Source organism: Ambystoma mexicanum, chromosome 2p (genome assembly GCF_040938575.1).
Source record: "Ambystoma mexicanum isolate Mex_15411 chromosome 2p, UKY_AmexF1_1, whole genome shotgun sequence".
Lineage (NCBI taxonomy): Eukaryota > Metazoa > Chordata > Amphibia > Caudata > Ambystomatidae > Ambystoma > Ambystoma mexicanum.
In genome coordinates, this window is record NC_090923.1 from 371356637 (window position 1) to 371644994 (window position 288358).

Sequence of the window (288358 nt, forward strand, 5' to 3'; positions counted from 1 at the left end):
CCAAAATAAGGATTATATGTACATATGCCAATGCATTTCGGTTGCAAAAAATCTTCATCAGGGTGGTACATTTAATCAATCATCTGTTCACATATATCAATACATCAACAGTAATAGTGACGATTATCACAATAGCAATTCCAAACACATACGAGATCCAAGTGTTCCATAATGAGGATGATATGTAAAAAAGAGAGAAATTCTAAGTCAATTACTAAGCATAAAAACACGTTAGTTGCTGTCACAGCGTAAGTGAGACAGAACTGAAAAAAGTAATGTTGTTCATACCCATATATCCAAATGGTTTGTGTTCGTATTACCATCAAGTTGAAAAGACAACAACTTGCAATTCAAGTTCCTGCAAAACCACCGGAGGGTTAATCAGTAACAAGTAGTTAACAATTTAAGCCATGTATACCAAGAAGAGGGTAAAGTAAAGTCAGCCTTACCGTGCAGCAACGCTGAGTCAGAGTCAGCCGCATTCGCACAGGTGCACGCGCGAATTTCAGTCTGGGAATTTAAACGTTCCCATGGTGACCAAAACGGCGTCGTGTCTGAGCACATACGCCTTGGGTCCCACCACCGTGGCATCACGGAAGGCGGGGCTCATCACCATGGAAAAGTGATCCGTGGAACGGATGCTTACTCATATAGGTGTGTCAACCTTTGTAGCTTTGGCACCCAACATTCTTGTGTATTTAAGTGGTAAAGCGAACAACATTATCGTGTGTTTTAGCAATTGTCACATAGGTATGTAGCCATATATTATGAAAATGCACAATAAACAAAGAAATAAGCTCAATCAGTGCAATTACATCAAAATCGTTCTCGTACTGCATAAACTTGCGATGTATATCTAGGTCAAGTGGTGAAAAAGCATAATGTAGAACACAATCAATGCGTAATCAAATGTATCAAAAGAAGTTAGTGAACAGAAATAAGATACAGTTCATTGTTCTGTAAATATCTTCATAAAAACAGTCCATTGTAACATTGAAAATCCATCACAGCAAATGTCAAGGAAAACATCTTAAAGGAAAAGAAAAGAAAGGGAATTACAAATAACACATATAGTTTATTTCTTTGTTGATCCCCTTAGGTGCTAGGGTGCCCAAACGATCAATCCAGTAAGTTTCGCGTTGATCAAGTTTCTTTTGCAAATGTTCATATTTGTTATACCTTTGTACCACTTCTAGGATAACAAATTTAATTTGTGGCAAACTATGACGTGTCTCACACCAGTGTCTTGCTACCGCCGAGGTAACTGTTCGATTCCTAATGCAAGACCTATGTTCATTCCAGCGAATCTTCGCTGTGCGTTGTGTTTGCCCGATGTAAAAATGTCCACAGGTGCATTTGATACCATAAATGATGTTCTGGGTGTCACACGTCGCAAAATCTTTTAATTTGATTTTTTCCTCCAGAATGGGGATGATTAATGGTTGGTCCTTTCATGATGTACTGACAATTACTGCAATTGAGGCATGGGAATGTGCCAATACGGTCTGTGAGTTTCTTCTTACATGGGGGTTTGCTATTCACCAACTTGTCTTTCAGATTCTGGCTGCGTTGATATGCGAAAGTTGAGAATTCCCTGAACAGATGCTCTATTCTTTGATCGCAAGTTATCGTGTTCCAATTCTTCTTGATTATTTGTTTGAGTCGATTTCTTAGTCTGGAAAATTTAGATACAAAGACTAGAGGGGGTGCTGATTTGTTTTTTGTTTGAGGTTTTAATAATTCCTTTCTGTCTTGTGCCGCTGTGCGGACTGTCACCGTCTCTATTTCCACTTCAGAGAAGCCTCTCTCCAAAAACTTGTCTCCCATGTCTTTCACCGCTTTTTCATAATCAGTAGTGTCACTAACTATTCTTTTGACCCTTAGCATGTGGCTGTAGGGGAGATTTTTGATTAAGCTCGGTTGGTGAAAACTGAGTCTATGGATCAGGTATATAGATGATTGTTTTGGTATCTGGACAAGTACGGAAACCGAACTACTAGAATTTTTCAACTATCTAAACAGTATTGACCCCAGGATACAATTCACTCATGAATATTCTAAAGAAATCATACATTTTTTGGATGTTGAAATAAAGATCACAGACCATGGGTACCAAACAACCATTTTCAGAAAAAGTACTGATCGCAATAACCTTTTGCATAGAATCAGTTTTCACCAGTTTTCACCATCTAAATTTTCCAGACAAAGCAATCGAATCAAACAAATAACAAGAAAAATTGGAACACGATAACTTGTGATCAAAGAATAGAGCATCTGTTCAAGGAATTCCCAACTTTCGCTTATCAACGCAGCCAGAATCTGAAAGACAAGTTGGTGAATACCAAACCCCCATGTAAGAAGAAACTCACAGACCATATTGGCACATTCCCATGACTCAATTGCAGTAATTGTCAGTACATCATGAAAGGACCAACCATTAATCATCCCCATTCTGGAGAAAAAATCAAATTAAAAGATTTTGCGACGTGTGACACCCAGAACATCATTTATGGTATCAAATGCCCCTGTGGACATTTTTACATCGGGCAAACACAACGCACAGCGAAGATTCGCTGGAATGAACATAGATCTTGCATTAGGAATCGAACAGTTACCTCGGCGGTAGCAAGACACTGGTATGAGAAACGTCATAGCTTGGCAACAATTAAATTTGTTATCCTAGAAGTGGTACAAAGGTATAACAAATATGAAAATTTGCAAAAGAAACTTGATCAACGCGAAACTTACTGGATTGATCGTTTGGGGACCCTAGCACCTAAGGGGATCAACGAAGAAATAAACTATATGTGTTATTTGTTATTCCCTTTCTTTTCTTTTCCTTTAAGATGTTTTCCTTGAAATTTGCTGTGATGGATTTTCAATGTTACAATGGACTGTTTTTACGAAGATATTCACAGAACAATGAATTGTATCTTATTTCTGTTCACTAACTTCTTTTGATACATTTGATTACGCATTGATTGTGTTCCACTTTATGCTTTTTCACCACTTGACCTAGATATACATCTCAAGTTTATGCAGGGCGAGAACGATTTCGATGTAATTGCACTGATTGAGCTTATTTCTTTGTTTATTGTGCATTTTCATAATATATGGCTACGTACCTATGTGACAATTGCTAAGACACACGATAATGTTGTTCGCTTTACCACTTAAATACACAAGAATGTTGGGCACCGAAGCTACAAAGGTTGACACACCTATATGAATAAGCATCCGTTCCACGGATCACGTTTCCATGGTGATGAGTCCCGCCTTCCGTGACGCCACGGTGGTGGGACCCAAGGCATACGTGCTCAGACACGACGCCGTTTTGGTCACCATGGGAACGTTTAAATTCCCAGATTGACATTCGCGCGCGCACCTGTGCGAATGCGGCTGACTCTGACTCAGCGTTGCTGCACGGTAAGGCTGACTTTACTTTACCCTCTTCTTGGTATACATGGCCTTAATTGTTAACTACTTGTTACTGATTAACCCTCCAGTGGTTTTGCAGGAACTTGAATTGCAAGTTGTTGTGTTTTCCACTTGATGGTAATATGAACACGAACCATTTGGATATATGGGTATGAACAACATTACTTTTTTCAGTTCTGTCTCACTTACACTGTGACAGCAACTAACATGTTTTTATGCTTAGTAATTGACTTAGAATTTCTCTCTTTTTTACATATCATCTTCATTATGGAACACTTGGATCTGGTATGTGTTTGGAATTGCTATTGTGATAATCGTCACTATTACTGTTGATGTATTGATATATGTGAACAGATGATTGATTAAATGTACCGCCCTGATGAAGGTTTTTTGCAACCGAAATGCATTGGCATATGTACATATAATCCTAGCCTTATTTTGGCACAGCCTAATGGAATATGATATCAAAATATTCATTTGAGTGACTTTCTAACTAAGAACTACCAGGAGATGTGAATAAACATTTCTTTAATACATTTAGTTAATGTTCACAATTTATTTATTTTTTGATAATTGGTACATATCTAATGTGCAGCCCTATTTTAGGGCCAACTGAGAGCACCGGTTTTTTGATAGAGCAGTTCAACTCTATCTTTTTGCTTGTAAATTTTTTGTTCCCTATGCCCTAGGACCTCTTTATAACCGGATGCCCCAGGTTAAAGTTTATTAATTAAAATCCACTGTGGACTAAATTGAATAAACAGTATTTTTGTAGTGCCCACCTTTTCACTTAGTTAAAAGCATGAAACTTCACACGCTTATGTCCCTATACAATGTGCACATTTGTGGAAATTTACTCTGAAATTGGACCATGTGTTCTGGCCAAAAAGGGAAGAATTATATCAAAATCAGACCCAAGATCCTACAGCAAAAGGGCTTGGAAGACTATCTGTTCCACAAAATATGTGATCTTTGTATGTTATTGTTAGAAAGGTTGCACATTTGTAAATATGTATTGTACTAAAAGTAGATTGTATGTTCAAGGGGCAAAGGGGAGGATTCCCTGACTCATAAAACCACATCATCATGGTGACACCCTGTTTTCTCATCCAATCAAAGCAGAGAGGAGACTCTAGCCATTAGCCTGCCTAGGGGGTGCGCTTAGAATAATTCAGCACACACACCCCTTTACCATATGCATAAATAGAGAAAGCTGACGACATAGCGACACACACAGATTCACCCACTATCCTGATCCTGGCGAAGCACCCTGAAGCAGATCCATCCATATTCCTTGCTCCTGACTCCAGAAACTTGGTAAGCAGAAAGGCCCATTCCATTAGTTGAACCATTTTCAACTAGGCCTTGAGTTTCCAGAAACAAAAAGAATCCCACAAAATCTAAGGGGAACAAAAGAAGCAGCCGGGCTGTGCTGTAACTGCTTTCCTGCTAAAAGAGTTATTACCAGAAACAAAAGATCTAATCCAGTTCTGCTGTGACCAGATAGCTGTGACCAGAGACGTGGCAGACCCAGTCCATCCGGTGTGCCCAGCAGCCTGTCCAGTCCCGTGTGCCCAGCAGCCTGGTCCAGTGGCTGTGCTTCCATGTGGTATTTGCTTCTTCATAGTCATCCCTGAGTGTAAGGAAATCCTGTTTGTCTTTTAAGAGCGCATCCTTATTTTCCCATTCTTGGGCCTATCTCAGAACAACGATCTCCACTAAAACGTCCATAACTTCCTCAAATGTTATGCTAGAAACAAAATTTCAACTTCTGCTTGTAGCTAACATTCTCGGCATTCCATAGAACTGAAAACTGCATTCCATACAGTTTTCCCGCAATCGCGAGTACCATGCACGGAAATTTTTTGCCGTGAATTTTTGTTTTGGCAAAACATTACACGTGTAAAAGAGCTTTTCATTGCACTCGACCTCAAGTTTAGGTTTTCACATTGCTTATTAGTATCAAATCATTGCTGGTATTTGTCTGCAACTATCTAAAGCAGCTCCCATTAGAATCTAAACAATTTCAGCAATTTAAGCCATATTTAGTGTTTTACCCAATCCATTCTCAAAAGCACTTTGAACCGTTTTGACAGTTTGCCAATCAATTTTGTTTCTCTCTTGTGTCTGCCGGGGGGAAATTGGGATTGACATTTTGTTTGAATTCTGCATTCCTGAATACCTGCTCTCTCTCCTCCTATCTCTTTACACTGCATATTGGGGGTTGAGGGATGTGCAGGGGGAAATAGTAACCACATTGCTACTTGATTTGAACACTCACAAAAGTATTATTTCTGTGCTGAATTGTTTTGCTCGCTTTTACTCCTTGTGATTAAAGAGATTGCTTAGTGTTACATCACCCCATTGGTGATTATTGTATACCCATTAAACATAGTGTGATTATATTGTGAACTACATAAATAAATATTTTAACTTTGCAAACCAGCCTGATTCCTGGTTCAGTGTAACCAGTGGGGGTGTTCAAGAGCGGGTCGTGATATAAGTGGTACATCATTCAGAATAAAATAACTTTTAGACACAAAATAAATAAGGATTTCAGTTTTGCATTGCACGCTAGGCATTGACTTATGTAAAGTGCTGGATTGAAATCACTTACACACAAAATATGTGTACCCCCAGCTATAAGGTCACTCGTAATCTCAGCAAGCAGCAGTCCAATTAGACTTTGCACCTTTGGCGGGCTGCTGTAGCCGCTGGTATGAATGTAGCCACTATCTGCGGCTATACTGGTATCATTTTCTGTGTAGTAATCATATTACTTCATGAATGTTACTGAAGTGGGAGAATGGGAGAACAAGCTCCCCCCAATCTCCTCGCGACCATGGCCTAGAGGATCACGGCCCAGCCATCCACCATGAGATGAGTTCGCCTATCTACCAGATGACAAAATACCCTGGTTCAAGAACATAAGGATATGCCCACCAGCCTGTCCCACTCAAACCGACACCTGCGGCATGGATGAACTTGACTAAGACATTAACAACGAGCACCCACATCGTTAGAGATGCCACAACGACCTAGCCAACTGCCAAGAACACACGTGCCACCATGCACACTGCTCACTCACACACCAACCTACACGAAGAATATATTCAGTGCTATGACATAGGTGACGGATCTTTATTAAACTGACGTACATCTTTATTAATTTTCACATAGGCCCCTTTATAGTAATGCAGAAACGCAAGATGCCTGAAGCACTTGCGTATACGCTTGCTGACACTTCTTCCACCTCTCGTATCTTGATGAGAACATAATGAAGACATAATATTGCTTATGAGGCCATGTCAAACCGCAACATAGGTGCCGTGCATTATGCATCCCCACCTATGAACTAGGCCCAAGTTGGCCGCAAGCAAGAACCGCCATGAACACTGTATGAGCAAGAGTACACGTGCTGATCACGCAGAACGACCTCAGCGAGAGCTCATAGCCAAGGGCGCGATGTTGCAACTCGTATGCTACCAGCCGGCACCAAGGTCACACCTGTAAGCAAAGCCAAGCACACAGAAGCAAAATACAACTTTAAATGTGCAGAATTCCACCCCAGCTACGGTCTCTCCACACGTGACCAAGCCGACCTGACAAGGTGCCAGACCCACGAGAAAGAAGTCGCCTGGGTCCCACGTCTGGGACACAGGCTGCAACAGTGAAATGACAAGATGGACACCTACGGTGATTGGAATGGCCTGCTCTCAGGACTATGAGCAAACCCGCACATTGTCTGCACAAACACATAATTACACATAGTTGCTAGTGACAGGTACACCGCGAGCTGGGAACGATGATGGTCCCAGACTTGGGGGCTCACGGGAGGACCAATCAGAACATGAGGGGACTCATCACTGACGCCACTAACATTAGCCAATCATTAGGGGTCTTTGTGTAACAATTTTCAAGTATCTAATAGAAGGGACAGCCCAAGTATTCCACCTGACTCATCCTTAACCACTAATATTGTTCTCTATATGTATACTATACTAAGTCTACCACTCGAGGACCCAATCCGAAGTGGCAATACGTTTTTTTCGCTAACTTTCCCAGGTGACGCAAGTAGCGCGTCATACTGCCGTAAAAAGGGCCTGCAAGCCCCACGAATTTTGAGAGTCTGGACGGACGCGTACGATCCTAGACCCATCCCTGCCGTTGTTATAATAAACAGCAGAACCGCCTTGCTCCTTGTGTGTGTCTCATACTCATTTTTGGGAAGCAGGGGAGGAGTTGGGGCCTCCCAGCCCGGAGGTCCGCGGACGGCTCAGCCGACCCCGGGATAACCACCCCGACATTACTCCACAGATGTTTATGTATCTTTCTGATTGTATGTATTCACATCAAGGCATGTGCGATTTAACTTTGAAACCTTTGCAATGTATTTTAGTGTACACACGTCGAAAATGGAAATTGTTTTTAAATCTGATTGTCCGCTTTCATTTTTGCCTATGAGACAATTTGGTTAGTGTTCATTTTCCATGGCACTACTAGGCTGTTATAGCTGTGGTAAAAATGTGTCGGCATTATAGTTGTTTGCTTTCTACATCCTGTTTTTGAGCTATTCATTTCTAAACAGTTTATCAGCCACCATTCTGTACAGCTTTGTTATTCTGATTGCAGAACCCACACTGTGCACATTTTGGCTCTTTTCCAGTTGTGAAGATCTATTCATTCTTTGGAGCAGCTGTAGTTGAATGATTGTATTTTTTCATATATTTAATGTACTACTATTATTTTGAAAGTATTTTTTTTTATATTTTACCTCAGTGTTTTGAGAACAGTGACCAAGCAGTAGTGCATGTTATTCTACAGTTATGTGAACAAAATATGTTTTGCAATTAAAGGTCCTTTGTCACTGTTTTGTTGAAGGATTTATTTGATAATTTGTTGATAATGTAGCTTTGGGGATTATTTCTATCTTTCTGTATTTATTAAAAAGAATATGCAGCTTGTCTGTATCTAAGAAAAATGTGGTATCACTATTAGAAGTTGTTTGTTAGGGAAGAAAATTGATTTTGTATGAAGCAGTAGGGTGTTTTCTGAGTTTGGTGAAAGAAGCACAAAGGTCTCTATAAATGACTGAATATGGATGTTGCGAGTAGCAGTATTTTAAGATGCATCAATCCTACTACTAGACGAAGTATTTGTTGCATTTGTCAGAGTAATGTAAGCTTTACATATGTAGATGAAGTACCCTTCTCAGTTTTTCATACACAAAGATATAAGAGATTTAGATGAGCGTCTTTAATAGTTTTGTTTGCAATATATTTTATCAGAGCAATATTGAGCAAAATATATTAGCTGCTGAATTGAATTAAATACTGTAAGTTCCTATAAATAGTGCACAAGAAGACGGTCAACAGAAATGAATGTTTACATCACTAATATTTCATTATGGAGTATACTTTTGTATGGTGCCCTGTGAAGGAAGAAGTCACGATTTGGTTAGCATTAAAATATTCTGTCAAGTGTAAAATAGTGTTGTAGTGTATATTAGTATAATGTAATTGTTTCTTTTCTCAGTTGTAGAAGCACTAGTCATAGAAGTGGCAGCATTAGTTATTTGTATGTACGTCAGCTATGCAGTTTCCTCACGAGAATATATGTGAAATTGAGTCTAAAAATTACACTTGCGCAAATGGACACCATTACAGTAGTGACATACATTTGTGATTAAGTGAAAGAGTTACTTCATAGATTGTCAGTGCAAATTGTCCCAAGAAAAACAGGCATATTATGGGCTTCAGCTGTGGAATGTGTGCCCACCTTTAACAATTGCAGTATGTGTTGATTGTTCTTGGTTATGTAATGTAGGATGTCCACTGTGCTTTAAAATGTTCCCCGAAATTGAAAGGAGCTTTGTGAGGTATGCCATTAGAATGCTCTCAGTAGTGCAATCTCAGGTTATATAAAAGAGTCAGTGATTCATCTACTGATCTACTGTGTCAATTTTCCAAAATAAACAGGTGCATTGCGGATGTTGATTATACCAGTGGAGCATGACAGTAAACTAGAGAACAAAAATGTGTATCACGTGCATCACAAGAAGTAGGAAACGTGGAGGTAAACATGTTCTTGTTTTTGTAGACTTGCTAAAATTAACTTCTGTGAAAAGTCAACCAGTTTTCAATATATTGCAATCTAAGGCTAATCAATAATCTATAGGGAGTATTACTAATGTTCACCTTTGGAATTGTTTTCAATTCCAGGGACATACCATTAATTTGAGGCAATCTGCCTACTTAAAGCATGCAGAAATGATTAATATGGTTTGTATAGGTATTCCTGAGGAGAATGTGAAAGAAGTCTTAAAAGGAAGATGATTTTCAACATATTTCATGCCGATTGCACTGCGTCTAATGTTATGTGGACTCATCAGGAACAACATTGTGTTGCTTTGGTGTGTACACTTGCAGAGTGCAACATGTGTAACTATACAATGCTGCTCTCTGAGAAGCAAAATATTGAGGAGATAAAATCATGTGATGTCTTAGATTGCCATGTTATGCCATTACAGTTAGATAAAAGAGCACAATCTCAATTAGTTCAACTAGAACATTCCATTTCTAAAACAGGAATGTTAAAGAGGAAGTTGAATGTAGAAGTTGGTCTAGTCAATGGAGCAATGGGAAGAGTGATTGCATTTCACACTTTTCCTCAAAATACAAATACTGGACATATTGAAGTAAAGTTTGATTGTGTAGAAGAAACTCATTTGAATTCTCAGACCTCTGCATGTTTCATGCTTTTTAGGGAGAACTTTGTTCACATGCTTTATAGAAAGCATATGCAATTGCTATTCATAGATCACAAGGGTTGAATGCCATATGTAGCTCTGTGACGTGTGAACAATATTGCAGGTTTCTCTAATACATTTTGATGAAAGAAAGTGACAGCTAACATTTCATGTATTGAAGAATATATGTTATATGTACTACTTTTTCTCACCTTGACCTTATACCTCTACCTGTCAAGCACATAGCAAGGAAACAAAATATCCAGTGAAACTACATTCAAACAAACTGATTCCTCTTAAGACTAAAAAGCACAAGCAACTACTTGAGTTGGAAAGTCATTCAAATATGGCATATTGCCTTTGTAGATTTAGCTATGAAACTGGAGTTGATTGCTATCCTAATGCAGCTTTGTGTATGTTGCTTTAAATGACACCACTAATGCAAGACACAGCTTCAACAGGAAACAAGCAGCTATGAGTGGTACTTTCATTTCTTAAAATATCTGTAGATGAAAGACCACACCATACACATTTGGGAATGTCAATCCAAATGTAGTAGCTGTTGCAAGTGGAAATCAACAATTTTCCCAAAATACACAGGAAGATAGTCAATAATTAGTAATGACTATATGTGATGTATTACTGCAGGTAACTGTTAGTGTAGATACATATGTAGAATTAGTTACACGTGGAACCATGTGTGTCCACAATGTAAGAAAGATCACACTACTCAGGATATTTCTGAAAGATTTGTATATATTTATTCCTATCCCTGATCAGAAAAGTGTGAATTTGTCTGATCTTCTATGAAAAACTTTGCATGACATGCAAAGCAGTAACTGTGGTTGTAATTTACAGTTTAATCCCCAAAAGCTAGTTTTTAGTAAGTATCTATTCATTTTGTTTTAAATATACAGTGTAGATGGTAGATAAATTAACACATCACTATTGCATTTTGTAAATAGTCAAGTTACTATTGGTAAGAACACCTTTAAGACATGTGCAATTATTTTTCATGAGATAGCATCCATTCTCTGTGGACATTTCACAACCTGAGTGTGTACAGAAGTAGACTGGATTGTTTGCAATGACTTTATATTCACACACCAAGCTAGATTGCCAAAGGGTTTAGAGAATGCTTACTTAATGTTGTTAGAACAATCGTTTTAAAATATGTTTAAAATATGTTTACATTCTGTGTATATAAACATGCAAAAGGAATTATTAAAATGGAAGAATAGGCTCATGATTGTTTTATACAAAGAAGGATGGATAGTTGCTAAGGTGCATTATAATATCACTATTACATACATGCAATCTTCTACTTCTGTTTAATTATGTAAAACACTGTACATTACAATATATACAAGTGTTGCCAATAAGTACTATAAATACCATATATCATACCATAGGTTACATAAGTGGTTTCATTTACATTATTTTTTGTGTTACGGAGTATACAGGTTCATAACTGTTTACATCCGAAAACAAGTAAGCAGGATATAGATGCAAACATGCACAAAATAAAGTACTGTGTTCCTAAAATAAATGCATCTAACTACTAAGAAACATTTTGTGCAAGGTTTTAGATATATTGTGTATTACTTCGTATGTGTGTAGGTGGCCAAAATAATGATGCACACAAAGTTTTCAAGAACTATTCCAGTTCAATTAAAAAGGAAAATAGCCTAGTTTAAGTATTTGTTCTATCAGTAAAGTCCGTCTTTTTCAAGTGTGGACGTTTTCACAAAAGTCCTGGTATGTGTTCCGTCATTTCACTGTGGCCCTTTCTTTGTTTCTTTTATAGTAGTTTACTGAAACTTGTCATTATACTTTTTATGTGTGTAGGCGACCAAAAAAAGGATGCACACAAATTTAAAACAAAGTATTTTAATGACAATTCAGAGATAATTACTATATTTAAAAAGCTGTGATTTCATCGAAAAAAGGGATTCCACAATGCACACACCTTTCTATGCAAATAGAAGTTTTAAATAACAACTCCCATTGTTTTAAAGATTATGTGTAGATTATGATATGTCAATATTAACTTCTCAAGTGTATGTGGCCAAACAAAGTACCCACACAGATTTCAGAAGAAGTATTGAAGTTACATTTGTAATATTCTTAGTGTAGCTTGTAGTAAGTGTTGATACATTTACACACAGGAAAGTTTTTATGGTCTAACAATTATATGAAATAATGGTATGACTAAAGTTTAACAACATTTACACCCAAATTAATGTTACAATGTTGGCAAACTGAAATGCATTTAGAAGTGCACAAACTATTGACCTTGCAGGCAATTCTATTTCATTCTTCTGAAGACCAGAAACACTGGCCATGGCCAGGGGCCATAAAGAAAGTATTGTTGCAACATGGACACTGGCCATTGCATCAATTTCCCAATTCTGCTTGAGTTTTGAGAAGAGAGTGAGGTTTAAAATTGAGGATAACTTGGTAGAGTGATGACATAGCTCTCGAGGAATCCCCACATTATTAATATTGGCCACCAGCATGGACTGTGTGGGGAAATGATAAGTATTCACAATAAAAATACACGTTGTTGCCAACAGGTAATCCCTGTGCACTCCTTATGGGTGTAATCCCTACACACTTTTTGTGTAAAGTGTTAGAAAAGTAAATGCAACATTCATAAAATAACTGAAATGTTTATTCTTTAGATAATCAGAAAGTAAAGGTTGATTGACCACAATATAACTCACACATTTTTCATATCACCTTATGAACCTGAGCAGTTTTTCGTTTTAATTTTTTCCAAAGCATATACATGTTTAGGCTGCATTAACAGACATTATTTTTTAACATACATAGTCAATACACCCTGAAGCGTTTTCAGGGGTCAGAGCTGCCCTGGAATTGTATAGGCATTGCATGTTTTGAACCGTATTTACATAAAATGGTGACATGTCAACAATGAAAACTGCTGTTGTAGCAGCTCAAAGGGTATCTAGCGACTCTCAGAAATCACATCTCCCAGCAAACAGATGCATGTGCTCACCCATCTACTGGCAACGCTCCCATCTAATGGCAAAGCTATATCTCATTTTTAATATCGTACCCAGTCTCTCTAGCATCCCCCACACTCACAATAGCTTCAAACATACCTCAAGAACTCCACAACATTTTAAGCACATTTATAGAAAACATAGCAGTGTCTGTTCTCTCACTTCAATGAATAATATTTCGGATTTTCAAAACTGAAAACCCTTCACTTCTGCAATGCACCATGGAAGATAACTATTTTTGTGGTTGGTGCCGGGAGGACCCCCAGACTTTATTTACAAAAAGCAATCTTACAGATGTTCATCAAACCTAAAAAGCCATGCACCCCCACGCTACCTACCACTTTTGAAAAATCATCCAGCAGTGTTAAGACTGGGGGGCTGTCAATAAATTGTAAATGTACCCATTGTTAAAACCATTTACATCTATTGTACCATTGGACAGTTTCAAATACAATGTTGTAACTATGGGGGACCCGGGCAAATTATTGGAAAATGTCGAGTCGATGTGCAAAACAGATAAAAAATTATTAGTCATCGAATGTTTTGCAAATCCAATATCTCATAAGACAAAACCTGAAAGAGGAAGTGCCCAGAAGTGCCTGTTTGGCTGTGGGAGGCTGCCGTTGTGATCTCTCCCTCGTGGACTTTCTACTGCCTCTCCTGTGAAGAACGGCTCCACTATGGCAGTGAATGACTTTAATGGACTTATTAACAAGCTCCTTACACATATCCCTATTTATATCTAAGGAGCAGTACCTAAAGTTTATATATTTTGTGTTTTCGTTATTCCAGCCTAAGCCCAACCCACTCACCGCAGCCAGCACTACAAAGTGGCACGTGCGTGCGCACCAGCGTGCACGCATTGAGGAAGTGCCCAGAAGTGCCTATTTGGCTGTTTGGAGTGTTGGCAGTGGCCGGATGGACAGGATTTTTTTGTTTTCCTAACGTCACTCTCAAACTATTTTTCTTTTGGTTTTCTTTTTGTTTTTGTTTCTTTTTTGACATGGTATTATTTGTTCATGCAACGTTGAAATTGTGCCTTTCAGCTTTCTCCACTGTTCAAAGGCTGTGGTAAGAACGTTTGCACATATGCTACTTTTCATTGACATGCTTGGGCTTTATTGTTGAACGTTCGTTACTAGAGTAAGCAACGACTGGACTCAGCTGAGGTTGTGAGTGTATGTACTTTGCTTTCACGAGCCTAGTCACTCGTACCAATTGTTAAAGAGGTCACACCTTACAATTCTGTACTATAGTGAACACTTATAACCAGTGGACCCATATGCCTCCAGGAAGGTAACATGTCCTGGGTGACACTGAGCCCGGTCCCCATGCTTATTCGCTGCCCCCCAGGTAGTACGCAAGACATTGGGTAGGTGTTGGGAATAAAAGGCCGTGGGATTTTATTGCACAGTTATGGTCATAACAAAACATAATCATAATTACAGTAACCATAACATGTAGTACTTTTGGGCATCGGATCCCGAGGTTACCACCTCTGGTTCGTGCAGTCATTCTTGTCCCACGACAGTGTGGTCACCGTACAGTGACCTGTCTTCTTTCTCCTTCTTCTCATCCTTTTTCTTAGGGTGGGAGGGTTCTGGGAAAAAGAAGAAGAGACTCTGATTGAACAGAGTACTCTTTGGTTCGGGTCCCCGTCAATGTTCCCTCTAATTATTTTTCTCTACGTGCGGAAATGGCTTGTCTTTGTGCACTCATTATTTTCCATGTGCACAACTGACTAACGAGGTAAGACACTTTGTGAGCATGCATAGTTAGTGAGCTATCAATCCCAAAGCGTTTGTAAGGCAGTCTCTCCTTTCCAGCTACTGCAAGTCTTTACAATTTCGTGTAAACAGTGTAATTTGCATAACTTTTTCCAAAGATAGACTAAAAAAGGTTTTATTTTATGTGATTATAAAGAGTCAACCAGTCATTAAGCAGGGGGCAAAATGTGCACTTGCAACTAGCCATGGCTAGTTGTATCTGACTCTTGGTGAGTAAGAAATGGTGTGCTTTGTGTATATGTAGAATTAAGGTGGCGAGTGACTTTTTATGGCTGTCTAGTAGCTTGCAACTTGACATTCTGCCCCTGCATCAAGTGTTTTATTCCCTTGGAAAAAACCTCTGTATTACAAAAAAACAAATATCACTCATCATTACTGATGTGGCTGGCAAAACATTTAGACAGCGTACAATATTTGCAGATGGAATAATGCCAACTACAAAGAATCTCCACTATAATAGAACATAATGTGTGTAAAGATGAAAATTGCATCATAATAACTGCGCCACAGAATATGAGAATTCCTGTGCCACTACTTACCATCCACACTACATTGTCCTGTGTACGGAGCTGTGACAACACTCAAAACCAGTCTTGCAGCTAAGACGCATACTGTCACTGATTTGTACTCCCTAAAAACAGGAAACTGTGCCCAATGAAAATGATAAACAATGAACATATTTATTTATCACCCTCCTTCCACCCACAAAGCTCCATTGATATTTTTGAAGCAGTGGGCAGCAGAGGAGTGGCATAGGAAGAAACTCTACTAATAATACTGCCTGATTTCAAGAGGAGGTATTAGGGGAACAGAACATCTTTTAATAGGCATAAAGTATCCCTATTAGCAAGGCAAATTATTTGACTCCCTGAAAACTTATTTGATTCCATGTAGGGAGTAAAATCTCAGATCCCTACTTGCAACCCTAACAAAGGAAGTGAAAGGACAGGGCACATAATAAAGCCTATGGTTTTGCCATCCCTTCCTCACTACAGCCTAGATAAAAATTCAACAAGTGCCTTACTGAGGTTTCTCATGGAACTTGTGGAAGAAAAGCACATGCATTTGTCGTTTATGTTAAGAGCAGAATTCTCAGAGGTACAACAGTTTGAGTTCTATCCTCTGTAACTAGGGACCCCTCTTCTGCAATTCACTGTTATCAGTTAAATAAGATGTATGGGGATGCTAAGGACACTAAACACAGAACACATGATTATACTGAAAATCCCTCAGCTAACGAGAACAGAAAGAAACAGAAGGTGCAGTTTCCTAGACTGCTACTAGAGTTTCCTATCCTTCAGCAAACAAACAACACATTTCCCTCACTTTTCTGTACTGCTGAAACATCTTACTTGGTTTTCGAAAGTTGTAAATTTGTTCTTCACCCCCAAAGAGTGTTTTCTTGGGTCCGTCCCCCCAGGCCCTTCACAGCTCCTGTGCTAACCTCCAATACTAGTTGGAAGTGCTCTGAAATAATTCAGGGAATGCAGCAGTAAAACACTCACTGTGATATTTGCATACCAACAATACTTTGCAAGCAAAACATGTTTAAAGCCTCCCAGTGATTGCATGGGCAGTTTGAGAAAATTACATGAATCTGCATGTACGCAATTTTGTTGTAGTGCAAACAAGATTGTTTGCATCATACCCCACAATAATATTATTGGGTAAGAATATACAATGGTCAGTTAAAAAAAATATGTTTTATAATAGCAGAGAGTTTCCGTATCATTTGTTAAGATCCATGCCCAATGGAACTCTGAAAACATGGAAAGGATGCAGATTGTGCGAAAAGTATTCTAACTGTCTGAATATCTGTTGCCCTAATACAATTTACGAGTAATTCCAGTCATAGTCCTTGCCCATTAGCCCTGACAGGCCAAGTAAATGCTATTGCTATGTTGTTCTCCACGTATTAGCAATGCTAAAGTAGGAGACTGAGTTTGACATTTGCTTACTCAAAATCCTTAGAGGGCAAATTCATATTTGATTTTAATAAATGGCCCCACACACCTCTGTATTGTAAATAGATTTCTGAATGTTCTGTGAATTATGCTCCTGTCTGTATAGTCCCTTTATGGATTGCTTGTATATTCCTTCATTTATATTTGATGCATTTGTATTTTCCTGATTTGTAATGTGTAACCTAAGCTGAAAGACTTCCTGTTTTCAATGCGCCATGATACCCCAGGGTCTGGTGCGCAATATAAATAAACAAACAAACAATAATACTTTCACTTGCAAAGGTACTGTTTCAAAGCACTTGTGTGGCATATGTACAAATGAGAAGCATGGGGTGAGGTTACACATCCAAGTGGCCTGATTACTTAATAGTTTGTATCTGATGTTTGAGCTCCCAGTTGGGTTATATAGTGTGGATGATGCTTTTGCTAAGGCACCATGAGTAGCATACATTTTAGTGCTTGAATGTTCTTCATATTACAACAAACATAAAACAAGTGGATGTAGGTACACATCTGGTAACCTTTCACAGAGCCAACATAGGCAGAGGCAAGGTTGTCTGGTAATATCTAAATGTGGACTGAGGCAGAAGTTGCAATAGTACAAAGTACAAGTGTAGTAGAGTCAAGTATATTAGTCATGGGTGGGACTGAAAGATTACTTAATTGATGTTTGTTGGCATATCTGAGTTAGATCTTCTGTTCATGGAGCCACTTTTTCATTTTTGTTTTAACCTCAGGAGGGTGTATTCTGTTTAAGGGTTTTTAGGTTTTTTAAGGTAATGCTTTCATAGTAGTGAAATGTAAATAGGCAAGATCAGAATATTGTGACTAGTTAGTATAATTTAGTTCTATTAGAAGAGAAAGCAGAGGCCACATAACTGCTGTGGCTTGTGCCTTATTACTTCTTGAGAAGATGGGAATTGTCTGTGTGCGCTGCTAAAATTCTTCTGAGCGGAACTCAGAAGGAAGCTGGGCAAGCGCACATGCGCACAGCTTAGAGGGAACATTGCTTGGCTTGTGTGGGCCGGCTGGTTTCCCTTTGTAAGGCTGCTCTAAGTTTGTTTCTCTTTTTGGTGGAACAATCAAGGCTAGGTTCCCTTGTTGTCTAATGTTTGTACATAGAATCTAACAGTTTAAATAAATCTGTAGTTCAGCTGCATTCTGGCCCCGGCCCTTGTGGCGTTGGCCTGTTTGTCTATTTTAACAAACTTTGTAGTTTGTGGCTTCTAGAAGCGTGGCCCCGGCCCTTTGTGGCGTTGGCCTGATTGTTGATTTTATAAAATTATTAAGTTATTTATACATTGTATAAAGCGCAGGCCCTGGCCCTTTTGCGGGGATGGCCTGCTCATCTGTGCTGTGTGGTGTTTGTCCACCCAGGCACCTTTTCCCCCTATTGCTTCTTAATTTTTGTTGAACCTGTTTTCCGGTGCCGTGCTACATTGTAGCACCCAGGCCCCCGCCCCAGGCGTTTGGTCTGTTGTGCTGTGCTGTGTTTATTCCGCACTGCTTGTTAATTATGTTGAACCTGTAGCGGGTTCGGTGCTGTTTGTAACACCGCTGGCCCCGGCCTTCTGGCGTTGGCCTGTTGTGCTGAGCGGTGATTATTCTGCACTGTTTATTAAATATGTTACAACTGTTTCAGGTTCGGTGCTGTTTGTAGCACCCTTGCCCCGCCCTTCCGGCGTTAGCCTGTTGTGCTATGTGATGTTTGTACCCCACTGCATCTTAATTTTGTTGAATCTGTTTTCGGTTTGGTGCTGTTTGTAGCACCCTGGCCCCGGCCTTCTGGCGTTGGTCTGTTGTGCTATGTGGTGTTTGTTCCCCACTGCATCTTACTTTTTGTTGAACCTGGTTTCAGGTTTGATGCTGTTTGTAGCACCCTGACCATGGCCTTCAGGCGTTGGCCTGTTGTGCTATGTGGTGTTTGTTCCCCACTGCATCTTAATTTTTTGTTGAACCTGTTTTCAGGTTCGGTGCTGTTTGTAACACCTTGGCCCCGGCCTTCTGGCGTTGGTCTGTTGTGCTATGTGGTGTTTTGTTCCCCGCTGCATCTTAATTTGCTGAACCTGGTTTCAGGTTCGATGCTGTTTGTAGCACCCTGACCCCGGCCTTCTGGCGTTGGCCTGCTGTGCTGTGTGGTGTTTGTTCCCCACTGCATCTTAATTTTTTGTTCTACCTGTTTTCAGGTTCGGTGCTGTTTGTACCACCCTGGCCCCGGCCTTCTGGCGTTGGCCGGTTGTGTTGTGCGGTGTTTAAACCTTGTTGCTTATTATTTTTGTAGAGCCCGTTTTGGGTTCAGTGCTACTTGCAGCCCCTGGCTTCGGTTGTTGGTTTTTTGTCTCTTCTGTTCCTTGCCTGTATTTTCCTCCGCTTGTTTTTGCTGCCTGGTAGGCTGCGACCCAGTTCTCAAACATCTTGGTGTACTGTCGAACTGGCTTGCCGTGTGTTAATGGCCTTTCTTTTACCAAATATACCATATTTATTGTATGACCCGCTACCTCTCTTGATTTCCTTCTCTATTCTGTTCTGAACACACGTGCATCACATGTTTTGTTTTTGTTACTAATGCGGCCCTACAGACCTTACAGACCTTTAGGTATCTGAGAGCTGCTACTTTTCCACGGTGTGTGGTGTTCTTTTCTCGACCTGAGAAAAAGTTGAAAAGCTGAGTTCAGCCCTTCCGGGGTTCGCCTTGTTTCAGCAGGCCCAGCCCTGATGTCAGGGTGCACGCTCTACTTGTTGCGCTGTCTGGCTCGCTGACCGTGTTGGTGGGTGCGGTTATGTTTAGTGGGTATCTCTTCTATCTGTTACTGAGGCTGCCCTTAGCGGCAAACCAGGGGTTTTTATTCTGGCCCCTAATTCGTGTTTGTCTGATCTGTCACCTGTGTTGATGCTGCTCTGTTCCAATCTCGGCCACCTCGAAACACTGGCGAAAATGGACATCCGCTTGGGTACTACCTGCATGTTGCGGAGAGTCTTGATGGTCTGGAACATTTCTCGCTTGTTGTTGCATTGGTTTCTGGGTTTTGGCCTAATCGTTCTGTTCTCACTATAGCTCTGTGTATTTATTATCGCCCCTGAGGTGTGCCGGTGTTTGTGCTAAATGGGCCGGCTCTGCTTTTCTGTGCAGCTTTTTCCGTGTTAGACCGTACATCTTTTGATGTTTGGGGTCTGTTGGGCTGTGTTTGGTATGAACTGGACTGAAATCTGGGCTCACCCTCTATGCGAGTTGGGCTGCCAGGCGCTCTGCTTGCTGTGGTACCTGATTGTTAGGTTGTCTGACCGTCCTAGCTGTTTGTTACAGTTCTTTGAACTGTTTGTGGGGCTGGCTCGACGTTCGTCTGCCTGCATGTGTGTGACTCTCGGGGCCCTGGCTGATTGTGCCATTGGAAGGTGTGTGGAATCTGTGTCCTATTGTGCCCTGTGTGGGTGCTATCTTACTTACCTTGCCGTGTGGCTTTGGTGTTGTCGCCCTTTCTTCACCTGGCAGCTCACCGCTGGGCCCCGATGCCCTGGATGCTTCCGTGTTCTGGATCTCTTGCACTACTTCAGTAGTGTTATTGCAACTGGGTCCCCTGAGTACAGGTTCTCCTTAGTTGTGTGTTGTTTTGGACCACGTTTCAGGGTTCTGTGTTTATTCTGCGTATACAGAAATATGTGGCCAGCTCCATTTTTTGGATAGCCGTATTTAGTTGGAGATCCCTTCCATCGGGTTCTCTTTCTTGTGGCCTTTGTTTCAGGCTGACCCTGTTTCAGGGTTCTGTGTTTGTTCCGCGAATACAGAACTATTTGACCAGCTGCATCTTTGGATAGGTGCATTTAGCTGGCGATCCCATTCAACAGGTTCTCCTTCTTGAGGCCTTTGTTTCAAGCTGACCTTCTTTCAGGGTTCCATGTTTATTCTGCGTATACAGAAATATTTGGCTCGCTCCATTTTGGGTAGCTGCTTTTAGTTGGAGGAGAAACAGTTTTGTTTGTTGGGACTATGGTTTGTTGTGTGCATCCTTGTCCTGCTCCTGTTGTTGGGTGGCATGCTTCACGCCTGTTGTGGCCCGTATCAGGGTACTGCGCTGGAGCTATAACTCGACCCTTGGCTGTTCACCTTGATTTGTAGTGCTTGTGCACATTTTTGTGGTAATTTAGCTTGTTGCTTGCTGTTCGGGGCCTTCCACTGTTTTGGGTGGCATGTTCACGCCTTGTTGTACCCCGTATCCGGGTACTGAGTTCTTGTTACCCTTTGTCTCATGACTGGTTAACTGATATGGCATTTATATAGCGCTACGAACCTTCTGATATCCGAGTGCTGCTTATTATTACCCACGGTGTGTGGGTAGAATTGATATGTTGTTGCCCGTTTTGGGCAACTGGTTGATGTTGTGTCTGGAAAGCTTCAGGGTCTCAGTTCTTTGTGGAGAGTGTTAAAATTGTCTTTACGTGGCTTCAACTTTGTTATCCTGTAGCCCGGCGAGGTATGACTACTTTGTCATTTTTATTTGCCCCTTGTTTCGCTCTGCCTAACAGGAAAAGAAAATGACCATTCAGTTTGGGCACCTTGGCTGTCCCGCAGAACCCGGGATTTATATTTTAATGCTTGCACTGTGTGGTTGTGGTATTTGGAAAGTATTGTTCCTGCATTTGTCTTATTCCCAGTGGGGGGGAGCTGGGTTTATCCCTGCCGGGATTCGCACCTCCTTCAGCAGGCCCAGCTGCGGTGTCCCTGCCGGCGCTCAACTCACTGTGTTGTCAGCCCGGCTGGTGAGCTATCCGCATGGTTCCTTGTCGTCTCTAGCTTTTGATACTTATTGTTGGTGCCTGAGCTCATGATACATGGCCTCGTGAAAATATGCTGCCCTCTGTTATTTGCTGATTAGTTCTATACGGACGCTATTTAAATAAACACCAGTCATGTCCGTAAAGTATGCTATCTGATGTAATTGTCGTTCCGTTTTTGTGACGGCGGCTTCCAAAATAGACAATGCATCGTTTAACTCCACTCCATAATAATTTGGCATTTATATACCGCTACGAAACCTCGAGTATCTGAGCACTGCTTATTATTAAATACAGTGTGTGGTGCTCACTTATTGACCTAGGAAGGATGAAATGCTGAGTGTGGCCCTGACAGGATTCGAGACTGTGCTAGCAAGTACTGTCCGGATGTTAAGGTGCGCACTCTACTCGCTGTGCCACTTGGCCGCTGCATTGACTTTAAATAAACAAGTGCTACTTTTGTTCCTTATAGCTTGGAAAAGCCGGAGCGGGTTCGGCGGCTACAGCTTATTGCATTTGTGAGGCAGCCTTTGGGATTGTTTAAGAAAACCTTTCATTTACCTCGCACGTGCGATGTATTTTGTTGATGCTTCCTGTATAGCTTGCCTCTATGTTCTTTGCGCAGATGTTTGTTTATATTGTTTCGATTTATAGATTGGTAATTTTAAAAAATGACGACAAAATCTAAAATGTTACTTTTTTCCCTAACAATGTTCTCAGCCTCTGATTGCCTGCTTTGCACGTACGCTGAGGTGTGCTTTTTATGTGGGAGAGTTTGCTTAAAGCATGCTAATATAATATAATTGCGCTTTAGAGCAGGACGGGGGAAAGCTTAAAAACAAACAGGTCATGTACATGCATGCATTTTACTTCGACCGCCTTGCAAAAGGGGGGCTCGACAATGCAGGTCATATCAATGTATGCATGTATTCTTCAAAATTGGTTTCACACTGTATGTTAACATACTGCTGATGGATATTTAAAATTAGCTTTAAGGTGCCTTTTCGAAACCTTAAATCCCCAAATACACATTTTACGAGTACTGAAAAATTAGACGCGAGTTTGCTTTTCTGTCGCTCGCTCTTTGTCTTGGTCGGCTGCCAAAGTGATGTTTATTTAAAAACGCACTGGCCTGAAACTTTTCTCTTTGCCACGCAGCCCTACGCGGGAGCTCACTTACTTAATAAGGTGAAACCGAAAAACGCCACCTGTGTCGGGTATGCTTTGAATTCTACTGCTCGTAAACCGTACCCTGCCCACTGGTGTGTCCTGAGTTCCTCTGAGACTTTCTTTGTTCGTCAATTTTGCCGTTTCCTGGGACAGCTTGATTTTCGGTACAATGTTCAAAGAAAGTTAGCAAAGGCTCTGCGGTTGCAGTGGACTTTTTTTCAGTAAAGTAGAAGAAAAGAGTGGAGGACGCTGAGTGAACAGCGAGCCTCCTAAAGAAGAAGAGACTCTGAGTGAACAGAGTACTCTTTGGTTCAGGTCCCCGTGCAGGGTCCACAAACTGATTTGTCTTTGGCTGCAGAAGCCATTATATGGGACCCAAGGGCTGTCCCTTGGGTCATTCTGTGTGTTGGGGGCTATGGTGCCAGCCCCCGGCCAGCATCTGCTGACAGCTAATTGCACCTTCTGGTGCCTGAGCCGAGCTCCCCCGCCCACTTCCTGCCTTTAGTGGGCCCTGTTGTTTCGTCTCCCTGTGTGGGTGGGGCAGAGTGTTGATTAACACTCTGCCCCTCCCTCTGTGTTTCCTGTCGCGGCGACTGAGCTCGCCTTTGTAGTATTATGGAGGAGAGGGGGATGTGCTGGCCCATTTATTGGGCTGCTGCTCCCCCTCTCCCCTGCCTAGCCAGCCAGGGGGCACTGGTTACCCTACCCCGCTTTGTGAGACCCTGTGCATTGCCCAACAGTGTTGCTTTTGTGTAATACTCCTGCACATCTGCTCACAAGCTGAGATGCCTTTCCGGGGCTGTTCGAAGTTGCTCCCACTAATTCATGGTTCATGTCCCGATCCTTTGTCGCTATGCGTCAAACTTCAAACCACTATGTAAATATATGACGGCTTGACACGTTAGAAATTCGAAGCGAGTACAGCATGCATATTTTTCATGCATTATGGAGTTCGGTGTGAGTTGCTTCAGTTTAAGTGCAATGCAGTTGCAGTAGCTCTCCTGGAGCTAATTTTCTTTATGGAATTTCCAACAACTTGATATCCATCTTTGCTTTTCCTTTGTAATGGTCAACAGCTTTTTTGCTAGCAATAAGATTCAACCCCAATCGTCTTTTTATTGTGCAGACGGTACAGGTGCCTTTTGCCTAACGTGATTAGGGACCTGATTGTTTAACTTTCACACTCAAGCTCACCTTCTTTGTTATCAATCAATATTTGACTCAAATGAGAGGGGTGGCCCGGAACATACAAATAAACAAAAATACAAACCTAAAAATAAAAGACAGAAAATAAAATAAAAAAACAAAATAAAGAAAAAGGGCGAAATTATATGTAATAAAGGAGAATCTAACGTCGCTCTCACACCTTGTGTTCAACATCGTTGGAGGGCTGAGCAGTGGCAGAATCTCACCCCTGCACCAAACACTGAATCTTTACCAAATTCAGACCCACCACAACATGACACTTTGTGTAATGAATTGGTATTGACACCTCAGTTTAAGGCAGTAAATGCCTGCAATAATTTGAGCTGTGCTGTGACAGTATGGGATATTAAGCCATTGTCTCTTCACAGGTGCCCTTCACCGAAGTCTAACTTAGCCTCTGCACAGGTACACCATGCCTCGACAATCAAACAGGACTCATTAACGTACTCTCTACATGAAGTCTGCAATATGGACTTCCCGGTGCATGATATCCCTTCGAATAGTGGTGTTAATCCCTCTTCCCCCTTTCGATTGCCAAACCCTGACGAGCATTTTAATAATTCACTGGCAGATGTTTCTATGCTAGCCCCAGCGGTCATAGCTGAACTAGGAAAGTGAATAAGATTGTTGCTTGGGCTTTGCACTCCATCATTATTTTCTCCCAACCATATTGATGAAGTGCACCTTTACAATAAAACTACTTCTACACACACTGCTGTGAACTATCCCTCCTTACCATCTCCCTCGCTTACAAAGATTTCAGAAGTGCCCATGGCTAGCTTCACTTCACACACTGATAAACCTTGCCCGTTTTAAACAAGAGGGACCAATGTACAGAACGATAAGGAGTCTCACTCCTACACTAGCACGTTTTTGAATCATAATCAAGGGGCATCCTTCGTACATGTGTTGCCTGGTCAAACAAACTTTTTTTTTTTATGGACATTTTATTAGTGCCAGCATTTTCCACACTCGTGGCTTTTAACCAGGCTGCAAAGATGAGCATTGTGTGCGCGTAATCCACAATGAAAGAAGAGCTGCAAGTCATGGGAGTGTAGAGAACTCATCAGGAAACGTAAGAAACCATTCAACGGAAACAAAGTCAAAATGCAAAATAGCAGCAGAGTTCCAATGTTTCAAGTCAGTGCTTTTGTTAGTGAAGTCACTTGTTCAAATTTCCTCATTCTTTGAAGCATCGTCAAAATTCCCAACAAGATCTGGAACAAACTCAAACAAACTTGTTCCAAGACTCTAACACCTCAGAAACGTATTCATTTCCCATCTTGACACAAATTCTGAATCTATTGGACAAGGGCCATGAAACATCACACTACGAAATTCGGAATATGAAATCGACCTTATCAGACATCTTAGCAAAATTGAACAGATTGGAGGGGGTGGAATGTGCTCAAGAGACCTTCTTGCATTTAAAATCCATTCCCATGGTCGAAACCAAAATGATCTCAACCGCTTTGCAATCTTGTCAAACGGTGGACAGGCATTTACGATATCATGCTACACAAACCAAGGCCTGTAATACACCAGCAGTCTTGGAAAAAGCTTCATCCGCCTCTGCTGTGTGCAACCCTGCCCCTCTGACTGGTTCGCTATGTCCACACAATTTAAGAGAAGTATGGCTAAGTATCGACACCAATGTCAAATGGATCCTTCATTTAGAAACACTCCTACAATTTCAACAGGTTTCTAATGTTCCCTAACAGATCAACTGCTGCGTGACTCAAGCCAGGGGTTAAGTGGAGCCCGATTTAGTGAGTGATGACCCTAATAGTCCGACCCCTCTCACAGATTTAATAAACGCGGCTGAGACTATCATAATTGTAGATGCACAGCCCTCCATAAGCGATAAGAAGTTGTCGAAAGACTCCACTTCACCATCACAATATCTTTCACTGAAAGCCAAAAGACTAGAGCTCAGGGCTATAAAGAGAAAAAACAATAGATTGAACTCCAAATCAATGCTTGGAAAGAAACCAAAAAAACAGGCATTGTCGAAGATCACTGGCCACAACAGCAACCTAAAAAAGCTGTGTAACCTCCCTATTGAAGATGAGCTACTTGATCTTGAACAGTTGAACGAGGAAAGTAAATCCCTCCTTTTGCAGGTAAAGGAAGACACCCTGTCACCAAAAAAACTACATTTGCTATGCATTAGTGTAAGTGCAAAAAAAGGCGAAGCCAAAACTCCCTTTTCGCAGACAATAGTGGGGACCCCATAGATCTTCCTAATTTCAAAACAATAGATTCTTTAGAGTTTCCATCCCATTTGATGACAAATAATAGTGGTTTTAAACAGACACAATTATCGACTTTTTTCCAGTAATTGGCGGAAAAAAAAGTCAATCCTCTCCTGCTACAGAAAAAGGCACTTCTTCTGGCAATAATCCGACCACCTCTGAGATCAACTTGTCCTCATGTTCAATTGCAGGACCATTGAATGATGTGAAGCCAGCATATGCTGAGAGCTCTACTCTAGTTCCCCTTGATATTACGCCAGTCACTTCTAACATAAAAACTAGCCCGATGTAAAGGACCGGGTTAACCAAGAGTCTATACAGACTAACTTTTCTATCATGGGTTGGTCCATTGATCCTAAAATCAATGGTTCAAGAAGACTAAACCGTTCATTTATACTCAACATATTTGATCAGATTCCCTCATTGAGGATTCTCAACTCTAACAATATAGACTGGGTAACATTGTTGTCAGTAAATGATAACAGAATGATATGCCAACTCCACTCGTGTATCATTCTCAAACTGGTTTGGTACCATCGAGTTGACCTGACACTACTTGGCTTGCAACTCCATATACTTCAATCTAAGGAAGAGGCACTTAGTTTCATAGAGTTTCAGGCGATTGTTCTTGAGGCAGACAAAAAGCTATCTGTTACTAATGACAATGCCAGGTTACCAAGTGCAGCGCTCATGTCACAGTTCGTGACCATTACTTCTACCATTAAGGATTGGTCTTAGGTCAAACCGTTACTTAAAACAGTGTCGAATCTAAAGAGCACGGGTGCCAATCCGTAGCCATAGGGGCTCATCCTTCATTCTTGGAATTCATGTGGTTTTATGAACCAATCCTCATGTCTTAATCTATGCAAACTTTTCAATAGATCCTCCATAATTTGTATTCAAGAAACAATGAGTTTACAACGCTTTGGCATTGATGGATATACCACCTACACTGCACCTGCTAATAGAGGAATCTCAGGTAGACCCTTTGGTGGACTTGCGATCCTTGTGAACAACAACCTGAATGTTCATTCCAAGTGGGTACTCTCTTCAGAAGATCTTTTAGCCATAGAGTTATCCACACAAGGTGAAGTCAACTTCACGTTCTTATTAATATGTTTGTATTGCAATCCGGCAAAGATCTCTATCGCAACTATCTTTGACAATTTGGATTCATTCTTGGAGAGTACGATCATGCACAATCCCGATTACGAAATAATTCTAGGTGGAGATTTCAATTCAACGTGCTTTTGATTCTCTTAGTGACCAACACACTCATCCTACGTCACTCTATGAATATTCTTCCTCTCATAGAGGGCGTAGTTGGGTAAAATATCTTGCGGAGTGGGATATCCAAATAGTCGAGATGTCTAACGAGGCCTTCACTGTTACCTGGCAAGGAGGTGTTCAACAATCTGTCTTGGACAACTTTTTGTATCTGCCAATTTGCTTAAGGCTTCCAATCCTATTACTACCACCAAGGTGGGTTTGAGTGATCACATGGTCATTTCACTACAGATGTCTCTTGTCTGTGAAACCTTTGCACCCACTCCTGGACTAGCACTTTTGGATCTGGCCAGACCATTTTTATCTGTACATTGGAACATGAAGTTGTGCAGGCAACTCACAACACAGCTAAAAACCAAACTTTTGCATGAGGAAAATGCACAGTACTTTGATACGGATGTTCAACGAATTGAGACTCGTAACAACTTTATAATCAGCTCTCTGCTCACCGAAATATCGTAACAAAGAAGTATGCACCTCCAACATCACAAACATAATATTTAAGCAGAGGTTGCACAACTAAAACGCCTGAAACATAAAAACGTAAGGGAGACCAAAACTAATCAGTTGCCATACCAACATCATCTCGAACTTAAAAAAAAGATCATTCAGAAACATAATAACAAACTCAAGGCTTGCAAACATAAATTGTATATTGCTGATATCAGCAAATGACATACCATATCAGCAAGTGCAATTCAAAGTCAGTCTGGACCATAATGAAAAGCGATACTACTCACTTCTCGGTGTGGAAAAAACATGCGGCACAGGCTTTTGGACTACCTCCCTCATACGCTCACATTCACTTCCATCATGGAAATATATCCACTATGGATGCTCCATCAAGGACATCCAATGGGCCATAGAAGGGCTTCATTTTTCAAAAGCGCTTGGTCCAGATGGGATAACCGCTTGTGCAATAAAGTCTGATGCTGTCTTTTGGTCGGGTATTATGAAAGTCACATTTTTAAATATTTTTAAAAGTAATCGCATCCCTGCCTCCTGGCTTATAGCTATTACAGTACCTATCGATAAAAAAGGTTATCCTTCAGAACCATCCAATTACTGTCCCATTGCCTCATGAAGGCATCGTACAATGTTTTTTCCATTCTACTACTCAAAGACCTTGACAGATTTATTCAAGACCACGACTCATTTTCCCATTATCAAACCAGCTTCCGTAAGAACATGGGGACTGCCCTAAACACCACAGTGCTTTCACATTTTCTGGAAACTTCCAAAAAAAACAACACTGGGCCTGTATACATGGCTGCATTGGACACGAGTGCCGCATTTGATTGCATTATTTTCTTCTGTGGTTAAAAATGGTAAACCTTGGCAACCCTTCTTTTATTATTACTATGATCTCCATGCTCCATTGCAATACCTCCTATAGTGCTTGTATAAATCAAGAAGGTTCACTAACTGAAAAAAATACCAACTCACACAGGTGTTAAGCAAGGATTCAACCTTGCATCAACACTTTTCAATCTTTATTTAAGTGATTTGCTGGGAACATGAAAACATTTTCCCATTAGATTTGACCAGCTACGTTTACACTCGTTAGTGTTTGCAGACGCCTTTTTGTTTGTTGATAGGACACCTTATGGGTTGCAAAATAAATTACATATCTTCTCGAACTATGCTAAATAATTGAATTTACATGCTAACACAGGTAAATCAAAACTCATAATTCTTTCTGGTAGGAAAAAAAAACACTTCCTTCAGATGGACACTAGACCGGGCTACTATTGAATGCATTCCTGAACTACGATATTTGGGGTATGTATGTTTCATCTATTGCAATGTGGAAAAACTCCCTGACTGCAAAATGAAGTCCCCCTAATCTCGCAGTAAAAATAATTTATGGCAAATATTTTACATTTTCTCTAATGTGGGCAACTGAATTCTACTCCCTCAAGGTGGAATTGTTTCTTTTTTATGGGCTGGACATGCGTGTCCAGTCAAATGATCAAATGAAAAGGATCGAATGACAAAAGGGTCGAGTCAAAAGGACCGTAAAAAAAAGTTTAATGCCTTTTTTAAAATGTATCTTTATTTTTTGGCTTCCGTATAGGTAAAAAAAAGTGGTTTTGACACCAGAAAAAAAAAATATTCAACCCTTTTTTCGGTCATTTTGACTCGAACATTTTGTCATTCGATCCTTTTCATTCGATCCTTTAACCTATAACCCTGGACATGTGCTTGCTTGACATAAACAAAATCTTAGATTCACAGCAAGGGCAAGTCTGAAATGTACCTTTGGAATAGCCACTTCATTGCCTAACTCTATTCTAAGGCATGAATTGGGCCTGTACTCCCTGTCTTCTCGATTCCATTGGAGACAATTGTCTAATTATGCGAGGAAGTTAATTCCACCTTCAAATTCCTTATACGAGGACTTATCGAAGATGCTTCTTGATGCAAATCCATTTTCCATGGCACGATTTGACATCCCTATGAAACACCTCATGAACAAGATAGACATCGAATCTCAAGATCTCAATACACGTCCAGCATACACAAAAAAGAAACTATACGAATATGATTGTTCTCTTAGCATTGAGGCATTAGGCGGTTACAGCATGTATCATGAATATGCTCGCTTTAGTAAATAAAGAATGCAGAGACTGTCATATCTCCTGTGCTTTCTACGTGATAAAGTACGGGCCTTGTATATGAGGTTTAAATGTAATCAATTTTACACCAATTAACGCATAAAACATTGGAAATCTGGCACTACTATAAGTACAGGCATATGTCGTTTCTGTAAGAGCAAAGAGCATACAGAAACCATACAACATCTAGTCATTTATTGTCCACACTATGAAGTTGCTAGAATGGAAACCCTGGGCAATTTCAGCATCAGTACAACTAGCTTTTCCAGGGAATTTCTCTGGTCAAGATGCATGTGGGGGGGGTCAACACATCGCTTCTTTTGTCTCTTGTATGCCTCCTAAGCGTAATTAATGTTGACCTGAAGCTGCTGCGATATCAAAGAACAGCTGAAAGCACTGTCTCACAAGAATGTTAAAGTAAAATGTGATCTACTTCATCTCTGAATTGACACTGTGATATGTTACTGGCTTCCTTTATTTGTATAATTGTATATTTTAGGAGAGTGCCCATGACTTCAGGTATTCATCCTTGAAACATTGTTGATGGTAAATGTGTCACAACGTATCTTTCTCATTGCTCTCGCATAACACGTTAATGCAGACATCACGCAGTGGTATTGTCACACCAGCCAAACTACTTTTTGAATGCAATGCAATCCCTAGGTGCTCTTGCATTAATCTTTACATATTTGGGTATCACCACTTCATAGACCATGGTCACTCTATGGGAGTATATTAAGAAGTGTGGTTTATCATGTACAAGTGTATCAGTGGTACTGTAATGTTAGCAACATTTTCTTTGCCGATATTTTGGGATGCACCAGGCTCCTGTCATTACGTGTTTATCTTTAACTGGGAGCCGCTAATTGTCATTTGTGCACCAACATTTTTTTTTTCTGTATATCATTGCTCTATGACGCACTTTGCACTTTTGTATATTTGTATTTATGGAAAATGTGTTTTTAACATGCAATATGTATGCATATTTTTTTAGGAGGATTTTACATTCAATGTTTTTAAAGGTTTGTTCAAACCAAACTCACAAAAAAGACTCACCCGAAATATAGCCGTTCTGAAGGAAAGATGTAGAGTTGATAAGTGGGAAGGGCAGGTGGCTAATAACTGTTGGCCCACTCCATGCATCATTACGAAACATTGTCAAAAAAAGTTTGCCCTTGAGCTTCAAATACTTGAATGATCGGTGTAAATCCATCCAAAGGTTCAAAATGGTACAAGGCATCAAACAAAAGGTATGTTTTACTCTTAGAATTGGTTTTAAAATAGGGAAATTGAACTGTGTTTGAAAAGGTACAAGGCCTATACTATGGATGGCTTTTCATCAAACTTTGAAAATCGCTGGATGCTTTTCTATAATTTGGTGAAGAGTTAGTTGACCCTGTACACAAATCTATTACATCTCTATACCTCTATTATATCTCTCAGATGATGCATTCTTGGCAGAGAGCCTTTTTAGTTTTGAAAAAGCACCATTTAAAAATTGCAAAGTTAACTCTACGCGAGAGGAAAAACATTGTCAAAGTTTTATACAAATGTTGTAAAAGGGCAGCGTTATAATGGGGAAGCCTGGTGAGGCAGTTTAGCTTTGGAGTTTGTCGATGCCTGAGAAATTCTTTTATATGTCTTGCATTTTGACATCATTGGCCTCATTACAAGTTTGGAGGTAACCATGCCCTTAATAGGGGCATGGCTGCCTCCAAACTCTGGTCCGGGTTCCCTGAATGGGGTAATACCAGGCCATTCCGATCTTGGAGGGCCCAGTATTTCCCCATTCAGGGATACCGGACCATCCCCATTCGCATTTGAGCCCCCATAGGGCTCAATGGGAATGGGGAGCATGTTAACAACGGGCCCGTTAAAGACGGGCCCGTTGTTAGCATGCTGGGCCGCTCGCGGGAACCGCTAAGGACGTCTGGTAAAACCAGGCGTCCAGAGCGGTTCCCGTGAGTGGACCTCGTAATAGGGCGGTAAGGGGTTAACGGCTCCGGCACCTTTACCGGTGCCATTAACCCTTTACCGCCCACCTCGTAATGAGGCCCCATGACTTGACATCTCAATGTTTTATGAGAATAAAAGAAAAAGTAATAAAAATAACAAGTAAAGACATTTGAGAAATACATGTTTAGCTTAGTGGTGGGATGGTGTTGCTTTTATTACATTTGCAAAGTATAGCATTGTTCCGGGAATAATGAGGAAGAGCTATATAAATGTAATTTATATAGTAATTCATGTACTGTACTTGAGCTGAGTATGGATTGTGGGGATTGTCAAATGTGTAGTGAAAATAGGTGCAAATAGGTGCACGTGTTGTGCTGTGTGCTGAATACACAATGATGGCACCCGTAATTAATGTTGCAGTTCTGATCATGTTTTTAAAAAAAAAGCACTTGTTAAGGATAGGTTTAGTCAGGTATGTCATTTCACCAGAATGCCAAGGGTAAGGGACGCGACATCACACGACCTTTGACCTCTGGTGACATCACAGGAAGTGATGTCATTTGACCCATCCCCCACACCTCGAAGTGACATCATGGGAAGCGATGGAACACAACTTTTCATACCTTGACAAAACAGGAAGTGACATCACATATTGTAACTACACTATGAAAAATATGGATGCAATATCACTATAATGTTATATACATTTCATGCAAGAATGGATCACCATATGTATCGTTAATAAAAGTGTGTATATGTCCATATTACCAAAGCACTGTGAATGCAAGCAGACGTCCAATGCCAAATGATAATGATATGTTATTATATAGCACTTAGCTTAACCGCTTTATATGGAACAAATATACAATATCACCCAACCTGTTTTGGTACTCATTTATCAACCTCAGAAGGGTGAAAGGCTGTGTTGAGGTGTTTAAGAACAGAGTAAATCAGTCACTCACATCCTGAAGTGTGCCTGGAAATACACCTTTCTGAGTCTAGCAATTATTGGACAGAATTCTAGAAAGACAAATTATTTGTTATTTTTATTCTTGCTTATTTAGGGTCACTGCTCAAAGTGTTACACTTGTGGAACCCCCTATTTTCTTTAAGAGGCCTGAACAAGAAAGTCAGCCACTCCAAAATTAAGAGCCACATAACACTAGCCACAGCCCAGGAGCTTACATTGAAGAAAAAAAAACATAAAACAATATTTTTTTTAGGGCTAGCAAGGGAGAACCCAGGGGTAGCAAGGGATAACTCAGGGGTCACAACTGCGACCCCTGGCGACTCCCCAAATGTCGTCCCTGGTTATAGTGTTGATAAGTGAGGTGAGTAGATGGGATCAGGTTGAGCGATGGCAAGTAAACAAGTTTATCTGTTGAACATGTTTTTACATTGAAGAAGTATTTATGTAAACATTGTAATGCTATTCATGGATTGCTGACGTATACAGAAATAGTATAATTACTTTGCCTTTCTATCAGGATCATGTAATGTTGCCAGTATTGTCTGTAACAGGTAACTATGCAATATGTGGTGCAGATTGGTGAAACAGTGCGGTATTGTAAAAGGAACAATGCCTCAGCAATCCACAAACCTACACATTTTCACTTTCATAAATATAGATACAATTAACTCAGAAAATATTGTTCCTAATTCACTATACGCATGCTCAACTTGGGTGTTGGTGGAGAAATACTTTTACCATGCATTACTGAATTAGTACTTGTAGGTATTCTATAGAGCTTTCTTGTCAAATGTAATATTCTATTACTAGTTTGATATCCAAAAATGCAATGTCCTGTGTATTAAAGTTACATGTAAAACATATATTGCATGGTTTAAAACTGAGTATATTGTTGCATTCCATGAAATTATCTGTATTGTCCTTCCAAATATTAAGGCGATAATCCATATACTTGCACAATAGGAGTGTGCCATCAAGATATTTTTCACATCGTGTTCACCATGCATAGGTTGAGTGCCATCAACACATCACCAAATTGCCATAATTTGGCCAATAAAACACCTTTCTATCTAGAAATATCTACATGATTTCAAACCAATTTCATGATTGATTCTTGTATAAAGAGAGGTTACATCTAAAATAACTAAAAGGGATTTATTTTCAAGACGGTACACAATATGGTAAACAAAAATATCAAAATAAGGTGAGGAGGGCCTGAGCAGGGAGAACATGAAATAGACGGTGGGCCGGCCCTTCGGATGTCTTGTATTTTTATTGCAAGCAGTAGTTTGTTTGTGCCTACACCTCTTTGCGCCAAATTTCTGATGTAAATGAATAAAAGTACGTAGTCAAGTTTCTTCAAGTATATTTTCTTAATTTATTTGATATATGTTCTGCCCATATGGATGACACGTGTTTCAGCGTTTCATTGGCGCCTTTTTCAAATCCGGGCTGAATGCAAGCGTAACATGCAATAAAACAAAACACAAAATATAACATATGAAATAGCATTTTAACATATTTTGTAACACATTTAGTAGTTAGAATAGTGACTTAGGCTGTGTAGTATATCCTTTTAGCATTCTCAAATTGCATGAACACCTAAAAGTGCAGCACCTCTTAGTTACCTCAAATGGTTAAAAATAAATCCATTACAGTGACTATGTTAGTTTTTTAAAATTAAATTTGTGCAATCCGAAAAAGAAGTAAGTATGGGATGGCATGGACCTAACAATTTTTGGCTGTCAGAAAAGCATGTAAATTTGTTTTCTTACCCTTATTGAATGTAATGCGAATCTCCCTTTCCTTATTTCCGGGAATTAGTTTTTAGTTGAAGTGTATCACGGTAGTTCCAGGGTTAAATCCCACCTAGAACAAATTTGGTTGTTCTATTATGCTAACATTAGCCTTTTAACCTTCTATCGGATTAATTCTTTATGCATGATTCCCTGGCATATATTTAGACACATTTTAAACTCTAGTAAGCATGACTAGTAACATCTTTCTCATTGCATTTATGTAAAAAGTGCTATTCATATTTGCAATCCTCCAATCGCATTACATATCCTTGGTCTCATGCATTCTGTTACTCTAGCGGTCACTAGGAATTACTTTTTCAGTTACAATGACTGGTAACCGATTTGCTCCCCATTTGTGTTTACCAAAACACCCTTTCGCGTGAGTTTGAAATCCCAACCAAAATATATTTTGTTTATGCCACTCGGCATCAAGCATGCTGAATTCTACAATGAGCATGCTTTTAGGGTGGTCTTTCCACCCCTTAAAAGCGCTTACCTACAACATTCTCTTGCTCATGCCTCAAGCATCGGGGGTCCTGTTTTGGTTCTGGCAAATCCTTGTTCATAAAGAGTTACAGATTGCTAGTCCCTCTTTCCTTTTGTTCATTTAAAAAATTCGGCGGCCATACTTTGGGCTGAGTTTTAGTACGTAAGTCCTTTTTTCCTTTTTGATGTTTAAAATGATCTGTTGCATTTGTGTTTAGTGTAACATTGATTTGAATTTAAACTTCCGTATTTATCTTGCGCGGCTGATCTGTTACTTATTATTATGTCCAAATTTACAAAAATTAAAGTTAAAGGAGTAACTAATTTTTCACTATGTTTATTAGTATTTTTTTCCCTTCCCCCCCCCCGCAATCTCTTTATATTATGTATGCCTAAGACAGTTTCCTATTGGGAATGGTGCATTATGGTAACTTTAGTTTTCTTCATTGACCATTATTTTCTCACTATATTTTATTAGCATTCTTTTCACAATTTCAGAATGGTGCATTGTGGTACCTGTGGTTTGATGTAAATTTTGCCTCTCTCATCTGTTTAACTTTCATCTGATTAGCGGTTTCGCCCATATAGGATCTCCCCATGTGTATATCTAAAACATATGATTTAACAGTGCACATTCTTTTCACAATTTCAGAATAGTGCATTGTGGTACCTGTGGTTTGATGCTAATTTCGCCTCTCTCATCTGTTTAACTTTCATCTGATTAGCGGTTTCGCCCATATATAGGATCTCCCCATGTGTATATCTGAAGCATATGTTTTAACATTTCAGTATTCAATAATATTTTTCTATGCAACAAATTATAATTGAACAAAATAGAAAACAGGAAAAAAACATTTTTGTAATTAATGAAAACATTTGCAATATTCATAACAAGAGTCCTGTATATTATCATTTTTTTGGTTTTGTTTCTGCTATTTCTCTGCTACTTCTCCAGCATCACAAAAAGTGAATCATTTCATTGTCTGAATTTAATCCATGTTCCAATGTTTGAAAATGACAGATTAATCTGGCTTCTTCTTGCCTTAAGCAAAGTTCTTGATTTCCTCCTCGTTTGCCCATTTTGATTCTTTTCAGTCCAATAAATCTAATGTCTTTTTTATTTTGCATTTGGTGTTGGTTTTGCCAATGAACAGATAACGGGAGGTTTTTTTCTTGACTTCCTATGGCTGAAATATGTTCTCTAATTCTAGTTCTTAACTCCCGAATGGTGCTCCCAATGTAGAGCAGATTACAGACACATATCACTGCGTAGACCACATGTTTGGATCTACAATTAATTTGTTCCCTAATCTTTGTTTTGACACCTTCTTGGTTCGTAAAAGTAACTGTTTCTTGTAGTGCATAGTGGCACATCGAACAGAAGCCACATTTCCTGAAACCTGACTGTGGTTGTCGTAACCATGTTTGTGATCTTGTTTCTTCTTCCTCCTCTTCGGACATCATAGAAGGACTCAACATGTTTTTCAGAGTTCTGGCTTTCCTATAAATTATTGTTGGATAATCTTGTATGTGTTTCTCGATGTGTGGGTCTAGTTTTAATAGATACCAGTTCTTTTTTAGGACTTTTTTAATTTCTTTGTTGTTTGCACAATATGCCGTAATAAAATGAATAGTATCATCTGGTTGTGTACTTTTGCTGATTTGAGATAATGTTGATTGTCTGGTCATGTTTTTGGCTTTCATTTTTGCAGTTTTAATTGATTTTTGTGAGTATCCTCTGGCCTTAAATTTGTCTGATAACAGTTGACATTCACTCTCAAAATCTGATAATTCTGTGCAATTACGTCGTGCTCTAATGAACTCTCCTTTCGGAATGTTGTAGATAACCGGTTTATGGTGGCAGCTAGTCGCATACAATGTTGAATTGACTTCCGTCTCTTTTCTGAATGTTTTTGTGTGTAATTGTCCTGTGGATACAAAGATGGTTAGATCCAAAAAGTTAATTTCCGTTTTGCTGCTTTGCCCAATAAATTCTAGGCCAAATTCATTGTTATTTGCTTGGTTTAGTAAAGACTCCAGTTCTTCCGGTGTACCGTTCCAAATAATTAGTACATCATCGATGTACCTTAGCCATTTGATTATTTTGTTCTTGAACTCAGGTATTTGGTATATGTGTAGGTCTTCAAACATTCCCATTACAATGTTGGCAAGGGCTGGGGCATATTTAACGCCCATTGCGACTCCATGTATTTGTCGAAAAAACTGATTATTGAAAATGAAAACATTATTCTCTAAAGTTGTCATGAGCATTTCTTTAAGCATGCATGCAGAGTTGAAAAATGACACAGATCTATTTTTGAAAGTATAGTCCATTGCCTCCAGGGCCAATTCGTATTTAATAAATGTATATAGAGCCTTGACGTCCCATGTTGCTGATAAGTATGTATATTGCCACTGAATTTCTTCTACAATTTTAATGGCATCTGTTGTGTCTTTCAGATATGCCTGTATTTTAGGTACTTCAGGTCTTATTATATTGTCAATATATTCCGCTATAGGTTCTGTCGCCCAACCTATGCCACTTACAATAGGCCTTCCTTCTGGGATAGTGTCATATTTCTTGTGAACTTTCGGAAGAAAGTATATGGTTGGAATTGTAGGTTTATTTACCCGTAGGTGTGTCTGCTCTTCATCAGTTATTAGTCCTTGCTGGTGCCAGGCATTAATAAGGCTTGTCAAATCTTGTGTTATTTTCGGTATTGGATTTCCTATTAATTTCTCATAACATTCTGGATTTTCCAAGTGGTTCATAGCCATCTTTATGTAATCCACTCTATTCATTATTATAATGTTGCCACCTTTGTCCGCTTCCTTGATAACCAATTGATGATTTGATTGTAATTTTCTTATGGCAAGAATTTCATTTGCTGTAAGATTTTTGAGATTAGTCTTGTTTTTTATTTGTGGTCTTTTTCTTAAGTAGTATAAATCTTGTGTGACGGCTCTGTAAAATGCGTCCACCATGTTATCTGGTGATAGCTGGGGTGTGAACCTGGATTTGGGTTTCAATTCTTTCATGGAAAAAGGAGTTGGCTGTATTTCTAACTCATGAATGGTTTGATGTATTGGATAGTCTCCTGGTTCTTGTAGGGATCGTAATAGGTGAATACCGCTTAGTTCTTCTATGGTTATATCACTTCTAGTTATGGTTTCAGATGTTTTTTTCCTTTTTTCAAGTTGAGTCGCAAAAAGTTTTTTAAGTTTTAATTTCCGAACAAATTTGAAAAGATCCACATGTATTTCTATGGGTTCAAACTCAGTTGTCGGGGCGAATGATAGGCCTTTATTCAATACATTAATTTCATCTTCAGTTAGTATTTGGTTCGATATGTTCATCACCAAGTTATTTATTTCTGTTGTTTTTTGGCAGCTTCTTTCGACGCCGCCCGTGTTAATCGTCGATAGGCGTCTGAGCCGTCTGGATTTTCTAGGTACTCCTGATCCTCTCTTACCTCTTCTCCGACTCGTTTCTGTGAGGTGTCTGGTGCTTTGCTGATCTGAAAACGGACTTGTTTCGTCTGAATGTTTCTGTTTCCTTGTTTGTATCTTTTGATTTGATTTAGAAATCCTTGTCCCTTCGGTTTTGCAGTTCCTAATACTGTTTCCACGTCATTCTCATTTTCGGGTTCTTCCTCTGCCTCTGAACTGGACGGTGAAGTGTTGGGAGTAGTCTCTCTTGATGTTGGTTTGATTTTATTATATTTCTCTTGGAAAGTGTATACTCTATCCTCTTGGTAATCTCTGTCATCACGATAGAATTTTCTCGATTTTCTCAATTTTATCACGTCTTGATATTCTTTGAGAATTTCATGCATTTTCCAAAAGTTCTTTTCTTTAGTCACTTCTAAGGCTTTTGCCTCTTTAATTTCCTTTTTTATATTTTCAATTTGATCAGTTATTCGTCTGTGTTCTCTCTGTGCATGCTCAATTAGCATTTCTAACATGTGTTTTGAACATTGATTGAGGTTTGTTTCCCAATTGTTAGCCAAATCTTTATCATCGTCTTTACTGAAATCTGGAAAGATCAAAATGCGAAGTCCTCTTGGGATCTGGTCCTTTGATACATAGTTTTTCAGAGAGATTATTTCCCAATACTTATCAATTTCTTTGCGAGAGGCCCTCTCTAGTTTTACAAATTTATATCTGAGGTCCTCTCTTTTCGGAAAACTTGAAGTGAAAGCATGGGTGTTATTCCCTTTGGCAGAGAAAAGTTTGTTTGCTTCTTCTTCTCTATTCTCCATGTATTCTGCCATTTTTTGAATTCGTTTTCCCAAATTGGTCTGCGTGGTACTGTATCCCCTAGTAACAATCTACTGAGTGAGGAACTTCTTGAGTGGGGATCTCATAAGGTGTACTCTCGCGACCCGTATGTTAGTGCTATTAAGGTTGGCAATGGTTTTCTTATTTTATTATTTTAACACAGACGAATAACTGATCAAATTGAAAATATAAAAAAGGAAATTAAAGAGGCAAAAGCCTTAGAAGTGACTAAAGAAAAGAACTTTTTGAAAATGAATGAAATTCTCAAAGAATATCAAGACGAGATAAAATTGAGAAAATCGAGAAAATTCGATCGTGATGACAGAGATTACCAAGAGGATAGAGTATACACTTTCCAAGAGAAATATAATAAAATCAAACCAACATCAAGAGAGACTACTCCCAACACTTCACCGTCCAGTTCAGAGGCAGAGGAAGAACCCGAAAATGAGAATGACGTGGAAACAGTATTAGGAACTGCAAAACCGAAGGGACAAGGATTTCTAAATCAAATCAAAAGATACAAACAAGGAAACAGAAACATTCAGACGAAACAAGTCCGTTTTCAGATCAGCAAAGCACCAGACACCTCACAGAAACGAGTCGGAGAAGAGGTAAGAGAGGATCAGGAGGACCCAGAAAATCCAGACGGCTCAGACGCCTATCGACGATTAACACGGGCGGCGTCGAAAGAAGCTGCCAAAAAACAACAGAAATAAATAACTTGGTGATGAACATATCGAACCAAATACTAACTGAAGATGAAATTAATGTATTGAATAAAGGCCTATCATTCGCCCAAACAACTGAGTTTGAACCCATAAAAATACATGTGGATCTTTTCAAATTTGTTCAGAAATTAAAACTTAAAAAAAAAAATTTCGACTCAAGTTGGAAAAAGGAAAAAAACATCTGAAACCATAACTAGAAGTGATATAACCATAGAAGAACTAAGCGGTATTCACCTATTACGATCCCTACAAGAACCAGGAGACTATCCAATACATCAAACCATTCATGAGTTAGAAATACAGCCAACTCCTTTTTCCATGAAAGAATTGAAACCCAAATCCAGGTTCACACCCCAGCTATCACCAGATAACATGGTGGACGCATTTTACAGAGCCGTCACACAAGATTTATACTACTTAAGAAAAAGACCACAAATAAAAAACAAGACTAATCTCAAAAATCTTACAGCAAATGAAATTCTTGCCATAAGAAAATTACAATCAAATCATCAATTGGTTATCAAGGAAGCGGACAAAGGTGGCAACATTATAATAATGAATAGAGTGGATTACATAAAGATGGCTATGAACCACTTGGAAAATCCAGAATGTTATGAGAAATTAATAGGAAATCCAATACCGAAAATAACACAAGATTTGACAAGCCTTATTAATGCCTGGCACCAGCAAGGACTAATAACTGATGAAGAGCAGACACACCTACGGCTAAATAAACCTACAATTCCAACCATATACTTTCTTCCGAAAGTTCACAAGAAATATGACACTATCCCAGAAGGAAGGCCTATTGTAAGTGGCATAGGTTGGGCGACAGAACCTATAGCGGAATATATTGACAATATAATAAGACCTGAAGTACCTAAAATACAGGCATATCTGAAAGACACAACAGATGCCATTAAAATTGTAGAAGAAATTCAGTGGCAAGATACATACTTATTAGCAACATGGGACGTCAAGGCTCTATATACATCTATTAAATACGAATTGGCCCTGGAGGCAATGGACTATACTTTCAAAAATAGATCTGCGTCATTTTTCAACTCTGCATGCATGCTTAAAGAAATGCTCATGACAACTTTAGAGAATAATGTTTTCATTTTCAATAATCAGTTTTTTTGACAAATACGTGGAGTCGCAATGGGCGTTAAATATGCCCCAGCCCTTGCCAACATTGTAATGGGAATGTTTGAAAACCTACACATATACCAAATACCTGAGTTCAAGAACAAAATAATAAAATGGCTAAGGTACATCGATGATGTACTAATTATTTGGAACGGTACACCGGAAGAACTGGAGTCTTTACTAAACCAAGCAAATAATAATGAATTTGGCCTAGAATTTATTGGGCAAAGCAGCAAAACGGAAATTAACTTTTTGGATCTAACCATCTTTGTATCCACAGGACAATTACACACAAAAACATTCAGAAAAGAGACGGAAGTCAATTCAACATTGTATGCGACTAGCTGCCACCATAAACCGGTTATCTACAACATTCCGAAAGGAGAGTTCATTAGAGCACGACGTAATTGCACAGAATTATCAGATTTTGAGAGTGAATGTCAACTGTTATCAGACAGATTTAAGGCCAGAGGATACTCACAAAAATCAATTAAAACTGCAAAAATGAAAGCCAAAAACATGACCAGACAATCAACATTATCTCAAATCAGCAAAAGTACACAACCAGATGATACTATTCATTTTATTACGGCATATTGTGCAAACAACAAAGAAATTAAAAAAGTCCTAAAAAAGAACTGGTATCTATTAAAACTAGACCCACATATCGAGAAACACATACAAGATTATCCAACAATAATTTATAGGAAAGCCAGAACTCTGAAAAACATGTTGAGTCCTTCTATGATGTCCGAAGAGGAGGAAGAAGAAACAAGATCACAAACATGGTTACGACAACCACAGTCAGGTTTCAGGAAATGTGGCTTCTGTTCGATGTGCCACTATGCACTACAAGAAACAGTTACTTTTACGAACCAAGAAGGTGTCAAAACAAAGATTAGGGAACAAATTAATTGTAGATCCAAACATGTGGTCTACGCAGTGATATGTGTCTGTAATCTGCTCTACATTGGGAGCACCATTCGGGAGTTAAGAACTAGAATTAGAGAACATATTTCAGCCATAGGAAGTCAAGACAAAAACCTCCCGTTATCTGTTCATTGGCAAAACCAACACCAAATGCAAAATAAAAAAGACATTAGATTTATTGGACTGAAAAGAATCAAAATGGGCAAACGAGGAGGAAATCAAGAACTTTGCTTAAGGCAAGAAGAAGCCAGATTAATCTGTCATTTTCAAACATTGGAACATGGATTAAATTCAGACAATGAAATGATTCACTTTTTGTGATGCTGGAGAAGTAGCAGAGAAATAGCAGAAACAAAACCAAAAAAATGATAATATACAGGACTCTTGTTATGAATATTGCAAATGTTTTCATTAATTACAAAAATGTTTTTTTCCTGTTTTCTATTTTGTTCAATTATAATTTGTTGCATAGAAAAATATTATTGAATACTGCAATGTTAAAACATATGCTTCAGATATACACATGGGGAGATCCTATATATGGGCGAAACCGCTAATCAGATGAAAGTTAAACAGATGAGAGAGGCGAGATTAACATCAAACCACAGGTACCACAATGCACTATTCTGAAATTGTGAAAAGAATGTGCACTGTTAAATCATATGTTTTAGATATACACATGGGGAGATTCTATATGGGCGAAACCGCTAATCAGATGAAAGTTAAACAGATGAGAGAGGCAAAATTTACATCAAACCACAGGTACCACAATGCACCATTCTGAAATTGTGAAAAGAATGCTAATAAAATATAGTGAGAAAATAATGGTCAATGAAGAAAACTAAAGTTACCATAATGCACCATTCCCAATAGGAAACTGTCTTAGGCATACATAATATAAAGAGATTGCGGGGGGGGAAGGGGGAAAAAATACTAATAAACATAGTGAAAAATTAGTTACTCCTTTAACTTTAATTTTTGTAAATTTGGACATAATAATAAGTAACAGATCAGCCGCGCAAGATAAATACGGAAGTTTAAATTCAAATCAATGTTACACTAAACACAAATGCAACAGATCATTTTAAACATCAAAAAGGAAAAAAGGACTTACGTACTAAAACTCAGCCCAAAGTATGGCCGCCGAATTTTTTAAATGAACAAAAGGAAAGAGGGACTAGCAATCTGTAACTCTTTATGAACAAGGATTTGCCAGAACCAAAACAGGACCCCCGATGCTTGAGGCATGAGCAAGAGAATTTTGTAGGTAAGCGCTTTTAAGGGGTGGAAAGACCACCCTAAAAGCATGCTCAATGTAGAATTCAGCACGCTTGATGCAGAGTGGCATAAACAAAATATATTTTGGTTGGGATTTCAAACTCACGCGAAAGGGTGTTTTGGTAAACACAAATGAGGAGCAAATCGGTTACCAGTCATTGTAACTGAAAAAGTAATTCCTAGTGACCGCTAGAGTAACAGAATGCATGAGACCAAGGATATGTAATGCGATTGGAGGATTGCAAATATGAATAGCACTTTTTACATAAATGCAATGAGAAAGATGTTACTAGTCATGCTTACTAGAGTTTAAAATGTGTCTAAATATATGCCAGGGAATCATGCATAAAGAATTAATCCGATAGAAGGTTAAAAGGCTAATGTTAGCATAATAGAACAACCAAATTTGTTCTAGGTGGGATTTAACCCTGGAACTACCGTGATACACTTCAACTAAAAACTAATTCCCGGAAATAAGGAAAGGGAGATTCGCATTACATTCAATAAGGGTAAGAAAACAAATTTACATGCTTTTCTGACAGCCAAAAATTGTTAGGTCCATGCCATCCCATACTTACTTCTTTTTCGGATTGCACAAATTTAATTTTAAAAAACTAACATAGTCACTGTAATGGATTTATTTTTAACCATTTGAGGTAACTAAGAGGTGCTGCACTTTTAGGTGTTCATGCAATTTGAGAATGCTAAAAGGATATACGACACAGCCTAAGTCACTATTCTAACTACTAAATGTGTTACAAAATATGCTAAAATGCTATTTCATATGTTATATTTTGTGTTTTGTTTTATTACATGTTACGCTTGCATTCAGCCCGGATTTGAAAAAGGCGCCAATGAAAAGCCGAAACACGTGTCATCCATATGGGCAGAACATATATCAAATAAATTAAGAAAATATACTTGAAGAAACTTGACTACGTACTTTTATTCATTTACATCAGAAATTTGGCGCAAAGAGGTGTAGGCACAAACAAACTACTGCTTACTTTACAAACGGAGCTGAGGGACTCTATGTCTCCGTGTTGACCTACATCCTTGCGACACAAGAATAAAATAATAAAATAAGAAAACCATTGCCAACCTTAATAGCACTAACATACGGGTCGCGAGAGTACACCTTATGAGATCCCCACTCAAGAAGTTCCTCACTCAGTAGATTGTATTTTTATTGATTTTGTGTAAAAACAACCATTGAAGCTAGTCGGATGAGAGCATCTAAGAAACTGAAATTAATTCTGATTGTGCAACCCAATACAGTGCCAGTTTTACAATAAGGCATCTTATTCAAATGTGATATCATTACTTGTATTATCATATCGAATTCCATAGTGAGATAAAACATTTGGATAGCTAGATATATTCATACAGATATATAGTTAGATATACACATTTTCAGACAACTGCACCAGCATATATGATCTCAATCCACAACGACGTCTAGCATTAAATACCTTGAGGTCAGATGCATCAATTGTAATTAAATAGGCAGAAATAGTTGGGGCAGTTGTAGCCATGGCTAGAGCAAGTTATTAGTGAACAACCTTGGTTAATATGACATTTGCACATCATCATATCTATAGAAGTTGAACAAGTAAAGCTGTTGTTATTTGATATCCAAAGCATTCAATGGTCAGTGATGAAACAGAAATGATCTTCTTGACATGTCTCTGTTTTTTTCTCTATTTTAGAATGTAATTTGTTGTTCATTTCAATTTCTATTTTTGCATTTGTGTTAAGCTAGAAACCATGAAAGTGTTGTGAGGGAAGCGTTCCATCAGTTTTGCCAAATCATGTTTTATGATCAAACATAGAGAACCGCCAGATATAGCCCCCAAATAGTTACCTCTGCATTTTATGAAGATAAAAGCAGAATGTTTCCTGTTAGTCATTGAAAATACCTTTGGCAAAATAGGGTCCCAATTTATAGCCATCACGCTAAACTGATTATTTCTAAAATTGAGATAATGGAGGTTTATGTAAAAATGTAAGAATCTGTAATACATCATTAACCATCACAGCAAAGCCTTGAATTTCCCAAAAACCAAACAATTGTACCTGGAGAATTACAGGGTAAGTCATAGAATTCAAAGCACAAGTGGCGCACGCGGCTGGCGCACAGTGTGCGCGTGCGAATCCCTGCGCCAGCCGCGTGCGCCAAAACCCATTTCAGCGCACAGCGTATTCATGGATACCAGCCACCAAAACCAGCCGTGGCGCACAGTGGCGCAGCGACCCTGCAGCTGCACCAGTTACGCCCCCAAGAACGCCTCTCGCGCAGGGAAAAGCCATCAAAATTCCCAATCCAGCGCAAAGGGCTGCGCTAACCCTGTACCAGCACGGCAAGCGGGCTACGTGTATCACTGGGGTGCGCGGGAAGTACCTCACGCCATTTCAGCTGGGTACGTGCATTTCAGGGGTGCGCAGGAAGTTCCACACGCGAATGTCCTAGCTACGTGTATTTCGGGGTGCGCGGGAAGTTTCACACGCGATATCAGCAGGGTATGTGTATTCCAGGGGTGCGCGGGAAGTTCCACACGTGAATGTCCTGGCTACGTGTATTTCGGGGTGCGCGGGAAGTTTCACACGCGATATCAGCAGGGTACGTGTATTCCAGGGGTGCGCGGGAAGTTCCACACGCGAATGTCCAGGCCACGTGTATTTCGGGGTGCGCAGGAAGTTTCACACGCGATGTCAGCAGGGTACGTGTATTCCAGGGGTGCGCGGGAAGTTCCATACGCGAATGTCCAGGCCACGTGTATTTCGGGGTGCGTGGGAAGTTTCACACGCGATATCGGCAGGGTATGTGTATTCCAGGGGTGCGCGGGAAGTTCCACACGCGATTTCAGCAGGGTACGTGTATTACAGAGGTGCGCTTGAAGTTCCACACGCGATTCCATCAGGGTACGTGTACATCAGGGGTGCGCGGGAATTTTCACACGTGAATTCAGCAAGGTACGTGTATATCAGGGGTGCGTGGGAAGTTCCACACGCGAATGTCCTGGCTATGTGTATTTCAGGGTGCGCTTGAAGTTCCACACGCGATTCCATCAGGGTACGTGTATTACAGGGGTGCGCGGGGAGCACCACATGTGAATTGCACGTGTGGGTCCTCCCAGGTGTTCCCTCCACACCCTCCATGGCCCCTGCAGGTGGCTCACACCACAGGGGCCTACCCTGCACATGTCCTTCAGGCACCCCATCCACCATGGCCATGCCCCCCAGCCAACCCACATGTCAACTTGCACTACTGCCCACCAACGCATGTCCCCCTGCACCCCCAGCCACCAGGGGCACCCACCACCAGGCCCCCACCCATGTCTCCCACCACCCCCACCCCCCAGCACTGTGGGGCACCTGCCAGCAGGCCCCCACCCATGTCCAACTCATGTTCCCCACCACCCCCACACCCCAGCACTGTGGGGCACCTGCCAGCAGGCCCCCACCCATGTCCAACTCATGTTCCCCACCACCCCCACCCCCCAGCACTGTGGGGCACCTGCCAGCAGGCCCCAACTCATGTTCCCCAGCCAACATGTCATCACAATCTAGATCCCTGGTCCCTATGGTCAGCCTCCAAATGCAAAACACCCACCGAGTATTGCATCCACCCACTCATAATTGGCAATTACATGACAGAACACCAATTGCAAGTTTCGAAAAAACAAACACATTTCCCTCACATACACCCAATGGGTGTCAGTGAATCTCAAAACCCATATCATGATATGCATGAAACCAATGAGATGATACTACACATTGAAGTTTGATTTAAAAAAATATGTATTAAAGGAAACATAAATAGAATCAAAAATAAAGAAACAGAAATGGGAATGTACAAAAATGAAAAGAAGCATGTCCGTGAAAAAAAGCAAAACCAAAAATCATAATCCAAAGTAATGGTGTCCAAAGTCACTGTCCACAAAAGAAAATCCAATGGGAAATAATAATTGAAAGCCATTGCTCCATGGGTAAATTGTGAAAGAAAAATAAAATCCAACAGTGAACTATGTACAGACGAACAAGCCAAGGTCCATTATCCCAACAAAAGAAATGAAACCTATCTAACTACACTAACTAATAAAATAAACTATATACAAAAATGTGGCCAATGTCCAAAAGGTCCAAAATAAATCCAAAAACCTAACACTACCTACATAACTATGTACAAGGGCAGCGGGCTAGTCTGACGGCTCACTTTTGGATGTCCCGGGCCAGGGCATCATCGAACTCCTGCTCAATGTCCCGGAGGCGATCCTCCTCCATGGCCCCGAGGGTCCGCAGGGCCGTCGACGTGTCCACCTCCAAACCCCTGTGGATTGCCTCGAGGCACTCGGCCCGCCTCAGGGCCCTCCGCATGGAGTTCTCCGCCCTGACCATTGTGAGCCGTGCCTCTTCCGCCCGCTGCCGCTCCGCATCTATGGCGTGGCTCAACCGCTGCCACACAGAAGACACTCTCTGTCCTGGGTCCTCCTGCCCTCCGGCCGATGCCTGCCCCTCCGATGTTGAAGGCCCCGAGCCTTCATGGCTCCCACCACGTTGCTGCTGCTGCTGTGCCTCTGCCCGTGCACTGCCTCCTGCTGCCTGCACATCCTCCGCCGGCTGGGGTGCAGTCGTTGATGTGGCCACCCCTGCTGGACGTCCGACTCCCGACTGTGGCAGGGATGCCTCTTCCACCAGCCTGGCCGCACCGTCAGAGGCAGCTCCACAGGGCACCCAGGTGACTGATGGGTGGGAAGATGGCACGGAGGACGACTGGCGCGTAGGGGGTTCAGTTGAGGAGGGGGTCGTAGCAAGCCCCATCAAACGGAGGAATCCGGCCTGGGTGACCTGTCCTAGCAGGCTGACGTGGTCAACGAGCCATTCGAGATGATGTGCAGTCTCCTCATGAAAAGACTGCAGGTCACCTCGCATGGCCCGTTGACGCAACGCCACACCAGTCAGGACAGGCTCAACCCAGACCCGGATAGCCACGTCCGCAGGCAGAGGAAGGCCAGTTGTTGTTTGCTCATCCCCTGCCTGAAAACGGGTCTGGACGTAGGCATCCCTGCTGGTGCAAGATGATGCAGGGACAGGATCAGGGACAGGATTGCACACAGGCACCTCCGCGGCAGCCTGTGCTGCCTCCTGTCCCTGGTCCTGCACTGCACCACTAGCACCAGTGGAATCCCCACCTCCAGACCCTGCCTCTGTTGCTTGCACGGCCTCCTCCTCCACCAAACCCCCCACCAACCTGGATGACTCCGTGCCATCTTCCCCCGTTGGGCCCTGTGGGGTCCCAGCTGCCCCTTCTGCTGCCGAGTAGTCCAACTCCAACCTCCACCTCTTGGACCTCCCCCCGGCAGCTGCGGCCTGGGACGCGGCACCGGACTCCTCACTCCCCGACGAGATGACAACATGGGAGGGGAGCCGGGCCTTGCGTCTCCGGCTGGCGGTGGGATCCCCGCCGCTGTGCTCCACAGCACCTTCTCCGCCCTCTTCATCAGTTGACGCTGCAGACAGGGAGAAATAAAACACAGGCATCAGGACACTGTACAATGGACACATACACACATGACAGTTGTACATGAGTGGCATTGGCAAACCTCAGACATGCCATCACAATCCCCAACACACATGTCATTTCAACTCCCACACATGAGCCATACCACAGCCATATCGCAACTGCCAGCACCATCCATACCCATACAACAGCATGAGCAGGCAAAGCTGAGCCAGACATCACATGCAACACAGGAAGTGCACCACACATGTACACACACCACCACACTTGCATGCATGTGTACACCTCTGCCAAGTGTCGCAGTGTTCAGATGGGCATCCATGTCACATCTGCCAATCAGGCTTCCACATCCGGCTGTCACATGCATCCATGTTGCATCACTGTTGCACCCTTGTCAAATACACACAAATGCACATGTACACAGTGCTGATACATGCAGCTGAAAACAACATACATGCGTGACATCACGGACATGTCTACTTACATACACATTCATCCAAACATGTGTGCCCACACAACTGCATTTGGCATGCAAGCCTACACACACAAGGACCATCCATGTCTCACACATTCCAGCCCTCGCATGTGTTAGCCCCACGGCCCTGTACACCCCCACCCATATTCGACCCCATACAAACAGATGTGCAACCTGCACACTACTGAAACATCACCACACGCACAGCTCACAATCAGGATGCATGTACACTTACCGCTCGACTCCAGACGGGTCTGCCTCTCAAGGTCCTGGACGTGGAGCGCTGGGGATATGCGTTCCAGGACCCTCATCTGATCTTCCGACAAGTGGCCCCGGCGCCCCTTGGCATCCGCTGCCTTCAAGAGGCGCCGGGCCTTGTTCAGGGTCCTGGACCTGAAGTCCTCCCAGCGCTTCTTGACATGTTGGAAGTCGCGGACTGCCACCCCCTCCACGTTGATGGCAGTCACGATGTCAGTCCAGATCCGAGTCCATCCTTCCTTGTTGGCGCGGGAACTTCCGAAGAGGGCATCATACTGCCCCAGGACTTGCTCCACCAGGACACCAACTTCGGTGGCACTGAAGCTGGTGCCCCTCTGCCTCTCTGGCCGGGGGTTGTCAGTGGTGCCAGATGTTGCAGTGCCCGACATGACAACCCCAGAGGCAGGAGTGGGTGGGCAACTGGGTCCTGGGGCTGGGCTGTGGAGCGATGGAATCCCAGTCGGGAGTCTTCGGTTCCAGCAGGGGTGGTCACAGCAACAGCACCCCTGGCTGATGTGCAGGCAGCAAATGGCAGGGCATGTGGGCAGCAGGCAGTCAGGCAGCAGCAGATGGCAGGTGGGAGCGTGCTCGGGGCTCTGGCGGGCAGTAATTCGGCCTTCTGGGCAGAAGGCGTGGTCTTCTGTGTGCTTACGCGTGGCCAGCTTGATACGGAGTGATTTGGCACGTGAAAATTCGGCACGTCAGCGTGTAATTCGAGGAAAGGCCCTTAGCGTGTAAGCGCGTCTGCACGCATACGCAATTTCATTGGACAGAAGGCCCCTGAAGCGCAAGCGCCACTGTGACGTGACGCGCACAGGCGTGCATGGGCATTTCAGCGCGCGTGAAAAACTGCACGTCTGCGTGTAATACGAGGAAAGGGCCCATGCGCATAAGTGACATGACGCGCGCGTGCGTTTCCCTCAGCAGGGGTTAAAGGTGAGCGGGCCCAGCAGTTCGCTGTACGTGCCTTTCGTGGAGACCGACGTGTGTTGCAGCTTCCTGTTGTTTCGTGCGCCATCACAACTTCACAGCTATCAAGGACGTATCTCTTCTTTTTGCAGGGGTATTGGCTACGGATGTTTTTCTGCATCGCGCTAGTCAGACGGTGAGTCGCACACGCTCTTTTTCCCACTGCGGGTGCCCCTGTGTATCGCACCCATTTTCGATGTCATAGTAGCCTGCGTGTCCCACGCGTACGCGTTATTCGTGTTACTGGGTGCCACCGCGTACTGCGGGAGGTTGAATCCACGCACGTAGGCTGCAGGGTTGCGTGCACGGTTTTACTGCAGTTTTGGGGTGCCTGAGCGTTGCGTGACCCGTCACCACATCACCGGGGTCACATACAGCCTTGCAGGTGCAGGGGGGCTGTTAACATCTTGCTTCCCACCCCCTTCACCCCAATTGACCAGGTCAATTGTGGTGTACACCTCCCATTGGCACCACTCCATCTGTGCCAGCACTACTACATCTGTGCCATGGTTGGGAGGCCACCAAAGGTGATGGGCGCCGCAGCTGGGCATCCTCCTCGTGGCGGGCATGGTCGGGGACGTGGCCGTGGTGACCAGGGAGTAGGGGGACTCCAGGGTGTCCAGGGCGGCCACAGAGGGGGAAGAGGCAGGGGTGCGCCACTTGAGCACAATGTTGTGCCATGTGTCGGTGCAGTCATGCCACCACCCCCTGTGGTTCCGGGGGATGCAGCTCCTGCATCTGGCACTGGCACCATTTGACCCGGCAGTCCATTCCATCGACTGCCAGGGGCCCAAGGGTAGTGGTAGCTGCAGGTGCAGCTGTGGATACTGCCACCCAGGCTCGGGGTCTACCAGCGCAGGCTGCGTTGGCACTTGAAGAGCCCTTGGTAGATCTCCAACAGGCCAGGGGGGAAACCATAGGGGCAGGCCGGGCTGCTCAGACCAAGACACGTGTCCCTGGGGCAGTCATGTCATCTGCTGGCTCGAACAGCCGGGTGTTGGCAAGTGCAGGGGCAGATGCACCCAACAGCACCCCGGTTGTGAGTCTGCCAACCAGGACCGTTGCGGTCAATGACCCTGCCACAGCTGATGTTGCTGCGCAGGGTCCATTAGTGGGCACCCAGCTGCCACTGACACAAGTCAGGCCTTTGGTCATCCCTCCACCTGCCACTCCCTTGGCTCAATCCACCGAACCCACTGGCCATACTGGTCAGGGCGGCATTAGCCAGCCAGGGTCTGCGCCACAGTCCAAGAGGAGGAAGGTTACACCTGCAGCACAGGCTGGGACCCCACACACAGCCACGACCTCCTGCACGTCGAGGAAGAAGCCTTTCTGTAAGCAGGAACTGGACTTCCTCGTGGACTACGTGCGGGGCCACAGCCGTGACATGCTAGTGGGTGCCAATAGTCAGACTACGGCTGCCCAACGTGACACCCACTGGAAGCATGTTGCGGAACATGTCAGTTCATTCGGCCATGAGGTGCGCACGGCGCAAGAGTGCAAAAAGCGTTGGAATGACATCAAACGCAGCACTAAGGCTAAGCGTGCCTCTAATTACAACTTGACTCTGGTGACTGGCGGTGGGCCTGCACCAGAGGAGGAAGAGCTCACTCCGCTTGAGGCTCTCGTTGCGGAGTTCATACCACCTGAATTGGTTGAAGGAGTGGGAGAGATGCTGGACTTTGATGCGCAGTCCAGTGAGTGTTGATGCGTGTTTGTTGAGGACGTGTGTGTTTCACTTGTGGGATGTGTTGTGCATGATTGCCGCTACATGTGACGTGTACATGGTTCTGATGTGTAAGTAATGCAATGCTTCCGTCATGCAGGTCTCCTCTGCCTGCATGCGGGGACTCCATGTAGGCATGCTCCCTTGCCCCTCCTCCGCCACTCTGCACCCCAGTTCCACCTTTGCACTGGTTTGCTTCAATCTTGCCAATGTGAACTTTCTTGTTCATGTGTCATGTGTAGATGCTAACTTCCAGCGTAGAATCTGCCAGACATATGCCGTGTGGTACAGCCTTAGTACTCGATGCAGGGTATCTCACTTGTACTGTGCATAGGTCAGATGTCCCGCAGGGACATGAGTGCCCATTCATGCTCCATGTGCATTGAACGCATGCCCCTATGTGTCCTTTACTGGATGATCACTGTAATACAAGTCCTTGGTTACATACATTGCCTGGCATCTCATCAGCCTTCCCATGTCAACTGTGGCTCAGTCCTGCGTTGCACACAGGTTTAGGGTCTGACAATCTGTGTGGCTCACAGGCCTCAGCCTGTTCAATGGCCAATGACTCTGTCCAACTGTTGTTGTGTCTTCGTCACACATGGGCGGAATCCAGAGTTTTCATCATGTGTCCTGCTTACTGTCCCAGCATCATTTGCAGTGTTGTCACTTGAATCACATTAAGCTGTTGATGCCAGTCAACACTGCCTGTCAATACACAGGTGTGTGGTCAGCCTTTTGATACCATGTTAGGAATCCCTGCTTTGGTACTGGGGTGGAGGGGTGCTTGGCTTCTAGATATGGTACACATTGAATGCACAATGCACGTGATGTCTGAATTTGACATTGCACTGCCTTCACATTTCCTGGCACACACCATGGAGTCCTTGTACATGTAGGTAGTGAGTGGCGTACACATTTTCTGCACTGCATAGACCCACTTCCATGGAAACTGCCACCTTTCAACAGGTCTGATCACAGAAGCTATTCAAAGTTGACCCAGCATGCATGCCAGGTTATATGTTGTGTGTCACATGTCTGCCGGATGCGTTTGCTGTCGGTGTGTGTGTGTGTTGTGTGCTTCTGACATGTGTAGTGACCTTTTTCTCTCTATTTTTCAGGTGATGACGCAATGGAGGCGGAGGATGGTGTTGTCATGCCAGACACAGGGTTGTTACCACCACATCAACCCGGCACTAGTGGGGGTCGTGGGGTGGTAGGCCACGAAAACCCCCAAGTGCTGCAGTCCATCTTGTCTCTGGCTGCCTATGAGTCCAGCCTTGATGACGACTCTGACGTCCATGTTGAGTTGGATGAGCATCAAGTCCATGTGTCAGGGGTGAGTGATTCTGATGTGGACACTCCTCTGTCTGCGACCCCTGCACTGAGGGATCAGACAGTCTTGGTTCCTCCACCAGTGGTGGATCGGGACGCAGGGTCACCCTCCACACCAGTCACTGATGTGCCTGGGACATCACGTCGACGGGGGCATGTAGTCGTGCAGCCGCGGGCGGTGCCAACACAGCGAGGACCCCCGGTCCTTGGGTCCCGCAGGGGTCAAGCCCGGCAACGCGGTCGCCGCGCGCAACCGCAGTATACTGAGTGGGAGCAAGACATGACTGCCAATTACGAACGGCAGGGGGCAGCAATGGAGAACATCGCTGAGAGCATGGAGCGTGTGGCCCGAACTGTGCTCCCCCCTGCTAGGCAGGTGCTTCTCCAGCAGCAGGCGGCACGGTCAACGGCCCGCTCGCTCAGGCTGGGCATGGCGGCCTCAGACAGGGCACGCCAGGCTGAAATGTCGTCTCTGAGTCAAGCAATTGCTGCTCACGCAGAGGCGCACATGGATGCCCTGAGGGAGGAGTATGCTTCCCTCAGATCCACTCTGGGTGTCCTTATGATGTCCCAGAGGCAGCAGGCAGAGGAGAGGTTTGCACAGCTTGAGCGTACCATCTCGGCTGAGCTACAGGCTTGCCGGGAGGTGCAGCAGTTGTCCAGCCAGGCCTTGCAGGAAGAACTCTGTGCTACACGTGCTACCTTGCAAGAGGAAGCACGTGTATCAGGTGAGGTTCTGCATGCAGACCTATGTCACATCGCCACACAGAACCAGGCTCACCCGTCCGGCAGACTTGCTGCCGACGAGGGGCAAGCTGCGGCTAGGCGTGGCCAGGCTACTGTGCCACGTCCTCCTTTCCAGGATGAGCCAGACTCGGACGACCATCTATCTCCCACATAGGTCGGGCTGTGCAGGTGTTGAGCCCATGGAGGTTTTTTTTTTGGCTCAGCATTATCGCATGTGGATGTTGAGCAGCACCCTGTACCTCCCCCCTCCTGGGTGCCTCCCCTCCCCCCCGGGTCGTATGTGGCCATTTTTGATTTTTCTTTTAGTTTAGTTAGTTAAGTTTCTGTTTGATAGTTAGTTTAATTAGGTAATGTAGGTTTTCCATTGTTAGTGTAATTAGTTAATAGTTGATTTAGTTTAAAATTGCTTGTCTATTGTGCCTTCATGTGACGGTGCGGTGCTTTGTGGCTTTTGAAGGCATCCACTGTCTGTTCCAGCTGGGCCCTTCAGGCTTGTCTTGTGTATGTGTTTGCTGCTTGGGGTCCTTGACTCACATATGCCACCCCTGCCTCCCTTATCCATGGGCTCGCAAGGATGGTTCGGTGTCACAGACTTTTACACAAGGGCTTTGGACTGTCATATCTGTGGCATGTCTGGTGCTGTGTGACTTGTGTTTACACCCCTAGTGGGGATGATTTTGGTGTTATTGTCCACTGTTCAACTTTTGCTAGATGGGGTGTGTCATGATTAATGTGTACATTAATTGCTATGCATTGTGTAGTATGTTTCTTATCTTTACTGTACACGTGCTTGTTGCAATTCATGCTGTAGATAGTGTTCCACACTTTGGATGTGAAAGATGGACTGATGGTGTGATTTATGATGTGATTCTCTGACATGGTCAAGTAATGAGATGCCTGATGAGACACACACAGATGACTTTGAAGCATTAATCATGTGTTTTCATGCCCTTTCTGCAGGGGGATGAGCCTCCAGAGTACCTTTGCCAGCAGACATGGCCCATTGGACGACGGAATTCTGGACACGTTTGTTGGTGCCCACATGCACATGTGTGCACAAGCAGAGGCACAGGGATTGCAGACCTACATCCTAGAACTGCTGACGTGTTCCAAGGAACTCCAGGCAAGGTGAGCAGCACAGGGGGGGCCACAACACAGCAAAGCTTACACCAGGCGAGTTGCACATGCAGGCTTAGTCACAGCACTGAGGGTGAGCTTAGACGAATATTGGTGTTAAAGCACACAATGCAGCTCACATGTGTTGGTGGACTGATGGCTGTTGATTGTAAGGTTGTCTGTGACACGTGCAGGGGCAGTGGCACATACCCTCCGTACACCAAGGTCCATTGAGGCACTTGTATCAACCATGTAGCCTTCCGAGATATGGAAAGGGGCAGCTCACAGGGACATACAGCAAGGGACATACTTGGGTGCAGTGCATATCATTTCCATGTACTTTATGATGAATGCACTGCCAACTTTGTTTCGGTCATGGTGGTACGCAACTTGCTCAGAAGTCATGGCTTGCTAAATGGGTCTGTCTGCTTACCCAGGGAACATTGCATGTTGTGTGAATTGTGACACATTGGTGTTCCATTTGCCACGCACCCACCGGCAGCTGACTTACTGCATTGACTGTGTATGACCCGTCACAGGGGTAATGTTATATATGGGCACGAAGCATCTACAACAAATTGTCTATTTGGAGAGTAGTTTGTTGCTATGGGGCATGTTTGGTGTTGTGTTTTTGTGTAATTGGCATGTACAGGTTGTTGACTGTGGCTCTCTTTGCAGCATTGCAGTGCTCCTGTAACCGGACCTGAGAGTGTGCAGGCAGGAGGCCAGCACTCAAAACCAGAGCTAAGTGTCTTGTTGTTTTTCTTTCAAACTGCTCTGCATAGGCTTGCTGGGGAGTGTACTAATGCATGGATGTATGTGTGGTTCAATTTGGTATGTTTTTTCCCCCTAATCATCCGGAATCCTATGCAATTTTGAACCCTGTACCCTCTACCCGGTGTTCCTGCTTCCCGTACCTATCCAAGCAACGTTCCCTAACCCTCTTTCCCCGCTGGGGTTGCAGAATCCTGTGTAAGCCCCGAACTTGCAGGCGCCAAAACCCTAGAGGGGGTGGTTGGTTCGTACCACTCCTAAGCCTGGACTACAGAAGGCCATGACAATGATGTCCAAGTTTGATTGGATTGTGTATGTGTTCATGCAGGTAGTACATTTTCGTGCATTCCCTAGTTTCATGTGTCATTCCTCCTCCCCTCTCCTGCCACTCATTCCAGTCATCCAGTGTGTCAACACCTGTCCCGACTGCATATCCCTGAACCTCCTTCCCCACCAGGGTCTCAGGGGCCTGTGTGAGTTTGACCTTGCAGGCACCCGGGACACGGTGGGGGTGGTTGTTTCGTGACACTCCCGCGCCTGTACACGGGACCTGTGACAGTACACATCCGTTCATGGTGCATCATCCTATGTCATGTACCACACATGGTTCACATCCTGTTGTGACATTGTTTTTACTGTGCTACCTTGGTTGTTGCATCATTGTGGTAGTACTTGGCCTTTGTGAGGTACTGCTACGTCAAGTCATCTACTGGAGGGTGTTCTGGTTCGTTTTTCTGGCTTGGATTTTGTGATTTTGGAAATGAGTGTGGATTATGAGGGTGCAGGCACATTTTTACACACAAGGTGGGAGATGGTGACGAAGGGTAATGATCCTGTGGCCAGGTGGAATTGAGGTTTGAAGGCTCCATGACCCAGGTGCAGTTGTTCAGTGGGTCATGGTCATTTGTGAGGGGGGGGGGGTTGTTGTTGATAGTTGTCTTGCCCTGCAGTGTGATGGGAACTCTGACATTGTAATGGTGGTATCCTATGTACATGTTGTGTTCTGCTGATCAATGCCTGTTCATGTGTTGTGTTTACCCTTCAGGTGCGAGGGAATAGTTGTGGTTTGACATGCTGGGGTGTACACATGGTGAATGTTCACATGTGATGTGTAGAGAACACTGATGGTCACTTGAGTGCACATGCATATGTGGAGTGCATGTCCCTGCAGAACGGCACACTTGCACTCTGATGCACTACATGTACTCCCACCCTTGCATATCCACGTGTACACTGTTTGCCTTCTGTTGGCCACTGTGTCCCTGCAGCACATGTTCTGTGACCGATTATGGATCCTGTACATGCCTAATTTGCTTTTCGATGTGGTCTGTCACTTAGATGTGATGCTCAGGGTGTGCATCACACACAATGGCTGTTCACTGTGCTGTGCGCTGAGCAGTGTGTTGCAGGAGTAGGACACAGCACACAGAAGCTGCAGTGTTGATTTTGCAATGCACAATGTGCATGTAGACAAGCATTCATTGTTATGTTACGTCTACAACTCTTGTAATGCATTTGGAAATGTCTTATTTTGGGTGGGAGGTTGTTGGTCTGTCATTTCATCTGATTCCAGGTCAGGCATCATTGTCTGATGCCACTGTAGATTTTGGACATGGCAATGTGTACCTTATCGTTAATGTGTTGGTGTATGGGTATTGCTTGCCATGTCATGTTGTGGTTTGGGAGGGTTTGAGTGACATGACAGTGATGGCCATGGCCTGTTTTGCAGGTGTGTGTGACGCTTCTCAGAGCAACTAGCTGGGGGTAGATCTCTCTCCGCGGCAGGGCCCTCCCTCTGGAACAGCCTTCCTGCCTTACTTGAACTTGAGGGGAACCATCTCCGGTTCGGGAAGCACCTCAAGACCTTCCTCTTTGCTTCTGCTTTCTCTCTGCCTCTCCCTTGCGGAATTCTTCACTGGAACTGCACTGGAGCTGCAACTGGGCAACTCTCACCGACCTCGGTCCCTGGCCCAGCCCCTCTCCACTTGCACTGCCTCCCTGGCAACCCCTGCACTGCGGGACTGTCTCTCTATCCCTACAGCCCCCCCTTCCCAGCACTTGTCTGCACTTACCTTTGCAGTTGCCACCAGCCGACCTATGTATTTGTTTTTTGGTCTACTTCCCCTGTACTGCACTCCCCCCCCTTCCCTTCCCCTTGCACTTTTCCCTTCCCCATACCCCTGCACTTGCACAATCTAAATGACACCTGGCCTAGTAGTACCGTTGTCTGTCTTCCCTTGTTCCCCCCTCCCTGCCTCATTGCACCTTGAAATACTTGTGTATAGGCCATATCATGTCATATGTCATATGTGTGCCTTTTGGTCACACAGGATAGCTTGTGTTTACGTAGTTAGGGATGCAGATGATGTGGCACTTCCATGGCAACTATCTCAGGGTGGTAGGGTTGTGACAGTTGACTGTCTCTTTGTCATCATCGATTGTCACCTGGTATGTGCCAGGCCTGTGTGCACTCCGCAGGGGTGGGAGTTTAGGTGAAAAATGTGGCCACAAGCTGGGTCCGGGCTTCCTCGCCACGTGCCCTGTCCCCTCCCATGGGCAGCGCCTGTGCCTGTGGTTGGGGATGTGGGGGCACCACCATGTCCACCGGGACGCCCTGCCGTGTTGCAACATTGTGCAGGACACATGCTGCCACAATGATCCTGCACACTACTGGGGGTGCAGAGAGTGGTTGCCCGCCAGAGCGGTCAAGGGAGCGGAAACGTGACTTGAGCACTCCGAATGAGCGCTCCACTATGGCCCTGGTTGCAATATGGGCGGCGTTGTATCTTACCTGGGGTGGTGTGGTGGGGTCCTGGATTGGCGTCATCATGTGGTTGCTCAGAGGGTAGGCACTGTCCACCTGGGGAGGTGATAATAGTTGAGATTATTAGGGTTTGGGTATTTGTCTGTGTGTGACTTGCATGCATGTGCAAGGGCATTTGTACTCACCTAGGAGCCATGTGTCGCCATGCTGCCCAGCTTCCAGGGCCCGGCTCACGGCGGACATTCTGTATATGAAACTGTCATGGGTGGAGCCAGGGTAGTTTGCATAGACAGAGGTGATGATTCCCTTTGCATCGCATACCACCTGTACGTTGATGGAATGCCAGTGCTTGCGGTTTTGGTAGATGTGCTCAGTGGCCCTAGGTGGACGTAGGGCCACATGGGTGCAATCTATGGCACCGAGCACTTTGGGGAAGTGTGCCACCCTGAAAAAATCCAGGACAACGGCCTGCCTTTCTGCGGGTGTTCTGGGCATGTATATGTGCCTGCGGACTGAGGGGCGCGCTGTCATGATTGCCAGTACCTGGTGTAGGCAGCGTGACTGCGTGGCCTGTGAGACCCCCCCCAATATGGCAGTAGTCAGCTGAAATGACCCAGTGGCCAAAAAATGCAGGACATTGAGCAGCTTCTCCAAGGGGCTCAATGCTTGGGAGCAAAGGGTGGGGGATGTAAGGTCATCTTCCCACTCCCTGACCAGGTCTAGGATGATATGGGGTGGAAACCTATACCTGCCATAGACCTGATCGTCAGGCATCCCAAAAAGGCTTGTCCGTGGTGCGAAAATACGTGCCCTGGCTATTCTCCTCCTCCTGCGGTGTCCCACGATCAGTGCTGCGACAAATGGGGCATTCATCGTAGCTGTATATACGTGTTTGTTGTTTGCGCGCACTTTTGTACTGTGCGTGGGGACGCTTCCGCCTGCCTTCGTGTTGCGGCCGCGTTGACACCTGTGCGCATCTTTTGCCGTGCGCGGGTTTCCCGTATTCGGATCCATGAATACGGGTTGTTCGCGTGCGTGTGGGCGTTCCGTGTAGTTCCCTGCAGTACTTCCCCAGTTACGCCTTCTTTTTCACGCGTTGTTCCCCATTCCGCGTGTTACACCCACTGTTCCGCCCACTTTGGTTGTGTGCACCGCGCTATCTGCACTTTTGCTGTGCGCGTGGCGCACGCCATGTATGCCTGCGTGCGCTTGGCTGGATTGGGCGCACGGACAGCGGGAAACACGCGCAGCGTCTTCCTTGAATCGCACGCGTGCGCTGCGTTTCTCATGCTTGCGCTCCCTTGCGCCTGCTTGCGCATGGATTTTCGGCGCACGTTTGTTCCATGAATCGGCCCCTTAATGTCTGCTCTCTTAGGCAGGAATAAGGTCAATATACGTTTTTGTAAAGGTGCTTACTGTTTGAATTCTTTAGGAAAATACTGCTTGTGAAACTGTTTGATTGGTGGTTGAATGAGTTTACTTAGTATTGTGAAACTCAATTGGTTTGTAAGAAACCATTTCTTGACAGGCACTTGGCAAACATTTTCGATGCAGATTTTTCCCAATCGATATTGATGTTGCATGCTAACTGACTCCCAGACTCCTGTGCAGTCCTTCAAGGCTCCATCCTCTGACCAATCCTTTTGAACCTTTACATGGACCCTCTGTGCACACTTCTCAAAAACCCAATATGCAGATGATACTCAGTTGCACATGAGAGTAAAAGGCCCACAGGACATCAGTCATCTCCATGAAACATGGCCAACAATGGCTCAATGATATTTACCTAGAAGGATTTGATCTGCAATTCTCAGATTCAGAAAAATCCTTAGGCTTCACCATTGCTAAGAGCTTGCCCTTCCAGAAATGCATAGCCAAGAAGGCCGGGCTCCGATCTCCACCCTTCCATAAATCAAACCCTTCACACTGCCGCAGGAGTTCCAAAACCAAATGCAGGCTCTTGAAGTCTCACAAATTGATGGAGGAATGCCCTCCTGAAGGGGCTACTAGTTGGTCATTTGGCTCCCCAAAAGCAGTCTACAATGCTGCAGAACATCCCACTATGGGTGTGCATACATTTGACAGAATCATCCCGATGCTTTGCAAACTACATTGGCAACTCAATTGTGGAATGGGCTAAGAATGCCCCCACAATTCTCCAATTTCTCAAACCTTGGAAAACAAGGCTATTCAACAACACCTGACTAAGGACCAATGACCAATAGACACACAGGTGGACTCTCAAGCTAGTTACGTGCTTTAAACAATAAAATAGAAAATAAGCACAGGAGTTATTGCTACGTTGGTGTGTGCATGGGAACCGTTACTGTACCTTCCCAACATAACCACACCCTTCTGACATTTACAGATATGTCCCAGTCAGGGTAGAACGTATATAGATGTCTCCAGGGTGGTAATACCTATAAATAGAGCTATCTTAGTAATTAGCAATGTCTAATCAGCAAGCATGTTCCCACTTTAGAAATTAAAACGTGCGTCTTGCTATTTACCCCGACTGCTTGCTATTTACCCCGACTAATGCACAGTGGGCTAGGCTTACTGACTGTAGCAGCCCCCTCCACCCCTCAATGTGGAAGGGATGTACTGCTCCTGGCTGGCCCTAACCAGCTCCAGGTGGAACAGTCAACTTTCTACCTATAAATGCCACTGTCTGTGTGAAGCTCCCCAATCCTGAGCTTTTCAATGTTTCCATTTTATGTTCCCCTTTTTCCTGGACTGGTAGCGTAGTTCACTATCCTTGAGCCTGTTCCATTACCAAGCCTGTGCACTGTTTCATCATTTCCCGGCCTGTGTATTATTTTACATTTCCGAACGTGAGTGTTTTGCACATTTTTAGTCTCTATTTCCCTTCTTTGAGTTTCTGTGGTGTGTTTTTCCATTTGTAAAGTGTGCTGCCTCTTGTCGCTGCACCGTTTTCTGTATCCCCCGATGTAGTTATTCCCTGGTATGGATCACTCAGATTTTTTGTCCCTGCCTGGAAAATGTTATTTTGATGAATTGTTTTCTGAATAGTTTTTGTGTCACATATATGTCCATGTAACCATCATGTCTCTTTACAATCTACCATACATTTTCAAATATTTCCCCTTGTCTCTGTTGTGAATGATATGATATGATATGGCATTTATAACGCGTCTGTACACATTCTATCCGAAATATATCAAATGTATTTGTTACACTTGCAGATGATGGTAGTTAAATAGCCATCAAAGTTTGAATTCGACCGCAATACCCCCTTTGTAATCACAGAATGAACAGAAAACATAAAGTAACTAATATGTGGGGGCCTAATTGTGAATGTTTTCATAATCTCTCTCTCTCTCTCTCTCTCTCTCTCTCTCTCCCTCTTGCACTGTGGAGAGTTAGGTTTTTTGAAAGAACATTAGCACTCTCCTTATGAGGTAATCATGATTACATTATTTTATATTAGTCTATTTTGATTGGATGCTTGGAGTGTGTGACACATCAAAATTACACCACCTAGGCCAGACTGGCTAAAAGATGAGAACCAATTCGAATGGGAGGGTATTGTCAAATTGCTACATCCCTTTTACCTGAAAAATTATCACATGGTCCATATCATCCCTCTTCTCAGCAAAAATATTTCTACAAGAGGACAATTGTCCACAAAAAAAGTATGAGGTTGTTAAAAGGACTTTTGCAATAACGTTACCTCCTTCAGGTTAAAAGCACTAGACTTTTTCAAAGCAATTTCTCTTCAGACAAGAAAATTAATTAAAATTGTCTAGGACAAACAGATATTATGTTCTCAAATATTGTTTTACATACCAAAGATATGGCTGTTTCTTTATCTAATTGACATATTTCTAAAGTCCTCTTCCTGAAAATCACAGTAATTGGCTTTGGTTTTCTCTAACTAAAATAGTTGAGATGATATAAGCATTTGTAACTCTTGTGCTTATCCCTTTTAAACAAGTATCTACTTCAATGTGTTAGAGCTGGTGGAATTTGGATGTGCATGAGCCTCGGATGGTGGTGAATGGCACCTGTCATTGTGGCAATGACATAGCAGCTGGCAATATACTAAAATGTGGTAGTGGGGTAATAAAGATGATTGGTTATCATGAACATGAGTGCCCATAACGTTGTGCAACCGTGGCGTAATCACTGGTATGCCCAGGTACATTCCCCCTATTAGGTCACGAAGGTGCATTTAGCTCCCTGAGAAATGCAACGTTGACCACGAGAACGCTGAGTGGGCAGTCATATATCACTAGGTGCAAATAGGTGCAAAGGAAAAATCCTCTAAAGGATGTGATCTCTGCCACTTGCTTTCGGCAAATATGAATTGTACCAAACTCAGATGGTTCTTTAAATCAAAGCTCCAGGATGTACATTTATTTATTTTATTTATTGAGCATTTGTTAGGTGCCTTTACATGAACATTGTGTTTCCATGTGCCACAAGGCAATGTGAGGGGGAGAACAAGGGGAGTGATTAACAATGGCAAAAACAGTAAATATACAATCATGGTCCTACGAGGACTTGTGGCATTTGTACGTGGAAGTGCAGTGAAGAGAGGTGCAGGAGAAACATTGGGGAGGGAGGAGCAGGGTATGAGCAAGTGCTGGTGGGGGCCCGGGAGGGAAGTACCATGGGGTGTCAAGGGGCAAGGCCACTGGCTAAGTGCTATGGTGAAGGAATCCCAAGGGTGGGATGTGCAGCCAACTTAAATGGGGAGGAAACCCGGTATACGTTTAACTAAGATAGGTTAGCAACGTATACTCTGTCTGAGTCCGGGAGGACAAAGATCTGTGTTTAAAGAGGAGACAGAGCTATAATGTAGATGCCACACATATAAAGAGCTCCCATTGGGAGACCCACAGAGGGACCAGTCGTGGTTAAAATGATAAACATCAGATTTAATAGAAATGTGACCTAAAAAGTGATTAAATAGTGTGGTCCACAGTACATACAATTCATAAACATTTTAACATATATCAAACAGTCGTTACGTGATAAGCTAGGATTAGCTAATTGACAGTGTATCAAAAACAGGGATACACTCAACATCAAGAGGTACGCTTTACAGAAAGTGCAACGTACTCTACAGTAATTAGAATCAGTATGTCAAAAACTTAATAACTCTGGTGACAGTACAGAGTATTAGCTCGACATGTTTCAGTTCCTACAGTTATTATGGAACATTCATCAGGAGATATACAGGTGACCACGTAACCAAGACAACATTCAAAAACGAAATGATGACATTTGAAGTATTCGTAGCATCTGCAAAGTAAAAGACAAAAAAAGAGCAAAACATGAGCTTCAAATTAGCCATTATTGTTGCATGTTCAAAATACATGAACCAAGGCATCTAAATAGAGGGAAATAAATACCTCCACTGATGCCTGTGGGTGCTCTCTACTCGAAAGGTAGTAGGCGGAGTAGAACTGAGGGTCGTCCCTACCTAGGATATAGAAAAAACATCCAAATGAGCGCTGAGTAGTAGCTCACTATAAAAGCAGGATATGTGCTTAGGCTTAGCAAATAGCGAAACTAGTATCGCATAAAAAACATATGAAAAGGTGTCCGGGTGAGAGAAACCCAGTGCAGAGAGACAAAACGAATTATCCACAGTGTGCCCCATATAATTCCAGAAGTTGAGAAGAAGTCGGTGACTAGAACCTAAAGAGGTAGTTCAAGGTATAGTCTCTAATCTCGTGTGTTTATAGAAGACAGAAAGAAGGCGGCTAGTAACACTCAAAAGTAAACAACTACCCAACAGGCAATACCTTCAAGTTGGCAGTAAGAGTGTCAGTCGTGACCAAATCCGACGGCCCCAGGATATAATCCTGCCGCCAGCGCTAGTGCTGTGTGGATAGTACGGAGAGTGCCGTCTGTTATGCGGGCAGCAGTGCAGCAGGACTGGGCGACCGATGTGTGAGTGATAGTCAGGGAAATACAGTAGTCCTACAACTATGTTGGAAGAGAAAAGAGATGTAGAGCAAAGTGGTTAGTCATGGCAGCCATCATGGAATGGCTCAGACCGGACAAGGAATTAGTACACTAAGTAGCACACAGTCTACAAAAAACGATGGTAAGGGATCAAGTGAGTGTAAGCGATTATATGTTGTACCATTCAATAGATTCGTTAAGACCCCTGATATCACTCTGCAGAGTATGTATCATCTTTTGTTCCATATAAAGCAATTTTTTCTCCCGGGTGGCATAGTTAGATCCTTTAAGTGATAACAATATTGTCCATTTGAAATCCTCGTGATGATGCTTCAGAAGATTGAAATGTTTCACCATGGGGGCATTTTCAGTTCTGTTCTTGAGACAGCTCCGGTGTTCCATGATACGAGTTTTGGCTTTGCGGGTTGTTTTCCCTACATAGTGCAGTCCACATTTACAAGTGATCAGGTACACTACAAATTCGGTGTTACAATTAGTCAAGTTTTTCTGTGTCCAGAGCTTTGACAGGCCAACATCTACATTTTTAGTTATAGAGGTCAATTTACAGACCCCGCACGAGCCACAAGGATAGTGACCGGTAGGTTCAGGCAGACCCCATAGGGTGGTTAATCTGGGTTCCTGGGTAGGGATAGGTTTAAGTTTGCTGTTACTAACCCTGTTACCTATCGTCGTGCTCTTTTTATAAGCAAAGATCGGCACACTCATAGAGGGGGAGGTCGTTTGAAAGATTTTCCAATTCTTCTTAATGATGTTGGTGATCTCAAAGCTCCGGTTAGAAAAGGTATTCACACACACAATACGATCATCTTTAGGTTTAACTGGTTTTGGTTCCAATAGTGCTTCTCGGTTGTTATTAAAAGCCCTTTTGGCTGATTTTTTCACCAGTTTATTAGGGTACCCTCTCTGTCTCAGTTTTTTCACGAGAGTGTTCGCCTCCGCCTCGTATATTTCTTTCGTAGAACTATTCCTTTTAAGGCATAAAAACTGGCCAAAGGGAAAGTTATCACGAAGATGTTTAATGTGATGGCTGGAATAATCAAGAAGGGCATTTTTATCGGTGGGTTTATGATAAGGCTTAATTTTCAAGACTCCATTGCTTGCAAAAATGGTTAGGTGGAGAAAATTAATAAACTCGTTACTAGACGTCATAGTAAACTGAAGGTGAGGATTAAGATTGTTAAGCCAGTTGAAAAAATTGTTAGCTTCAGTCAAGGTGCCTCTCCATATGACCAAGATGTCGTCAATGTAGCGACTCCACTTCACGATGTTATTACTATAGGGATTAAGGTTGCTGTAGACGTTGCTTTTCTCAAAGGTCTCTACGTACAAGTTAGCAACACTCGGAGCCATAGTGGCGCCCATCGCGGTCCCTTCAACTTGTTGGAAAATCTTACCATTGAACTCAAAATAGTTGCGTTTTAATGCCAGTTCAACGCACCAAAGGATAAACGAAGTAGGGACCGGATCATTATCAATGCGGCCCAGAAGTATTTCTTCAATCGCATCAAGGGATGCTTGTTGGGGGACATTGGTGTAGAGGGATACGATGTCAAAACCTAGTAGCAACTGGGTATTTGTATCGAAAGCCAAGTTTTCATAACTGTTAATAACATCTCGAGAGTCTTTTACATAGGATAGCATGTTTTGCACAAATCCCTTCAAATAGTGGTCCGCAAAAGTAGAGAGGGGTCAAGTACAGAATTAATCCCTGCCACAATGGGTCGACCTGGAGGGTTCACCAAGGTTTTATGCACTTTGGGTAGAGTGTAGAAAGTGGGGATGCTTGGTTTTTTATTGATGAGGAAATCCGCCTCTTGAGAGGGCGATAATAGTGGTTATCACTAAGTTGTCTTTTATGTCACGGAATGCGAAAGACAACTTAGTGATAACCACTATTATCGCCCTCTCGCTCTGGACCCGACACCTGAACTCATGGCACTCGTTGCAGATAAAGTTTCTAAAGCTAAAGACCGAGAGTGGATCTCGAAACAAGAGGCGGATTTCCTCATCAATAAAAAACCAAGCATCCCCACTTTCTACACTCTACCCAAAGTGCATAAAACCTTGGTGAACCCTCCAGGTCGACCCATTGTGGCAGGGATTAATTCTGTACTTGAACCCCTCTCTACTTTTGCGGACCACTATTTGAAGGGATTTGTGCAAAACATGCTATCCTATGTAAAAGACTCTCGAGATGTTATTAACAGTTATGAAAACTTGGCTTTCGATACAAATACCCAGTTGCTACTAGGTTTTGACATCGTATCCCTCTACACCAATATCCCCCAACAAGCATCCCTTGATGCGATTGAAGAAATACTTCTGGGCCGCATTGATAATGATCCGGTCCCTACTTCGTTTATCCTTTGGTGCGTTGAACTGGCATTAAAACGCAACTATTTTGAGTTCAATGGTAAGATTTTCCAACAAGTTGAAGGGACCGCGATGGGCGCCACTATGGCTCCGAGTGTTGCTAACTTGTACGTAGAGACCTTTGAGAAAAGCAACGTCTACAGCAACCTCAATCCCTATAGTAATAACATCGTGAAGTGGAGTCGCTACATTGACGACATCTTGGTCATATGGAGAGGCACCTTGACTGAAGCTAACAATTTTTTCAACTGGCTTAACAATCTTAATCCTCACCTTCAGTTTACTATGACGTCTAGTAACGAGTTTATTAATTTTCTCGACCTAACCATTTTTGCAACCAATGGAGTCTTGAAAATTAAGCCTTATCATAAACCCACCGATAAAAATTCCCTTCTTGATTATTCCAGCCATCACATTAAACATCTTCGTGATAACCTTCCCTTTGGCCAGTTTTTACGCCTTAAAAGGAATAGTTCTACGAAAGAAATATACGAGGCGGAGGCGAACACTCTCATGAAAAAACTGAGACCGAGAGGGTACCCTAATAAACTGGTGAAAAAATCAGCCAAAAGGGCTTTTAATAACAACCGAGAAGCACTATTGGAACCAAAACCAGTTAAACCTAAAGATGATCGTATTGTGTGTGTGAATACCTTTTCTAACCGGAGCTTTGAGATCACCAACATCATTAAGAAGAATTGGAAAATCTTTCAAACGACCTCCCCCTCTATGAGTGTGCCGATCTTTGCTTATAAAAAGAGCACGACGATAGGTAACAGGGTTAGTAACAGGAAACTTAAACCTATCCCTACCCAGGAACCCAGATTAACCACCCTATGGGGTCTGCCTGAACCTACCGGTCACTATCCTTGTGGCTCGTGCGGGGTCTGTAAATTGACCTCTATAACTAAAAATGTAGATGTTGGCCTGTCAAAGCTCTGGACACAGAAAAACTTGACTAATTGTAACACCGAATTTGTAGTGTACCTGATCACTTGTAAATGTGGACTGCACTATGTAGGGAAAACAACCCGCAAAGCCAAAACTCGTATCATGGAACACCGGAGCTGTCTCAAGAACAGAACTGAAAATGCCCCCATGGTGAAACATTTCAATCTTCTGAAGCATCATCACGAGGATTTCAAATGGACAATATTGTTATCACTTAAAGGATCTAACTATGCCACCCGGGAGAAAAAATTGCTTTATATGGAACAAAAGATGATACATACTCTGCAGAGTGATATCAGGGGTCTTAACGAATCTATTGAATGGTACAACATATAATCGCTTACACTCACTTGATCCCTTACCATCGTTTTTTGTAGACTGTGTGCTACTTAGTGTACTAATTCCTTGTCCGGTCTGAGCCATTCCATGATGGCTGCCATGACTAACCACTTTGCTCTACATCTCTTTTCTCTTCCAACATAGTTGTAGGACTACTGTATTTCCCTGACTATCACTCACACATCGGTCGCCCAGTCCTGCTGCACTGCTGCCCGCATAACAGACGGCACTCTCCGTACTATCCACACAGCACTAGCGCTGGCGGCAGGATTATATCCTGGGGCCGTCGGATTTGGTCACGACTGACACTCTTACTGCCAACTTGAAGGTATTGCCTGTTGGGTAGTTGTTTACTTTTGAGTGTTACTAGCCGCCTTCTTTCTGTCTTCTATAAACACACGAGATTAGAGACTATACCTTGAACTACCTCTTTAGGTTCTAGTCACCGACTTCTTCTCAACTTCTGGAATTATATGGGGCACACTGTGGATAATTCGTTTTGTCTCTCTGCACTGGGTTTCTCTCACCCGGACACCTTTTCATATGTTTTTTATGCGATACTAGTTTCGCTATTTGCTAAGCCTAAGCACATATCCTGCTTTTATAGTGAGCTACTACTCAGCGCTCATTTGGATGTTTTTTCTATATCCTAGGTAGGGACGACCCTCAGTTCTACTCCGCCTACTACCTTTCGAGTAGAGAGCACCCACAGGCATCAGTGGAGGTATTTATTTCCCTCTATTTAGATGCCTTGGTTCATGTATTTTGAACATGCAACAATAATGGCTAATTTGAAGCTCATGTTTTGCTCTTTTTTTGTCTTTTACTTTGCAGATGCTACGAATACTTCAAATGTCATCATTTCGTTTTTGAATGTTGTCTTGGTTACGTGGTCACCTGTATATCTCCTGATGAATGTTCCATAATAACTGTAGGAACTGAAACATGTCGAGCTAATACTCTGTACTGTCACCAGAGTTATTAAGTTTTTGACATACTGATTCTAATTACTGTAGAGTACGTTGCACTTTCTGTAAAGCGTACCTCTTGATGTTGAGTGTATCCCTGTTTTTGATACACTGTCAATTAGCTAATCCTAGCTTATCACGTAACGACTGTTTGATATATGTTAAAATGTTTATGAATTGTATGTACTGTGGACCACACTATTTAATCACTTTTTAGGTCACATTTCTATTAAATCTGATGTTTATCATTTTAACCACGACTGGTCCCTCTGTGGGTCTCCCAATGGGAGCTCTTTATATGTGTGGCATCTACATTATAGCTCTGTCTCCTCTTTAAACATGGGATGTGCAGCCACCAGGCAGGGGACCCACAAGGGCAGTGCTGAGCGAGGGGCGTGCTGGTGTTGACTGGGTAGAGGGCCTGGTAACCTGTGATATTCATAAAGTACCAGGCCGTCAGTCTCAGTGGCAGTGGGGTGATTAGTGGAAGGGGAAGAAGGAAAGAGGTAGAGAAGAGTACAGTTTTAGGAGTTTCAGGGCCTTGAGGTCCAGCTGAAGCCTGAGAGGGGCAGGGAGGCTGCTCCAAAGAGAGGCACCAGCTGAAGAGAATGACCTGCACCCCACTCTCTGGTTTGGAAAATCGTTTGAAAAGCAGAGAGTCGGAGTTAGAGGAGTGGAGGTCTCTAGCAGGGGATTATTTAGGGAGATAAAGTTGGAGATAACGTGGCCCTAGGCCCCAGAAGGCCTTGTGGATGATGTAGAGGGTCTTGAATGTGATCCTCATAGCCACAGGGAGCGAGGAGAGAGACTTTTGGGCTGGAGAGCTACAGTCCCTGGGCTCGAGGCCAAGGATAAGTCTTGCAGCCCTATTCTGGATTAGCTGAAGGGTTATAGAGAGGAAAGGGGGAGGTTGAGGAAGAGGCAGTGGTCCAGCCTATAGAGGACCAGAGCTCTGGAGACATTGAGCTCGTGGGAATGGTGAGGAAACAGAGAATGCCTCCAAGGAGGTGAAGCTGGAAGTGGGTCTTCTTGGCAAGAACCAAGATGTCAGGGGTGAAGGAGAGAGAGGTGTTGAAGATGACCCCAAGGTTTTTGCCCTCACAAGATGATGAGGGTAGAGATTGTTAACCGCACACCATGCCTGTATAGCAGTCAGGCAATCAAGGATGAGAGAGGAGGAATAAGAGGTAGTAGAGGAAAGTTTCAGGGAGAGCTGTGTCTCATCAGCATAACACTGGAAATTAGGAAAGATAGAGGAGATTAGGTGAGCCAGAGGGGAGAGGTAGATATTGAAGAGCCACAGCGATAGGATAGAACCCTGGGGGATGCCACAGGTAGAGAGTGAGGTGCTGGAGGAGAAAGGACCAATTTTCAGCTGGGAAGGGCGATTAGTGAGGAAAGAGGTCAGCCAGTCCAGTGCCAGCCCATGATGCCAAGCGTATTATGCAGCCATTTTAAGAGGATACAAAGGTTGACCATGTAAAAGGCAGAGGAGAAATCAAGGAGAATAAAAACAGCAGCAGAATTAGAGTCATGATTTGCAAACCTGTCGTGACGGGTGTACAGGAAAAAGATTCCGTGCCTCTGGATGCCTGGAATTAACATTGATGTTCATGGAGGCAGCCAACAAGTATGAAGGGTCAATTGGGGGAGGACCAACTTCTCCAAGAGTTTACTCAGGAACGGGAAAGTGGAGATAGGGAGAGAGTTAGCTAGGCAGGAGGGATCAGCAAACTGCTTTTTTAAGAGAGGGTGCATAAGGGAGTGCTTCAGGTACAGGGTGAAAGAGCCAGTGGCGAAGGAGTGGTTACAGAAGTCTGCAAGAGTTGTGGAAAGAGAGGAGAGGTTGTCCTTAATGGTTCTAGAAGAGCAGGGGAGTGCTTGTTTGCAATAGACCTTCATAGAGCAGACAACTCTAGAGACCTCATCAGGTGCTATTGGCAGGAGGGAGGGCAGTGAAGGCATGGAGGGAGGGGAGCCAAGGGAGGCAGGGGAGCCAAGGGAGGCAGGGGAGCGGGATTGGAGGTGGGTGTGGTGGAGTGTGAAATGGGAGTCCAAGTCAGTGCAGAGCTCCTGGGAGTGAAGGAGAGATGTGGAGATTGCAGTTGGATTGGCAAGTTCGTTGCTGATTTTAAAAAGTTCTGATGTTTTGTTAGTGGCTCCAGAGATGCAGGCTTGGAAGTGGGCCCTTTTCTTGGAGCTGATAGAAAAAGGATACTGGCTTTGGTGCAGGCGACAGGCCAGTTTATCAGAGGATGAACCCGAGGTCTGCCACTTCTGTTCAGCAACTCTGCACTTAAGTTTGGGGGAAGCTAGATCGGAGTCATACCAGTCATTGCACTTGGAGGCAGGTTCAGGTGGATACTCATAATAGGGGCAAGGATGTTGAGAGTGTTTAGAGATGGAGAGGTGAAAGTTAGCAAGGAAAGAGTCAGAGGGAGAGTCAGAAGAAGGGTTCGGAGGGGGAATGAAAGTGGAGGCAAAAGCAGCAACTGACACTTGCTTCATCGGTCGAATGATGGCAAAGGAGGCTGGCAGTGTAGGAGGTAGCTCACACAGAGGGCCGAGGGGCCCGAAGTGGGAGGAGAGCAGAGAGTGGTTGGACCAGGAGTGGGTGGTGGTGGTGGTGACTGGGTTAGAAATAGGGATGTCTCCAGAGATGAGGGCACCCAGAGTATGTCCAGCTGAGTGGTTTGGACCTGAAGGACGAATAGTGACAGAGAGGGAGTCACAGAGGTCACTGAACCTTGAAGCGGCTGATTCAGGAGAGTCAAGGTGGATATTGAAATCACTAAGGAGGAGGAGTTACTAAGGGGTTTGCAAGTAGAGGTCAAGAGGGAGCAGGTGAGGTTGGCCCATTCAGAGAGGAAGAGGTCAGGGGGTCTGTAGATGGTAGCGAGGGTGAGTAAGAGTGTAGAAGAGACCCCACACCTACAGACAAGGTATTTAAAAGAGGTGTAGGATTAAGTAGGTATGATAGAAGCAAGGACCCACTCAGTGAAAATCAGGGCCACTCCACATCTGGGCTGGTTTGGCCTGTCTTTGGAGAGGAGTTTCTAGCCCTCAGGAAGCCGAGTGCCAAGAGCAGTGACAGAGCTGGCATAGGACCACATCTTGAAGTGCAAGGACGTCGAGGTCAAAGTCGTCAAGAAGGAGATAGATGTTTGACAGCAGAACGAGCATTCAAAGTAGCTAAGTGCAGCTGATTATTAACATTAAAGATTTAGCAAAGAGGGTTACAGGGGTGTAGTACTCCTGTTGGTGGTGGAGGAGAGGTTAGAGAGGGGGAAGGAGGAGTAGCAGGAGACGGGAGGAAGTTAATGAGAGAAGGCAGTCTGATATAAACTATGACTCCTTCTTCATAAAACCAAGACCAGAAGGTAAGTAGTTTACATGTAGGTTTATTTCTCTTAGTTCATAAGTAGAGAAACCACTGGGACATCCATCTAGCCCAGCACATTGGGTCCAACTGATACCAGTAGACCCCTGCACTCCAAACATCCATCAAAACTCCACCTAGAGTCCCAGTGACATCACCACACTAACACTCCACCTAGAATGTCAGTGACATCCCCACCATCACCACACTCATAGCCATAATCAAGCCCAGCACAGATTATGACAAATCTCCCTCTCTTCAACCAACACAACACTCATAGCCATAATCAGGCCCAACACAGATTATGACATATCTCCCTCTCTTCAACTAGCACAACACTAGACCCATGGTAGAGACCCATCACAAGTGCAATATTACCAGAAAAGTTACAGCTCAGAAACCATTCTCTGCTCCCCCTGAGCCAAACCGCTACACCCCAACATCTAACCAAGATCTTAAATGGAAAACACAAAAACTAACTCAAACCACTGGCTCTCCCCAGAACCTGAAACCACTCAGCTACAAACCCGCTGAATGAACCACAAAAATGGAAGAACCAACATTAAGTCCTTCACCGTGGAGACCCCTTGCACCGCAACCAAAACTAACCCACTCACCTTCTAATCCCCACACAGACATGGGCCACCATGTCTATGTCCAACACAAAAAAAACTCCAACCAAATCTTTGATCCTACCACTAGACTCCATAACAACACACTATCCCCATACCTTACTAAAACAGCATCTCACTGCCCTTAGAACCGACCCAGACAGCACCTCACTGCCCCTGACAACAACCAGACAGCAACTCACTGTCCCTAAAAATAAACAGACAGCACCTCACTTCCCCTGACAACTAGACAGCACCTCACTGCCCCTAAACATAACCAGACAGCACCTCACTGCCCCTTAAAAATACCAAACAGCAACTCACTGCCCCCTAAAAACACCAGGCAGCACCTCACTGCCCCTAAAACGCCAGACAGCACCTGACTGCCCCTAGAAACAACCAGACAGCACCTGACTGCCCTAAGAAACGAACAGACAGCACCTCACTGCCCTTGACAACAACCAGACAGCACCTCACCGCCCCTGACACCAACCAGACAGCACCTCACTGCCCCTCTAAATCACTGATGTCCTCCACACAGACATCATCCACTCATACCCAGGAGACATGCCCCTACGAACAACGACAAAGAGAAACGCCATAGGATAACATCTAAAGCCCATAAAACCAAAACAATTAAAATCCATGGCATCAAAGTGCCTGCACCAAACCCCAAAATGTCCCTGTAATGCAAAGCAACTGAATGCAAAACAAGTAATTGTAAATGCAAAGTGAAAGCAAGTGACATGGCGCCAAAGTCCCTGCGCCACACCCCCACTCACATGTCCACTTCAGCCAAGCTGTAAAGAAGACATTGTGTAAAACAAACATTACCATTTCCCATGGACCCCACACCCACGAGTCCATACTGAAAACCCAAATGACATGTCCTAACAGCAGGCCACATACAAATACCAAAAATAGTTACAGGCGCTACTCTCCAGAAAGAACATGGCATGATAACCTGTTCTGAGATGAGAGTTTGCAGCACACGCTTTTTGCTCACTGTACCTTTCACAGATGGGAAATATCCATTTGCATATCAGTCTTTGTCCCGCCCACATGGGCAGTCCAGCACCGAAATGCTATGGCAATTCCTCTCTGAACAAGAGTACCACCAGCAACCCCATACACATGTTTCAGCCTTGTTGGGCCTCATCAGTGAGGTGAAGCTGTGCCTCTCTGAGCACAGTGAGCAGGGAGTCCACGTCTGGTTGCCCCCAGGTAACTTAGGGTGACCAACCCCAAGTTCCTTGCAAATATTTCAAAAAAAGTAGCAGGCGCTCCTCTCCAGAAAGAACATGGCATGATAACCTGTTCTGAGATGAAAGTTTGCAGCACACGCTTTTCGCTCACTGTACTTTTTACCCATGGGAAATACCCATTTGCATATCAGTCTTAGTCCCGCCCACGTGGGCAGTCCAGCACCGAAATGCTATGGCAATTCCTCTATGAACAAGAGTACCACCAGCAACCCCATACACGTGTTTCAGCCTTGTTGAGCCTCATCAGTGAGGTAAAGCTGTGCATCTCTGAGCACAGTGAGCAGGGAGTCCACGTCTGGTTGCTCCCAGGTAACTTAGGGTGACCAACCCCAAGTCCCTTGCAAATATTTCAAAAACAGTAGCAGGCGCTCCTCTCCAGAAAGAACATGGCATGATAACCTGTTCTGAGATGAGAGTTTGCAGCACACGCTTTTTGCTCCCTGTACCTTTCACAGATGGGAAATACCCATTTGCATATCAGTCTTTGTCCTGCCCACATTGGCAGTCCAGCACCGAAATGCTATGGCAATTCCTCTCTGAACAAGAGTACCACCAGCAACCCCATACACGTGTTTCAGCTTTGTTGGGCCTCATCAGTGAGGTGAAGCTGTGCCTCTCTGAGCACAGTGAGCAGGGAGTCCACGTCTGGTTGCCCCCAGGTAAATTAGGGTGACCAACCCCAAGTTCCTTGCAAATATTTCAAAAAAAGTAGCAGGCGCTCCTCTCCAGAAAGAACATGGCGTGATAACCTGTTCTGAGATGAGAGTTTGCAGCACACACTTTTTGCCCATTGTACCTTTCACAGATGGGAAATATAATTTGCATATCAGTCTTTGTCCCGCCTACATGGGCAGTCCAGCACCGAAATGCTATGGCAATTCCTCTCTGAACAAGAGTACCACAAGCAACCCCATACACCTGTTTCAGCCTTGTTGGGCCTCATCAGTGAGGTGAAGCTGTGCCTCTCTGAGCACAGTGAGCAGGGAGTCCACGTCTGGTTGCCCCCAGGTAAATTAGGGTGACCAACCCCAAGTTCCTTGCAAATATTTCAAAAACAGTAGCAGGCGCTCCTCTCCAGAAAGAACATGGCGTGATAACCTGTTCTGAAGTGAGAGTTTGCAGCACACGCTTTGCTCACTGTACCTTTCACAGATGTGAAATAACCATTTGCATATCAGTCTTTGTCCCGCCCACATGGGCAGTCCAGCACCGAAATGCTATGGCAATTCCTCTCTGAACAATACATATACACAACAATATTATATAAACCATAACAGGCCTTAAACTACTAACCTTGACCCAGAACCCAAACCGTATATTTACTAACCCCGGAGGCCACAACATAAATACAAACAGCATAAACAACAAAACCGGCCTCACCAAACACATACCTCTGTTTAGTCCTTTGTTAGATCCTTCTTCATGTTACATGTGCCCCACTGGTCCGGATCCAGCGCCCGCCACTTTACCAGCCTTCATGTCCATTCACCATCTCCTCGCAGCTTCCACGTTTTTCCAGCATACACATGGTAAATAGCCAAACTTCCAGTGGCAACCCCCACGCTATCCAATTGTGCCAAAAATTCACAGATCCCAGAGCTGCTAGCTCTATAAGTGGAGCACACACCCTTAACACATGTCCCGATCCTATTGTTGTGTCTCTTTGGAACACAACAGCTTCCACCTCCAGCGCCGGCTCCGCTCTCACAAACAATGTCGCCTTCCAAGAGGACGTTGTGTTCCATATGAACGTTGCTGCGGCTTCCAACGTTGCATTCCAGGAACTCCCGACGATATGTCAGCTCTCCACCCACTGACGTCATCATTCGCTCCTCAGGCACTGGAGAGCGAAGATCGCCATCCGCTTCCAACATCGACGTAGCCTTTCACCCCCCACGGCCATCAAAGCCATTATGGCAGCTCAAATCACCAGCCTGCCGCCACCGCGGACCCGCTGACAACAACCGCCTAAGTTCGCTGCCAGCCCAGCTACTGTCCCTCCAGGCCACCTCAGCCTCCAGAGAGCACCACTGGTACACCTGTGGCTCACACGACCATGTGAGCTTCTCTCTCTGTCCAGCGACCGTGGACCCGCCACCTCATCTTGCTGCCAGCCCACGACCAAGCCACTGTCCCTCCAGGCCTCCTCAGCCTCCTGACAGCCCGACTGGTTCACCTGTGGCTCATACGACTTTGCAAGGCTTTCTCTCCACCCAGAGACCTCATGTTGGTCCTGTAACCTCCTGAAGGCTACACAAGGATGACTGCCTGACAATTACACTCTCAGGATCCTCAACCTAGACCCTGGCCTGGACTAGACTCTCAGGGTCCCCGACCTGGACACCGACAGGACCTTCACTGCACCACCTAGCCTGCAGCCTCTTCCTGCTTGATGGATGTCTCCCTGGAAGGCAGTGCTTCTCACCAGCTGCCCCTTCCCAGCAGCACAGGAACCATCCTCGTCACCAGTGATATAAACTATGACTCCTTCTTCATAAAACCAAGACCAGAAGGTAAGTAATTTACATGTAGGTTTATTTCTCTTAGTTCATAAGTAGAGAAAGCACTGGGACATCCATCTAGCCCAGCACATTAGGTCCAACTGACACCAGTAGAACCCTGCACTCCAAACATCCATCAACACTCCACCTAGAGTCCCAGTGACATCACCACACCAACACTCCACCTACAATGTCAGTGACATCCCCACCATCACCACACTCATAGCCATAATCAAGCCCAGTCTAGAAGGAGAAGAGTAGGTTAAAAACCTTCAGCCATGATGGTGCTATTGTAATAGACATTAATGATGCACCTAGAGGAAGAGAAGTATGCCAAGAGTACTTCTCATCTAGTGCCACCATTAATAATCAACAATAACAATAACTGTTATTTTTATAAGAAGCTTAATAACGGAGACCAGTGTCTAAGCGCGGGAACGCGGTTGGAACAGGTTTTGCTATCTGTTATCTTGCTTCCAAGAAAAACACATTGCCCCTAAACTATCCTCCTGGCCCATTGGGTGAAGAGGAGAAAGGGGAGAGAGTAGAGACCAAGTGGGGAGTCCATAGTTCAAGGGAGGGGACAGAAAAGCAGATGTCAGTAATAGTCTGCCTGGAAGTACCATTGACGTAGGTGTCAGCAATATGTAAGCCTTGTTTAGAGGCCAGGAGAGCTCTTTAAAGTTTTTTTCTTTCAGACTTCGTGATCGAGGAAGGATAGGTGATAGAGTAGCAGTTAGAATAGATGGGGGAAATAGAGAGCGCCATGTATGATATGATATGATATGGCATTTATAACAGGCCTATACACAAGTGTTTCAAGGCGGAATGAGGAAAGGGAGGGGAAACAGAGGGAAGACAGAGACAACAATTCTACTAGGCCAGGTGACTTTGAGATCGAGCAAGTGCAGGGGAAGGAGGAAAGGGAAAAGTGCAGGGGGATTGGGGAGGGGGCAGTGCAGTACATAGAATAACAGTAAAATAAATAGAGGCAATAAATAGGAGTGCAGCCGCCTGGTGGCAAGTGCAAGGGTAAGTGCAGACATCAAGTATCAAGTGCTAGTAGGGGCTGTAGGGATACAGAAAACAGTCCCCGAGTGCAGGGTTGCTAGGGGGGCAGTGCAGGTGTGCAAGCAAGGGAGGGAACCTGGGCCCGGGATCAGTGGGTAGCCAGGTGACCAGTGCTGTTTCAGTCAGGAGTTCAGCAGTGGAGAGGAAGATAGAAAGCAGAAGCAAAGAGGAAGGTTTGAGGTGCTTCTTGAACTCGAGATGGTTCTCCTCAGGTTTCAGTGAGGCAGAGAGGCTGTTCAAGAGGGAGGCCCCAGCCGATGAAAGAGATCTGCTACAAACTCGAAGCTTGTAGAAGCGACTAACGCTGAGGGAGTTGGAGGCGGTTGATTGAAGAGCTAGAGAAGGAAGATATTTAGGAAGAGAGAGTTGGAGGTATTGAGGTCCCAGGCCCCAGAAGGCCTTGTGGACAATGCAGAGCGTTTTGAACTTAATCCTCGCCGCCACTGTGAGCTAGTGCAGTGATTTCAGTCCTGGAGAGATACGATCCCTGGGCTTGAGGCCAAGGACGAGTCTTGCAGTCCTATTTTGGATGAGTTGCAGAGGGAAAGCTGTGGCAAAGCAGTTAGAGGGGCAGAGTAATACATTTGGAGGCGTTTATCTCACAGAAAGCTGGAAAGCAGGCTCAGATTGCAAATGAGGACAGGATTGCAGTGAAAAGGCATGTAGAAAAATATACATCAAGGGTTGCGGGTGTCATACGACTCAGCAAGCTAAGAGGATGCAGGACATCAAAAGTTGGAAGGAAATTGGAGAGGCCTCGGGTCCAGGGCTTGGAAGTGTGGGAGGGGTGGTCACCAAGCAAGGCAGATGTTCATTCCGGCAGCAGGGCCACGCCAACGGATAGAACAGGTGTGCAGACGGGGAGAGGTCTGTGGGTGAATTACACTATGACGCTCTTACCTTGTGGCACACCGGAATGTGATCTGAGAACCATCAGTGCATCTAGTTGATGCGGAGCGGCCTGTCGGCCCAGGCCAGAGAGGTGGATTAGTGTGGGCTGGCTCCTTCGCCTGTCGGCACCCCAATTGCTAGATAAGAAGGCTTGGGGGGCAATCAAGGCCCTTGACGGCAGGCAGAGGAAGACATAGAGACGGCGTCCATCTTAAAAAAGGCAAAAAGCCACAAGATTACCCACAGAAAACCCATTGAGGCCTACCTTAAGTAATGAGATGAACAATGCAAGGACTATCTTTGCTCCTCCGCTGGAGCAACCAAAACCTCCAGCTTGGTTTGGTGAAATGATCGATGTCAGGGCCAGGGAGTGGCCTTTGTGTGTGCCTTATTGGGGGTTGGCTCCCCAATTGGTAGATAAGAAGGCTAGGTGGACCAAAAAAGGATCTGGATGGCGGGCACAGGGAGACACGCAGAGGCAGTCCCCCTGCATCAAACAGTGGCACCATCTTAAAAAAGGTGAAAAGCCTCGAGATTACCCATGGCAAGCCAAACGAGGCCTACCCTAAGTAATGAGATTGGCAATGTGAGGACTATCATTGCCCCTCCGCCGGAGCAACCAAAGCCTCAAGGCTTGGTCCGGTGAAATTAAAGATGTGAGGGCCAGCCGGCTCCTTCATCTTTCGGCATCCCAATTGCAATCAAGGCCCTGAAATGCTTGCACAGGGAGACACAGAGGGGCAGTCCCCCTGTGCTCAAACGGCAGCCACCATCTTAAAAAAGACAAAAAGCCTTGAGATTACCCATGGCAAGCCCAACGAAGCCTACCTTAAGTAATGAGATGGGCAATACGAGGACTATTTTTGCTCCTCCACCATAGCAACCAAAGCCTCCAGACTTGGTCCGGTGAAATGAAAATGCCAGTGTAACAAAATAATGTATCATACTGTTTCATTGTGAAAACTCTGTTAAAAAAACGGAGGTTTCTATGCTTGGGGGTTTATATTTTAGGATGGGGTTCTTATGCGGATTCCTGTGGAAATACAACTTCTCTCTGCCTTTTCTGCCAGACTCCCTAATAGTCTATTTGGTGATGAGTGTCAGCTTCTGACAATAGCATTGTTTAAAATACAAAACACAAAACGGTGTCTTTAAAGCTACAATTCATACATCTGCTGGGTAATACAGACTCCTTTTGAAGCCGTCATAATATTTACATTGTGGGTTTTCCCAGAGTATGGGAAGAACGTGTTGATGAAAAGCATTTGGTCTCCTGTTTCTTTCAAAATACGATAATGCATAGTTTACCTTCTTGCCCTGGTCTAACAAGTTTTAAAGTTGTAACTGTAAAAGAACACAGACTCATATTCTCAGATATTGGGATCAGTAATCAGAGTTTATTTTCTGCTCTTTTCTATAGTTCCAGTGCTATGTTTTTCCATTCATCCGTTTAATGAGCACAATTTGAAATACATTCTCCAGTACAATTGAGTCACGTAATTGTCCTATTTACAGCAACAGCTGTGACCTTATGATTACTGCATCATCTTGCCAAAAGCATAGAATGGCTTTTATATGTTTACTACTTGTGACAATTTTTCTGTAGATGTGTACATTTAAAGAGGGTATTTGGTTAAATAAAACTGCTATTTGAAGGCACTGATAGTATTCAGTGAAAACGTTGCCAAGCAAAAAGTAGTCAATACATGCAGCTGAATATATTGCTGCTAGGGTAATTTCTAGGGTAAAGGAAGGTCTAGTAGGCTTGTGATTGCCTGGTTTAGGGTTATGATAAGGGTTAGGGCAAGGATAGGGGTTATGAAAAAGGCTAGGGTAAGAGTACAAATGTTGGGGTTTGTTAGTCGTTAGGGTAGATAAAGAGCTTGGTTGAGTGTTAGGGTATGGCTTATGGCAGGGCTAGGGCTAAAAGAGTAATGGTTTGGGTTAAAGAAAGGGATACAAAGGTTGGAGAGGGCAGGTGATGTTGGTGTAGGATAGAAGTTAAGATAAACCTGATGGTTAGGGTAAGTGGTTTAGTTGCAGTTAGGGTAAGGTTAGTATTATAGAAAGGGTTCGGTTTATAGCAAGAGCTACGCAATTTGTGGTGAGCTGGTTATGGGTTTAGTTGGTTCACTGTACATTTATTAATTTTGCGCTCATGCTGTAGCTTGCTGAAGGGTTAATGTTCTGTAAGAGTTCAATGTTGAATAAGGGTTGTAATGAGAGTTAGGAGAAGGTTTAGGAATGGGGTTAGGGTGATAGTGGAGGATTTATTAGCGGTTTGGGTCATAGTTCGGGCTACATCCTTGTACTTCCGTGTATTTAAAAAAGGTTTTTGCATGTCTTTATTACTGGCAACATTTTCACACTTTGCATTGCTTGTATTGAATGACTACATTTTTTTAAACATCTTTTTGCTGACTACATTTTCACATGACTACATTTTCCTGGTGACATTTTCACTTGCTGTGAAAGCAACATTGAAGAACATCACCTAGCCCCACCGCAATCACCATGATGCCAACAAGTACTCTGTATTAGGTAAGGCCAGTTGGGCTCTGCTTAATTTGTGCTGCTTTTAACTTTTTTAAGATGGCTGCCGCCATGTAGGCAGTGGTCTGCACCCTTTGCGTGCCCTCAGGCCTACCTTCCCATCCTCAGATTGGTGACATCTTTCACCTTAAGGACCTATTGTGGGAGACGGTAGGCGAGACCAGCTCTCTCCGTAAGGCCCACACTCAAGGCTCCTGTCTGGCCATAGCCATTGGGTCTCGCTGTGGAGGACTCTGCATCACTGGGGCAACAACAAACAAGCTAGTGGCTGGATATGACTAAATACGAGATCTTTGGGATCATAAGATAATGCGCTTTCCTTGAGCGCCCCCCCTCCATTTCCATGCCTGATTACCTTTATCATTCATTTAGCCACTGCACGCCGGCAACCTGCATCCGATCTCTCTGCTATTACGAAACATATACATCGGATTTACCCCCATTTTACAAACCACCACTTGTCCACCGAGCATTTCCCCTACTGTCTGCACCATCGAGTTGAAGTCAATCGTACTCCGATTGTGTTCTGTCAATGGCGCTTGCTATTCTTCCGTGTGAAGCAGTTCACTTCTACTTCGATAGATAGGCTAGCTTGCTCGTATTCTTTCCTGCTCTACTTCTAATGCTGACCTCTTGCCTGTACTTTTGGAAACTCGAATATGGGCATTTCTGACCTTTGCTGCCTAGTCACATGAGTGGTCTTTGCCTGTACTTTTGGAAACCTGAATCTGTGCATTTCTGACCTTTGCTGTCTATTCACCTGTGTGCTTTTTGCTTGTACTCTCAAAACTGAGCATCCTTGGTTTGCATCTTTTTCAAATTGCGGCAAACTGACTGTATTACTTTAAACCTAGTCTGTTGCTCTTATTCCTCAAGTGGTACATAATGTTTTGGCTTCATTGAATTCGGATATGCCTGTCTCAGTACTACTTGTAACAGCTGTATCAATTGCTATGCCTCCATCTTTACATGATTGGCACCTCTGGTTGTTCACTTACTGGCTGCCCTCCTTTATTTGAATGCAGTAATGCTCATAATGCTCATGCCCCCCTGCAACATTTTGTAACCTAGGCCTTCCCCCTGACTACCCTCTTCCTTACTGTTTTATCTGCTGCTTTTTTGACTCCTGTTATGTGTCTTGCTGATTATGGCTTCACCTCCACATTGTGAACTGTTCTTGCTAGCCATTGCCTTTTTGTAAGCTATACCCTATTCCTCATTAGCTTTGATTTACTGTTTCACTTGTTGCCTGTAACACTTCTTCACCTGTCTTGCTGCTAGGCCACCTGATGAGTTCCTCATCCACTGTGCAGTCCCTCCATCTGCTGACTCACATCACTGCAGCTATGGAACTCTCTATCTCTCCTTTACTCTAATTGTTACTCTATCACCTTTCCCTTCCCTCTCTCGAAGCCTGGAAGGAAAACATTCAAAGAATCACTCCTGGTCTCCAATCCAGCACTGCCCATTGCTGGCACCTATGTCAATTCCTCCCCCAGGCAGACTGTTACTGACATTCTCAATACTGTCCCCTCCCCTGACCTATGGACTCCTCATATGGTCTCTATCCTCTCCCCTTTTTCTTCCTCACCCATTAATGGAACCAGGTGGGAAATTCTCTTGGCACACTTTGTATCCTTCAGCTGCATCATTAATGTCTATCACAATGGCACTATCATGGCTCAAGGCTCTCAGCCCAACCTCCTCCTTCATGATAGGTGTCTTTGGTTTCTCATTAACTTCCTCCCTTCTCCTGCCACTCCTCTGGCTACCACCCCTCAGGCCCCCTTATCCCCACCAATGGTTGTCCCTCACCCCTTTACCCCACCGCTTAAGACCTTTAAAGGTGGAAAGCAGCTTCACCTAGCCACCCTTAACTCTCGCTCTGCTGTCAAAAACTCCTCCGACATCTGTCATCTCCTTGAAGACTTTGATCTTAACGTCCTCGCTCTCACTGAGACGTGGTTCAATGACAGCTCTGTCACTGCTTTTGACACTCTCATACCAGAGGGTTACAAGATCCTCTCCAAGCTCAGGCCTAATCAGTTTGTAGGCAGACCTGAATGGGTCCCTGCTTCCACCATAACCACTCAATCCTACTTCTCCTTTGAATGTTTTGTCTGCAAGTTTTGCATCTCTCCTACCTTTTCATTCACTCTCACTACCATTTACACGCCTCCTGGGCAGATCACCCCTTCTGCTCAGAGTGGGATGACCTTGCCTCCTCTATTCGGACTTCTTCCTCTATGCTTCTCATCCTTGGAGACTTCTGTATCCATCTAGAGTCTCTGATGCAACCTCTGCGACTCTCTCTCACTCATCATTCTTCCTTCTGGCCCAACCAACTTTGCCGGCCACACCTTGGATGCACTCATCTTAGCTGATATCTCCTTCTCTAACCCTCTCACTACTGTTCTTTCCTGGTCTGACCATGCTCCCATCTTCTCCCAACTGGAGCTCCGGGGCTTCCAGGCTAAGCCTCTTCCCGCATTGCCAGTCTCCTTCTTTGTCATTCAACAGATGAAGCGAGTGTCAGTAGCTGCTTTCGCTGCCTCCTTCATGCCCCCTCTCCTACTATTCCTTCCCACACTGACTCATTTCTTGCTAATCGTCACCTTTCCATCTCCTTGACATCCTTGCCCCTGCCACAACGATCCGCATGAAGCCTGCTTCCAAGTACAGTAGTTGATATGACTCCGACCTAGCCTCTTTGAAACGTAAATACAAAGTTGTGCAATGGAAGTAGCTGGCTTCTAGCACATCCTCATACAAACTGGCCTGCTACCTGCTCCAAAGGCAATACAGATTCTCTATTTAGAAATGGGCCCATATCCAATCCGCAACTATGGGGCCACACATAACATGGCTGAACTTTTCAAAATCAGTCAATCCTACCGCAGTCTCCATTTCTCCTCTTCCTTTTCAGGCCCTCTGTAAGGGATTGGCCACCCATTTCACAACAAAAACTGAGGACATCCTTTCCTCTCTCTCCTCTATACCCCTCCCTCCCCCACCTGCACCCACACCTTCCCCAACCCCCCCTTCCCTTCCCCTCTACTCTCCTCCTTCTCTCCCATAGCACTGGATGAGGTCACCAAGACAGTCAGCTCTATGAAAGTCCTCCAAACAGGTGCTTCCCTGCACCTCTAGAACTATCAAGACTATATAGCCTCTATCGCTCTCTCCTTGGCTGAGTTCAGCAGCCACTCTTTTTCCACTGGCTCCTTTCCTTTGCCCCTCAAGAACTCCCTTGTACACCCCCTCCTAAAAAAAGCCATCTGTGGACCCTTCCCGCGTGGCTAACTACTCCCTATCCCCACTACCACCTTCTTGGGTAAACTCCTGGACTCTCAACTAATCCATCACACTTCGTTTGTTGGCTCCCATCATTACCACCAGTCTGGCTTCATAGCAGCCAGAGACATCTGAAACTGCTCTCCTGAACACCTGTGATGACCTGCTCTCAAATCTTGACTCCAATTCTCCTTCCACCCTTATTCTGCTCGATCTGTCTTCTACCTTTGACACAGTCAATCATTCCATTCTCATAAACCGGCTTGGGCACTGCACTGGTCAGTCTCTTTCCTCTGGAATCAGTCCTCACAAGGTCAACTGGGCCCCTTTCTATCCTCTACCTCACTCTCGACTTCAGGGCTATATCCCTCTCACTGTGTTTTTTCAACACACACATTGCCCCTCTTGACCACTTGATTGCCACCTTCTCTACTCATTTCCAGTGCTATGCTGTTGACACACAGCTCTCTTTTAAGCCTCCCTCCTCTTCCTCCTCTCCTTCCTCTCTTATCCCTGACTGTCTGACTGCTATTCAGACATGGTGGACGAAAAATGATCGAGATCCTTCTCATTGGGACTCCAACTCCTTCCTTTCCTCTTACACTCTGGCTACCCTCCTTGGACCCCCTCCTCTCACCCTCATGTTAGGCTAAAAATGTGGATGTCATTGTCGACTCCTAACTCTTCTCTCCTCATATCGCTGGCCTTGCCAAGAAGGCCCACTATCAGGTTCTCCTGCTCAGAGGCCTTCTCCCTTTCCTCACCTTCCCCCAGAAAAACAATGACACCAGAGCTCTGGTACTCTCTAGGCTTGATTACTGCAACAGTCTATTTCTTAATCTACCTCTTTCCTTACTCAGCCCTCTTCAACTAATCCAGAACAGGACTACAAGACTTATCCTTGTCCTCAAGCCCAGGGACTGTATCTCTCCAGCCCTAAAATATCTCCACTGGCTCCCGCTGATTGCAATAATCAAATTGAATACCCTCTGCATCATCCACAAGGCTTTCTGGGGCCTGGGACCTCGCTACATCCAACTCTCTCTCCCTAAATAGTCCCCGGCTAGAGGCTTTCGGTCCTCTAGCTCCAACTCTCTATAGATCAGATGTTTCTCCAAGCAAATAGTGGGAAGTAGATCTCTCTCTTCGGCAGGAGCCTCCCTCTGGAATGCGCTTGCTCCCCCTCTCCATCTTGAGACAAATCTCCTTAAATTCCAGAAGCTTCTCAAGACCTTACTTTTCTCCTCCTCCTTCCCTGCTAGTGTCCTCCAGCTGCCACAACTGGATGCTTGTTTCCCTTATGAGCCTCTATGGATTCAGTCAGTCTTTCATCGAGTCTTCCCCTCTCACCCCTACTTACCAGCACTTGTCCCGGGCACCCTTTCCTGATTAGCCTTCCGAGGATGGCACTCCCCCAACCGCACTTTTACCCATCAACCCAGGGTTCCCTTGGCACTTGCACACCTGGGCACCCCATAACTCTTACTCAGCCCCCGGGCCCTCTCCCTCCTGCACTTCTTTCTCTCTTACCCTCTCCCTTTCCCATCTCTTGTCCTGACCTGCCCCCTCCACCCTGCACTTATTGACATTGCACGTGCACAATCCAAATGTAACAAGGCCTAGTAGGACTGTTTTTTTTCTTTCTCCTATGCCCCCGTCCCCTCTTTTGCCTTGTGGCACCTGGAAACACTTTCTGCTGTATAGGCGCCATACAATTGTTCAATAAATAAAATAAATAAATGGGACAGGCCCTGATTACTGAGTTTACTGGCTTTAGAAATACATATAGAAATTGACACTCTTTATTTTAACCTAAAATAAATACGTTCAGGCATTAGTTTACGGACATATTTAAAAAATACTAACAATCTTTGCATCTAGAAATCCAATATTGGGAACATTAATTTGTAAATTGATGTCATCTGGTCCAGTTGTTTCTTATTTAATCACAGAATTGACTGTTGCTGGATATAAAAGTTCCAATTTTGCTTTGACTTTACATAATTCGAGTGAATTTTGTCTTTTCAATCAGGATGGCCCTACCCATGTGTTACTAACAGACATGTATTACTTACATGACAGCCTACAATACAGTATTTAATTATAAGTATTGCGATTATACCACATATAGTCAAAAAATAGGAATTGAAAATGCATATAATATACAGCAGATACTGTAAAAGAAAGAATTTCGATTTGATAATGATTTGATAATTAGATGTACCCAAAACCTGATTTTGCTGTATAGGTGTCAAAAGCAGCAGACATCGTGCCTTGCTTTTACACTTTAATTTTCCACTCCACTCATTTCAAAATGACCCCCATTATCTTTTAGCAGAATTTAAGTGGCAGGTATGGGCATTTTACCTGCCAACTCAATTGTCTTCATATTTTACCCTAAAACCACTTTGATCATATGGAGCAACTCATAAAATGTTATATCCGTGGACCTGTAAACACCTGCTCCATCTTTGCAGGTGCTGCCTCTTGCTAAAAACAAACTTAACTGAAAAAAGAACTTACTTTGTATTAGACGGATCATATGGCCTATTTCAACAACCGCCTGTTTTTGGTTGTAACCGGGGTCACTTTTACCGTTTCTACCGTTTTAAACAATTCGCATTTTAAAGGGTTTTAAGAGGGTTCTAAAGGGTTTATTTTTCTATCTAATGCCAATAAAGAATTCCCCCCACCCTAAAACACAAGTCGGTGGAGGAGCCTGTGAAGTCCTGAAGGACCAGGGCAAACTAGCCATGTTACTTCTCCTCGACCTCTCTGCGGCATTCGATCTGGTCAGTCACCAAATCTTATGCAGGCACCTCCACACTGCTGCCCATTTCTCTTCTTCAGCCACGGCCTGGATCAAATCCTTTCTGAATAATGATCTATGAGGGTTTTTTCTCTGTCCGCAGCTGCAGATCCTTCCCCAGTTCACTGTGGCGTTCCTCAGGGTTTCTGCATGTCACCTACGCTCTATAATGTCTTTACAAAACCACTCTTTGATGTACTGGACTATCTGGGTGTCTCTTAAACTACGCAGACGACACCCAGATACTCATTCCCATCACTGGAGACTACCTAGTTGACACCAAGGCCCTCAATGACGTCTACCTGGTCATCCAAGCCTGGATGGCCCAACACCAGCTATGCATTAATGGCGACAAGACGGAGATCCTTAACCTGGGCACCTCTCAACGCCTTAGCAAACTAGAGCCGTCCTACCAGACATTTATCATTGATGGCAATACCATCCAAGTTTCGAAAGACACAAAAACCTTAGGCTTTTACCTTGACGGCACTCTATCCTTATCTAGTCAAACTAATGCAGTCAGATCAGCCTCTGCATACACCTGTAAACTCATTGCAGCCTGCAGGCCGTTTCTGACTACTCCGAATAGTGTCACACTAGCCAGAACCCTCATTATGTCCAAAATTGACTATGGTAGCGCCCTCTATTTAGGAACTAGCCAAGAGAACCTGAATAAATTACAAATCACCCAGAACAACGCTATCAGGGCTGCCTTAAACATCCCTTGAAAACCACATCTCTGAATCCAGAACCAATCTACAGTGGTTATCCGTCAAGCAGAGAATCACACTGAAAACACTTGCCCTCACGCACAAATGCCTGGCCAACAAGGCCCCCCGTACCTCTGCAGTCGGATATCCCACCATGCGCCTACCCGACATCAAAGAACTTCTCAGACCCACTGTGTCTCATGTCAAACACCTGCTTTGTAAATTATGTATATTGATATTTTCGCTGAGTATTCTTGCTTAAAAAATTATGTATGTATATACACGCTCTGTTTAAATTATGTATGTATATATGCTCTGTATGTAACTTTGCACAAGTTGCGCCCTGATGCCTCCAGGCCTGATGGTGCGCGTTACAAATAAAACAAATACAAAATACAAATACAAGCTAACAGTAACAAAGGAACTTATCCCAAAACTTGTATCACAAGCTCTCCCAGTGGCCAGCATATTAAAGAAAATGGGGCTGGCATTATAGACTATTATTTTCTGGATGAGCCAGAGACCCGCAACCCAAATTCCTCTCTTCCGGTACTAAACAAACCTTTGGACACTCAACCTTCCGAGCCCATTCTCCCAAGCAGGGAAGTTAATGTGACCCACTCAGATTTTTCCTTTTCCGCCATGGATAATAATCAGTCCTTGCGTGCATTGTGCTATTTTCTACGAGATCCTTAGGCACAGGATTGACAGCCGCATCAACTGCTATTAGTACAGAATGCTCTGAAAGAACATGGTGCTTTCATTCCTACAATTAACACATCGGCTAGATCTTCCCCACCCTGCCTTGATAATGAGCATAGGCTGTCGGCCTCTCCCAACCTGTGCCCGTTGGAGGATGAGGAGAACAATGACAGCACAAATCCTGAACAAGATCGACAGCAGACTGAGACTCATGCTCAACTATATGTTTTACAGTTTGCAATAACATTTTTACTGAAAATGTGTGAAAGGATTTTGGAAGAGGTAACAGCCCTGGCAAGTACCAGGTCTTCCAAAGGCAATGATGATAGGGAATTAGACACTCTTATTGCTGCTGCTGTGCCATATATCTCTACTCATTTGAATACACTGAACAATTCCCCCTTGACAGAAGTAGTAAATATCACTGATGTTGACCCTATGATTTCTGAATCAGAAGAGGTGGCCCGAATTCCCCAGTGAGACCTCGACTATCTATCTGACCAGAAATTAACAGAGACAAAGAAAAGAGGAAAAATTGCAGGGATGTAGTTAGCAAGTTAAGACAAAATGATCCATATATTGCTGAGGGTGCTAATGTGCTCCCTGTTGCCAAAGTGCAATCCAACAAATGTAAAAAGATTAAAGGGCGATGCAAGAAGGATGTTAGGCCCATAGGGACCTTAACCAATTGGGTACTAAATGAAGGGGGCCCTTTACCTGACAAGATGGAGGAGTATGAAAACATCATCAGCTCTGACCCCCCATTGCTCTCCACTATAATCCCCACATCACACCCTACACTACACTCGCAGCATTTAACTTTGGCAATCCCAGCTCATACTATTTTGAGCAACCCGTGTCAGAGTGTGAACTCTGCCTCAGACAAAACAATGGAGGAGGCCTGGACTGACCTTCCCCATACAATTACCATCAAGAAATGTACCCTGGGGTAATCCAGAGCCAAGCCACATATTAACAGGGTGGATTTCTTGTCCTGGACACAAAGAATTCTCCCACTCAGAATCCTGGACACAAAGGATTTTGATTTTATAGAACCCATTGAAAATCCCAAACATCATTTTAGCAGGATACATTGTGGCACGAAGGAAACTGTGCAAATGATGAGATCATACAAGGAACGATATCATGAGCTCGGGTATGATCTTGATGCAGTTGTGGAGGTTACCACACAGAAACCCACCGATCTGAATTCAATTGTGGAAAAAATGAATGCAATTGGTAATAAGGTCTCCAATGCCAATAATGACAGTACCTTACAATCTAATTTTTTGGGTATTTTGAACTGGCTTGTTTTGAACCACACACCTCCGCAATTAAGTGGACATTGAGATTTAGCCATCTCCTCCTGGAATACACTGGGATTTTTGCATTTGCTTAACACTGAAGGGGCTATAGATCTTCTGCTGCAGAATGATATATTCATTTTACAGGAAGTATCGTTACTATCAGAATTGTTAATTGATGGATTTGAAATGTTTCAAATTCTTGCTAATAAAGGGCCAAAAGGCTGCCCACACGGGAGCCTCATCATAGGTGAACATAAGGTCCCTGATTAGTAACATATCATACACGGATGGGTTGCAGAATGACTCATACACCAAATAATAAGACTGAATCAGGAAGTTTGGCAAAAGTCTCCTCCAACTGTTTTAATATCAATTGTCTAAAACAGGGAGTTACAACGGACATTAACGGATGTTCGCTTAAGTTCTCTCAAAACATTTCATAAAAAACAACACTTTTATAGTAAAACCTCATCATACGTGATGTCATACTACGTGGCAAATACGAAAAACCTATGGGGAATTATGGTTGGACTAAGGGGAACATCTAAGTATACTTTCTTTAAGGGATCGGGTTGTGATTGGACATTTACTATCAGGTGGACAACTTAAGCCTGCCTCTAGTGCAAGTCATCCTCAACAGTTATTAAGTACCCAGCATACTATTGGCTCCCAAAATATAAGGCCCTTCTTTATATGGCCCCTCATAATTGGTTGGCACTCTCGTACCTTCTGGAACATTCAATTCACTAGCAGCACGTAAGCTCAGACACCAGGTGCTAGGAGGTGGACTTGACCATCCCTCCCCTTCCAATTGGCCCTACATCCTTCACCACTCATGTTCTCTGCCACAAAGATTGCCTTTGAACTCAGCCTTCAGTAGTTTTTCTTCTCTTGGGAATAAAAGGTAGTGTGCACGCATGCTTATCAATGTTCTGGTCTGCATGCCCACTTCTATTTCCAGCCTCGACTCACATGACAGGAGACCATGCGTCAGTCTGATTTTCAGCATGTAATTGTCTTGAATGAATAAACTTGACACTCATGGAGTTCTCTCTTTGAAACTTAACAAGGAACGGTTTTGCTTCTCACTCTTTACTATCTTTGAGAATATATAACCAGTTCTTGGCTGCCCCAGCCATTGACACTGGAAGAGACAGCCCTTCTTGGTCCTTCCATGATTCTTAGCTGTTTTTCTTGATGTGACACAGTGTAATATACATGTGTCTTATCTCATCACGAGAATCCGCGAGGAGCTCTCGTGGTGTGAGAAAGATAGAATGTTGGAATGTTGAGAGACATAGGTTGGTGAATGTTCTGACATTCAAATGAGAAGATCGTTGCAGCCACAGTCGGTGGGGCCTTACATCCGAACTCCTCTATCCATATACATTTAATTACCTAAACTAATAAAAGTTTATTATAACCATCCAAGGTCTCCTGTCCTTACCTCGACCACTTCAAGTGGCGACGAGGATGGTCACAGGCTCCACCGCCCCACTGCCCCCGTGCTACCTGGTTCATACGAGCGTCGTAGCTGGCTGCACAACTCTCCTACGCTGCAGCCGCTCCGCTCCAACGGTGAAATCTGCACGGCGAACGTGTAGCAGGCCGCGCAGCTGTCAAGAAACTGTGGCCGCTCCGTTTCGTTCCTCATTTCGGTCCGGATGCTGATCGGACAAACGCTGGAGCGTTTAAATCACAGTGAGTGGTTGTGCGATCGTGGTCAGTAATTCCTGCATATAATTAATTGTTTTTGTTCCGGGTTCTGACACGCCCAGCTACGTTGTTTCCTCTCTCATCTGCCTGGACAGATCTACCGTATTGCATGGTATAGGAGGGCACTCCTGTTTGCAAAGAGGTTTCACAAACAACAATAATATTGATGCTATTAAGTACAGCATAATAAGGACACAGGGCACACAAGACTGATATAGAATTGTGTGCTGAGTTAAAGACAGATGAAATTGATGCAAGGAATTCAAGTAACTATAAGAATCAACGCTGCAGTGTGCAAGACATACATATAACTTGCATAACTCTTAACGCTTTTACTATCATCCAGCAAAGTGTACATCATGTCTTTTAACAGTGTGCCACCACCCATGTTTTTCCTGTCGGAGGTTGGGGACCCAGTGATCCCTTGGGAAAGGTGGATCAAATCATTCGAGCACTATGCAGGTGTTGTATGTGGTCAGAACGGCAGTTTGGAGAAGAGGAAATCTCTTCTTTTACATTGTTTGGGCCCGGCAGGACAAGAAAAATTTGAAAACTTGCCAGAACTACCACCTGAGGAAGATGTTGATCTCAATGTGTATGAACGCTCAGTCAAGAAAATGAGCAAACATTATGAGAAGAAACGGAGTACGATTCTGGAACGTTATAAATTTGGGAAGAGGACTCAGGAAGAAGGTGAGAGTGTGGAACAATACATTACAAATTTAAGGAAGCTGGCTAAAAACATGCAATTTTGATGCTCAGTTAGATGAAAGATTAAGAGATCAATTCATGTTAGAGTGCAGGAGCAGCAAAGTGAGAGAAAGGGTATGGGCTGAAGATAATCCCGCTCTGGATACAGTTTTACGTGTGGCCAAGGAAGTCGAGCATACAGAGAAATGTGTCAAAGAATTAGAAAATAGGCTGCAGGCTACTGAAATTAAACATGATATTCCTAAAGACAAAATCACAACACCCAACGTGACCAAGAACAGTGAATCCATAGCTGTAATTACAGAAAATACCAGTAGAAGATACAAGTCAGAAAGGAGTGGCAGAGTATCCTGGAATGATGATAAAAGAAAAAAAATGATTCCTAGAGCGAATAATGGTGATGTGAGGAAGAGGAGCCCACGCAGACGAGGAGATGACTCTAGGAGGAAGAACACAGGGAGGTGTTTCAGATGTGATGGTACTGACCATTGGGCAGGTAATGCAGAATGCCCTGCATTAAAAATTATATGTGGGAAATGTAAAGGCAAGGGACATTATGCTCGATGCTGCAGAATACAGAATACCTCTACAAATTGGATAGGAGGTGATAATTACAGTGATGAGGATGGAGAGGAATGCGTGTTTGTTATAACAGATGAAGAAAATGAGGAAGAAATGCAAAGTCCCAAGGCTATGGTGTGCGTTGAAGGTGTAGACATGCACATGATGATTGATTCGGGAGCCAGATATACCCTAGTGCCACAAAATCTGTGGAACAGGAAGAAACATGAATATCTGCATGAGTCAGACATAGGACCCGGAGCATATGGTGGAATCAAAATAGATGTCATTGGATGGTTTTGGGGCACGCTCAAATTCAAAGAGAGGAAAGCAAATGGAAGAATATATATTACCAAAGCAGGAAGAACACCTTTGTTGAGCTGGACTCATCAAAGCAAACTCAAAGTGAGATTAGATGCTGCATCCAGTGAATCGGTGTATTCAGTTGAAAGTGGTACTATGAGAAATCAAGAAAACAAGGTCATCAGTAATGATGACATAACGAAAGGGATTTTCAGTAATGAAATTGGATGTCTTCGCGGATTTGTTCATGAGATTAAAATGAAACTGAATCATACTCCGGTAGCACAGAAACTGCGCAGTATTCCACTATCAATGAGAGATGAGGTGAGGAAGGAGATTAAATTGTTAGAAGATCAGAGAATCATTGAAAGAATAGATGGCAGTGAGTGGGTTTCACCATTAGTTGTGCTAAGAAAAAAATCCGGCAAGCTGAGAATATGTGTGGACATGAGGGAGCTTAATAAAAGCGTGATCCCTGACAGACATCCACTCCCCAATATACAAGAAATTGTGTCTACTATTGGGCCTTCAAAATATTTCTCTACACTCGATTTAACTTCAGCATATCACCAAGTAAAATTACATAAAGAATCTAAGAGGTTTACAGCATTTATTACGCCACATGGGTTGTACCAATACAGGAGACTACCTTTTTGGTTGATATCAGCTGCTTCAGTATTTCAAAAGATTATGCATAAACTATTTGAAGGTGATCAAGGGATCATTTGCTTTCAAGATGATATATTGGTGCATGCCACAGATCAAAAGGAACATGATGAGAGGTTGCGACATGTCTACAAGAAATTATATGAGGCAGGAATGACTCTCAGTAGGGATAAATGCAATATCAATCGCAGAGAAATTGAGTATCTTGGACATACCACATCTGCTGATGGTATTCGCCCAAAGAAGCAGTTGTCTGATGCTATACAAAACATGCCGAGACCCAAATCAAAGGAAGAAGTGCACACGTTCATAGGAATGGCGGAATAGTATTCCAAATTCATAAAAGATTTTGCCTTAGATACAGTTCCACTACGTGAACTCCTGAAGAAAAAGATCTTCAAATGGAATGTAGAATGTGAAGACGAATTTGAGAATATCAAGCAGGAATTGAGCAGAGCACCATCATTAAAAATTTCAAAAGTGGAAAGAAGACCATAATTACGACGGATGCTAGCAATTTGGGACTTGGAGCTGTTGTCACCCAGGACGTTGATGGGAAAGAAAATTTAATTGCATTTGCATCAAGACTGTTAAAAGGTGCGGAAAAGTCTTATGCCGCAATAGAAAAAGAGATATTGGCCATCAAGTGGGCGACGGAGACGTTTAGAAATTTCATTTGGGGAGTGGAGGTAGAAGTCTGCACTGATAATAAACCATTAATACATGTCATTATGAATAAAGGATTGGATAATGTGTCCAACAGAATAAAAAGATGGGTCATACTTTTGCAAGAGTACAACTGCACAGTACGATACGTACCGGGGGTGAAAAATCGCGCTGCTGATTGTCTGTCACAGCTGACGAATAATGTAGAGAATGATGATGAGAATGAAACTAACTCAGAAGTTGGTTTAAATATAGAGACATTTTCCATATCGAAAACAGAATGGGAAGAGGCTGAAAAAGAAGATGATGTTATGCTGAAATTGAAACAAATCTTTCAAACAGTAAATATCTGAAGAAAGATACATTTGAAGAACACAATCTCATGGAATATTGGAAGGTTGCAGATGAACTCAATGTGGTGAATAACAGAGTCATGAGAGGTGATCGGATAATTCCACCTGTGAACCTGCGACATAAGATTATTGAGCTAGGTCACGAAGGTCATCAAGGAATAGTGAAGACCAAACAGAGAATACGTGATGACTTCTGGTGGCCGGGATGCGATTTGCAGATCGAAAGAGTCATCAGAGAATGTATCCTTTGCAATGAGAGTGACAGAGCATGTGTGAATGCAAAATACCCTATGGTGGTAACGAGTATTCCAGGAAAGATATGGGATGAATTGGGCATAGACATTTTAGGACCTATTTTCTGTGATGGTAAACAACAGATTTGTCTTGTAGTCATTGAACTTTTGACCAGATAGGTAGAAGTTCTTATTAAACCCAATATGAATGCCAAGACAGTTGTGGAATTCATGTCAGAAATATGTGCTAGAGAAGGTTTCCCCAGAAACATATTAACTGACAATGGAGTCCAATTTAGGTCGAAGGAAATGGAGAAATTTTGTATTGAAAATTCTATTACGCATAAAAGAAGTGCAATATATCATCCTCAAACGAATGGTGTAGTTGCGAGATTCAACAAAATACTCAAAGATGCTATTCGTTGGGCTTGGGCAAATGAACTAAACTGGGAAGATGCAGTGAAAAGAAAGATAATTGCTCACCTGTTTACACCACATTGTACGACTGGTTTGTCGCCATTTGAAATGAGTAGGGGACGCAGAGCAAACACTAAGTTGACTCCATCCTGGATGGAGAGGGAAATGGTTGTGAGAAAAGATTTTGGAGAAGCAGTGGAGAACATTAGAAACACCCAGCTAAGAAACAAAATAGCTCATGATAGTCATGTAGGGAAAGGAAAAAAGAGGGAAACACCCACAGTGGGGGGTTTGGTGAGAATTAAACTGCCCCCAGTACTGAGAGATGGTCCTTGCAAATGGTCCAAGCCGATGGGTGTAGTCGAAGTTTTCAAACATGCAGTACGAGTGAAAGATGGAAGAGTTTGGAATATGGAAAGGGTGTGTGTGATAAAGTCATGTAGTAATGTAAGTCCAAATGAATCTGTACATAAGGAACAAAGAAGTATGGATAGTGGTGAAAACATGGAAGAGAGTGATAGTCGTGTGAAATTAATGTCAAACAGAAATGTAATGTCGACAATTTCCTTGCCAAAAACAAAAACAGATTTCTCACGGGTGTCAAGAACAGGAAGCAGAATTTGCAGACCAGCATACATGAAAGACTTCGTATGAGTATTTAAAGGACACAGAAGAAATCTTTACCAGACTTTTAATGGACAGCAGGAGGCTAAGGAAGGGAGATGTGTAATATACATGTGTCTTATCTCATCACGAGACTCTGCGAGGAGCTCTCGTGGTATGAGAAAGATAGAATGTTGGAATGTTGAGAGACGTAGGTTGGTGAACGTTCTGACATTCAAATGAGAAGATCGTTGCAGCCACAGTCGGTGGGGGCTTACATCCGTACTCCTCTATCCATATACATTTAATTACCTAAACTAATAAAGGTTTATTATATCCATCCAAGGTCTCCTGTCCTTACCTCGACCACTTCACACAGCTTCAGGTCTTGATCCTTCTTTCTCTGTGGACTTGAGTTTACTAGTATTGTGACATCGACGTCCACCTTCTATATAATGGCGGCATCGCCTGCAATCTATTCACTACGTATAGCCAGACGTTATGATTACTTAGTCTACTTGTGTTCCTGCATCTGTACAGTTATTAAACGGCATGCACTTTCTGCAGTGCTCTTCACACATGTACACTTCATTCCACACATGAAGGCTACTCAATTCTTTATTACGTCATCAGATTCCATAAAGTCTATACATCTTCTTTTTTTGCCACTCTTCTTAGTGCGTCACACCAGCTTCTCTTTACTCTCATTTTCATATCCCTTCAGGGACTTCTTCCAAGAGATTATCATCTCTTTTGGGATACATCAGATATGGTTTTCTTAGTGGATACCTTTTCTTGAAGGCTCTCTGTGAAATAGGCACAATCACTGGGCTTTTCTTGAAGGCTCTCCGTGAAATAGGCACAATCACTGGGGTCAAGCATGGCATGATTTCAGGTTTCCAACATACAGGTAGTAGGGGGGCAGGACTTTCTACAGAGGCATTCACTGCTCCTCTGCAGTGAGAATAAAGACTTGTATAGATAACCTTCACGTTCTTGCCATCAGAATATGCAATGAGAAATTAGTTGGTGGCATTAACATCATAAATGTATAGCAACCCTCAAGCAAGACTGAGGACATTGTTGAAACTGTAATTGAACTGATCTCTAATATCAAGAATGAAGCTGAATGGGATTTGATTTATGTTGGGGGGACTTTAAGGAGACATGCAAATTTCCAAATGAAGTTCAGGAGACCGACTTTGGTTAATGTAAATCAGAGATAAACAATACAGACAAAAAGGCCCCTAAAGGCCTCCTTTGTGTCAACTTTACTTTTGGAATGGGATTGCTTCCTGCTGAATGGAAGGGTGACAGGGGATATGCCACGGGGGAGAACTTGGAGATCGGGAACAAAAACCTCGACCCTTGATTAATTTTACTGTAATTCCCAGACTCTACCATTTGTCAGGAAGCTTGAAATTGTGAATACATGTCACAGTGATCATGCTATCTTTACAGTACATATGACCAGTAGTATAGAAATTGGGCATCATACCCCGGTCGGGGAACTAGATGGGGATTCTGCTGGCTGCAGAATTCGCTGAACCGACAGAAGCATCAAGAATGCTGGGAAGTACTTTATTGTGCAGGCCAGTAACTTGCTGTCCACACAGGGTAATTTATCCTCCTTGGGGATGCTCAAAGCACATATTGCTTTACTTAATCCTCCATCTAAGAGGTACTGATTTGATAAATCTATTTGGGAAGCAAAAAAAAACTTAGACGTGACATGACTGAGATTTTAAAAAGTGCCCGTTCCCATCTGGAAAAGTGGCCCACAACACGATATGCAAAAAATAAATATCATAGGTGGATAAAGGAATGGGTCCCCTGAGGCAAAAATGCACAATGGCAGCATTTGGTAGCTATAGCCAAGATTACAGATTCTCGTAAGCTCTGAAAAATATTGAGTACATTCAATTGCAGAGTTATAAAACACGAGATCTGCGTAATCGGGAGCAGGCATGGCTGAAATAAATTAGTAATACATGTTACGACCCAACTGCCCATATAGGAGCACAACCCATGATAGGCAACATGTTTAACTTGCGTTTTGACCGGGCAGAAACAGCATCTAAAATATAAGCACTTAAAGATTCTAGAGCGCCTGACCCTAACGGCCTTCGCAACATAATCATAAAATATTATCCTTCATTTTGGGACGAGTTAATATTCTGCCTATTTGACAAAGTATCCTCGGAGGGACGTATTCCTAAGTCTTGGTGGTACTCTATTCTTGTGCCTATATATAAGAAGGGCACCAGAACCTGTCCTAAGAACTTTAGACTTCTAACAATGCTAGATACTACTGGAATAATCTATGCATCATTACTACTTGATAGGCTAACCCAATGGGTTGATTCTATCAGACTACATCGCAAGTCCCAAATGGGCTTTAGGGCAGGATCAGGAACCACCTATTGCCTTTGGCTGTTCGATTGCCTTACTGAGGTGGCAAGAATCAAGGAGAGCCCTGGCCTCTATGTGGCAATGATAGACCTTTGGGCAGCTTTCGACATGGTGAATAGGAACGAACTATGGACCAACATAAACTGCCTTGGCTGTCCGCGAGATCTACTGATAGCCATAAGACATCTGTATGAGGACACTTCAGTCCAAATCAGGCTTGACAGTAGGTGATCAGTCTCTGCACCAGTCAAAACAAATAGAGGGGTAAAGCAGGGTTGTGCACTAGCACCCCTGCTTTTCAACATATATATTGCTGAAATACCAGAGGTGCTTGAGTCCATAAATGTCTACCCTCAAAAGATCATGGGGGGAAAGGTTTCATGCCTCTCATATGCAGATAACCTAATCTTATTTCACCGTACATTTGCAGGTCTCAGGAGATCCTGGGAAGCGCTGCAGGGATTTACAAAGGAGCATGTTCTTATCATGAATTAAGAAAAGACTAAGTTCATGCACTTCTCATACAGACCAGTATCTTCCCCAACTTAGTCATTGATGGAAATATTATTGAGCATGTCACCTGTTATAAATATCTGGTAGTGGAATTCCTTACTAGGACAGGTTTTAGAGAATTAATTAACATCAGGAAACGGAATGCATTGTCCAAAATATGCATGATGTACAGATATGAGAAAGCAGCCTCTGGTTATAGCTTCCAAGGCATTCTCACTCTCTACAAGCAATGTTTCTTCACTTCCGTTTTATATGGCTTGGAATCTCTTGGTATGAAAGACCTTTTGTGGTTAGACATGTTGGAGGGCCAATTCTGGTGAAAAATGCTAGGGCTTGGCCCTAGTGTTCCTGTAGAAATCATTTGTCTGGAGCTGGGCCTTACCTCACTGTGCACGATGACATTAAGAAGAAGGATAGTATTGTTTCTTAAATCTCGCAAAACACCTAGATGTCCTCCTCTGCACTTGTTAGGTCAACAAGCCCCAAACGCACACTACGAATCATTGACATCTTTTGCATTGGAGAATTTAAAAAAATGGGGGGGGGGGCAACCAGTCTGGGAGAATAGTCTACAAGAACTAATTAAGAGGTCTACTAGCAAGCTTGAACATCAGGACTGGTGCACAAATTATTCCCATCTCGCTACTCTGAGGAGTTATTGCTCACATATCGGCCAGATAGTTTACAAATATAAATCTCCTAAAGGTATATAAGGTTATACCCTACCCCTAAATTATGCAGGTTTGTGCTGCCTTTGTGAATGGGTAAATTACGAGTAATGGCATCTGTTGGTCATGAGTTGGGTGTTTCTAAGGAGGGAAGTGTCTACCGCTCCTGTGGGATCTCTGGAACACTAGAGACCGTGCAGCATGTATTGACGAGGTGCCGCGCATATGGTCCACTCTATATGAAGCTGTTGGGACTCTATGTATATGATTACAACAGCATCAAGAGTGAGGCTTTTTGGTGCTACTGCCTTAATACGGGAAATAAATCAGTACTTTCCTCTTTTTCTTTTTCCTTTCTATTCTCTTCCTTTCATTGCTTTACTGCAAGTGATTAATTGATCTATGTATTTTAAATTAATTCATATGTATTGTTTTTTAAATGAATGCATATGTATTGTCTTTTTGTGTTTGATAAAGCTTGTTTGAGCTATAAACATAATAAAACATGATAACATGTTATACAAATGTTTAACTGGATAAAATGCACACAACAAAGTTAAATAATTATCCAAAAATGGTACATTCTACAATTGTAAGACAAATGTAAAAACATGTTTTTAAAATGTAATACAATGTCAAGCGTGCAAACAGACATTTTGAAAAGAGACTGTCCATGACAATTTTCTGTGCAAGGTTGCTACAAGGTGCTTTGGCTGACTCAAATTCCCAACAGTGGAAATCGGCTCAGGTAGAGACATGGCAAAGACCATCATAGATTGCTCACCAAAACAATTTAAAACACATGCAGACCTCGTTCTGATCAAGACTTTGGTGGTACGTAGTATTTATATTATTGCAGGAACTGAGGGCCTCATTACGAGCATGGAGAAAATGAAAAAAGGAAGGTGGAATGGTAATACCAGCATCGAGTACCGGTCCGGGCCATTACACGCCTTAAAACCCGGCATTACCTCCACCGCCTGTACGTGCCCCTTCTTACCGGCATGCGAGCATCCACGCGCCCTTGGCGGCGGCAATAACGCTAACAGGAGGACATCACAAGTAAGGTGGCCATGCACCTACCGGCAACCCGAAGGCGGTAAATAGGGTCTGGACGATGGCGCTACTACAGGCATCACGGATCACCCCTAAATAGCAACCTGCTGTGCACACAATCTCTGTAGGCGGAGGCAATGGAGCCTGTCCCAGCACAAAGGAGCACACCCACACACCACACCCCACACCACACACCTTCCTACACCAAAATGATCCCACTTGCTGTTGCAATCCTGGGGCTGGAGGACATGCCTGTACTGCTACACCAGCAACAACAACTACAACAGCAACAGGCAGCACAGAGAAGACACAGGAGGAGAAGGAGGGTGAGACAGGACCAGCCAGTCCCACCAGTGCAGCCAGGGGTACCACGTAGGCAGCCACCAATCCCTCGCATCAGAGCCAGTCCATTCAACCTAACCCCTGTGCAGATCCACACCCTGGACCGGTTGGACCGGGACACCATCACCACCATAGTGGACATGATACATGACGACATTGTCAGCCTGATAGAAATCCGCACTGCCATCCCCCCTTTACTGAAGGTAGTGTATGTGCTCCACTTCCTGACCACAGGCACCTACCAGCACACAGTCGGGCAGCTGCATGACATTCATGCATGCTGACCCAAGTGCTGGACGCTCTCCTGAAGCACGCAATCATCCACATATCCCTACCACGGACTGGCCAGGAGCTCGCTGACGCTAAGGTTGGCTTCCACGCACTGGCAGGCATGCCCAATTGCATCGGTGCCCTCGACTCCACCCATGTAGAATTGGTCTTCCCTCATGACATAGAGGTGGTGTACTGCAATCGTAAGCAATACCACTCCATCAATGTGCAGATGGTATGTGACTCCAGCAAGATCATCACACATTGTTGTGCCCAATATCCCAGATCCACACATGATTCCATGGTGCTGCATAACTCCTCTCTACCCCGCTACAAGGAGCGACATGCTGGACAATGTGCCTGTCTGCTCAGTAAATTGCCTGACAGGCCCATGGCAGTGCAGTGGGGGGGTTAGATTGGGGGGTGCATACTCCACCTGGGTGAGAATGGGGGGTGCATACTCCATCTGGGTGAGATTGGGTGGTGACTGGACAACGCACATACAGCTAAACACTGTTGCCCTGAACATCCCAACCTAAACATGACACATCATTGCATACATAAGACCAATGCTGCACTGCAAGGACAATATGCCAGACGTACAAGCAGGCCACCATGGGAATGTCAAGCGATGGATGACAAAACATGATTACACCTGTGGCAATGCTGCTAGTGGCAATACATAGTAATATATATCACCAGTATGGGTGGAAAAACATTGTTCCACATCCACAGTAAATGTGCATCGGCATGCAAGTGAACACCCTGCATCATCTGGACAACGCAATCCACACCAGCAGATCATAGTACAGCACACATAGCGTTAAATAAACCTGTGTGCATACATCCAGGGACATGTGCATGTCAACACCAAATAGCTGCAGTCATGGCAGTGATTTCTAAAGGGGTCAGGTCAGATATTGACTCACACATACCACATTGTGCTCCCATGCAGGTGATGGTGGCTATCCCTTGAAGCCGTGGCTACTTACCCCTGTACGGAACCCGCAAAACAGGCACGAAGAGGAGTACAATCGGGTTCATACCAGTACCCGTGTTGTGATTGAGCAGACGTTTGGCCTGTTGAAGGCACGGTTCCGCTGCCTCAGCAGGTCTGGTGGAGCACTCCTTTACGGGCCTGAGAAGGTTCAAAAGATCACCATGGCCTGTGCCATGCTGCACAACATGTGCATCCGGCGAAATGTACCACTGCCACCTGACATTGACCTGCATGCAGCGGGTGAGAATGATGATGATGATGATGGAGGAGAAGCAGCACCCGTGCAGGTCGCAATGCACACGATGGCCGTGCTGTGCGCCAATCACTGATTGATGATTTCTTCTGAAACACAGGGATGCTGATGGTTCTGTGTTAGTACTACAGTGGGCACTGGGATCGTGTGCATATGGACACAGAGTGTGTGGGAATTTGGGCACTGTGCGCTCTCATGAATTGAATAAACACACATGAAATGAACAATGTCCAGTCATGATATGTTTTTGAACACAGTGGGTGAATTGGATACTTAACATTACTGTGCTTGAACCCTCCACCTCACACACACCCTCCCCCTTCCTCCTTCCCCCCAACACTGCCAACACTACCTCCCCTCCCCCCAACAGCACCTCCCCCTCCCCCCAACACCCCTAACACTACCTCCCCCCTCCCCCCAACACCCCTAACACCACATCCCCCTCACCCATTGTCATCCCACACATGATGTGCCAATCATGGTTTTACCCCGGGTGGCAGTTAGCACATGCAGGGTGGACCTGCTAGTTGCGGCCTCTCTTTGGGTCTGGGGCAGCATGTCCATGTGGTGTGCGCTGCACCTGGTCATGCGCACAGGGCTTGCGGGAGTTGAGCTGGTAGGTGTGGTGGATTGGGTAGAGGTGGATGCCTGTGAGACCGTCGGTGCCGGTTGTTGCTGCTGCAAATATTCAGCAATCCTGCCAAGGACCTGGGTTACAGCAGCTAAACTGTTGTGGATGACCATGGTGTTGGTGTTCATGGCTATGATGTTAGTCGCATTTGCTTTGCGTATCTCATGGCGGGTCATTTCCCCCTCCGACACATACTGGCAGACCAGCTCGATCATGCTATCCTCACGGGCCTCAACCCTCATCAAGCGGGCCTCCATGTTGGTGGTGGCTATGGAGGTGGACGGTGCAGTGGCAGGGCGGGCCAAATCTGGACTGCCCTCTGATGGGGACAACAGATGAGGACTCTCCAATACTATGGCATGTACTTGCATGGGGCTGACTGGTGTGCCCTGTGTGGAGTGCAGGGGGGAGGGCTGGGGGGTCGGGGTATGAGGACATATCACATGGAGGTTATTGTCCATGTCTAAAAATTCCTCGGCGTGGGCCTCCACATCGCTGAGGGGGGCTGAGGCAGCTACCTCCCCAATCGAACTGGTGGCAGCAGACTGCATGCCATCACCCTCTGCCTCTGCAACAGTTGATGACTCCTTTGTGGCAGTGGCGTCGGATGGTGTCTCACATGTTGTTTCCATTTCAGCTGGCCTGCCCTCTACTGCTGGTGCTGGCCTGTGTTGTAGTCTGGGCATCAGTGTTGCCCTGGAGGTTGAAGGTCCTGTGCCTGCTTGACTGGCCCTGGATCCCTTGGAGGATGTGCTGGCCTTTGGGGAAGGCTCCTGGCCTTCACTTTCTGCATCTGTGCCTGTGGGGGAACAAGAGATGCAGGGCATCAGTGATGGTGGTACGTGCAAAATGCATGATTTGGTGCTGTTCAGTAGTTCACGTTTCATGCATTGCATTCTTTTAAGTGTGACTGGGGGCGGGGGCCATATTGGCATACTCTCCTTTCTGGACTGATATGTACTAGGTGGCATACTGTTGTATTGCGGTTTGCGTGATGTGTGACATGTGATTTCTCCCTGTGTGTTGGTAATGGGATTGGCACGCAGCATGCATTTATTGTGCCAGGGTTTGGGCCACCATCTGGACATGGATCTGTATAAGTGTGTATGATGGGTCATGCATTGACTTGGTTCACTTTCACATCTGTTGTGCTATGTCATGCTTTGGTTATCTGGGGTTTGTGGGGATACTCACCTCCATCTGCCGATGACAGCACACACATCCCCATCTCCGAAGCCCTCGATCGATTCCATATTGATCGTGGTGCTACATGTCTCCTCCCATCTCGACAATTTGGTGGCTGAGTGCGGTTGGCTGAAACTATGTTGTGCACCCGGAGACGTTGATCGTCCCCCCTTTTTTTGCAATCCTTCACCATGCGGGTGGTGGTGCCAACTGCAGTCACCTTCCGAGCCACCTCCTCCCATATTTCTTTTTTGTGCTGTTGGGCTGCGCGCTTTAGGTCATTGGCAAAGACCTCATCGGCATGGGCTACCAGCGTGTCCACTAGCATATTCAGCTCCTTATCTGAGAAGCCCTTCTTGCGCATGTGCAGGGTGGACTTCCGAGTAGCTTTGGACATTGTAGCTTGATTGGGCATGCTCTCCATTCTGTAGCAGTGCTGTGTTAGGGGGATTGTAATGGATTGTGTTTTTTGAGATGGCCGCCGGTGCATTTCCCGATCCGGAGCGATGATGTTACTTCCGGGTCCGGTATTACGGTATTTTTAGCGGCATGGCAGTGCAGCCATTACTGGCATGGGCGATTGCGCATGCTCGCGGTCTCATAATCAGCCGCTATTTGGGGTGTCGAGGGAACACGGACGCGCTAATAACACCATGCCGGTAATGACTGCATTTTTACCGTGATTCTCGTATTGAGGCCCTGAGTCATAGAAATGCTTTTTAAATGGGGATTAGCATAAACACTAGGGGCCATCATTGAAAGTTCATTTGTGGTTGAATTTATAGAATACTAATTATGTTGAAGAAAGTAATCAGGCACTGCAATTCAGGATGAATGTATAATAATATGACATTTTAAACTAAGATTGTAAACAGTCCTTACAGTGTAAGAACATTCTCTTAGTTCTCTCCGTTAATGTTTTATAAATAAACTTTAAGAGAACACATCATTAATGTTTTCTTTTTCTGCTTACCTTGTCTTTAGGTATGCAGGGCGTCTGACTCTAGGAAGATGGAGCAATATGGAGATTTATATTGCCTCCAGCGATTTGACTTTGAAGACTTTGATACGCTGGCAGTACTGTTGTGCATAAACCTTGAGTAGTTATGCATTATTTAAAGTCACTTATTATGCATCTGTGCTAAGTATGAAAGCCAGTTCAACTGGATGCATTGCCAAATCCAGTGTATGAATGAGTTTGAACAAACTTTGTCTGGCACCGTTTGAACCTTTTAAGCCTTTGTAAATTCTGCAATATAGTACAACTTTATGTGTTAAAATGCCAAACCCTTCTCCCAAAAGCTGATAATATATGGGACAAAGAACCTACTATTATAGGTTAAAAGGATATTGCAAATCAAGAAGCAGTTTCATGACCAAATCTGTGAGTCTGCAAGCCAAGTTCCTTTATGAGGTCACAGAATTCTGAGGTGACTTGCAATATCCTTTTTACATACGGTAGGGGGTATGTAATTCCTTATAATGCATAGCTACACACTGTAATTCTCTTCAATACCTGACTTCTTGCTAATGTAAGAGATATTCCACCTTCAAGTCCATATAATCAATTAATAATCTGTTTGGATTTTTTTTTTAAAACATGATATGCAGCTTCTAATGTGTTGCAGAAAAATGGTTCAAACTATTTAATAAAATACATTAATAAATACATCAATACTTGCTCACATGTGTTCACACCCAGGAGTGCACAAAATAAATATTGTACCATAAGCAGTTTCCAGTCAATTAATTGCTGTAAGTGTCATAGAAAACTGTGTTAAAAGCAAGGAATCTGAAAAACTTGGCACAGATTTAATACATTTGCAGTGACAGGTGGGTGGAATTTTGCTATGTGCTGCTGGAATAAATTCAGATTGAAAGCTGGAATTCTGCTCCATGCTGGCTCAAGCAGCAGACAGTTTGATGTCATAGCTGAAGTGTAATTATTACTCATCTCAAACATATTCTATCAGGCAGCGCGATTGCAAGTTGCACACAGTTATCAACAACAGGCCTTAAGTTTGCTGAGGAATCTTTAAAACTGTTTCACGGTTTCCGGTGCCTATAAAAACAAAATTGATGTATACACTCTGAAAAATAGGGACAAGGGATTAAAATGAAATATTCCACACTCGGAAAAGAGTAAAATAACATATACGATGTGAAATAAGGGGTCTTATTCACAGAACATTTGTCTATGGGACTGCGCCGTTATAAAACGTATCAGGCCCAAATAGTATACTTAGGGAACAATTTATGTTGTAACACTCACTAATGCAAATGGCCGTTTAGAGAAACGTTTCCGAGTTGTAACTATATATTCTAATATGTTTTCTGAACATTTAATTGCGTATGATTTCACAGTTGTTGATAGTTTATTTCCCTTTGAGAGCAGTGATAATTTTAAAGTGAAGAAAAACTTAAATTGATCGTGATTCTATAGTTATTTTTTTTCTGCAATTTTACTTTATTAAAACTTTTAGCAAACAATTCCAATTAATAATCCAACAATAGCAAATAATAATCTCACAATACACAGTTATTCACAATTATTAAACAGACAAAATTAGTCTAAGCGGTAGCCCCTCCTTCTATAGGTATTTTGATTTACTGGAGCTGTGATTCTAGTTTACTGAGGTGACAATAGAATTGGTCCATAGATAATCATGCCCCCAGTTTCATAGAGGAAATGCTTGTGCAAAATTGTCTCAGGTTTTTAACTACTAGTATTAAACCCGAAAGAACTCTGATGGTGGTCACATTGAAGTCCTAAGAAGTTCTTCAGAGATTAACAACATTCCTTTTTGATGCATGCAACTAGTTTTCTGTCAAAGATGTTGTCAAGTCTCACTGTCATCTGCAATCCTCTCGTAGAAGTACCAAGCAATGAGCCACTCCTCCTGTTGTTCTCACATTGGCATTTTACAAAATGAACAACACGTCTCAACCCCACAAGGAAGTACTTTTGTCTTGATTATGTGAAAACACGGTTGCTACTTAACATTGCTCCATGTTTTTTTGAATCTCAATCTACTGCACTCCCAACATGTTCCAGGACCACATCATTATTCATACAACTTCAGGTCTAGAAAATGTGAGGTAAGTGGGAGAAAATATGGACCTTTTTAATGAACAATGTTATTTAGGATTTCACATGATGCGCTTAAATTAGTTTTTTACAGTTTCACAAGATAGCCTGGTATTTATTATATGGTGCTGCTGAGTTGATGAAGTAGTATGCTCAATTTTGCAAGTAAGCAATGCCATGGTTTTTAAATGATATATTATTTGGCTGTCAATTTTAATGACACATCCAAAAGAACATTGACATTGAAATGGCCCCCTTTGTAAGAATGGAATTTATGGGAATGCGCACTTCTCCACAAAGGAAACATAATCAGACACTCAAACGTATGTGTTTCAAATGGTCCATAGAAAAAGTGCTATTGCAAGTACATTGTGCAAACTACGTTACTTTGGTCACATGACATATGTAAACCTTTGTCAATAGTTAGACATACAGCATCCATAATTATATATATTTCTTGAATGCAACTTAGTAGAACATTTTCTTCAATGACATTATTCAATCATTTTGTATTTTTCACTTTCTTGATCTCGTAGAAAAGATCAGACATAACACCAAAACTTAGCAAAACAACCATGAAATCTTCAAAATCTATCTTGCTGTCTTTATCTTCTTTGAGGTCCGTAATCAGTTCCTTGTACTTTGGTTTGGTTTCTTGACCCTGTGTGAATTAATAGATTGTTATTCAATGTATCTAGACAGAAACATAATTGTTTGCATACTATTTGATTTAACGATTTGATTCGATTTCACTATGAACTCTAATAAAATAAGGAGCAGGAATTACATCCACTACAATACCACTACAACAACACATATAGCAAGCAACAAGCTGAAACAGTTCCTTCTGATATATCCCCAGTTGCTTAGAACAACAATGTAAGCCGAAAGCTGTGCAACATGGGTTTTATCCCCAGTCCAGTGCTTAGAAGGGTAAATGGTATAAGAGAACAAACACAATTAAGAACAAAAGCAGTACATCAATCATCAGTTCAGAAACATTGCGATTTAAGCGTCCAACAATGCTTTATGTTAACTCATTCATTCCAACAGCAGAAAATAACTGCTTTACTTCCTTTGACTACCAGTAATACTTACTTTGTGTAAAGATGTGCCTTTGAGAGGTAGTGAGGTGTCAATAATCGAAGGTACAATTTCACAAGTCCACTCAGAATTTCAGAACAGTCTCGGAATCACATGTCTCTCTGTCTGTGACCGACACAGTGAACTCTCAGGCCTGCAAGTCACCATCCTCACAGCACTTGTACCATGGCCATATTGGCTTACTTTTCATTTGGTGTCTGTAGTATGAAATGCTGAATTATATTTTTAATATGTCTCCTGTTGATCTTTTTCATTAGTGCTCGCATGAATTCCGTTTACACCCTTACTATGTAACTGGGTGTCAGAGATCACCGTGAAGTGGCATTGTATGGCGTCCCTCCCAAATCATCTTTCAACCTGTATTCGCAATGTTCATCTTTGCTTGCCATTTCAATGGGTTATTGCCAAAGGTTTTGCCCAGCTGCTTGAACGATAGGTGCGTGCTTGTGTCTTCCCTGCTACTTTCACGGGGATCATTGTCTTTGTGATAGCATTTAATTCTCGTAATTAGATATTTGTAATGTGTCTATAGCAGTGTAATCATTTCAAAACGCAACAAGATTCCATTGCACAACCTATACATATTGTACATTTACAAGCTCAACATGATTCTTTCTTTTTTCAGGAGCTTTGAAACAAACTTCTATTTACATATTAAATAATTAATAAAGAGGAACAAATGCAGATGGTAATTAGTTAAATAAGAGGGTATAAGGGAACTGATGAATGGGCTGTAAAGTTGTTTATGAATTAATTCAAAATGTAAATATTGTGGAACAGAGGTCGAAAGAAATAATGTCACAAATTAACGGCTGTGAATTAATTTTGATAATTGTTTATGCATAACTGTCAAATGTGGATATATGCATAGCAGGGGTTGATGTTATATTTTTGTATATGTGCATGTAGAGTACAATTTCTTTTAAATGATGACATCTTGTAATAAAACACAATTTAAATAATGGTTGTAAATTATATAATCTAGTATTGCTATTTTAAATAACACTATTTAGGGTGAGAACATTTTATATTGAATGTATGATTCCAGGGGATCTTGCTCTAATACTTTCAAACTGGGATTCTCTGCATTGCCTTTATATACCTTTTCATACCTCACAACCCATTACTGTCTGCTTGAGTGATTTGAGCTTCACATCAAAAAGGTACATTTTGCTTGTGGGTCCAGTTCCAATCTAAGGCCTGCCAGGATCACACACAGCACATTCTGACCCTACATTGTAGTCCTACCAAAAGCATAGAAACACTTATGAGATCATTTTTAAGTTCTGCTAAAATTACACAGACGGGACCGGTAACATTTACACCTTTGTGTAACCAGGTCCCATCCACATAATATTCTACTTTTGCTCACCGGAGTGCAAAATGAAAGTTGAAAAGCTGCCATACTTGTTCGCCACCATTTTGCACTATGTCATGCAAAATGAGTAAATGCTGCCTGCCATTTACGCATTGGAAGGCAGCGTTTACAATGGATTTCTATGGAAAACGCCTATTTTTTCTGATATTAAACACTGGTGGATTCCATAAGAATCCGTAGAATTTGCTCCAGAAAGAAAATACATGCTGGACAAATGCTAGGGCATATTTTATGCCGGAGCGGAATGAGGAGGGGATTAGTAACTTTCGATCCACCCCTCCTCTCTGCCTTACAAATGAATGGAAATGAGGTCTAACCTAAGTCTACTGTGTAAAACACTTATGCATGACTTTTACACACTAGAATTATGCTACACCTGATGTTGAAATGAGTTCCCAAGAGATCAATTCAGGGGAGGGACATGTGTGAATAGTACAGAAAAGGGAATACAAAAGCAATCTACACTTTCAGCTGATTAGTAGCTTCCGCCAAAAATCTATTCTGATGCATTAGAATTGCTCACTACATTTCATTGGTAATACACAAAACAAACGAAAATTGGTGGGGGAACCTTCTAAAACCTCCACCACACATCACAACATATGTGAGCCATTCGATGGAAATCTGTTTTCGATATTTCACATCTTGAGGAATTTCCTATAGCAACCTTTCAAAAGAAACATGTTGATGTAATCGGAGCTAAGTACAGAAAGAATTCCCCAATTGCTACTAGAATTGTGAATAGCTGGCTAAAGCTGAGCTAGTTCCACATGAACACATACAAATAATATGTCAAATAAGACATAGCACAACAGTGCGTGAGTAGCTCTGAGGTCTAAGCTGTACGATTTGTTAATGTTAAAGAAGGTATTACCCAAATTGACCTTTTACAATTTACCTTCTGCACAATTGACCTTATTATAATGGTCCTAATTGACCTTCTGCACAATTGACCTTTATATTATTTTAGTTATTGTATATATGTATTGGGTTGTTTTGGATTATAAATAATATAAGGGGGTAGGGTGGGAGGTCGCGGGTGGTTTTGGATTGGGTGTGGGGTTGCGGGGGGTTTCGGCAACATATATGTCCTAATTGACCTTCTAAATTAGGTCAATTCTCCCGAGGTCAATTATGAAAAGGTCAATTAGTATACAACCTTAAAGAATACTTGGGTTTACAATATGTGAAACATAGGTTTTATATGAACATAGAAATATTGTAGTTTTATTTGACTTTTGGGAAAAGAAAAGAAAAAAAGAACATTCTTCATAAGCAAAATAAGGTATACATATTTGTGTTTTATTGGAAGACACAAAGCAAATGACATTTGGGGGTCGATTAATGGAGCAAACGTGCGCCGAAAATCCCAGCGCAAGCAGGCGCAAGGTGGTGCAAGCGTGAGAAACCCAGCGCACGCGCACGGGTGCGATTCAAGGAAGACGCTGCGCGTGTTTCCCACTGTCCGTGCGCCAAATCCTGCCATGGCGCACGCGGGCACACACGGCGTGCGCTACGCGCACAGCAAAAGCACACATAGTGCGCCGCACACAACCAAAGTGGGCGGAACAGTGGGCGTAACACGCGGAATGGGGAATAACGCGTGAAAAAGAAGGCGTAACTGGGGAAGTACTGCAGGGAACTACACGGAACGCCCACACGCACGCAAACAATCCGTATTCATGGATTTGAATACGGGAAACCCGCGCACGGCAAAAGACGCAGACAGGCGTCAACCCATCCGCCACACGAAGGCAGGCGGAAGCGTCCCCGCGCACAGTATAAAAGTGCATGCAAACAACAAACACGTATATACAGCTACGATGAATGCCCCATTTGTCGCAGCACTGATCGTGGGACACCGCAGGAGGAGGAGAATAGCCAGGGCATGCATTTTCGCACCACGGACAAGCCTTTTTGGGATGCCTGGCGACCAGGTCTACGGCAGGTATAGGTTTCCACCCCATATCATCCTAGACCTGGTCAGGGAGTGGGAAGATGACCTTACATCCCCCACCCTTTGCTCCCAAGCATTGAGCCCCTTGGAGAAGGTGCTCAATGTCCTGCATTTCTTGGCCACTGGGTCATTTCAGTGGACTACTGCCATAGTGGGGGGGGTCTCACAGGCCACACAGTCACGCTGCCTACACCAGGTACTGGCAATCATGACAGCGCGCCCCTCAGTCCGCAGGCACATATACATGCCCAGAACACCCGCAGAAAGGCAGTCCGTTGTCCTGGATTTTTACAGGGTGGCACACTTCCCCAAAGTGCTCGGTGCCATAGATTGCACCCATGTGGCCCTACGTCCACCTAGGGCCACTGAGCACATCTACTGAAACCGCAAGCACTGGCATTCCATCAATGTACAGGTGGTATGCGATGCAAAGGGAATCATCACCTCTGTCTATGCAAACTACCCTGGCTCCACCCATGACAGTTTCATATACAGAATGTCCGCCCTGAGCCGGGCCCTGGAAGCTGGGCAGCATGGCGACACCTGGCTTCTAGGTGAGTACAAATGCCCTTGCACATGCCTGCATGTCACACACACACACACACACAAATACACAAACCCCAATAATCACAACCATTTACACCTCCCCAGGGGACAGTGCCTACCCTCTGAGCAACCACATGATGACGCCAATCCGGAACCCCACCACACCACCCCAGGTAAGATACAACGCTGCCCATATTGCAACCAGGGCCATAGTGGAGCGCACATTCGTAGTGCTCAAGTCACGTTTCCACTCCCTTGACCGCTCTGGCGGGCAGCTACTCTATGCACCCCCAGTAGTGTGCAGGATCATTGTGGCAGCATGTGTGCTGCACAATGTTGCAACACGGCAGGGCGTACGGGTGGACATGGTGGTGCCCCCACATCCCCAACCACAGGCACAGGCACTGCCCATGGGAGGGGACAGGGCACCTGGCGAGGAAGCCCGGACCCAGCTTGTGGCCACATTTTTCACCTAAACTCCCACCCCTGCGGAGTGCACACATGACTGGCACATACAAGGTGACAATTGATGATGACAAAGAGAAGTCAACTGTCACAACCTTACCACCCTGAGATAGTTGCCATGGAAGTGCCACATTGTCTGCATCCCTAGCTACTTAAACACAATCTATCCTGTGTGACCAAAAGGCACACATATGACATATGACATGACATGATATGGCATTTGTAACGTGCCTATACACAAGTGTTTCAAGGTGCGACGAGGCAGGGAGGGGGGAACAAGGGAAGACAGACAACGATACTACTAGGCCAGGTGTCATTTAGATTGCGCAAGTGCAGGGGTAGGGGGAAGGGAAAAGTGCAAGGGGAAGGGGAGCGGGGGAGTGCAGTACAGGGTAAGTAGAATAAAAAACAAATTAATAGGCCAGCTGGTGGCAACTGCAAAGGTAAGTGCAGACAAGTGCTGGGAAGGGGGGGCTGTAGGGATAGAGAGACAGTCCCGCAGTGCAGGGGTTGCCAGGGAGGCAGTGCAAGTGGAGAGTGGCTGGGCCAGGGACCGAGGTCGGTGAGAGTGGCCCAGTTGCAGATCCAGTGCAGTTTCAGTGAAGAATTTAGCAAGGGAGAGGGAGAGAGAGCGCAGAAGCAAAGAGGAAGGTCTTGAGGTGCTTCCGGAACCGGAGATGGTTCTCCTCAAGTTCCAGGGAGGCAGGAAGGCTGTTCCAGAGGGAGGCCCCTGCCGCGGAGAGAGATCTACCCCCAGCTAGTTGCTTCAAGAAGCGGCTGACCCTGACATGCAAGGTGTGAATCACACACACCTGCAAAACAGGCCATGACCATCACTGTTATGTCACTCAAACCCTCCCAAACCACAACATGACATGGCAAGCAATAGCCATACACAAACACAGTACCAATAAGGTACACATTGCCATGTCAAAAATGTACAGTGGCATCAGACAATGATGCCTGACATGGAATCAGATGAAATGACTGACCAACAACCTCCCACCCAAAATAAGTCATTCCCAAATGCATTACAAAAGTTGTAGACGTAACATAACAATAAATGCCTGTCTACATGCACATTGTGCATTGCAAAATCAACACTTCAGCTTCTATGTGCTGTGTCCAACTCCTGCAACACACTGCTCAGCGCACAGCACAGTGAACAGCTATTGTGTGTGATGCACAACCTGAGCATCACATCTAAGCGACAAACCACATCAAACAGCAAATTAGGCATGTACAGGATCCATAATTGGTCACAGAACATGTGCTGCAGGTACACAGTGGGCACCGGAAGGCAAACAGAGTGTACACGTGGATATCCAAGGGTGGTTGTACATGTAGTGCATAATAGTGCAAGTGTGTGGGTCAGTAAGGACATGCACTCAACATATGCATGTGCAATCAAGTGACCATCAGTGTCCTCTACACATCACATGTGAACATTCACCATGTGTACACCCCAGCATGTCAAACCACAACTATCCCCTCACACCTGAAAGGTAAACACAACACATGAACAGGCATTGATCAGCAGAACCCAACATGTACATAGGATACCACAGTTACAATGTCAGGATTCCCATCACAGTGCAGGGCAAGGCAACTATCAACAACAAAACACCCCCCTCCCTCACAAATGACCATGACCCACTGAACAACTGCACCTGGGTCATGGAGCCTTCAACCCTCAATTTCACCTGGCCACAGGATCACCCTTCCCCTTCGTCACCATCTCCCACCTTGTGTGTAAAAAGGTGCCTGCACCCTCAGAGTCCACACTCATTTGCAGAATCACAAAATGCAAGCAAGAAAAACGAACCAGAACATCCTCCAGTAGATGACTTGACGTAGCAGTACCTCACAAAGGCCAAGTACTACCACAATGATGTAACAACCAAGGTAGCACAGTAAAACAATGTCACAACAGGATGTGAACCATGTGTAGTACATAACATAGAATGATGCACCATGAACGGATGTGTACTGTCACAGGTCCCATGTACAGGCGCAGGAGTGGCAAGAACCAACCACCCCCACCGTGGCCCGGGTGCCTGCAAGGTCAAACTCACACAGGCCTCTGAGACCCTGGTGGGGAAGGAGGGTCAAGGATATGCAGTCGGGACAGGTGTTGGCACACTGGATAACTGGAATGAGTGGCAGGAGAGGGGAGGAGGAATGACACATGAAAGTAGGGAATGCACGAAAATGTACTAGCTGCATGAACACATACACAATCCGAACAAACTTGGATATCATTGTCATGGCCTTCTGTAGTCCAGGCTTAACCACCCCCTCTAGGGTTTTGGCGCCTGCAGGTTTGGGGCTTACACAGGCATCCACAACCCCAGTGGGGAAAGAGGGTTAGGGAACGTTGGTTGGATAGGTACGGGAAGCAGGAACACCGGATAGAGGGTACAGGGTTTGAAATTGGATAGGACTCCGGGTGATTAGGGGAAAAAAACATACCAAATTGAATTACACATTCATCCATGCATTAGTGCACCCACAGCAAGCCTATGCAGAGCAGTTTGAAAGAAAAACAACAAGACACTTAGCTCTGGTTTTGAGTGCTGGCCTCCTGCCTTCGCACTCTCAGGTCCGGTTACAGGAGCACTTCAGTGCTGCAAAGAGAGCCACAGTTAATAATCTGTGCGTGCCCATAACACAAAAACACACCACCAAATATGCCCCATAGCAACAAACTACTCTACAAACAGACAATCTGGTGTAGATGCTTCGTACCCATATGTAACATTACCCCTGTGATGGGTCATACACAGTCAATGCAGTAAGTCAGCCGCCGGTGGGTGCGTGGCAAATGGAACACCAATGTGTCACAATTCACACAACATGCAATGTTCCCTGGGTAAGCAGACAGACTCATATAACAAGGCATGACTTCAGAACAAGTCGTGTTCCACCATGACCAAAACAAAGTAGGCAGTGCATGTTTCAAAATGTACATGGAAATGAAATGCACTGCACCCGAGTATGTCCCTTGCTGTATGTCCATGTGAGCTGCCCCTTTCCATGTCTCGGAAGGCTACATGGTTGATACAAGTGCCTCAATGGACCTTGGTGTACCGGAGGATATGTGCCACTGCCCCTGCAGGTGCCCCAGACAACCTTACAATCAACGGCCATCAGTCCACCAACACATCTGAGCTGTATTGTGTGCTTCAACACCAATATTCGTCCAAGCTCACCCTCAGTGCTGTTACTAAGCCTGCATGTGCAACTGGCCTGGTGCAAGGTATGCTGTGTTGTGGCCCCCCTGTGCTGCTCACCTTGCCTGGAGTTCCTTGGAACACGTCAGCAGTTCTAGAATGTAGGTCTGCAATCCCTGTGCCACTGCTTGTGCACACATGTGCATGTGGGCACCAACAAACGTGTTGTTAGGCGGAAACCTGTGCAGTTCCCTCTGGGACCACTGCAAAAGATTTAGGACTACAGGTGTTTGGCAGTAAACCCACTTGGTAGCAGTCTGTACCACACAGATTCAATTGGTAGCTGTGGCTGAGCAGTCAGACTTCCCTCAAGAAGAGTTAAGCAGTATGTGGAGTATACAATATAGGGCAATTCTTCACAGTAAGACAAGCAAACACGTAACGAGACTCAGTGTAAAGATATTAAGTTATTTATTTATAACGGAACATCTATGGAAAACACTATGGCACTATCACGGCAAACACTTCAATCACAATTACTCTACGAAGAAGAAACGATCAATCCCTCTAACAATATTTCGACAAGTCTAGGTTCTACCAGCATCACTTATTTGCAGACAGAGGTGTATGCCTCAACCTAGATGGCACTCTAATATTAGTTAGGACGGGAGAGAAAGAAAATAAGCAGGTTACGAAATCAACACAGTTCAATACTTCACGGGAAAAATGCAAGGCAAGAAGGCACGAACCACAATAGATCATAAAGTTCAGAGGCCAGGCCCACTCGGAGAGAGGCAAGGCGATATGTCCCAAAAAGTCTCTAGTGGAAATGTGTTCGAGTCTTTCTAGCAAATTGTTATCGGCAGATTGGACCAGTTCAGAACAATACGTGAGAAAGCTTGGAGGCGACCCAAGGAAAGGAGAGGATTAAGACACCTCACTTGAACCGATCGAAAGGGAAGCCAGGCGGACACGGTACCTTGTTTGTGGAGAGACAGCTCCGGCGGGGGCAGTTGTTCCTGGTGGTGGATGCACGTCGGGTCTTTGCCAAGAGTAGAGATGATCTCGTCGTCGAAGAAAAGTGAAGTCCGGTGCACCACCAGGGAAGAGACCAGCCGCGGAGTGCTCCGTCACAAGGCACCACCTTTTGGTCGCGGTACAGGGGTAGTGGCTATCCGGTTGCCGAGGTGCTCTGCACGGGCAATTCGACCACTGCGCCCTGAGAAGAAAAAGCAAAGGGGACTGGTTGTTCCCACCAGTCAGGGGAAGAGACTCTCCGGCAGGGAGATCTCCTCTGTCGTCGGGAAGTGGTGAGTCGGTTCCGCAGGAGAAGCACCTGCCTAGCAGGGGGGAGCACAGATCGGGCCACACGCACTATACTCTCAGCGATGTTCTCCATTGCTGCCCCCTGCCGTTCTGAATTGGCAGTCATGACTTGCTCCCACTCAGTATACTGCGGTTTGGCGCGGCAACCGCGTTGCTGGGCTTGACCCCTGCGGGACCCAAGGACCGGGTGTCCTCACTGTGTTGGCACCGCCCACGGCTGCACGACTACATGCCCCCATCAACGTGATGTCCCAGGCACATCAGTGACTGGTGTGGAGGGTGACCCTGCGTCCCGATCCACCACGGGCGGACGAACCAAGACTATCTGATCCCTCAGTGCAGGTGTCGCGGACAGAGGAGTGTCCACATCAGAATCACTCACCCCTGACACATGGACTTGATGCTCATCCAACTCGACATTGGACGTCAGAGTCGTCATCAAGGCTGGACTCATAGGCAGCCAGAGACAAGATGGACTGTAGCACTTGGGGGTTTTTGTGGCCTACCACCCCACGACCCCCACTTGTGCCGGGTTGATGTAGTGTTAACAATCCTGTGTCTGGCATGACAACACCATCCTCCGCCTCCATTGCGTCATCACCTGAAAAATAGAGAGAAAAGAGGTCACTACACATGTCAGAGGCACACAACACACACACCGACAACAAACACATCAGGCAGACATGTGACACACAACATATAACCTGGCATGCATGCTGGGTCAACTTTGAATTGTTTCTGTGATCAGACCTGTTGAAAGGTGGCAGTTTCCATGGAAGTGGGTCTATGCAGTGCAGAAAATGTGTACGCCACTCACTACCTACATGTAGAAGGACTCCATGGTGTGTGTCAGGAAATGTGAAGGCAGTGCAAGGTCAAATTCAGGCATCACGTGCACTGTGCATTCAATGTGTAGCATATCTACAAGCCAAGCACCCCTCCACCCAAGTACAAAATCAGGGATGCCTAGCATGGTATCAAAAGGCTGACCATACACATGTGTATTGACAGGCAGTGTTGACTGGCATCAACAGCTTAATGTGATTTAAGTGACAATACTGAAAATGATGATGGGACAGTAAGCAGGACACATGATGAAAACTCTGGAGGCCGCCCACGTGTGAAGAAGACACTACAACAGTTGGACAGAGTCATTGGCCATTAAACAGGCTGAGGCCTGTGAGCCACACAGATTGTCAGACCCTAAACATGTGTGCAACGCAGTACTGAGCCACAGTTGACATGGGATGGCTGATGAGATGCCATGCAATGTATGTCACCCAGGACTTGTATTACAGTGATCATCCAGTCAAGGACACATAGGGGCATGCGTGCAATGCACATGGAGCATGAATGGGCACTCATGTCCCTGCGGGACATCTGACCTATGCACAGTACAAGTGAGATACCCTGCATCAAGTACTAAGGCTGTACCACACGGCATATGTCTGGCAGATTGTACGCTGGAAGTTAGCATCTACACAGGACACATGAACAGGAAAGTACACATTGGCAAGATTGAAGCAGACCAGTGCAAAGGTGGAACTGGGGTGCAGAGTGGCAGAGGAGGGGCAAGGGAGCATGCCTACATGGAGTCCCCGCATTCAGGCAGAGGAGACATGCACGTCAGTCATGCAATGACATTGTGCCTGGGCTGAGAGGAAGGTCACCCCACGCCACATGCAGAAGGGCCAGTGAGCTGGAACATGGACCGGAGGGGCATACTTGTAACCAGCATGTCAGTACGGTGCAATAGTGGTGAGGCGGACAGCCCCCATCTGCTCCACATGTCCACCATCCAGCAGAGTAGACATGCATCACGGAAGCATTGCATTACTTACACATCAGAACCATGTACACGTCACATGTAGTGGCAATCATGCACAACACATCCCACAAGTGAAACACACACGTCCTCAACAAACACGCATCAACACTCACTGGACTGGGCATAAAAGTCCAGCATCTCTCCCACTCCTTTGACCAATTCAGGCGGTTTGCACTCCGCAACGAGTGCCTCATGCAGAGTGAGCTCTTCCTCTCTGGTGCAGGCCCACCGCCAGTCACCAGAGTCAAGTTGTAATTAGAGGCACGCTTAGCCTTAGTGCTGCGTTTGAGGTCATTACAACGCTTTTTGCACTCTTGCGCCGTGCGCACCTCATGGCCGAATGAACTGACATGTTCCGCAACATGCTTCCAGTGGGTGTCACGGTGGGCAGCCGTAGACTGACTATTGGCACCCACTAGCATGTCACGGCTGTGGCCCCGCACGTAGTCCACGAGGAAGTCCAGTTCCTGCTTGCAGAAAGGCTTCTTCCTCGACGTGCAGGAGGTCGTGGTTGTGTGTGGGGTCCCAGCCTGTGCTGCAGGTGCAATCTTCCTCCTCTTGGACTGTGGTGTCTGCACCTGGCTGGCTAATGCCGCCCTGATCAGTATGGCCAGTGGGTTCGGCAGATTGAGCCAAGGGAGTGGCAGGTGGAGGGACGACCAAAGGCCTGACTTGTGTCAGTGGCATCTGGGTGCCATCTAATGGACCCTGCGCAGCAACATCCGCTGTGGTAGGGTCATTGACCGCAACGGTCCTGGTTGGCAGACTCACAACGGGGGTGTTGTTGGGTGCATCTGCCCCTGCACTTGCCAACACCCGGCTGTTCGGGGCAGCAGATGGCATAACTGCCACAGGGACACGTGTCTTGGTCTGAGCTGCCCTGCTTGCCCCTATGGTTTCCCTGCTGGCCTGTTGGAAATCTACCAAGGGCTCCTCAAGTGCCAACGCAGCCTGCGCTGGCAGACCCTGAGCCTGGGTGGCGGTGTCCACAGCTGCACCTGCAGCTACCACTACCCTTGGCCCGTGGCAGTCGATGGAACGGACTGCCGGGTCATACGGGCGTCAGTGCCAGATGCAGAAGCTGTGTCCCCCGGAACCACAGGGGGTGTTGGCATGACTGCACCGACACATGGCACAACATTGTGCTCAAGTGGCGCACCCCTGCCTCTTCCCCCTCTGTGGCCGCCCTGGACACCCTGGAGTCCCCCTACTCCCTGGTCACCACGGCCACGTCCGCGACCATGCCCGCCACGAGGAGTACACCCAGCTGAGGCGCCCCTCACCTTTGGTGTCCTCCCAACCATGGCATAGATGTAGTAGTGCCGGCACAGATGGAGTAGTGCCAATGGGAGGTGTACACCACAATTGACCTGGGCAATTGGGGTGAAGGGGGTGGGAAGCAAGATGTTACCAGCTCCCCTGCACCTGCAAGGCTGTATGTGACCCCGGTGATGTAGTGACGGATCACGCAACGCTCAGGCACCCCAAAACTGCAGTAAAACCGTGCACGCAACCCTGCAGCCTACGTGCGTGGAATCAACATCCCGCAGTACGCGGTGGCACCCAGTAACACGAATAACGCGTACGCATGGGACACGCATGCTACTATGACCTCGAAAACGGGTGCGATACACAGGGGCACCCGCAGTGGGAAAAACAGCGTGTGCGACTCACCGTCTGACTAGCGCGATACAGAAAAACACACGTTGCCAATACCCCCGCCAAAAGAAGAGATGTCCTTGATAGCTGTGAAGTTGTGATGGCGCGAAACAACAGGAAGCAGCAACACATGTCGGTCTCCACGAAAGGCACGTACTGCGAACTGCTGCCCCCGCTCACCTTTAACCCGTGCTGAGGGAAACACCCGCGCGCGTCACGTCACTTATGCGCATGGGCCCTTTCCTGGGATTACACGCATTCCCACGCGGACGTGCAGTTTTTCACGTGCGCTGAAACGCCCATGCACGCCTGCGCTCGTCACGTCACAGAGGCGCTTGCGCTTGAAGGGCCTTCTGTCCAATGAAATCGCGTATGCGTGCAGACACGCTTACGCGCTAAGGGCCTTTCCTCGAATTACACGCTGACGTGCAGAATTTTCACGTGCCAAATCACTCCGTATCAAGCTGGCCACATGTAAGCACACGGAAGACCACGCTCCTGCCCAAAAGGCCGAATTACTGCCCCACAGAGCCCCGAGCAGCCTCCCACGAGCCATCTGCTGCTGCCTGCCTGCCTGCCTGCTGCCACCATGCCCTGCCATTTGGTGCCTGCACATCAGCCATCTGCAGGGGTCCAGTTGCTGTGTCCACCCCTGCTGGAACAGAAGACTCCCGACTGGGATACCATCGCTCCACTGCCCAGCCCCAGGACCCAGTTGCCCACCCACGCCTGCTTCCGGGGTCGCCATGTCGGGGCAAACACCATCCAAGACCACTGGCGACCCCCAGCCAGAGGGGCAGAGGGCCACCAGCTTCGGTCAGAAGGAAGTTGGTATCCTGGTGGAGCATGTCCTGGGGCATTATGATGCCCTCTTCGGATCATCACGCGCCTACAAAGATGGACGGGACACGATCTGGACGGACATCGTGACTGCCATCAATGCGGAGGGGGTGGCAGTCTGACTATTACATCATGTCAAGAAGCGCTGGGAGGACTTCAGGTCTAGGACCCTCAACAAGGCCCGGCGCCTCTTGAAGGCAGCAGATGCTAAGGGGCGCCTGGGCCACTTGTCGGAAGATCAGATGAGGGTCCTGGTACGCATATCCCCAGCGCTCCACGTCCAGGTCCTTGAGAGGCAGACCCGTCTGGAGTCGAGCGGTAAGTGGCCAGGCATTGCTGTGTGAGACAGGGCATGTTGCAGTGTGCTGGTTGTCTAATACTTGCCTGTATGTGTGACATAGGCCATGTACGCGTGTGTGTGTGCAGGGACATCATGGTCATGCATGTGAGACCAGTAATGTGTGAAGCACACGGTTGGTGTATGTGTTTAAATGCTACATGGGGAGCCCTATGCGGAATGGACAGATGAGAGCATGCCAGTCTCTGTTCCTGGACCTGGGTGGGGGTGAGGGATGGATGATGATGCCATGTACATGTATGGTGTCCATGTCTGTGTGTCTGACCTGCGTGTCTGTGACTTGTGAAAGCCATGGATGCATGACACATGTCTGTGTCAATGTTCAGATCCACTGATGCAGCCTAGCTATCCTTGCATCCACTGTGTCTGGGGTGTACAAGTACGGTGAAGTGTGTGAATGTGATAGGCATGACCCATGATGCATGTGAGTTCAAAAACAACATTGTATGTTTCAGGAGTCCCTTGGACATGTTTGCTTATGTCCATAGCATGCGCCATGCCTGTTACTGCATGTGTTTTGCCTGCACTGACCCATGTGTTGTGGAGGGATATGATGACAGTGCCACTCATCTGCTATTGCTTCCTGTCTAGGTGACCATTGTACAGTACCCTGATGCTTGTGTTCTATGTCTCCCTCTACACAGCGCAAAGTGAAGAAGAGGGCGGAGACGGCGCTGTGGAGCAAAGCGGCGGGGATGCCCCCACGTCTCCAGCGTAAGGGGTGGGTGAGGGGTGGGTGAGCCCCCACAGGGGCTTGCAACGGCGGAAGACGGTGTGGAGCCATCCAGGTTGGTGGTTTCCACAGAGGAGGAGGAGGCCGCTACTGAGCCGCACATGAAGCCTGGTAGGGGCATCCCTGCTGGTGCAAGTGGTGCAGTCCAGGGGCAGGGGCAGGAGGCAGCACAGGTCGCCGTGGAGGTGCCTGTGCATGTCACTGTCCCTGACACTGTGACTGCACCAGCAGGGATGCCCCATCCCAGGCCCGTCCGCAGGTAGGGGGGATGTCCATGTCATCTGACTCCCCTCCACCTGCGGACGAGGGGACCCCTGGCCGTATGGAGAAGGTCCTGATTGGTGTCGCGTTGCGCACGGGTGTCATTCGTGGGGGAGGGGGAGCACGCACGTCATCACGAAGAGCACCGTGCCAACGTGGCCCAGTTGGGAGCGATCGTGGTCGGGGGTCTCGTACATGTGTCGGGCACTTTGGCGACCCTCTCCTCCTCTGTGGAGGCTATGCGCCAGTCATTCTCCATGCCGTCTTCCGGCCCAGATGCCACCAGGGCCCCCTGTGGACCTGCCCCGACCAATGCAGCCAACTCGGTGGGGATCCCATCCCTGCCACAGTCGGGAGTAGGAGGTCAAGCAGGGGTTGACACACCAGCAACTGGACCCCAGCAGATGGAGGATGTGACGGCATCATCGGGCAGGGCACGTGCACGACGGCGTCGGTGGATTCCATCAGCCTGGATGCCGTCGTGCTGGCACAGGCAGTTGCGTCGAAGGCAGTGGCAGGCTCGACTTGGGAGGCATCATGGATCGGGGCCATCAACATCAGGGTGCTGGCATCGGCCGGAGGGCAGGAGAACCCTGGAATGGGAGTGGCTTCCGTGTGGGAGCGGTTGGGCCAGCAGATAGGTGCGGAGCGGCAGCGGGCAGAGGAGGAACGGCTCACAATGGTCAGGGTGGAGAACTCCATGCGGATGGCGCTGAGGCGGACTGAGTGCCTCGAGGGTCTTCGCAGGTTGGAGCTGGACACTGCATTATCCCTGCGAGACCTCGGGGCCAGGGAACATGCCCGCCTCCAAGCCATTGAACAGGAGTTCGATGATGCCCTGGCCCATGACAACATCCAGTGAGCCGTTGGACTAGCCCGCTGCCCTTGTAAATAGTTATGTAGTTAGTGTTAGGTTTCCTTTGCTTTTTTCTTGATTTTGGACCTTTTGGACAATGGACCACATTTTTGTATATAGTTTTTTTATTAGGTAGTATTTTTAGATAGGTTTCATTTCTTCAGTTGGGATCATGGACCCTGGATTGTTTATCTGTATATAGTTGACTGTTGGATTATGGGGTTTTTTTTGATTCACCAATGGAGCAACGGTTTTTGTTTTTTTTTTCCCTTGGATGTACTTTTTTGAACTGTGACTTTGGACACCTTTCCTTTGGATTATGATTTGTGGTTTTTCATTATTTTACGGACATGCTGCTTTTTGTTTTTAATTCCCATTGTCGTTTGTTTATTTTTAATCCCATTTATGTTGCTTTTAATACATTTTTTTCTTCAAACTTCAATGTGTAGTATCATATCATTGGTTTCATGCATATCATGATATGGGTTTTGACATTCACTTACACCCATTGTGTGTATCTGAGGGACATGTGTTCATTTACATACTTGCCATTGGGGTTGTATCATGTAATTGGCAATTCTGAGTGGGTGAATGCAATACTTGGGTGGGTGTTTGGCATGTGGAGGCTGCCCATAAGGGCCAGGGATCTAGATTGTGATGACGTGTTGGCTGGGGGACATGTGTCAGGGCCTGCTGGCAGGTGCCCCACAATGCTTCGGGGTGGGGGTGCAGGGGGACATGAGTGGGACATGAGTGGGGGCCTGCTGGCAGGTGCCTCGCAATGCTGGGGGGTGGGGGTGCAGGGAGACATGAGTGGGGCATGAGTGGGGGCCTGCTGGTAGGTGCCTCGCAATGCTGGGGGGTGGGGGTGCAGGGGGACATGAGTGGGGGCCTGCTGGCAGGTGCCTCGCAATGCCGGGTGGTGCGGGTGCAGGGGGACATGAGTGGTACATGAGTGGGGGCCTGCTGGCAGGTGCCTCGCAATGCTGGGGGGTGCAGGGGGACATGAGTGGGACATGAGTGGGGGCCTGCTGGCAGGTGCCTCGCAATGCTGGGTGGTGCGTGTGCAGGGGAACATGAGTGGTACATGAGTGGGGGCCTGCTGGCAGGTGCCTCGCAATGCTGGGGGGTGCAGGGGGACATGAGTGGGACATGAGTGGGGGCCTGCTGGCAGGTGCCTCGCAATGCTGGGGGATGGGGGTGCAGGGGGACATGAGTGGGACATGAGTGGGGGCCAGCTGGCAGGTGCCTCGCAATGCTGGGGGGTGGGGGTGCAGGGGGACATGAGTGGGACATGAGTCGGGGCCTGCTGGCAGGTGCCTCGCAATGCTGGGGGCTGGGGGTGCAGGGGGACATGAGTGGGACATGAGTGGGGGCCTGCTGGCAGGTGCCTCGGAATGCTGGGGGGTGGGGGTGGAGGGGGACATGAGTGGGACATGAGTGGGGGCCTGCTGGCAGGTGCCTTGCAATGCTGGGGGGGTGGGAGTGCAGGGGGACATGAGTGGGACATGAGTGGGGGCCTGCTGGCAGGTTCCTCGCAATGCTGGGGGTGGGAGTGCAGGGGGACATGAGTGGGACATGAGTGGGGGCCTGCTGGCAGGTGCCTCGCAATGCTGGGGGGTGGGGGTGCAGGGGGACATGAGTGGGACATGAGTGGGGGCCTTCTGGCAGGTGCCTCGCAATGCTGGGGGGTGGGGGTGCAGGGGGACATGAGTGGGACATGAGTGGGGGCCTGCTGGCAGGTGCCTCGCAATGCTGTGGGGTGGGGGTGCAAGGGGACATGAGTTGGTGTTCAGTAGTGCAAGGAGACATGTACCTTTGCCTGGGGGCATGGCCATGCTGGGTGGGCTGCCTGCGGGACATGACCAGGGATGCAGGGTAGTCCGCTGTGGTGTGGGCTGCCTGCAGGGGCCGTGGAGGGTGTACAGGGAACACCTGGGAGGACCCCCACTGCCAAATCACGTGTGGGACTCCCCGGCACCCCAGTAATACACATACCCTGCTGAAATTGCGTGTGGAACTTCCCGCGCACCCCAGTAATACACGTACCCAGCTGAAATCCTGTGTGAAACTTCCCGCGGACCCCAGTAATACACGTACCCAGCTGAACTCACGTGTTTAACTTCCCGTGCACCCCAGTAATACACGTACCCAGCTGAAATCGCGTGTGAAACTTCCCGCGCACCCCAGTAATACACATACCCCGCTCGCACAGGGCCAATCGCGTGTGGAACTTCCCGCGCACCCCAATAAAACACGTACTCTGCTGAAATCGCGTGTGGAACGTCCCATGCACCCCAGTAATACACATACCCAGCTGAAATCACGTGTGAAACTTCCCGCGCACCCCAGTAATACACGTATCCAGCTGAAATCGCATGTGAAACTTCCCGCGCACCCCAGTAATACACGTACCCAGCTGAAATCGCATGTGGAACTTCCCGTGCACCCCAGTAATACACGTACCCCGCTCGCACAGGGCCAATCGTGTGTGGAACTTCCCGCGCACCCCAGTAATACACGTAACCAGCAGAAATCGGGTGTGAAACTTCCCGCGCACCCCAGTAATACACGTACCCCACTCGCACAGTGCCAATCGCGTGTGGAACTTCCCGCGCACCCCAGTAATACACGTACCCAGCTGAAATTGCGTGTGAAACTTCCCGCGTACCCCAGTAATACACGTACCCCGCTCGCACAGGGCCAATCGCGTGTGAAACTTCCCGCGCACCCCAGTAATACACATACCCAGCTGAAATCTCATGTGAAACTTCCCGCGCACCCCAGTAATACACGTACCCAGCTCGCACAGGGCCAATCAGTGTGGAACTTCCTGCGCACCCCAGTAATACACATACCCAGCTGAAATCACGTGTGAAACTTCCCGCGCACCCCAGTAATACACGTACGCTGCTGAAATCGCATGTGAAACTTCCCGGGCACCCCAGTAATACACATACCCCGCTCGCACAGGGCCAATCGCGTGTGAAACTTCCCGCAATCCCCAGTGATACGCGTTCCCCGCTTGCCGTGCTGGTACAGGGTTAGTGCAGCCCTTTGCGCTAGATTGGGGATTTAGATGGCTTTTCCCTGCGCAAGGGGCGTTCTTGGGGGCGTAACTGGCGCTGCTGCAGGGTCGCTGCGCCACTGTGCGCCACGGCTGGTTTGGGTGGCTGGAATCCATGAATACGCTGTGCGCGGATATGTATTTTAGCACACGCGACTGGCGCAGGGATTTGCACGTGCACACTGTGCAACAGATGTGTTCGCCACTTGTGCACTGAATTCTATGAATTACCCCCTAAAAGTAGGAATCCTCAGGCGTAGAGATGTGTGGTTGTCATAATGAGACATTCAGCTAATAGCAGCATCATAGGTGCATGAGTATTAGACTGGATAAGTTCAAACACCACTTCTTCAGTGTTGGACAAACTTACAAATGGATGCCTCGTTTCTAGAATATTTTCAGAGACATACATGTATATGTCAACTATACTCCACAAAATGAATGTGTTTACAAGAAGACAGCCCATACTGTTTCAGTACAGCAGGATATGGAGTCATATGGTCACCCCCAACTGGGACGGATAAACCTTTAGTATGGGTATATGAATCATACTGCATGAAAGGGGAAATCTCACGTGATGTATCAGTGAACCATAATATTCTATATATAGTGATACGTTCTATTCCAGCTGCAGTGGTGGGCTGGCCTATAGGGAACTCTTGAGTTTTCCAGGTAGGCCTCTGCACCCTGGGTCTCTTTTGTGTTGTAGAGAAGGGGCCAGGTACCCCCACCTCAACCATCTCACCCATATTGCCTATATGTTGGGAACCAGAGTGTGAGACACGTGCAGTACCAGTTAAAATACCAATATCAAGGAGAATCCGGGAGGCAAGTAGGGAGAGTGGTCAGGGGGGACCAAGTGCTGGGGTAGAATGGTCAAGGAGGGCCTGGTGCCCTGTATGAAACAGAAGGAAGCCGGCATTCAGTCAATATGAGGTATAGGTGGACATTACCGGGGGTAGGTGGGAGGGAAGGAGGAAGAGAAAAAAGGGTCTTGAGAAGCTTCTGGAACTTAAGGAGATCCAGCTGAAGTCTGAGTGGGGCAGGGAGGCCATTCCAGATGGAGGCACCTGTGGAAGAGAGAGATCTACCCCGATTCTCTGCTTGGAAAAGCATCTGATCTGCAGAGAGCTGGAGCTAGAAGACCAAAGGGCTCTAGCAGGGAAGTATTTAGGGAGAGAAAGTTGGATTTAGTGGGGTCCCAGGCGCCAGAAAGCCTGGCAGATAATGCAAAGGGTCTTGGACATGATCCTGCAGCAACTGGGAGCCAGTGGAGAGGTTTTAGGAATGGAAAGATGAGGTCCCTGGGCTTGAGGACAAGTATACGCCTTGCAGTCCTATTCTGGATTTGTTCAAGGGGGAAAATGGAGGATATAGGCAGATTGAGGAAGAGGTTGTTGCATTAGTCCAGCCTAGAGAGGACCAGAGCCCTGGAGACATTGAGTTTCTGGGGGAACGTGAGGAAAGGGAGAATGCCTATGGGGAGGTGCAGTTGGAAGTGGGACTTCTTGGGAAGGTCCATGATGTGAGGAGAGAAGGAGAGAGATGAGTCAAAGATGACACCAAGGTTTTTGCCTATCAAGAAGGTGAGTGGTGGGGGCTCAAGGAGGGCAGTGAGAGTGTAGGAGGGAAGGAGGAAGGTGGGGGCCCAATGAGAAGGATCTCGGTCCTACTGGCAGTAAGGCATAGATCGTTAGCAGCATGCCATGCCTGAATAGCAGCCAGACGGGACAGAGAGAGAAAGAAGAGGAGGCAGTGGAGGAGAGCTATGTGTCATCCGCATAACACTGGAAATGAGAAAAGAAGGCAGAGATCGAATGGGCTAGAGTAGCAAGGTAAATGCTCAAGAGCCACGGCGAACGGATAGAGCCTTGAGAGATGCCACAGGTGGAGCGTGTGATGGAGGAGAGAAAATGGCCAAGTTGAAACTAGGATGGTCCATCAGAGAGGAAGGAGGTAACCAGTTGAGAGACAGGCCCGCAATTCCAAGATCACAAAGCCAGTTTATAAGAGTGGCATGATTGACTCTATCAAAGGCAGAGGAAAGGTCAAGAAGGATGAGACCGGAAGGAGAGTTGGAATCGATATTTCAGAGCAAGTCTTCACAGGGGTTCAGGAGTGCAGTTTCCATGCCTCTCGCTGTTATGAAGCCAGACTGGTGGTCGTGGAGACAACCAACAGATTCAGTGTGCTGAATCACCTGGGAGATGACCAGCTTCTCAAAAGCTTTGCCAGAAAGTGGTTAACGGAGATACGGCTGTAGTTAGCCGGTCAGGAGGGGTGGACAGAAGTCCTTTTGAGGAGAGGGTGCACAATGGAATGCTTGAGGAGTGGCAGGAAGGAGCCAGTGGAAAAGGAGTGATTGCAGAAATCAGCCAAGGCTGGGGCAAGGGAGACAATGTTGTCCTTGATAGTTGTGGAGGGGGAATGGACCACCTGTGAGAAGTGGAGAGTACAGTAGGATTGGCGAGTTTCTTTCAGATTTTGGCCAATTCGAGTGTTGTTAGTGGCCCAAGAGATGCAGATTTGGAAATAGGCCTTTTTTTGAGTGGATGGAGAGTCTGTATTGCTTTTGGAGCAGGTGGCAAGCCAGGCTGTTCAAGTCAGTTATTCCACCCATGTTTTGATGATGAAGCATTGGGTTGCAGTAACCATGTGTCTGCAGTGGTTCATTCTGCCTTTCCACCAACTTGTTGTCACTTCTAATTCCTGTAGAGCTTGCTTTACCACAGGCAGTGGAGCCTTTGATTTGGTATGAGGTGTTGTGGGGAGTCACAATCCTGTAGAACATTTTGAATTGACTGCTGTGGATTGCTGAGGTGTTGCTGCATGTGTACGCATGCAACACCACTGTGCTCCTTCACTGTTTTATCATCATCAGAGGGCGAGTGATGATATTCTAACTGCTTTTCTTACTCACTGCCTGTCTGTCAGTTATTGGCTCTGCTGAACCTAGTTGATGGATTTCCTCTTTTTTCCTGTCCCAACTTCACCAGACCCTAGCAGCTCTATGATGCTCTACACATTGGGGTACACCTCTTATTGGTGGTGTTAATGGTCAGTGATGAGGTCTTCCTGGTCTTCTAGCCACTTCTACTCCCCTACTGTGGCATGCTCATCAGGATCACTACTTTACTGGTGGTGACAAAAGAGTTTGCAACATACTTCACTGATGCTCACTGAAATGTTGATTGATTCATTTGGGGGTCAAAATGAAGAAATAAATAAGAAGATTTGTTGATGCTGCATTTCTACAGCACAAGCCCAATTCCAGCACTGGTCGTGTAGAAAGGATCAAAGTGGGAACATATTTTAAATTAATTAATTCTGCACAACGAGGATTTTCAGTACCCATTCAGGTCCCCTCAGCAACCATGTCCATATCGCATATAAGCAAAAGGTTTTAAGTACCTGCGGTATATTAGTATCCGGTGCGGCAAAAACATCTCAATATGGTATCTCTGATTGGCTACTTTCAGAGCCTTACCATATGGTAATTCCAAGCATGTGATGGCGTGCGGCTTGCACCCCTCCGGTCATGACTTATATTCCGGAGTGCCTACCATGGAAAGGCAGAAGGGACTACGTGTTGTGCCTTCTCCCTTTTCTATTGTGGCCATTTTTTGTGTTTACCTTTTTTTCCAATTTACTTGAATAGCCGCCATGGAAAGGGAGAAGTGACTACGTGTAGTCCCTTCCCCCCTCCTTGGCGGCCATTTTCTTTGTCAACTATGGCCACCATGGAAAGAGAAAATGGACTATGTTTTCCTGTCCGCAGCTGCCATTTTTTGTTACTTTCTTTTCTGACTACGAAATGCAACTCATCTGGCAACCAGAAAAAATCCCACCATTAGTACCCCAGTCTAAAAGTCTGGTGTACTAATGGTAATAAGCCCCTCACTTGCGGGCCATTTCTGCATAAGGTAATGCCCTGCAGTCTTCTTTAAGCCCCTCACTATGCCCAGGCCTGTAACTATGGGGCTCGGGGCATTAGCTTATGCGGTACATACCTAAGTATGTGCTTATCATGATGATTTGGCTCCAAGGGAGAAGAATCAGTACCTTGACCAACACAAAAGTCAGGGGATACATGCAAATAAAATACCTGCTCCTAAGTGCATAAAAGTGTTAAAACTTGTTAAAAAACAATGGTGGGGAGGATCGAACCCACATGTCCTGAAGACTCCAAGGCAAGAGTATCTGTCATGTTATCATCAATGCTGCCTCCTCTCCACATTGAAATGCAAACAGGCCTTTATGGATTTTACTGAGGATTTTCTGGCTGCTGAAAAACAATTACCTCCTCCTTTGATATGCATGTCGAGGTGAGACAGTAATGAGGAGTACACAGAGCAGCCCCATGCCTAATATTTAGGGGGAATGTTGAAATCTGACCTAATTGCATGAGTTAAGCAAACTATAAAATGACATCACTATCTGCTGGCCATATCTGTTGGATCACGAATAGAAAGTCCATATGCAAAGTACCCAACTATATCATTAATAATGAGCTAGCAAATTAAAACGTATAATTTTCATTATTGATAGATAATCTTAATATGTAGGTATTTATAATTCATAATACATGTTACCAGGATCAAACTCGACAGTGGCGCTGCTCAACTTTAATGGATTTATGTTTTATGTCTGGTCATTTAACTCGTTCAGCCCTCAAGAATTCCTGTCACCATAATTTAGCTGGTGTCTTTGATTGATGGCTGAAATAAATACAATAAATGGAGAGCTTCTATGATGAACCTCAAACCTACCACTATTTGATGTTCGCTTTGGAGGGACGAGTCTTATAAACTGTTGTCTACCAGTGCTTTGGCTATGATTTGCGCCTGAAGGCTTAGTTCCTGATAATGGTGTGCCTTGCTGTTGTGGACTGGAAATGCTTGTGTAGTTGTCTTGACTGCAGCTGAATGAAAACGAGCTGTCTGGTGGTGAAATGCCTCGCATCACTGTATCACCACTGTATTGGAAATTATTTGGGGCCAAAACAGTGGTGTAATGTTTCAATGGCAATGGCAGTTAGAGTCAATGACAAAGAAAACTGTGTGCAATTCTGACTCTTAACAAGAGTAATTCAACATCTCTGGCAAGTTTAAGAATTTGGATTGGCCAAACTACCAAAAGAAGAGCCAAAGAAATCTTAAGTAAAATGAATTAACTGTGTACATGTACACTGCTGTAGCTATGGAATCCTAGGAGCTTGGTTAGAGGATTTCAAGACACTACATTCATTCACAACACCGGGGAAAACATTGTTTTTCCCTTCCATTGGCATGGAAACTTCTAATGGCCTGTGGTTGTTTGTTTCACACAAAATAGCAGACCTGAAACATGGAAACTATGTTATTATTTGTTTTAGACTATGTCATATAGAATCTAATTCTGATGCATGTGCTGGTCTGGGGTTTCCCAAAGGCTGCTTATGGCATTTATGTGAGTTGTTTCAAGTCCTCATGTTAGGCATTTATTATTTCTTGGCAAGGATAAGAGAACCAATACATTGCTGCCCCCGTAACCGCCGTGGATATACTGAGCCTCATTATGAGCTTGGTGGTGCAGTAAAATAGTGGTGGTAACTCCATTACTGACACTTTTTATTGTACTAATAGAATTACTTCATCTTTTACTGCACTGTCGAATTCTGAATTTAGACATAAAGTGGAGAATTGACCATCAGCAATTTGCTGGAGGTAAATCCTCCACTTTACCTCCAGAAGTTGGTGGATTCACCATGCAGTATTACCACTGACAGTAAAGCAACCAGAAATACCCATGGAATTTTATGGACTCCAAACATTTTACACCATCATACTACCACTCGTAATCCTGTAATGATGCCATGCGACCAAGCAGCAGTGAACGTATGAACACGGTCATCTTGTCGGCCTCAAATGACTTTTGCCCTACCTGGCTCATGTTTATCATGGACTCGCTCATGTAGGATAGGGGGTATGATAGCATCCCTCACCCCAGACTGGTATGCTCCAGATTTTACAGCCGTGGCACATCTTATTGCAGACCGTGTGTCATATGTCAGCAGAGCAATGTGGAAAGAAAACTGTCTAAACAACACAAGGTACACCGCCATGGTCCTACAGCTTTTTGTAAACCTCCAGGTTGATTTTGTGCAGCTGCCAAAGTGCAACATTTTCTGATATATTTTCGTGCTAGTGGATGTTTTTTCAGAATGGAGCGAAGCGTTTCTTTCTAGAATAGCAAATACTGTGACAGGTGCCAAAACCTTCATTAGGTATTTTATAACAAGTGTGCCAATTAGCATAAACAGCAATACAGGGATGCACTTTGTTGGGCAGTTGATGTGGGAATTTTGTGCTGCCCTCAACATCCAACACAAGCTACAGAGCTTGTATCAACTACAATCTGCAGGTGCTGATGAAAGACAGGATAACATACTGAAGAATCCCCTGGCGAAGCTCTGAACAGAGGCTGCCGTCACGTGGCCTGAGGCGTTGCATTGATACATCATTCAGCATAGGCAGTACAGTATAAGAAAAAAAAGGGCTCGGTGCCCATGAGGTACAATTCGGTCTTCCCGTGCATCCTCTCTCATCACCACTAGCAGCAAGCATTCTCAAACCTGTTCATTTGTAGGAAGACTGCATCAATAAGTATTGCCAGAAACTGTTTTGGATTCTGTCAGACGTGTTCCACTCTGCTGAAGGAAGCAGTGGAATCTTGCCACTGTATCCAGCCAGGAGATTGTGTCTACATCAAAGAGCTTTGATGCAAGATGGCACTGCAGCCGAGCTGATGTGGCCCTTCTCAGGTAATTCAGGTTACAGGGGCTGCCACAATGGTCCGAGAGATAGCTGCATAGGTGCACGCTTCACACTGCAGAAAGAGTGCAACACTAGAAAATTGAGTAGCATGCTCTGGGTGTCTATCCACTCACCTGTTTATTTTAAAGAGTGACATGTTGTACACATTAGGGGTGTCACGGTATTAGTTTTATGACGGTACGATAACCTTCTTGCAAAATGACGGTATATCATGGTTATCGCGGTATAGCAGGTGGAGTTAACCAATCTTAACAAATATTTTCTAAAAGGTCATAAATTGTCAGATTTATCATCACAAACAAAACCAGGCACCCAGAGCCTGAATTGGGCTTTTCAACATACGTTTCACTGAAATGCCACCCCTTGCTGCCACCAAACACAAACACATGTGTGGAAAGGAGGAGGGGGAGAGCCCTGCTGCGACTGGCAAAGCAAACTGGCTACTGGTGAAGATGAACGTGTTGCCATATTTATAACATGCATGCCCCAGATCAATGGAGGCTGATGGTAGTATAAGCTTGTGCGCATACTCACAGACGCACACGCACGCACGCTCTCTTTACGTTACAGCCTTAAGTTTACTTGTGGGCCAAAAGGTGTTCAGTAATCAAGGACATGTCACCCTTTGTTATGGCAGCAGGGAATACCCACAGAGATGAGTGAATTTTGCAGTGTGACTTATTTTATGCTAATTCAATGATTGAACCAGGGACATCCCCCATTGTCATATGTTTAGCAAACATTATACATTATAAATATATAAACCCCAAAGCCGCCAACCAAAAGTAAACCCTTTTCCTTCATGGCACTGTATTTATTCTTCCTATTGCTAACATATTGATTTTGTGTCAGGCACGTGTAGTTTATGGAATGGCATTAAAAACTGCTCCAACTGAAACTACTTGGCAGATGGCATATCCAACAGTGCAAGACCAAGACTGCGCAGCACTTGCTTACTGCAGCTTTCCAAATAATATTGAAAAGCACACTTAACGGTATACACGGTATACCGGTATAAACAATGTGACGGTTATTATTGTTCAATTGAGTGGTTCACGGTATCTTTAACGGTATACCGTTATACCGTTACATCCCTAGTACACATGTGATTCATACTCCCTGAATGGCTATTTGATGTGGATTATCCTAAAGCTTTAGCAGCATCTTAGCCATCACTGGCAGCTGCACTGTCTCACCAAACTCAGACCCCTGTTACTGTTAATGTGTTTACTCCCCCTAATTAATTCAATTTGCCTAAATTATAACACTTGTCTAATTTATTTTCCTATTGTGTTCCCGCTCTGCATGTCATAGATGATGGGCTATACAAAGAGACAATCATAAAGTCATACTGGACTGGCACCAGGTATGGCTATGGGATAGCACACAGTATCAAAAATCTAGGAGGAGTCTTGAGAGTTTCCCAAGTGATGCACATAGTGGCCATCCTGTGGTTTTCCAATGTAGAGAGAGAAGAGACAGAAGAGGATGGTGAGGCTAAAAAATACAATGATCACAGAAAGCAAGAGAGGATATGTGTCAGGAAGCCTTTTTGTATTGCTATCATGATGCTAACTCAGGGGATTATTCATGTTCGTTAGAGCAGGCATCTGTTTCCTGTGATATGAATGTGACAGAATTCAGAAGTCATGGTATGAAAAGGTTATTGAGGTCTATAGGTCAACATATTGGTATAGCGTTGTTAATGCGTCCTTAGGAAGTATCACTTTTCATTGCCTTTGTTTTACTTTCATGTAACTTCACAGTTCTCAAACTGCTTGAGGGGTGTGGCCATTCATCTAGATCAGCTGTGGCAATTATAACCGTTTCATTAAAGTAGAAGTGATTTGGGGCATCGTGTGTGGGATGGGGCAAATACTGCCATTGCCATTGCAATGTGGAGTCTGTAATAGGGTCAATCTCTTAGTGATCATTTAGGTCGTTTAGGATGAACCACCGGGGCATAGTTTATAAACACTGAAGCAAACATTACAGATTTGTGGATGTTTTCTGAACTCAGTTCAACCACAAATGAAGTGTGCTTATCTTAACATTACAACTACAGGAGCAGTTTAGGAGTAGGACATTTGTGTGCACAAGTTTAAGACTTCCTGAATGACCATCTTTTAAACATCCATGACAAAATACGGCATCATGTTTGGTTGCAAAAACTTGGCAGGAACTCTGGGATCTCTGAAGATCTTTGGTCATTGAGGAAAGTGTGGTACTAAGGCACCTGGAAATGATGAGGAATATTGTGTACCGCAAAGCCAGAGGGCCCCTCAATGGTGTCTGGGCAGTGACCAGTCAAACCTCATCTCATCTATGGGTTGGCTGCAATTGAGACTTGTAAACGTTATTTATTTATTTATTTATTTATTTACGTACAGCAGGAACAATGTTCGTTTCATCATGAAAGAACGTATAATAGATAAGAAATCAGATTTGACACAAAGCTGTGACCTTCTTACAATGGGGTCAGTTTGATGGACATTCTGACCAGGTTGCGTAGGGTAGTACATAAAACCATCACCGGGGACTATACATACATAGACAATGAACATTGGACATTTATAGGTGCAGGTAGGTGATATGGCCATGATGGGTGAAGTGCTAGAGTGGAGGCAGAGGAAGGGAGGGACAGAGGCAAGTTAGAGGTGAGGTAAACATTATAGTTAGAAGGCAGGTAGAGGTAAGTTAAGAGGGTAACTCAGAGGCGAGGAGGTAGACTTTTAGTTTGGTTTTGAACAAATCCATGTGGACTGTTTTTCGGATGTCCGGGTGAAGAGAATTCAATGCAAGTGGAGCAAGAAGAGAGAAGGAATGGAAGCGAGAGGAAGCACAGGCAGGGTGAGGAGCCACAACGGTAGTCGAGGAGTAGGGAGAGTGGAGATTATGAGAAGGCTTTTAGAGTTGGATAGAGGAGGTTAGATACAGTGGTGACTTAGTATGGATAGATTTGCGAACCAGGAGAAGACACTTAAATCTGGTCCTGTTCTGTAATGTCAGCCATCCAGCTTTGTGACGGTACGAGGAAGTAGGTGTGAAGTGTGGGAGTTCAAAGAGAGTCCCGCTAGCGAAGTTAATGATATTGTCGTGAGGACAGAAATAAACCATAGTTGAAGAGACCAAAGAGGATGCTGGCACGGTAATCCAGTTCAGAGAAGAGAAGAGTGGTTAAGAGATGATTGGCTGTGTTGAAAGGGAGGAGGTGCCTGATTTTCCTAATATTTAGGAGGTTGAGATGAGCTGCTGTTCCAGTTTTGGATGTTAAAGTAGAGAAGGTGTGAGAATGTTCAAAAATGATGCAGAGGTGTCTAGGTGAAGAAGAGTAGGGAAGAGTGTTAGTTAGGAACTTGGTAGGCAGAGGAAGAGATGAGAGAGAGCTTTTGGCAGGGAGAAGAGCACCTCTGTTTTGTAGAGTTTAACATCAGAGGGTGTGAAGCCATTGCATATTTAATTGTAAGTGATTGCAACCCGGCACTTCACCTAAGTCAATGCCTAGCATGGGATGCACAATTGAAACCCTTAATTATTTATTTATGTCTATAAGTTCTTTTATTTCTGAATGATGTACCACTTATATCACGCACTCTCTCTTTAAATCCCCCTCGGTCACACTGAACAAGGAAGCAGGCTGGTTTGCAAAGTTAAAAATATTTATTTATGAGTTGCACAATATATATATCACACTATTTTAATATTTATACATTCATCACCAATGGGGCGATGTCACACTAACAATCTCTTTAATCTCAAGGAATAATGATAGGAAAAATAATGCAGCACAGAGATAATACTTTTTTGTAGGTTCAATCAAAATGCAATGTGATTACTCCTTCCCCCTGCACACTACTCAATCCCCCCAATATGCAATATAAAGAGATGGAAGGAGAGAAAACAGGTTTCAGGAATACAGAATTCAACAAAATAGTATCAATCCCAATTTCCCCCAGCAAACACCACAGAAAAACAGAATTGATTGGCAAATTTGTCAAAATGGTTTAAAGTTGGCTTTGCATGAATGGTTAAAACACTGCACATGGATTTAATTCACTGAAATTGTTTCAATACTAGTGGGAGCCGCTTTGTATGGTTTCATACAAACACTAGCAATGATTATAGAGTAACTAGCCAGTTGAAAACTTAATTTTGAGGTTGGGTGCAATGAACAGCTATTTCACACGTTATAGATTGAGCCAAACGAAAAATTTGCGACAAACTTTTTTGGGCGCGGTAAGTGTGATTGCGGAACAACTTTAAGGTTGGGGTGCAAACAAACTTAGGATGTTAGCTTCTAGTAGACACTTAAATTTCGTTTCTAGCATAAACGATGAAGAAGTTATGAAGGTTTTTGTGGAGGTTGTTTTTTTCAGAAAGAGGCAAATTGTAAAAATAAAGATGTGTTTTTAAATTACAAACAAGGGTTCTTTCCACTAGGGGTAGACTATGAAGATGTAAACTACACGACAGCACAGCCACCAGCCCAGGATATCTCTGGTTGGTTTTGCCTGCTGAGACGCTCGCCTTTCTTTCAGAAAATATATATCAGCGCAAAGATGATTTTAACACTACTATTACAAAAGATAATAGGATAAGAGAAAGAGTTCAGCCAAGACATAAAGAATTTCTAACAATGCAGTGTGGATATAGGAGAGGATGGGTTTGGATAGGGATGACTTATGGACAATACATATGCTAGTGACAATCCTATGCTATGGATACTCACTACCAATGTTTGGAGAGAACCGTCAGGGATTCAGGTCAGTCAAGATTTCTGGACAGGAATTCTGCTCTGGTACACCAGACTGGACTCAAGGCGCTCTGGTCTGCAATCAGCAAGGCACTCTGGACAACACACGGTGGGACTGGACTGGATCTCACGGGCTCTGGTTCTGGTTCACAGCTATTTGGTCACAGCACAGCTCTACTGGGTTGGATCTTTGGATTCTGGCAATAGTTCTTAGCAGGAAAGCAGCTACAGCACAGCCAGGATGTTCTTTGGTTCCCCTTAGAGGTCTGGGGTAAACTCTGGTTTCTGGATTTTTAAAGTCCAAGCTGAGAAGGGTTCAGTTTTGGAAATGGGCCTTTCTGCTTTCAAAGTTTCTGGATTCTGGAGTCTGGAATATGGATTTCTCTTGCAAAGTGTTCCGCCAGCAATCGGTTGGTGGGTGAATGTGTGTGTGTTTCTGAGCCCTCAGCTGTCTCTATTTATGTATTTACTAAGGGGTACGTATGCTGAATTATCCCAGGCACACCCCTAGGTATTCTATTGGCTAGGGTCTTTCATCTCCCTTGATGTGAGAAGAAAACAGAGTGTCATCATGACGATGTGGTTTATGATGCAGGAAAAACCCTCCCCTTGTTTTTGTACATGAAATCTACTTTTCATATGATACATATTTACAATTTTACAAACTTGAAATCAATAGTATATCTATATCACATATTTTGTGGAGCAAGTATTCATCCAAGCCCGGTTGCTGTGAGAGCTTGGGCCTGGATTTGGAAACCTTTCGCACTTTTGTCCAGGACACAATTGTCTGATTTGTCCACAAGTTTACACATATATGCACATCATAACTGGGCATAATCATATGAAGTTTCATGCTTCTGACATCAATAGAATTGCTACAAAACCCAATTTTTCACTAGGCCTTTTAAACTGTTCACCAAAAATGTCACATTAACAATACTGTAATTTTACAATTTTTACAAATTCGCACAGTCCTTTGTCAGTTCTTTTCAAAAATATACTTTCTGTGCTTTAAGAAACAACAAAAATGTCTGTTCCGGCCCCCAAAGTTTCTGGTGGCTCAAGAGCAATCCCCGCCTTCTTCCTCTAGCAGGGGCTCCTGTTGACACTTGCAATCTGCATATCCTTTCTGCCCAGGAAGTCCTTTGTCTCTCCCAGGAGCAGCAGGCCAAATCTCCTCCCCTCTTCATCAACACCTGAATGGTTGGGAAGCAGGAGAGGTGCCTTTTGTTGGGACAAGCTGGGGAATTTGCTTTGTAGTTTTTGGGCTTGCATCAGGTTACTTTAAAATTCACTTTGTTAAATTGTTCTTTGATGAAAATAAACTTACAATTTTAAAACAGGCAAACAGAACTCTAATTCCATTCTCTAAAACAAGGAGATTAAATAGTTGCAACCTATATTACTTTTGATAGCAGGTCACTTAATGCCAACCATTTGATTTTAACTGCACAAGTTTAAGCTTCTAATGCAGTTACTGACAGCTGTCATAAATTCGGCCGATGGTACTGTGCACATATTTCGAGAGATTTTCTCATGCAAGCACACTTTTTAATGTGGATATTCTGATGATAGATTCTGCTTTTCCTGACATTGTGTGCTCATATTGATTCCTTAAATAAAGTGACGGGTAACACCCAGCAAGGAGGTTGGATATTTTCTGATGTTTTGAACCATTATTTTGTATTTTCAGGAACCAAGAAAAAAAAGGATTTCAGAGCAATTTCTGGGTTTCCTTGCACTGCCTTTCATGCAGTTTCTATGTTCACTCGGTGGGCAGGCCAGTGACAGGTTTCAGTGTGGTCTCCTTCCACTACTGACACAGGCAAAGTAGATTGGCGGCCATCTTTTCCAGTTTCAAAGCACTATTTTCATAGGTTTTGGCACACATAGGACTTTTGCTGCCATTTAGCTGATTCTGGTACCTCCAGCACACAGGGATGTCGCAGGGCAGAGCCTAGTGGGTTAAAACATCCCACATAATGACAGAGAACATTTGAAATGTTGATAGAGACATCAGAGGAGCGATTAAACTTCCAGAAACGTTTGTGAAGTGAAAGCCCCAGAACACTAGCACATTTCCTGACAAGTGACCCAGGGCAAAGCTCAGATCTCTGGACAGGATTAGGTCCTTATTGGTTAGTATGGCCTGGTCAACCATCATGGCTGCATTGTCTTAGTATATTAGCCAGATCACAAGCAATGCTGGTAGGACAAAGGATCTGTTGGGGGGATAGGCTATCATTTGCACATTAACTGGTAAAGGTTTTTTCAGGGCCAATAACAGCTGTATTTGAATGGCTAAAACATTGTCAGGTCACATACACGTTTTACTAATTACAAACATTAAGGTGGATAAGATATTCTGGACCATTAAGCCGTCAGAGATCGTCTCTGTTAGGGAACTGGACTTAGCTGATACTGAATTTATGGCAACTGAAATTGTGCAAGAAAAACCAGTTACGGCTGCTGCTAGAAGTCTGATACTGCTTTTGTGTTCTTAGCAGATTTAATGATATATTGATGTACATGTGGGGATCATATAAATGTCAATGCCTGCTTTATGGGACTTTTCTGCACCAAGGACTTTTGTGAACTTGTGATGCAATGATCTAATGCAAACCAGAAAGCACACATGGAATGTGTGAGGGAAATGCAAGACTGTGTCGTGAGAAGTTGGTCGGTAGCCCCTCAAGCACGAGCAGAGGTATAATCATGCGATCAGTTCCACTGCCACCTGCATCAAAGACACACTATTGTAGGAATGTTTGGAGATAATTGTTGAGCTGGGTGGTCCACCTACCACCATTTCTAAAGGTCTAAGGACTATGAATTTGAGTTTTTAAAAGGTTTCACATTGTTCACCTGACGTCAACCTATAAGTGGATTGGAGGTATGCTACGTTTTACGATCAGTTCCAGCGCTGTGAAAATGCCTTGTCTGCTTTGTCTGGCAAGACAAATAAAGCTTCCTCTGTCATTGTTACAATCTCTAACTGAAGTGTGAGCCTTGTTTCTCCAACAGTGCCAACGAACATCTAATTGCCAGGAGGAAACTTAACGAGACAACAGGCCTCATATCACAGCAAAAGGTCTATCGTCTGTTGGAAGATATTACAAATGTGGTTTCCAGGCACCATATTAGAGGTTTCTTAGATAGCATATATGAGGAAATAGCTTATCTGCAGATATGAGTGTAGTAATGTGTGCCAGCCAAATACATTCACAGGTCACTTGTCTACAGTTTGGGTGACCACTGAAACTGCTGTCAATCTCGCAGTGACATTCTGAAGCTTAGACACTCCCACGGATAGAAAAGGGAAAAAATATATTTTGAGCCAGTACTAGGAACAGTATTTCTCATATTTCTATTCTGAGGGGGCTATTCTTGAAATAGAGTAAATGATTTTGTTGACATTGGTGGGCCCAATTCCTTGCATGCGGCCCATCCACTCAATTGCTTTATTTGCAGCACATCAGATGTAAATAGTACGTATTATTTGTATAGCGTGATCCCTCTACCACCTTGTTAGAAATAGGATTTTTCAACTTTGAAGGTTGCACAGGCCTTGAACTTCAAAGAGTTTTTTTTTCCAGTTTAAGACATTCCTGTGGCAGAAGCATCGTTTTTTTTTCTATTTCTAATGAGGGAAGGATTTTTCTAATTTTAGTACAAGGAAGCCTGCACTGAGAATATATTTTTGTAGAAATCATTAAATGTTTCAGCATGCTGTAAGGAAGTTAAACTCCAGGAAATTTCTACTCAAACCTTTTTAGCCAAATCTACAATTAGCTTTGATTTGAAACATTTCAGCAAAATGTGAAACATCCAAAATACATGTGATTCAGAGCTTTTTACAGATTACATTGGAACAATACTAGTGTTGTGCATTTGGTAGAGCCACAGTTATTAGGATTGTGGATAGGACTTTGAACAAAAGCAGTGGGAGCTTGTCTAAGTATTATAGTGCAAAAACGATGACCCCAAAGGGCAGCAAGGATACCTTTAGCAGGTTTTAGGACGTTTATGGCTTGCTAGAACATGACCAGCAGGTTCAGAACTGTTTTTAAAATGGATCAGTTTGATGAGCAGAGTTGTTAATGACGTGGTATGCTGAGCTGTCAGGCCAAATTATTTATTAGGTTGTGCATCTGTAACACCTTATGGGAAGTGATACTTTGACTTTCACACCTGGGACCAATCAGGTGGATGGAACAGTGGGTGAGAATACACAATCCCCACCGACTGTTCCAGCCGGCTGAGGCCCTTCCCCGGGTGGTGCCATTTTATAGGCAACGAAAGTGGGCTCCAAGTGGCTGTTGGGCTGCCCGGAATTGCGGTTGGATTCGCTGACTCCCAGGAAAGTTCCAGCTAGGACATCAGCGTTTCATCTACAAGCGCCGTGCGCAAGAGGAAGTTCTCGGAAGGCGAAACGCCGTATTGGACACTAAATCAAGTAATGAACTTTTTGCTATTGCACACTAAGTTTTTTTTTTAAAACGACTGCCGCGGCTTTGCCGCGGCAACTACATCAGGTTTCCTAACTGTGTGTATTCACTTTGTTCTACGCTACCTGCTCCCTCTTCTATCTTGTTCCAGTCACTCTTCAATTGCTCCGCCCCCTGTATGCTCCGCAGGCCCCCTGCTTACGCCAACCGCCTACTTAGCCCTCGCGCACGCGCATTGCGCGAGCGCATCAAAGTGGGCTCCAAGTGGCTGCTGGGCTGTTAGGCAGTGAGGCTGGGAGCACAGGTCATGTAAATTGCTATCATTCATTAAATTCAGTATTTAATTTGCACGTTCAGATTCAATGGTTTCAAGTCTGTGCAGTGGGCGTCCATTGAAATCGTCTCCCAGTAAAATTACGAAAAAAAGCCAAAAAAATAAAAAAATGTCACTGCCTATAGACTTTGGGAAGAGCGACGCTCCGGGGTTGTGTGAAAGCGCTGGGGTAGCGGCGCATTGGGGGTCCAATTACTGATCAGGACTTAATAAAACATGAGGTGGCATTCTCCTAGGCGCGTGCACAGGCACTCGCAGTGGTAGTGAATGGGTCTCCCCCCTCTGAGTCTAAATTGCCCCCTAGGAAGCCTACACCAAAACCAACCCATAAAAGCTTCCTGAGCATGCGGAAGGATACCGTACCCACACAGCCAGAACTCCCTATTGAAGATACCCCCTCCTCCCCCTCTGATAATTCCATATTAGCCCCGGTGGTACTTGCTGCCCTTGAAAAACGGGTAAGGTTATGGGTGGGGCCCTCGACACCAGTTACCTTTCCGGGTTGCAAAAGGGCTGATGTGCATGTTCACTGTAAAGATGCTCTACACATGGAGAACTTAAACATCTCTACATCACCTCTACCCAATGTACCCAAGTCTACCAACTTTCCTGTCTCTAGCTCGTAGCCATCGCCCCTACCTGGCCATCTTCCCCCATCCCGTTTCCACCTGGTATTAATAAATTGGCAACGGATCCTTTGAATTCGCCCCCTAAAAAAGAGTCGGATCACCCACTGGGCTTTGATATTCTGGAACCCACAGGGGACATGCAATCTCTTGAAGCATCCTACGCGGTTCTAAGACGAATACTTAACTTATTGGATCATGGACATGAGTACACACACTATGAATTAAGAGACTGCAAAACAGCATTGACTGAAATCTTACTAAAAATTAACAAACTAGAGGGCTTCATATTTGCAGATAGCCTTAGACAGGTGTCGGACAGCCATAAACCGTCGAAAAGGGAAGTTTCTTCAAACAGCTCTGTGACTACTCAAACAGATGACTTGGGTGTCCCAGTGAATGAATCCAACATCACGAATGCTCCTACAGTTACTTATGCATTCCCTCAATCTTTTGCACAAACTCTGATTGCCCCTAGACCAGATACTACATGCCAAATTCTTACGCATGCTCAATTATGTAGGGAAGTTGCATCACACGCTGAAAAGATAGAACAGCTGCTATTCTTTCTTCATCGTAGCCAGGAGGTTGATAAAGTGGGGCCTCCTTTAACCTGCATGGAGGGGGGTCTGGTTGTTTATCCAGATAGCCCCTCAGCACTAACTAAACTATTTGAGACCACCTCCCAATCTGACCCTGCGCTTGATAATATTCCATCTGCGCCTGTCAACAGGCAATCTGCTGATGATGAAAGTCTCCCGCAACTTGCAGAGCGGTCCTTTATCTCTAGGAAGGAAAAAAGATTATTCTTCCGTGCCTTGAAAAGGAAAGCAGATCGAAAAAATGCATCCAAAACTTCCCAAGAGGAATTGATCCCCCTTGTAAAAGTAAATGGAAAAAGTAAAATAGAAATTGGGAGGAATAGTGCAGCCAAGTCCCTGCCCAAGTCTGCAGTATTGAAAATCCCTGCAAATGACTTGGACCCCGACGAAACAATTTCCAACAAAAACCCAAAGAAACGGCCCCTGCAAATGGCGCACTCTCTCATTGAGGAGCTAGGACCCTCCTCATCTCAGATGCAACTACCTAACTTTTTCAAACCTTTAGATAACAAAATCACCCAAAGAGGTAGGGTAGTTGCGACTCCATCCCGTAATAGTGAGATAGAGATGGGCATGGAGACCGCCATTGTGACGGTCGTAGGAAACGACGAACGCCCTCACTTCCCTCACTCCGACAATGATCGGGAGACTGTTAAGAAGTCTTCACTTGCGCAGGACTTAAAGGGAGGAGGTGAGAAGCAAAACCAGCACGACTCATCTCCAGGTCGGCCTAGGGGGGACTCTGAAGTATTGGGGGAAGCATCGAAACAGTCCACCACCATCATAGGATGGGAGATTATCTCATTTAAGAATGGCACAAAGCGACTTAATCGTTCAGCTTTGATGCAAGCCTTCAATCGCATCCCTGGGCTGCATATGTTGCACACCAATGATATTGAATGGATAACATTGCCTCCAATTCAAAACCATCGTATGGTGTGCAAGGTGCAATCGGCCATCTACACCAACCTCCTCCTCCAATACACGGAGGAGTTACGGTTTATTGGACTAATGCCATATCCGTTCGATTCAATCGATGATGCTATCTCCTTTAACGAAACGCCTCTGGTGCCTCTCCCTCCGCAACTGCCAAATTCGGCCTCTGTTGATTTTCAGAGTGGGGTGAATGCAGAGGTAATTGCACAACTAGTAAACCTATCTAACACCAGCAAGGACTGGTCGTGGTTAGCCGCCTTGCAAAATACTCGAAACCCAGCTATGAATAATATTCCTCATTAAGTAGCCTGCTCCCCTATCTATCTTGTCTTGGAATTCATGTGGGTTTAGCAATCTAAAGTCATGGTTTAGTAACCCTCAGTTAGGAATGGAGTGTGATATCATGTTATGCCAGGAAACTATGTGTGCCCACGAACTCTTGCTGCCCGGTTACACTGTTCTCCAAACAAAGGCGAAACGAGGCACAAGTGGTCGGCCGTACGGGGGTCTGGCGGTATGCATAAACACCAATCTAAATGCATTGGTGCTAGATGTTTTTAATGCAATTGCAATGATGGCCGGCCTAGTTGTGCTTAAGGGTTCTCGGCCAACTCCTCTTCTTTCGGTATCCCTATATCACAATCCAGCAATGCTCAACCAAACATGTGCATTTCAGGAGCTCGACACGTTATTTGACGAAATTCTCACTCTGCATCCTACATGTGACATTGTATTAGGAGGGGATTTCAATGCCTATTGTATGAAAACTAGACCTAACCCTGTAGCTTGTGGGGGCACTCATCAAACGTCGCATAAAGGTAGATTGTGGCGAGAATATTTAGAATCTTGGGAACTTGACATCCTCCCGTTCTGCACTAGTGATGGGTGCCATACCTGGAGAAGAGGGGATAGATCAACTTGCATTGACTATTTCGCCATATCGCGAGGGTTGCAGTCGCACTCCAAGAACATCACAATATATGATCCTGGGTATAGTGACCATTACATGATCCATTTGAATCTCCAATTGGACGTTGTGCACTTACCCATGGACCATTAACAAGGGTTTCTGGAAGGGGATCGGCCTGGCCTGTCAATTCGATGGGCCACCCAACTTTGTGATAGGGCAAACGATATGATTTTTGCACGTCTGAATTTATACTACAATTCTGGTGTCCATCGTAACTCGCCAAATCAAGAGATTGACGCTATAACTAGAATAACAACTGAAGTAATACAATCCTTGCGGGTGTACACACCGCACTCCGAATCGAGATCTACCCCGCAAAATTCTAATTTCATTCTCGAACCTAAAAGATCAAAGAGGGTGGCTTTGCGACTTATTCTTAAAACTGCACCCACATGGGGGGATTACTTGATAGAGAAAAAAAGTGTTTTAAACAGATATCGGAATAGATGCAGAGATCATAGGCATTTTATGCATAACCAGGACAATCAGAAAATGTTTAGTACACTTTGCCACAGGGATAGACGATCTACTTGGGCTTTGCTTAGGGCGGGAACATCTGTACTCACCTTAGACCAGTCTTCATCGATTCCTGCACAGACCTGGAAGACTTATTTTGAAAAAAAATTCGCCCTCCCAACAGCCTTTGTAGATATCGAATATAAATGGACCTGTTTATCCCCTCCTTCCTTTTCGCTATGGGATATCTGTACTATTGCAGCAACGATAACTTCCCTAAAATATTCAAAAGCAGCAGGCCCAGATGGGATCCCACCCTGTGTTCTTAAACGTCATCCAGATATGTGGGCTAGGATCTTTAAGAAACTTTTTGATAACATGCTGACAACTGCTGACACCCGCCCTTCATGGCTAAATTCCATCATTGTACCAATATACAAAAAAGGAGTAAGGTCTCAGCCATGTAATTTTCGGCCGATAGCGCTAATTGATACTACTGCTAAAGTGTTTGCGACCTTGCTCTTGGGGGAATTACAAGCGGTTATTGGAGAGCTTAAGATCTTGTCCAAGTACCAAATTGGATTCCGCGCAAGGATGGGTACTCCTTTAAATGCTACAATTATGGCGCATCTCCTAGCTAAGCATAAAAATAGGGACTCTGGCCCACTATACATGGCTTCGATAGACTTTACCTCCGCCTTTGATTCTGTCATACGCTCACTTTTGTGGAATAAAATGGCTGCTATGCATATACCTGAGTATATTATACAACTGATATCCAAGCTACACATGAACACCACCTATTTGGTAAGGGTGAATAACGAAGGTGCAACAACACATCCAATAAAGATCGGCCTGGGTGTTAAGCAAGGATGTAACCTAGCAGCCACGCTTTTCAATCTCTATTTATGTGGCATTAACAACATTTGGAATGACCTGATCTCTTATCCAGCAATGCTTGGCCATCTGAAAATACAATGGCTAGCCTTTGCGGACGATATTGTATTATTTGATCGTACGCCCAAAGGTATGCAAACTAAATGAGATCTATTTGCATCTTACTGCTGTACCCACAACCTAAAATGTAATGTGGAAAAATCTAATATAGTAGTATTTAGGAATCTCAAGAGGAAGAACATCACACGCAATTGGAGGATTGAAAACTTTCCTATAACCACAGTCCCTGAAATTCGATATCTTGGTTATACTATAACTGACTCACACTCTTTGGCAATGTGGAGAGAGTTACTACATAAAAAAGCGGCTCCCCTCTCCACACAAATGCGGATAGTATATCTAAAGTTTTGTAAATTCTCATTGCTGCCACTACTGTAATTTTACATCTTAAAAGTGGAATCTGTCATCCTTTTTGCTTTAGACATGTGCCTAGCGAATATCAATAGTTATCTTGATCATTTACAAAGTTGTATGTGGAAGGGGGCTTTGAGGCTGGCCAGATCCACACCAAATATTGTAATAAGGCAGGAACTTGGTATCACTGCACGCCGTAACTGGCCTTTGTTGGCTAACTTCGCCAGAATGTTATATCCACCTGCTAACTCTTTGTATGAAGTTCTGGGTCAACTAATGGTCGCGTCTGAACGATCTTCGATCACGAATTAGTACACACAAATGGTTCAGTTATTAGACGAAATTGCACTTGTACCAGCAGACTTAGAATTCAGACCGGTTTATGTGAAATATCGTATCATAGAGAATGACTGGTGTAAAACGGTAACTGGAATGGAGGTACTAAGGGCTATAAGGAAGCAGCTCGCTTTTGCTCCTCTAGACGTCCGCACAAACCTTAAATAATTCAGTTTTCTCTGTAATAAAGCTAGGGAAACGTATTTGCGATTTAAATTGAACCAATCCCTTACCTTAGAAAGAATTAGTGGCTGGAGCCCGCATTGGAAAGTTGAAGCGGAGTCAGGATGCAGGATCTGCAATGATGGTTCTATTAAAGAAACCCTGAAACACCTAGTTATATCCTGTCCATATTTTGAGTCAACACGTGCATTAACAATTGCAACTGATTGTGTATTCACTGAGGCAACCAGGGAATGGCTTTGGTTAGCCTGTATGTGGGGGACGCGAACAAGCTTTATATTAGCCCTGTGTAGACTCCTAATGACCATAAATAATGAACTTGAGAAGAGGTTTTAAATGACCAAGGGGCAGGCTAGCTGCTGATGTTAGTAACACCGCATCTCTACATCTTCTACTTTTGTAAAACCTATTGTTCTCTTGCTATAATCCTGCATGACAGTTGTTAGCGTTTCGGCTTTCCTCACACACAAGCTTACTTAGAAGCCAGAATCACATTATACTATCTGGAAACTGCATGGTATTTGCAAATGTATCCTTAAGTGTTGCAATGAAGCCTGAGTACTAGTGTTTTTTTTTACCACTTGGACGTTCTTAAACATTATGTAAATAAGAAGATGCTAAAACTGCGTCCACATGATGGATAGAAAATTAATTATCTTGATTGTTACTTATATGTATATAAATTGTTCCTAGAATGCAAACGCAACTGTACACAGGAAAGGAAATTATTTGCATGGAAACTGCAAAATTAATACAAAAAAAATGTTTTAACTGTATAACAAGAAGAAACTATATTTTATAAAAGTTGTAAAAGTTTGTTGATCGAACTAATAAAACAACGGTTTGAAATAAAAAAATAAAAATAAAAAAAACATAGGGAGGCAACAGGGAATCTCTCCCTGTTGCCTGCCCACTCCTCAACCCCCAAAACAATCCACCCCCCTTCCCCATCCCTTCCCTTCTTCCCCAGTTATGAGAGGAGCGCCGGGACCTGAGCACAAAACTCCGGTCCTAGCACTCCTCCCATCTTGCTGCTGCCATGGAAATGGAAAATGGACCTAATCCATTTTCCATGTGGTGGTGGTGATCTTCTTTTTTCCTCAGGAGATCGGCTGCGCAAGCAGCGTGAATCTCCTGAAGAAAAAAAAGAAATCCATTTGCACCCCAGGGTGCGAATGGCTTTCATGCCAGCTGTGTGTGGCGGACATGGCCTGTAACAGCCTACATCCTTCTACCATGCGAGGTCTGGTGGGCTATTAAAGGCCATGTCTGCCCCCCACAGCGGGCATGAAAGCCACTTTAAATAGCAGTAGACATCATGTTTTTGGCAATGAGATACTTAACATTTGTCCATGTAAAAGGCACCTCGGTTCAGGAATTCTATGATGCTAATCCTTAGACAGTATCTACAGCTGCTTGGTGTCTTGTCCAAAGGTAACTCTGTCAAGACGTTTGGGATATCATTTTTGATATCGAGTTAACTAAGATGGCTAAGTTGATCTTCACAGTCATGGCTTAGAGACATTTTGGGAATGCAGCATATGGTTTTCCAAGTGGTTTAGATTGTTAGGTTGTCACTTCCGTATCTTTTGTGACAATTGCGGATTACTTTGTTAGGAAGAATTCTCCAGAATGGCTAATTTCCCTTACCTACTGAGTCCCTCAGCAGCTTTGCTGGATTTCTGGGATTTATTTTTTTCACCTGGTAAGAGGGTGAGCCTTTTTTCCCACTCTTACATGTGTTTTGCTGTGTGTGTGTTTAACATTTTCTTGTGTTAATAGACTGTAGAGCCTCACCTACTCCAAAGGCATCATCTTTTTACTGTGTTTTACACAGCACCTTCAGTGCAGTGACACAGGGTTGTCTTTTTTGACTTCCCAACTCCGACTCCATTTTCTGGGACTGACTACTGTCTCCCAGAACATGTAAAGTTGCCATTGACTTCATTAGTCTCTTTTAAAACTCACAGACCAAGTACAAACTATCTTAAATAGAGTTCTGGAAAGAGTTAATACTTATCCCTTTTTCTCTATTTCTCTTGAAGCATTGTTTCGCTCCCTTTGCATTAAGACTTGGCTGGTGGCAGTGGTAACTACCCTATTTTTCCTATCACGGTTATCTAAAATAGCCCTGGTATTGTTTTAAACCCGCTAGACCATATACGTTTTTATATATGTTTTTATATGGTTCCGGCCGGGTTTAGTGGCCGTTTCTTTTTATAAAAGTCTTTCTCGTGTTTTACTCTGCGTGCCAAACCCGGTTTGGTTCCTTTGTTCCCTGTCCTTTCACAGGCTTTTGCACAGAAGCCCTCTTTAGGCACCTTTATGTCTGGGGGGGACAGGATTGAGGGAGGGGTTTAGGTTCCCTGCACAGGGTCTCCTTGGAGACCCATGTCGCACTCTGGTCTGATTGGCTGTTGTGACTGTCCCGGCGGGACAGCCACCCTGCTGTGTGAATGACAGCCAGGCTGTGTGAATGGGGGAAAACTGCATAAAAAGCAGGTCTCTGGGGCTGGAAAGGTAGAGTCGCCACTGGAACGAAAGAACCAAAGAGGAACTGAAAGAAGAGGACCCCTACCACAACTGAACCTCCCGGTGAAGCCCTGCTGCAGGTCCGAATCTTCATACTCCAACGACAGGGAAGGTCTGCAAGGAATCGTCTCCCCTTGAGCTGGTGGAAACAACCAGTTTACCAAACTGCTCGCCAGGCCTCCCGTCTCTGGTTGAATTTGCTGTACAGAGCTACAGTGAATCGGCTAGCCAGGAGGAACGGACCCTGCTTGCGTTTTAAGGAGTGCACCTTTTATTTGTTGCTTTGCTCTGCTGCTGGTTTCTTCCCTGGGCAGTGCAGGACCCTGCAGTCTTCCTACTTAGTTTCAGTCCGACCGTCAGGAACCGTGAGCCTGCAGGACCTGCCAGGAACGTCCGCCTCCGCCTCAGATACAGCCTTCTTCTCCATTTAAGGTACTGTTCAAATCCGGTTGTTCATTTTGTCCAGCCCCAGTGAAAGTGTGTGAAACCTTTCGCCAATCCGAGGGCTTGTCCTTCTCCATTCTTTAAGCTAACTTTTCTGCCAACCAAGAAAACCATGGACAGTAAGGTATCCAATATGGAAACCTTACCAGCAAATGAGACAAAATGAAGATGCCTAAGTACAGTACCGGAAGAAACCAAAAAGGTCTTACTGGAAGACGAATGGTGACGTCACGAGGACCTGGACTGACATACAAGTAGAAGAAATGACAACCCGAGAATGACACCCAGAAACAAAACACCATGAATAAGGATATCATGAACCTAAAAGGGGAGAACGATGTTGAAATACAAAGAAGCTTAAGCTGTAAACAGGATGAAGATATTCAACCAGCTAACACCTGTTCATTTGCTTGGAACTGCAAGAAAGCTAAGAAAACGATGCAGCTTTCAATGCTAAGTAGAAGAATAGTGTGGCAATCGCCATTATACATAATCTACCTCAAAACAAAGCACAGTATTATAAGTGTAATTCCACTTTGCAAACAAAGCAGAATCAACCCAGGTTACTAAAGGCCGAATGAGCAGGGATTCATATTCTAGCAAAACGAGACAGACGGATGAATCGAAACTCGGCAGATGCAACTCGTGCCAGGAGAGTCAAGGTCATACCAATAGAAGGAACTACATATAATTGAAACTTAAGAACAGAATATCCTGTGTCTGAAAGGTCAAGATAAGGAGGCATAGGCAGGTGGCAAGCTGAATAAGAATCAAATGCACAAATTAAGAGAAACTAGACAAATTCACAGTGTGGATAGCACATGACCATCCGAGCGAGGAGAAGCACAAGTTCACACCTACGCTTGGCATCCGCCCAGGCAGAGATATCGTAACTTTCCCAGAAAGAAGAGGCAGTTTCGAGGCCAACCACAGTAACATAATTGACACATAGTTGTTGATGTGATGATTGATTATAACCTTAATTGGAGAAAGGCCGGGTAACTAGGGGGCACCCTGCACCTGGCTGACCATTCTGCGTGCTGCTAAGCAAAGTGGAAATTTATGCATGGGGTGGTGCCAACCCAATCACAATGGACCAAATAATCTAGGGTCCTATAGTTAGTAGAACCAATGGGACATTGTACTTTTAGTGATGTCTACAGTAGTAATCCTTGATGGAAGGGCTTAGACACCCACCTGACAGTGTTTACCCAATCCCCTCACTCCGTTACCATATACAGATATAGTACCTATATTAAAGTTACCTTTTCCTAACCAATAGAATTGCATATTAACCTTTGGCTGTTATACGTCAATTATGATGAGTTTTCAGTATAAATGGTATGATTTGTATGAAGCTCATTGGAGCTGAAGTGAGAACGACGATCGCATCACTGCTGATTTCCATGACTCCCCCTTTTTTGTACTTGTCATTAAATGGACTCCCTTTGCCAAACCATTGAGTTGTCCTTATTGATTGGTGTTGGAGTAATAAATCTGCACCCCCATCCATCTCAAGGGTGCAGCTATCTCATTTTAACGTACTTTCAGAGCAAACCTCGGCTCCATGGGGTGGCCGGGGTCTCCGGAGTACAAGACCTTCAGGGAGTTTCATCATAAGGGCAAAAAATGATTTACCCACAAGTTAAGTTGAGGTGAGAGAATCTTAAAATACTAGCTGCTGTAATAACTATTTTTAGAGGAAATAAGTTGGTGCAAGTGCTATGTTTTAATGTGTATAACTTGCCGGGAGATGCTTGCCGGGATGTAATCTTAGCTACTTGAGAAGAAGCAATTGAGGAATGGCTATTTGACAGGCCTGGTTCTCCCTACTCTGTAGTGGGAGATCTAAATTGTCGACAAAATGTATTGCTTTGCTATAATATTTTTTGCAATAGATATGAAGTTAATGCGTTAGAATACAGGGAGAAAGATCTTTTTTGTAAAGTGGGTGCCTGGCATGCATTTTTGGCTGTACAATATCTTTTCCATTTAACAACACTGTTTGATACTCTGAGGGGTATACCCCATACTTGGACAAAGGCACCAGGCACTCTTGGATTGTTTATGTCTTATTAACTAGGAATATGTTTGAAATAAGTATGGCCTTCCAGCTGATACCGACAAATTGAGGGATCACAAGCTACTTAAATTTGCTATACTGAATGATGACAGAAGAAAAATATGACATCTCCACTGGTACAGCACTACTTGGAGAAGAAACACAACACTCAGGATATAAAATGGTGGGTCATTGAACGGGTTCGCAACGGACCCAACATCCAGGGCCGCCTGTTAGATCTTGAATGTCGTTGGATACATAGAATGGATTCTGTCACACACGGCCTCAACGAACAACTACTCTTCCCACAAAGATAATTAATTGCTGTTGGGAGTGTAATTTTGGTCCTCTACCACATAGGCCATCATGCACCACAGGATTACCGCCACGACCTTCCAGCGCTCCTGTTAACACATAGCATTCTGTCCCCCTATACACGGAGACTCTATTCATTACATCTGTCTTCGTACGGGTCCAAGCTATCAACAACCCACGGCCTTGTACTGCCTACAAACAGCTCTGCACACGCAACGGCTCGGTCACTGCCTCCGCCACTCAGGAGCCTTACTGGGTTCTGGATCTCCACTGTGTCACCGTCAAATTAGATCGAGTGACCCTCACTTTCACTTTCAACTTTCAGTCAGGCACATCCCAGTATTCTGGAGTCGAGCCTCCTACCCAGACCTTCGAACTATTCCAGCTCGCGCGACACACTTTTTTTTTTCCAGCTGGACTTACCTTCAGTGAGCACATCGCGGTCTGCAGCTGCAGGGACCGCCTGCATTGACCCCGATGATCTCAACTCCAGCGGGCGTCTCTGCATCACTTGTGCCATGGAAGTCAAGCGCAGAGACGACTAACATCCCGTTCATGTCCAGTTCCGCATTGCACCGGCTCTGGCCAATCAGGACTCTGAATTTTCCCGTATCCTGATTGGTCTAGAGACCTACACACCCTCGGCCCACCCCCAGCCCCGTTCCTGTCTTCATTATAGCAGCCCTGCACTTGCCGAACGCACGTCTTTCAGCAGCAGGCTGTCCTTCGAGTCCTGACCCGGCGTTCAGCACCACCCTAGCTCAGGTAAGCCTTCCCCGAACTCCGTGCTCCCCATGGCAGAGTAGCAGCGTTTGGGGACCACTTTCCAGTGCTTTGCATTTCACATTGAAATGCATTTCGGCCCTTTTTCAATTTTTAAAAATAGCCTTTTCTCTTCTCCTCTCTAGTTACAGAAATAAAGAAAACAGACGGCCACATACCGTTTGATCCTTCCCAACTTTGGGAGAACTTCTGTATACACAGGAAGACCTGGAATACTTAATGAATGTTCATATCCAGGTACTGTGCTACACTTATTCTTTTTCCTTTTCACAAGATACGCCCAGGCCCACACGCTAGGAGATTCTTGTCTCTCCTGCAATTCATGATTCAATTTCTCTCTCTGCAACCACTTTTATAGAGCATTTTCCCGTGAGCGCGAGCTACTTTGAGCAGCCCAGTAAGTCAGCTACGACAACAAACTTTCTTTCCACCTGCCTCCCCACGCACGACTACTACAACCAACCCTCCATCCAGCTACGCCCAGTCGGGAGAGTCTGCAACACTAAGAGAGTGTCCACAAGTAGCCTGTGGTGAGATTTCCATTTATTAAGCCCACCACAGACCTGTAGAGACAAAAGTCCATACCAAGTTCACTCTATTTCCCATTAAAAGCTCCTTCTTTCCTCCAAATTTTTAACATGCGCCATTTTGGGGATTTATTTCCCTTCCAGTTATGATTCAGCCAACTTTTTACTAATCCGCCCTTGTAAGTCCAGGAGGGAAACACCACTGTACCATGAGAAGAATTGAGCAATGTTTTCTTTCTCTCTTGGTCTCTCCTCCACAGGGGTCAACCAACCGCCCTGAAGAAGGCAGCTTCCACGTCCCTCTAATTTTTGATACAAGATGGACGCCAAGGCCGCCGAAACGTCATTTTGCAAGCAAGGGGGACCTTTACACCAACTCCATTTGGTCGAGTGATACAATACTGTACTCAGATTGCAACACTACTGAAAGTGGGATTCCCACTTACACTACCCCCTGCAACATTGGCATATATCCAGTTCGAATAGTCTGGGACTCAACCAGCCGGGACAATCTTGTCCCAATATTAACTTTCAACCATTGCGAGTTAGACGCAATCCACCCAGATGGACAATGTTTAGACCACTGGATCAACCTATGAATTTGTTACAATGTGAAAACTCAAGAAGAGTTCAAATTGTTGATTAAGCAACAACAATTTCTCTGTTCTATGTCTTATAATTTATTTTTTTTCTCTTTAGCACACTATGTTCAAGGTGTATATTTCTTCTTTAATTGAAAACATTATGGTTTAGTTTTCTTCACAATTAATGTTTTATGTTTCACACAAAACTGTAAATACATGTGTTTAATACAACCTATATATTTACACAAACCCCTAGTGGGTATATGGTGTTTTTTCTTCTGGACCTATTCTTTTTCTGGGCCAAATACTTCATTTATGATCTATTCCATTAGTAAAAAAAACAGTGAAGGCTCCTTGATTTCTTAAATCAATTCATGCTTTATTCAATGGCACATAATCGAGATAAAGCCTTCCAAGTAGCAGTACTAGTTTTTGTGTATTAGAAGAATTTTTAGCAACTTGGTAGGTAAATGTCGTATAAACGAGACCGGACATCGGGTGATATGGTCACAGAGGAATGTGACTGCTTTTAATAATTGTCTGCTTAGTGATAACATGTGTGGGGGTGTTCTCATTACAAATTAGATAGAAGTTTATGAGTGGATGATTCAAAGGGTGATGAATAAGGCTGACATAGCACAGGGTAAGTATACTTATAGGATGGCTGGAGATTCTAGAATCAATGACATGGCCATTGTTGTTAAAAAGAAATAACATATGGTTGCCATAAAGAAATAAAGTAATCTTCGATTTCCAACCCCTAGCAAAAACAGCATTAATACTCATTTAAGGACGAGTAATAACATTGGATAAGAGCCCACAAAGGCTCCATGGCCTCTGCCCAATGGCAGATGATGTTTCAGACATTAAGATCTCCAGACACTAGAACATTCTGGGTGTTAATTAAAAAAAATTCTTCCCCAATACATCTTAGAAAGGAAATTAATCCCCTGTCAGAAATTAATTAGATTAAGTATGTACAGGAGATATATCACAAGAAATGTAGTGACTGCATACCCAATAGAAAAGGAGATCTTCGAATTTTCCATTGAGTATGTGATGTAAAAGATAAATAGACTCAATAGGACGCCTGGCCTGGATGGCCAGGCAAATGTTACTTTTAAAATGACCTGTATAATTGGGAGATTATCTTGTGCAATATATTCTCTCTTGTTATTAATACAATAGAAATACGTTCAAGTCAGAGGGAGTCTTTACTTATTCCGGTTTTCAACAGTGGAATCTGGTAATTACCTACTTTTGGCCATTTTAGATACAGTGGGAAAGATATTTTCCTCTTTCCTTTTAGAAACAAAAAATATTTGGATAATTGAAGATACGATACACAGTAGTCAACAAACAGCCTTTCGGGAAGGGGTGGGTATGCTAGCTAGGCTATTGACCATTATGTTTCTGATCCATTAGGCTTTGAGGGATAAACCTGTAGTGCTTTACATCTGTTTCATAGATTATAGTAAAGCATTTGATACAGTAAATCGCAAAATACTTTGGCAAAAATTGAAGACTAAACCAAGAAGGACTGCTTAGCTCCTCAATAGAAATGAATCAATGGCTTAAACAAGGGTGCACATTAGCAACAATTTTGTTTAAGTTATACACTTCGGACCTCAACGAAGTCCTAAGTAAGTGTAGAAACGTTACTGCTGTGTATAGGTTCTAAACCTATTTTGTGGGTAGCGTATGCCGATGACCTTGTGATACTTGATAATACTCCTATTCGCTTGCAGAGAAGCCTTCCTCATTGTGCATCCATGTAGAGGAACTTAATCTACACAAACATTGAAAGAAAACAAAAGTTATAGTGATCACCCACAGAAAGAAACTTAGTAGTAATTATGTGTGGACGATTAAAAATGAAGCAATTGAGGTTGTCAATAAGTACACATAGTTACTGATTCCCTCAGTGTTAATTTTCTATCCTTGGATACTACCAGGAAAGTTCAGAGGAAATCTTGTGCTATAAAAATGTGTTGCAGATAGATGCAGTTTTTTCCATAGAAAGTATACTGCAGGTCTACAAAAACAGTAGTATCCCGAGCATGCTCTACGGAATAGAAGTCTTTACATATAAGGAGGTTTTGTGGCTCACAAGACTGGAGGGAAATCTTTGGCGGCCCACCTTGGGAGTATCCAAATCGACTCCAATGGAAACCATCCGTAGCGAGTTGGGCGTGGTCTCTTTGCTAACATTGATGAAGAAAAAAAAATCAGAATGTGTTTTTTTTTTATTTGTATGTTTATTTGGCTTTAGCTAATAAAGATACACAGTGGGCTGGGGGGGAACCCCCGCCCATTAAAAAAATAAATTAAAAAAAAACATTTGAATTTTTTTTTCTCCACATTTTGGTATTCGACTTTTTAAAATTCGACTTATTGACTATAAACCGTCTTGGATATATATTTGATTATGTCAACTTTTAATGACTTGGTTTGGTGTCTTAATGAATGTACTATTATGTGGAAAAGAGATGAGGACTTTCTGAAACTGTTTTTTAGATAGTTGAAGGTACAAGACTCTAATATTAAATTCACCATGAGTAATGATCATGGTCAGATGGGTTTTCTGGATTTACTAATAAGTAGATCACCCCATGAGAAGTTGGACATGATGTTGTTTTGAAAACCCGCAGATAAAAACACCTTTTTGAACGTTTTCACCCACTAAATTTAAGGAACAACTTACTAGTTGGACAGTTTCTTCGTGCTCAGAGAAACTATAGTTCTAGTGGAGAATGTGAGAAACATTGTAAAGAGTTGACTAGCCGACTACAACAGAGAGGATACCCTACAAGAATAATTTTGAATGGCTGTAAGCGGGCAAAACACACTCATAGAGCTGAATGTTTAATTCCACAAATTAAGACCAATCTTGATAAAATGACATGTATAACACCATTTATCCTCATAAGCAAAAAAATTAGAAGGCTGATTCTGAAAAATTGGAAGATGATACTGATGCCAGGGTTTAGCCCAACGAAACCGAGGTTGGCTATAATAGACAGAATAATCTGAAGGACCTCCTGGTACATACCTATGAAAACCCCAAATCCACATATGAGAAACAAATTGTAAATCACAATCGGTTATTTATGGTATTAAGTGCCCCTGCAACCTTATTTACATTCGAAGCACGAAATGGGCAGTAAGGCAATGCATCTGTGAGCATTGTTCATGCATTAAGAGTAAAGTGGACGATAAACCAATGGTAGCCCTTTTCATCAGGCACCAGCATAAACACATGGATATTTCATGGTTTGTGATTCGGACTATCAATGCATCCCCAAGAGGAGGTGATAGGGATGTGAGACTCAGGAAGGTGGAACGAAATTGATTTTTCAGTTGAACACTGTCAATCATGGATTGAATACCAGTATAGAGTGGGGCCTTTTCATGCATGATAGATGAGTTTGGTTTAGCTGGATCCCTTGGGGATGCCAATGTGATCATTGGCATGATCATTAGTTTTGAAAACCGTGGACCCGATGGACTGGGGAAATTAATATTGTATGAGGGTATGTATAGTTGATGTACCACAATAGTTGGGATCCATCTTGCAACATTTTTCCTTCAACAATAATCAGAGGAGGTTTTGGGTTATTTCCCTGTTGCGTTTTTGCTGTGTCCTGTGGTTTCTTCCCTCTGCAATATGGCTTGCGCTACAGATACTCGCTCTTAATAGTGTTTTATGACATTATTCATTGAGCACTGCATGTGATGACCCATGGGTGTACACCTGCAGGCAGTACAATCCTGGGGGCACACACCCAACAGTGTTTCAATAAGAGGAGTATAACATGTATTTCTCCATTGCTTATTTGGAGCATTTCATGAGATGGTTTGACATCATGTCGAGCTGAAACTGTTGATGAAAGTATTGCATCTATATGGGTTCTTCCATACCAATACATTGGAAGTGGCTTGTTCGGTGAAACCATACACACCTAAGATGGTGGCTGTAATATGATCCCAAGCCTCATTTCGTCTCGAGGCTGGGTTTTTCACATAGACACAGAAGTGAGCTTTTCGCTGTCTCGTGTTTTCCAAAGCCGCTGCATTGTTGCACTGCACCGACAATGGGGAAATACCTCTTTATCCACATGAGTTAAGAGGATGGCAAATTGTAATATCGGAAAGAAGCATAATATTTAAGGTTTTTCGTTCAGTCAGTGGTTGTCTTAAGTAAACATATGTAAAAGGAATTCAGGCTTTCACATGCTCTAGGCAATGTTGCATTTATCTAAACAAAATAGTATTTCCCCAAACATAGTCGCAATAGCTTTCAGCCAGGCATTTTGAATCCATGGCACTCAACGAATGTAGACTTTGGGTGGTGAAAACAAACTGTGGATCATTAGTACACAGCAGGGGATAGGAGATATTGGAGTGTAATACTGTTTGATTGTGACTGAACGCTGGGATTATATCATTACTTGACTCATGGTGCCTCATTTCTTTTATAGGTTGTGTGATGCTAACATAATGCGGGTGGGAAGATAGTCCTTCGCCTTATGTGATCTGCCAGTTGAATGAAATAAGACAGGTTAGGCAGGTCAGTATTGGTATGATATTGAGTTGACAACATTTTCGGAAATGTTTTGTATTAAAAAGGGACAATATGATGTATTTTTTTTCTGATCGCCTTGTTTAGGGGAAGTATCTTTACTCTCCAGACCAAGTTTCGTGGAATAAGATTGATCCGCTGCATTTGAGATTCATTTAACCCTACATGAACTGCATCACCAGCCCAGGCCAGGTTAGCACACGTTTCACATATTGGTACGGTAATTAAGTTACCTTTAGGCAAATATTTTGCTGAGAGCAACAATTCTGTTTTTTAAAAAAATGTGTTTTATTGTGTTATAGGAGATATGATGAATGCGGCTTGCTGCAGAGTGATCATGGTATAGAAAAACATTTATGTGCTGAAGATGGCCCTACAAACCAACTACGCAAGCACGTGGGTGAAAGTGCTTCACCACTAAAGGGCCGAAACGCGTGTTGACCAGAACAAAACCCGTTGGGTTTGGGTTTTTGTGTTCCCACAGATAAAACATAAGGAAAGTTCCTGTACTTGAAAACAGAATTAATGTTTCGTTAGAGCAGACCACTAGTCTATTTTTGCTGTGTTGTATCTTGTTAAGTCACGATATACTAACTCCTAGTCAAAGTGTGGAATTTTTTCGACCTGTGTGAAGCTTTTGCATGTTTTGATTACGTAGGACAACAAAATTAATACGTTTTCTGTGATATTAAATGTAAAATGGTTTCTTCTCCAGTTTTGTGCTTAAATGCGGTAAGCCGCAGTATGAGTGTATAGTGTGGGCACAGTATTTGTGATAAAGGTTAAGTTAGGGGTAACCAGTTTCCTGTATATAGATTTGCTAGTAATATGATTGTGCCTTTTCTTTTCTTTTGTACAGTGTTTAAAGTTTGTATTTAACGAGAAATACTTAAATTAAAATTTAAAAAAAATACCCTTAATCACAAAAGGAAACGTGTTCCTCTTCCAACTTTGCGTGAGTCAGATTGGAATATAGGCAATTCTAGAAAAATGTTTCCCCGTTATAACATTTTTGCCTGTAATGGCCATCTTTGCCGAATGTTTAACGCTACTTTTGGAGAAAAATGTTACCTCCCCGTGTTCCTTTTGCCTTATATGTAGTTTGTGAATATGGTCTTACTGCGGGACACAAATGCAGAAGGAGCACATTGCATTAAACATGTGTGAATCTTTTTGATTCACCATGAGTGCAGTTTGAGGTGGTCCCAGATACAATATGTGGTTAATGCACCTCTCACGGGCAAATGGAATTCTAGACAAATCTACGTTTTGCACTATGTTTTGCAAATGATTCAAATTGCGAGAAAGGGACCCAACAGCATGTAATGCTAAGGTTGGTGGTCTCTGTCATACAATGACCACGGTCTTATATAATTACCCCATTGGAATAGAGTGCATGCATTTATCCATCCATTCCATAGTAAGAACGTTGAACATACTGACTACTTATCCAATTTTACTAATTCAAGAAACGGAACCTTTTTACAAAACCGTAACGTTAACCTTAGTGTTTTTTTTGTTTGTTTTTGTAGTGTCTCTGTCTTTCAAAAGGGAAGTGGAAAGTCACGTCCGTAATGAACCCAGGAGTAAATTATTCAGTGCAGGTGCACAGCGTTACTCGCCTCCCTTCTGTTGTTTACATGTGTCTAGAATGCTCAGCAACAGCATTCATTGCATTTGAAATTGTAATGGATTATACTTCTCACTTCCTAATTTCTGTGAAGAGTAGATTGCTAAAATGCTTTCGCATGATACACATATTTGCACATAATGTGAAAATCGTACGTAAATAAGGCCATACACTATGTTTTTTAGAATATATTAGTAAACAACATTTGAGATAATATAATTTCCACCTTTTTCTTTTTCAGCATTTCACCTACTTAATGCATATGCTCCTTGTGAAACATAAAGTTGAACCTAATTCAAGCATTACCAAAGTTCAACTGAGATACAGTAGTTACATTTCTCTGGGCCTGGTTTACAAATCGTTTTTCAATGGGATTGCGCTATTATCTGCAGGACAGAACAAAACAGTACACATTAACATAATGTGAAAACATGCAAAATAACAATGCATCTTGGGATTCAGTATAAAAAGCGGGGTGGATCCGGTTACATGTCATTCCATCAAATTTTTTCCATCAAGGGTGTTTTCCATCGAATGTTTTCAAACGAAAATGTGTGCATCAAATGCATTTTTGTTGTTGTTTTTTTTAACTTTAAAATCCAACCCAAACAAAATTAACCCTTTACCTCACAAAAATATGCATTTGATGCACATTTTTTCGTTTGAAAACCCTCAGTGGAAAAACCTTTGATGGAAATACTTTCGATGCAAAGACTGCATACGGTTGGATACCATCGTTACTCAGTGAGTAATGCAATATTCCACTAAATCAGAAGTCAGACAGCATGACAAGCTTATGGATCCCAGAGAGTTCCCTTTTTTTCATTATGGGGTTTGATGGAGGAGGAGATACATTCACTTGTAAATACTTGAATGTCCAATAGTAAACTCTTTAAATAGCTCCCATACAGCTTGACACAATGTATACATTTGTTAATGACTATGAAGATACCTCTAGGGGTGTTTGTGAGATTAATGATTTGCCATCCAAACATTCCTTCCCCACACCTCCAATACAATTCTGTTGCACTTAAACACATTAATTTAAAAACAAACACACAGATTCGCTTTGTGTCTAAAATAGCACACAGAGAGCGACTCTCATTATCTCACAGGGTCATTCTCTACCCCTTCAGAAACATTCTTTTGAATGACGTCATATGCAGCTGAGAGTAAGCCCGTGGAATGGGCCCGTGGAATGGGTCTGTGATGCATTTAATATCTGTGTCCTTGAAGAATGTGCTTTTGGTTGGTGTAGTTAATGAATGTTACAGTATCACTGGCATCTTTTTACTTGGTGTTACTGACCACAATTTCATGAATGGTGCCAACAGTGATCCATGTTCATACACTTGTTAGACTTTGGGTCAAATACTGCCAAGCTCTTTGTATATATAAATACATAGCCTTCAGAAAACGACGTTTCAGGCATACAAACTAGCATCCTCGGAAAACCTTCAAAGACACTGATCTCCTGCATTTAGCCACGCTTAATGCTCGCTCTGCTATCAGGCACCCTGCCGACATCTGTCTCTTCCTTGAAGACCTTGACCTCGATTTCCTTGCTGTTCCCAAGATGTGGCTCAATGCCAGCTCTGTCACTGCTTTTGACTTGCTTCTCCCTGAATGCTAAAAGACCATCTCTAAGCCTTGACCTAACCATGCTGGTGGTGGGGTTGCCCTGATCTTCCCTGAGTGTGGCCCTTCTTGCCCCATACCCTCCCAGCCTTACTCTTCCTTTGAGAGCCTGGTTTGCAAACTGGTCATCCCTCCCACCTCCTCCCTGACCATTGCCACTATATACAGGCCACCTGGCTCTAGCACCCTGTTCCTCTCTGAATGGGCTGATTTCTCCTCCTGTCTCCTCTTATCCACCTCTAAACTCCCTTTCTTGGGTGACATCAACATCCACCTTGACTCCTCTATCACAGCATCCACTCTCTTCCGTGACCTCTGCACCTCACTCGCCCTCTCCATTCTCCCCTCTGGTCTTACCCACTCGGCTGGACACACTATTTTTTTTTAATAAATCTTTTTTTTATTTGTTTGTTAAACAAAGAACAAGAAGAAGAAAAAGAAAGGTAGCGCTTACAGCATGAGTACACAAAAGACATTAGGAGACCTATCATCGAGATCACAATAGATAGCAGTTGGCAACATATTTCTTGGCAGTTGTATGGTTCTGCGCGGGGGGGGTGGGGGGGTGGGGGACCGGGGTTCGAAATCGAAAATCCACACCCTCCACCCGGCAGCTGCGTAGGGCGTCGCCGCTGTCCCTTGTTTTGGTCTTTGCATTTATAGTTCCCATTTCCCCCATATTTTCTGGAACTTACGGGGTGCACCCCTTGCATTATAAATTCGCCTCTCCAGGGAGGCACATCTGTCCATTTCATTGGACCATCTGTCAATGGTTATCCTGTCCCCCGAGCCCCATGTGGCTGCCGTGAGTCTCTTTCCAGCACCAAGCGCTACTCCTAGAAACAGTCTTTCATACTTGTTAAGGTCAGTTTCGCCTCCTATACCCAGCAGGATAAGCTTAGGGTCTCTCGGGATTGTGGAGCCAAGTATTCTAGAGAGGCGGAGTAAACACGCAGTCCAAAACTCCTGCAGCACCCCACAATCCCATAACAAATGGTAGAAGGTGCCCTCCGCCCTTTTACATCGACTGCATTCTGCATTTACATCCCCACCCCAACTGGCCGTTTGCGTTCTGGAGTAGTAGGACCTGTGCAGGATTCGTAGCTGAATCAGCCGGAGTTTGGAATCTATCCCTATTTCCCTCGGGGACATCAGGGCCTCCACCCACTCCTCCGCCTCTAGTGGGCCCAGCTGGACACACTATTGATGCTATCATCCACACTGATCTCTGTCTCTCCTCCCCACTCACCACCCCTCTCTCCTGGTCAAACCATTCTCTCCTTTCCTCCCACCTGGGCCTCTCTGCCGTCTGACTGCACCTCCCCTGCCAACCTTGTTCACGGACATCTGTCTGATGAAACGAGTGTCAGCTGCTGCCTTCGCATCTACCTTCATCCCCCACTCTCTCCCACTGCAGATTCTACCACTGACTCCGCTCTCAGCAACCTCCATCTTGCCATCACTAACACTCTTCCCATTCTTGCCCCAGTCATGAGGAGTCGCCTGAAACATGCTTCTAAGCATAATACCTGGTACGGCTCTGAACTCGCAACCCTGAAACGCAAGTGCAGAGCTGCGGAATGGAAGTGGCAGACCTCAACCTCACCCTCTGACAATCTGGCTTGTCGATTGCTCCAATGACAATATTGACTCTCCATTCACTGCAAGAAAAGGGCCCACATCCAGGCTTGCATCTCTATTGCATCCAACAACATGGGTGAACTCTTTAAAATCTGCAAGGAACAAGCCAACCCTTCCACAGTCTCCACCTCGCCTCTTCCCTCCCAGGCCCTCTGCAATGGATTAGTCACACATTTCACTGAAAAATCTCAGGGCATCTTGATGACCCTCGCCTCTCCTTCCCCCCGCCCCTACCCCACCCTCCTGCCACCTACAGCTTCCTATCTCTCCTCTGCCTTTCTCTCCTCCTTCTCTCCTTTTACATCTGATGAGGTCACTAGAGTCCTCTGCTCTATGAAGGTCTCCTCCAAAAAGGTCTCCCCCTGTTCTTCCGGAACTATTAAGGACAACATTGGCTCTCTTGCACCTGCACTTGCTGATTTCTGCAACCACTCTTTTGCTTCTGGGTCTTCCCCCTCTTCCCTCAAGTACTCTCTTGTTCCCCCATCCCCCTCCTGAAAACACCTTCTGCAGACCTGTCCTGTCCGGCTAACTACCGCCCCATCTCTATTACCTCCTTCCTCTGGAAACTCTTGGAGAAGATTGTCTTCTCCCAACTGACACTGCATACTGTGGTTGTTGGTTGCCTACACTACCATCAATCTGGATTCTGAGCATCCAGAGGCACAGAAACTGCTCTTCTGAACACCTGTGTAGAACTACTAGCATTGCTCGATTCTAACTCTCCTGGCGTTCTCATTCTACTTGATCTCTCCTCTGCATTTAACATGGTTAACCACTCCATTCTCATAAAACGGCTCCACAATACCCTGGGTATCTCACAGCGGGTACAGGACTGGCTGACCTCCTTCCTCACTGACTGTCTCTATCAGGTTATCCTGGGCTCTTTTTCCTCCCCCACCTCTATCTCCACCTGTGGCATTCCCCAGGGCACCAAACTTTCTCCCTGGCTCTTTAACACCTATCGTCTCCCGCTTGCACACCTAATTTCCAAATACTCCCCTCACTTCCAGTGTTATGCAGATGACACACAACTCTTCTTCAAACTTCCCTCTGATCCTATCCTTACCTCCTCCGTCATTCCTTACTGCTTTCTGCCATACAGTCCTGGTGTGCCTCCACTGATCTCTGCCTCAATGCCAGAAAGACTGAGATGCTTCCCATTGGGCCCCCTGCCCCCTCTTTCTTCCCCTCACTCTGGCCACCCTCCCTGGGTTCTCCCCTTCTCCTTAATCTGAAGCCAAAAACCTTGGCATCATCTTCGAATCCTCTCTTTCCTTCCTACCTCAGATCCAGGACCTTGCCAAGAAGGCCCACTTTCAACTCCACCTCCTCAAAGGAATCTTTCCATTCCTCACTTTACCCAGAAGCTCAATGTCTCTAGAGCTCTTGTACTCTCCAGGCTTGACTACTGCAATAGCCTCTTCCTTAATCTACCCACTTCCTCTCTACGTCCCCTCCAGCTAATCCAGAATAGGGATGCAAGACTTATTCTTGGCCTCAAGCCCATGGACCGCATCTCTTCAGCCCTAAAAACCCTCCACTGGCTCCAGGTTGCTGCAAGGATTACATTTAAAAAAAACCTCTGCATCCTCCATAAAGCTGTCTGGGGCGTGGGACCACGCTATCTACAACTGGCTCTCACTAAATGCACTCCCTCCAGATCTTTACGCTGCTCCGGCACCAACGCTTTGTATGTCAAGTGATTCACTTTAACAGCGAGTCGGTGAACAAACTCTTTCCTCGCTGGCTCCCGCTTATGAAACAGCCTCCCCCTTCCTCTTCATCTTGAGCTGGATCTCCTCAAATTCCGGAAGCTCCTCAAGACTTCACTTTTCACCTCCTCCTCCCCCCTCCCTTCTTTGCTAAATCTCACAGTCGCTGAGATTGGTGACCAGGTCCCTTATGTGGCCACCTGAGTCCTGGCCTCACACCCCCAATCATCTTCGACCTCTGCCCACTCCCAGCACTTGCCTTATCAGTCCACTGGCTATCACAGGCTTTCACTTATTTATCAGCAGTCAACCACTTACCAAATGATCTCCGGCAGCCACCTAACAGCTTGTTATTCCCTAGCACTTCCCTCCTTGTTACTCCTAGCACTTACCCCCCACCCATCATCCTCCTCTCTCTCTGCACTTGCATAATCTGAATGCTGACAAGGCCTAGTAGGACATCACTCTCTGTCATTGTTATATTTACCTTCACTCCCATGTTCCCTCCCTGTTGGCGCTTTGAAACACAATTTACTTGATGTATGAGCGCCTTACGAATGCACAATAAATAAATAAAATGCCATGAATATTATATAGAGTTTAAGTTCCAAAGGGTCTGGATTAAATTTTTACATTTCTTGAAGTGATTTGATGCAAATTTCCTTTTCTACTCTGCATGTGCAAATTGTCCAGTCTCACCATGAAATAAGGGACTTTAAGAGCTCGCTGGATGGTATGGTATGGTTATTGGATGAATGTGGAACACTGACTTTTTCACTCCCAAGTTTAATGGGGCTTATTTAATATTTTTGCTTGCACTTCAAGGTATTTAATGCAGAATTCTTGAACACACCTGATTGCATGACAAAGGTGTTTTGCCATTAGGATTCTTTTTGGAATCTCGTATCCGCTCTAAAGTATGCTCTTCAAGTTGTCAGAATCACAAGAGGTGCCTCGATATTCACTGTATCAATGCTTCACCTACCATCCCGTTCACTACTAGTACAGCCTATCCCTGTTACAACAACATATGCACATAATATATTAGATTATTAAAACACAAATTGTTAAAATTCATATTCATTTATAGATAGTAAACAGAATCAAAATTGTAAATGAAGGGAGGAAGCAAAGAACCAGCAATCTTAAGCTGCCCCATAGTTAACAGTCCATTTGCTGATTCAAGGACTGATGCATTTTTCTAATACCAGCCAAAGGCGATAAAGTGCTATATGGTCGTAGACAGACCCGGAGTTAAGACAGTAATTCCAGAAGTCATCGGATTTTATCGAAAAATACTTGTGTACAAAACCTTGAAATATACACGTCACAGCTGCTAATGAAATGCATTCCGTAAATACGTGGCTTGCAGTTTCCAGTTTATGAGGGAATTTACAAATTCGACAAAATCTCTTCTCGGGTTCAAGTTTCATTTGTGGCCCACAAACTGAAAGCAGAGGGAGCTGTTTAATGCATAGTAACAAGATAAAATTACGTACCACTGGACTCGGGCATTGAAACAGGTAGGGCTGGCCGCAAATAGGAGTATGTTACATTTGGTTCTAGGTCATTTGGTCAAATATAAATGGTCGACAGGACAAATGGTAGACACCAAAAGGTTGACAGGTCAAATGGACGAATTTTTTTTTTTGATTTTTCAAATTTTTTTTTTATGGGGTCCCCCCCGACCCCCTTTTTTTGCTAAAAACCCTTTTTTTTCCTAAACGAAAACCTAAAAAATATATATATACATTTAAAAAAAATTCAACCATTTCACCTGTCGACCAAATTGTGTCGACCATTTGTCTGTCGACCATTTGTCTGTCGACCATTTGACTAGACACCGTTACATTTCACACATAATTATAGTTCTGCAGTTTTGAAATATGTTCAAAGTTTTTGTTCAAGTCCCAGAGGTAGTACCTTCTCTTAACGGATTGTTTTAGAGCATCATAACTGCTTTCTGTGTCAACGTGGGTGACCAATGTATATGTTCAAAGGTCAAATTATTTAGACATTTCTATTTGCAGGTGCCATACCACAGTTTGCCCCAAGGACCTTTAACAAGGGGCACTTTGGGGCGGCCCTCGATTTCATATACAATTGCTCACGTCTTCGCATAACTTTTCCCAAGATTTCCAATCTTAAGAATTCCACCAAAAAAAGCCCTCCTGACTTTCAGCCACTCAACAACTTTCATTGACAGAGCCTCCAGCCCTTAAAATACAGCTCGGAAAAACCATTGTTTATACAATGTCAATATCGTAAATTGTCAGGCTTTTCTAATCTTTGCCTCCGTTATGAGAATATAGTGTGTAATGGTGCTGATCTCCAGTCCTAAGTACGGGTAGTTTCCCACATAATCTATGATAACTAGTGTGGTTACCATCTGGACTCTGTGTATCATCTTGGCCAAGAGCAACATAGTTTTGTCTCATCTAAATTAATTGACAGATTCTTTTCCGTGGCGTATATCTGAAGTTTGTCCGCATACAATTTGCTGACAACCCTTGTGCTGCCGATCCTGTGTGGCAAAATGACTCTTTCTTGGAGCTGATGTGGCAGACCAGCCAAATATATGTTAAACAACTGGCGAGCCAGCACACAACCTTGCTTTGCTCCCCTGTTGACAAACACTGGAGAAGACACAAGGCCATTGTTATCTAGTCGTACCCTTACGCTTGTCTCTTTATTAAGCGCTCTAATTATACAAACTAACCACTTTGGGCAACCAAATTCTTCTATCTTGCGCCATTAGCTGTGTTAACTTAATCAAAGGTTGCCCAGATTTCTACATCAGTCACATAGAGCACTGGGTCTTCCATTCCTCTTGTCTAGAATATCCATCTGTCCAGTAATCTTAGATTATGGACTGTAGACAAACCCAGACAAAAACCCATCTGAAAGGTGTGGAAAAAAGGTTGTTTGTCTCAGCCCACCCATGGAGTTATTTTAGCACAAAGGAGGCAATTTCCCTGTGACGTCAAACATGGACAACGGTCTATAGTTTTCCCAGGAACTCCTATTTCCCTTTTTATATACTGGGATCAATATAGACTGCTGCCATGTTTTTGGGATAATGTGTTCTGAGCATATCTTGCTAAATGGCTATTCTGGTGTCTTGTCCGTCCCCTCTGGATCACTCTTTCAGATACATTCGCCAAACAGTTCGGTCCAGGGGCCTTTAAGCTTTGGAATATCTTAATAGCTCATATGATTTAATCTTGGGATGTTCTTATGGGTCAGCGGGTTTCCCCGACTATCTCGCACTGGGGGAGACGGTCTACACTTTTCATCTTCTCACTTATGTGGCTCAACCATACCTCCTTAAATATGGCACTTATCAGTACTTACAGCAGGCACACTCCTGTAGATCCCAAATGCTGGCTGCCTAAATATCAAATGCTAATTTGGGAACATCAAAGTTTACCAATTGTTGCTGTGGTTCTATTTCGCGCCTAGAAACACTTGCGTACAGGCACATAATAAAGGAATTATCATATCATATTTCATAATCGAAAAATGCAGTCTGTGCCCAGTGGCATGTTCATGTATGTACTCGCGAGTCAAAGCAATATTTGGGCTGCTTAGTTTCTCTAATTGCGGAGTATGTCTTAAACTTGGGCCCTGAAGTGATCTTTTTTCTTGTCCTGCATGGTTCACTAAGATGTTCACCTTGACAGGTCTTAGTAAGGGTTGTATTCACAGTTTGTCAAAGTTCCCTTAGACCAACAACAAAGCAGATACCACCTACACAAGGCGAACAGGTAGGGACAAAAGGAGAAACACAATACAACACACCTTCATTCCTTAGAACAACAACAAGGGCACCAGGTAAGCAGGAAGCAAACACAAAAGAGCAACTGTGGTAAAACAGGCATAACCTTCCTTTCCGTCCTGGAAATCAAAAAGACATCCAACTACCAGGTCTCCAAATGAAGGGTGGAACACTGAACCAGGCATGTGAATTACCATTGAACTCAACTGTGGAAAACACGTCTGGACCCTAACACCCAAATCACCTTGAGCACCTCAGCCAATGCCTCCATGCCCATAGAAGATGGCTGTGGACTATATGGCTGTGGACTATAAGTCTGAGAACCCATAACATCTAACACCTCAACACAGGTTCACTGTCAGAACACCTTTTTCCATTGCAGCCTTACAGTGCCTTCATGACACACACCTACACACCACACTTTTTCCTTTACGGCGACACACACCTGCATTCCATACTAACTCCCAGGGGCCTTACAGTGTCCTCCTGACACATGCCTGCATTCCATACTAACTCCTTGAGGTCTTACAGTATCCTCCTGACACACGCCTGCATTCCATACTAACTCCTTGAGGTCTTACAGTGTCCTCCCGACACACGTCTGCATTCCATACTAACTCCTTGAGGGCTTAAAGTGTCCTCCCGACACATGCCTGTACATCAACTAACAAAATGCACAACCAACATGTTCACCGTTGGTGCACCACTGACGCTGTGACATATTCGTATCTACCTAAACCACTTCACAAATCCACTGCAAGGATGTTTTCCTGAGACCTTAGCTATTGAAGCGTTGGCACGTTATTTCACAAGCTCCAATTTCATAAGTGGCACCTTAAAACTTTCACCTCTGTACGGTGCACGTATAGCTCTGACATGAGGTACTTTAACATCAGGTAGTCCACAAAATACTTTCACAAAAAAAGGTATTAAACGTTTTCATCTCCAAACGGTGCACACATAGTTATACATTTGATTGACTTTCACTTTCCTGCAACACTGCTTTGTTTGATGAGAACTCACACGGTCCAACTCCAGAGACCATGAACATTTTCCCCAGTAATCAAATGTTGTGTCAGGAATCAAACTCCCCTTTGTTTCTCACGGGCCTTGATTGCCGTGACTTAATCACGCTCGGCACGTTGCTGGGCTCATTCCTTTACTTAAATCCAGTGGGCCTCATTACGACCCAGGCGGTAATGTTCCGTCATTACCGCCATGGCGTAATGAGCATTTACGCCGTGGGCCGATGGCGTAAAGAGCGCCACATTACGACCCATCGCGCACGAGCATTACGCCATGGCGGTAATGCAATTAACGCCATGGCGGAAAAGGCCCCTACCGGCATCGTAAAGCGAGCAAGGTGCACTTCCGCCACCGTAAGTAGCGGCCACCGTAATTAGCGGCCACCGTAATTAGCGGCCACCGTAATTTGCGGTGGCCGTAAAAAGCAGGACCGGAAATAGCATCATCGCGCCGGAACGGGAAACAGCACGTCGGCCATCTTTAAAAACACAATCCATTGCCATCCTACCGAACAACACCAGATCCAACCCTGACACCTGTCCCAACCAATCACCCACCCATCCAACTACCCAAAAATGCCTAAAGCTGTTAAGAAGGCATGTGACCGGCAGCGCCAGGAAAGATTCAGCCGGAAGGAACTCTGCATGCTTGCGGAGACACTGCAAGACAACGCAGCTGTCGTTTTCTCCCCTGAAATGACCAGGACAGCGATAGGGAAAAAGAAGGCCATCTGGGCCCTGGTGGCCGAGCGCGTCAGCGCGGTGGGGACCGTACCCCGCACCCCACAGCAGTGCAGGAAGCGCTGGGACGACCTCCGCATACGGGTCAGAGCGGTCATCTCTGCGAACCGCAACCTTGCAATGGGTACCGGTGGAGGGTCGGAATCCCCACTAAAACTCCAACCGTGGGAGGAGATTTGTGCAACCACGATTGGCATGGAAGCCATTGAAGGCGTCGGAGGGATGGAAAGGGGAGCTCCGACATCAGGCGATGAAGGTAGGTGCCTCAAACAAGACATGCCATAGTCACTGCAGTCCATTCATGTGTAGCACAAGGTTGCCCTAGAGTGTAAATGCAACACATTTCCACACTGCCCGTACCCACATGCGAGCACCACCCTGTATACACTGCTGGCACCCGCATACCTGCATCCACATTCCACACTAAAAGGAGACAACCTGCATGGCCCTGCCTGAAATCTGCCTCATCTACTGACCAGAATAATGTCTATCATTGTCATTCCAAAGTCTGCAGACCCATCAATAACGCCCTCCCTCCTTTGCTCCACCACAGGCACAGATTCACACCCCGAGGACCAGGACACCCCTGCGACGAAGAGAGCCAAGAAGGCCAATTATACCGTCCCCGCACCCTCGACCTCAGCTGCAGTGAGGCAGACCCCACAACAAGCAGGACCCACTGCAAGCATACCGGACGTCCCACCGGCAAGCACCCCTGTAGTCAGCAGGCCAGTAGCAGCTGCTCCACCTCTACCAAAATTGCCTGCCACAGAAGGCACCGGGTCAGCGGCCAGCAGCAACATGGGTGAGGCAGCTGCAATAGCTGCATGTTCAGACTCAGACATTGAGGAGCACGAAGTCCGAAGCCCCACTGACCTACTACATTCCCCCTGTTTGTCAGACGCCAGCCTCCATGAGGATCACACACAGGGGCACACAGAGGTAGAGGAGTGGCCTTCTACCCCATGCCCAGTCCTCAGTCCACAGGAGGGGAGCAGCCCCTCCAACACACCACCAGCACTGGCCATGGGCCAGCAGGGGCAGCAGTCCCTCGAGGACATCACAGAACGGCAGTAACAACTGTCCACGATGCTGGCTGAGCATGCCGCGGAATGTGTGGGGGCTAGGGCAACCATTGAAAAGGCCACAGAGACCCTAAGGGCCGAAGTTGCGCAGAGCACTGCCACCCTGAGGGATGCCATGCAGGCCATGTCCAGGGACATCTGTGCTGAACTTGCCGGCTTGCGTCGTGCGCTCACTGAGCTCCCCCACACCCTAAAGGACGGGCATGCACGGGGGCAGGCAGGGACATCCTCCACTGCCAGTTCTGCACAGAGCAGCCCCGTCCGACGTTCCGGACGTAACCTGCGCTCCACAGCCAGGGGTGCCCCGGGGGCTGGGAGAGGGGGCGTGTAACAGCCTGTGCCCACTGTCACAGGCATCTGTTGACACCTACATGGGGTGTGTTGGGGTTTGCAGGGAGGAGGGGGGAGGGGGTGTGTTGGGGCGTGCAGGGGGAGGGGGGAGGGGGTGTGTTGGGGTGTGCAGGGGGGAGGGGGGAGGGGGTGTGTTGGGGTGTGCAGGGGGGAGGGGGTGTGTTGGGGTGTGCAGGGGGAGGGGGTGTGTCACGACGTTTCATAGTTTAAATACACTTTTTTCTTTCCCAAAATGAAATGTGTGGACATTTTCATTGCGTATGTGTGCTTTATTGGTGTACAGTCCACAGTGTGCATGTCCCAGAGACACACAGTGCCCAAGTGCAGTCTCCATCTGATTCACACCAGCCGTGTGTGCTAGAAGCAGTGGTCGATGATACTTTGGCGCATTGCACGCCCCTCCTGTGCGTCGCCTTTCCATGGGGTGCCGCCCCATCTGCACCCTTCTCATCCTCATCGTCAGGTGGTTGCAGTTCTGCGTCAGGGGGCAGGGGCACATTCCGTCTGACGCACATATTGTGTAGCATGACACATGCCATGACGATCTTTGCCACCTTCTCATGGTGGTACAGGAGTGCCCCACCAGACCTGCTGAGGCTTCGGAACCGTGCCTTCAATAGGCCGAATGTCTGCTCTATGACCACACGAGTACGTGTATGTGCACGGTTGAAGTCCTCCTCGTGCTGGTTCTGCGGGTTACGGACTGGTGTAAGGAGCCACCTCTTCAGGGGATAGCCTGCATCACCTGTATGTAGGCGAGAATGTATGTGTCAGTCATGTCGTCTGATCAAGAACATGATGTGCCACCATGGCTTGCATCCAACTGTTACTTTGGCTCACTTCTACATGCACTAATTGATTCACACAATGCAACCAGTATATGCTCATGGCTCCCATGGCCTGTTTTGCATGCCATCACCCAATGTATGCAGAGGGGTTGAGTGCATTGTGAGTGCCCATCCTCTGTCTCCGTTCTCTGTGTTACTCACAGCCAGGTGGAGTATGCATCATTCCCCCCCCTATCAGCCAGGTGGAGTATGCATCATCCCCCCCCTTTGAGCCAGGTGGAGTATGCATCATTCCCCCCCTATCAGCCAGGTGGCGTATGCATCATTCCCCCCCCTTTCAGCCAGGTGGCGTATGCATCACCCCCCCCTTTCAGCCAGGTGGAGTATGCATCACCCCCCCTTTCAGCCAGGTGGAGTATGCATCGGTACGTCATTCACCTGCCCACTTCCATGACATTGGACTCACCGAGTAGCCAGGACCATGGGCCTGCATGTCGCTCCATGTAGCGTGGTATTGTGGAGTTCCTCAGGACCATAGAATCATGGGTTGGTCCGGGGAATCGGGCACAACAATGTGTGATGATCTTGTTGGAGTCACAGACCATTTGCACGTTGTTTGAGTGGAACTGTTTCCGGTTGCGGTACGGTACCTCCATGGCACGTGGAACCACCAATTCCACATGGGTGCAGTCGATGGCACCAATGCAACCGGGTATGCCGGCTAGTGCATGGAAACCCACTTTGGTGTTTGCAATGTCCTGGGCAGTCCGTGGTAATGAGATGTGGTCGTCTGTGTGCTTGAGGAGGGCATCGAGCACTTGGATGAGTGTTCGTGAGAATAATGGTTGTGAAATGCCATGCAAGTGCCCCACTGTGTGCTGGTAGGTGCCTGTGGCCAGGAAGTGGAGTACAGACACTACCTTCAGTAGGGGGGGGTGGCGGTTGGAGTGTCTATCATGCTGACGATGTCGTTGTGTATCATGTCTACGATGGCGGTGATGGTGTCCCGGTCCAAACGGTACAGGGTGTGGATCTGCTCAGCAGTGAGGTTGAATGGATTGACTCTGATGCGTGGGATTGGGGGCTGCCTGCGTGGTGGCACTGGCTGTGCTGGTGGGGCTTGCTGGGCCTGCCTTGCCCTCCTTCTCCTCCTGCGTCTCCTCTGTGCTGCCTGTTGTTGTTGTTGCTGTTGTAGCACATGCATTGCTATCAGGTCCTCCAGCCCCAACATTGCTAGTCGTATTGGTATCATTGTGGAGTGTGACTGGGTGTGGGAAGGGGTGGGGTGTGCTCTTTTGTACTTCCTGAGTCTGTATTGCCTTCACCTGTGCTGTTTCTGTGCACCTGTGGCAGCTGCATTCACTTTACATGGCCCTTTACGGTTGGTTCGCAATGGCGTAATTAGCACCATGGCGGTAAGGTACTTAACGGGCTGGGTGATGGCGTTAGGTGCATGTCCGCTTGGGTCGGCATTTGCGTACCTTTCCGCCATGGCGCTAAGTACGGTGTGGCCGGTCGCGTGCGCGCACCCTTAGCGCAGTTAGCGGCAGCGTTAACTACGATGCCGCTAATGGCATCGTAGTTAAGGGTCACGGGTCATGATCGGACCTGGCGGAAAACGATGGCGGTAACCATTTACCGCCATCGTTTTTCACTTAGCGCCAGGGTCGTAATGAGGCCCAGTGTGTCGGGTTTCGATCATGGCACGAGACAAGAAGAATGTCTCCGCCACTATAGAGACCAACACATGACGTCACCACTTTTCTCTCAGCTGCAGTGTAGATCAGAGCTCCTCATGACCAACCACTGTAACGGACTGCAGTGCCTTCCTGCTGAAGACACAAACACATGGCACCCTGCAACAAAAGTAAAAGGCTCTGGAGTTCCTCCGCATTCTCCTGATGAGCAGGTAAGTATCATGAGAAATTCTCACATCCGCTAAACATCCGTTGTTACTAGTTAAGAACTAACTTAGTAGTCCATCTGCCCCCAGCCTGCAGTTAACCCAAGGAGCCACCCTATGGACCTCCATGCAGATTGCCCTTCAAATGGGGCTCCTTCAGCTCTACAAACGGTTTATTCAACATCCCCTTTATTTCACTGCTCCATGACAATGGCTCTCTTAAGCTCTTCCAGTTCACACCAAGGAAGGGTACTTACTGTCTTTCCAGAGCCCCACCATGACCCATGGCTCACTCTCATGGCCCAGTCTTTCTCTTCTCAATATCTTTTCTTCACTAGGGAGGCATCCAACATCTCCCCTTTTCACTTCAGGAAGGTATCCTCCTCCTCTTTCCCCTACTTCACAGTCACTAAATCCAGGGAGGCAGCCTTCATCGCCCAATCACTCATAGTTCTTCTAGGGAGATATGTTTTAACTCCATCACTCAGTCTCTCTTCTCAGGGAGCTCTTCCTTCTCCTGGGAACACACATCTCAAATTCTCTTTCCCCAGCAGCTTCTTCTTCTCCCGGGGACGCCTTGGGTGGTGGGCTATCTCCTTGGGGGGCGGAGGGGGCAGTGGGTCTCCCTTTGCTGTGTTGCTTGATCCTGCACTTTTCACCCCCCACAGCAGTCATAGGGCCTCATTACGATAAGCGGGGTAAAAACGGGTTCATTACCGGCATGGAGGAACTAGCGGGTCTGTGCTCGTATGACGCCGCTAATAGCGGGTGATTACGAGTGCGCGAGCATGCGCGAACCACCATGCCGGTAATGGCCATACCGCCATGGCGCTAAAGGCCCTCCAATGCCCCCATAGCGCCATCACGGGACCCGTCGATACCGCCTCCGCCTAGGAGGCACCCCTTAATACCAACCCGGTAATAACAGCATGATAATACCGGGCTCGTAATTCGGGCCTAGAAGTAATGTCATTGCGTTGGAACGGGAAATGCGCCGGCGGCCATCTTTAAAAACACAATCCATTGCAATCCTCCCAGACCACCAGTTTTGTTGAGGAGAGACCAGTGCCAATCCCTTCACCGTGTCAAAGGCTACCCGGAAAACAACCCCCCGCCTGCGCAAAAAGCATTTTTCAGATGAAGAACTGAATATTCTGGCAGACACCCTTGCCGCAAATGCAGACAAGATCAACCTGCAGAACCTAAAGATGGAGGCACAGCAGCGCAAAAAGGATATCTGGGAGGAGATAGCCCGCAAGGTCTCGGTAGTAGGCACCATCCAACGGACAGTGAAGGACTGCAAAAAGAGGTGGGATGACCTCCGCCTCAGGGTTCGGAATATCCTGGTCAGCAACAGTAGGGAGGCCATGGCTACAGGCGGGGGTCCCCACTCACCAGCTAAACTGTCATGCTGGGAGGAGACGGCAAACACATTTATTCAGATGGAGTCCATCAAGGGATTTGGGGAGATGGAGACGGATGCCGCAACATCTGCAGATGGAGGTGAGTGACCCTGCAGATCCTTGTAGGGGAAACCATGAAGTAGCAAAAGTGATGTGGAAGAGAGTCTAGGCAAGGCAATGCATGTCCCAACACACACATGAACATATCCTTGCCCAGATGGAGGGCCAAACCCTGCCACACTGAAATGCATGCTGATTGCCAATCCCATTACCAACACACAGCCAATACACACGGACCGTGCCCATGTAATACATCACACAAACCCCAATACAACGGCATGCCTCCTGCCATGCAGCAAAGGCCAAAATGCCCCCTTCATACTACTCTGTGTGACACACCTGTAAGATATGAATGCATGATAAATGAAATACTCCACAGCACCACATAATGCATCTAGCATGTGACACCATCACTGATGCCCTGCATCTCTTCTACCTCCCCAGGCACCGATGGAGAAGATGCCAGCGAGGATTCCTCCACAAGAGCATCCATGTCCCGGCCAAAGGCAACGGCCACCGATAACACCACCTCCGGGGCAGCCTCGCAGCCCACACCAACACCCAGGGCGCCTGACACCGTGGAGACTGAGCTGGCTACACAAGTGGAAGGTGAGGCCATTTACCCACTGAGCAACACTGATACTGCAGTGAAGGAGTATGTGGACCAGAATGGACTGACCCATGTGGCATGTCCACACTCCCCAAGCCCCGTGTCCACCGCCCAACCCCACACTCAGCCCTCACCCTCCTGCAGCAGTGCGGATTCCTTGCTGCATGATTCTCACCTCAGCAGCATCCCCGAGGTCAGCACTGCCACTGCAGGCCCGGTCACAGCACCCTTGACCACTGCTGCTCCCACCAACAACCTTGAGGCATGGCTAGCGAGGGTGGAGGCCAGACAGGACTCTCTGTTGGACCTGCTCTGACAATATGTCGCGGATGGGGAGGACACGAGGCGTGAGCTAGCCCAGGCCATAGCAGGGACCACAGCCGCCATAGCGGCGAACACAGCCTCTGTCAATGACTCGGCATCGTTGATGAGAGACAGTCTGGGTGCCAATCACGCAGGTTCTCACCTCCATCCTGCTGAACATGCAGCAGCAACAACCCGCACCAGCAGTGCAAATCACTAGGGCTTCCTTTGCCCCCACTTCCTCTGCACCCTCCAGCCATGTGCGTCTAACAAGACGGAGTATGAGGCACTCTGAAATGCTGCCCCCGGACATCAAGAAGTCCAGGAAATAGTGTGGGAGAACTATGAGAGTGGGTCAGTTGGTGTTGGCAGTGAATGGGTGTATTAGGGGGAGTTCATTGGGGGGTTTTGGGATTTCACTGGGGGGTTTTGGGAGTTCACTGGGGGGTTTTGGGAGTTCACTGGGGCGTTAGGGGGGTTGCACATTTCTGCAGTTGGTATCAATACACCATTTGGGTGAAAAATCATTCAATGCCTGGACATTGTTAATTTCGTGTGTATCCATTTAATGTATGACGGTGCACTGTGCCCAACTCCCCACATTCCCTGTGTGCATGTCCACATGGACCCAGTGTACAATGTGTCACTGACACATATCTATGAACGTCCCTGTGGTTCATAAGTATTCGTCAATCAGTGATTGGCATACTGCACGACCATCCTGTGCATCACGTACTGGCAGGGGTGCTGCTTCTCCTCCGTCTCCATCCTCATCATCCTCACGGTGCATGCATGTCAATGTCAGGTGGCAGTGGTAGATTTCTCTGGATGCACATGTTGTGCAGCATGACACAGGCCCTGGTGATCTTTGCCACCTTTTCAGGCCTATAAAGGAGTGCTCCACCAGACCTGCTTAGGCAGCTGAGCCACACGACAGGCCGAAGGACTGCTCAATCACAACACGGGTACGGGTATGTACCCGATTGTACTCCTCTTCATGGCTATTCTGCAGGTTCCGCACAGGGGTAAGTAGCCACGGCTTCAAGGGATATCCTCCATCACCTGCAAGCAAATACGAATAGGTCTGTGTCACTCTGAGCTGCCACCTTCAGGATTCACAGTCATGGCCACAGCTATTTGCTTTCAACATGCACATGTCCCTGTACGTATGCACAAATATTATTTAGATGCATTCTATACTGCAATATGGTGTGGTAGTCTGGATGGCGTTGTACAGATGATGCAGGGTGAATTCTTGCATGCTGATGTGGATGTACTGCGGTTGCAGGACAATGTTTTGCCTCCCATTTCTGCTGTGTATACTGAACAGTGCATGGTCACACTTGGCACATTAGCACAGTTGCAATTGTGGAAACAGAAAAATAATATGAGGCTGAGAAGCCCAAAAAGAAAAACACCAACACAGGTTACAAAGAGACATACAAGTGCTTTATTTCAAGCTACAACAGTTACCAAGTCAATTGACAAATGGATAGCTATTCGGCTCTCAGTATAACATAACGAACTTCAACGAGGGTTCGATGTGTTAGTGAGAGACCGCATATTGGAATACCCGGGCCTTTTATACAATTTGTCCAGCCCTTGGCCAACCCTCTTGCGGGTTAACCATTCTGCGAAATATTTAATTCTGGTCTTAGGGTTCCTTGCCAGGTCAATCCTTTAATATATGCATTTCGATTAGTTTCGCTGATATAAGTAGTACATTTACACATAGGTCAACAGTAGGACAAGGTCTCTGTTCGCGACCCCGACAAGTGGCCTGCAGGCATATTAATTATTCAGTTGTACGGAGGTCACAACGGCCAGAATATTACTCAGAATGTCATTTGGCCTCCATTTTGATGTTCAGGGTGACTTCTACATAACAAGAGAACCTGGCGGTTTAATCCAAGATGGCGGCTTACATTGATTTCTCTAAGGTCAAGACCTTGTTGTGGAGTTTGTTCGCGCATGATGTTTAGACAACTTGGCGTAGGCCAATACACATACAATTATTACAATAGGAGGCATAATATTGTTTCTAGTCCGACAAACCCTCCTTTTGGCCTATGCCAAGTGCTAATACCATTTCTAATGTCTTTGTAAATAACTCCATGCATTGTCGTCCATACATCCTGAATCGTTATCTGTAATATTGATAGCCATTAGGTCGTTCACCAGAACCTCTTGCAACACAAACTCTTTAGATGCTGCATCTGGGGCATACATTTTGTGTCCTATCGTGCTCACCGCCTGAGCGCAACATCCCCCTAGTATTGCACATATACTAGGTAGACATTGGATACAGCAACAAAGGAGATGCAGGATTCCCAAAATAACCAGTATGACAGAAAGCACCTTCCAACCCCAGGATCGTAGGGAATCCCAGAACCAAGCACTAATACTCCAAACTCCCACAGGAACATGTACTTCTGAATTAAGGACGTGCAAGTTCTGTATTGCTTTGAAAATTGTCGGTGAGGAATCTGGTACGAAAACACAACACGCGGACCCCACTAATTTACATACTCCACCACGTTCTGCCAGAATGACATCTAATGCCATCCGGTTTTGGAGCGCTACCAATCTTATTGCTTTCTGCTCCAGTGTCATATTATAGAGTATATCCGTGGTCCGGTTGATGGTTCTCTCCAGTACTCTTGCTAGCCCTCTAATATTTTCAGAATTTGCTATCTGTCCCCAAAATGGCACAACTGATTTTGTTATATCTCCCAATATTTGCCCAGGGGTATCTCCATTCTCGTCCCGCCGTGGGCGAGCCTTAGAAACTTCCAATGTGCTAGCTATGAATACCCCAGGTAACAGGATTCCTAAATAACAGGTTCCCTGCCAATCCTTGGGCAACCAGGGAAATGCTGTACTACCGCAAATGAAATAGACAGGCCCCCCTACATACAGAGGCCTGTTCTCTCCGGTCAAATTTACAATGTTCACACAACCTTCAAAATCTCCGAGTTTGGAAAGGAAGAGACAGTTTATCAGATGGCCTAATAGAAGCAACATTAGGCTTACTTCTATTTGCGAAAAGCGAGCACCCCAGGGGAGTCAATTCACGTTTCTCAAAATGATTTAAATTAGTTCCATCAAAGTTCCCTGAGATGCTGTCATTCCAACGGCCAAAGAATAGTGCTCTAAGAGAGGCATAGCAAGCAGTCGTTAAAGGTAAAGGGTGAATATACCATCCTAGCCCCTTGTTCCCATATTGCGGTAAATGGGTGGAGATCCAGCAATTATTCTTATTAAAAATGGCATGCGTTGAATTCATTATTATCATTAAAGTGTTATTATGGTACTTTCGTCTCTGCTGGGAGTCCCTAGGTGACAAAGTATGAAGGTGTACATAGGGAGTCAAAGCAGTAGGTACAATTTCAATTGGCAGAAAAGGCTCTAGAGGATACATTTCTTCAAAGTACCAGAGTCCCACGGCAGTAACTATACAAAGTCCAATTACTATTATCACAACACAGCAATACGTTTTCGGGGCCCAGGCACATTGTTCATTGTCCGAGTTGGTCACCCCCTTATTTACAATTCCAATTCGAACAGCAGCGGTGGAGGTGGCAGGCATTGTAGTTTCTCAATCGACGACCCCAATGTTCGTTGCTGGCGACACTACGGTCGCACGACTTCTTAGTCCTTCCCCAACCCTAGCCAGCAGAATCCCTTTCTTTTCAAAAACTTTCTTTTGCAAGAACAAAACTCTCAATGACTCTTTTCTTTTCCAGATGCACAGGCAAAGCCCATGCCGCAGTTCTATTTCCTTCGTCGAAGGTCATACCTGGTGATTCCCGGTACTGTTTGATCCGGAAATAAGGTAATGTCACTTCCTGAGGGAAGCAACGTATCAGAGGCGACGGAAGTCGCAGAACTTGAAACAACGTTTTCCGGAAGTGACCTTTCCAAAGAGTGTGGAGACAAAATAGACTGTTCCCCAAGCTCCATGGACTCAGAGAGATTCTCCGACACACTCACAGCACTATTTGCTACTCCAGGATCTGAGATTGTAGCATCAGCGAGGGGTTCTATTTCTTCTGTAACGTGTGGCGTCGGGTGAGGAAGTTTCTTGACATGCATCGCGTGGATCCAATGCTTCTTTCCAGCCACCCGCACTGCTGTCTAGGTGACCAACAGCACCTGGTAGGGTCCCCGCCAGCGAGGCATGAGGCAGGAAGACCTTTTGTAGGCCTTCACCAGGACCCAACTTCCAGGCTGAATATTGTGTCCTGGGCCCGTAAACCGTACAGGTAAAGCTGATTGGACCTGATGATAAATGAGATACAGATTTTTAGTCAACTGGTTACAGTAGTCTACAAGAAATACATTTTCAACCTCCCTCAATGTTTTAGGCTTCGGAAGACCCCAAATATTAGCAGGTCTCCCCATCACTACCTCAAATGGAGAGAGCCCAGTCCTAGTTTGAGGTGTGGCACGCATGGCTAACAATGCAATAGGTAAGGCGTCCGGCCATTTCAGTTTGGTGCCGGCGCATGTATTATCAAGCTTATTCTTTAGGATACCATTATGTCTCTCTACCAACCCAGCACTTTGAGGATGTCTAGCCGAGTGAAATCGCTTTTCAATGTGTAACGCTGTGCATATCTGCAAAATTACTGCTGCAACAAAATGGGCACCGTTGTCCGACCAAATTACTCTTGGCAGCCCAAATCGTGGAAAGAATTCCTTTACCATAGTCTTCGCAGTGGTCATGGCAGTAGCATCCTTAACGGGGAAAGACTCAACCCATTTATTAAAAGCACAAATGATCACAATGTTAGATTGTTACACCGTTCCATCTCAATAAAATCAACGTGGATGACCTCGAAGAGAACACAGCGCTATGTGCAGAATTGCATGATACGCTTACAGCACAATGTGGGGAAGGGGACAGTAACTCCAAGGGGTAGTTTTGGACCTCGAAGGGAACAGAAGGAGGTCCAAAACTACCCCTTGGAGTTACTGTCCCCTTGCCCACATTGTGCTGTAAGCGTATCATGCAATTTTGCACATAGCGATGTGCGATCTTCAAAATTTTATCATTTACCCAGACTTGTTCTAACATTTTCGTGATCTGCTGAGCACACACATGTGTAGGACCGTGTGCCATCGTAACCATCGCCAGCACATATGAATCAGGGAGCAACCATTTCCCTTCAGATGTATTCACCCAACACCCATCTTCATCTAGTTTCCCCATCCCTTCGGCCCACTTTTTAGACTCTTCTATCGTGGCATCAGCTTGGATATCTCGTACAGACCCGATACCCTCATCCATTACATAGGCATCTTTTGTTTCTCTTAGAGCATACATGTCTGTGCTAAGGTCTGTGGCCTTTTGCCTGGCTATCTGGTCAGCAAAAGCGTTCCCTTTTCCCACATCATCTATGACCTTACGATGCGCTGCACATTTCATGATCGTTAACAGACTAGGGAGCGCGAGTGCCGAGAGCAATTGCACTATCAGGGGGCCATGCTGAATCTTGGTCCCATGTGAGGTTAGGAACCCTCTTTCCGACCAGAGCCTCCCAAAGTTGTGAGCCACCCCAAAGGTGTACTGGCTATCAGTATATATGTTTACTGTATGCCCTTCAAAGTGTTCACAAGCTCGGGTCAACGCTATAATCTCTGCGGCCTGCATGGAGTTATGCGGAATTCTCTTAGTTTCAACAACCGTACTCAATGTAGTAACTGCACAGGCAGCTGTAGATGTACCATCCGGAAGTTTGAAGCAGGAGCCATCACAAAACAACTCCCCTTCCGCATTGCCCAACAGAGTATCTATAAGGTCTATTCTGCCCTTTGTTTCCTGTTCAGTAGTATACAGGCAGTAATGTGATTCTTCGTCACTGCAAACAGTATTTTGCGGGAAAGGTAGGATTTCAGACGGATTAAGAACACAACACCTCTTAATTTGAATGTGAGGGGCAAACAAAGTTAATTCATACCTCGTCAGCCATGCAGAGGTGAGGTGAGGTACCATCAGGGTTAAATCATGGCCTAGGACCATTCCCTCACTCTGTTTTACAGATGCGGCAGCAGCAGCGACAGCTCGCAAACATCTTGGCAAAGCACATGCGACAGGATCAAGGGCGGAAGAGTAGTAACCGCACGGTCTATTCTTCCCTCCGTGTTCCTGTGTTAACACAGCCAAAGCACATCCATCACATTCATGCACAAACAACACAAAGGCCTTATTGTAATTTGGAGTACCCAGAACCGGTGCAGAGCATAACGCGGCTTTGAGAAGCTCAAATGATCGTTGATGTTCCAACTTCCATGGCAGCGGCGAAGAAATGCCCTTCTTCGTCAAGGCCAACATCGGTTTTATCACTAGTGAGAAGTTCGGGATCGAAAAGCCTACAGTAAGAAGCCATACCTATTAAGGCTCTGACTTCCTTCTGTGCATGTGGAACAGACATGCCAGAAATGTGTTTTATTCTTTCAGGTGTCAATCTTCTCCCCTCCTTTGACAGGAGATAGCCTAAATAGGCGACCTCCTTACAACAATATTGAAATTTCTTAAGCAAAGCTTTATGACCATGTTCTGCCAAATGAATAAGCAACAATACAGTGCCTTCTTTACAAGCACTTTCAGAATCTGCAGCTAAAAGTAAGTCATCGACATACTGAAGCAGTGTAAAAGTAGATGGCAATTCAAGGGTGTCAAGCTGCTCTTTCAAAGCCCTACTATAAATGCTTGGACTTTCAGTATAACCTTGAGGTGCACGAGTAAATGTGAACGAACGTCCCCCCAAGGTGAACGTGAAAAAATATCTTCTATCCTTGTGTATAGGAATACTGAAGAAAGCATTCTTCAGATCCACAACACTAAAGTGAGTAGCTGTAGCAGGGATCATCGTTAGTATCGTTGTCACATCAGGCACAATTGGAAATTGTGGGGCGACAACTTTATTAATAGCGCGTAGATCAATTATGAAACGGAACAGGATTGCATTGTCGCATTTCTTGTACACGGGTAAAATCGGGCTGTTACATAAACTACCTGCAATCTCTTCGATCACTCCCCGATGCACAAAATCAGAGACAATGCACTTCAAAGCACGCTCGCCCTCAACTGATATTTTATATTGCGGAATGCGTGGTAGTTTAACTCCATGTTTCAAAACTATTTTAACAGGTTCAATCTGTAGTACCCCGACATCATTGTCGTCAACCGCCCACAAACATTCCGGGACAACGCTAAACTCAGGAGGCAATGGTCGAGTCAAAAACTGAGAACTGGGAAGTTGCTGTGGTGAAACCGTCAGTCGCACTCCGTCAGAGGAACAATGAATTACTGCATTTAGTTTTTTCAACAGATTTAACCCCAGCAAATTCTCTCCACAGTTTGAAGTCAAGAAGAATGGACAGTGGTCCGTAAAGGGACCCAGAGAAACAGGCACCGGCGAAGAAACCGGACAAGCAACTGGTATGCCAGAAAACCCTACAGAAACATTAGTTTGCCCTGACAGTGGAATGTTTGGAACCTGAGAATGATCAATGGAGCACTTCTGTGCTCCAGTGTCTATCAAAAACTGATGTTTCCTATTCCCCACTAACAATTCAACGTAGGGACCTTTTTGACTAACGGGAATAGGTGAAGGTTCCAAACCCTGCTTCGGGCAATCCTAATGAAATAAAATGTCAGAAGGAAGGAAGCTCTTCAGAAAGGTAGGCAGCAGAAGGGTGATCAAATATGTTTCTCGTGTCCACACTCGAAGTCTGATTATCCCGTGAAAAAGGTTGCTGAGGATCTTGCGAGAACTGACCTCTATCAGGGCCCCCCACTCCGGGGCGCCTCTAGGTCGTCTACCCATACTCCCAAATGTGTTGTTTGACCTCTGTCAAAGGACGGGGCACTGTGCACGCCAATGACCTTCCTGGCGGCAATAGGCACATTGATTAATATTCACAGGACCCAAGGGAACGTTCCCTTTTGGAACATACTGACCTCTGGTCTGTGAATTACCTCCTCTGGGATTTCTAGTAATTTGCTGTAACAATACTTTAGTCTTCAAATCTCCTTTCCTCTTCTCTATTCTCTCTTTTTCATTATTAACACAGTTCTCATAATACTGAGTCATGTGCAAAACTTCAGATTGGGATTTCGCCTGCGAAGCGCTCTCAGAGGACATAATCTGTGACTGGATGTCAGGCAGCAACCCACGTACAAATTTGTCCACAAACAACCTTTTCCCAGACTCTGTGCCCAAGTCCTGTCCACTGAAGTCAGAGAATACCTGTTCGAATCGATTAAAGAATTCGGTGGCACCTTCAGATTTTCCTTGAACACAGGCCGTAAGCATGTCCCAACTAATTCTTTTCTCAGGAATTATGGTTTTCAATTTTGCGACAATTCTATCAGGCAAAGTGAGTATTACCTGAGGTGGTTTCTCACCAGCTGGTCTTTCCCCATCAAACCTAGTTATGTTAGCCCACGTATCTCCCAACCCTGGCATATCGTCTATTGTTCGAACCTGCTTCCATAAATCTACGGGCAGGAGTACAGGGAATAGCAAGTCAATATCACTTAGGGTGAACACAGAAGATTGTAAAACGGACTCTATCTCTTTGTAGAATCCTGTCAGATTTTTCCTAATATCGGGAATTGATTGCCTGCGAAAACGGAACGTGAACAAATTGCGATACATAATGTGCAGGGATGTCCACAGCGGGTGCACCTGTCCCAACGTTAGCGGGAATCTCAACCTTTGGGACAAATGTCGGAGGAACCACTCTCATTGGCAACTGAGATATAGGTAATTCCGATCGCTTACTAAGCAACAGAGCCAGGTCGAGCGCTAAGGCAGCCGAAGAAGTGTCAGGCGAAAAAGCCCTCTTACAAATACCCAATAACTCTATAGGACTAACCTTCTTCCTTACACATTCATCCTGCAGGTACTGTACCATTACCTGAATCACCTTCCTCTGCATTTCTACTGTATACTGACTATACGTGTCATATACTTCATCCGGCGGTATCGATGAATCCGAGATCCATCGAATCGCATCTTTGGTACAAATTCATACTTCCTCAGATGCCGATTTACGACACGGAAGGAACCATTTCTGTACATACATACTGTCGTCTTCACCATCCTCAATCTTTCTAAGTCCCTCCTATACTCAAATAACCTCTCAACATGACCATGTACTTTCTCCTCAGTTTCCCTTGAAAGCGCTAAAGTATTTTGATCCCTCAACCCTTGTGGGAGATCCGTATTATGTAATCTACCCCACATTACACATAAATGAGTCCCCAAACCTTCAATAAAAACATTTTTCTCGGGAAAATTGCCCATATTTGATAATGTGGAGAAAACGTCAGCTTGATCACCTCTCTCCATACAATGCTTAGCCCATGCAAATAATTCCCGTTTCTTTTCTGCAGAGACAGTATTTCGAGTAACAATTTTTGACCCCGCACCCTGATCAACTTCAGTCAGTACAGAGCCACTCGGGAGCGGAGGTGCAGGCAAATTCAATGGAGGTGCGACTATCGGCGCATGGGGAAGGGGTGGTAGAGTAGGTGGAGGAACAACAACTAGAGGAATAGGAACAATAGGTTGTACAGGGGGAACAGGACTAACAGCAGGAATAACAGCAGGAATGGGCAGAGCACCAGGGAGAGGATCATACGGAGGTGGCACAGAGGTACCAGGCCTGCGTTCGTTTAACAATTTATCAATAAATTCTTCGGAAACATGAAAATCTTTAGAGGGATAGATTTTCTGGATACCGAGTGAGAAAGCCCTATCCATATTCTTGACTGACTCTGAATGTTTTTCCTTATCATATAACAACGTCTTTTCGGCATTTGTTTTATGATGGCGTGCATGTTTATCCCTACTTTTAAGCTGCTGCAATGCTTCTTTTTTCCAATTCTGCAAAACATCAAATGCTGTAGGTCTGGCCTTCTTCTTTAGCAAGACTGATTCTAGGTATTCAATATGGGGGATCTCGAAACTACCATTGATTGGCCACTGAAATTCGGAGGCATGTCTGGTTTGTCTGTGCCAAATATCATTAAATACTATACTTCCAATGCCATGCTTACAGTACATAGTACACGTCGGCGACCCCTCCTGTGGTGCCGGGTGGCTAAATTCCAAAGATTGTCGATCGCTGCGGAACAGAGCCCTAAAGCAGCTAGACAATTTCCCAGGCATTTCCCAAAAAATTGGTGTTACCTGGTCAATAATTGTGTCTGCAGATACAATATGCCAAATTCAAATTGTCAGGGTTAAATTAAGAGTCGGGTCACGTCTACACCTGACCAAACCTAAGGAGGACCGTACGGTTTACCAAAGAATTTACCTAATGAATTTTACCTGGTGTTTGGTGGTTTCGACAAATCTGCCCGCCTCAAAAATGGACCCTCGTCAAGATGCCGTGTCAGACCACACGACTATCGTCCAAGGATCGGATCGTGCAGCGCTGCCGAGGTATCGCGTCTCGTTCGGTCAGGCCCACAGTATCACACCGTCCGATCCCGGTTCGATAGTCTGCGTCAATCCTTCAATGATCCGGCATCAATCTTGAGGGTCCCTATTCGGGCGCCAACTGTGGAAACAGAAAAATAATATGAGGCCGGGAAGCCGAAAAAGAAACACACCAACACAGGTTACAAAGAAACATACAAGTGCTTTATTTCAAGCTACAACAGTTACCAAGTCAATTGACAAACGGATAGCTATTCGGCTCTCAGTATAACATAACGAACTTCAACGAGGGTTCGATGTGTTAGTGAGAGACCGCATATTGGAATACCCGGGCCTTTTATACAATTTGTCCAGCCCTTGGCCAACCCTCTTGCGGGTTAACCATTCTGCGAAATATTTAATTCTGGTCTTAGGGTTCCTTGCCAGGTCAATCCTTTGATATATGCATTTCGATTAGTTTCGCTGATATAAGTAGTACATTTACATATAGGTCAACAATAGGACAAGGTCTCTGTTCGCGACCCCGACAAGTGGCCTGCAGGCATATTAATTATTCAGTTGTACGGAGGTCACAACGGCCAGAATCTTACTCAGAATGTCATTTGGCCTCCATTTTGATGTTCAGGGTGACTTCTACATAACAAGAGAACCTAAAATGGCGGTTTAATCCAAGATGGCGGCTTACATTGATTTCTCTAAGGTCAAGACCTTGTCGTGGAGTTTGTTCGCGCATGATGTTTAGACAACTTGGCGTAGGCCAATACACATACAATTATTACAATAGGAGGCATAATATTGTTTCTAGTCCGACAGCAATCATGCTCAGTAATGCATTGCTACACATACCCATGGTGGTCAGGTTGTGCGTCTTACATGTTGACATTGATATATGTAATTGGTCCAATGTGTGCCAGTGATGTGTTATGTTGGGGTTGGGAGGTTCAGGTCAGGAGTATTTAGCTCTGCGTGCATTCTCGACTCACCGTGCATTCCCACCCTGGTGGAGTATGCATCCCCTCCATTCCCACCCAGGTGGAGTATGCATCCCCCCATTCCCACCCAGGTGGAGTATGCATCCCCACCCATACCCACCCAGGTGGAGTATGCACCCCCCCATTCCCACCCTGGTGGACTATGCATCCCCCCACATCACAACCCCGATGCACTGCCATGGGCCAGTCAGGCAACTCACCAAGCAGCCAGGCACGTGGTCCAGCATGTCGCTCCATGTGACGGGGTAGCGTGGAGTTATGCAGCACCATTACATCATGTGTTGATCCGGGATATTAGGCGCAGCAATGTGTGATGATCTTGCTGGAGTCACATACCATCTGCACATTGATGGAGTGGTATTGCGTGCAATTGCGGTACACCGCCTCTACGGCATGAGGGACTACCAATTCTACATGGGTGCAGTCGAGGGCACCAACACACTGTACACATGCTTTATGAAGCAACGGATTTTGTAATTTATGTTTGCATTTGTACATGTGTCAAGGCCGGTGTAAAGACCTTACCCTATTCTGGCAGTAATATTCAATCAAAGCCACCTGCTATTGTTTTTGTCAATAATGCATTCACTGCTTATATAAATGTTACCGCTGGTGATAACCCAGTAACTTGGTGGAGCAGACTCTACAAGTGTGTGGTATTTTTGTGTTGTGCAATGGGGGGTTTTTCACTGCCAGCAGTAATTGGCACTTTCCTGCTGCCAGTTCCATAGTAATATTTTCATGATAAATACAATGTTGACAATCAAATTCTCTGGACCATTACATCTAAAATCTAAAGAATTCACTGTAACCCGAGAATAAATATAAGCAATCACTCTTTTTCCCAGCAAGATGCAAAACATCTCTGTGTACATACTGTTCTTGAAAAAAATATTTAGATATATCTTTCTTTTTCATTAAACTGCCATTTTATTGACTCATTTCACTCACCAACATATTGGTCCCAGCATATGCTGTCTATCGTTTTACCACTAGGTCTCTGTTTGTCATTCATTTTTCTTCAAACTGCTTGCACATGCATGCTTTGTACAATAATATTTACACAGGGTGATTTTCTACTGCACCTGCTAGTTATGAATAATTCATTTTGCTAAAAGGGTATCGGAAGCATGTTTTCTGAGGATAATACTTTGCATTAGTGATGCCCAGCTTACATCATTTTGTTGACTTATCAGTTAACTGGATCAGCCCATATTATTTTCTTTTATTTTGCTTATGCAAACAGAGTATCTCATCTCTATTGCTGTTACCCACATACATTAGTTGGTTACAGTGGGGTACAACCCTGGCAACAAAGCATTTATTGCTCTGCCTGAATGACGACAAAACAGAGTCCTGATCCTTGGCTCCACCAAAAACCTAAAAAAACTAGACTCCAACTACTCTGCTTTCAACATCGATGGCAACATAATCACAGTAGCCAAAGAAGTGAAAACACTAGGATTTTACTTGGAATCCACCCTAACCTTGAGAAAACAGGTAAACTCTCTGGCATCAACTACTGCCTATACCTGTAAACTTATTCGATCATGCAGACCTTTTCTAACACAATCTAGTTGTATTATCTTCGCCAATGCCCTAATACTATCAACGCTAGACTATTGCAACGCCCTATACCCAGGAGCTAATAAATACATCACTAACAAGATCCAGACACTGCAAAATAATGCCCTGAGAACGGCCCTAAACTTACCATCTAGAGAACATGTATCCAACATGAGAAGAGACCACCTTTGGCTAAAAATAAGTGACAGGATCACACTAAAACAGTCTTGCTAACTTTCAAGTGCCTCAATAATGCATCTCCCCCGTATCTTATGGAGAGAATAGTCAGAAGAACATCGACCCGCCCCTCCAGAGCAGCTAATTTACACTGGGCCTCATTACGACCCAGGCGGTAAGGGGTTTACGGCAGCGTTAACAGCGCCGACCCTTACCGCCTGAGTACGAGGTCCCTTAGCGCCATGGCGCTTTTAACACCTGCTTTTAGCAGGTGTTAAAATCCATGGCGCTAAGGGAACATGGAGTTAATTACGCCACCGTAATTTACGGTGGCGTAATTAACGCCTTCCCCACTCCCATTATGCCCTATGGGGCAAAAATGGGAATGGGGAAGGGTAAATGGGGATTGGGGACTTACCGCCCCGCCAAGGTCGGAATGGGGCGGTAAGTTCGCCAACCACCATGGCGTAAATGTAGTTTACGCCATGGTGGTACAGTCACGGCCCAGGCGGTAACTTACCGCCTGGGTCGTAATGAGGCCCACTGTCTACAGATGGCCAGATTCAGGATAAAAAAAATCAGGCAGAAACAGTTTCCCAGTAAAAGCCGCCCAATACTGGAATGCACTCCCACTCGGTCTTAGAACAGACCAGTCCTACTATAGCTTTAGATGTAATACTCTTAGCTGTCTACGATCCAATGACCAATATGACTAACCTATATACACTTTCCCCTGAAACCTTCTCCTGCACTTGTCTGTACCCTGATTTAATGTACGCATGTATATAATCTCCACTCTTTTTGATTCAAGGTATATATGTATGTACTCTCCACTTTGTAACCAAGCTTAAAGTATCCTTTGTACTCTGTTGCACCCAGTTACCTAAGGGTTCGGTTCGGTGCACCCTACAAATTAATAAACGAACAAGCAAACAAACAAACATTATTGGCACACCGTTTAGGGAAGCAGGAAGTAGTTAACATTTACAGTAAGTGTGGAACATGTGATGGTGCTCAGAGGGTGTGTCGGAGTGTAATGGGCTAAAATTAAAGGTCGGTCATCAGGTGGTATACTGAGCTGGGTGGATGCTTCTGGAGGTGCCCCATTAAGAGGAGGATCTTGATTTCTTTTCTGGATTGCATTTGGGTGGGATTCAGTCTGGTATTGCTGGTATTGCTGGGTATGAGGTTAACACATGCTTTTGTCATTCCTTCTTTTTTGCTTTTCTGCTGTCCTGGTGTGGCCATGTACTGACTTTTGGAGATATGCTGTCATTCAGAGGTAGCAACTTGGTCTGCCCAATAGGAGAATTCATACATGGACATGGTGACATGTTTGTATATGATGCAGTGATGCTTGATCGATGTCAGAATTAATTAGTCATACTTATAAAGATCTTTGATGAGGCAGGCAGCAGAGTTGCTTTTCAGAGGAGCTAGAATGCTGGTGGGTAGGCCAGTGATCAGGGTGTTGTCTTTGTGCAGGTGACAGAGGTGGGATCTGAAGCTAGTGTCCAGGTGGAAGGGTTTCACTTTTTGTAGGCAGTAGACTTGGTATCATGCAGACTACCTTTTCTACACAGTCCTGGGAAAGAGGACACGTTGAAAGGGGTGTCTATGGTGTTCCTGGTCAGCTCAGGAATATTGTATAACATGAGCCCAGGCTGTACTGTGCCCTTTTCTAAGGTCCTTGCATGTCATATCTAATGTAGTCAACTGCAACCTGTGTTCTGTAAATACGCCCCAATGCCTAGCAGAGGTGGCATCATCATGGATGTATTTCTTTCATCAAGCTGATATCCTCCACTGTCTAGCCTGATACACTCTGCCTGCAAATGTATTCACTGAATGACTACTCTGTCCAATGTATCAGGTAGACCTAAAACCAAGGGATGAGTGATGTGAAGGCAAACAAGGTATCAGTGGCAGCAGCAATTGGGGAAAGGCAAACATGATTGCTGTGCGTGTTGCAACAACCCGATTTAATTTCATATAAAATTTGATGCAGAGAAAACTTTGATCCAGAAACTGAATATTCCAGAAAATAATTTTTGTCGGTTCTCACAATTTTAATCCCACAGATAACACAATGTTGCAACACCTTTGATGTTTCCATTCTCATGGTGAATGGTTTGAAGGAACAGCACTGGGGATTATTCACAGTCTTAGGGATGTGTTGGGTGCCCCAGAACACTTATTTGTCTTGATGAATGATCCCACCAATGAGTATCATGAAGCCTTGAAATGCCGATTATGGCAAGCCCTGTAATTTAGCTCTCTCACACTGGTGTTTCTTTGGATGTTTTACTGAGCCAGGACCTGTAACTTCTTGTTGGGGACCATTAGATAGTGTAGTCCCCCCAAAGTAGGTATTTCTCTGTGGTTTTTATATCTCCTACCCAGGATTCTCAAATGTTGAACACATCTTAACCCAGGCTCCAACTTCTATTATCAAGCTGTGGATCCTAGTAGTATTTTGGCGCATGAACTCAGTTTTCTAGTCTAGCCTCCCCTTTCAGAACAGCCTGTTCTACAATGTGGTTTACTTGGATTATCCATCTCCTGTTTTGTATCTTTCCTACTATATATTTATCTTGGTTCGTGCAGGATTTGACCTTCAAGCTCTTTTTCCCAACCTATCACTGTAACACAACTCATGCACAGAAACCCCATCCAGTTATTATTATTACTATTATTTTATTAGTGCTATATTTTTAAACAAAGTATTCTTCTCTTACTTTTGCTGAATGAGCAAACTCTCCCTATTTATCTTTATCTCTTTTTGGAACCACTCAGGTTGCTTCTCAATTATGTTAATGTTTTATTTCCCCAATATACTGACACTACTTAGTTATACCTCAAAGTGAATTGTGCTCAATGCATTTCATGCCGCAGGTAATGCCTTGACTCCATCAAAGCATGAATGGCCAGCACCTTACTGAAACTCAATCCCCAAAAAGTAATTTGGCCCATCCATCTAAATTAGAGACCATCCAAGCGTGGACAAATGACGTGCACCTTTATGGATTCAAAATGCTACTTTGCAGGCAGCCATAACAGAATCTCTGTGGAAGAATAGCTATAACGCAGAGCCATAAATGACATTATATATGCACAATCTGAATGGCTCTAGGCTAGAAACCAAGCTAAATAAGCCTGCAGCCACAAATGCAACATTCCTGTTGACTATGATAGAGATACATTTCACAAAGGTGCATTCCAACTATTGACTTTAACAGCTGTCTCTTTACAAGCACAGGTGAAACATATACAGATTATTTGCAAGGGGTGAGGAGCATTCGACTTACGCCACCTTCCAGGCGTAATGTTACCGTGACATACGGTCTTTTCTTTTAAGTGCATAAACTGTGCACTACACGGCAGCCGCTCTCCAACAGCCACCCCCCAGCAACCGAGGATTGCCCTCGCACCCGGGACATCCTCGCTCACGCCGCCATCATGGCAACTGGCGGCAACTTGCTCACTCCCCATGCACTACCTTATCGGTTCCCCGGTGGGACCCCCTCACTTCCAGACCACGGGGCACACCAATGGCTTTCACCATTTGCCCTGTCCCCTATAACTGGGCCTTCCCATAACTCACTTGAGTAATTACGTACCCGTGCCATCCCACCAGGGGTTGCCCCCTAGCTAGGGGACGTCTCTCTATCTTGCAAGCAACATCTCTACTGTGATTAACTGAGCGCCCCTCGGGCGCTTCCGACACCCCACACCTCGTACTCATGACCCACATCTGCCGTAGTGCCATGCACACCAGCACTTTCCGGCCACAGCCGGCCCCCTCTCCCGCACCTGTATAATGTCACTCGGACTACTCTTTAGCCAATCAACCTGCTGCATCTCTCTGTTGACACTCTTGTATCTCCCTCCAGATCTGCTAACCAGCAGCCACCCAGCACCCTACTCAGGGCTGGTCTCTTCCTGTTCCAATGGGAGCCCCCACCCCAACTTCAATGGTAAGCACAGCGTCATTAGCTTTGCACTAGGACTTACCTCAGTGACTTTCAGCTTAACCAGCCACCCTCTAACTCTCTCTCTTCACTTTGTCCACTTTTCACTGTGTCTTTTCTCCTTGGTACTCATTGTCTAAATCGGACTTCCTCCTTGTTTTCTCAATACCTACCGACTGTATCATTGATGATGTCACCTTTTACTTATTTACTGTACCAATTTGCACTAATCACCTCACCCACCACTCACCACGTATCTCCATGCGCCAATCATGCCACTTTATCCGTGTCTTACTGTGGCCCAAAATGTATGAATATTGAATGTCTTTTCCCATCATGAACATGTCACTACTGTGTTGTACCATACCTGAATTGATATATGATTCTTTTTATCATGATTTCACCGCATGCCACATGTCACTGAACCACTCACTCTCCCACCACTCACCAACCCCCACCTCACACAGCCTTGAGAAAGACTTTGGTTGAAACGCGCGTCATCTGTTTTTTCTTTTTTATGGTTCACCAACCTGGTACATTGTGCCCAGGTGTTATGCTGCACTTGAAATAATAAATATTCTTGCACAAATAAAACTCTGGACTGAATTGTGAAATAACTAGTGACAACACTGAGGTACTAACCCTCTCGCCAGTGCCACCAACCAACTAGGTTTTGTCAACCCACCCAATATACAGATTATTGTTGAGCCTTTCAGATTGCATGAACAGGAGCTTGCAGGGTCACAAATCAAAGCCACATAGGCCTGAAACTAACTTTCCTACGTAATTTGACAGGGCTGCTTTGCAAAAATGTGCATTCAAAAATATTCACTTTGACAACCATCTCTTCTCCAGCACAATCGGATTTATATAGAAAGTTAATTAACTATAAAGAATACATGATAGGCTTAATCTGTTTTAACTACAGCCACAAAAACATGGGTGCCTTTAAAATGTTTATTTTTCTTTCCTATGTGAAAAGCACAAGATAAGAGTCGGACTGAGCAAAGGCCTCAATTCTTCTTAATTAATTTTTTCTGCTTGCAAATTGTTTTTCAAAGCAAATTAGATCTTCGATTTCATATAATGAGTGCATGGTCACATTATCAGCATTGCTAGTCAAAACTGACAGCATTGTGTGCAGCATTTTAAAAAAACGCAATATTTGGTAAAGCAAGATAAATATATTTAGAAAATGTTGAATTGTAAATTGCAGAACAAATGCAACTTGGGCTACAAACATATATGATGTGTGTGACAACAAAAAGACAAATGCTCAACCTAATATAAACAAACCAACCAAGTACAAACACTGCATTAGGATACCATGATAGCCATAAATGATTTATAATGAATAACATAGTCATCTTGCACCTTTGGCGAAAGGTCCATCTTGTTCAACATGCCAGTTCATGCATAACTGACCAATAACGACCACATTGGCTTTATTTCAAACTTATACAAACAAGATAGCTTTACTGTTTCCACTGATTACATGAATTATATTACCTGTTACAATTGAATTGGCTACTAGGGAAACAGGAGTTGGTCTAAGCCTTTATAGATCAGCTTCTTTCAGACAGTTAGGATGCTCTACCGAAATTCCAACTTAAGTCTATGGCACTCTGAATCTTGAGATGGCAAAAGCCTGGAAGATTGCTGACCTTTAACACTTTGGCCTGCCTGGGTAAGAAAGCATGCATAAACATTAAGGACTAGGTCAAGCCTGTGATACTTGTCTGTGTGACTAAATATTGGCACATTGCCAATGTTTCCAAATTTTGATTTGTAATGCTTGCTTCAATAATTTGGAGCATACCGAAGCTACAAAGCGGAACTGCCTAGGAAACAAGCAGCAAACAGCTTTCTGATGCCCTCACAAACTGGCACTTTGTCAATTTTTCCAAAGTCTTTGATTGTTTCAATATTTGGGGGCTGAAGAAAACCATTTTTGAACATGTTTATTTAAACAATATCCTTCTTTTCCATGACTCTAGATTACTTTTAGGTTGTTTTTAGAGAATCCATGGATGGTTTGACACAGATTTTAACCCTTTTATACAAGTTATCCCGATGGGTTTCTGTCTAACAACACCTATCCCTAGTCTTGCCAATCCACAGCATCACAAGGCTACACACACATTGTGAACTCATTGTTGGCCGTTTTAACATTTTAGAAGCGAGTAGGATGCTACTCAATTGCATTATTGCTAATTAGGAACTCTATATAGTTACCCACATTTTCTCTCTAAAAGGGAATTAAAATACATACATTCAAACCAAGTCAGTGAGAGCATTATTAATGTCTTTCTATTCATGAGCATAGAATAAACTATTTTGAAAGTGCAGTCACTTGATTGGTTAGTGATAAAACAGTGTAGGGAAGATGTAGATATCATCTAATGTTTATTATAGATACAAGAGTAATTCGTGTCGATACATCGATTCACACAGATTGTAGGCCCGCAACAATAATATTGTCCAATAGTAAGCCGGTCAGGCAGAGACATCTTTATAGGAGAGCAAAAGGGGTACTTGCCCTGGGACCCCAGCTTGAGGGGGTCACAAGGCTGCCCAATCTAAATATGTCCATTCCCATTGATCTCCAAACTTAAATAGCATACTTAAGGATCTTTAATGGCATGCCTCTGAGGCTGTAAATTGCATGTCTGTTTTTGCCAGGTGTATTCTGCTCTAATCAATTGATCCTGTAATGCTTTCTCTATTATAAATAGTTTGTGCGCTCACTACGACACAACTCCTCTCACATTCCCACCTTTATGAGGGGATTTTAGTAATCATGTTATGAAATGCTGATTATCACCATTGTACCTTCACCAGATAGTGATTTCCATCATTTTGACAGGTTAGGCAATACAAAATTCAAAACTAACATAGCATCAGTATGGTCTAGAAATCAGTTCATTCAGAGAAGGTTGTAAAACTAAGGCAGCCACCCCCAATAATGAGCATGAAGTGTTCGTCCAGGCAGGTGATTAGATATCCAAATGCAAGATTGTAGAACCAAAGTGTTCATGCTCGTATCCTGGCTCTGCCAGCAGACAATACAGTGATCCTGGACAAACCATCTTATATCATTTACAGTACTTTGCTGTCTTCTGTGGTAAGGTTTGCCTTCTCACATTCTGTGGAATTATTAAGCCCATTACCTGAACTTTCTTTGTATGTCGGCCATTTGAGTGGAAGGTGTTCTAGACAGAGGAGATATAACACCCCTGACAAGCATATTTTGAGGTCTGCTCATTTGGCACAAACACTGTTTGCAATTTTACACAATTCGAAGGTTATTCTGCACATCATAAATAACAATCCACAACCATCTGTTTTGGTTGTGTTTTAAAGATTTAAAATACCGAAGAGAAACCCCAATTAAATATTTTTAGATCACCTCAGTCAGTATGTTGATACTTACATTGTTGATAGAGGCAACACATTTAGAAACATTCCCATTTTGCATTATACGTGTCTATAACATTTTGATTTAAGAATTCTCATGCTGGGTTATGTGATTTGTGTACTTCGCATGTCAGTTCTATAACATGGGATTATTTTAGTTCATGGTAAAAACTTTTAAAATAACGCAGTAAAGCACAGACATAGGCGATTCTGTGCAAATACAGCTTCACATCTTAACCAATGTGGGATCCTGGGCATCTAATGTAATCTCGTATTCCCTAACATGTCAAAATGGTCAGTCCCTAAATCTTTCAAAATTATCAGCCCTTCAGAGTGACTTTGTTGTCTGGCTGTGACCTTTAAAAAGCCTCAATCTTGGTTTCACTGGCTATAACGTTGCTTCATCTAGAATAACTGAGTATTGATATATTACACACCACAGTCAGCCTCTTGTTTCTATACTCTCTAATGGCAACACAACTTGAAAACTATGTTCCTCTTCTAATCTGAGTCTGTCTGTATACAGACACCTCGCTATTATCTTCTAATATTCAACACTTTATGGTATGGTATGTTCAGCTTTCTCTTTTCTTCCAGTTGGTCTGCTTATCAATGCTTGAGCACTTCTGAATTCTGTGAATCAGCTCACCTGAGTCATCTGTCTATTCTGGTGTTGTTACACCTTTTTCATATGATATGTGTCTATTTATACTAAAGCCCATATTCCTTCCTCGTCGTCGCTGATTGCTGATGATAATAAAGTGTCCTGTACCCATCTACAACACATGTAGCATCTGGACGGCTAACGTTGCCCTTGAAATGCTTATGTTGATTAGAGAAAGAATAAAGTGGGTAAGAGAACTGGACGGGAGTGCCAATGATTATTCTGATCACTGCAAGGCATCATATCATGCAATGGGCTGTCATCAAGACGATGGGGGTGCATCCAGATATTCTGGATCTTAATTTGTTTGTGTTGAGCCCCTGGCCCCAAATGTGCTTAAAATGTCCCTGCTGTCAGATGCTCAGGGATAGTATTTGTTCTTGCACTAAACAGAGAGACAAAACTTTCTCCAGAGCCTTGCTTCAGGTACAGAACTACTCTCTGTTGCAATAACGGATACAGCCCCAAATGGGCAATTAGAACATCTTTGGAGTGGAGGTTTGATCTGGCATGCAGGGTATGATGTACAACATTACAGCTTGCAATTGTTGTAAGAGCTGTATCAAAAGCTGCAATAGGACCACCATCCAGAATCCTATAAATATCATCCCAAACTGCCAACAGGACTAATTGTGTGCCCCTTCCTAGATGAAATCCTGCCTAGTGAGGATCTAGAGAATTCAATTTCTCCTTGAAGGCTTGAAGGGGTTAAGCTATTACTGCCTTCAACACACCAGGGAACTGCCCCAGCCTCAAAGAGGGAATAATGAATGTTCCCAAGGTACTTTTTCGAATGGGTCGAGATGCACACCATGTATTCTCCAGTGAGAACTGCACTATAGACACTTTCTGTAGGGGCAAGAAAAAAAGGGTCCATCAATGGACATTTTATATACATAAAAGTCTAGAGCGTACACAGGGCAAGCTGGATCAGACAGGCGTGTATCGTGTCATAGTAGTCACATCATCCATTATCACTCTGGGAGTTATCATTTTTGGTTTTCTCATTAGGGGGGAATTATTCATACTTGCAGCCACTCTTGTCATGTTTAATAGCAGTAGTCATGCCTGTGGCGAGTGTAACTGAATATCATACCTTGCAGTGTTGTGAGTGAGTGATTGTTGTTGAACACTCCAGTTTTTAATACAGTGGCTAAATCTGCATTACTGGTGTAGGTTTATGCATTGAAATATTACTTAACGTGCCAAGCTACATGGAAGTCATTGCTGCCTCCTTCCAGCCAATTAGACTGTTTAGAATGCAGTCAATAACTACAGGTATTGACTGCACCCAGACATTCTGATTTCGGAATCACCAAGCAAAACAACGGAAAGCATGTCTCTGCTTTCAAGAAACAGCAATGACATTTACTAGCAAGATTTCGTTCACCAAGACCCTACACCTTTGCACAAATAGCCCTATAGATCTGAACAGTGGTCGTCATCATCTGAGATAGTGACCCTTTCCTAAAGTATGGCCCACAGCTTCACCTTGGGCCATAACTTGGTAGCATGCCATTTTCCATTGATAATGACGCCTCTGCACTTATTTTGAGAGTCCCCTGCACTGGTCTCAACTGCAGATGCACTCTCCATATGCCACTTATCAAACTGGGTTGTGGTGACTAGAGTGATGCTGCAATATGGCATTTGTGTGACTGATTTGTGGTTTCCACACAAGCTCTGGACTATGACTTCTATTCCAAGCATGATGTTATCATGTCCCCACCAATATTAAGCTGTACGATTTATGCCAGAGACTACTCAATTCTTAATTATTGTTGTGACTTGGATCTGTTACTTTGCTACTGAACTGCTGGTTATATTGTCTGCATTGGGACTTTAAGTACTTGTCCCTTGTCTATCTGCTCACCTGGTGGCATTCCAGGCTGGTTGTTCGGACTCCTTGTCTTACATTTTGATTGCTCTTATTTGTCACTAGCCCTTGTTTACAGACTCCAGAGTTTAGCATTTCTGGCCTTCTCTGCGTGTGTTCTCTCTTCCTCCTCTCGCCATATCTGCTCCATTCCCTTGTCTACGGGTAGCTTCACATCCCTCCCTGCCTGCTCATCACCTGGCTCTTTTCAGTTCCCTCATTCCTGGAATCCTCACACCTGTGCCTCCATATGTGTTTTTCTCCAGACTCCTGGTTGCTTCTGCTGGCTCCAGTATTCCCACATCCTTTGCTCTATTGACTCTGGACCATGTGACCCTCTTTTTCCACCCTTGCAACCTTGAGTGTTTCAGGCAGTACTACCACTATTTGTGGATTATTGTTTCTCTCTCACGTCATCTAGACTCTCTCTAACCTTTCCCCCTAATGTCCTCATATCATTGGGTAGCTTATAACTCCCATTCTGTCCCTTCTCAGTGAATGTGTTCAGGACCTATAACAGGTATGCAGGAAACAAGTGGTGGGGCAGGATTTTGAAGGCGATAAAATGATTTCCCTAAAGTTATCATATTTTCTCTTCTTACATCCTGTGGTTGTAGTTCGCCCTTTGTGATCTTTTCTCCTCACCCGTTGATGCTATGTTCAGTTTGGCTATTTTTTTTCATGGTTTGTATATTTTATTTCCACCAATGAAGTTTGCAATACTATCAGAAATAAACAAGCTTCATAAAAGTACAAACATGGTCACAAGATTGAGTCCAAAAGAGAAGGAAAAGAAGAAAAAAACATCTCATAATGCATAACACAACATAAATAAGAAGAAAAGGTATAACAAGAAAGAAAATTGAAAAGAGACCAGAAAAGGAGAAGAGAAAGAAACAGAAGACTATCTAACTGTATCATTGGGTAGTACAATTTGTAAATAATCACAAAACACATCCCCACATAACATGGCTTTGTCTTGGCTAGCATACGAGGAAATCAGAATACATTTCAGGGTAATAGTGAATTTGGACAAAACACACCAGCATATTGAGTCACCATGAGACTTTAACCATACACATTGAGAAAGATCCCCCATATGTCCATAAACCTTTCAGTCTCTCCTTTCAGTTTGCAAATTGCCTTTTCATAGGTGAAGATCGTAAGCAACTCATCTAGTTTGGCTAGTTGATAGAGTTATGTTCTTTAGGACATACAGAAAGAGCTCATGGCAGCCGAACAGACCATGACAACTGAGAACAGTTTGTTCAGGGCACACTCTTTTTTTATTAATATGGCCTTGGTCTTTTATTTCCTTGAGTGCAGGTAACATTCCGGGAAATACCATTAGCAGCAACAATGCATACTCCACAAATGGATGATGTTGGCTGTAACTAATAGCGTTGGATCAAGAGTAAAAATGAATAGTACATCCACACCACTTTTAGCAGTCCTCACTGAATACAATGCATACATGCTTGCTTCTTACCTGTAGAAAATGTGCAAACTCAGTTTGGAGCAGGTCTTGTGCTTCAGCTTTGCTAAGTTTTCCATCAGAATCTGCATGCGAATTATAAACAAGGGCTGCAGTAGCAAATGCTTTCTCTAGGTCTGAACCTTTACCTAGAGCTAAACACAGGAATTGAAAAAAGAACCTGAATGTCATTATGAAGAAAGACAATGGGGTAAGCTTGCGTCATGCAAGAAGTAACAGTTGAAAAACTTTGTAAAGGAATGGTCCTTTAGACCTCCAAGCGATGCTTAACTGTGCAATCTGTGAGAGAAGTTAAAAGGTGCAATGTGTTACGATGCGTAGTATGGTGCTCATGGTACCCTGAACCCCACCTGATATGCTCACATTTTGGCAGAGAAATTTAAAGAATGTAGTCACTGGCACAATATTACTCCACATTTCCCTTGTAATTCGGGCCCGGGGGTGTGTAACAACCAGGCTGGGTTCCCCGTCTACCCCTTGCCAGTGGTCGAAGTGTACGAAAAGAAGAAGTGGAACTATGTTCCCTACTGGCCTGCACCTCACCCCACAGACCTCATCGCCGCGGCCCCTCCCATGCACAATAAAAACCCCAAAACACATTAAGGAAACGTCCTGTGCAGTGCACTGAAAGTGCAAGTTTCAACTTCTTCCTACAGTTTTAATTTTAAACGAAACCGTTCCGGAACGGTTTCTTTTTAAAATAAAAGTATAGGAACGGTAAAACATCATTAAAAGAATTAGAGGAGCACCGCTCCCAACCGCTCTCTCCCACTTCGACCACTGTCCCTTGCACAGTTCATCTTCTATTAGGCAAAGGAGTGGGCGATTCAAATCCCCATAATCAAGTGAGAAGGAAACCAGCCAACAACAATATCTGGGTGGTTTTTGTGGGTGGGAGGTTGGCTGAATGAGAGGATCAAAACACCATGTTATGACATTGGATACGTTTCCACACCAGCATGCTCTGAGTTTGCCAGTGGGGGGGCCTGATGTACCTCCAGCCAACAGCTGGAGATAAGTCAGGCACCCCACTGGCAAAAAACTGCTGGTAATACCGGCAATCCCCCATGGAGTCCTATAGGACTCCATAGAATGGGGACTAACGTCCCTTCCCGACACTTGTAATGTACCAGTATTACCGGCAGACCAAGTGGCGTGGATGGTATTACCATTTGGTGGTATCCCGCCAGATTTACCGGTTGCATACCACCAAACTTGTAATGAAGGCCATGAGTGGTCATGAGGCAGGAAGGAAAGTGCATAAGATCCATGTCAGTTAGCAGCGTCAGCAATGTGTGTTCTAGGTACTGTCAGAGGACACAGGAGAGTGACCTGCATTGTAAAATGGAGGGAAAGGAGAGAGTCTAGAGACAATAGCGTGCAGAGAGGGGAATAGTGCTTGAAGGGTAAACGTGTTGGGACTGGGATATGGAGACGCACTATACCATCTTTTTGGGAAAGGGTTATCCATAAGTTAAGGACCCGGCAAGATCGATTGGAACCTCACGAACCACAGCATAATCAATGCAGATGCATTCCTCCATTTCACACTCAATGCAGGAATAATCATCTTTTAGAACACAGAAACTATCATGATTACAATCACTGTGCTAGATCACCAGGCCACAGCTGACATTAACTGAATCAAAAACACACCCAAACCGTTCTACTTAACTGAGTACGTATCTGCATAAAATGTCACTGTTGAAACGGCATGACATTGGTAATAAGTGTCCCATACTTTATGCTTGCCGTTTTCAACCCCAGTGTGGTGATGAGACTCCGTACATTGAAATGCATCCGCAATGTGATACATCCATTAATCTGTTTATTTAAATTATTCCCTTTGTTTTGCTGTGGACACAACCATGAGATGAGCGTGGCAGAGAGGTACCAAGACCTTTTGAGACTAAGCAGTATTTGCTGTTAGATACGTAAGGCTACACGTGCCCCATGTAAAGCTAAAATGGGTATGCCAACCTACAGATATATTATGCTCAGTAGGCGATGTAGGAAAATACTATGGGGATATAAGGGCCAGCGATCATTCTCCTGGAGATAAGCTTGAGTCGCTGAAATGAAAAAATAGAGTGTTATTGTACTGATGAATGCATTTATTAAAAGTGTTATATAGAGGAGTCTCAGTATCAGCAGGAATTCAGCAAGGGAGGGGGGAGAGAAAGCAGAAGCAAAGAGAAAGGTTTTAAGGTGCTTACGGAACTGGAGATGGTTCTCCTCAAGTTTCAGGGAGTCAGAGTGGCAGGGAGGCTGTTCCAGAGTGAGGCCCCAGCCGAAGAGATTTCTACCTAATACGAAGAGCAGCAGCTGTAAACACTTGATCAGAGAAAGGAGACTATCTAAATCACAGAATGACAAGACAAAGACGATTAGCACTTCCCATTGGTTGAGAACCTCCAGGAATATACAATCCTTCCACACGATAAAAGGGAGAATAGAGTACCACTTACTTACAGGTCCTGCAGCAGATCCTAAATAAGGCACGTAAGTGGGAGTAATATGTTAAAAAAAATCTGAACACAAGAAATCAAGCCAGCTGCAGAATGTAAATGAAGAGGCAGGGAGTCCAATAAGAACAGCATTTCCCCAGGCCAGGCGAGATGGAAGGAGTGCCGAAGGGGGTGAGGGGTGGCAATAAATGGCCTAACCATCCAAAGAAGAGAACAATGGAAAAAACAAGATTGACAAAGTCGGAACTATGAGATTTAAAATTTTGTTTAGAATCAAGTAGAAAACCAAGTGATTTAAACCACGCAAAGCAAAAAAGGACAGAACAGCTACCTTTGCGTGCTCCCCCAGGCACAAATACACGCACCGTTCAAACAATGCAGCCATTTCCCCGCTAAGAGGTTGCGCTCTCAGATCCTTGAATATGTGTCGTTCCATGCAATAGTGGGACTGTCTGTGGGCCGTCCCTCGCAATGCCCATTTTTTGCATTGTTCTTCCTCATTTTCTGTGTTCCATCCCCTACCCTGCCCTCTTTGCAAGCCACACCCATGCAGTGATGTGCTGAGCCTGTGTGAGTCCCGCAAAGTACGAAAAAGAGCTGCGCAGTACATTCCATGAATCGACAAACAGGATTTTGCTCACAGTTTGGCACGCAAAGTCCCCATTTTCCACACAGATAATTCCATGAATCAGGCCCTTAGTCTCTCATGGTCAAAGGCACGCATTTCTCCCAACACGGACGACACACGTCACCCTGGAAGGAATTTTTAGAGGTGGACAATCAGTGGACAATCAGTCTTTCTTGGCTGTGGTAGATCTCTGTGTTCTGGGCCTGATACAATGCCTCATCCTATTGAATGCTATATGTATCTACTGTTCATCCAGCCTTTCCCTCGAGCATACAATGGCCTGAAAAGCACATACATAATTTGCTGCAATGACGTGCTCCTTGCCCTGCTGTTCTCTTGGCATCTGAAGCATCAAATATATCATTTGTTCTTTAACAGAACGGCATAATTGGCTTGTATCTAATTCCGCCTAACAATGTTGTTAAAATAGCGATATTTGGAGCCATAAACTTATTTTATAAATGTCTGAGTGGGTAAACCACTGCATCCTTCACATTAGCGATTAGGCAGTCATCTTTAGCTAACCTTTCACTAGTTCAGAGCTAATACTTGTACCGCACTTTTTTTGTTTACAATTTATACGTTTAGATTATTTTGTTGCTTTGAAATTCTCTTAACCTGTAAAAATGATCATAGGCACAGTGATACAATGTCAAGCTGTATTCAATTCTGGATTGTTCTACTGGTGAGTACAGTTTACATGTTACAGGTAGGTAACCTCCTGCTTTATACCCGATATCTCATAACAGTGCGCAGTATAATAGAAGTGCCAACACTAGTCACAATTGGACACTGAGTGATTGCTATTAAGAAGGTGTACCAACCAAGACACAATGCAATGTCTGGGGCCCATTCTATTCTAGGGTGTAGGATTACATGAAAGCAACCCAACTCCAAGCATGTCACAAGCGAACCAGGCCTCCTTCTTTGGCAGTCAGTTAACTTGTTATCTAGAAAAGCAGAAGGGATGGAAATAGAAGCCAGGTGATAACTAATTGAACACCTTTGACATGAACTTGTTTACAACTGACGCCTTTTCTCTCCTACAACCAGAATGAACATAATTTGCATAACAACACAAACATATGATAATGTCATGAAGAACATACCTTTTACAGAAGCTAGCTGTTGGCTATTGGTAAAGTGTTGCTAAAATGGAGAAAAAACATACAATGATGTAAGTGGGCTACAGACAATTATGCAGTTTTTATATTGGAAACAGAAGTAGAGCATATTTACATTCCAAATGCATGCTATGGCATTCGTGACGCATTTCTATTCAGTGGTCTGACAAATAAGTTCATATTAAATATGACAGTGTTAAACCTTTGGTTTATGTTCGAATATCTTCACGTCATCTTGGTTTCAGATTTAGAGGGCTATTTTGGGTCCCCACGGAGTGGTATTTCAGGCTTAAAAACCATTTGCACAAAGATTACTGGGATGCGAGTTGAATCTGAATCCACCAGCCCCATCTGTCACCCCCCCCCCCCACATATGACAGCATCTCTTACCACGCGCGATTTTCAGCAGGAGCTGAGATGCTCTGAATTCTATGGAATCCACATGCCTTCTGCGTCTACTAGAAGAAGTAGTGTTAGCTAGGAATCCATATTAATGCGGCTGAAATGCATGGACATACAAACAGCATTTAGTATTTTCTTTGGTAGTGTATTTAAAATAAGATGGAAATCCGAGCAAACTAATGTGGCCCCTTCAGCTGTTTCTAGGGAGAGCTAAATGACCCCTTTAGTATGTTTGCGGAGCCACGTGGAAACAAACCCAATTGATGTATCTGCTTTGTGGGCCTTTGTAACTTCCCCAAAAGTTAGTACTTAGAAGGTCACATTCATTCACATTTACAAATCGCACTAATACCCCAGTAGTACATTCTTCCATGGATCAGGTGTAAGTTACATATTAGTAAATTAATATTTCTTCCAGTAGTAAGTGACACTTACTAACGGAAAGGGGTGAATTGGGCCCTTTGTATATTCACTGTTTTATTGTGCTTTAGTAGTGAGAGACAACATAGTAGCTCTGCTGATTTCCCACAAACAACTGGTCACAACAAATTGCTTAAAACGATGTAAACCGAGGTTCCTTAAGGTACTTTTCATTCTCCATTGTATAGATAGGTTGGGCCCAGCACTAAACTACACCAATTCATTATATATACAATGCTTACATATAACTTACATTTTACCCTGCCTCTTTTTAGTTATGTTTTATTGTATAGGGACCAGCTCCAACAGAAGCTGCCTTTCCACCCAAGCGCATATTACAAAGTGAGGCAAAATTCCCCTATCCAGGCCACCCGCTGGAACTGCTGTACCCCCCACTCGGCGTTCCTTTACTCTTTCTTGGCTTTGTCAACAACCCAGAGGTGTGTGGAAGCAGCAGTGTCCTGATCCCGGAGGGGTGCCATAGGGCCAACATCTTACCTGGAATAGTGTTGGGCATGAAATGCTGGAATCCCTAGGCCCTGTATGGCCGCACACTGCCCTCCATGGATAGACCACTTCCAATCCTGCCTGCTGCTGGTCCCTGAGCAGTGAATATCCGACTTCCTGCCTCCTCGGCAACCAACACTCATGCGCTCAGACTGAGTGTTTACAAGGTCCCTTAAACTTCACTATATCTTGCTGCCTGACCACATCGTCTGCCACTGTCTCAGCCTTTTGTGGAGAGTTGTCCTCCATCCAACTGCCCTTAGTCTTCTCCTGTACATCAACGCAATTAGCACTCTAATTTGACAATGACAATCATGTGGTCAGACTGAACTCCGCCCAGGATATTCCTCACATATTGCCACATCCTGCCGCCAGACCTGGATGATCACATCCATAGACACAGCCTGCGCTAATTTGCCCTTGTTTTTAGCAGGAGCCATTGACTGTGAACAGACTAAGCTACCTCCAATTGTAACGTACTCCCAATTTGCTGCACTGGGTCGTCCTGAGAGTTGTCTTCTCCCTTTTCAATGTCCCTCAATCCATGGCCGGACCAGGGTGCAACATCCACCACCAACCCCTTCCTTTCTTGCATGCTCTGGGGTGATTTCATTCCATCTGCCCTCCTGCGCCCTCCATCCATTATCTAATGTTGGATAACTCAACACCTTCTTCCATCTCCCTCTCGTCATCTTGGCTGTTCATAAGTGCATTCACCTTCCACACTCCAACACTAACCTTCCACCATAGGCTGGACCTTGTACCAAAACCCAACACATGACTAGTGCTTGGAAGCCGCACCTCCCACATTTCCTGTTCTTCCTCAGCTTTTCCTGAGTGCCCTCAGCTCTTCCACCATCCTACGTCCCCCATCTCTCTTGATTTATCCTGGTTTCCCCTGCCTACGCATCTACTCCACCCCTGAGCAAGTTCTGGGTTCACCCACCCCATCCTCTCTCACATCACCATCTTCCCATTGGTAGTCCTGTGTGCCCCCCAGTTTCCCTTATGTTAGTATTAAGTATTGGAAGGTTCCAACATTACTATTTTGTTTTTTTCGCTTAAACTCCCTACACTAATTCAATTGATAAATCACACAGAAATGAGTTTGGTACCATCATTCTTTGTATTGTATATAGTTTTCTTGTTTCAAGTACATATGTCCTGCGTTTTGCACTAGATGGCACTCCCTTTGCTACCTCCTCCGCCAGAACAAACAACTCCTCGTCAGTAAGTGTGCTCTTCCGCTGTCTCGTAGCCCGCCTCTTGCTTGAACATGGTATTGTATTCTATAGCACATTTATATAGAACATACTGGACATAAGTGGGTCTATTAGCTCGACCCTGGCACACAAATTAAAATAGGGAAAGTTTGAGCTCGAACCTGAAGCACAGTAGGGACATTTAGTGAACTGAACCACAAACCTCTTGCCTTTTATACTTTTAAATTGTAAGAAATGATCGGACAACATTGTGGGCAACTTAATTAGTTAGATAATCACTGCAGAAGCATTTAAACACTTGAATCCTAAAAGTGCAAGTTTAAAGATGATCTGCTCCTTAACAGCAAGCTTGGGATGGGCTAAAGCTGCTGTAAGAATCTGAACATGCTAGGTTCAGGATGGCTTGATTTTAACATGTCCATGATATGATATGATATGATATGGCATTTATAACGCGCCTATACACAAGTGTTTCCATGCATCATTTATTGCACACTTCATGGAACGATTACTACAGTATGCGTACAAAGAATGTGCAGTATCTGGCTTCCCCTATATCTGTACGTGTGGATGACTGTGTGTGTGTGTGAGGTTGTAATGTGTGATGGCATTGGGTGTATGCAGAATGTTCCACCCCCTGTGTACCACGAGTGACCGATGTGCTGAGCTGCCTAGGTTGTGGGCACCGATGGCCGCCTCCAGCTAGGATCATTTACCACAATATGCAGTCTCAGTTTGCCCAATTGCTCCCTCTTCTCTTTCTACCCTTGCAGTGAGATACAGGTGATCTGGTGTTGCTTCTCAGATTTGAGCATGTGGTAACAGTGATTATTTCACACAGTAATTTCCTCTAGAATCCCGCCAATCTCATAATGGCACCCATAGTACTTTAAACCGCACTCGAGATTTACAATACATTTCCATATTCAAGCCACGTCCTTATATACTAAAGTCACCACTTTTGACATGTGTTTTTACTTCAAATGATTACTTTTCTGTTCAGCAATACATCTTATTGGGCACGTGGTGTGCAATGCTACAAAGGGATAAGCAACATATATTACAGGGCCTGCGGTTGTACCCCTGTAGTTATGGTTAAGTTGCTCAACCCATAGGAATAGCACATTTTGGACGGCTTATAACTTCACCCCCCCCCCCCGCACTCCCGGTCGAATCCTCATGACACATTGCAAGTATATGGCTCTTTCAGATCGATCCTGCAAAGTTTGGTGAGGTTTTGTCAAGGGGGCGCACACATTTAGGAGGGGGGGGAGTTTGTGTTTTTTCCCATAGGTGCAATGGAAAATAGTTCCTCCTCAAGGAACTAGAATCACCCACCCCCATCCCGGACACATGCTCCAAAAATAAAACTTGGTGTTCTGACATCCAAAGGGCACTATCTAATAAAATTACCCTACTCCAAAAGAAAATAGCCAAGAAAAAAGCCTACCTCGCTCAACCACCCCAGACCAACAAGCCGGTTATAGACCGTGCTTCAAATGAACAGCACCAAGTGGTACGATTTATGTTCTCCAAAACATCTATCCTGGAGGTGGAGAAAGTCATCCTCTCTCTCAAGCCCTCCAACTGCCAGGGCGATACCTGCCCTGCCCAGCTCATAAAAGATGCCGCCAGGGACCTTTCCCCATTTATTTCTAAACTGGTCAATTCCTCATTCACATCCGGCATTGTGCCTACCAATTTAAAACAATCCTGGGTACTACCCCTGCTCACGAACTACCGGCCCATTACGACAGTTCCTTTTCTGCTCAAAATCCTGGACAAGATTGCCTATAACCAAATCCAACATTTTTTGGAACAACATAAGCTCTTAGGAGCACGGCAATCAGGATTCCGGCCCCAACACGGTACAGATACTGCCTCATTGACTTGAAGGCACAAATAGATGACCTAAGAGATAAGGGAAAAATGGCTCTCCTTTTACTGTTGGACCTCTATGTGGCATTTGACCTTGTGGACCACAGGGTACTCTGCAGCCACTTAGATTCAGCGGCACACTTCTCTAGAGAAGCGAAATCCTGGATTGAATCCTTTCTCAGTGACGGGACCATGAGGGTGTTCTCCCCATCGGTAGCGGCTGACCCGATTCCCATCTTGTGTGGAGTCCCTCAGGGCTCCTGTGTCTCCCCTACCCTATACAACATATTTACCAAGGCCCTTTTTCGACAATCTGGACCTTCTTGGTATCACCTACACTAACTATGCAGATGATACCCAGATTTACCTCCCACTTTCTGGGGATTATCATAAGGATTTGGCCTTGGTGAATAGGGTGTACATCATCATCCAGGCATGGATGGCAACCCACGGTCTATGCCTGAATGATGATAAAACAGAGCTCATCATCCTAGGGACTCACTCCAACCTCAAGAATTTAAGCCAGGACTACACCTCATTTCAGATTGATGGCAACAGCATCAAGGTGGCCAACGAGGTGAAGACGCTTGGCTTCTATCTGGACTCTACCTTCTCTTTTGATAAACAGGTGAAGTCTCTGGCATCTGCCACCGTTTACACATGTAAGCTCATCAGAGCAGGCAAAAACTTCCTGTCTGACAATAGCTGCCTTATCTTAGCGAGAGCTTTAATCCTCTCGAGGCTCGACTATTGTAACGCCCTCTCCATTGGAGCCAATAAAGCTATTACCCATCGAATTCAGATCCTACAAAATAACGCCTTGCGAGCTGCCCTTGGTGTGTCTAAAAGATCGCACATTTCAAAGATTAGGCGTCAAAACAACTGGCTGTCTACTGAAAATAAAATTCACTTAAAAGTGGCATCCCTTGTTCACAAAGCCTTGAACAATGCCGCACCGAGCTATCTTGCAGACAAATTCAGAAAAAGAAGCTCTGCACGTCCTGCTAGAACCTCTAATGCCAATAGCCTCATTATACCAAGATTTAGGCTAACTAAGGTGGGGGGAGGCAGCTTCCAGATTCGAGCGGCACAATTAAAGAAGTCACTGCCTCACCCTCTACGTGAGGAGCAGCCCTTCCCTAAATTCAGATCCAACTACATTAATCTTCTGAAGTCTGCCTAGGACTAGTCCTCTAGTTTAGATTCCTCCTCACGAGACCCGTAATCTTGACACGCTTCTGACCGGCCTATTTGTTGCCTTTCGCTGACATTTTTACTCCACCCATCTAACCAATGAGTCAATGTCCACCTAGTGCCAGTACATATACTGTCCTCTGTGCATTGCATTGTGTATCTACTATGTATGTATGTAATGTACAATTGCCTCTCTATTTGTAAATATATTGTATTTGTATGGAACCTATGACCCTACCCTGTAACTTAAGTTGCGCATTTTCTGTACTGCTGCGCCCGGTTACCCTCGGGTCTGGTGCGCATTATAAGTGAATAAACAAACAAACAAACAAACAAATGTGCTCATGCCTACAGCCCAAACCGCTGGACAGATTTTCCCCAAATTCATGGCAGGAGTGGTTGTGGCTCGATCCCAGAAGCCTGTTTTTGTAAATTTGGTGTAAATGCATCCAGAGTTTCTTTTTTTACGACCAAAAAGAGGCCCAAAGAAATTAGTGATATCTGGGGTCGGTCTGCAAACTGACTTCCCTCTTCGATCCGCGGACGGCCCCCCGATTGGCCCAAGTGAGGATGTCATATTCGCTTATATCAGATGCACTCGCTGATTGAAAAACATATTAAACAACACAGCATTGCACTTGTCAAACTAATGAAACAATCTCTGGGGAGGTGAGGGGTGATGAGGATGGTATGGGATATAGCATTTAAAAGGCAAAAAACGGGCGTGTTGTTTCTCTGATGTCCGCGAACAGCCCAGGAAGTCCTGTGGTGTCTGCGAACATCTCGAGGACATGAACTTGTTATGCAGTTAATTGTGTTGTGGTCAGTGGCTAGATTTTGGGGAGCATGGCACAATGACTACAGTAGTAGTATGTGTATTGTAATAATGGGTAATGTAGTTGGAGTAAGGCCAGAATTACCATAGTAGCAATATGTGTAAAGTAATTGTCTGTAATGTAGTGGGAGTATAAAGTGTTTATAATATGAGGTAGTATGAAATTGAGCCATTGTGAAAGAAAAGACGTCCTTAAATGAAATACAAATGTTACAAATAGTTGCAGGTAAACAGTTGTGAGACACCTCTGTAAGTGTGCTGCACGTTCAAACATATCAGCGTATTGTTACATATTGGTATGTAATTAACACATGCATTGGTCTATGACACTCACCTTACCGTTACATACCCCTCCCGTCTACTAACAATGGCAGTTGGCACCTGTGATGGTGTGCCTGCAAGGGGGCAGGGTGGAAGGAGATGCTGAAGGTGTGGTACACCATGTGCACCAGAAAGGTATTGTATGCACTCTGACTATTCTGCAAATGGACACTGCGGTGCTGGTGTCTGCAGACTCACCTTTGAAGACCTAGTTCCTGCAATGAACATATGTATGAGTCCATTGAATGTTGTCCCAGGCCTATTGCGCTAACCCCATAAGCTGGGGAGCAGCGATGGTCCCCTGGGCCTCTTGTGTTATCACCCCCTACTCCTAACCTTGTTGGGTTGTTTGTCAAAAGACTACTGACACATTGTAGGTAGTGTTGGCAATAAAAGGTTGTGGATTTTACTCCACAATTACATATATCATAATACAATTGTATTAATAAAATTTTGCATACAAAACAAGAAAAAATCCTTTTCAGCACGAGGGCCAGTGGGTGTCCCCCTGGCCTGTGCCACGTTCTTTTCCCACGACTGTGTGACAACGTTTGTTGTCCTGTCATTCTTTTTTGTGTCTGTTTTTTGTTTTTTTTATTCTTATTTTTCCAGGTAGGTGGGTGGGTTTGGTGAAAAAGTAGAAATCTTCTGCGGCGCAGAATGGCTCCTTTGCGCTTCGTTTGGAGTGCTCTGTGAATTGGAGACCCTTGCTGGCAGGGCTCCTTTTATTTACTTTTTGTGGCATTAGGCCATTCGTTTGGTGGTGGCCTTGCTTCCCTTGCCAGCCTGGCTGGCGCTGACAATTTTGCATATGTAATCAATGACATTTGTGATGTCATCTTTGATGTCCTGGGTGTTAGTCTTAGCAGTGCACAGTGGTGGCGCAAGTTCTGGTTGCTAAGCTTACCATAACCGTCGAATTTCAGAGGTTTTTTCTGGTTTTACTTGTAACCATAACATCCCTTTAACAGTGCTTTTTCATTGAATTACTATATAAGCATATCACATTCTTTGAAAAACTCCAGGCAGCTTATACTTGAAACAAAAATCAAACCTGCCTTGATGTTTAAATGCTTTTTTTCAATAGACTATGTTTTAAAAACATATTTTGGATTATTTTTGTCTGAGCAAATCTGAAGTACAATCCAGTTTACCTACAAACATACACGTGTTTAACAACATATTTAGAAATATGTATTATAACATTTCCCTGTACAGAATCAAATGCATGTTTTTCCATCTGTGCACGCTCTTCATTTGTTAAATTGCTAGTACTTTGAACTTGCCTACTTTTAAATACAAAATTCAGACTCATATGTAAGAACCTTTAGCATCCAGTCAGCCCCCAAGCAATTGCAAAGGTTCATGCTCCAAATCTCATTTGAATTTGTTGAAAAAGCATGCATATGTAAAACAATTCTAACATTTCTTTAACAAAAATATGTTTTGCAATGCACATTGATGTGTGCCACTTTAACAGCATATGGAGATAGACAGGAATGCAAATAAACCTGGAACAACCAACAATAGTCACTACGCCTGGCCTAATGCCTGGCCCATTGTCGACTATACCCACAAAATCGCCTTAGAATCTACCATATACAAAGGTAAACTGAAGCCACTAAACCACTCAAGTACATGTTTGTGTTATTAATACACCAAACATCATTTTACTGACTAATTAGAATATTGTATTATATTAATTATATCAATACGGTACTGCATATCTATTTTGAGGATCCATACCCACAGCATGTGCATCGTGACAAATATACTTTTATGAAATCTTTTTTAGAAAGCCAGAAATACATGAGAATTAAGTTTCCAAACCTATAGTATTAGTAACTGGTAAATAAATATTGCCTACATCAAAAATATTTTAAATGTATTGCAGTACTTCACATACAACTATTTCCTTTATTACGCATGAGAAATACCTTCCACAGTTTCACACCTACTTTCCCAAACAACATTAAAAAATAAGAACATGCAAATGGTAAATAATTATAGATTTTAAGATGCACTAAATATTGCTTACTATTTACAAAGTTCAAACAACTGTCTAATGTATTAGACATATATTGTACCACACAATTTAAAGCAACAAAACAATACACAAAAAGAAATCAATCACAACAGATAAAGCCACAGAATAAGCTAAAATGCACAATGCCCAAAGACTCCAAAAGACTCAAAAATTATAAAAAAACACTACATACATTGTGTAAGAAATTTAAAAAAATTAAACTGATGTTGCATGCAGAAAAACATCACTTGGTGTTTCCGCGTTCGCTGGAAATCAAAAAGACTATGGGCCCTATTACGGGATTGGTGGAAAAAACTGCTTGTAGGCGGTAGACTACCGCCAACCCTGTAACACTGTTTCTGCTGCCTGACATCCCGGTGCTTCCTGGAAATCATAAGCAGCGGGACGGTTATTTTTCCACAGGACTCCATGGGAATGGGAAACGTGAAGCACCAGCACCGTTAGTAACAGTGCCGGTGCTTCAGTGAAAAGCCTGCCGGTAGAGGCATGAACTCCGGGCAGGTCAGGCCTGCTGGGATTTCTGTGCCCCTACCAGCAGACTCTTAGTCCGCCACCCTTAATTCCGGTTCACCAGACTTGTAATGAAGCACAATATCATACAAATGACGCTCACAAGAAGCCTCCAACCAGCAGTCCTGTATCAATAAATCACAGTTAAGAAGTAAACCCTTTCACATCTGTAATTAAAGGAATAGTGCGCTTAAAAAATGATTGGCTAAAAAGATGGCCCATAATCAAAGATATATATAACAAATATTTTTAAGCAAAGTTCCTATGTTAAGTTTTGAGCAAATGAGGCTCAAACTCGAAATTGTCAAGCACTAGGAGGCATACATTTTGTGTAATGGATGAGCCTCCTGTGCTTCTGTTAAGCTCTGCCCTTGCAGCACTAATGAAGCAAAGGCTAGCCAGCTCTAATAAACAAAAGCAACCAGTAGGAGGCTTTTGCTTCATTATTGCCAGAAAGCCGGTAATGCTGGCAGGAAGGCTGCATGAGAGTAAGTGCTTCTTTTTCTTTTTCTTAACAAATCACTGCAATTATAAATACAACTGGGTTGGATTTATGATTGCCGTGGTTTTCTTTCTAAGTTTCCCGGGCTCCCCCGGAGGAGCCCAGGAAACTTAGAAAGAAAACCATGGAAATTAAAAATACAACTGCGTTGTATTTATGACTGCAACGGCTTTCACTTTGAGTCTTCCGGGTTCCCCCTCAAAGCTGAAGCCACCACAATCATAAATACAACAATGTTGTATTTATGATTTCGGTGGTTTTCCAACCACAGCAATCATAAATACAACAGCATTGTATTTATAATTGCTGCGCTTTTGCTTGTAGGCAAGTCCAGGCAATTATGAATACTTCGCCGGCATCCAGCAGAGTTTTCATAATTGCTGCTACTTTCTTTTCTAGTTTCCGGCACACGGGAAACTGGAAAAGAAAGTGGGAGCAATTATGAAAACTCTGCCGGCAGCCAGCAAAGTATTTATAATTGCTGTGACTTTCATTTTACGTTTTCTGTGCTTCCCTGGGCCTGGGGAGTACCGAAAACGTAAAATGAAAGTGAAGGCAGCCTCCTCTCCATGTTCAGCTCTGCTCTGGCTGCAGTAAGCACAATGTCCCAGTAGGGGGCTTTTTCTGCTTGATTAGTGCCGCAAGAGCAGAGCTTAACATGCAGAGGAGGCTACTTCAAAATCACCAAAATGGATTCCACCACGTAAACGCTTTGAGCCTCGTTTACTCAAAAGTTTACATCAGAACTTTCTTTAAAAAGATGTTTAATATATGTTTTTGATTATTGCCAATTTTTTAAGCCAATAATATTTTAGAATCCCCTATTCCTTTAAGTGGTAAAATTACTATACTGCACTACTTAAGCAATAACAGTCTTGCTGAATCAGCCAGTAACAGTTAGGGCCACATGATGTAGGTCCAAGCAAAGCAAGGGCCTTAATAATGGGCTGCAGGGCCATTACCAACTGTTCCAGCCAGCCATAGTGGGTGTTATTGCTATAAGTACTCTGGGGCTGAGCTCTAGGGTGCTGATGCAAGTTTTGTTTTTCTAAAACTGCCACCCACAGCATACGTGTGGATTTTAGTTCAACTGGTTATGGAAACGGAAAAGACTTGTGTAGCATCTATCTTCCATTTCCATGACTGGCTGACGGTAGAGTAGAGGGAAGCAGTGGAGCAGAGCAGAGGTGACAGAAAAGATGTGTTAAGTAGGCAGTGGGGTGGAAGATAGATGTAGGGTGGTTAGGGACATGTAGAGGGCACTAGGACAAGTCAGGGTGGTGGGGAGCAGCTGGGAAGATGGTGGGACAGGTATGAGCAGCTGTCTGCTTGTTTGGAATATGAGTTGGATTGTGAGATTCTGCCTGTGATGCGAACTATCTGAATGACTGCCGAGCCACCCCGAGTGCTAATACTTTATATATCATTCGCAAGGTTGTGCATACAATCATTTCCCCCATCAATTCCCAATGATTTACAAAAACATGTCATAAAAGACTTGATGAAGCTTCCAGCGTGCCTTCTCCTATTCGTAAGCATGATATGATTTCCCAATCTTCTCATTGTGTAGCCCCACTGGGCCTCGTGCTTTATTTTAGCTGAAAATAATTAAAGCATACATATTTCCCACGATCACACTGATGCATTCAATTTATGTCACTCTGACCGTGCTGATCTTAACACACAGCATAACATGATTGCAGATATCATAACACCACAACGTGCATGCTTTAAATGTCTTCTATGTGTGTCCTAATGCTTCTTTATACACATTCACAAACTTCACAAACACACACACGTAATATCCCACAGATATATACACTACCAGTTACCCTGAGAAACTAAAAGTAACTGTAATAATAGGTTGGTTCATGCCCACCAGGCTTTACTAGGGTTGAAGCAGTAGATAAAGCCTATCAGACAACAATTTCAAACGCTGTTCCATTTCCCACTGCATATAATCAATCTCAATCTTTTCCAAGTAATGAAGAATGCTAATATGCATCTTCTAATGTGTTGCAAGAAATAGTTCAAACGGTTCATTAAAATACATCTAAAAACATTTGTATTCTGTGCTTTAAAACAAGTAATAACTTGTGGATTCTTCCTTTCATGTATTAAATTTCATGCTCAAAATCAATATACAACCATAAACACTTCTTAATCAGTTAATTCAGCATAACTCTCTCCTTCCAAGGACGACCATCACCTTTACCACTGGCAGAACATGGAGTGGGAGATAACAAGAATGATTTTAAAAACTCCCGAAAATATACTACCTGCTCTAATCACTTATAGATGTAACCGTTTTTCATCACCAAAAAACATTCCTAATGTTGATGCATCCATACGCAGAACATCATCTCTAAAAAATAGATTAGTTGATAATTCTGCTTTCTGTAGAAATTAAAAAGATAATACATTTGGAAATTATAACAAATAGAAGAAATCCATACCTTTGCTTACAATTTTAACTCTCCTTGTTTCATGGAATTACAAATGAAAAATGAGTTTAAAGCATACTATCATCATAAGGCCTACATCTGTTTTTTTTATAAAAGACCATCCAGAAGTGCAATGTAAGTGCCTGTTGTTGTGCTGTTGTGCTACTTGGTCTCCAACACTCTTTTCAACAATTTGTGTTCCACTTTGCCATTTTCTGTGGGCCATTGTTTGGGCTCCTATGCACAAGAGGAAGCGTTGCCGGACCTAACCATGGAAATACTCACTTAAGGACTTCATCATTGTGGTGGCCCGCCTCCGGTCACCGGGGCGGGCCACAGATCATGTCGGGATCCCTGGCACGGCTCAAAGATGCTGTGTCCACGCAGCAAACCATAGGCAGGGATCACCCTGCAGTGCCCGGATCCCCAGCACCTGGATCACCAGGCTGGGGATTACCCTGACAGTGGCAGGCTAGGGCCTGCGGGCACCCAGGCAAAGTCTGCCAACCAGGCCGCGGCCATGCGGTAATAGCCCCCCCCCAAAGGACACACACAGACACAAGTTGCCACTTCCCGGGGCTCTGCTGCACTGCCTTCTGCGTGCCAGCAGAGACCCTTTTATTAGAGAGGCGTCATGACATGGTCATGACGCTCGCTCGCATTGAAACACTAGACCAACACACAACATCCCTCCTTTTTTATAACAAAAGAAAATCACGCCCCACCACAGAACAGCAACCCTCTACTGGCTCTACCTTGGTGCAATCTAGTGCGCGCACCCATGATACTCCTACATCATCGCTGCAAACATTGGGTGCATTCCAGTCTGAGCACCAACTAATAGCTACCCCCAACCTTGAACTTTTAGTACTGCAAACAAACAGGTTTGTTCCAGTCCGCACACCACAGGGGCCAGACCGCAGGCTGTTTGGGATCAAAAGATTCCGGGATCGAACTGGCCAGTGGTGCTGCTGCAAGACAAGAAGGATACATTTTCTTCATCTTCCTCCTCTCCAACAACATACTGCGTTCTCCTTTGGTCCTCCGCCACCACTCTGGGGGTCTTCCTCCCCTCCGACTCACTCCCCCCCGATGTCCTCGCCATGGTGGCAGGTGTCGTTGCAAAGTGATCCACCTTTCCGCACCTCCCACAGATGTGTCCTTTTGCAGGGCATTCCTGCGGGTGTGGAAGATCCCACCCACACTGATGACATATTGTGGCACTGGGGTCTCTCCTTGGCTAGTCTCCCATCCTCATCGGCTTTCCTCCTTGCCACCTGCCGACAGCTGCCACTTCCTCCAGCTTGATCCGCTGCATGGGGTCCTCCAACTTGAGATGTTGCCTGGATGAGTCCATGACAGAGGCCCGCACCTACGCCAGTTCTTCGGCACGGCCAATGTCTAGTATCCAGTTGAGGGTCAGCGCTGGGTCCCTCAGGACTTGCCTGCGTAGCTTCGGGGAGCTGCAGCCATAGATGATCTGCACTCTGATCTCATCCTCCTCAAAGTTTCCCAGGTCACAGGACAGTGCAATGCCTCACAGCTTCCCATGGAACGTATCGAGGCTCTCCCCTTCCTCCTGCCTCGCACACCTCATCCTAAACCGTTCATAGGCACTGTTGACCATGGTTCCAAAGTATTCATTCAGGGCTGTGATGGCTGCAGCATATGACTGATTTGCAGCCCTAAGTGTCTTGAATAGCCTCTGAACAGCCAGTCCGGCGGAGTACAGGAGTGTTGGGCATTTGGCTGCATCATTGATCTCCACCGCCTCAAAATACAGTTCCAGGTTTTCCACCCAGGCTGTCCACCGGGGTCCCAAACTGGCAGGCGAGTCCATCACGTCAAAATCATGTAGTGGCGCAAGCTGTCCTCAACATACCCCCTCATTGTTGTTGTCTGTCATGATGAATATTGGGCAGGATGTCGGCTGTGGCCGCTCCTGTTGAGTATTAGGGGGTGTTCACAGTCACTGGGCCATAGGTGGCTTGACCCCTCGAGGGGAAGTCCTTTGAATGCAGACACGTACTCCCAGGGCAGCCGCTACCTTTGGGGATATTGATGGTGGCAGAGGTGTCAGGATGGGACCAGCCCGTTGTTGTGCTCACTGGACTGGGCTCACGATTTCCTGCTGCTGTAGACCACACCCCTGGCACTCACTGGTGCCACCCAGCGTAGAATTCCCCGAGGGCGCACAAGCGCTCCGGATGGAGCTGCTACCCTTGGGTCTGGCACAGATATGGCATGCAGGAGGGGATGATGTTACCCTTTTCTTTGTCCATGGCAGGCTATTACCTTGCAGCCCTGCTCCTTACGCCACGCCCCCTGCACTGCAGGCTGCACCCTGGGTGAAAAAGAAGTATAGCTTTTTTTCTCTGCATGTCCCCGTCAAACAATTTCACCATGTGCAGGCCCACGTCTCAATGGGGCGCCTTCACTTCCCCTAAACGTGGGCGTTTGAATAGCACCCTGCCGCTGGCCGGTGGCGGGGGAGGCCATGCCCCTTCTCGTCGTTCCCTGTTGATGTCTGGGAAAGGTGGGCGTGGTCCACTGGAGGCCACGCCTCCTTTCCGGGCTGCTTCGCCAGCCTCACAATCTGCTTTTCCTTTCCAGGCCCGGGTGATGATGGGCCTTCTTCTTTTGTGGACCCGAGCCTGCCCAGGCTGCGCCCTTTTCCTTTCACCCTCTTGGGCTGCTGGGCTCGAGGGGGGGCCCGGGCTAGATGTCCAGACTACTCACCGCCGCGACCCGGGTCCAGGAATATTTGTCCCCTACCCCGCGGGTCAGGCGGAGAGATGGCTCCACCCCCTCTCTTTGTTCAGGGCCGGAACATCTTCGCATGGTCCTTCCCCACGCGGCCGATGCCGCCGCACGCTGCAGGCTTCCAGCAACCCACACACTAGTGTGTGGGCACGGACCGCCTCATCGCCAATGTTGTGGCCCGCCTCCGGTCACCGGGGTGGGCCATAGATCGTGTTGGGGTCCCTGACACGGCTTGAAGATGCTTCATCCACGCAGCAGACCATAGGCAGGGATCACCCTGAAGTGCCCGGATAATCGGCACCTGGACCTCCAAGCTGGGGATCACCCCAACAGTGGCAGGATAGGGCCTGGGGGCACCCAAAGTCCACCAACCAGGCCACGACCACACGGCGATAGGCCCCCCCAAAAGACACTCACAGACACAGGTTGCTGCTTCCTGGGGCTCTGCTGCACTGCCTTTTGCGTGCCAGCAGATCCCCTTTTATTAGAGAGGCGTCCTGACATGGTCATGACGCTCTCTCACATTGAAACACTAGACCAATTTACAACAATAATCCACAGTAAATATTGCTGGGACTTTAATCCTTATCTTCTCTGCACTAGGACTCCCAGCATCCCCATTTAGTGCACAGTACACAAGCACCCACGTGCACATCCGGAAGTGCACCGTAATTGCCTGCTCTTGTGCTGTTGCGCTGCCTGGACTCCAACACGTTTTTCAACAACTTGTGTTCCACTTTGCCATATTCTGTGGGCTATTGTTTGGGCTCTTATGCACAAGAGGAAGCGTTGCCGGACCTAACCATGGCAAAACGCACTTAAGGACTTCATCATCCACACTTAATATTGCTGGGATTTTAATCCTTAACTTCTCTGCACTAGGACTATTGTGCTGGGATATTGTTAGGTCTTGTCACACGTCTTACGTGGCTCACGCTACTTCTGGTTTTATTTTATTCTTAGATTCTCTGTTCTTCTGGTTGCAACGTCTGGCTCCGCCCCCTGACTCCCAGCATCCCCATTTAGTGCATGGTACATGCGCATCCGGGAGTGCACCGTAAGTGCCTGCTGTTGTACTGTTAGGGGATGAGGGGGCAGGAGCCTGGGCCGAGCCGTATTTTGTATGCCACTTGGCTTCAAGATCTGTATAGCTATTTATGATGGTAAGCATTCTGTGAGTCAATACCCTGATGGGTTTGTACAGTCTTAGAAGTTAAATTGCTATAAATACATTTCCAAGTGTAAGTTACGTGCTACAAACTTCGCGTACGCACCTTTCTATATTTCGCTTGTGTCGTGTTTACTGTGTTTTGAAATGGCTACGAGCCTAAGAAGTGGAAAGGTTTGCATGCCTGTAGTAAAAAACGTAATCAACACATGCATTGTCAGCATGATAGAAAATAATAAAGTGCCAATGAATAATGAAATGCAAGTTCTATCAAACCCTTCCAAATCAAATCTTTTGGTACCTGAGGGTATCGTTCAGGAAAAAAGTAATGTAATGAACCAAGATGTGGTTCAAGATGCGGAGTTCGCACTAATGCATGATGAAATTCAAGCTCAGGTTCATGCCTTGTTCGGCAATGGGCGTGAGGGTTTGATCTTACCTCGCAAAGAAAAATATGAGTTTGACCTTTCTATTCAGAACAGTTTCTTAAGTATACGAGAGAACACAAGTCAGTTCTCTATGAAAGAGGTAAGTCCTGTAACATTAAATCATTCCATTTCGATGTTTATATGCTGGCACCTGCTGTTAGGGCAGAGCAGGGGAAGCGCTCACAGCTCTCACTTGGTCCCTCCACTCCAGTTAATGGTACTCGTGAAGGCATTGATAGTGTACATTTTTTCAGTAACGGGCAGTATAAAGGTAGTAACTCTCTACACTTGCTTCAGGGGGCATCTAGTAGTATTCTGCCTCCCTCCGCACTCCTGTTCAAATGCACTCTTCTTGAGGAATGTAAGTGATTTCAATCTGGGACTTCACCTAAGTCAATGCCTAGCGTGTGATTGCAACTGAAACCCTTAATTATTTATTTGTGTCTATAAATTCTTTTATTCTGAACAATGTACCACTTATATCACGCCCCTCTCTTTGAACCCCCCCCCCCTCCACTCCCTGGTCACACTAAACCAGGAATCAGGCTGGTTTGCAAAGTTAAATATTAATTTAGATATTTCACAATATAATCACTCTATTTTTAATGGGTATACAATGATCACCAACGGGGTGAGTTCACACTAAACAATCTCTTTAATCATATGGAGTAACAATGAGCAAAAACCATGCAGCACAGAACTAATACTTTTGGGTGTATATTCAAATCAAATAGCAGTGTGGTTACTATTTCCCCCTGCACATCCCTCAACCCCCCAATATGCAATGTAGAGAGGTAGAAGGAGAGAGACCAGGTTTCAGGAATGCAGAATTCAAGCAAATATATCAATCCCAATTTCCCCCCAGCAACACAAGAGAGAAACAGAACTAATAGGCAAACTGTCAAAGTGGTTTTAAAGTTGGCTTTGAATGGAATGAGTAAAACACTAAGGGCCTCATTACGACCCAGGCGGTAAGCTACCGCCTGGGTCGAACCTTTACCACCATGGCGTAAACTATGTTTACGCCATGGTGGTTGGCGGACTTACCGCCCCATTCCGAGGTGAGTGGGGCGGTAAGTCCCCATTAACCCATTTACCCTTCCCCATTCCCATTTTTGCCCAATAGGGCATAATGGGAGTGGGGAAGGCGTTAATTACGCCACCGTAAATTACGGTGGCGTAATTAACAACAAGGTCCTTTAGCGCCATGGATTTTAACACCTGCTAAAAGCAGGTGTTAAAACCTCCATGGCGCTAAGGGACCTCGGAATCAGGCGGTAAGGGTCGGCGCTGTTTACGCCGCCGTAAACCCCTTACCGCCTGGGTCCTAATGAGGCCCTAAAAGTGGGCTTAAATCACTGAACTTGTTGAAGAAGTTATGGACGTTACATGGAGGTCGTTTTTTTTCAGATAGAGGCACATTGTAAAACAAAGATGCGCTTTTAAAAGACAAACAGGTTTTCTTTACACTAGAGATGGACTCTGAAGAAACAAACTATACGACAGAACCAGGGGCGTAGGAGACACATAAAATCTGGGGGGGACAGGGGACATCTTGGGGACTTTGCTTTATTTATTTATTTATTTATTGTGTTTTAGTCAAATAACTCGACTTTTCACAAAATTAGAATTAAAATAGCAGTACGTATTAAATTACAAATATCACTGTATAAAACAAGAGAAAAGAACAAAAGAAAACCTAAGAAAATGTAAGGATGCAGCAGCAAAGAACATGTCTTTGTATGTTGCATTTCTGGATTTTTCATCTGACTATGAGCTCATGGTAAGAGAGAGGAAATAAAAATGAATTCCAGTGGGCCACAGCTAGGACGCCAGCTCGTTAAGAGGCAGATCACCTGTAAGTGGACTCCTGCCAAATAAAGGAGTTGCAGCCTTTTCTACCAACTGCAAGTTGCTACTTTTTTGTGTGGGGCAAGGAGACGTGTGTATGTCTCTTGGAAAGGAAGGATGGGAGTTTCAAAGAAAGAGGAAATATTGTTTGTACCTTGGAGTAAGCCCTGTTATGGGAGTAGAGGGACCAGGTGTGTGATGTTGCTGCTTTGACTGTCCTCCGGGGGAGTGTACAGCAAACAAGGAGGATGAGCGATCGCAAGCCCACCCCCTTCTAAGCAGTCCCCAGGTCCGCAGCCAGATGTGTCGGACCCGGGGATGCCTAGTAGGTGGGGTGTATGTGGACCCAGGGGGGTGGCCAGAGGGGCAGCCCGCTATGTGGGCTGCCCCGCCCTCTAGCGCCCCTGCGAGGGCCGGGCCAGCCTCTCACGATGAGTCTGGTCCCTCTTATTCCACCTCATGCTGGCTTCAGAGCCTAGCCTTTCTTTGCCTTTGTTATTCTGAATGCAGAGCTGGACTCTCTTCCTTTCTTGTTTAACATTTGCTGCAAAGCCTGATCTATTTGATTCTCTCATATGTTACTAGGACGGCAGAGAATGGGTCCTCTGCCCTGTTACATATTCAAAGAGCCCCTCTGGCCTTTCTTTGCCTCTCCCTTGTCTCACTGCTTGCTTAACACATACCTCCTTGCTTCAACACGCAACATATTCTCCCTAACACAGCAATGGCAGCTGCAGTCTGCCTTAACTTCTATTTGTTCCGTGTCTTGAATTGGCCTCTTATTTCCGCTTTTCTGTCTGCAGGGGAAAGGCATTTGCCAGTCACTGCCGCCACAGTGGTTCTACCTGGCCATAAGAGGGCAGCTAGCCAATATTGGAAGAACATGGGCATATTATGCCGGAGGCTGGCAACTGTCTTCCTAATGCCTACACAAGAGACACCACTCTTGCCTTTGTTTCTAACAGTAATTCAGTGGATGAAGAAACGCGAGAACACACATATCGCTTATAAATGAAGGGGATGATGTCACACTTGGTTAAGACATTTTGATCACACCAGGAGCTACTTTCCAGCTGCAATTAAGCAATTAAGCGATTACCTTTTAGACTTCTGGCTTTAAATAACTTTAGTATCACCTGGAAAGCACAGAGGTTGCTCAACAGGGTTCCTGGAGCATGAGAGGTACCCTACTTGTGGCCATGGATGATTGGAGGGCATTCTTGCCCTGGTTTGGAGCCTAGCCCCTACAGCCATGATGGGGGGAGGGGCCTATTACTTTTGGTTGTACCTACCCTTTGAGGATGGGCAGACATTGCCTCCTGCTTTAGCCCACTAACAGCTCTGCTTTGCAATTTTATCATACATACCTGTCAGGTGGCATTTAACTCAATGCTACTAATTTTATCAGTCTCAGAAGTCGGGAAACCTTTGCCACATCAACTAGGGTACAGGTTTGCCACCTGAGACTTACCCATATCTGTCGCTCTGTGGGGAAGACACACACAGAAAGAGCATGGCACAGTGCCCTTGTCGGTTTTTCACACTTCTTCCTCAGGGTGGGCACAATTCACTCAGCAGAGAAAGAGCACATGCTGGGCAACATTCTCCCACTTTACAATGTCACCCAAAGAGCAAAATTGTCCATTTGAAATACCTCTGTCGACTTATTATTCCTCAATCCACACTGATGAGTTTAAGCACCTGCTTAACGCGAGATGGCAATTAAGGGCATTTGTCAACGCACTCAAGAAGCACAGGACACCCTCTTATCAGCGACATGATATGCTCACTCATTCTGATCACGAATTGCCATTTATCTGGGATCTGTTAAATGTATTTATTTATTTATTACATGTGTAGCATCACGCAAAACCCCCAAGCATCAAGGCGCAAAGTAAACTGCATGGAGTGGACCACATCCATTGGCGCACGTTTTTACTTTTCCGCCACAAAATGGAAGATTTTAGCGTAAAAGGCAGGTGAAATCACATTGCTTTTCCACTTTGGAAGAGTGTAAATACTTTGCGCAATTAGCAATTGCTGGCGGAATTGACAATGGCTTCCTCTGGACTCTGCCCGCTTTTACCAGGTTTCATTTCCAAGCAGATCCCAGAGGAATCCCTTTCCTTATTTCCAGCATGAGAATCCATGCTGGCATTAAGGCCGCATTTGTCTGGTCGAGCGGGAAATACAAGGGGTCCTGGTGTGTCCAGTCGGCTCCCGAATTCCACCCAGAAAATGAACAAAAATCTGGCCAATTAGAAAAAGCGACAGTAATAGTGTTTACCACCTCTTTTTCTGAACCAATTGACCTGGAAAATGCTGTGTTGCATCGGAAGCTGAATGCATTCACTCTGCCTATTATCCCACCGAAGATTAAGCCAGGTGCTGAACACAGGTGTTACATATTCCTGTGCACAATCTGCATTTGGAGCATTAACTAACTGAGCTACCTTACAAATGATATCTCCTCTGGGGCTTTACCGTCTTAACCCCTTAACTGCCATGGGTATTTCCCCCCAGTGCCAAGGCCTTTTTTGGTGATTTTGGTATGTTGCCATTCAATCCCTTGTAACTTCTTTGTTACATGAGATATCTTGGCCAAAGATGGCCCCTTTATTCCCACATGTAGGGGGTCGTAACGCCACCCAGGAATCCTAGTTTGCTGTAGGGAGGTGAGAGAAAATGACCAAAAAGGAGAACATTTGTTTTTTTTTCAGAAAATACCAATACATTTTTGTACAAAGAAGCCTGTGGCGTTTTCCTACTAAGAGCTAGGAACAAATGGTTTGCTGTGCTGGATTTGCCATTTTCCAGGTTTTCAGGAACAGATTGAGTGGAAACCAAAATAACATATTTTGATATGCTAATCAGCCATTTTGTGAGAGGTAGCCGATTTTGGTGTTTTCTGTCCAATAGGACATGTGTGGACGTAATGGAAGAAAATGGTAAGAAAGCTGAATGGGAAGCCAGAAATGCATACATTTCTGAAAAGTAGACAATATTCCAAGTTTAGGAAGGGGTGATTTGCACAGGTCAGGCAACAACTATATAGTTTTGGGGAAATCGGGGAAAATGACAGAAAAAAAAACACAATTTCTGCACATTTCACTCTGGTCACCCACTGAAACACGCAGGCAACAACACATGGCCTACCTTCCTGTGTTCCCACTGGTTTCCCGATGAAAATGGTACCTCACACGTGTGGGTGCACCTACCTGGGTGCAAAGGGAAAAGCCTAAAACACTGGTAACTCCAAGTCTTTTCGCAAAGCAGATTTTCAGGAATTTTGCTCATGTGGACAACCTACAGATTTGGGCCTAGGGTGTCGAAGCCAGGAAGGAAAACAGGCACCCCATGTATTTACGAAAGGAAGACACCCGTGGGAATCCACAGAGGTCTGACTTGTGCGAATCGCCCTATAATTTATGACCCACAATCCCTGACAAAGTCTGACATTTGGTGGAAAAACACAATTTTCGCTTTGTCTTGGATTGTGGGTAATACATTTTGGGGTGATTCGCGCAAGTCAGACCTCTGTGGATTCCCACGGGTGTCTTCTTTTCAGAAATGCATGTGGTACCCTGTTTTCCTTCGTGGCTTCGACACCCTAGGCCCAACTCTGTAGGTTGTCTCCCCAAGCCCTTTGGGGGTTACCAGTGGTTTAGCCTTTTCCCTTTGCACCCAGGTAGGTGCACCCACACATGTGAGGTACCATTTATATCAGAACACCTTTGGGAATGCGGGAAGGTAGGACATGTGGTGTTGGATGCGTGTTTCGGTGGGTGGCAAGAAGAAAATGTCTGACAATTGTAGTTTTTTCACCAAATTTCAGACTTTTCCGGGGATTGTGGGTAATACATTCTGGGGCGATTTGCGCAAGTCAGACCTCTGTGGATTCTCACAGGTTTCCTCTTTTTGGAAATACATGGGGTTCCCTGTTTTCCTTGGTGGCTTTGACACCCTAGGCCCAAATCTGTATGTTGTCCACATGAGCAAAATCTGCTCTGCCGAAAGGTTTGAGGTTCCCTTTGCGCCCAGTTAGGTGCACCCACACATGTGAGGTACCATTTTCGTCGGGACACCTGTGGGAATGCAGGATGGTAGGACATGTATTGTTGGCGGCGTGTTTCAGTGGGTGGCCAAAGTGAAACGTCTGAAAATTGTGCTTTTTTCCACCAAATTTTAGAGACATTTCCCTCTGCCCACCCACCGAAACACGCCGCCAACAAAAGATGTCCTACCTTCCCGCGTTCCCACTGGTGTCCCGACGAAAACGGTACCTCACATGTGTGGATGCACCTACCTCGGCGAAAAGGGAAAAGGCTAACCCACTGATAATCCCAAGCCTTTCGGCAAAGCAGATTTTGCTCATGTGGACAACCTACAGATTTGGGCCTAGGGTGTTGAAGCCACCAAGGAAACCAGAGAACCCCATGCATCTCTGAAAAGAAGACACCCGTGGGCATCCCCTTTCCACTAAAAACATCCATGGTGGTTCAGTGGCCCCCACCCAAAACAAGTTATAATTTGTTTTATTTTTGTTTTGCCCCTTCCCTAGGGGCAGATGGGCACATGTGTGTGGTCATCTGCCCCTGGGAGGGGGAAACGTACTGCCCCAGGCTTGCGGGGTGGCTCTGCCAATATTTGCAGTGCACCCCAAATGGATGGAGGCATCCCATGTACCCCTTCCTAGGGGCAGAAATCTGCCCCCAGGGTAGGCTATATAAGGTGCTCCCATCCACTTAGGGTGGGGGGAGAGAGTCAACCCCCTTTCAAACACAAAAAATCCTGGTGGTCTAGTGGGTCCCCAACCCAAAACAAGTTAAAATATATATTTTTTGTTTTGCCCTTCCCTAGGGGCAGATGAGCACATGTGTGTGACCATCTGCCCCCAGAGGGTGGCAAAACATACTGCCCCAGGCTTGGAGGGTGGGGTTGCTCTGCCAATATTTGCAGTCGCCTCTCCCCTCACCCCAAATAGATAGGGGCTTCTCATGTACTCGTTCCTAGGGGCAGAAATCTGCCGCCAGGGAGGGCTACATAAGGTCCCCCCCATCCACTTAGGGTGGAGGAGGGTTACCCCCCTTTCAAACACAAAAAATCCTGGTGGTCTACTGGGACCCCTCTGCCTCTACCCAAAACAAGTTATAATATATATATGTTTTTCCCTTCCCTAGGGGCAGATGGGCACATGTGTGTGGCTATCTGCCCCCATTGGGGGTCAAAATGTACTGCCCCAGGCTTGGGAGGGGTGGCTCTGCTAATATTTGCAGTGGCCTCTTCCCACCACCCCAAATGGATGGAGGGCATCTCATGTACCCCTTCCTAGGGGCAGAAATCTGCCCCCAGGGAGCGCTACTTATGGTGCCCCCCTCCACTTAAGGTGGGGGGGAGGGCCACCCCCCTTGAAAAAATCCCTGGTGGCTAGTGGTTCCACCCGCACCCACCCCACCCAAAACTACGTTAAAAAAATAATTATCTTTTTTTTGTTTGCCCCCCTTCCCTGGGGGCAGATGATCACCCATGCCCCATGCTTTGGGGGTTAGGGGGAGAGGGCATCTTACATAGTAAGCAGCCCCTCCCCCCTCTTCAAAAACAGATCCCTGCACCAAACACCAAACACATATTCTGGGGGGGGATAAATGACATTACACCCCCCCACTTAAAATTGTGGGACGGATTTGTCCCCCCTGTCCCCCCCATGTCCTACGCCCATGGACAGAACAGCCACAAGCCCAGGACGTCTCTGGATGGTTTTTGCCTGCCGAAACACTAGCCTTCTTCAGATGAATATGTCAGCGCAAAGATCGGTTTAACACTACTAGTACAGAAGAAATAATGGGGATGAGATAGAGGGTTCAGACATTTCAACAATGATTCTAACAATGCAGTTCTGGATATAAGAGGATGGGTTTCGATAGGGATGACTATGGACAGTACAGATGCTAGTGACAGTCCTATACTAAGGATACTCACTACATAGGTTTGGACAGAACCATCAGGGATTCAGGTCAGTCAAGATTTCTGGACAGGGATTCTGCTGGGCACACCGGACTGGGCAGCAAGGCGCTCTAGTCTGCAATCAGCAAGGCGCTCTGGTCACCGCACGGTAGGACTGGACTAGATCTGCAATGGCTCTGGTTCACAACTATCTGGTCACAGCACGGCTCTACTGGGTGGGGTCTATGGATTCTGGAAATAATTCTTAGCAGGAAAGCAGTACATCACAGCCAGGCTGTTCTTTGGTTCCCCTTAGATGTCTGGGGTAAATTCTGGTTTCTGGAATTTTAAGGCCAAGCTGAGAATGGTTCAGCTTTAGAATGGGCCTTTCTGCTTGCCAAGTTTCTGGAGTCTGGAGCAAGGGAGATGTCAGGTCCTCTTGCAGGATGCTCTGCCAGAAATCGGTTGGTGGGTGAATGTGTGTGTTTGTAAGTCCTCAGCTGTCTCTATTTATGCATTTGATAAAGGGGTGTGTATGCTGAATTATCCTAAGTGCACCCCCTAGGTTGACTATAGGCTAGAATCCTTCCTCTCCCTGGATTGGAGGAGAAACAGTGTGTCACCATGATGATGTGGTTTTATGAGGCGGGGAATTCTCCTCTTGGGTTTTGAATATGAAATCTACTTTTCATATAATACATATTTACAATTTTGTAAACTTTATAACAATAGCATATCTAGATCACATATTTTGTGGAGCAAATATTCTTCCAAGCCCCGTCTCTGTAGGATCTTGGGTCTGGATTTGACAGAATTTTGCACTTTTTTTCTGGGACACAATCTCTAGTTTGTCCAAAGTTTGTATACATATGTGCATTGTATATGGGCATAAGTGTGTGAAGTTTCATGCTTCTGAAATCAATACATTTGCTATTAAACCACAATTTCTACAGTTATGTCCCAGAACATAGCACAGAGTTCTGGCTCCTCTTGAAATGTGCAGCAAAAATGTAGGTTCAGAAGTCCGGGGTTTCTATAATTTTTTACAATTGTCCACAGTAAATTATCAGTCTTATCAGAAATCTGCTTTTGGTCCATTGTGAATCAACAACATTGTCTGTCCCCGCCTCCTTTTCCTTCTTGCAGCTTCAGCAGCAATCTCTGCCCACTTCCTTCTGGCAGGGGCCCTTTACAATCCTTCCTGATTAGCATCTCCATGCCTGGGAGGAAGCCCATTGTGCTCTTCCCAGAGCAGCCCCAGGGCCCCTCCCCTCTTAAACAACACCTGAATGTGAGTTCCTGGCCCGGAGAGCAGAAGGGAAGTGCCTTGCCCAGTAGGGGAAGTTGTTTGTAGTTTTGGCTTGAATCAGGCTTACTTTAGAAGTCAATTTGTTACATTTTTCTTTGTTGAAAATAAACTTACAATTTTAAAACAAACATCTAGAACACTGATTCCAGGCTCTAAACCATGAAGTTTAAATAGTTGCATCCTAGTTTGCTCTTGATAACAGGTCACTTAGATTTTAGACATCAGATCTTAATGGGACAGAATTACAGTTTAAATGCAGGCTTTTAAAACAGTCACAGCCGTCTGCTGGTCTGCACCCAGGTTTTGACAGCTTTCACAGGCAGGCAAGCTGGCTGTGGATGTTTTTGTGACCAATTCAGCTTTCCAGGATATTGCAATTCCACAATGCTTTCTTAACTTCAGTAAAATGTGATACCCGCAAGAAGATTGGATGTTTGCAGGTGTTTAGGACCAGCAATTCGTATTTTCAGCAGCCAAGAAAAGATTTAGCTGCAATATTTCGGATTTCTTTCTGCAAGCACTGCTTTTCATCTGTGCTCCATTTTTACATGTTGGGCAGCCCAATGACATGTTTCAGAAGCGCGGTCTCCATTCCACCACTGACAACATGTATGGTAGATTTGGCAGCCATCTTCTTGTGCTTGATAGAGCGCAATTTCCTTAGGTTTTGGCGCGCATGGGGTTTTCGCGGCCATTTTTATGATTCTGGTGCCACCATCACACAGTGATGCCGTAGAGCAGAGCAGAGTGGGTTAAAACATCCCACAGGAATCTAAAGTTCTGAATGCTGTTTTGGGGTCTGCACAGTCCTCTCAAACTTGTTTGCGTCCGGTGCCCTCTAAGCAGTTGCCTTTGACCACACATGAAGCCTCTAACATTGCATTTCCGAGTAAATTGTCTCTCATCTCCGACAATGGAAATGTCGAGCTCTCATGCCCTGTAATTACTCAAATTCTAAATGTATCAGATAAGGGCATGAGTTAACTGATCTAGAAGCGTACATCCTTGGATATATTAGCTATGGTTCATAAATTGCAAAGATTTATGTGTGGAGACACATCTGTCTATGCCCAGACAGATCTGAAGGAACCCATAATATCTGCAAAATCTTTGAGATCCCAAGTCTCCCAAACCAATGATCTCTCGTTAAGCCTTAAAAATGTACCATTGAATTCTTTTCCGAAACAGGATGTGCAACTGAAGAAATCATATGCACAAGTAGTAAGCTCATCTTTAGTTAGAGATGCCCTGATAAAAGAAACAGAGGTCTCTAAATTATTACAACACATTGAGAGCATATCTGATAAAATAATGAAACTTGAAAAGTCTATCTCCAAACTCACTTCTAATGTATAAAAATCCCTTAAGTATAAGGGTAACCTGTTTATCGAGGGAGTGGGATCACCATTGAATGAAACTCCTGATAGTTGTACAAATCAAAGAGAAGTGGGGGAAGAGGAGATTCATTTTGAAGTCTAAATAGATCAAGTGATGGGGTACCCCTCTGGGCACTTTCCATTGAAGAAGACAAAAATGTCTAGATTTAAAAGCTAGTAAAAGAAGGGCTCTTAAGAAAAACCAGCAGAAAGAATCCATTAAAATAAATGGAAATATCCCCGTTCAGAATCTAAATAGCTACAAATTACAGACAGTAAATTTCTCAAGTCCTTCAAATGAAGATGTTATATCGGATCTTGAGCAGCTGGATGAAGAGAGTCTCAAGACTCTGCAAATACATGAGATTATCCTTGATTCTTTTGATACTACAGATAAAAAAATTAAATAAGAATAATAAACAAAAAATAATAAAAGGAAAATTCCTTGTAGTGAAGCAAATAAAGATTCTCAAACAGGAAATAAGCCGGTGGAAGAATCTGGTGGTAACATTGAGTCTATCAATGTGATAGATGACAAAAGTATGAATGAACTCAAAGAACTTAAACAGTCTCAACTTTCTGATTTCTACCCAGTGGTAGAAAAACCAACACAAAATCTAGCTCATAGTCTATCCAGGGGAACAACCCTAGGCGTTATTACAGCTCTTACCCCCCACCCCTTAGTTTTGCAAAAGGTTCAGGGGCAAGTTCTGCAAACAGGGCCTAATATGTGTAATGTAGAAGTTAAGTAATAAATTGAGGAGGTATACGCGTGGAAAGAGAGTCAGGTTGTGAAGGATGCACATATGGGAGTATCATCAGGCTTACACGTAGCTCCCCTGAGAAAGACGGTAAAAACTAGAAGATGGAGAGGTAAATGAGGGAATTGAAGAAAATAATAAAGCCCTGCTGAATTTGATAAAGACAACAGTGTTGGAACCGCTACCGGGCTGGCCAAGATCAAGCACTACAGAACCAATAGTGAGCCCTTCTGGGATGAATGAAACTGTAGAGAAGGTGGTAGTAGGATCTGGCACTATTAGCAAATTAGAGAACAGAGTACCTATGACAAATACCAAGGAGTGTTCAATAAAAGGTCTAGAACAACCTGAAATGGAAACACAGGCTGGTGAAAACGAGAGGCAGGTGAATGCATTTGGTGGGCAACCAGATCGTGCATGGAGGGGGAGGTTTCCCACCTATATTAACAACAGTGATCCTGGAAGTGTGCAACGGTGGAACCCAAGGTTTTCTGAGCTCCCCAGTATCTTACTCTATAATCTATTTGATGAAGGAGGGCTGACGTGTTTACATCGCTCTGGAGTTCTGACCCTTTTCAATGAAATACCAGCACGTAGACTGATCTCATCTGCTGATATAAAGATTGTAAATGTCATTCATCCCACACGTTATGATCATGTGAGGGTGGCCCTCTATTCTAGATAGATATTTGAGGCTATCCTTTTGGAGGCCAAGCAGTTTAATCATATGGGCTATGATATATTGATATTCAGCACAGGCTCCAGCCATGTAAGGGAGGGAGTGTGTTATGTCACACTCTTCAGGCACTGCCTGAGCCAGCTGAGCTAGCCACTTGTACTGTGATCTCATGCAAGTAACAAGTGGGATTTTGATGTATGAGTGAGAGAAGGCTATGCTGAGTGTTCTGTTTATGGGTCAGTTGGTCCCTCCCTCCCTGGGTGATGGGCGCCGGTGATCTATCTATCTTAGTATCTATCTTATGTCTTATACCTTATGTCTTTATGTCCTGTAACATGTAACTGAAGAACTGGAAGTAAACTTACTTATAAGCAACCTATCTCAAGCATGGACATTGCTTTACTACAATGGCGGCAAGGATGGGATTGAGATTGGGGTAGCGCTTTTGTTTAAATATGTGTATTGAGGTAGCGCCTCATTAAGGTGTTGTATTGAGATGGAGGTAGCGCTTTTACTTAAATTGACTGTATTGAGGTAGCGCCTCATTTAGGTGTCAATTGGTTGGCAATGGACACTTGTTTTAATGGGGGTAGCGCCCTTTCAGGTGCAGGAGTGAGTAAGTGGAGAAGTGCACTAAGGTGAGTGGGAGTTGTGGTTGGGTGATTTTAGGAAGATCTTAGGAATGGTAGTAGTGCACTGTTAGAAGATGTCAACTCTTATCTGAAATGGACAGTTGGTTTTGTTGGATGAAGATGTGGTAGTGGTTATCTTAGAATTAGCTGTTGTACAGGTTGGGGACGCCCTCTGGTGGTAACATTGGCTAAACGGAAATATGTTGTCCAAGATGAAGAGTTGCCTTGTAGTTGTTTTCTTTTTGTGTTATATGTAAATCCAGGCCAAGGTACCCCAAGGTCAGGATTATGGGACTCGTCAGTGCTGCCATTGAGTTGAGCGTTTAGTCCAACCCACTGTTTTGTTGGTGGTCTTGGAGATGCCTGGCCAGTATCTTCGAGTTGTTGTAGGATCTGTTTATCTTGGTGTGGTTGAGTTGGGCTCTTCTGGCCTAGTCCTTTTGTTGTATTTGTTTGTATATCTGTGATGTATGCATAGTGGTGATATTTCAGCAGTGGTTAGCGGTTTTATGAATTCTCTCAATAGGTATGGTGATTCTGTTGTTTTCCTGGATGTCTAGTATTGCGCCAGGATCACAAGCCATGCTTCAGGGTGGCAGCCTGGAGGCTTGCCTGTGGCAGGGGCGGGCGGAAGGATATATGTTATGTTAGCGAGTGTTTGGTTTGTAGGGTAGCTTTAGCCTGGTGTATAGTCTGGCATGTGTCTAGGGTGAGAGTCTAGAGTTTATCCGTGGCAGGGATAGACAGAAGGTGATTTGTGTTGGTATTGAGGGTGACCTGGATATGTAGGTGAAGTTTGGAATTGCATAGCTGTGGGATTTCTTGTGAAGCTGTATGGTGGATGGTGATGTGACTTGCCCATATGTAAAGTGCTTATTGTTTGTGTAGACGTTTCGGTAAGGAGGGAGATGTGTTCTGTCACACTCTTCAGGCACTGCCTGAGCCAGCTGAGCTAGCCACTTGTACTGTGATGTCATGCAAGTACCAAGTGGAATGTTGATGTATGAGTGAGAAAAGGCTGTGCTGAGTGTTCTGTTTATGGGTCAGTTGGTCCCTCCCTCCCTGGGTGATGGGTGCCGGTGATCTATCTATCTTAGTATCTATCTTATGTCTTATACCTTATGTCTTTATGTCCTGTAACATGTAACTGAAGAACTGGAAGTAAACTATCTCAAGCATGGACATTGCTTTACTACAGAGATTGCCTAGGATGACCCAAACTGAGAATACTGGCCTTTCCAGTGAAAGACCTTTCCCCGCATGGCGAGGATGAACAATGGTGGAGATGGTTGGCCCTCCCTGAGGGAGTCTATATCCCAAATAAAATCCATGCAACAAGATCTTTAACCTAAATGATCTGCAGTCAGAATGGGTAAATATGTCTTGGAACTCGAGAGGTTATTCAAATCGCCTCTCCTCTGGCATTCTGGCTGATAAGTTTAAGAGGTGCAAGATTGTTTGCATACAAGAGTCATGGATGACTTCAGGTTTTCAAATTGATGGTTTTGAATGCAAGCACCAATTTGCAAAAAAAGATCTTAGAGTGAGGCCGTTTGGCAGGCTTTTTATTGCAGTAAAAATATGTTGCAGGTATTAAGATCTTAGAATCTTATGATATTGGAACTGGGGCTATGGCTTTGGTCCTAGAAACATATGCTGATCCTCTTCCATTACACATACTTGTTATAATCATCTATTGGAATCCGCTTTATGATTGAGCTGACATTATAACCAAAATAAATGAATATTTGACTGCAATGATAATGAAATATAGTGGGCTGCAGGTGTTAATTGCAGGCGACTTGAACACGGAGATAAAATATGGGTCAGGTTTGTCTAAGAATCTGGGCTCAATTATGTCGAGAAACACTAATGCAAACCGGCGAATTGAAGAGGCCCCCTGGAGAATGCCTAGGACAATAATACAAGGTCATGTATGCCATAATCTATTTGGACATTGGGGCCTGTCGCATGCAAATGCCTTACTAAATCCAAATAATAATGCATATACGTGGTCTGATGGAACCAGAATGTCATCCATTGACCATTTTGTTTTATCGCAGAGATTGTTTGGAGCTTGTAAAATGTTCCATATGTAGATTCTAACTTTAGTGATCATAAGATTCTGGAGGTATGGCTGAAAATCCTATGTGAGGTGAATCCAGCGGGGAACCGGATTAAATGGCATGCAGGGAATGTAGAAAAGTTAAATGCAACCTTTGTGTCCGAGCATCAGAAGAACTGACGGGCCGTCAGATGCTCACTATTTTCAATTGTCAACTATCCCGATTACCTAAAGTCTTTGATTCATAGCTCTTTTAAACCCATGAGGGTGAGTATGGGTACAGCTCCTCGCATGCATGTCTATGATCCTTTATAGTAAGACAACAGAAAAACTGGTGCAGTAAATTGATTAGAAGAACAATGAATAGTGCTTTGGATTGGGAAGTCAAGAGTACAAGAATTCCCTCTGCAAGGCAGACTTTGAAAAATTGGCTTAGGAGACATGAGGTACACATGAGTCAAGCAGACAATGAGGTCACACTGAAGGCTCTAAAACAGAGCTCGGCACGCCAGTTTTGGGGCCTGATTAATCAAATTGAGTCTTCTGAGGTGGCAGTTTAATCAAACTGTATCATAGAGGAGACTTGGGTTGTATTTTTAGCACCCTGTATGCTGGCAAATATGTGATCCTTGAATAACTCGAGGACCTTAGAAATCATCCTTGGGAATGTAAATTTGAGATTTCAGATATTGAGAGGCAAATTAAATCCCCAAGCTCATCAAGGGCCTGTGGTCCTAATGGTTTAGCAAATGTTAGCTTGAAGGCTAATCCGGAGGTATGGGCTAAATCCCCCTCATTGCTGTTTTCTGATTTACAGGTGAATAGGATCATACCTGAGTCATGGAATATATCTTATATTATTCCTCTATATAAGAAAGGTGACAGGTGCTCGCCGACAAATGATCGTACCATAGCACTTATGGACATTGAATCAAAGATATTTGCAGATCTAGTCCTGAAGCAGGTTGTTTATTGGGCAGATCAGAATAACATTGGGCCTCATTATAAGTTTGCCGGTCCGGTAACTATGGTACCGGGAAGCTTGCCGGTACTGTATGTCCCAGACCAGCAAACTACGAGTTGTGCTCACGGGTGCCTTTTCGGGCCGCCAGGTCTGACCTGGCGGGCAGAGCTGCACTCACGAGCACAGCATGTCGGATACATCGGCACCGTTTGTAACGGTGCCGGTGCATTCAACCCCCCCATTCCCATTTAAGCCCTATGGGGCTCAAATGGGAATGGGAAAGAATATTTTCTGGCACCCAGGAATGGGCAAATACTTGGTCCGGCAATGCCGTAATAACCTGGTTATTGCCCATTCCTGGGCATCGAAAATAAATAAATACCGGCGGCAGCAGTGCTTGTATTACAGGCACGGCAACCGGCAGCCTCCTAATGAGGTCCATTCTCTCGAATAGACAGTTTGGGTATCGCAAGATGATGGGGATGGAAATAGGAGGTCTTGTGTTTACGTTACTCCAAGAAAAGGCAGGTAGGGGGGAAGCAACCCCGATTTATATTGCTGCAATTGACCTGTCCCTAGCATTCAACAAGGTTGATAGTTTTATTATGGACAAAACTCCTACATCAAGGGATTCCTCACTATCTAATAACTATCCTGATGCATCTGCGTGTGGGCTCTGTAGTACAGGTCAGGCTTAATGCTGAAGGAAAGCTATCTTGCCCAATAAAAACCACATACGAACTACAACAGGGCTGTATATTTGCCCCTACACTTTTTAATTTGTACGTGTCAGACGCAGGAAGGAGTCTTGAGGTTGCTTCCCTTATTTCTCCAAAATTGAGGGGATAAACATTAATTGGTGTGCGTATGCCAATCACTTTTTTCTGATTAACAGGGCTCCTATAGGCCTTCAGCGTAAGATCAAAGCATTCTTTGTGTATGTAAAGGAAAATGGACTAGTAATAAATGAGAAGAAATGTATGTGTCTTAAAAACCGTAAAAAGCTCCCTTCTTTTAGATCGGTTCTAAATAATCACAAATTGGTGAAGCTGAGATCAATGCGATATCTGAGCTTTCCTGTATTTGACACGTGCAAGAAATATCTGTATTGGAATTGTATTGTAGAGCGTTCAGTCTATTTGATATCACAAATGAAAAAAATTGCGTAAAAATATTGCAAGTATTTATTGATACCTCTGCTTAAGTTTTATAAATTGAAAGTAATCCCAAAATTAGGCTGTGGCTTGGAAATACTACCATTCCATTCGCCATTTTATCTGCAAAATCTTGAAGCTAAAATGTGGCGAAAAGTGTTGTTTAATCTTCCGAAATCTGTAACATTTGCTGCCTTGCGTTACAAATTGGGCCTGCTATCATTGAAGTGCATGGTAAAATGGAAAATAATGACTCTGTACAGAAATGTGATACTGGCAAAAGAAAATAGTCTATATGCAGACTTAGGGGCAAAGGTAAAAATGGGTTGCTGAGAGTCTCTATGGCTACTGCTTCTGCAAACAGACCGTTTAAAGGCCCTATACCACTGGCGTAACAGGGGCCCCCGCAAAATTATTTCCGTTATGGTTCGGCTCTTAATGGAAATCATTTCTTTATAAAGGCGGTGATTTCGAAAAGAAACAATTTCTTTTTGAAGTAATAGGGCCCCCCTCAATCCCATGACATGTGCGTGAGTGAGTGTATTGTGAAATGGTGTACACTTAAATGTGTAGGTGACCGCCTGTATGATTGTATGATGAAAGGGTGCACACAAATGTATGGGTGGCTTGGTGTGCGTGTACGGTGAACGGGTGCACACTTTAATGTATGGGTGGCTGCCTGGATGTGCCTGCATGGTGAAAGGGTGCACACTTAAATGTATAGGTGGCTGCCTGTGTGAGTGTATGGTGAAAGGGTGCACACTTAAATGTATGTATGGATGGCTGGGTGTGCGTGCGTGTATATGGTGACTTCCTGCTTGCTGCTCTGTTTCCCTACTTAAGGAGCCCTCCAGCTTCTTTTCCTTTGCAGATGGGGAGCAGGTGCAAGTGGATCTAGGTCACCTGGCCTAAGCCCCGCCCACCTTGTGCCTTCCTTCCTGCCTGCTGCTCTTTTTCACCACTTAGCAAGCCCCGCCCACCTGGTGCCTTCCTGCTCTTTTTCACCACTTAGCAAGCCAGGCCCACCTGGTGCCTTCCTGCTTGCCGCTATGCTTCCCTACTAAGGAGCCCTCCAGCTTCTTTTCCTTTGCAGGTGGGGAGCAGGTGCAAGTGGATCTAGGTCACCTGGCCTAAGCCCTGCCCACCTGGTGCCTTCCTGCCTGCCACTCTTTTTCATCAGTTAGCAAGCCCCGCCCAACTGGTGCCTTCCTGCTTGCCGCTCTTTTTCACCACTTAGCAAGCCCCGCCCACCTGGTGCCTTCCTGCTTCCTGCTCTTTTTCACCACTTAGCAAGCCACGCCCACCTGGTGCCTTCCTGCTTGCTGCTCTGTTTCCCTAATTAAGGAGCCCTCCAGCTTCTTTTCCTTTGCAGATGGGGAGCAGGTGCAAGTGGATCTAGGTCACTTGGCCTAATGCCGCCCACCTGGTACCTTCCTGCCTGCCGCTCTTTTTCATCACTTAGCAAGCCCCGCCCAACTGGTGCCTTCCTGCTTGCTGCTCTTTTTCACCACTTAGCAAGCCCCGCCCACCTGGTGCCTTCCTGCTTCCCGCTCTTTTTCACCACTTAGCAAGCCACACCCACCTGGTGCCTTCCTGCTTGCCGCTCTGTTTCCCTACTTAAGTAGCCCTCGGGCTTCTTTTCCTTTGCAAATGGGGAGCAGGTGCAAGTGGATCTAGGTCACCTGGCCTAAGCCCCGTCCACCTGGTGCCTTCCTTCCTGCTTCCTGCTCTTTTTCACCACTTAGCAAGCCCCGCCCACCTGGTGCCTTCCTGCTTCCCGCTCTTTTTCACCACTTAGCAAGCCACGCCCACCTGGTGCCTTCCTGCTCGCCGCTCTGTTTCCCTACTTAAGGAGCCCTCCAGCTTCTTTTCCTTTGTAGATGGGGAGCAGGTGCAAGTGGATCTAGGTCACCTGGCCTAAGCCCCGCCCACCCGGTGGCTTCCTGCCTGCCGCTCTTTTTCACCACTTAGCAAGCCCCGTCCAACTGGTGCCTTCCTGCTTGCCGCTCTTTTTCACCTCTTAGCAAGCCCCGCCCACCTGGTGACTTCCTGCTCTTTTTCACCACTTAGCAAGCCACGCCCACCTGGGGCCTTCCTGCTTGCCGCTCTGTTTCCATACTTAAGGAGTCCTCCAGCTTCTTTTCCTTTGCAGATGGGGAGCAGGTGCAAGTGGATCTAGGTCACCGGGCATTAGCCCCGCCCACCTGGTGCCTTCCTGCCTGCTGCTCTTTTTTACCACTTAGCAAGCCCCGCCCACCTGGTGCCTTCCTTCACCATCACCGTCTTGTGGCCAATGCTGGATTTGACTTTTATGGACTTCATTCATTCACGGTGCGTCACTCTTTCTCTACTCTCGCGCTGGACTTCCTTTGCATCTTGTACTCATGGTGGCCCTGAATCATGCTATTCCCACCTTCATCTTGTATCCTGGCTTGCAACATTATGTGTTACTACTGACTTCTGCAATTGTATTCGCTCTCCACTCTTGCTGCTCCACTCTTTTCGACTGCTTACTCTCTGTTCTCTCCTTCTTTCCCTTCTCCCTTTTCCTATCTCCTCCCCTTACTTTCTTCTATGCACTTACTCTATCAGAATTGTCCCTGGACCTAATATGATAGCAACCTTGTCTGTTTCCTCCACCCTCCCATTACTGTTTTTTTCCTCCCCACCACCCCTCCAGCACTGTCTGAAATGTTGTCAGGCCTAGTATGATAGTCGCTTGTTTTGTTCCTCCCCTCCCTTTCTGCACCCCTTTTGTTTTTCTCCGGCTCTACCAGAAATGTCGTCAGGCCTAGTACGGTAGTCACCTGTCTGTTTCCATTTCCTTCCCACTCTCCCCCTCCCTTCCTTATCTATGTCTTAGCTCTTGCACTATCTGAAATGTCGTCAGGCCGAGTACGATAGTTAATTTCACATCCTTACTGTTCATGGCATGCAAGAATGTGGTTGTATTTTCCCTTGTTCCCTCCCTTGCCTTGAAGCGCTTTGAAACACATTGTGTATAGGCGCTATATAAATTAACTATCATATCATATCATATGGTAAATGGTGTGTGTGCTTGTGTTGAGAGGCACAACAAAACCTACATTTCGGGGGCTGATCCTCCAAATGTTGGGAGAGGCGCTAACTTCACGGGTGCTGGGGGAGGAACAAGCTTATTTGTGTGGGGGCATCTAACTTCTTTATGCATTTTAATGAGACCATTCTAGTGCAGCTTCAATGTTACAAGCAGTTAACTCTCTTTTAAGTGTGAAAGCACTCACTATGAACTGCTGTGAGAATGAACGGTCGGTCTCCTGTATCCATTTCTACCCTTCCAATCACTTCCCTGGCATCAAAGTACTAAACCCACACCACAATTTAAATTGCCTAAACATTGTGGCATTTAAATGCAGGTACTAACAGTGAAATGCTTTACGGTAGTAATTGCTGGGCCCTTTTTAACAGCAAAACCCAGGTGTCATTTAATATCTGTGTCCTGTTCTGTCCGGCAACTGCTATGAAGGTCAGCCAGGTTGAGTCAACATATCCCAACATTTCTGGGGATGAGTGCTGAAGCCTAGTCAACTCAATAGGCCTCATTACGAGGTGGGCGGTAAGGGTTAATGGACACCGGTAAGGAGACCGGTGCCGGTGAACCCATACCGCCCTATTCCGAGGTCCCTTAGCAGGTCCCGCTATGGGCACCTGGTTTTACCAGGCGCCCTTAGCGGGAGCCGCTAAGGGTCCAGGGAGCTAATAATGGGCCCGCTGTTAGCGGGCCCGTTATTAGGTGCATCCCCATTCCCATTGAGCCCTATGGGGGCTCGAATGGGAATGGGGAATGGTTCTCGGAAGGGGGACTTTCCGGGTCCTGCAAGTTTGGAATGGCCCGGTAAGTCCCTATTTCGAGAAACCGGACCCGGTATGCGGTAAGGGGGTAGCCATGGTGCTAATAGCACCATGGCTACCTCCTACCTCGTAATGAGGCCTTGTTAAGCCCCTACTTGTGTTTAATGCCTTAATTACTTATTGGTAATCTTCATTTCTCCTAGCCCTATTCTTCCTCGCCCCTGTACTTGTGTATGAGACAGTACTTGTGTATGAGGCACTATGCCTCATACACAAGTACTGGGGTGAGGTAGAGGTACATGGAGGTAATGCCTGACTTAGCTACCTGTATCTTCATTACCCCAATCCCACTATTCCTCATCCCAGTACTTACCTATGAGCCAAGGAGCCTCAAACGCAAGCTCTGGGACAAGGAAGAGGGACCTGAATGTAATTCTGGCCCAAGGAGCAGATTTTGGAGGACTGTAGGGTTAGAGTTACAGCCCCTAAGTGAGTGGTAGGCCGGAGGCAGTGCAAGGGTGACTGATCAAGAAAGAGCCTGGACTCAGTGAGACTCTGAGAGAAGACAAGCAACCAGTTGGTACACCAGACAGGTAGGTCAGGTAGATCAGCAGGTGAGGGAGAGAGTGATAGCAAAGGAGAAGAGGAAAGCTTTGAGCTGCTTCCGGAACATCAGGTGGTCCACTAAAGTTTGAGAGAGGCATGGAGGGCATTCCAGAGGGAGGCATCTTCAGAGGAGAGAGATCTACCCCCACTCTCTGCCTGAAGAAGCGTCTAGCCCTTTGAGAGTTGGAGGTAGGTGGGGGAAGGGCTTGAGAAAGAGGTATTTTGGAAGAGAGCATTGGATGTAGTTTGGGGCCGACCACAAAAAAGCCTTGTGGACAATGCAAAGGGTCTTGAACTTGATTCTTGCAACCACCGGGAGCCAGTAAATTGATTTCAGGGCTGGAGAGATATGATACCTGGGCGTGTGGCCAAGGATAAGTCTCTCAGTCCTGTTCTGCATTCGTTGCAGAGGGCAGAGAGTAGAGGAAGGCAGCTTGAGAAAGAGGCTGTTGCAGTAGTCCAGCCGAGAGAAAAACAGCACTCTGGAGTAAGTGAGCCTCTGGGAGAAAGTGAGAAAGGGAAGTGTCCCTTTGAGGAGGAGCATCTGCTAGGTAGTGGGACTTTTTGGCAATGTCCAAGAGGAGAGAAAGAGAGAATGGAGTCAAAGATGACACAAAAGGTTGTTTGCCTTGCAGGAAGGAGCAGGAAGGTGACCCAAGGTGGGCTGCCAGAATGAGAGAGAAAGCAGAAGCAGGGGTCCCAATGAGAAGGATTTCCATCTTGATGGCATTAAGACAGAGATCGTTGGAGGTGCACCAATCCTGAATCACAGGTAGACAGTCAGGAGTGAGCGAGAGATGAGAGGAGCCTGAAGGAAAGCTAAGTGCCATCCGCATAACACTGAAAGTTAGAGGAGAAGGGAGAGATCAGGTGGGCTAAAGGGTCCAAGTAGATGTTGAACAACCAAGGTGAGAGGACAGAGTCCTGGGGAATCAGAGAGAGGTGGCGGAGAGAAAGGGACCAAGGTGGACCTGGGCGGGGCAGTCCAAGAGGAAGGACGTCAGCCACTCCAGGGCCTGATCTGTGGTGCCCAGGTTCACACATAGTCAATTGATCAGGATGGCATGGTTGACTGTGTCGAAAGTAGAGGAAAGATCAAGGAGGATTAGGACATAAGGAATGCTGGAATCAAGGTTAGAGAGCAGATCTTCATGATCAGGAGAGCAGTTTCCGTGCCTCTGGCAGCTCTGAAGTCAGACTGATGGTCATGGGGACAACCAACCGATTCATTGTGAGAGTAAGTTGGGAGATGGACAGCTTTTTTCCAAGAGTTTGCGCAGGAAACTATGATGGAGATTGGGCGATAGTTTGCCGGTCACGTAGGATCGGCAGATGGCTTTTTGAGGAGTGGGTGCACAAAAGAAGGATTAAGGGGAAAGGGGATGTTCCAGTGGTGAAAGAGTGTTTACAGAAATCAGCCAAGGCTGCAGCAAGGGTGTCAATATGGTCCTTGATGGTTCTGGAGGACCAGGGGAGCACCTGTTTGGATGATACTTTCAAGGATCAGACTTGTCTAGAAACCTCATCAGGTGTTGTCAGAGAGAAAGAGGAGAAATGAAGGAGGAGAAGTAGAGATGGCCAAAGGGGGGCCGAGAGAGGAAGAGGAGATAGTGGACAGGATGTCCTGAGTTTTAGCAGAGAAGTCAGAGGCCAGAGCCATACAGAGGGCCTTGGAGGGAACAGGAGAGGTGGAGACCGCAACCGGATTGACCAGTTCCATGCAGATTTTAAAGAGTTTGTCCGTGTTGTTAGAGGCCGCAGAGACCCGGGCTTCAACGTGTGCTCTCTTCTTGATGAGTGTTATTGCTTCGACTGGCATTTTTGTGTTACCAGTCTAGGTATGTCTAAATGTTGCCTGGCATGCTTTAGTCTAATACTATTACGTGTCTACGCTTTTCTACATTGTGCAGCGAGTGGGACATGTTTTCAACGTGGCATTTTTAATAGCAAAGCATTCATGTTCCTGTGCACTGTTAGTGACTGCATGCATTGAATTGGTGTTACCCTACAAAACAATTGCAAACACTCTGGCTTTTTGGCCAACTTTTCTCAGAAAGTGTGCTGTATATTGCATTAAAACACATATTGATATCTTTCTCTTAGTATAGTGTGTGGCATACCCCTTCAGCAGCACGTTCATGCGTATTGTGCAAGCGTGATAATCTGGGCCGGCCCAGAGTGTAGCACGACTTGTTGCTGAGTTGGGTGGGGACCCTTAGCACGGGTTGCAGGGGGGCCCCCACATTTTGAGTTACGCCACTGCCCTAGACACAATTGGTTTGTTGCATGCTGCCCTCATGGTCAATCCTGTAATTGTAAAACGTCTGTTACAAAATGATGATTGGGCAAAAAACATGGCCAGGGTGTGTGAGTCTCGTATATGCTATCATTTAGTTTCTAATGGGAAACCCATGAGAAATCCTGAATCCTATCTGCTGAGTCTTCCGGATCACCATTACCGAATTGCCTACTTACGATTTTGCTTTAATGTTTTGTTAACAGGTGAAATCAAGGAAGTTAGAGAAGGGGGGAAGATAAACAGATCTCTTGTTGTTTTTGTAAAAGTTCCTCGGTGAAGGAAACTCTGAGACACTTACTACTGGACTGTGATGCAATTAAGTCGAAACGATTAAGTGCATTTGGTAAATTTGTTTCAAATCCAGAATGCGTTTATTCAGAATTTATATGGTGGAAAATTCTACACGGGAAATCTGTTGCATTAAAACTAGCAATTGTTCGATTTTTTGCCGAAGTAAGTGGTTTTATGACTATTCCTTAGAAAAATTGATACGTACACCCATGTTATTAACTAAACGATTCCGATTTGGATCTGTTTTTGTTGATTACGAATGTTCTGCGGAAAAATCGTAAAATGGAAATGGTTCTTTTTTAAGGAATGGATCACATGATTCTGAATTTAGAATGTAAATTTGATTTGACAAATATTTTACCTGTTGAACTACTCTCTCAAGGAAGTTTGAGAAGAAATACTTTCTTTTTATTGTATTTGGTTGCTGTTATGTTTCATAGAAATGTGAGAGATTAGAATAATAGCACTTTTGTTAATGTTAATGTACCTATGTTTTTATTATGTGTGTATTCATATATGTCTTTGTTATTTTGTACAAAGGTTTGTAAAGGTTTTCTGTAAATTTGAAAACCAAAACAAATAAAAAAATAAAAAAATAAAAGACTTTTACCATAGCTTCTATCTCTCCTTTAGTCAAAGGCACCATCAGTCAGTTGGTCCTTTATTATGAGGATTGTAGATAAACAAATACTTCCTGGTTTACTTCCAATCTTAAGGTACAAGCAGTACCAAAGTCGAATACTACATTTAGTATGTAACCTGTCTTTTTATAGTATTCAAAGACTATGGGCCTCATCACGAGTTTGGCGGTAACCCTTAAATGCGGCGGTAGGGCTATCACCGCCGCATTTAAGGGTCCGCCAGATCATGGCTTCGGTGGATTTCCCCCCAGCTCTGAGATGGGGGGAAATCCGCAGCAAAATTGCTGATTTTCGGCGCGATTTGTCACCGGCGGGAAATCTGCCGGCGATAATAGCGTAAATTTTCCCCATTGGGCCCAATGGGGAATGAGGAATTCCCGAATGGGCCCGCTGGGGAATGTGCAATAACCCTTCCGCCAAACCTGTGATCCGGCGCTAATAGCGCTGGGGGTTTGGCAGTAGGGCTATTAGCACCGGCGCTAATAGCGCCGACGTTACCGCCCAACTCGTGATGAGGCCCAATGTATAAGCTTTTTTAGTATCCGATAGTAGTCCTTTTGTGAAGACTGGTCTATGAAGACTACTCAACACTGCTGAATACTCTTTGATTACTAACAGAATAATAAACAAATAATTGGGTTCCATTTGGTTTGGTCTTCACTTAGTATGCAGGCAATCTGTTGAACACAAGGCCTTCCTTGAAACTTTGAATACTGCATAGCTGTGATAAACACCAATGAACTAGTAAATCAATGTCCATGTTCTGTTCATGTAGCCTTCATGTCCTATGCAGAAAAGCTGCTGAATACCAGCACGTCAAAAATTATTTTAATATTACAGACCTGGGCCATATACTAACAGACTACCAAATACATACCTATGTTCTGTTAAGGTAGTCATTATGTACTACGCTTAAAAGCTGTTGAATAGCAACAGTCATGGATCATTTGAATACCATAGCCCTGTGATGAACACTGACTAGACTATTACTTAAATACACATGTTCTGTTCTTGTAGTCTTTATGAAATATGCAGAAAACTGTAGAAAACAGGCATGTCAAGAATTATTTGAACACTATAGGTCTTTGAGGACTACTGACAGATTATTAAATAAATACCTATGTTCTGTTCATGAAATCTTCATGAAGTATACAGAAAAAACGCTGAATCCCAACAGATGAAGGATAATTTGAATAATACACCTATGAAGAATACTAAAAGATTATTAAATAAGTACTTATGTCGTGCATGTAAAGATTGGAGGGGGGTATTTGTACCTCTACCCCCTACCTGGTAGAGTAAAAGCACAGAACAACCCCAGCAGGGCTCTCAATTTGGTATAACGTGGCAAGCAGCCAGGCTTATGCTTTAAGGAGGTGATGCAGGCAGGTTGTTAAGTACAGGGAATCCCCAAAGCCCCCACACAGGAATGTCCACACACAATGTTATATGATAACACAGCTTCTTTATATAAAAGGAGGTTCAGTAAAATATATATACACATAAATAATAACACTTTGTACTGAACCTTTCCCTCTGAGGATGGACCCCCCTGGAAGAAGGAGCTACTGCGGTGTTGAGTTTGTGAGAACAATGGAACCCAAGTCTTTCTGACAGTACCGCAATTCAGCTCTTCGCTGTGCTCTCCTATGGTCGATGATTTCTCCTACTGTAGAAGTCCTGGGAAGGCAAAACCTGGGGTGGTCTCCTTAAAGGCTTGGCAAGTGAAGATAAGACCTTTGGGAACCTCAGTAGACTTCAGACGGCAACGGGTGCATAGGTCACTTTTGATGTCAGGTTTCAGATTGACGTGGTTGTCCGACATTTTCTAGATGGCTTCTGTTGACCTGGACTCGACCACTGGAGTAGACTCCAGACACTCACCAAGTCTGGACTACTGGGACATCCTTGTTAGCTTCTGGTGATTGGAAACCAGCCGGTAGACCTTCCTCTGTTTCCGGTGACTCTGGACTCTCTCTGACAAGAACAAGTGGTCAGGGTTGGTGGTGAGGATGTCCTTTGAAATGTTCTTAGGCAGTTTGGAACTTTCACAGCTCCAGGTGTCCAGCAGCACTATGTCAGTGTACCCCCACTTCTGGGCGGTATACAGCAATGGCTTCCAGCGGTCACAAAACGATTCTCCAGACCCTGGGTGACACCAATAGACTTTTTTGGCTTGCAATGTCTGGCACTCCTTTGCTGGTCCTCTCTGGATCAGTCTTTGAGAAACAATAACAGCTTTTGTATTACATTTAAGAAATGTAGCAGCAGACTTCTCTTCCAGCTGGGCTTCAAGGAATAGCTTCTTCTTGCTAGGCTTCAAATTCATTTTCTGAACAAACGGTAAGTGGGAAGTCCCCAAATAGACATATCTGTCCCTCATTCAATCTGGCTGAACCAGGCTCAGTCAGCCAATAACGCAGAAGGGCATTCATGCAGGCAGGAAGCTAATCAGGCTCACAGGCATGCAGGCCATTCACTCCATCCAGACACTCATAACAGAGAATGTGGATTGGGGAAAGTACCCAGCCTTTCAGCACACTACACTGTAGACACCGGACACCCACAACAGAGAATGTGAGTTGACTCCCAGCTCTATTCATACAGGTCCCACCCCTAGGGTGTACCCACAACACAGAGCCCCTGGGAAGGCACAGGTAAGTCTGACAGGATGCAGCCCCAGAGACATATATGGTATTTATACCCAAGAGCCAGTCAGGGGGAAATGGAACAGAAACATATATGGTGTTTCCATCCACATACATTGAGGAGGAAGGGAACAGAGACATAGGCTTCCCAGGACTTTGGGAAACAGGATAAAAGGCAACAGAAATCAAGAGGCCACAGGGGCCATCTTGCCTTTGTGTCGGAACCCACTGACTCCTACGGCAGGGCCTGGGTATCCCAAAATGGAGGATAAGAGCCACTGTCAAGTCAGCATATAGCTGCAACCAGCCCATACCCTTAACCGATCTGTGGATCACACACAGGTGCTCAAAAATCACACTTAAGAGGTACAATGGTGTACCCCCACACATGTGTGCCATAAGGGTATCCCATGGGTGATGTTCACCAAAAGATAACATGAAGAGCTGCACTGCCAGAGGTCCAGGCTGGACCTCAGTGACAGAAAACACACTCAGAGAAGTGGTAGGACAAAGACAGGAGAAACTCCATACGCATTTCCAGCATCATAGTGATAACGTAGTCTTCATGTACTATGAAGATAAGCTGTTGAATATCAACTGGTCATGAGCAATGTGAATAATATAGACCTATGGTGAATACTAACAGAATGCTTAATAAATAACCAATGTATTTCTTTTGTGTATTGTAGTATGCAGAGAGCAGTTGAGTGATAACATTTCAAGGATTCTATGAACACTATTCAGGGTCAAGGTGATGAGTGAGGATTGGTGTTGGGTGATCTGGGGTGAGATATTGGAATGAGGGTGAGTGATGTGTATCTAGGGTGAGGTTGGATGGTGGGATTGCTGGGGAGAGATTGTGCGGGGGGTTGCAGTGGTGAAGTTGAATTGTGAAGTACTGGTGTGGGGTTGAGAGCTGAGGGTGCTTGACATAGGTGGATGGTAAGATTGGGTGATAGTGAGTTATAGGGTGGTGGGGCACTGGGATGAGTTGCTGGGGGAGATTGGGGTTGAATTGTTCAAACTTGTATGTTATTGTACATTTATCAGAAGACACTACAAGAAGCCATAGGATTTATAGAAATGTATGAAGCGATCTCAGCAACAGTCACTCAACCTGATAAGTTTCCTTTCCAGCGTTGTGCGCTAGGAATCACTAAACGTTGAAACACGTGTTGCACATGCATTTTACATATGAAAAATGCGGCAGGTGGGGTTTGCCCTATTCCATTAGGTTCGGAGGTGGGGTTGAGTGGTGGTGGTGAGGGTGAGTGAGCAATGTTCTTGGGTGAGATTGAGTGGCAGGATTGGGTGCTGGCTGTTGTGAGGTTGTGTGATAGGCTGCTAGAATGATGTTAGCTAGTTGGGGCAGTGGGCCGAGAAGCTGGGGAGATGTTGGATGCAGCGATGAGGGATTGTGGAGGTGCAGGAGTTGGTGGCTGGATTGTGTTTAGATGCTGAGGAGAAGTTGGATGGTGAGGGGTGCCGGGGAAAGTTAGGGTGGTACGGTTGTGTGCTCTGGTGAGGTTGTCTGCTAGGGTTGTGCAGTAGTAATGCACGACTGAGAGTGGGTTGAGGGGACTGTTTGGATGAGGTTAAGTTGTGAGGTTGGGTGCTGGTGTTGCTGGGATGATGTTTTGTAGTGCAAATGGTGTGAGGCACTGAGGTGAGGTGTGCATTCTGAGGATGGTTAGAGGGGCGCTAGGCTGTTGGTACTAGGGGTAAGGAAGGGATTGTGTATGTGAGAGTCTGGGTGGTAAAGGCACTGAGGTAAAGGTGGGTGGTTAATGGATACAAATTACTTTCTCCCATTACCCCATCACTCATTGCTTCGTTGTTTCTGAGCGCGGCCTGTTGCATTGCCACTGTAATCTCGTGAGATTCACGTAATCTTCCCCTGAAAAACTAAACATGTTCTACTGGTAACTAGATTCCCAACCCACCCAGAAATCTCAAACTTCACATGGTGTCTTCCTCACTCCCGACCTCTAGCTTGATGGGATTGCTAGTGCTATTGGTATTGGTATTGGTTTTTATATAGCGCCTACGGCCAGGCCATCTAAGTGCTGTTGTTCAAAACAATCAGTGTTCCCCTAGGAGTGACTACATGAACAGAAGAGTTCTGAGTCTCTTTGTGATGTTGAGAATGTTATTAGACTCTAAGGTCATGGGGGAGTTCATTCCAAAGTTTGTTGGCATCCTTTTTCCTCCTCCATTTAGCGTTTTGAGTTCTTTCATTTGCGCCTTCACCCAGTAATATTGGGGAAATCACTTGCATTGAGCAAAAGAACTGGTGGTATGTTGGTATGATATGGTATGATATGGCATTTGTAACGGAACAAGGGGAGGACAAACAACGATCCTACTAGGCCAGGTGTCGTTCAGACTGCGCAAGTGCAGGGGTAGGAGGAAGGGAAAAGTGCAAGGGGAAGGGGAGGGGGGAAGTGCAGTACAAGTAAGTAAATAAATAGGGCCAGCTGGTGGCAAGTGCAAGGTAAGGTAAGTGCAGACAAGTGCTGGGAAAGGGGGGGCTGTAGGGATACAGAGACAGTCCCTCAGGTGTTGCCAGGGAGGCAGTGCAAGAGGAAAGTGGCTGGGCCCAGGACCGAGGTCGGTGAGAGTGGCCCAGTTGCAGATTCGGTGCAGATTCAGTCGAGAATTTAGCAGGGGAGAGGGAGAGAGAAAGCAGAAGCAAAGAGGAAGGTTTTGAGGTGCTTCCGGAACCGGAGATGGTTCTCCTCAAGTTACAGAGAGGCAGGAAGGCTGTTCTAGAGGGAGGCCCCTGCCACGGCGAGAGATCTACCCCCAGCTCGTTGCTTCGAGAAGCGGCTGACACTGAGGGAGTTGGAGATGGATGACCGAAGGGCTCTGGAAGGAAGATATTTAGGAAGAGAGAGTTGAAGGTATTTAGGCCCCAGGCCCCAGAAGGACTTGTGGACAATGCAGAGGGTTTTGAACTTAATCCTCGCAGCCACTGGGAGCCAGTGTAGAGATTTCAGTCCTGGAGAGATACGGTCCCTGGGCTTGAGGCCAAGGACAAGTCTCGCAGTTCTGTTCTGGATGAGTTGCAGGGGGCGGAGAGTGGAGGCAGGCAGATTAAGATAGAGGCTGTTACAGTAGTCCAGCTTCAAGAGAACCAGGGCTCGGGAGACAGTGAGCTTCTGGGGGGAAGGAGAGGAAGGGAAGAATACCTCTGAGGAGGTGCAGCTGGTAGTGTGACTTCTTAGAGACGTCAGATATATGAGGAGAGAAGGAGAGTGTGGAGTCGAAGATGACCCCGAGGTTTTTTGCCTTGCAGGTAGGAGTAGGAGGAGGGCCAAGCGAGGCTGGCCAGAGAGCTACAGGGAAGGAGGGAGTGGGTGTGCCGATGAGTAGAATCTCAGTCTTACTAGCATTAAGGCAGAGGTCATTGGCGGCACACCATTCCTGGATGGCAGACAGACAGTCAGATATGAGGGAAGGAGAGGAGGAGGCCAAGGGTAGCCTGAAAATGAGCTGGGTGTCGTCCGCATAGCACTGAAAGTAGGGGCAGAGAGCGGCGATGCGGTGGGCAAGGAGTGCCAGATACTGGTTGAACAGCCAGGGAGAGAGATTAGATCCCTGGGGAACACCACAGGTGGAGAAAAAGATGTCAGAGAGGAAGGACCCAAGTTGGACCTGGGAGGGTTGATTGGAAAGGAAAGAGGTCAGCCACGCCAGAGCCTGACCAGTGATACCCAGGTTATCACGGAGAGGGTTGAGCAGGATGGCATGGTTGACAGTGTCAAAGGCAGAAGAGAGATCGAGCAGGATGAGAACACACGGAGTGTTGGAGTCGAGGTTCAAGAGCAGGTCCTCACAGATGTTCAGGAGAGCAGTTTCCGTGCTTCTGGCCGCTCTGAAGCCAGATTGATGGTCATAGAGACTACCAACAGTTTCAGCATGGAGGTTAAGCTGGGAGATGGCAAGTTTCTCCAGGAGCTTGCCCAGGAAGGGAGTGATGGAGATTAGGCGATAGTTGGCCGGGCAGGAGGGGTCGGAAGAGGGCTTCTTAAGAAGAGGGTGCACAAGGGAGTGCTTGAGGGGGGATGGGAGGACTCCAGAGGCAAAGGTGTGGTTGCAAAAGTCAGCCAGGGCAGGAGCCAGGGAGTCAATGTGGTCCTTGATAGTTTTGGAGGAACAGGGTTGAACCTGTTTAGACAAGACTTTCATAGATCGGACTTGTCTGGAACCCTCGTCAGCAGAAAAAAGTGGAAAGGCAGAGAAGGAGGGAGGACGGGTGGCTGCAGAAGGGCCAGAGGAAGAGCCGGGAAGAGAGGGAGGGAGGTGATAGGAGGAGAGTGAGGACAGGATGTCCTGAGTTTTTGAGATGAAGTGAGAGGCCAGTGCAGTGCAGAGGGCCTGGGAGGGGACAGGAGAGGTAGAGACTGCAGCAGGGTTGGCAAGCTCCTTGCAGATTTTAAAGAGTTCCGCCGAGTTGTTGGATGCCGTAGAGATGCGGGCTTGGATAAGGGCTCTCTTTTTGGTGAGAACGGAGAGACGGTATTGCCTTTGGAACAGTGGCTTTTCATTGTTCCAGAAATGTCCAATTGGGGGTGGGGGTGGGAGGCTTGATAAACGTTTGCGGGCTACTTCCCATTCATATTCCCATACACAAAAAAAGACAGTTTTTTCGACAAACTGCACAGTTCAAACCCCTGTACGGAATTGGACCAGGTCCAAAACAGCTTGGGCATGAATCATTGATATGAGGCCTTTTAGTGGTTTGGGGTTATTCCGTACAGTAGTTTTTCTGATATTTGATCGAAAGGGGAGTGCCCTCTTCTCCAAAATAGATAGCTAAATCTTGGATAAATTGCAGAGAAACCAGGTGTTTATAAATGAAACAGCCGCCAGCTATAGCCTGCGTTTCCTGAAATTCAGAGAGAAATCTATTTGAAGGTCAAAAACATGAAAATGCCCTCAGTCTAGAGGTGAGGCGGGGTAAGAGGACACAAAGTGAAAGTTGGAAGGGGTCTAGGGACCGAGTTCACAACACAACGCTTTTCTGTTTTCTGCAACTGACAGAATAGCCGCAAATAGCTGACATTTAAAAGCAAACTGCACCACAGAAACAGCGTGTGTTGGGACGGACTGTGAGAGGGCAGGGAATGTGAAGAGGCCATCATGGATGTGTGTGGAGCAGGCACAGGGGAGGGTGACACTTAGTGAGGGCCTTTGAGGATAGAGAAGCATTTCTTTCTGGTTGTTTTTCTGATTTTTGCAGCAATAAAATCACTAGAGATAGCCGAGGGTATTTGTAGTTCAATACCTCCGGCTACGGAAATAAGATTACAGAAAATAATCTATATTTTTACAGCTACAGTCACATAGGGGGTTAAAAATCATTGGCCATGGCCTATCCCGGAATCTCATCCATGCAGTAATCGGGACTAACCCTCCTTAGCCTCAGACCGAGGATGCGGCTGAGGCAGAGGATGGCATGCAAGAGACTGATGCCTCACCGGAGCACCTCACCTATCCCTACCCACCTTCAGTCCATCCACCCTCCACAGCCCACCACGACCACCATTGCCAACTGTCCGTAAAATGGATGAACACATCCATCTGATGGAGGCCCGTCACAATGAGATGGCGGAAATTCAATGCTAGCACATGACAGAAGCCTGTCTGATACGGGAGAGCATACAGGCAACCAGCAGTTTCAGTGCCCATGCCCTGGGCAGCACTACTTCAGCCCTTGTCCTCCTGGCACAGAGGGTTTGTGGGGGGGGCAAATAGGGGTATCAGCTCTTGCTGAGTCTGTGGCGCTGTCCCTGCAGGCTAACCAGGAGTGCATGGGGTATCAGGTCTCAGACTCCCCCCTCCAGTACCAACATTCCTGCAAGCTTGGTGCAGAGCAGCCCTAGGTGCTGCTCACAAAGACTAATGGGACCATGTCAAGGGTCTTGCCATGAAAAGGCACATGGAGTGAGATTGTGGACTTGCACATCAGACACTTTGCTGTTGGGGTGTGTTGGGAGGGGTGGTAGGTGTGTGGGGAGTGAGTGGTGGGTGTGGGGGAGAGGGTGGTTGGTGGGTGTTTAGGGGGTGGTGGGCATGCAGACAGGGGGAGGTGTTCACAGGGTTTGATCAGTAGACTGTATTACATTACAATACATATATTTTGTCACTTGAAACAATGAGTGGACAGTTGTTATTCATGTTTTATTGAATGAGCACATCAAATGCAGTAATGTAGTATGGGAGGTGCACAGTGAGGGGGGCTCAGAAGATGTTGTCTATAAGTTCTTGTCCTATGCCCGTCCCTGCCGTCAATGTGCATGTGCCTGGGCCTGGCTGGTGCTATCTCACCATCATCATCAGCATCTCCGCCCTATGGTGGTGGCATGTCCAGGTCTGGGGGCAGGGGCGTGTTTCGTCTAATGCAGATAGTATGTAACATTGCACAGTGCAGGACTATCTCCCTCACCTTCACTGGCCTGTACATAAGTGCACCCCCTGATCGGTGTCTAAAAATGCCTTCAATAGTCCAAACATCTGCTGGATGGTTGCCCTTGTTTGCACATGGGCACAGTTGTATTCCATACCCTCTGGTAACTGTGGATCCCTCAGCTGGGTCATTAGCCAGGGCAGTAGTAGATATCCAGAATCACCTGGAAGTGGGAGGACACAAGATGAGCCACACCATGCATGTGGCAGGACTGACGCTAACTTCACACATTATTGTTTTACCTGATGCTCCATGCATCTCGGATCATGGCAAGTATGTGTGGCATGCACTGTGATGCACCCTGTGGTGGCCAATGTGTGTCATCCATACCGGATGTGTTGTACTTCCTAGGGTGGATTGCTGTGGGTGGGACTACACTAGCCACCAACAGGCCATGCATGCATTTCCCCATGTTGTGGAGTGGTAATCGCCATGACACCGCCCCAAAAGTGTCTGCACGCACTACATGACACCCGCACTGCGGTCTGGACATACAGTGACATGCATAAACGCAGCATGAGGGTATAAATGCACAGTAGGCACAGTATAGCCATTACTTTCTTAGCATCACAGTAGCTGGCAACAGCACTCCATGGACGTGTTGTCCGTCTCCCATCCTATCCACTGACTTACAACCCTGTGCTTGTCAGAAGGCAGTCACAATTGTGTACCGGACCCTCACACAAGTGGCAATGGGACACTTTGACGGTTGTATTGACTGTGTAAATGCATGCCAGGTGGTGCACGGCATGCAGGTTCTACACAGTCAGTGCATGCACACATGCATGCACCTCGCAATGATGTGTCCTCATTGGCCTGGGTGGGATAGTGCACTGCAGGACTTGATTTGATGGAGTGGCTGTTTTGCATTCTGGACCAGTAGTGTGTTGCCTTTTTTCATCCTCAGGGTTCATTTACGTACTTGCCACTGACTGACACAACAACAGTCTGGTGATACACCCATGTTTTTGGACTGACTATTGGTCATGGACTGTTTTTTCTGCTGATGCATGGTTGTTGTGGGACATGCATTTGTGTCACCCCCGCTTTGGCCTGTGGTCCATGCAGCAATGTGTTGTACTTGTTCATGTACTCATCCAACATCCAGGACCTTTGCCTGCTGTGCCACGCTATGTGTGCTGGCAGTTTGCTGTTACGCAGAACCATGTAATTGTGAGTTGACCCTGAGAACTGGGCGCAGCAGTGCGTGATGGTGTCATCAGCGTCACAGATCATCTGTACCTTGAGGGAATGGTACTGCTTCTGGTTCCTGTCCACCTCCTCTGTGGAGTGTGAGGGCACCAGCTCAACATGTGTGCAGTCCAATGCAACAAGCACGTTTGGAATGCCTGCAAGTGCGTAGAAGTGGGCCTTGGTGGCATTTACCTGTGCCGGGGTAGTTGGGAGGGTGATGTGCTGGCCCACATGGTACAGAAGGGCCTCCAGTACCTGCACCAGCAATCTGCGGAAGGTAGGTTGCGATATGCCATGCAGTTGGCCCATGGAATCCTGGAACGTGCCTGTGGGTTGGAAGTGCAGGACCGACACCAGCATGAACAGCAGTGGTATGGCTGTCCGGATGCCTATTCTGCTCCCTATGTCGCCCCGGATTAGGTTAATTAGTTCATGTATTGTCTCCCTGTTTAGCCGGTACAGGGTATGCATCTGCCATCTGTCAGGGCCCAGGGTGTGGTGCTTGTGTGGGGTATGACTGCTTACCTCTGTGTCACCACTTGCATCCAAGCCATCATCATAATCTGCCTCCTCCTCCTCATCCTTCTCTCCCTGTCCTCCTGCTGTCATTGGTGCTGCTCTATCACATTTAGCTGCACTGCAGCATGCAGCGCCTCCATGTCCATTGCTACCACTGAGAGAGGCAGCATGGTTGTGTTGGTGGAGTGTACTGGGTGTGGGTGTGGCCCTTCTCTAGTGTTCCTGGTTGTGTTGGGTGCACTTGGGGGGAATTGGTGCACCTGTGGCCTATTTAGCCCCATCTGGGACCATTTACTGCCTGGTCCGCGGTGCCAGTGTTTCCGGCATGGATTTTTCAGCAGTACCAGAAAGACCATGCTCGTAATGTGCCAGTGGCTCTGTGCTGCCAGTATTTCCGGCAGGTGTCTGGGGGTGCCACTACTACCGATGTCTGTGTTTCCGGCACCAATAGCACAGAGTGTGGTATTACCGGTGCCAGTGTTTCCTGCAACATCACTTGGAATTGAGCAATCTGGTAATAGTGCCGGTACACAGTCCTACCGGCATGTTATTACCAGACCACCAAACTCGTAATGAGGACAGATGCCCTGAATCTCTTTGACAGTAAGTTAGATGCTCCATGGCGTCGCTTTTTTTTGCAGATCCTGCACTACACCTGTTCTGAGTGGTGCTGCTCAGCCATAAAGTACCTACAGTTGTCTGCGGTTTTGTTCATGCTGCATAAATTTTACTGGGGGATGAATTCGGAACCCAAATTACCTCATTGCTGCTAATGCTGTGGTCAGACATATTGTGCAATATCTGACCAGGGAGAAAAATTTTATAACAAAAAAGACATGACAAAAGGACTATGGCACTAAAAATACAAAGATTTAGATGTGTTAACAAACCCTGCCACCTGATTGGGTACTCTCATTGACGTAGTTACAGGTAATGTATAGTTAAGTAAGCAGAGCGGGAAATCTGATTGTTCGATGGTCTAGGCATGAATGTGTGTAGCTGTGTTAACAAACCAAGCCGCCTGATTGGGCACTTGGAAGCAAGACGACACGGAACAGCAAAGGTTTGAACCCCGGGTCCGTGCTTAGAAACCTCTGGCTATTAAGCGCGTTATAAATAACCCCACTCTCATTGACGCGGTTACGGGTCATGGGAAGACGTGTAAGCGGAGCCGGAAATCTAATTTGTTAATGTTTTAGGCATGAAAGCGCACAGCCGAGTTAACGAACCACGGCACTCTTGTTGATGCAGTTACGGGTCATGTGTAGGCACATAAGTGGAGCGCAAATCTGATTTCTGGATGTTTTAGGCGTGAATGCACATAGCCGCGTTACCAAACCACACCGCCTGAATGGGCCCTGTCGTTGACTATTCTATGTAGTGATTGCAATCCGATTGGTTGGTGTGGAAGGTGGAATGTGAATAGCCACGTTACCGAACCGTGCCGCCTGATTTGTCCTTCTCGTTGATGTAGCTACAAATATTCGTATGCACAGAAGCGAGGCATGTACTCTGATTGGTTAATGGTTTAGTTGCGACAATGTCATTCCACTTGGGCGTACCCACGTGCATGAAAGTCACACTCTGATTAATTGTTTTTGTAGCTGCGGATATTCATCGCACCCAAAGACACCTCTCTTTTTATTCTCATTGCTTTTTGTCTCTTGGTGGGTGAACTTGCGTGGGAGCCTCCATCAAATGTTAAAATGCTGTAACCAAATGTGTCCATTCCTTTTTAACACTCATGTTGCTATACCTTTCTCCTTTGTCCAGTCATTGGTATTTTAATTGCTCATTTTAATAGTGTGTTAAAAAAAGCACATATGTTTATGTTTTTATTGTAGCCATGGCTACCCTTTATGATAGCCATGTGTACAATGACAGCGATCTATGTGATCACTATGACCCCCCAGAATTCCGACAGCAGAAAATGCAGATTTTTTTTTTAAACCCCCTTTACACCACATACATATGCAGGGGGAGACCATGATCCCCCATACTACTACTATCCCATACCCTCCCGCATATGTATATATATATATATATATATATATATATATATATATATATATTACATGGCCACGGTAGTGGCCATGTAGTTATGGTTAAGTTGCTGTTTCCATAGGAAGGGCACTTTTTGGGTGGCTTATAACTTCGCTCTCCCTGGACGGATCCTCACCAAACTTTGCAAGAAAAGTAGTTGGGTCCCTCTGAATTTTATTGCAAAGTTTGGTGAGGATTCGTCCAGGGGGGGAAAAGTTATAGGGGGGTCCCAAAACTTTTTTTTTCCCATAGACTGAATGGGAAAAAACTTTGCGCACGGCTACAGCCCGAACCGCTGAATGGATTTACACCAAATTTGCGGCAGCAGCGGCGGCCTGGTCCCAAAAGCGTGCTTTTGTAAATTTGGTGTAAATCTGTCCAGTAGTATTTTTAAAAATGACCAAAATGTAAGGCAAAAAAATTAGTGATATCTGCGTTCGCTTCCTGGACGGTCTTCCCTGTTCGCTCCTCGGACAGCACCCCAATCGGCCCATGGGCTTGCGTCATGTCCGCGGACATGCGACTTGTTCGCTGATTGGACGGCGAGGGGCGTGGAGCGCGTCAGATTTTCTGTGGCGCCCGCCATCTTGTATTCACAGTCGACCGCGTACAGCGCAGTGAAACGTGGATAAAAAATTGTATTTAGTGCCGTGTGTTGGTGTGTAAGAGTGTTTGGGGAGGGTTGGGGAGTATGAGATAGGTTCAATGCTTTGTTTTTTTATGTGCTAGACCTTTTTGTTGCGTTTGATTTGTCCGCGAAGAACTCGGCTGTTCTGACATTTTGTAAATAAACTAAATGGTGGGGTGTTTAGAGGACGGAGTATGTGTCATTTTTGTTCGCAAGGAAGGTAAAAATGAGCTATGAACACTCGCAGTGTACTTAATTGTTCGTAAATACACAAACTGGGGATGTCCTCAGGACGCTCTCAGTATTGTAATCTGTCTAGCTGAATGTGTTCTAAGAACACTCGCAGTGTCCCGAAATGGTTGCAATTACAGAAAATGGGGGTGTTCTGAGAACCTTGTTTGTATTGTTCGTTGTCAGGGTGAAAGTGTTTTAAGAGCACTCCTTTTGTTCGCTAATAGTACAATTTCCTAGGGGCGTCAACCGACTTTTTGTCCACTAAAGAAACGATAAATCCGGCTGGTGTGCGTCGACATTATGTGATAATCCTATGACTGGCGCTATTGACCTGGCTGACTTGCTTTTGCGACACTAAATCATATCTCCCGCCACTAAGCCTGATATTATCAAAGCATTCATATTCCCCGCCTTTCCGTTTAGAGAATATTCAGCAATTTGCATTTGTCTTTGTTGTCGATCCGCAAAAGTTCATGTTGAGACACGCAATGTTCCTTTGCGGTACAGAGAGTGTTAGATCAGGTTACAACTCAGTGCGCCACAATTCGGAATATGAAACTGTGGTTTAAAAGTAAACAGCAGGATTGTACATTTGGTAAAGTACATTTATTTCACATGAAATGTTTAGTGAATATTCAGCGATTTGCTATTGTCTCTGCTGTCGATCAGCAAAAGTTTATTTGGAGCCACGCGCTGTTCCTTTACAGTAGATAGGCTGTTGGTTTATGATAAAAGCAGTAAATGGTCTCTCTGATAATCGGAAGGTTGCTCCAACAACAAGCCATTAGACCACCATATTGGTTGGTATGTTGTTTGTAGCCGCTAGTACTGCATAAGGGCATATTGGTCCTTGGTGATTGTCCCATAAAATGGTGAGGGTCATGAAGTTGCATATTTGGACTTGCACCTGGCAGTTGAAGACCCCATCCGCTGGAGTCTGTAAATAGTGACATAGACAAAACGGGGCCACGTACCTGTTTTAAAAAACATAAATTAGTCTCGCCAGCCGATCTTCATTAAAAATCATCATTTTATTTATTAGGGCGTGAAACTATTTGCTATCGAAGATAGTGCAACAGAGTATGTTAATAATAAAATAATAATATTTTCCCATTCATATAGCGCTAAGAACTGTGAGGTATGTAAGCGGTGCTTATTATTAACCACAGTGTGTGGTGCTCATTTATCGACCACGGAAGGATGAAAGGCTGAGTTTCGCCTTGCCGGGATTCGAACTTGCGTTAGCAAGCTGTGCACGGATGTCAAAGCGAGCGCTGTACTCGCTGTGCCACTTGACAGGCTACAGTGAAGTGGCACAGCGAGTAGAGCGCTTGACCGCCTATAGACCGGTTAAATTATTTATATTAACCCACTCTGTGTCGTCTGCCTTTTTCAGAGCCCTCTAAACGACAGGGGATCAATTCGGCGGTGATAGTGCGCGGTAGAAAATATTATGCCACTTTCAACGAACAAGTTCAACTTCAGAGGTCTTTAATGCTACGCTATTGTAATTATATTTGGTATAAAGTAATCTAAAGGGTTACTTACAGTACAATTGCAATTTCTATTTTCTACGAGTGGTGCAGTCCCAAAATACGACTCCGCGTGTGCCAACGATCTTTCGCAGAGTGATGTAATATATAAAAGTGGTTTCGTTTCAGAAATTTCATCTTTATCTTCTCTTACGTTTTAGCAACACTCCTTCAAGAGAAGTCTTTCATCACAATCTCTGTCTGTCAAGGTCAAAACACAATACAACCTTATAGTCTGCTTCGTGAGCCTCTCCGGGGCCCGAGAAAAAAATGGAAGCAGCTGACCTTCACTGTGAACGAGCATAAATTCTTACTTTGCAACATTCTGTGTAAAGCCATCTGTAGAAGTTGGTTTTTGCACGCCATGTTTGTATATTGTTTGCGTGATATTAAAAAAAGTTTGTTTAAAGGACGTTATGTTTCTAAGTACAGCCGAAAGACCCCTGAAAATAGCAAGTCATGGTAAGCTATGAAAAATAACTTGCGCCAACACCATGCACTGTTAAGACTAACACCCAGGACATCAAAGATGACATCGCAAATGTCATTGATAAAATCACTGATGACATCACATGTGTATGTACTTTTCATGGAATTTGTGTACTAGGGATTTTTATTATAATGTTCCGAAAAAAGTGTCAAGGATATTGCAATAAATATCATACCGTTATTAGTGCTTTGAACGATGCATTTATATCAATAAATAGCATTGTATTATGGGATTCTATGTAGTATACTGAGCTACTAATGGAGAAAGATAGCATTGTGTGCAGAGTACAAGATAAAAGTATAATATTTGTAATGTTAATATGTAGAATAATGAAATGATAATTGTCCTGAAATGTTCGAAAATTCACAAAATGGGGGGGTTCTGAGGACGTTATTCGTATTGTGTGATTGCTTAGCTGTATGCAATGAGGGAATGGTACAGAGAGTAAAGTGGATGCCGTCCGCGGACACCGCGGCTGTTCGTGGACAGGGCGTGGTAAATCCGGGTTTTTCCAGGAAATCCAACATGGAAAGAAGACTGTACGGATCAGCCAATCAGATGTCGAGGTTGTGGATTTGTGTTGAAAGAGACTGTGTGTGGTGAAAATGGCAGAAGTGGAGAAAGTCAGGGTGTTGGTGCTCGGAGATATGTTTGTGCATGGTTTACAGCAGTACGCTGAATGCAGGCATGTTGCAAAGAACTTTGATGTCAAAGGAGTGGAGGTGGTGTGGAGCACTGTGCGGATATGGCCACGATGAACAGTCCGCATGTGGTAGTTTTGCACTATGGTGCTTTCCATTTGGGCAACGTCAGTGCCCCTACTTTGTTGGCTGATTTGGAACGCTTGGTTCAAGCCGTAGTGAAGATCCTTCCAAATGCGAAAGTAATTTTTTCTGGATTACTACCTGGGGCAATATGGGACAATAGTTCAGTTTTTTGTCCTCAGCAAAACATTGCTAGGTGTGTCATCAACCGAGGCATGTGTGCATTCATGCTTAGAGCTGGTATGTTCTTCTGTAACAATGAGAATATTGATGCCAGTAATGCTGTTAATTTTAAAGAAGATGGCATTTGTTTATCTTTTACCGGAAATGCCTTTTTATTTTGGAATGTAAGGGTTGCTTTGGAGAAGGTTATGTGAAGATTTTAGGAGTAAAGTAAGAAAAAAAACATGAAAAAAATATAAAATAACAGGTGTCTGTCAAGCATCTGTAAAAAAAAAAAACGGCTCTTTTCAGAGCCAACTTCAAAGGGGAAATGGGGCACACTATTTAAATTTACATTCACCACGCTCAGATTTTCGATGTGTCCGCGGACATGGCGGTAGTCCGCGGACATGAAAATCACTACGAGGGGTTAGTATGTTCTGTGTTACATGTCAGGGATATTATCGTTAAGTTGTGCTACTAAAAACCTATGAAATTCAGTGAAAAAACTTTGTTAAAGGGACATTATGGTTCCAAGTAAAACCGAAAAACCCTTGAAATTCGCCAGTTATGGTAACATAAGCAACCATAACTTGCGCCACCGTGCACTGCTAACACTAACACCCAGGACATCAAAGATGACATCACAAATGTCATTGATGACATAACTGATGACATCACATGGCTGGCTCTCCCTTTTTATCCTTTACTGACATATCGAAGCCACATAGTTTTCTACAGTAACAGTCAGGAAGTAAAAATTGAAAAGGTACTATATTTGTAGACTTGGGGTCCTGTCACATCATATATGAAACATGTACATAGCGGAAGATACAGGCTTGAAAGAGAGCAATCCTTTCTGTGCATGAAGATAATCATTATGGTTATCAGCACTTTGTCATAGTTTTATTTTTATTACTCTACCTTCCCTCTATATGCTCATATGTGTATACATTATACTCACTCTCCATAGAGTGAATGGGAAAAACATTTTGCTTGCGTCTACAGCCCAAACCGCTGGACGGATTTCCACCAAATTTAGACCAGGAGCAGCGGCTTGATCCAGAAAGCGTGCTTTTGCAAATTTGGTGAAAATTCGTCCAGTAGTTTTTTTTTAAAATGACCAAAAAGTAGGTAAAAAAAATTAGTGATATCTGTGTTCGGTTTGCGGATACACTTCCCTGTTCGCTCCGCGGAAAGTGTCCTGATTGGCCAATCGTCTTGCGTGATGTTCGCGGATATGCAAAGTGTTCGCTGATTGGACGGCGTGGAGCGTGAAGCGCGTCAGATTTTTCGGTAGCGCCCGCCATATTGGATTCGCGGACGTCCCCGGACAGCGCGGTGAAACTTTGTTCAAAATGTGTATTTTGTAGATTGTGTTGGTGTGTAGGAGTGTTTGGGGAGGGTGGGAGTGTGTGAGATAGGATGAAAGTTGTGTTTTTTATGTGTTAGACGTTCTTTTTGTGTTCGATTTGTTTGCGGACATCACGGGTGTTCTGAAATTTTCTAAATAAACTGACTAGGGGGTGTTCTAAGGAGTCAATATGTGTCCGTTTTGTTGGCAAGCAAAGTGAAACCGTTCTAAGTACACTCGCGGTGTCCGGGCAGTGTTCGTAGGTGGTTTCCTGAGGACGCTGTCCGTATTGTTCTCTGTCAAGTTGAATGTGTTCTAAGAACACGCGCGGTGTCCTGAAATGTTCGCAAATAAACAAAATGGGGGTGTTCTGAAGATGATTCTAAGAACACTCGCGGTGTCCTGGGAGTGTTCGTAGGGGGTGTCCTGAGGACGCTGTCCGTAATGTTCTCTGTCAAGTTGAGTCTGTCCTAAGAACACTCGCAGTGTCCTGAAATGTTCGCAAATAAACAAAATGGGGGTGTTCTGAAGATGCTTCTAAGAACACTCGCGGTGTCCGGGGAGTGTTCGTAGGCAGTGTCCTGAGGACGCTGTCCGTATTGTTCTTTGTCAAGTTGAATGTGTCCTAAGAACACTCGCGGTTTCCTGAAATGTTCGCAAATAAACAAGATGGTGGTGTTCTGAAGACGCTTCTAAGAACACTCCTGGTGTCCGGGGAGTGTTCATAGGGGGTGTCCTGAGGACGCTGTCCGTATTGTTCTTTGTCAAGTTGAATGTGTCCTAAGAACACTCGCAGTGTCCTGAAATGTTCGCAAATAAACAAGATGGGGGTGTTCTGAAGACGTTTTTGAGAACACTCCCGGTGTCCTGGAATGTTCGGAGGGGGTGTCCTGAGGACGCAGTCCGTATTGTTCTCTGTCAAGTTGAATGTGTCCTAAGAACACTTGCGGTGTCCTGAAATGTTCGCAAATAAACAAGATGGGGGTGTTCTGAAGAAGTTTTTGAGAACATTCCCGGTGTCCTGGAATGTTCGTAGGGGGTGTCCTTAGGACGGTGTCCGTATTGTTCGTTGTTAAGTGGAAAGTGTTCTAAGAACTATCGCGTTCTTCTGAAATGTTCGTAGGGGGTGTCCTGAAAACGGTGTCCATATTGTTCGCTGGCAAGTTCAAAGTGTTCTAAGAACACTCACATTGTTCGCGGACATTAAAAGTTTTCCATAGATCATAGTTGAAATGTTTGACTCTATGGATGTGATATGCTGCGGTGGTTGTTGCCAGGGCATAGAGTCTTGGGTGCATGGCCATTTGGCCATGCACCCAAGACTCTATGCCCTGGCAACAACCACCACAGAATATCACATTCATATTTGTTTATAACTTTGGGTGAAAAACAAATGTATAAGAACAAAGGTATTAGATACTATGGATGTGATGTGCTGCTATGGTTGTCCTTATTATTGTATACTTACTGTTTGGTCTAGTAATGGGAGGCCATGTTTTTCTTCTTCATTTCTGTGATAAAAGAAAATAGCATGTTAATATTAGTATTTTGTAATGACTTATTACATTGTACAAGCAATATACTTTTATTTTTTTTCGACCCTCATATTTAGTAGAGTACAAATCAGAGTACTGTGCAATTTGCTCAGTTTCTGTATTTGTTGCTAAAATCATTGGGTCTGTGGGAGAAAAAAAAATCAATGTTGGATTTAAAAAAAACCCTTTTTTCTGTTATGCTACAGTTTATTTGGTTGTTTGTTTTCAGTGTTCACTTGTTGTTTCTGGCTAATGCTTTATACTTTGCTTTGTTGTATTTTTTTTGGAACAGTAACAGATTCTTCATTTGTTTTGATATTATAAAATTTTGGAGCAGTTAGATACCAATTGGCGTATTCTAACTGTCTATTTTTTTTAATATATTTTAGTGGTTTTCATTTACCTATTTGGATATTGTTAAATTTTGGGACAGTTAGATACCAATTGGTGTATTCTAACTGTGTATTTTTTGGCCTAATTTAGTGGTATTCATTTATCTGATTAGTTGTTGTAGAATCTTTGAGCTGTTAGATAGCTTTTGGAGTATTCTAACAGTTTATATTATTTTAACACACATTTATAATTTTGGGACAGTTAGATACCAATTGGCTTATTCGAACTGTGTATTTTTTGGTCTAATTTAGTGGTATTCATTTATCTGATTAGTTGTTGTAGAATCTTTGAGCAGTTAGATAGCTTTTGGAGTATTCTAACAGTTTATATTTTTGTAACACAAATTTACTTAAAGGTTTAAATACAGTTTATTTATCAAATTTTGGTTTTAAGAACATCAAATAAGCGTTTGTAAGATTTGCTGGTAATCTCTGCTTTAGAGTAATGGTACTATCATTACATTCAAACCATCCACATTTCTTTTTTATGTATGCAGTGTAGTGCCCTGAATTGGTTGTGGCTCCTGCGTGGTAGATTATACCTATTGTTGTGAAGGTTTTCTTACCAAGTGATATTTGACCATGTGTAAATCCAGTCAGCTTGCAGTTGTTTTTGGTACCATCTGCATTGTAACGTAGAAGCATTAGTATTACGTATTTACTATGTGTTTGTATTACTAACGTGGAGCGATTATCTGAATTGCAGGTAGAGCATAATCTACAATGGTTTGCATTTTGTACAAGTTGCTGAAATGGAATGGATTCACAATTTGGTATTGATATATATATGAAGCATTCATTGGAGATTTCTTCTTGTGTCACATTGTTGCAGAGAGTGCATGTATGCTTCCACATGTATGAAATCTGAAAGATTTCATTTATAGGTATGTTTTTGTTTTCCAGTAATTGTAGTAAGTACATTAGACATTCTTGTGGATCTTCCTGTGAGTTTATAGTGAATTTCACCATTCCAGCACAGTAGTCCAATTGTCGTCTTATTCCAAAAACACTATATGTGTTTTCAGGATTGTTTGCTGCATTTCTGTGAAGTACTAACATTTGCAAACACAATGGGTCTGTACTGTGTGAGTAAATGTTATCAACAATTGGTGGTAATTGAAATAGAATATTCATTGCTACATTTGCATAGCAACTTACACCAACTATATTTCAGAATTTAAATGGTCCAAGTAGTTCTGTATCTAACTGCTTTTTTTGGAGTTTGTCTTCCTTCTTTAAAGAAGTACCTGGTTTACTTTCTCTAATTGATTCTTTTTTGTTGGTGGTACTTGATGAAGTATTAGTTTCTTTTACTCTCTTTGGAGGATTTGCAGTGAAGAGAACGAATCTAGCTGTTGAGCGTCCTATCCGTTTTACTTCTGAAAGTTTGTCAAAGAGTATATTGGCAAACTGAATTGTGTTGTCACGTCGGTATGTTTGAAAGCCAACAACTGTACCCAGTGCTCCATTAATTAGTCCTTGGTCCACGTCAAGGTTACGTTTAAGCATTACTCTGCAATTTAAGGATAATTTTAACATCTTTTCTAAACCTGCTGTGTTTGAGATTGATTTTTCTAAATGATTTAGTCTTATTGTGGCTTGGTCACACATGGGTAGTGTCATACCATGTACATCTAGTTTGTCTGTGGCGCTAATTTCCATTATTGGTTGCATTTCTTTACTTAGCATGATTTCATTGAATTTGAAACAGCTTGCAAGAGTTGGCATTAAGGCCATACAATTGACATTTTTGTGGGCTAATTGTTCCATAACATCTGTAACACATGCATTATCGCCATAAAGTGCATGAATGTGCCGGGTTTTCAATGTTGCTTCTGCTTCTTTAGAAAGTATACCAACTCTCAAACTTTTTAAAATGTTGGCATAAGTTAGATCTGCAGATTGGCACATGTTTTCGGTAAATTCTCTGTATTGGAAATGTTGCCAAAGGTTGACATTTCCAATGCTGCCATCAGTTTTACGGCAGAGTTTGTGCCCTAATGTTTTAAAAATAAGTTCACCTTTTACTGGTGTTAATTGAAGCAGATCTCCAAAAACAATAATGTTTTTTCCTGCAAAGAGCTCTTCATAGTCTGTTTTCAGTACTTCTTGTAATCTGAGGTGAATCAAAGCTAACATCAGGTTGGAGACCATGCTCACTTCATCTATTAGTAGCATTTTCATTTGTTTCAATACTCTGCGTAATTCCATTGCAGCTTCTGCAGAAAGTTTGTAATAGTCTAATTTGTTCTGGTGTTCTACTGGTAATAGTAGTAATCGGTGTAATGTAACACCACCTATGTTGTAGGCAGCTAAACCTGTGGGGGTAGTAACAACAGCTGACAGTTTGATGTTTGTCAATTGTTGAAGGAACTTACTAATGATTTTGATTAGGAATGTTTTGCCAGAACCAGCTTCACCACTGACGTACAGTAGTATAGGTTTATAATTATGCAGGAACATTCTTTATTTTCATGTTTTTCACCATGTGCAATTTGTTTTGTTACTTCTTGAAACATGCTACTTTGGTCATTGTTTAGTTTTGATTGTAGTATAGTTAAGCCTTCCTTATCTTCATACTGACACATGGTGTGTTCTACTTCTATCATAGCTAATTCTGCCTCATTTGTTATTAGTGGTTCTCCCAGTGGTTCTTGGCTTCCTGTTACAGAAGGTTGACTACTGTCAGGAGTATCCTTATCTAGTTGGGCTTGGAGTTCTTCTTCATGTTGCTGTTCATTGTGCAACATTGTTTTGTACTGTGTAAGGTTTACATCAGTTATAGTGCTTTCATTTGCTTTGAAAGCATCCTCATATGAGTCATAGTTATCTAGTAATTGTTCTTCTTTACTCCATGGTTTGTAGAGTTGTAGCAGGGACATGTAATATACTTCTTTATGTTGAGGAGTCTTCAATGACAATTTGATATGATTAATTAAATTTGGTTTAGTGAGTTTAACTAAGCTGCCTTCACAGTCTGTCACTCTATATTTACCTTTTTTTTCATCGGGTTTCATATTATTTTTGTATGTGTAGTTTTGGGCTATTTGGTATAGACACATGTTTTCCAAAGTATTACTTCTGTTTGGGTAGTACGTGTCCAATAAATTGTTTTTTAAAATGTCTTGGCTGTTGGGATCATGTTTGGCTATTGTTTCTATATCTTCATATGATTTTAGAATTCTTTTTCTAGATTTAGCTGGACCAAGACTTAGCCATACTATATTTTCAGATTTATCATACAATGAAGTACCAGTTAAACGATCAGCTGCTTCATAAGATCCACATTCTCTATGGGTGAGCATTTTTATGCCAAAGCTGTATAATTTCTGAGATACTGTTTTATCTGATGACAGGTCATTCCAGAGGTCTTGGAGCTCTGTCTTTTCTGCTTTAGTTAAGTATGCTGTGACATATAGTGCAACTGCAGTAGAATTGTCTGCAATGTACTGCACATCTATGTTTGCATTCCATAAGTGGGCAATGATTGCATTATAATCATTGATATATTTTTCTTCGTCTTTTCTTTTTATGTAATATGTATTTTTGGGTGACTTTCCTTTAACAGTATGTTTAACTGAAGACATGAGGTTGTTTACTTGACCTGTATTTGTAACTGGTCTAGGGAAACCAAATCGGCATTTGGTGTAGTATTTGCCTTTGTTTTTGTATTTGCGACGACAATATTTTCCACATTTGTGTCTTTGAAATTGTAAAATTTGTGCACAAAGATCACTATTTGTTGCTTCTGATGGAATTTCACAAGTGACATATTTTTCAATAAACTGTAAAACAGTGGCATCCCTGTCTTGACCAAATTTAGGAGCATCTTTAATCCATAAAAGCATGTGGATATGTGGTGCTCCTCTGGCTTGGTATTCTTTTCTCCAAAAGAAGTGTTGCACTTCTCCAAGGGGAGGAACAGTTTTATTACAAATAAAATGTAGCATAGCAATGAAGCGATGGTGAAAATATCTTGAAACATTAACAGGATCCAAAGAACAAAGTTCTCCAGGTGTTAGAATATCTATGTTTGTTTTGTTTTTATTTGATATGCGTAGGAAATCATGTAAATCTTCCCATGCATACTCTGCACAACTTAATGTAACAAACCAAGTGGGTGGGCCAAGGTTTCTGATCATACAACGTACATCTCCATGACGTGGAAACCAGTACTCTTTAGTACCACGCATATTTGCTAATAGATTTGTAATATTTGATTGTAAAACCTCATCCTTTTGTTGCACTTTCTCTAATAATTGTGTAGCTGTCATATTTTGAAAGTGTGATCCTGATTTTAATATGTGTGCAACTCCGTAACATAAAGTTGCTAGTTCACTTTCAAAGAGTAGGTGGAATATGTATTCCACATTTTGTCTAAATCTGGGATCTTCAGAATACATCTGTAATGAGCGGTATTCTGAAGCTGATATTTGAATAGGTCTATCATCATATCTTCCTCCTTTGCCAGTTGGAAAGAGTAGAGGAAAAGCACGTGCTTCTGTACTTTTTTCCCATATACTGATTGGCGATCCTTTTGTTTCAAGTACATCTTGTACGGTGTCATTACAGTGCAAAGGATGAATTGTATACTGGTCTAAAGTATTTGATATTGTAGCAGGATCTAGTAGCTCAAATTGACCAGCTTCTTGTGTTTCTTGAATTATTTCAGTTGTATCTTTCAAGTTTTCTTCAATATTAATTTCTTTGTAATATTAATTATTCTCTTTAAGATATTGGAAGGCTTGTCTAACTTTATATAAATCTACCAGCTGTTGCCATATTTGTTTGTCTTTTGTAGGTACTCCATTTACTAATATAATTAAAGATTGCTGCATTGGACGTTGCACTCCTAGAGTATGCACATTTTCTTTTAGATTTAATGGTAAATAAACTACTTTTCCACGAATGCCTTTTACCAATTCAGAGGGAGGTAATTTTGCTGTTTTTGGTTGAAGGTGTATTATTGCTTGAAATGGGTGTACTGTTTGAATTATGATGCTCTCATATAAATTAAGTTGTTGTAGAGGTTTTGGTACTGGGTATAATTCCAAATTATTTGTGATAGAACGTGAAAGAGTTTGGTTGTTGTCAAGTTTTGTAGTGCAATAACTGCAAAGTATTAAGGGCTCAGTTATTTCATATTTGTTTTCTGCTAGAAGGTAGAGAGCTAATTCAAACCATTTAGAATCTTCATTGTCTTCTATTTTGTATGATAGCTCCACAGTTTTTGTGTTACTTTTATAAAAAATTCTACGGCAACATACACATACATGGTTTGGTACTTCAGCTGATGTACTTTTAAATTTTAGTATTTCTTTTTTGTATGTGTTTAGCAAAAGGTTGCCATGTGTAGAATTGTTGCTTAATTGGTTTAAAGCTATTTCATTCTGTAAATGGCTTTCACTTCCAAAATATTTTTTCTGGATATAGTGAATTTCTTCAAGTAGGTATTTTGCTGTAACATGTAGAAGGATGTTATTTAATTTTGCTAGTGCTAAAGCAGGACTTTTAGCATAGTACAGTTTATAGACTAGATTTCTTATAGTGAATGATATGTTGATATCCTTTTGATATCATGGAAAGTGGTTTTACAAGTAGGTCCTGTAATGCAGGCCAATGAATGTCCTTGTAGTCCTGTGTACTTGCGCACTGGACAGGTATCTATATTTTGCAGTAATTTAATTTTGATTTTGTCTTTGCTTTTTACATATTTATTGAGGAATTGGTGTAAAGATTTGAAACATTGTTTGGGAATGTTACACATTGACGTGCATGGCCATTTGTACACTAGACGTTCTGATTCAGTTGAATGGAGGGGTAATTCTAGGTTTTCAGGGCATATTTTTGTAAGGAGTACTTCTTGTTCCATTATGGTATTATTCACTTTTTCATAACCTCGACCACTGCTATTTATGGCAATTGTATTTGTTTGCTTTTGTTTGTACGCTTCTTCATTAAAATATGGTTCTGTGCTCGTAGTGTGATTCCATTCACCTCCGCAGATACTTAAGAAGTTCTTTCTGTTGACATTTTGCTTATTGAGAAGTCTTTTTTGTAATGTAGTTATTAGTTTTGTTAGTGGTTTCATTTTGTTTAACAGTAAAATAAATAAATATCTTTTGAGAAGAATTGCACTGTCCATCAATGCTTCTAAGATTAATTTCCTACGATAGGTTTTAAGCTTTGAACCTGATTTCTCTCCTGTTTTTATAAGATTTTGAAGGACTTTGTGACGGTATATTTTGGCTAAAATACTTTTCTTGGTATGCTTACTTTGCACTATATTAAAATTTGAAGAAGTAGTTTTATCTGTACTGATAGGTGATTTTCTGTTAATTGTTTTTTGGTTTGTTTTACATTTTGATAGAGGAAGCGAAGTTGTTGTACTTGAAACTTCTTGTGTTTCACTAAATTATTGTATTAGCTGTTTTGTTTCAACTTTTTTTACAAATTCTGCTAGAGATGGATGCTTATGTTGGACACCTTTATTTTCATTTGCTCTAATTTTGCGTTGCTTTCTACGGAGTTGTCTTTTGGTAGGAATTCTTTAGGGTCTGTTGAAAAAAATAAAGGAGATATGGGTTGGGGTGTTCTGGAATGTATGTGTGCTGTGTACATGAGTGTTTGAGTAAGATGATAAAGATGTATGTAATGGTGTGTGATTGTGCATTAGGAACTAAAACTAGTAGGGGTAGGTATTCTTGAATTTATGTGTCACTAAACTGGGGTTCAGATGACAAAAAAAAGTAAGCTAGTGGTGTGGAAAAGTACAAATAGTAAATGTAATGTATACAATTAAAACAGTTGTTTGTTTTATAATATGAAAATTGTAGTGGTTCAGTTGGCTAATTTGTGTGTCCAAAAATAGAAATTTGTGGGCCATTCTGGTTGTAAATCGCTGTTTACGACATGGAAATCTTTGGACAAAATGGTACAAAATCTCTATTTTAAGAAACCAAAATAGCTGGTATTAATGTTATAGTATATTTGATTAATAATATAAATAATATGGTGATATTTTACTTACTTTTTTTTTTTAAATTAACAGGTAACTTCTTAGTTTTTCTTTCTTCTTCGAATTCGGCTGCTTCTTTTCAGGAAACTGGTCTTCACTGCAACTGTGAAAGCTTCAAATTAGTAACTTTGTTTGTATATAGCACTGTTTTTAATTTAGATATTGATTTTTTTAATTGAAATCCTCAGTGCCTTCTGTAAAACCATTAAACTAATTTATTTACATAACATACATTGCATCAGTTCAGTGCATATGATATGTTCTTAATGAACAAATTGTATTGAATGACTAACTGTAGCAAAAATAAAATATCTTTACTATGTCTTGTGAAATTTATAATATATTAGTGAATACCACTATTTCTGTAAGTAAACTGTTCTAGGTAATAGTTCCTCAATGGCATGTCTAATTTAAAGTAATTAAGTAAATAAATAAATAAAAACAAAAAATATGAAATTGTATAAGTATTTTTATAAAGGTTTAAACATAGATTGTGTTTGCATGCAATTTTGTTTGAATATATGTAGTCTATATATTTCATTTAAAAAATGTTAGTTTAACATGATTTGAGTGTGTGTGTTTAAAGAAAGTAAAAAGTATAAAGGTGTATAAGTGGTAGTTGATTTTAGGAAATTGAAAAAAGTACAGTAAATTCATTTAACAGATTTTACAAGGTAAAATTCTGTTTGAAAATGTGTTCATCTACCATAGTTCTCAAGTCACACGCTTTTGGCGGGTGTCACACGCCTGGTAAAGGGCAGACTCACCCGCCAAGCCTCCTGCACGCCCATTCATTCCAATGGGCGTCTCACCCGCTAAAAACAAAATCGGGTGATTTCACCCGCCTGTAAAACAAAAATGGTTGAGAGCTATGTCATGTACTATACAGAAAATATGCATACCTGAAGTTTGTGTTCATGCATATGGACATGCATGGAGCTGCAAGTAGAAATCTTGAAGACTTGTACAGTATTTGTGGTAGATGCTGCTTGCCAATGATATGACACTTGTACTCAGAGAGATTCAGAGTACATTTGCAGTGCTGATCTATGATGATACAGTTAGATGTAGAGGTCTTGAATGTGATTGGTGCATGGTCATGTGATTTTTGAGGTACATCCAATGAGGGAATGGCAGGGAGAGTGTAGTGGAAATGGTAGAAGGGCTGTTCATGTTACGATATGTCCGCGGACATGGCAGTAGTTCCAGGACATCAGGAGTTACATCCTGGGATTTTTGGGTTCAGAAGTCATGCAAATGAGAATAAGCACTGAAAGGGATTGGTCAGGAAAGTTTGGTGGGTGTGTTGTGCCAGGAGAGATTTTTTGAGATACACTTTTTGCTCAGAGAACAAAAGATAGCTATGGCTGTAGTTTGGTGGGTGTGTTGTGCCAGGAGAGATTTTTTGAGATACTCTTTTTGCTCAGAGAACAAAAGATAGCTATGGCTGTGTGTTTCAGAAAACATATTGTTTGGATTTTAGGGGATTCGTGGATACATTGGTTGAAGGTGCATGCAGAAAGCTGTGGAGTAGCTGTAGATCTTGGATTCCCACGTGTGGAAGTACACTGGCATGGAGTACGTGGAATGAAGTGGTTGGATTTGCTACCTCTCTGTGCTACTTTGGAGACAGAGCAACATCCAGACATAATTGTAATTCATTGTGGAGGGAACAGTTTAGGGCATGTGACTGGAATTTTTTTGCAATTTGCTATGAAAGAAGGACTGAGGAAGGTTATGGACATGTTTCCTAATTCGCAAGTGATATTTTCACGGATTGCGCAGAGACAAATGTGGCTTCGTTCTTCTTCATTTGGTCCACAAGTGGAAAAAGCAAGGCACAATGTTAATAAGGCTGTTTGTGGCTTTCTAAGAGATTTTGGCATGTCTTCTTTTCACAATGAAAATATTATGTTTTGTAGTACATACATTTTTCGCAGAAATGGAGTCCATCTTACTTATGCTGGCAATCAGATTTTTCTGAGAAATGTACAAAATGCATTGCAACCTTTTTTGGAATTACAACAACGATTTTGAAGTAGATGTTAAGCATTTACAAATTTTGACTTACAAACACCACCCAAAGGCTCTTTTCAGAGCCACCACTTCTTTCCAGAGAAAATTACAATGTTTGTGATGGAGTAGTAACCCAATTTTTTTAATGTTTGCGAACTGTTCGCGGACTTCTAAAAAATACAAAGAGCCCTGCTTCATTTATTTTCACTTCTATTTTTTAACTGGGAAAGGCGGCTCTGAAAAGAGCCTTATTTTTTTTTGATTTTTGTAATTTTGTATTTTTTTTGGTTTTTCAGACACGACACACTAGGAGAGGAGGGTAAAGGAGGGTAAAGGGGGGGACACCAACCACAGGGATAAGAAAGGGCGAGCTGAGAGAGGAAGATGTAGAGTGGGTTTTATTTGGGTAGTGAGCAGGTCTTCTCGTGCTCTGAGACGATAGTCTCAAAAGCACTCCGAAGTCGCTCCCCCCTGCAGAGTACTGTGTCACAGTACATACATACAACTGTGACCCTCGAAAGGTAAGGGTCATCAGCATTCTGTATGGCCTGTGAGGCAGCTTGAGAAAGACGCTGTCCCACAGAGGTGGTCCTTGTGGTGACAGGATCAGAAACAGAGGATGAAGTAGAGGAAATCAACCTGCTACATTCTTCGCAAGGTACAACCCTGCGAATAGCCCCAGAGTGAAATGGCCTCAGGTGTCGCTTCATAGTAGTGGTCCCAAAGCTGTAGTTACCGTGCTTCCCGCGACTGAGTATCATTTTGCACTCATTGCAGGTAACATGGTTCGCACGAGCCTTAGGACCATTCCCATGAGTGGTAAATAACCGCCACACCCAAGACTCATGCCTAGTGCGGGTAGTAGGGATTTCCTCTACCTCATTCTCATCATCCTCTTCTTCCTCCTCCGCATCCTCAGTCCTGTTCCCCTCTTTAGGCCCTTGGGGAGGTGGTGATGGTGGAGGGGGTGGTGGTGGTGCTGAAGCAGGTGCAGCACCAAGTGGCAGTTCAGCAGCCAAGGATGCCATGTCGATGATGGTGTAGTCTGCAGGTGGCAGCAAAAATCACTGTGTTCTGAAGAATAGCCAGAAACACAATGGGAATAAGCTCTTGGGCGTGGTCTTTTATAGGGGTGCTTGTGCGCGGTCTGCGGACATGCGCACTGTGCGCGGACAGATCGAACACAAAAAAAGGATCGGAAAGTTTCAAAAGGTATATAGAAACTCAAGATTGCTATGTGGGACTTGTGGCATGGTGAGATTTTATTGAAAAATATTATGGATTAACTGAAAATGTACTTTTAAATTGTTCGGGGACACGAACAGTGTCCGCATTTCAGGACACACGATGAGCGTGGGCGCGGTCATATGATCTGTTTGCGAACTAGTCTGCGAAGGAAGCGCCTGTCCACAGGACACCAAGTGCACGGAGATTGGTTAGCGCATGCGCATTGATGTCCTACAGACACTGTTCGGTTTCTGAAGTAATTAAAAGTGCGTCACACGTGAAACGAATATTTCAGGACACCGCGTGTGTTCTTAGAACAGTTTAAACTTGGTAGCGAACAGTAAGGACAGATATAGGGTTCTTCAGGACATGTGTAATTTAGTTTATGTAGGAACATTTCAGGACACCAATTGTGTTCTTAGAACACTTTCAATTGTGTAGCGAACACTACGAACAGTTATACTGTTGTTCAGGACACATCATTTTCGTGTATTTACGAACATTTCAGGACACCAATTGTGTTCTTAGGACCGTTTTAAGTTGATAGCGAACATTACAGACAGATATAGTGTTCTTTAGAACACTTTAATTTTTGTTTCTTTACGAACATTTCAGGACACCACGTGTGTTCTTAGAACAGTTTCAACTTGCTAGCGAACAGTACGAACAGGTGTGGTGTTCTTCAGGACACCTCCATTTTCGTTTATGTACGAACATTTCAGAACACTCGCACTGTCCGCGGACACTTTTATTGTTTTTTAAAAAAGAAACGGAAACTGTTCACAATACAATATAAAAATTAAACTTTATTTAACATATATTAATAATTTATGACAGAGAAGGTGAGGCAGAAACAGAAACAAAAACAGGAGAATTTGGGGTTTCAACATGATTGGTATTAGGTGAGGAAAGGATGGAAATCTCATCAAAATGTTTTGGATTATGGAGAGGGTTTGGGGATAATTGACTGGGATATGGTTAGGAGAGACGAGTACATGTGGGGCAATGGTATGACGTTTTTGTTTTAAAATGATCTTCAACAAAAGTTTTCAAATTATTAAAATTGGTCAACAGTAAATCAATTTTTTCTTTTATGTTGTCAAGCGTGTTTTCCATAACAGCTTCTTCAGAGGTAGTTTCTATTTTGTTATGCTCTGTATAAAAAAATATATATATATGTTAAATGTATACAAAATAATAATATTTAAATGGTTTATATTATAATGTGTTTACCATTAGTTTCACTATCTTGTGACATTTCTTCATGTGGGAAATTGTCTTCTAGCCATTCCAGAGTACTAGACAGTTCTGTGAGACAAAAAAAGAAAAGATAATATATTTTTTAATCTAATACAGAAAGTTTATAAATATATGAGTAAAATGAAGTACACTTACTATTTCTGGTAAGATAAGTCCTATATATTCAGTGGGTCTGGTCTTGTTCTCAGTTCTGTTGTGTCTGTGAGGTAATTATGTTGGAAGCCAATTTATGTTCTTGTGGTATATTCCATTTCAGAACATATTGTAGTTAAATGAATGGTTAGTGTGTTACATATATGGGTTACATTTCTTATGTATTACTATATATAATGTGTTTGTGTGCTGCTTTTTGAATTTGTTAAATGTTCCTATATTATGATATAACAATCAAACATACCCCACCCCCCCCACAATTTTTAGGTAGTGGTACTGTTCTCCTAACATGTCCGCGAACATTAAATAAGTTCGCGGACATCAAGTTCATAAGAAGAGATCTAGTCAGTTCCATATGACATGTATATAAAGTCAAAGTCATTATTGTTAAGTTTTGCTACTAAAAACCTATGAAATTCCGTGAAAAAACTTTGTTAAAGGGACGTTATGGTTAAGTTGCGATACTAAAAACCTATGAAATTCAGTGAAAAAAACTTTGTTAAAGGGACGTTATGGTTAAGTTGCGCTACTAAAAACCTATGAAATTCAGTGAAAAAACTTTGTTAAAGGGACGTTATGGTTCCAAGTAAAACCGAAAAACCCTTGAAATTTGCCAGTATGGTAAGCTAGGCAACCATAACTCACGCCACCACCGTGCACTGCTAAGACTAACACCCAGGACATCAAAGATGACATCACAAATGTCATTGATGACATCACTGATGACATCACATGTCTGGCTCACTATGTTTTCTTTTGCTGACATATCTAGGCCACATGGTTTTCTTCAGTAACAGTCAGAAACTAAGAATTTTATTTTATTTGTAGACATATCCTTCTAGTAGTTTCTTACAGTAATTCCCTTAGAGTACAGTCACATCATATGAAACATATACATATGGGAAAACACAAGCTTGAAAGACAGCAATCCTTTTTGTGCATAACAATAATCACTAGACTTATGAGCACGTTCTGATAGTTCTGTTTTTTTTATGGCTGTCCTTTCCCTGTATATGGTCATATTTGTATACATTGTACTCACACTACTTTCCTTAGGGTCCAATCACATCAAGTGATACATATACATAGGGTAAATAGCAGCTTTGAAACAGAGCAATTATTTATTTGCATTAAACTAATCAGTTAAGTTATGAATTGTTTCTGCTACTACTTGTGCTTTTTTGCTAACTTCACTTTCCCTGTATATACCCATATTGGTATGTGTTCTTGTGTCTTTGTGTTTTGTCTATAGTAATGCAATTAGGTAATACATGGGTTTTATTAGCTACTTATTACATATTTCACAGTACACAAAAATCTATTAAGAAAACAATTATCATTTCATTATTCAACATATTAACATTACGAATATCATACCTTCATCTTGTACGCTGCACACAATGTTATGTTTCTGTATGAGTAGCTTAGTATACTAGATAGAACCCCATAATAGGATGCTATTTATATCAATGCATTGTTCAATGCACTTATTAGGGTATATTTCTTGCAATGATTCTTGACACTTTTTTCGCAACATAATAAGAATCCCTTCTACACATATTTCATGAGGAGTACATACACATGTGATGTCATCAGTGATGTCATCAATGACATTTGTGATGTCATCTTTGATGTCCTGGGTGTTAGTCTTAGCAGTGCACGGTGGTGGCGCGAGTTATGGTTGCTTAGCTTACCATAACTGGCGAATTTCAAGGGTTTTTCGGTTTTACTTGGAACCATAACGTCCCTTTAACAAAGTTTTTTCACTGAATTTCATAGGTTTTTAGTAGCGCAACTTAACCAAAGTTTTTTTCACTGAATATATATATATATATATATACAGTGTATGGGGGGTCAAAAAATTGGAATTTCTGGAGTCGGAATTCTTAGGGCGACATTGATAGATTGACGGACATAGCCAAGGTGAGTGGTTGAACGTAAGATTTATTCAGTGTTCAGGGAGAGCAACAGACACCCAGCGTAGCCCTTCTCCAATCACCAATATGTTCCAGAGCCCGTCAGAGTTCTGCAACCACAATAGAACATATACAAAGAACAGAAGCAAAAGATAGAACAAAACATAACCCCCCCTTATAATGAACAACACAATAACACTCAGTCACAAATAAAATCTTTAAATCTGACAGGAACTTTCCTGATCCTTCCCCTGACTTGTCCATCTACATTCAGCTCACCACTTCCCACAAAACTCTCCTCACTGACCCTCCTGACACCCACAGGTGTCCTACATCACCCAACTCAACTTCTTTTTCCTGCTATTTTTCTTCACACATCTGTTCACAGCTCAACGCCAACCTTCCTTTTGACCAAACCTCACCTCCCTCAACAACCACCACACTCCCTCTTACAGCCGTAATCCTTTTTGGACCCAGGAATTTTGCTTTCTTAACACTTGAGTCCATATCTGGGATTTTTAATCAGTACCACATCTCCAACTGCTCATTCTTGTTCCTTGACTCTAGCAACTTCGTCAAAGACACTTTTGTACTGGCATTGGGCCACTTCTATCAATTTCATTAACGCCTTGTGATTCACATTTACACTGCCAGTTAACTCCACCCAACCTGGACATAACTTGGTGCCCGGTTGGCACCCCTTCAGTGACATAAACGGGGAACCTTGGTAACTGAATGGGGCGTTGTACAATAACTCCACACCATTCCCCTGAGTACTTCAGCCCACGACAATCCAGCTCTCTGGGCCAATTGAATGCCACCTTTCAAGAACATATTCACTCACTCCACCAACCCATTCGCCCTGGGATGGTTACGAGCAGTACAAGTGTGTACTATCCCAAAATGCAACAAAAAATTCTTCATGTTTTCAGAACAAAATTGTACACCATTGTCCGTTACAATTTCTGAAGGGAAACCTTCCCTAAAGAACACTTCCTCAAAATATGCCAGCAAGTCCACTGTGGTAGCCTCTCTCAAACCCTTCCACTCTATCCACTTTGAGTGGTAATCAATCAACACTACAATTAATTTAAAACCATCACCCAACCCTTGAATGGGACCCATCAAATCTACCGCCACATTCTGCCAGGGCTCACCCGGTACACGCACAGGAAGGAGCAGCGTCTCTCTTAATACCTTTTTTGTGTCACACACCACACATGCCCAACATTCTCTTACCTTCCTGTCTACTTCGCTGTCCATGGTTGGCCACCAATAACTTTGCCTTAACAACCTTTTAGTCCCACTCATTCCGCAGTACCCTTGATGGGTAATATCAATGAGCTTCTCTGTGACTCCTTCAGTGGGATCCATGTTACTACCTCTCCTAAGTCTTCCTCCAACTCCTGTCAAACACAACTCATCTTTAACCTCATAAAAGCAATCACATTTCCTTTCAATTATTTTTTTTTTTACTGAGCCAACCTATCACCGTCCATTCCTTCACTTTGTTAAGCACATCATCATCCTTGTCTGCCACCATCCACTCTTACTTCTCCACTGCCCAAGTTCAATGATGGCAATAATCATCTCCTCTTCCTGCAACTCCCCTCCAGCCTCACCATGTTCCTCCAAGGGAATCCTCTAAAGACAATCAGCAACAACATGTTCTCACCCCTGTACATAACACATGTGAAAATGGTACCCTTGCAGCCCTAACATCCACCTCGAGATTCTGGGTGACCCTTTTTCCCAGCCTTCACCAGCCATCATTTGTACCAAAGGCCTATGGTCGGTTTTAATCGTCAACCTCTGACCCCACAAGAAAAACTTCAAATGCACAACTGCCCAAAACACAGCCAAAGCCTTTTCCGCACCCCTCAATGGCCTTGATGCAAACGGAATTACATGCTTCTCTTTCCCACTGTCCACTTGTGAAAGAGATGCTCCCAAATCTAATAAACTGGCATCACCATCAGCACCGTTTTCATGCCAATCACAAAACCTCCCAATGAGGGGGCACCAGCAATTCCCTCTTTAATTTTTTGAAATGCATCCTGACATTCATCCAACCACAAAAATCCAACACCCTTCTTCAGCAAATCCCTCAAATGGGTCGAAATGGCAGCAAAGTTATTAACACATTTGTGGTAGAACTCGGCCATTCCCATAAATGACCTTATCTGATCTTTGTCTCGTGGAGCTGGAGCTTTACCAATGCTTTCTGCAAGACTAAGCTTGAGGTCAATTATGAGTTCAATTGCAGCCTAAGGCAACTGATGGTGAGTATTCTTAGCATATATCTGAGTATTTAAAGCGATGAAGCTGCACAGTTTAGTACTTGTTTTCATTGAGACGCCCCAATGACTGAAACATAAATAAACACTTGTAACAAGTAACTTAGATTTTGCGCTCCAATCATTGTTTTATTCAAGATTGAATTTGTTTTTTTAGAAATTCTTTTTGTCCCATTTGTTAAATGAAAGTGATTTCAGATTGATTATTATTCAAATGTTATCTTTGTTGATAACATTCATCTGTCATGATTGACTGGTGAACATTCATTATCCTCATGAACATTTAAAGTCCCTCGACACGTGTTTCCGATTTTTAGGAAAATGGTTCCTCAGGATGGTTGATGTTGTTTCGTACTGTACAGTTATTTATGAACAAGAGACAATATTTTTGGAATTAGACTATGTTGTCTTTATACATGTAAACTTGTTTGCAAAACCTAATACCAATTTATGAAACTTATTTTATGAAAAAATGCACATACATTTCAGCTGTTCCTATGCTTTGCATTCAAATGCGCTTTGTTTCCAAAATAAGTTGATGACTATTTTGTTTTCAGTTGTGTCACAATATTTTTTTTGATGAATGCCTGATTAGAAGTCAAAATGGTGTGTTACCTTTCGGTTCTTATTATATTCACGATTGTTTGTGAAGGAAATACGTTTTAGGCTATTCTCACCTTGTAATCACGTTTGATTTCTCTTGCGATGTATTTCGGTGGTGTTACATAGTTGCCTTGGCACGGTGACGGATGGCAAATTCAATATAGCATGAATACTTAAACAATAGTCAATACAATCTAAAGCTGACCATGGAAGAAAGTGAAGATATAATCCACTTTTTGGATTTATAGCTATATATCCTAAACAATCAAATACAATCAAATACAATCTACCCTCTACATTAAACCCACATCAGGAAATAGCATTCTGCATGCCAAAAGCAATCATCCACAACAAATAATGAACAATATACTGGATGGGGATTTTCTGAGGATTAAGCGAAATTGTACTCAACAAGAAGAATTGGATAAACATCTATCATCAGCAATAATCCAATTTCGAGAAATGGGCTATACCAAGAAGCTGCTTACTGAAGTGTATAAGAAGACAAAGCAGAGAACAAGGATGGGACTGATACAAAACATATCAAAGCTAGAAATAAACAAAGGACATACAAAATTGAGGTTCATCACAATATATAGTTCAGAGGTTTATCAACTCAAACAAATATTACAAAGATACTGGTACCTTTTTATGATTAGATTCAGACTTAACATTGCATCTGGAAAACTCTCCATGTTTTACTTACGCAGAACTAAAAAACATGAGACAAATCTTGTGCCCATCACATTTTGAGAAAACTAAGAAAATCAAAGGTATAACCAGGTTGTGGCAATTGACTAAATTAACAGGCAATTTCAAATGTGGAAATTGCACAGTGTTCCAATACTCAGATAATGGAAAAGCTAAAATCATGATGCCCAATGGTCAAGAACACACATTTAAAGACTTTGTCAACTGCAATACGAAATTCGCTGTCTATGCTATAAAATGGGTATGCACAAAAATATACATTGGAAGCACGATACGTCCACTGAAAGCAAGAATTGCTGAGCATTTATGAACAATAAGAAATAGGGATTTCAGATACCCTTTGGGTCAACAGTTTCTATCACAACATACTAAAGACCAAATAAACAACATAGCGTTTTTCTGATTTTAACATATAGATACTCCAGCAAGAGGCGGAAACAAAGAAAAACTTTTAAGACAAAAGGAGGCAAATTGGATTTGCCTCATGGACAGTTGCATCACAGGATTAAATTCGGACACAGAAATTAGTCATTTTTTGTAATCTAACGTAAATGCAGAAAGGAAAAAATATGCTCATCCTTAATTTGATACATAGCATGAAGAAACATGTACCTC

The 288358-nt window shown here is 44.2% G+C and overlaps 1 protein-coding gene across 1 annotated transcript; it reads right to left on the reverse strand.

Annotated features, from left to right (window-relative positions):
• Window positions 1-108234: 108234 nt before the first annotated feature.
• SNTN (sentan, cilia apical structure protein) lies at window positions 108235-213772 on the reverse strand. Its single transcript, XM_069646225.1, has 4 exons — window positions 213686-213772; window positions 209517-209556; window positions 205306-205445; window positions 108235-109530 (listed from the first exon to the last, which is right to left on the reverse strand). Exons 1-4 carry the CDS (start codon window positions 213770-213772, stop codon window positions 109372-109374), a joined length of 426 nt encoding a protein of 141 aa, XP_069502326.1. The 3' UTR covers window positions 108235-109371.
• Between the last annotated feature and the right edge of the window lie 74586 nt (window positions 213773-288358).

What these genes read in the sequence shown, in the direction of transcription:
- SNTN (XM_069646225.1), bottom strand. Translation starts at nt 213,772, where the DNA reads ATGCCGGATGTGAATGAGGAATTGACCAGTTTAGAAATAAATGGGGAA. An exon ending in ACAGCTAGCTTCTGTAAAAG is followed by an intron (nt 205,446 to 209,516) that starts GTATGTTCTTCA and finishes TCCTGTGTTTAG; the next exon opens with CTCTAGGTAAAGGTTCAGAC. An exon ending in AGTTTGCACATTTTCTACAG is followed by an intron (nt 109,531 to 205,305) that starts GTAAGAAGCAAG and finishes TAATTCACACAG; the next exon opens with GGTCAAGAAACCAAACCAAA.